This window comes from Vicugna pacos, chromosome 31 (genome assembly GCF_048564905.1).
Source record: "Vicugna pacos chromosome 31, VicPac4, whole genome shotgun sequence".
NCBI lineage: Eukaryota > Metazoa > Chordata > Mammalia > Artiodactyla > Camelidae > Vicugna > Vicugna pacos.
This window is the reverse complement of record NC_133017.1, coordinates 23153076-23441433: the sequence shown is the minus strand read 5'-3', so window position 1 is coordinate 23441433 and position 288358 is coordinate 23153076. Positions and strand designations below refer to the sequence as shown.

Here is a 288358-nt window from a genome sequence, read left to right as displayed (position 1 = left end):
AACATCTGTCTGCCTGCCACACCATCCATAGTCCTAACCCCACGGCTGGAGCACCAATGAATGATCTGATCATTCCTCACCAGCTTCTGGGTGCTGCAGACAGCGGAAGTGAGCAGTGGTGTTCTCTCTCGCATGTCTTTTCTGATGTCGGCATGACCCATTCATTCAGCCTAGAATTGTACTAATTTTCCTTTTAGCTTCGATTTTAGTTTCACTTTGTTGAAACAGCTGATCACACTGTTAACTGCCACCGGGCTGGAGGCCACCAAGCGCCCCTCAGACATGCCTTTCCATGGACTGTGCTGAAGAGGGTCCTTCCTTCTGCTGTAGTGACAGGCATGTGGCCAGGGCAAACAAATAGTGGCATACCGATACTGCGCTTCTCTGCAATAAAAATAACAATGACTTGAATCTCAAAACAATCCTGCTGAGTGAAAGAGACCCGAAAAAAAGAGCATATGTTGTGTGTTTCCATTTGTACAAAATTCTAGAAAACTCAGACTAATCTTACAGTGATAGAAAACATCTGTGATGTTGGGGAGAGAGGGTTGGGAGGCAACCGCTAGAAAGAGTAATGAGGAAACTTCGGGGCTGATGGATTTGTTTATTATCTTGACTCCAGTGATGGTTTCACAGGTGCACGCTCGTGTCGAAATGCATCTGATCGTACACCTGAAATACGTCCTGCACTGCATGTCAATTATGCTTTGATAAAGCTGCTTTTGAAAGGCGTTAGAGTGCAGAGTGATAAATGACTCTGACTGGACGTAAATGAGACAAACAGCAGGTGCAACAGGAGTGTCATGGGGGAAACTAAGGTGACATGGTTGGGGAGGGCGGCGCGAGGTGCTGGGGCTTGCAGCGGACCTTGAAGGAGGAAGGATACGGTCAGAGGAGAGGTAAAGGTATTTTAGTTGAAGACATGGCAGTGTGCAAGGATAATGACAAGACTGGCCAATGGATGTTGGGTAGGAGTGTGGAACGGTTGGAGAAGGTGGTGGATCTGAATGATGTGGGTCCTCAGGTGGCAGGTTAAGAACTGTACAACTTGGGATGCGAAGAGAAGACCAGAGAGAGGACATAGCTGGGCCACATCCTGATGGGAAATCAGACACTTCAGGCGCCCTCGTGCGAATGACACTAAGTCACAGGAGTAAAGTTGAGGGTTGCAGTATCTGGGAAATCAGATTCCCCCCTCCTCCCACCACAGCCGGTGCAGTTGGGAGAAAATCCCCAACTCGTAGCTTCTCCTCCAGGAGGGAAGGGGGAGAATGGGACATGTGTCCAAAGTGTTGGCTTCCCAGGGGACTGGTCTGTGTCACCAACTCGGGGCACTGAGGGAATGGCAGTACACTTTGGGTGCCAAGTTTGGGGGCCAATGAGGACACAGGCAGCATCTCCACTTGTTACAGAACCAGGGAGACACTGTACTTCATGACATAAACAGGTCACAGAAAGACAAATACTGTAGGATTCCACTTACACAAAGAATCTAAAGTATTCAAACTCAGATAAACAAAATTTTGAATGTCGTGGCTGGGGCTGGGAAAAAGCAAGTGGAGAATTGTTGTCCACTGACTACAGAGTTTCAGCTTTGCAAGATGCGAAAGGTCTGGAGATCTGCTGCACTACAATGTGAATATAGTTAATACTACTGAACCGTACACTTAAAAATGACTAGGATAGTAAATTTTACGTTATGTATTTTTAACACAACTTAAAATTATTTGTATATTTTATATATACCTGTATATATATATATATATATATATATATTTGGGCAGTAGAAGACTAACTGAATTGATAAAAATTTTCTCAGTGTTTGTGTTTTTAAGTAAAACCTCATTCTGTCTTTAGTTTGTCATTTACACTTTGGATGATAATAAAGATGTTATGATATTTAAGAAATTACAGGTTTGGAGTCTTTAGTGTCACATTTTTTCCCCTGCTTATTTCATATGCTTTGGAATAAACTTAAAATCCTGCAGTTCTGTTTCCTGTCAAGTATTTTCCAAGTTGAGTGGGTCGATGTGCGACTTGCTCCTTGTCAGTTGTGGAAAAGAGACAATCGTCCTCCTCATTACGGCTGCATCAGGCGTAGCTAAGGAAACGCACAGAGACACGGAAAGACACATGTCTTGTGAGCTACGGGGGACACACTGGATCCAATGTAAATCACGAACAGGGCACACTGACATTGTAACGAGAGTGTAAACTTGGGTTCTATTGAGCATCCTCGTGTTACTGATGCTGGAGGGTCAGCACTGCATCAGGGGGTGGACACAAAACGCTGCTTGGGGCCAAATCCAGCCCAACGACTTGATGGCTTGTAACTGCGCTGGGGTGAATTATATGAATCGACCATCAATGTTTTCACATGGTCTTCGACTCATGTGAATGCCCCCTCCCAGACCAGCATCTCGCACTTACCTTCACCTCCCCAGCTCTGCAGCTCAAGACCCAAGGTATTCCCTCGTTTGCATGTTGCTGTAGATGAGATGCCTTGGTGGTGTCATTTTGCTCCAAAGTTCCAAGTTCCACTCAGCCAGCCCCAAAGGCAGGAGAGGACAGACTGAAACGGAAGTCGGCAAAGCGAGGTGACTACAGCTGTATGGCATCACTGAAATTTGCTAAGAGAGTAGATCCTACAAGTCCTTGTCACAAGGAGAAAGTGTTTTTCTCCTTTTTCTCGGGGGGAGGGGTAACTATATGAAGTGATAGATGTTAACGAAGTTTATTGTGGTAGTCATTTTGCAATATATGTGAGTCAAATCGCTATGCTGCACACCTGAAACTGATACAATGCTGTATGTCAACTATATCTTAAAACTGATAGAAAAAAAGATAATACAGTGTGAGTGTTTAAACAGAAAAAGGAAGGAAGGAAAAGAAAAGAAAAGAAAGAGAGAAAGAAAGAAAGAAGGAAGGAAAGAAGGAAAGAAAGAAAGAGAGAAAAGGAAGCAAGGAAGGAAGGAAGGAAGGAAGAAAGATCAATCAGACAGGAAGCTGTTTGCTATTCCTCTTTAACTGGATACCTCCAGTCAAACAAGTTCTTTCTTAGACACACAATTTTTTTCTGCTGCCTCTGTTATCCAGCAAGACCTCGAGGCTCGGAGTTTCCCCAGAAGGTCACATTCCGGACTCATCAACTTCCCCTTGTTGTCTAAAACAATGCCCTTGGCCTCCCTCTCTCTTAACCTACGAACTCGGATTCCTGGGCTGGAAGGACCACGTCCAGAACAGCTCTGGCATCGCCATGTACCAAGGAGCTCACACTCGGTTTAATGTTCTGATCTTGCCCTTTTGAGATTCTTAACACTTTCTGTAAGAGAGTCTTGCCTTTTTATCATGTGTTGAAACAGCAGTCCTCTTCACAACTTAGCCCTAATCCCCTGATAGACCTAAGGTTTACTCCAGCAGCCTGCATGAATTCTCCCCTCCCCACTCCGACGTTCCTGAAGCCTTCTTCCACGTCCAGACAGATCTTGTGCAGTGAATGTCTTGCCAGTGTTTAGTATATCGCTGGAATTCAAAAATGATGTATTAATGGAACAAATGAATAATCTTTGCCCTGCCTAGCTGAAGAGGGAGCAAGTGTCTGTAAACATGTTTGAGAGATTTTAAGTTATTCACTAGAGGTAACTGAACTGAATTCCCTTCAATGGAATGCTTTGATAAACATAGAATATAAGCATAAATATCAAAAAGTTCTTATATAACTAGGACATAAATGTTGAGCAAAATTTAAACAAAGGCAGAAATTGAAAAATAATTAGGTCCATTACTCAGTAAATTAGCTTTTTTATCACTAATTATTTGAAACCTTGTTTTCCCTCTTGCTTAATTAGAGGTAATTCACACTGATTTCCCCAGGTTTGGATTAAGCCTTCCTTAAACTAATTTGTAGTATAGAAACTTTAAGGTGTTTTGGCAGCAAAAATGATTCTGAGAGTAGATTTCTTCAGCTGCTCCCCTGTCCTCATGGTTCCTCCTGGGTCATTTGCTCTGCTAAGGCGAGGACTAGGATAGTGGGAGAGGCAGCTGGCCCTCCTCAGCAGAGGGTAGGGCCCTGCGTGGGGGTAAGTAGCAGGCATGCACCCCAATGTTCACAGCAGCACTGCTGACAATAGCCAAGTCATGGGCGCCACCCGAATGTCCATCCGACAGATGACTAGATAAAGATGTAGTGTATATACACATATAATGGAATATTATTCGGCCATAAAAAAGAATGAAATAATGCCATTTGCAGCAATATGGTTGGACCTAGAGATTATCATATTAAGTGAAGTAAGTCAGACAGAGAAAGACAAATATCATACGATATTACTGATGTGTGGAATCTAATATGAAATCTTAGGGGATCTCAAATCTTCAAAATAATCTTGAAAAGGAAGAACAAAGTTGGAAGACATATTTCTTGGAATTCAAAACTTACTACAAAGTTACCACAATCAAAACAGTGTGGTCCTGGGATGAAAATGGACATATACTCCATATTGAATTAGAATAGAAATAATCCCTCACATAGAGAGTCAAATAATTTTCAGCAAGGATTCCCGTAATTTTTATGTCAAAATTCATTTGTATAACCATTGTGCTTTGATAGAGCTTGAAATTTCCCCATAGACACCCTCACCCTTGGGATGGCCATAGCTCCATCTCTGCCTACTTAGCGCCTTTCAAACAAGTGTTCTGTGTCCTCACAACCTTATCCTAGAAAAGGCTCTTTCCCAGTATAAGGGACAGTGGAAGTGGTCAAAGCAGAAAAATAGGGGTACAAGTTTAGATCAGAGGTTGGCAAACTATGACCCATGGGCTTAGTGTGGCCCACAGCCTGTTTTTTTCACAAAACAGAAAGGGATGTTGAAAGACAGCCACACTTACTCATTTATGCCTCATCTGGGGTGCTTTTGAATGCAAGGACAGAGTGTAGCCACCCTAACGGGGACTGTGTGGCTCATAAGGCTTAAATTATTTCCTGTTTGCTCTCTACACAAAAGATTTGCTGATCTCTGGTCTATAGGTAGAGTTAGAAAAACAAGAGCTCTTAGGAACATTTTTTCAGCTACAAAGAATGTAAATATATTCAGAAAAAGATTGTATACTTACTGTCTTTTGATTTCTTCACCTTTATTCACATGATATTAATATTTGAACATGGCTAAGAAAACATGCTCTTCATTAATATATATTCTAAATGATATTTGAGAGAACATTTGTGTGGTCCTATGAGGTGGAATACAAAACAGTCTAATTTTGCTCAGAAATCCACCCTGATTTTTTTTTAACTACATGTTATTTTTTTAACTTCTCATATCAAATAGACATCTAAATTGTACACTCACTCTTACTGTTCTGCTTGAAAGAATATAGCAAATAGAGTCAAAGAATAAAATCGGAGATTTTATCCACACAAGAAACTCCTGCATATTACATTCATGCAATATGCTTGTGATTATTTTAATTTGTCTTTCATTCTTCACTGGAGATTCATACTCCTGGACGATATGAGACTGAAATTCAGTTGATCTTAACAGTCCAGTACTCTCTAAGGAGGAGATCTTAAAAAAAACTAAAAAACGTAGAAGTGTGTTCCTTTCTTTACCCAGCCATTTTCCCTAATGGCAAAGCTGATAGAATTTACCAAGTGGCCTACAATTCTGACCAGGAAACACATCTGGAGAAGAATTCTGCTCAGCTAATAGCAGACACAAAACAGATATCCATATAGCTTCAGCCCAGATCAGTGGCTCCTCCTAGAAAAATGCTTGGTTGTGCTTGATAGAGATTTTAATTCCAACCCATCGCACACTGGAGCTCGAGCTCACTGTGCTGTAGACCGGCATCATCTTAAATCCACGCAAGCTGCTCACCTCCACACTCCGTCCCCCCTAGACTGTTTTACACTTTCCCAATACAAGTCCTGCGTGCCCTGGAAGAGGCAGAGAAGCCGGGAAGGAGAATCTTTACCTCCAAACTATGATGTGAAGTCATTTGCTATGAATGAGGATAGAGAACTTAAACCTTTACAATGGATACCTTGGACGGCAGCATCTTCGTCTACAAAAGAATTCCTAGCACCATTGTCAGAAACCATATATGGAAGCATAGATGCTTCAGGTCTAAACCTTCAGATTTCCTGTCTCCTTAGCATTATAGGCCCCCTGGGATCTGTGTTTGTTTGCTTTTAAATTGTACATACTCCTTTGTGTCTTCCTTCCTTCACCTAACAGTTATTTTAAGGCTTACACAGGTCACATGCATCCCTATTAGTTCATTTTTTGTTGCCATATAATATTCCATGCTATGGCTATGCCACAATTTGCTTATCCATTTATGTGTTGATGGGCATTTGTTTGTTTCTGCTTTTAGGCCATTACAAATAAAAGCTGTTATAAATCTCTGTATGAACTTAAGCTTTCTTTTCACTTGAGTGCATATCTAAGAGGAAGGGGCTCCACCGTAGTGGAGGGAAAATGTGTTAACTTGTAACAAACTGCAAACTGTTTTCTAAAGTGATTGTACCATTTACCACTTCAGCCATCAGTATATGAAAGTTTTACCTCCTTCACATCCATGCCAAAACTTGGTAGGGTCAGTCTTTTTAATTTTAGGGATTCTTACAATTCATTGTGGTTTTAATTTGGGTTTATTTAATGACTAGTGACGTTGAACATGTTTTCAATATGTTTTCCATTGATCCATCTTCTTTAGTGAATGTCTTCTCAAATGTTTCCTATTTTTGAGTTGTCACTGTTGTTTTGAGTTTTGAGAGTTCTTTACATATTCTGGGTGTAAGACTTTTTTTCAGATATAGGATCTGCAAGTATTTTTTCTCAGTTTGTGACTAACAGTGTCTGTTGAAAAGCAGAAGGTTTTTGTTTGTTTCATTTTGATGAAGTACAATTTCTTGACTTTTTATATGGCTCCCACTTTTTGATTCATTTCATATTTAAAAAAACTCTGCTTAAATCAAAGCCATGAGGACTTCTCTTTTAGGAGAGTGGTAGTTTTAGGTTTTTCATTTTGATCTGTGATCATTTTGAGTTATCAAAATATAGATCAAAGTTTATTTTTTACATGTGGATGTCTAATTGTTCCAGCACTATTTGTTAAAGAGACAGTATGTTTTTCCCCACTAGATTATCTCTGTACTTTTGTCAAAAATCAACTGTCTATATCTGTGTGGGTCTATTACTAGACTCTGTTCAGTTACATCAGCCTATTTGTCACCTTGATGCCGATACCACACTCTCCTGATTACTAGTTTTGTAATCAATCTGGAAATCAGGACGTTTTCATCCTCTTTGTTCTTTTTTAGAATTGTTTCTGTTGTTCTGGGTCTTAGGCATTTTCATGAGAATTTTAGAATTAGTTTTTCAATTTTTACAGAAAACAAAACAAAATCTACTGGAGTTTCGACTGGGAGTATATTGAGTTTGCAGATCAATTCGAGGAGAATTGACAACTTTACAATAGCAAATCTTTCCACCTTTGCACAAGCTATATTTCTCCATTTATTTAGGTCTTCCTCAACTTCTCTTAGCAATGATTTTTCATTTTTTTAATGTACAGAAGCTGTATATCTTTTGTCAGATATTATCTGGAAATATTTCATAGTTTTGGATGTTACCCTAAATGATTTTTTAAATTTTAATTTCTAAATCTTGGTTGTTCTTATACAGAAAGTGGTTGGCGTTTTTTATTTATTTGTTTACTTTTTTGGTAGAGGTGAGCAGTAAATGTGGACCACACATAAGTCTTCTATATTCTTTTTTTAAGAACTTTTAAAATGTAAAACAAAGAAACTTATGACCATCCTTCATGGAAACAGGCCTTAAAATTAGTAAATCTAGTGGTTTTATTGCAAACAAAAATATAAAATAATTCTTAGCTCCCAGGCTGTACAAAAACAGATTGTAGGCCAGATCTGGCACGTTTGCTTACTCTTAGAGCATAATTGATTTTGTACATCGATCTTGTATTTTGCAAGTGCTGTAAACTTGCTTATTCTTGTAGCTTTTGGGGGGGGGGGGGTAGATATTGACATGACTGTTCTTGACTAAACATTAGTCAGGCTCTCCAGGCCCTCTAGGCCTTGATCTTGGAATCTGTCCTTGTCAGGCATACGATGCTCGGAGTAGCAAGAATTGCTATGTCAGTTTGTAGAAAACCCCTTAGCCTTGATAGCTAATCATTCTAGATACCTGATCAAATTCTTCATCCCCTATGTGGTATCTGACCACCCCGGCCTGCCTTCAGCCAGACTTCTGGCAGATCAATTTAGCAAGAACCTGCCTTACCCCTGATGTTTCCTCTCAGTAAATTTCCATCCACTGAGCACCCCCACCACCGCTCCTTGGCTATAAACGCCCACTTGTCCATGCTATATTCAGAATTAACTCCAGTTCTAGCCTTAGGGCTCTCTTCCTTACTGCAACAGTTTCCGAATAAAATATGCTCTTATTGCTTTAAGTTCTGTCTAATGATGGTTTTAATGATATGATCGAATTTTCTACATAAATAATCATATTGTCAGCAAAGTTTTATTTTTTATTTCCGGTGGGTTCCTTTTCTTTCTTCCTTCCTTCCTTCCTTCCTTCCTTCCTTCCTTCCTTCCATCCTTCCTTCCTTCCTTTCTTTCTTTTCCTTTTGCTTGATTGCACTATATAGATAGATATGTAGGTAGGTAGATAGGTAGGTAGATTTATTATGAGAAATTAATTCATGTGATTACAGAGGTTAAGTCCCAAGGTCTGCCATCTGCCAGTTGGATACCCAAGAGAATCAGTGCTATAATTTAGTCCAAGTCTGAAGGCCTGAGAGCCAGGGAAGCTGACAGTGTAAGTCCCAGTCTGAGGGCAAGAGAGACCAATGTTTCAGCTCAGCAGTCAGGCAGAGAGACCTTAACCTCCTCCACCTTTTTGTCCTATTCAGGCCACCCTCAGTGGTTGGATGAGCCCTACCCATACTGGGGAGAGCAATTTGCAGATGTTAATCTTATTCAGAATCACTCAGATTAACATATGACTCGATATCTGAGCTCCCCCTGGCCCAGTCAACACTTAGATTTAACCACACGTTGTCCAGGTCTATAAAATAGAGATTCCTTCACCTATCAATTCTTAAAGAGTGCTTATTTATGCAACCTGGAACCTGGCCTGGTGGGACGCATTAGGAATAGAGTAGCAGCATTCTGTTTATCTATTGCTGTGTAACACAATAACCCAAATTTTGTAGCCTTAAAACAACTACTTTAATTTGCTCATGGCTCCCAGGGGCCAGGAATCTGGAAACTTCAGAGGAACCCGTCTTAGGGCTGGGGCTTCGTGATTACATAGTGAACAAGTTGAGGTGTAAATGGTGATATTGGCGTAAATGGTGATATTAACTAACAAGAGTTCCTGGTGGAGCTTCCTCTTAAATCTCAAAGAGTCTGTTCGGCATCGTGGGACCGTCCGGTGGTCTGCGGGTCATCAGCCCCACGACCTTCTTTATCTGATCAGACCCATCAGGTGCCAGAAGGAACTTCGGAGGGTCTGGTCACTCTCCTGAGAGCATCGTCCGGTGACTCCCCTCCTGGGGGGGTGACTCAGAATCCAAACATGCCTGTAAGTTTCAGTGGCCAGAGAAAGGTGAAACAAACAGGGGAATCAATCAGTTCAGCTTTAACAACAGGCCTGGGAGCCGGGAGCTGTGTCAGTCAGGCAGGTTTGCTGGCCATTTTGGAAGCAAGCAGTGAGCGTAAAGCTAAGGCTTTGTTAACCTAAGTGTGGCCATTCTGTTCTTTCTCCTTCAAGCACGCCATCACTTACGAGTGTCACAACCCAGAAGCAGTGGAGGTGCCTGGAGGAGTCGGGCCTCCCGGGCCCCAGTCTGCTGGTGCTGCTGCTGCCGCCGCCCACACAAACGTGGCTCCCTGATGCAGCTGCACGGCAGAGCCTGGGCCGCAGGCTCCGCGGCTCTTTCACAGAGGCGGGTTTGCTGATGCTGAGAGATCAGGGAGTCACCAGTGAGAAAGAAAAGAACACAGTTCTGGGCTGCTGTCCTAAAACGCTATGAGAAATCCCCAAAGAGGAACAGGAAGAAACAAAAGAAGGTGGGATGTTCCAGGCTATGGGGACAGTTGCTCTGGGGTTCTAAATCCACCATCCTTACTTCCATGGTTCCAAGTCTGTTCACAGTAGGCTCCTAACGGTCCACCTGCCAGGGATTCACTTTAGGGTAATCATTCTTTGTGTTTTTTTCTTTTACAAAAAGTGTAAAGAACTTTTTAAATTGTGTAACGTAGGCAAAATCATTTAAGTCAATAAAATTTCTTTAAGAATTTCACATATTCTGCGACACTCCACTGCCCATCACTTTAATTCCCCCAGTGTTCGAGTTGTAATCTGCAACACAGCCCTTTCAAAAAGAATTTTTGCTCAGTCAACAGTTGTCATGTCGGCCAGTCCATGATTCTTTCAGTTGGGGTTCTTTGATCTCCATCGGAACATGGACACACTTCAAAAACTCCTCATCTGTAATCTTTGGGCTCCAATTTCCCTGAGCAGTTTGCTTTAGGACTGTATTTGGGGTCAGGGAAGTTTGACCTGCCTGGTTTTGAATTTTAGACACCCACTAAACATGCATTAAGTTCAAATCATGTTTACGCCTAATCTTATCACACCCTAGAACGTCACTGATCATTGGGATACGCCCATACCTAAGATAAAAACGTTTGACAGGTATTTTTTTCATCGTTTATTTAGCAGCTCTGTCTTGGAGTTCTTGCCCAGAGATCTAGCATGTAGTTCTGTGAGGAAAGGAAACCATATAGTTACTTCACGAGATGTTTCCAGTGATGCGGGTCTATAGAAGAAGCATCACTGGGATGGCCCTCAAGAGTGGTAACCATTCTTAATATAAAACATAGCTGGAAATGACACATTTTTAAACGTCAGGGGCTGGAACTGAGTTGGAAGAAAGGTGAGGACACCTATGTCATTTGCATGGGATGCCAGAGGTCACTGAGCAGCCTCAGGCCGTAGAATCCCCCTGCCCTGTTAAGAGGTCACTGCAAGCAAAGCCTGTGTTGAAGAAAAACAAAATCCCCTGGGGCCAGTTGTAGCTCTGTTGGCCATGGGTCCTTTTTTGCGTGTTCATGTTTTATTTCATGTCTTGAAAGGGATGCTGGCCATCTGAAGCTCAATCCTTTCCTTCTGGAGATGATTTTATGCCCCTTGGTTTGGGAGGAAGATTGATTTTGGGCTCAGAGGAAAATGATCTGTCCTGCATGAAATACGGCCGTGGGAAGAGGCCAACAGAACAGCAAGAGAGATGCACTGTGGCTCCTCCACTCCTCCCGCCGCATCTGCCCCTCCCCACGGCTTTAACGCAGGTACCTGGCACCCTGGCTGGAGCTCTCTGCGCGCGTCTGGCTGCCCCGGGTTGGGTGGGAAGGTGACTTGAGAACATCCTGGCCCCAGCCGTGTTTCTGTTCCTGTGGGTAATCTCTTTGCTCTCCTTTCCCTGTGGTGATCCCAGAAATTTCCTTCTGTGGAAGGCACTCTGTGACTGCTGGAAACACAGCCCGTGATCCGGAGGCTTTTTTCATGACTTCCGCCCAAATATCATAACCTTGTGTCAGAGTTCTGAGGAAAACTGATGATCAGCAAAGAAACTAGAAATCGAATGTCACTGAAGAAAGATGGCTCTTCCCCGGCAAATTCGATGTAGACTCCAACTAGAGCTCTGCACACCTGTAACTACAGAATACACTTTCCAAGGACGCACGGCGCGGTGCTATCTGGACTGGGGCATCCATCGCGTTATTTATATCGAGGGTCTCCCAGGAAATTTATGCTTCTCTTTTCTGCTTTGGTTGTGACTCTTCTCTCCGGAGGTGCAAGAATTAAAAGGAACACTTAGGAAATTCTGCTCCGAGAACTTGCAAGAAAGTTATTGCTGGCCAAAATTCACCTTCCAATTAACGAAAAGGGAATACAGGGGCTTGTTAAAAAAGTAATCTCAATAAGGGACATGAGGCGAGACAGAATGTTTAAATGACAAAGACACATAGAATCTTGCAGGACCCTTTAATTCTTGACGCTCTCATGTTTGTACACAGGGCAGGTGATGAAGCAGAGAAAAATCTTTCCTACTTGGTAACGAAGGCCGGTCTCCTAAGGACCTTTTCTTCCAGTAATTGGTCACCTGCTCCCTCATTATTGCATTTCCTCACAAGTAATAAGGCTGAACTTCTTTAGGAATAGTCTGTTGGGTTTTAACGCCTCCCAATTATTTTGAGTCTGCGACTTCATAGAGCAGAGAGCTGAACAAACGAGGAGATTGCTCTTTGGAGCTCAGCAGGCAGAGGCCCGAAGCACTTTAAGACACAGCAGGACCAACATCACAGCGTTTGCTGTGCCCCATACCTGCTCCCCTCAGCTTCCTAATTTGGCCCTGCAGGTCCCACCACGCCACACATACACCAGCGCTGGATTTCCTGGAGCAACTGTCAGCTCTTGCTGTAAAACTTCTTCCAACCTCAGTACCTCCTGGATCATGAGCATTATGTTTAGCAGTCAAGAGAGGCCCAGGCCTCCGCCTCCACTGACTTTGCTCTGCTGTCTGGCATGACGGCGGCCGGTCTAAACCCGATATGCCAAAGCTGATGGCAGGTGTGACACTGCCCGAATCCCTGGTGATGACTTATAGACTCTTGGGAGATTTCATGCCCACCCACCATCCTTCTTCAGAGACCCTGCTCTGGTTACATGAGCCAAAGTTAATTGCACTCATGTGGGGAGGATATAGCTCAGTGGCAGAGTGAATGCTTAGCGTGCACCCACGAAGTCCTGGGTTCAATCCCCAGCACCTCCATTAAAGAAATAAATAAACCTACTTACTTCCCAAAACAAAGTTAATTGTATGCTAAACAGCATTATGTGCAGTAGGCAAGAGCTCAAATATATATATATATATATTTCCCCCCAAAGTATCTTTTGTTGTGTTTTTACATTTTTTTACTGAAGTATAGTCATTTTACAATGTTGTGTCAAATTCCAGTGTAGAGCACAGTTTTTCAGTTATACATGAACATACATATATTCATTGTCACATTTTTTTTTCGCTGTGAGCCACCACAAGATCTTGTATACTTTTCCCTGTGCTACACAGTATAGTCTTGTTTATCTATTCTACATTTTGAAATCCCAGTCTGTCCCTTCCCACCCCCTGCCCCCTTGGCAACCACAAGTTTGTATTCTATGTCTATGAGTCTCTTTCTGTTTTGTATTTATGCTTTGGTTTTTTGGTTTTGTTTTTTTTTTTGATCCAAAGTATCTTTAATGAAAAGAATGCAATGCTTTCCAACTTCACAACGCCTGGGGGAAAATGTCGAACATGGTTACTTAACAAGGGTAGATATCCCTTCCCAGCAACATAATGTGTCTAAACTAAAACTAAAATGATTCAAAATCACGTCAAACCCTTTGGTAAATAATTCCCCAATGGTCATTAGTATTGGTAGGTTCCTGAAATGTGTTAAGTGCTTAAGTTTTGTTAAGACGACCAAATCATTAGGATGCGTATGCTGGCATGAGTCACACGGCAAGCTGGAACCCGGAAGAGACAGTTCTCCTCATATGAAAACTTTCATTGTCCCCAAATGACTCTCAGAAACCAAGGAAGACTATTCTTAAGCAAAAGCAGTAAATGGCCTGCATCTAAGATGAAAGAAGGTGCAATGCTGCCTGGGGACTGTAGGTGGCAGTGTGCAGTGCAGCCTTGGGGGTGGGGGTCCGCTGGGGGCAGTTTCTTTTTTCTTTTTTTTATTGAAGTGCAGTCAATTTACAATGTTGCGTCAATTTCCGGTGTACAGCCTCATGTTTCAGCCACACATCTACATACATATATTCCTTTTCATAGTCTTTTTCAGTGGAGGTGACTATGAGATAACTCTGCTTGTTTGAGTTGTCCCCATGGCTCAAAGTCAGCAACGAATTGTTTGACATTTTGCTCTGCTTTTGTAAGTAGATTGAGCCAATGTATGATTTCTTGGAGACACTAAGTGATCTAACTCTCTTATTCTTTTCCCTTCCTGGGAACAAATCCCCTAATATCTTTGGTTTTAAGTCCAAACCTAGACAGTAGTGTATGCGGCCCCTAATTACAAAAGCCAGAGCCGTGAGGTCTTTGCTGCCTAGCCGTTTTTGAGCTGCAGATAACGAAGTGATGTTGTCCAAGAAAAAGGAGCAGAAGGACCAGCAGCCGAGCAGCCTGCTAAGTGGGTTGCAGTTAGAACTGACCCCTTTCCGCGGCATTTTTACGTTAGATGGTCAGGGAGGGCTCACCATCACTCCTCTAACTAAATCCCCCTCCCAGGGTGTCAGTGTGAGAAACATGATGTTCAGCTTGGCCAGTAATTGGTCCTCACATGTCACGAGGATGCTGGGAGATTAATGAGACAATAAACAGGAAACAATCCCAGATCTTTGCAGACAGGCACTTTATAAATTCCCATCCCTGGGAGGGGCCGTTGGTCCTCTCCTTGGCACTTAACCCATTGGTTCCATTATGGCTGGAGGTGTATGTCTTTCATGATCTTAGATACCTTTCCCAGGCCGTGCGTGCAGACTCGCATTTGTTTGTGTCCCCCGAAGTGTCAGTTGAATGTTTGGTGTATAAATGTAGAGCCAATTAAATCAGAGACACTGAAGATAACCCCGAAGGCTAACTTCTTCAGTCCTTTAGCATTTTACCTGATGTCAATTTATGTCAGCATCACAGAAATAAACTTACTCCTCCGCTCCGGAAATGTTACACATCGCGAAAATCTAATTAGGTTTTCAGAAAGTAGCGTAAGTTTCTGAATTTCAGAAAGGCCTAAACCGTTTTGACTCTCATCCTAAATAGAATTGTGAGGGAACTAGTGGGAGACCCCAGGAATTCCCTTAGTGTCTCTCAGTCATCTTTGCTTTCTCTGACCAGGGGTTACACGACTGAACAATTGTTGGGCCTCCCAACCACATTAACTATAAGTGTCTGGCCAAACTGCATAGACATCTTCACATAAAATTGCATCCTTTTGGAAAATTAAATACTGATATGAAATATCCATGTTTTGTTGGCTTGTAAATGATTTTATGGGGCTGCAAAGAGAGAAAATGTGTTAAATCGGGTATTAAATAGAGTGTTTTGTTTTAGAGGTTTTTGGGCAAGATTTAAGTTTGTTTTTTTTTTCATCGTAGAGGGGATTAAGATATGTGTGTATAAATGGTATGACGGTGCTCAGTCACCTTGCTGTAAGATGCCTCTACTTTCCTAATTCCTGATATCAAAGCTGCACTATAAAATAAATAAGCTACAAAGACATATTGCACAGCACAGGGAATATAACCAATATTTTATAATAATTTTCAGTGGAGTATAATCTATAAAATTTCTGAACCACTGTGTTGTCTTCCTGAAACCAATATAATATTGTAAATAAACAATACTTCAATTAAAAAAATTTTTTAAAGTTGCATTAAATTTGGGATTTAATTCACGTGATGTGCCCTACCAACAGCAAGTTTAAAGTTCCTGAATTTTGAGGTGTAAGTTCCTTCTAACTTCTGAAGTCTCTGATGTCACACGAGTGAGCAGAATCTTCCAGTGATAGCACGGCTGGTGTTGCTAAATTAAGACTGAAAAGGAGTAATCTTGCTGACTACTTCCAGTTAATTCTCAGAAACTTAAAAGGAGGTTTAGAAGAATTTTCAGTTTTACTTAATTATCTAAGAATTGTATTTACTTTTTTTTTTTTCCATATAAGATGCTCTAATAGCCCTGGAGCGGGCAGGGAGCCACAGCCCCACCGTGGGAAATGCTTCTCTAAAGATCCCACTCCCTTCCAGGACTAGCACGGGGTGGGGCCGCCTTTTCCCACTGACTCTCATGGTGGGGCCTGATGCACACATTTGGCTCCTAAAGGCATCTCATCTCTGCAGGATCCCAAGTACCAGCTGTGACCTCCAGTGGGACTGTAGCTGGACATTGGGCCTCATGTGAGCATGGGCATAGTGCGGACACTGGGCCCAGCAACGACACTGAATCAAAGCGATGAGAACGAACATCCTTCATTGTTCTTGATTGTAGGGGAAAGTCGTCAATACCTCACCATGAAGTGCATTTGCTGTAGGGTTTTTGCAGACACTCTTTATCAGATTGAGGCCCTTTACAAGGTGAGGTTTGCTGAAAATTCTTTTTTTTAACCATGAATGGACGTTGAATATTGCTGAATATTCTTCTGTATCTCATGAACTAATCATGTTTTCTTCTTCTTACTTAATCTCTTCATATGATAAATTATATATATATATATATATATATATATATATATATATATATATATTCTTTTTTCAAATATAGACCCATGCTTGCAATCCTGGGATGAATCCCACTTGGTCATTTTATCTTTATCTAAAAGAACTCCCCTCTGCCATTCTATCACCTAACCAAACTCTAGTTATGAAAATTGAAGCCCATGCTAGAAAAACAACCTGAGTGTCAGAGAACTGCTCTAGCAGACTTCCATGCTAAACCAGCCTGCACTAACGCTGTTCCAATATGCAACCTGAATGAGCTCCGTAAGACTGACTCTAATCGAATTGTGTATGATAATTTATATAAAAGACAGAATGAGGCATCTGAGCTGGAGCAACAACGTTGTGACCAATGAGAATGCAAATGAGGACTCACTAAGGGCCTGGAGAGCTGCTTGGTTCTTCCTGAGTCCTTAAAAATGCCCCTACTGAAAGCTCCACATGCCGGAGTTAACCATGGCCCAGAGCAAGTAATGCAAATTGTGAAAATGTACTGGTGGGGCACCTGCTCAAAGGTCACCAAAGTGGTTTACGACCAGTGCCTGGTTTGTCAAATCCATAAGCCTGGAAAGACTATTCAGGCATTAGATGGAGGATTCACACCACCTATTGGGCCACTGAACACTTACAAATGGATTGCAACCAATTGCCTTCTGCAGTCAATATGGTCTTGTAATTGTATGTTCTCAGAATGGACTGAAGCCTCTCCATGCAGAAAGGCGGGCACCACAACTACGGCTAAGAAACTTCTAGAAAATGTATTTATTATGGGATGTCCCCAGTGAAGTCTCCAGTGATAAAGGGAACTCGTGTCACTGGACAAAAATATTTAAGCAAAAAGGTGCTGCTGACACAATGGTATTACCACTGTCCAGGCCACCCTCAGTCATCTGATAGAGCGAAAGGACAAATGGCAGCATTCTTCAAAACACTGAGACTCTTTGGGGGCAAAAATGGCAAAATGGACGGAAGAAGTGTAGCTTGGCAATTGAGTGGAAAAGGGAAAAAAAAACAGCAAAAGAGGGACATTTAGAGTTTTACAAAACAAAAGAAAACCAAAGAAATTAAGGCCACTCAATATTTCTCCCCACCAAAAACAACAACAAAAAAAAAACCCACCAAAAAAAAAAAATTCACTGAAGTATCTGGACTTGGCTATACTGACAGATTAAGAAGCCTTTAAATTAAGAATCTTGTAAAACATCCCAAAGCCACAGAATCAGCAAGGAAAAGATTAATTAATCCATGCAGAGTTAGTGCAAAGTAATTAGAAAACAAAATTCAATGCAGATCAATGGAAGAAAATCTCTCCTTTACAGACACAATAATGGGGAGAACAGAGCTGTAAGGTCACATTGTACATGGAAATGCATATGCGTAAGCAAACATCGAGGTGTATTTAAAAAAAGACTTGAATCAGAAATTCAAAAACAATTTGACACAATATTGTAAAATGACTATAACTCAATAAAAAAAAGTTTAAAAAAAGAGAAAATGGAAGAAAATGGTTGAAAAATACAATTCTGTTATTTGAAATGATTGAGAAACGAGGTATTTAAATAAATCACATTTGACTTATTAAAAAAAAAAAGGAAATTCCAAAACAAAAAACAGAAATGAACAAAAACCAAAGCAAGGAAAAAAGAGTTGATAAAAAATCAGGAAAGAAATGAAGTGAAAAACAAATTTACTTAAATTTGGTAGACAAAGAACATAGAAATAAGAAATAATATGATAAAAAATTGTAAAAATGTTATGACAACATTAAGATTAAGCATGTCTTATCAATAAATATAAATGGACTTAACTATTAAAAGGAAAAAAAAAGTATTTCCAATTTGGCTCATAAAGAGCCAGTTATACGCTCTATGCAAAGATAACTAAAAACAAAATAATGAACAAAATTATACAAAGTACAAGGAAGCAGAGAGAGCAATTAACCTACCAGACAATGTAGAATTCAAGCCAAAAACCACTAAATGTAACAAAGAAGCATACTTTTCTCGTACTAAAAGCCACAGTTTGCAAAAAAAAAAATGCTAATAAATATTATGTATCAAATAATATGGCAAACGCCATTATAAGGCAGAAACTTCAGGAAACGGAAGGAAACATGGACAGAAACACGGGACCTTATTACACTACTCCCAGTACAAGGCGGACCCGAGGACAAGCAGTAAGTAGATGGGAAGACAGAAGGTCTGCACCACACCCTCAGTATGGGAGCTCTCATGGGTACACGTAGAATTCTACACCCTAATAATGACATGCTCTTGTTTCCCACACACCATGACATACTCAAAGAAATGAACCACGTATTAGGCGAATTCTAATCTGCAATAAAAGCAATAAAACTAGGAATTACAAGCAAAACAGAACACACGAACGTCCTTCCACGTGGAAATTAACGCATCTCATGTTGAACAAACTTTAGGTGAAAGGAATACTATAAACTGAAATTACAGAATCTTCTAAAAAAAAACAACAACAAAATGAGAACAGCGTATACAAGAAAGCAATGAGCAGGGAGACATTAATAACACTGAAACACTTTCAGCGTTAACATTTAAATAATGAAAGTAATAAATCCCCAGTTCAAATAAATTAGATAGAAACAATAAAATAAATCACAGAAAGTGTGAGGAAAGAGATAAAAATGAAAGCAAAAATTAATGGCATGGAGAACATAAAAGAGCAGACTTTAAGAGAGAAAAACTCTGAGGTTTTAAAATATTCAAAAATAGACAAATTACTAGCCACTTTGATGAAGACGGGGAGAAAACCCAAGTATGCAAAATAAGAAATGATAAAGGCATCACCACTGAGACGTTTTATAATATCACCAGAGAGTGCTTTGCAGACCTGTACAAAAATTAACTTAAAAATCTGGTTGGAATGGTTAAGCTTCCCCCTCATATGATTTTCTGGGAAAAAAAAAAGTTATTCTATTAAAAGCATCAATTCCTCTTGGATCCAAATTCTCCCAAGGAAAGCTCTGGGAGTCAAGCTACAGACAGGTGCCAAAGCGCTCCTCCAGGTCTAAGGGGCTTCCTTGGAGAAAAGGGGGGTCTTCCTGTTCTTCAAATAATTAGACTGACATGATAATAGTGCCATGTACGTTCGGTTTGGTCACCGTCTCATTTGTTGGAGGTCTGCTGGAGTCCTCCCGAGGAAAAGGAAATAAGGCACCGCGGGAGGGCATTGCCACACCATGCTGCATTTCTTTAAAGGCTGCTTGATTTTTTTATAGAGACAGAACTAAACTGAATTCCAATGCTGTGGAGGCTGGCAGGACTCCGTGTTCTGTTCTTCAAATAGTTTTGAATATCAATGAAGGATTATGTATTAAACTGTCTGATGGGCTGTTTTATACCTCTGAGCAGGGAGTGCAGCCAGGAAGAGTTTAAGTAAATGTATTCATAGACGTAGGGGGTATAAGAGTTGTGACTACCAGTGAAGGAGCCCCTTCTGATTAGCTGTCGTTGACCCATCTGGGCGCTGAGGGGCACCCAGGAGCAGACACACAAAATGACTAGGCGGCCATTGCCTGCACCCAATACCAGTAGACATCCTGGTAATGTACGCCCGGGATGAATATTTCTCTTCATTGAAACATGCCCTGTCAAACTTTACGAACACAAAAGAATGATCAGCGTTCAAACAGCAATGAGTCATCTCCCAGAATAGCTCGCGCGTACCCTCTGCTCCCAAATGTCAGCAGAATGAGGTGTCAGAAGGATCCCACGTGAACGATTGGTACCCGCAGCTGGAGGCAGCGTCCACTTTTACAGTTAATTCATAAATAGAACGGGTTTGGAGAAAAGCAGGGGGGTGGATGTCATGGACAATCAGGGAAACTTAAAAAGGTGGCCTTTGCGGTCCACGAACGGAGCCCCGATCACATTCCTGCAGCTGGCGCCGGAGAGCTCTGTGTCTTGCTTTTCGCCGTCCGGACACAGGCCAAGCCTCTGACGCTCGTGCCCTTCTCCCCTCCAGCCAGCACGGAGAGTCGTATTGGCAAGCAGGGTGAAACCAGAACAGCGCGCTAGCTCTGGCTTGACTGAGGGACGTTGTCTCCTGGGACACCTGTCTCCTACGAGCTTTGAAGCACATTAAGTAAGCGAGAAGATTAATGAAAAATTTCAAGACTCGTCTAAGCTACCCAGCCAAGTCAGATCCTTCTGGGGGGAGCTGTCTGTTAAAACAGCACATCCCTCACGGCCGACCGTCTAACTCAGCAGCCTCCATGTCCACTTCAGCTCAACTTCAGGCTGAACCACTGGAATCTCACCATCACTCGCAGATGCTTCTGTGGACTGAAGCTTCCTGTCCCTCTCAAGCTGTTTTCCACTAATCAGCGTCCAACCCCTTTTTACCCTTGGCCCCTCGGAGGTCTCTCTGTTTCCCTCCGCTCTTTACTCCCTGTGATCATGGCCAGTCTGGACCATGGCAGCCAAGTCTTGTCTCCTCCTGGAATTGCTCATCTGTTGACTTCTAGCCATTTCTATCCTCACCGTCCCCAGTCCTGAGTGAACCCTATTGCTCGCCTCTACATGGTTCTGGGGAAGAAAACTCCCTAAATATATAAACAAACTGTAGCAAACTAGGTCCTCTAATCGATCATTTCTAGTATCATTTGTCCCCACAGTTTTGTTCAGTATATAAAAGTCAACCTGGTAGGAACCTATAATGAAAAAGAACATGAAAACAATTATATGTATGTATACGTGTGATTGAAACATTATGCGGTACACCAGAAATTGACACATCATAACTGACCATTCTTCAATTAAAAAAAAAAAGTCAACCTGTGTCTTTGAATTCCCTATCACATTTTCCATAGTAACTCCAATCACAATGTCTTCATATCCTCCTATTCAGTGGTCACCTTCCTGGCTCTCAGGAGATTTCCTAAGGTGAGCATGGCCCCAAACTGAGTTTCCTCAAATTCCCAACTTCAGAATTGTCGTATGTTCTTTTTTTTCTTTATCAGCCCTTTTCATGAGGATGGTCCCCAAGAATAACACTTGCTCTTTTCCACAGTTCTTTCACCCCATTTCCTCCTGTCAACTATAAAAACTTGCTCCATCCATTTCCCCAGATAACCTGCGGGTTACGTCCCTGTTCCTCTGTTGACTCCTTCACTCAGCCTTGAAACAAATCACTTGCTTGTACAACACAGGTCTCCATTACCAGATAATGATGCCTTATGTCCACCTCGAAAAACAGAAGAGCTTGAGGTTAACCGCCTTCAGCAAGGTTTTTACACAGAGTTTTAATATTATGTGAACTTGAAGATTGATAATCCTTATATGATTGATATAACTCTCTGTTAATCATGAGGGCAGAAGAAACTGTCCTTGGTTATCCTGGGAAAATATAAATTTCTAACAGATACTCAATTTTAATACAAAATTCCTGGGGTAGGTATTATTCAGGCTGTGAAGCTGTTTATCACCAAATGATGTATAATGCTCATTTACTTGTCATTTCAAAAATACGACTTGCTGTTTCAGGAGTAAATATTTTAAAGTACAAGTTACATATTCTGTTTGCTAATTTAATACAAATTTCTTTAGTTTTAAGTCGTAATGGTCATGCAATGAGAAACATCAAAAATTGGATTTTCCCAGAGAATGCATAGCTTAAAAAATGCAAACCTGGAAGAATTAATATTATTTAACTTACCAGGATAATGAATCTTTCCTCAAGAAATATATATTTGTGTTTTTAAAAGTTAAACTTTAAAGTTAAATGTCTCATTCTTAGCAAGGAATATACACAGTAACATTTGCATTTATATAATGGTAAACTTTTTAAAATCAGTAAAAATTCATTTCTTAGGTTATTTTTCAACTAATGTGAATTTATTGACTGGAATGCAAACTGATGGGTGATATTCCCCTTAAAACGTTTCTGTTTTTAATTAGCAATTCTAATTTTTCTTTTTCACTTTTATTCTCCTTTCTCATCCCACTATTATTCAAATTTCTTAGGTTAGTAGAAAGTGTTTTTTTTTTTTTAAATACTCTTTCTGCACTTAATTGTTAAATCCAGGAGAACTATCCCTTGTTCTCTTTATTTCAGTGACTATAGGTTTTTACTGTTGAGATTTTACTATAGGTTAAAAGATGAATAAAAGAAGCTTTTAACATTATGGTTAGGGTTAGGGTCTCCCCTGTGTTTTGGGGATAAGCGTTTCCCCTAGGACTGTACAATTTTCTGCATAGCTGTAATGATTCCCAAATCTGAATAAGAATTGAGTCGCATGGAATTTATGAGACTTTTTTTTCTATATTTTTAAAATATAGAAAAATCTAAAGATGAATTTTTGAAAATGTATTTTAGCTGTTTGAAAAACTCTAATTTAAGTTGACCAATTAAAGTAATTCTGTATAACCTACAGCATTTGTGTTCCAATTCCATTTGCAGTGTTCAGGAATACATGTGTGTGTGTGTGTGTGTGTGTAACATATGTCTATAGGTGCACGTTTACTTCCAGATGTACCCCCAAATGATCCCAGTGAGGGGTGAGGCACGGAACCAAGACCCAGTGTGGGACACAGCAGGTGCCTGGCAGAGCCGAGCAACCTGGGCACCTAGGATAGAAAGGGGCACCGGACGGATTTCTCTCCTGAGGCACAGAGACAAAGCAACAGTCATCCGTAGGCTGATGGGTGCAACAAACACGACTACTCTAATCACCTGAGCTTGGGACCAAGTGGCCCTCTCTGGGTAGTTTGAGAAACAAATTTCAATCTTGCTCTTTTAGGTGATTTGCAAAATTGTTAAGGGGAGGAAGAGTTCCTCCAAAAGAAGATGGTTCTGGGGCCACCTGGTGAACTTCAGGGCCCAATGACCCCCCATTCCAGGGCTCTCAGATGTCCACCTGCAAGCCCGCAAAATAACAAAGCACATCTTTTTCCGACGCGTGTTTGCGCCAGCAGAATTAACAGCCCTGGGAAATGGCGAACCTCACAATAGCTCAGGCTGACTTGTCTCAGCCCACACGTGCTCCTTATCAGAGTCGCATATCCCACTGTCCCTTCATGGACCCGAACTCTCCTACCTTCCCCACAACCAATCAGAATCTTGTACACGAGCTGATCCCACAGCTCCCAAGCCATTGTGTTCGCCAAACTCTTCCCCATAAAAGACCCTGAGCCTTCGCCTTCGGGGCACACACAGGCAGTGTACCTAACAAACTCCTTTTCTATTTTCATCCTTTTTCTCTGGCAAATTCTTTTACCACCCTCAGGCCAGCCTGCCATGTCCCACAACAGTGATGGCATAATAGGAAAAAGCCCAAGAGGAGTGCTCTGGGCGTCTGGGACAGACTCTCTCATATGACTTGAGTCACCATCCGCAGAACATGAAAGCCAAAAGAAGGCAATGCTGGACCCCTGTTAATGTGCAGTGTGCACCGATAGTGAGAGAAACAGTCACTTCAGATCGTGAGACACTGGTTAAATGGCTTTGACGCGGTCTGCTGACTTTCCCTCCATCTGGTGTCCAGGTCTCAGCCAGACTCTGACCAAGTGACCTTCCTGTGACAGGCAGTGGCCGGGCCGTCCCTGCCCCACACCCTGGCCATCCTGCTAGTGCTACTGAACTTTGTCTGCACCCCTCAGAGTCCATCACTCTTTCCACCTATTTCACTCTATTTATGAAGCCGAGGCATGGTGATTTATTTTCTCCTTCCACATGCATTAATAATAATGAGCCCTTTACATATTTATTAAGTCAGACACTTTTTTGAGTTAGAAAGGATTATGAATGGTGCAAACCTGTCACAGATTGATATCAAGGCAGAAAGGATCCTGAATATTTCATAACTTAAAATTTCTTTCAATAGGGAGGAAATAATATTCTTCAAATATATTTATCAATATAAGGAACTAGAAATGGCAATGACATATTTCCTCATTTTACTTTCAAGCAGCCATTTTCAATAGATTTTATTAGTTTTACTATAAAAATATGATAATTATACATCATAAAAATATAATGGAATATGAAATATAATATTGAGGATATGGACTCACTATAGAGAAGACGGTACATCAGAAGTGACTTTTCCAGTCTTTCCCTACACCCAACACCCCAGCCATGTCCCACTCACACACAAACAGCCACACCCACTCACACCCAACAGCATCATATTGACACATCTCTTGCTTTATTTATTTGTTTGTTTATTAACTTAAACAACAGAAATTTATTCTCTGACAACCCTGGAGGCTAGAAGTCAGTAGGACGAGTTCCTTCCAAGTCTGCGAGAGGAAATTTGTTCCAAGTTTCTCTCTTAGCTCCTGGTGATTTGCTAGCAACTCTTGGTGTCCCTTGGCTTGCCGACACACGAGCCGTATCACTGCCTTCATGTTCGCATGGCATTCTCCCTTTGTGTATGTCTGTTTCTGTGTCCAAATTCCCTTTTTATTGGGGCACAAGTCATATTGATTTAGGGTCCCACCCTTCTCCCCTATGACCTCATCTTAACTATATCTGCAATGTCATATGGGTACCAAGAGTTAGGACGTCAGCGTCTCTTTTGTTGGGTAGGAGACGTGATTCAACATATAATACTTATGTTACTTTTAAGGAGAGAATAGAGCTGGTGAACAATGCATCACCGAGCTGACCTGAGTAGCCGGGGCACTGAGCACAGGTGGGCAGACTTCTCCCAGATGTAGCAATCAGTCCTCCTTGGAAAATGGTCAGAGCACATGTGGTAGTGGAAGCAGACAAATGCTGTCATGTGTGGTGACAATGGCACTCGGGACAAGAAGTCTCCTGAATGTACCACCTAAGGTAAAATCTTAGCCATGACAATCCCTAATCAAGTGGGCAAAAAACTTCTACTTGAACTTGATCTCCTGAACTTCACTTGAGGAAGTCCGTGGCTGTGACCAACTCTATTTAAAGCATGAATATGCATATGTGTGTTATTTATGTGTGCATGTGTGTGTGGGGATGTACGTAGATACACAGACATATGACGATACGTCTGCGTACACACCTGTATCTTTACACGTGATTTCTTTCTGTTCTTGAATATTCATTGATCTCTAATTGCTGCATTTTTACTCATGATGATATTGGCTCCAGTCCTCTTCCAACTGGCCATGGCAGGGTTGGCTGTCTTGCAGTTCCAACATAAAAGTGTTTGACTACTGGCAATGTTTTTGGTTATTGACAAGGTTTGGGTTTAAGAAAAATTCAGGAGTCAGGGTAAGAAAGCCCTGAATTGTAGAGAGTTGGTGTGTGGTTTTAACAGCAACCTGGTGGAACTCATGTCAGTTTAGACTGCGGGACACAGAGATAGGCCACACATGACTGCAGTTTGCAGCTTGCTCTTAGTACCTCAAATTCTCCTTTCTGGCTCTTTTATGAAGTTATTCATAAAGTAGCATCTTCTCTCCCAACTATCATAGTATAGGCAGGTCTTTAAAAAGGTTAATAAACTTTACTTTTTAGAGTAGTTTTAGGTTCAGAGCAAAATTGAGCAGAAAGCACAGAGATTTCTCACATACTCCCTGACCCTACACACACACAGCCTTCCCTGCCATCAATATCACGCACCCGAGTCGGACATTTGTGACAATCGATGAACCTACATTAACGTATTTTAATCACCCAAAATCCACAGTTCACATTAGGATTTACTTTTGCTGTTATACATTCTATGGATTTGGACAAATGTTTATTGACACATATCCACCATTGTAATATCATACAGAACAGTTTCAGTGCCCTAAAAATTCTCTGTATTCTGCTTATTGATCCCTCCATCTCCCCTTTTTCCATCTTTCCCTACATCCATCCCCACCGTGAAGGTAATTCAGCCATTTCCTACTTGCATCCAAACTGACACGCTCACTCATGTATTAATGGAATCATATTATATGTGATATTTCTTACCTTGTTTTTTATACTTAATAATCTATAATGGAAATATTTTCACATACATACAATTTTTAAAAATATTAACCTTAAAAAAATCCAGCAGACTTTCAGTGAACCTTCCTTCCTTTCTTTTTTTTTTTTTTAATTGAAGTACAGTCAGTTACAACGTGTCAGTTTTTGGTGTACAGCACAATGTTCCAGTCATGCATATACGTATATATTCATTTTCATATTCTTTTTCATTAAAGGTTATTAAAAGTTATCGAATAGAGTTTCCTGTGCTATTCAGAAGAAACTTGATTTTTTAATCCTTTTTTATATATAGCAACTAACATTTGCAAATCTCAAACTCCCAAATTTATCCCTTTCCACATTCTTTCCCCCGGTAACCGTAAGATTGTTTATTATGTTTGTGAGTCTGTTTCTGTTTTGTAGATGAGTTAATTAGTGTCCTTTTCTTTTCTTCTCTTTTTAGATTCCACATCTAAGTGATATAATATAGTATTATAAATACATTACTTTAATGATTAGAGAAAACAAAATAAAAAATTTAAGTAATAGGATGTTGCATGGAATTTCCTTTGGAACTGCCAAATGACCCATTAGAGCCCATGGCTAAAACAAGTAGGTTCTAAGCAATCCATATTCTAAAGAGACATCAGTGTGGGAAAGGGCCCCGCAGCTTACAAGTGGTCATAGGAATCCTCCCCGCCCCCCTCTATGAGTCAAAAACTTCCCACCACACCTCTCTCTTCAGCCTATGCCCAGAGATGACTGATTGAACGGAGATCAGGGATCGGTTGGACGGGTAAGAGTGAGAACTCTCAGAAGTTCAGGGTTATTTTCTGATCTTACAATAGACTTTGCAGCTGTATGTAGCTATGTGGACAGCACGTCTTTTCCCGCTCTTTCACTTTGAACCCATTTGTAGATTGCATCTTACCAGTGTCTGTTCTAAACAGTGTATCGTTGGATCTTATCTCCTTAAACTCAATCTGAAAGTCTCTGTCTTTTGATTGAATGTTTACTCCATTCATATTTAATATTATTATTGATAAGTTTGGATGGACATCTCCTATTTTACTTTATTTTTCCATATGTATTATGTCTTTTTTGTTTTCTTGTTTTTTGTTTAACCTATTTTGTGTTGGGTGAATACTTTATGCTTTAAAATGTTATTAATTTTTAGAATAATCTAACTATATGTTTTTAACTTAAGTTCTTAGTTTTCTAATGGTTATCATATACACTTAATTTACAATCGTCTACTTCAGAGTCATACTAAATTAATTCCAGGTAGATACAGATACTTCACTCTTACATAGCTCTTGTTGCTATGTATATTTTGTCTATATATGTTATTTTTATAATCATTACTTATCACTTTATAATTTATTAAAGCTGAGAGAAGAAAAGAGAGCAAGTGTGTACTTCCAGAGTTTGTTATATTAACTTTCTTATTTACTATTTCTGGTTCTCTTTATTTTTTCCTATGGATCTGAGCTACCTATTGCATTATTTCCTAAGTCTGATAGAGCTTTGTTCTCAGCTTCCTCCTTTTTATTGTTACTGTCAAATACATTACATTTTGTGTGTTATAGGTCTAACAATACTATATGTACATCTATGTATCACTTAAGAGAAGAAAGAAAAGGGTGGGAAGGGACAGACTGGGATTTCAAAACGCAGAATAGATAAACAAGATTATACTGTACAGCACAGGGAAATGTAAACAAGATCTTGTGGTAGCTCATAGTGAAAAAAAATGGGACAATGAATATATATATGTTCATATATAACTGAAAAATTGTGCTCTACACTAGAATTTGACAACATTGTAAAATGACTATTACTCAATAAAAAAATGTTAAAAAAAGAAAATAGACCAAACCAAACCCAAAGCTAGCAGAAGGAAGGAAATAATAAAGATGAGAATGGAAATCAATGGAATATAAAACAGAAAAAAAATAGATTTTTGAAAATCCATGAAATCAGAAGCTGGTTTTCTGGAAAAAGCTGCAAAATCAATAAACCTCAGCTAGGTTGATCAAGAAAAAAAAAAAGACATAATTTCCAAAACCAAAAATGAAAGAACAATATCACTGCAGATGTTGTGGAAATTGAAAGGATTGGTGGGATTATTATTATGAATAACTTTACACCAACAAAACAGCTAATCGAGAGGAAACAGAAAAATTCCTAGAAAAATATCAATTACCAGAACTGATTCAGCAAGAAACAGAAAACAGATAGAAGAAGAAAAAAGGGAAAGACTGATAACTAGTCAGGAAATAGATTCAGTAATTAAAACACCTTGATTAAAAAAAAAAAGGAAGAAAGAAAGAAAAAGAAACACGCCATTATATTGCCGTTTATAATTACATACAGAAATATTTTCACCAATGTTCTTCGTTTATTTTCCCCTGTGGGTTCAAATTACTGTCTGGTTTCTCCTGCTTTCCGCCTGAAGAATTTCCTTTGGTGTTTTGTATAAAGCAAATTAGCTAGTAACAAGTTTCTTCAGTTTTTGTTTATCTTGGCAATGACTATTTCGGCTTCATTTTTGAAAAATAATCTTAAGTGACAGAGGATTCTTGGGTTTTTTTTTTCTTTTAGTTCCTCAAACGTGCTATTCCGTTGCCGCCTTCTCTTCAGTGGTTTTGATAAGAAGTTAACTGTTAACCGTGCATTTTCCTTGTACGGATGAGTCGTTTTTCTCTCAGTGCTCTCGAGATATTTCTACTTGTGTTTCTTTTTCAGCATATTGAGGATGTTGCACCTGAGTGTAGATTTCAATCCTCCAAGCCTACCTCGGGACAGCGCTATTTTCAGTCATGGCTACAATTCCAGGCAGGGCTTTTAGGTCCAGGGAGTGGCTCCTTTGCTCTCTTGATCTTGTTTCTATTTCAGATTGGTTGGGTTTTAAAAAAAATCTCTATTAATCCTAATTCTAGGAACTACATCTATTAAGTCACTCAACTTTCCTCACCTGCAAAAATAAAAATAATTGATGCTTCTTCAACTTATCTGTAAATTTTAGGGACATTAGAGGGTTAATTGCCAGCACGCAAAGCAATTTTAATATGCTTTCATATGACTGGGAGTGGGATAAACAACTTGAATATACTTTATGTTTTCTCTTTCCAGATTTGAACTTTGGAAGAATTTTACAGGTGTTGTAGAACTCTGCCCTTTTTATCATCGTTGATTCTAGGGATGTTTTCCCAAATGTTACAATTAGAGATTCCGATCTGCCTTTAGGAAATGACGTGACACCGCTTCCAGTTGAGGCAATTTGCATCTGAAGCTGTAATTCAGGATTTGGCGTATGAAAATTTCAGATGATCCTAGGATGTTCCCCCTGCTATCTTAACTGAAATAACGTTAGCTTGTTTAAAGTGCTAAGTGGCATAGTTTTGAGAAAAAGGTCATTGTGGGCAACCCCCAAAAGCAATCACTTTCTTTAACGTGGGGAAACAATACATTCTCGACAGCAGCCCCCAACGTTTCAGCCAGTATCACAGAGTGCCCCGTCGCTGTCTACCTGAAAGTAGCTTTTGTGCCTTAGGACACCTGTGTTAGAGTTTATGCATTGCTCACCCAAGTGAAATACTCAAAGAAAGTACCAATGTTAATTCCTTAAAAAATTAACATATTACGGCCAGCCTATGAAATACTACGATGTCAAGTGTAACATGAATGGTTGCAACTCTAGTGAAGAGTTAATTATTCCATTTAGCAGTACATTTGAAGACAACTCTTTTAATGTGTGATTGGGTTTTTAACACATTGCAGTCACAGTGAGGCTACGAATAAAAGAACAATAAAGTTTGCACAACAGAATCACCAAGATCTGGATGTATACTTCGTTGGATATGAAACCACTTATTCATGTAAGTGACAGTAAATGAGGTAAGTCTGTGCTCCAATTACTCAACATGCGATGGAACACAGGAATCACTGTGTCTAGTTGCATCAATGTAAGGTATTTAAAAAATTACTTTTTATTGCCCCTTCGTTCCATCTCAGATGATTTAAGATTTTATGCTAGATCGTTAGTGATTAATTTTACAGATGTAAAATCAATGCATTGGAATATGTAAACATAAGTAATTTCATCTACATATCTATTGACTTTTTCCCAAAAGCTTTTATTTTATAAAAAGAGAATTTGGCAACTTCTGTCAATTGTATTTCATTAAATTTTCATAATATAATATTATAATAATAAATTTATTATTATTATTATTATTATTATTATTATTATTCCTCAACCATTTCTTGAAAACCCATCAAATTCCAGGTACACAACACAGAACCTGGAAGGCTGATTTTTTTCAGGCATTGCGCGAAGTACTTTCCATGTATTAATTTATGTGGTCCTCATGTTATTATTACCATCACATAAATAAGAAAACTGAGACACAGAGAAGCTGAGCAAGTTATGCAACGTCATGTAGTAGAACCTGCACGCAAACAAGGCTAACCAAGATCTAACTCCAGTTCAGCCCTGCTGATCCGGAAGTCACACGGACTTGAATTTGACTACTTGCTCTGCTCTGAGGTCTGTAAACTCAGGCGAGACACTTAGGTGCCCCAAACTTCACTTCACTCATTGGCAGCATGGGAGCTAATAACCCCAGTTGTGAGAACAACATCCCTCCGGTAACGCTGCTGTGAGACGGGAACAAGTTACTACAGAGAGGGTCTCGATCCCATTCTCCAGCATATTGTTAGCGGTCAACATATGCTTCTCACTAGCCTGAAATTTCTTATCTTTCCAAAGTTCTCATGCTGATATTTTGTCAGTAGTTCTCAGTCTTGCAGAAGCCATATCACCTTTACAGGGAATATCAAGTTCTCTGATTTTGAAGACAGCATTTATGACAAGGACACGACCAAGTTAATCACAGTTGTAAAGGAACAGAGGAGTGAATAAGAAATAATCCCTTCAAACACACATATTGATTGTAAAACACACCTCAGTTTCAAGAAAGACATATATTTATTGACTTTTTCAAGACGTATGCATTACTTACATAAATGAGGATGTTATGTTATTTCCAATGGTTATAACCTTATTTTTCTCCGGTCTCATTTTACTATATTAAATCAGTATTAAGTAATCACAGTATTGGCAAATGATCTGGCATTCTAAAGTCTTGTAAAAATGCATGATGCTCAGTATTTAATGCACTTGTCCTTTTCAACATCAGAATAAATACAGCAAAAGCACATTGTAATGATGAAAATTCCACTGCAAAATTCCATTGAAATAAATAATTTCAATATTCTAAACATAATCTATTGCATACAATGCCATAAAAGTCAAAAGTATTCTGTGTATATGTCAGAACTCTTTGAAGGCAAGAGAAACAAAATTCAAGTGAGTTTATGGGAAACAAATGGAATTTATATTTACTTAATTTAGATGTTCAAGAGTGATACATTCAGCTTCAGAAACATTAAAATCCAAGGGTGTAAACTTAGTAACCAGGTTCCTTCTCCTTTTTTAAAAAATTCTATTCTTTTTATATGAAGACTTTTAAAATTTTTTAAATATTCTTTTAATTTTAATTTTTATTTGATTTGGTCTCAGAATGGCCTCTGGCAATTCTAGGCCACAGCCATTGGTAGTAAACATTTTGGTCTATCTCCTATTTTATGTTTACATAAACATTCTATATTTTTGGAAACGTTCTATTAGAGTTCTCTGTATTTTTTTAGAACTCCATTTTACAAGAGTTAACTCTTAATATTTTGATTTGAGAGCTAATTACTTAACAAGAGTGTAAGCATATCTGCTTTATTATTTGTTCAGGCAAGTTTTTGACGTATCTACAGAAAGTATTAGAGAAGGTGTGCAAGATTTAAACTGTGAAAAATTGGCCTGCAACTGGAAACTAATCCATTCAACAAAGAAGTCCAGCCACTGTAGAACTCAATGCATCTGCATAAACGAAAATCAATTGAATTGATTTTGACAGACTTGCTCTACTGACTTCATTTCAAAACTCAATTACACATAGTGTTCCAGAGTAAGATAATTACAGTGACCAGCAGAACCAGAGTTTTAATTTTGCAAAGGTCTTGCATTGTTTTCAGTGAGTTTTCAGTGAAATGAAAACGTTTTCATTGAATCACTTACAGTATGCATCTATAATATGCTTAGATTCTGCAAGTGCTAAGAAATCTATTCTTCCACTGATGTGAGAAGAATTTAGTTGAACAATTACCAGCACTAATGGTTCTGCTCTTTTTCTCCATATTTGCAGCATGTTCACTTTCTGTCCAAGGCTCCGATGAGTGTTTTTGTGAATAATTGGGCATCAACATTCCAGCAGTCTGAAAAGGAAGCAGCTGAGATGCAGGCTTGCTTACGAGCTGTTTCTCCTGTTTTGGGGAAATCCATGGGAAAGAAGGCAGGTGACGCAATCTTATTGTCTTATAAACATGCTACTTATAAACACGATAAACAGTAGATTCCTTTTGTATCAGATGCATTCAGCACGATATGTAATGTTGCTTAAAATTGCTCCTGGTTTAAAAAAAGATCACAAATCTCTGGATTTCTTGGGCATAGTTCCCTGGAAAATGTGACATAAGCTATGTACTTTTCTAAGTATAAAATGGGGGTGATTTGCAACCCAGCTGGCACTTTCTGTGTAAGTGAGGTGACAACAGCCCTCTGCTGAGACCTAAGATGTTAATGTGGGCCAAATCATGGCCAGTGCAGGAGGAAAAAACCTGGGAAGCCTCACTAAAGGCCCTTGATTATCGAGGAATGTCTCTCCCTTCATTTTGAAAGTTTTGCTCGACATAGGGGTCTTGGCTGATACGTTTTTCTTTCAGCACTTTGCATATGTCTTTGCAAAGCCTTCTGCCCTTCATTACTTCTGAAGAGGAGCTCATCATTAATCTTACTGAGATTCTCTTGGTCAGGGGTCAGACCATCCTCAAGTTCAACAATCTGCTAAAAGACCTGAAAGAACTCATCAAAGTCGTTTTGCTCACAGTTATAATTTATTACAGTGAAAGGACGGACTGAAATCAGCAAAGGTAAAAGGCGCATAGGTCAGAGTTCAGGAGAGTCTAGGAGCAAGCCTCCGGTTGCCCTCTCCCAATTCTCCCAGCAAGGATGTATGGCAGCAGGAATACAGTGCTGTCAGCCAAGCCTTGGTGCTTGGAAATTTGGAGCGATCTGTTCACATTGGCCTGGAGCACCTGCACAGCTGGCCTTGGTAACTCGGTCCCCAGTGCCTCCAGGGGTAAAAAAATGGCGCCACCTAGCCCAAAGCCCCCAAGTAAATCACATCACGAGCACACACTGTCTGGCATGGGCCAAGGCCCCAAGCAAACAAGGACTCTCCTCAGGCAGGATATTCCAAAGGCTTAGAGCTTATCTCCCAGAAGACAGCTGAGGAGCTTCCACTGGAATATGAAGGATTTGATCAACTCAGGCCTGCTGAGTTAACATTTTATGGCGCACATGTGTGCGTGCACACACGCGCATGCACACACACACACACCCCCATGAACACCACTGGGTCTATTACATGCAATTATATTTACATAAATAGTCTTCTGTTCCATGGATGGCTTGGTTTTTTAAATATGTCCTATTTTGAATATACTTCCATGTCAGTTTAAATGTGTTAATAGCTACACGGTGTTTCATAGCCCTTACAGGACAGAGTATTTCTTGGGAATATTTCTGCACAGATGCACACCAGGGTAGAGTAGTTATTAACATCATAGGACTGGATGTGGGATACCTGGATTCAAACCAAATCTCTACCACTTTGTAGCTGTGTTTTCAAGCAAGCTCTCAAATTCTCTGTATCTCAGGTTTGTCTTCCATAAGCTGGAAAAAAACAATTGTATCTGCCTCGGAGGATTAAATGAAATCACACAGATAAGTGTTTAGAACAATACTTTATCTGTGGAGAGGTACTTAATAAATTAACATAAGTGTGGTCTTGTTGCACATATCCTTGTATTTTGAGACTTGCATGATATCCATCAGTCAAACTTGGAGTCATTCTGAACACATGAGTGCTCTGAATAAAGCGATATTTGCTAAAATGCAAGAGATGTTGCATGCATGGAGCGGAGGGTGGGGGGATGGGTCACTGTGATGAAATATTAGCTCATCCCGTTTCTTTATTATCATGACCTTGATTCAACAAACATTTATTAAACAGTTACCCTTCGAGTTGTCTACAGTTGTTGGCAACATGACATAACTATGGCTGATTATGTAATTATCAGTGATTCTGCACTTTCTGATCCAATGCCATTCTTTTAAGCATTTCAAGCATTCTATACACTCAGTCCTTGAATTTGGTAACTATCTAAGATCTGTTACCTTTTTAAAATTATTTGGATAAAATTATGCATATGAAAAGAGACACCACAGAATGGGTCATTAATGAATCTTGCTATGTCTGAATTCATTACACTGTAGAAAGGTCATTTTTGTTTACAAGCAATAATTTAACAAGATTTAAGAAACAAGTTTGGGTCCTGAAATCAATATCATGAGAAAAAGCTTAGCCATGTTTCATTAACTTCAGAATTTTAAAAAAATGTCCGCTCTCATCAGGTCATGTGTGCTTAATTATTTTAATGCAAATTACGTTGAACCAAAGTTTTCTTATTCCTGAACTGGAATATTTACCTCTGAGATGAATCTAAGACCTTCTTGCTTACATAAATGTCTGCTGTGAGCATCCAGTGAGACAGCTGTAGACATCATTAAACTTCTTCTAATCATAGAACCTCTGATTTTCAGAAAAACGTGCTGTGAGTAAGTAAATTGCAGACAATGCAGACTGTGACAGACAGCGACTTCCCACATCATTGGCATTTAGTTTCATAAAGACCAGGAAGCCTAGCGGGAACACTCATTTCTGTAATCAAGGTCAAGTCTCAGTGTGCCCATTTTAGCTGAAGTTCCTTCATCACAGATGCCGCAACATTTCCATCATTGTCTTCAGGCCCCAGGAAAATGCACTCTACTCAGTCCTTTAAAATTACCAGATACATAATATATATTTTACAATTAACCATTTTTATAATTGAATTACAGTTAATTTGCAACGTTGTGTTAGTTTCGGGTGTACAGCAAAGTGATTTAGGGGTGTGTGTGTGTGTATTCTTTGTCAGATTTTTTTTCCCATTCTGGGCTATTACAAGATATTGAATATCATTCCCTGTGCTACACAGTAGGTTCTTATTGCTTATCTCTTTTATACACAGTAGTGTGTGTCTGGTAATCCTATACCCCTAATTTATCCTTGCCCACCCTGCCCCCTGCTTTTCTCTTTGGTAACCATAAGTTTGTTTTCTATGTCTGTGAGTCTATTTTTGTTTTGTAAATAAGTTCATTTGCATCATATTTTTAGATTCCACGTATAAGTAATATTACATAATATTTGTCTTTGTCCGGCTTACTTCACTTAATATAATCCCTAGTTCCATCCATGATGCTGCAAAAGGCATCATTTCATTCTTTTTATATATATCACATCTTCTTTATCCACTTGTCTGTTGATGGATAGTTTGCTTCCATGTCTTTTGCAAACTTTTGGTTAGTCTTCAGGGCTCTAAAACAAATTCACTCTGGCAATTTTTGCCAGTGTTATCATTTCTTTAACGGAGGAGTGGAATTTTGGAGCCTAACTGACATTTTTCACTGATGTCAGTCCTTCAGTATATTTAAAATTTTTTAAAGTGTTCTTTTACTTTAATATTTCCTACTTATTAAAAAAACACTCAAAAAGAATCTAGCTGAATTAAAGTCAGAAAAATTACCTCTGATTTTTCCATAATATCTATTAATGTTTTAAATGCTAGTGTTTGTTCCTAAGGTCAAATGAGGTTTTGCTTTTTATAAAACTAAAAATTTGAGATGACTCCTGCTTCATATAGAGAACTACTTCCAAATGATAAATTATAATCATATTATTTAAGTTTAATGATAATTTTGTTTCATTTTTCGCATTTCTAATGCTTTTTATTTTTTCCTTGTGTACCACAGGGCTTGAATATAATTTTTAATATCTTTGAGTAACTTATCAGTAACTTGTACTGATATTTAGCTGAGCTATTTCATGAGTAATCATTGGGCATTTAGGTCATTTCTAAGTAGTTTGAGTATTTTGCATAATTTTAGATTTACATACTTTTGCTCTCTAATTTATATGCTACAGAGAAGCTATATCTTTGAGACATGTTAATAAATGTATTCATTTTCACCACGTAGAGAAGTTTTAGAAGAAATGTTTGAAGTTTTACGCTGTTATGCAAAGCCCTACTATTGTCAAAATGCTGATGTATGATGTAGAATTCAAAGCTGTCTGATTTCCAGTTTCTTCTGTAAAATAGAAGTTAGTTACTTTGGTTAAAACTGATCATTAACATAAGTGGTTCAAAACTGAAATTGAGAAATTTTTTTATTTTATTTATTGATTTATTTTAAAATAGCAACAGTGAACACTTTTTATGTTAATAACATCTTAGTATTGCCAGAAAGTTAATTCTGGTCTCACAGGGCTCCTGAAATCAGACATAAAGTGTCACTTAGTTTTGAAACATGAAAGGGCATAATGAAAGACAAAACTTGGAAAGTAAATTTATTTGCCTTGATTTATTTGCCATAGTTTGAATAATCATGAAAGGGGTTAACATCTTGGCAAAGATGCTAAATTACGATGCACTTGTTTCCTTGGTTTAAGGTTTATTGCCTTGCCTACAATATGAACAGGACACTAGTCTCTTGCTTGCTATTCATGATAGCAAATTACCACCAACTTAGAGGCTTAAAGTAATGAACACCCATTCATTTATTATCGCCCAGTTCTGTAAGTCAGAAGTCCAGGTACAGCATGGCTTATCCAGCTGTTGACTTAGATTCTTACAGGCCAAAATCAAGGTGCTGGCAGGGTTGGAGAGCCCAGGAAAGTATCAGGTGTTTTCTTCCTTTTGTGTGTGTATATATATATTTATTGACGTATAGTCAGTTTATAGTGTTGTGTCAATTTCTGGTGCATAGCCCAGTGCTTCAGTCATACATGAACATACATATACTCATTTTCATATTCTTTTTCATCATAAATTACTGTAAGATATTGAATATAGTTTCCTGTATTATATAGCATGAATTTGTTAGTTATCTATTCTATATATATTAGTATCTACAAATACAGAACTCCCAGTTTATCCCCTCACACCCCCACCCCCGACCCCGGTAACCACAAGTTTGTTCTTTGTCTGTGAAACTGTTTCTATTTTGCAAATATGCTTGCTTGTCTTTTGTTTTGTTTTGTTTTGTTTTTTAGATTCCATATATCAGTGAAATCATATGGTATTTCTTTTTTTCTCTTTCCGGCTTACTTCACTTAGAATGACAACTCCAGGTCCATCCATTTTGCTGCAAATGGCATTATTTTATTCTTTTTTATGGCTGAGTAGTATTCCATTGTATAAATGTACCACAGCTTCTTTATCTAGTCTTCTGTGGGTGGATATTTAGGTTGTTTCCATGTCTTGGCTGTTGTAAATAGTGCTGCTATGAACAGTGGGGTGCGTATATCTTTTTGAATTAAGGTTCCCTCTGGATATATGCCCAGGAGTGGGATTGCTGGATCATATGCTAAGTCTATTTTTAGTCTTTTGAGGAATCTCCATACTGTGTTCCATAATGGCTGCACCAAACTCCATTCCCACGAACAGTGTAAGAGGGTTCCTTTTTCTCTGCACCCTCTCCAGCATTTATCATTTGTGGACTTTTTAATGATGACCATTCTGATACCTCATTGTAGTTTTGATTTGCATTTCTCTGATAATTAGTGATACTGAGCATTTTTTCATGTGCCTGTTGGCCATTTGTATATTTTCACTAGAGAATTGTTTGTTTAGTTCTTCTGCCCATTTTTGGATTGGGTGGGTTTTTTTTTCCTTACTAAGTTGTATGAGTTGTTTATATATTCTGGAAATTAAGCCCTGATCAGTCTCATGTTTTGCAAATGTTTTCTCCCATTCCGTAAGTTGAAGTTTTGTTTTGCTTATGTTTTCCTTTGCTATGCAAAAGCTTATAAGCTTAATTAAGTCCCATTTGTTTATTTTCACTTTTATTTCTTTTGCTTGGGTAGACTGCCCTAGGAGAACATTGCTGAGATCTATATCAGAGAATGTTTTGTCTACGTTTTCTTCTAAGAGGTTTATAGTGTCTTCTCTTATGTGTAAGTCTTTAGGCCACTTTGAGTTTATTTTTGTGTAGGGAGTGAGGGAGTGTTCTAACTTCACTGATTTGCATGCAGCTGTCCAGTTTTCCCAGCACCATTTGCTGAAGAGATTATCTTTACTCCATTGTCTCCTTTGCCAAAGATTAATTGATGAAAAATTTGTGGGTTTATTTCTGGGCTCTCTATTCTGTTCCATTGGTCCATTTGTCTGTTTTTGTACCAAACCATGCTGTTTTTGATGACTGTAGCTCTGGAGTATGGTCTGAATTCTGGGAGGGTTACTCCTTCAGCTTCATTCTTTTTCTTCAGTAATGCTTTGACAATTCTGGGTCTTTTCTGGTTCCACATAAATCTCAGGATAATTTGTTCTAGTTCTGTGAAAAATGTCTTGGGTAATTTGATAGGGATCACATTAAATCTGTAGATTGCACCTTGGGCAGTGTGGCCATTTTAACAATATTAATTCTTCCAATCCAAGAGCATGGGGAGAAGCAGCTTTTAAGTTTATCACTGATTGGTTTTTGGCCAAAACTGGTTTCTTGTCATTGTAGTACTGAGTTCTGTTTCCTTTCTGGAAGTCAGCTGAAGGTGTTTCTCAGTTCCTAGGCCTCAGTTCCTGGAGGCCACCCACATTCTTTGGCTCATGACACCCTTACCTAGCTTCACAGCCAGCTTTTTTATTCCCCTTTTCATTTTACTTTATTTTAAATTTTATTTTATTATATTTTCTCTGGCCCCCATTTTTACCTCATCTTTGTACCCTTCTCTTCTTTCCTCCTCTACTTCCAAGGGTTCATAGGACCACCTATACTGAGGCCACCCTGATAGCGCAGGAAAATCTGTTTAAATTCTGCTTAATTTACATCAGCCTTAGTTACATCTGGACAGTTCCTTTACAGAAGTATCTAGATTTGTACTTGATTGATTCCTAGGGAACAGGAACCTTGCAGAAATATCTTTAGAATCCCACCTACTACAAATGATTATTTCATTTTCTGTGCAAACTTCCCAGAGAACATTCTGTGATACACTGAAATAATTTTTTTCTGCTTATGTTGTCATTATTATCCCTTTTATTATTTAAGAAAACAAACAAAAGCTTCTTATTTATGAAAGACCGAAGGGCTTTTTTTCAAAACAATCATATGATCTTCCGTGTTTATTTATAGATATTTATTGTTACTTTGATTAAATACGTAACCAGATTCCGCCCCCCCCAGTCATCCATGATCTCATTTTAATTAAGTTTCCAAATTTCCTTTGACAACATCCTTTCTTTTAAAATTTACACCTTCTTAAAAGCAGATATAAAATATGATAAAAATTAGTAAAAAAAAAAATTTCAGAATACCTTTTGCCCCTGAAACTCAGAGAGTCTCCAGAAGGTATCTGATAATTCACGAAGATTTGTTCTTTCACATTATGAAAAGAGGAGTGCTAAAAGTCGGGGGGGGTTTGGACATATTACTATTGATGAGTTTTGTGGGAAGAGCTGTCAAATCAGCAGAAATAGTCGTATGTCAGTTAAATTTGCTCAAGTCAAATGTCATTAACGCAAACATTTCAGGAAGTGTGCATTTCATGAGCCGTCCCTGGGAGTTTGTCAATGCCCTCATTTTCCATATGTTATGACATTAGAAGTAACACTAAAATAGTCTGAAATAGTTCTGTTTAGTTTTTTCTGTATTTTTAGAGTCCTGGTGGTGCTTTGCCAAATGATTTCATGTAATGGCGTAAGCATTATTAGTCATAATTTAAAATTTTATTTAAAATGCTTACTTGGCGTCACCTTTCTCTTTCATTTTGAATCTAACATCTTCCAGGCCAGTGGGCCTCAGATGAGCAGGTACCTCAGACTTAACCTATGGCGTTTTATAAATATACAGATATCTAAAACCTACTCCAAATTCACTGAATCTCTGTATTTGGTATTCTTCTTTCATTCATGGTATAATATATATTATATCTCACAATTATTATATGTTACATGTCAATATTTTTCCTTGTAACAATTATGTTCATTCATTTTTATATATGGGATGTGTCATCCACTGTCTTTTTTGAAAATATGCTTAATTAGTGTGCTTATAGACATTCTGTCTAAAACTTTCCCTTTTGATTAACATTATTATCAGTTTTGCATGTCCCAGAAACAACCATTTCCTTGTCAGTTGCATTATTCTTGTTATGAACGCTCATAAGAATCCTCACGTTTGAAAATTACCAGTTATAACTTAGCCACAGTCATTTTAAGTCAGTCATTTACAGATTTACAGCAAATTTGGTAGAATCTGCTTTTGTAAACTGTAAGGAAAATTTTTAAATGATATAATATTATTCTTACTGACTCTTCCCCCAAACATGGACACCCCACAATTCAGAAACTTGTATTCAATCTTCTTACTTTGCATGGCAGTATACTGATTTGCATTAAGAAGTTGCAACTTCAGTAAAAGTTATCCTTCTTTTTAGCAATTGGAAAATTGATTATACAATCAAGACCTTGCCCAGAATGTCATGTTTGAGAATAATGTTTGCTTACTCAGGCATGACTTGCCACTTTTAAGGAATTAAAAGTTGACTTTATGAAACCAGTGTTTTCAAACATCTCTTGGGAAAGCTGGCTTGGTACCTAACTTACAGGGTCCAGCTTACAAGTGAGTAAAGAAGATTCCTTGCTGACCAGCAAGAATCCGAGGGGTATTTGAGTACCCTTGAAAAAGAAAAGTTCACCCAAACTTATAGGCACTGCAGATGAATCTTAATTTGATGGCTTCTTTTTTTATGTTTAGCTTCAGGAGAGCAAATAATGAGGGAAATATGTAGACATCATTTGATGTTCTATAGGTTAAAACATCTGTTACAAGATAATTATACACATGGTGATTTTTAACACTAAGCACTTGAATTTTCATATTACCATGATGTGGCACAATAGTGACGATGAAAACAAAAAACAGCAACAGAGGAAAACCCTTGAAATCTATTAGTGGAAGGGTGAAGTTCATGATTTAGATGTACGATTAGTAAACCAAGACTGAGAAATTTCCCAAGTGGGGAATACATTAAATAAATGAGTGCAAAACTAAAATTCGTTTTTGACGTAAGATTTTTACTCTGAGCGAGATTCCAGCTCCTACTGAGACTCCTGATTGGTGCATTAAATCTTCTCTAGGTTGAATTATTATGATGAAAAAATGCTACTTTAATTCATTTATGTAGCCATGAAGTGTGATGGTCATGAGAATGGACTCTGAGAATGGCCCTAAGAATCTTCTTCAAAGCTCGGTTTCATCTTTAAAAAAACGAAGATAATGTTTGACTCTGTACAGAATACTGAGAGGATGAAACGAGTAAAGGCAGGTCAAGAATTTGTCACAGAGCCAGAAAGGCATTCGCCTTTACCCCACCCCCACCCCCCACTGCATTATGGTGATGGTTGTCCTATGTTTTTCCTGCAGTAATTTAAGAAAATGGCAGTATTACTATAACATTACTAAGCTGACTGAAAAAAAACAAATGATACTCACACGTATAAGAGACCAAAGCCAAGTGCTGGGAAATCCTATTTGTAACAGCAAGAGCTGTCACGTCACTGTATTGTGTTACTATTGTCATAGTTACCATTCAGTTAAAAATTTTAATCTCAGCCTTTCTTATTCCTTTTCTTTCTTCTCCTTTCTCTCCTTTTTGCTTTTTTTTTTTTTTTTTTGGTAGGGGTTCTTCTCTCCAGGGCAGCACAGGAATCCAGGAATCTCATGCAGTACCAGGAAAATAAGGCCACCTGATCGTGTAATCTGCTGTGCACCTTGTCCCCACAGAGAGCTGACACCACCATGTCCAGATCTACACGGTCCCTGAAAGTCAACGAGCTTTCTTTCCAAGACGCCTATTAATGGCTCCGAATAAAATAGACGACAAGACGCTCATCCTGTGTTAGTAGTCTGTCGCTAAACAAATGTTGTTGTTTAAAGCCACCAGGTGTGGTGTGGTTTGTCATCCCCGAAGGAGATTACTGAAGCACAACGGTGAATGAGGAACCTTTGATAAAGTTTCTCCTAAATTCTGGCTGTTGGCCTCACGGAGGCCATCACCTCCTCCACGTGCCGCCAGGAACGGGGTGTGAGACCGCCTCTCACAGGGCACGAGGGTCTGCTGTCATATTCCCGGGGCACTCTTTTTCTTCTAAGCCTCCTCTCTTCACTTGAAGCCGGTGTCAGCATGAAGGCAGTCTTGTGGGGACTCTGACTTGACAGATACTAAGCTCATCACAACATTCAACTGACTCAGTTTCTTCCTGGCTTTCAAGTGAGGGTATTTATCAAACTAAATGTGCTGACCAGTTGTTTTTTTTTTTCATTCTTGTCTGTTCACTTTGTCTGTAAGCAGGTATCTGTACAAGCAACCTTAACACCCTGCGTCTTCACTATGCCAAGCTCCAGCATACCTCAGGAGTTCGTTTGCATCTAACATGATCCCCTGGTGACTCACAGGCACATTCAAAGTTGCAAAGCATTGCCCTAAACACTTTAAATTATAAAACAAGAAAGTTTTCATCCCAAACATACTGTTTACACATGATATGTAATATATGTATTGAATAAATTCCAGTAAGCCTGAATTTGAAATAGTTAAATATAGACGGTGAGAGTTTATTACCATGTAAAGCTGTTTTGCAAAGTGCAAGCCATTTGGTGGCAATCCCCTTGTAAATTTAAAGGTGCAAAATGTGATCTCATGGAGCAAGGTTGTCATTTTCTCTTTTAATGAAGCAGAGCGGTTATGTTTTAATTTGAACCTCTGAGCTACCTTCACCAGAGTCTAAGTCTTCACCTTCTAACTCAGTTAATGGTGTAGGAATAAACAAAAACCACTCAAATTAGGAAAAAAGCAGAGGCTATTTATAGGAATAAACCACTATTATTTGTGTTTGGCAAAGATTCAAAGTCATATAGGGGAATGGTACAGATTTATAAGTCAAAAAAAAAAAAAGGAAGGGTTCAAGGATGCTAAGACTGGAGATTGCTGGCTTGGGGAAGCTAGAGGTAAAGCAAAGCAGAAATGGAGCATCATATGTTACTGGTTTGGAGACCATATTTGGCATTCTCTGATTGCTCTTGAGCTGAAAATAGGAGTGCAAAATAAGGAAGTTGGCATTCATTTACCAAATTCTGCCTTCTTTTGGCTGATTGTTGCAGAAGTTGTGAATAGAATTCCATTGTTATGTATCGTCTGTCCACGCCTATCTGTATATTCATTCTTTCATGGGAAGCTAATTGTGCTGTTTGGGCAGAGCATTGTGTTTTCAAATGGAAACTGACAGGGCAGGGGCAGAGAAATGCTTTAAGAAACAAATGTTGGTTCCTAAGCAAATATACTTGCAAGACAAAGAAAACACACACACACACACACACACACACACACACACACAATCAGATAAATAATAGATCTATTTCTAAATACCATAATAGCCTTTCTGGTAACATTATTGACCTAGCTGGAAAGATTTGTTTACAAACGTTTTTTTCAAAATAATAAAGACTGACTGCTGTTTGTTTTCTCAAATTGCCCAGATTATGGAATTTGCTCTCCTTGCAATAAGGAGACATCTGGCAGAGCTCTGGCTCGATTCCTTACTGTTTTAAACGTTGGAATTGAAATTTGTTGGGGTCGATGTGAGATAGGAAGGTGTACTCCACAAGGGGATATTCTACAAAGGCATATTCAATTTTGCAAGGTCCTGAGAGACAATTGCCTTCAAATTGTGATACATCACCCCCTAAATTGTGTCTGCATCCCAGACATTCTTGATCACCTTTCCATCCAGTTGAGACATTCATTCAGAAAAGTCAAGTCTGTCTACCCCTTATACTTCCTTTGAATTAGCCCACTTTTCTTTGGAAACTTCCTTTTCCCTTTCTCCTGGCTCCTTTTCATCAGCTTTTAAACTTACTTAATTATCACTATTCTGAAAATAAATAAATACTCTTTGGGCCATATTTTCTTATAAGCATTTCTCCTCTGCTCCAGGAGAGCCTGGTCTCTGCTTGTCTCCACTTATTTTCCTTTTGTTTATCCTTCGGCCCTTTGCAATCTAATTTCCATTCTCATAATCCACAGACATCCTGCTGATTTTAGTTCTAATACTGCTTTTTCTGCGGTGTGTGGCTTAAAATAGTTCCATCATTTTTTTTGATTGGCTCAATTTTTCTGCTTCCTCTCCTTTTTTCTGTCATGATCTTGTCTTTAAATGGATGCACCTTTATTGGGGGATTTGGATCTCAGACCTCTTCTCATTGTACACTTATTCCTGAGCAATCTAATTTGCCCCTGGGCTTCAATTTGCCCCTGTATTTTTCCCCCGAATACAAAGCTAAGTTTATTTCTTTCTTTAATAAAAGCCACAGAGACACAACTGACATAATATTGCTATTCTTCGTGAAAGGAGAACAGATTTCTGTTATTTAGTACAGCTGTTGCAACAATGCAATTCGTTTTACTCTTACAAATATACAGGAGGGACTTCAGCTACGGAAAAGATGCTGGCCCCCTTAACTCTGTCTCTAGTTGGTAACTCTCTCCAAATGTGAGCATCCATTTTCCTCACCAATTGCCAGTAAGGCGCTTCTCTGCTCCTATGTTGTTTCTCTCAGTGCAACATATTTACATTTGAACTGCTCTTGTTTCTTTCATGCTTTCTAAAATAAAACCAAGTCAACATGATTTACTTACCCTTCTACCTCCTGCCAGAATGAGCACCTGCCAATCATCCTGGCTTCCTTCTCTTGTGTTTCCAACTTTACCCAAGTCAGAAAGTCCTGCTGATACTGAAGCATAATCACTTTCCAAATATATGCACCTTATTTTGTGAGCGTTTCATTGTCATTTTTAAAAAAATATTTAAAATGATCTGCTCTCATTCTGTATTACAATAATGAGATGGTACAGAAAAATATAATTTTTAATAAAGTTTTGTTCCCTTTAAAAATTAAATTAGCCCTTAGAAATAATATTGCCTAGTAATTATAAAATGGCGCTAAACAATATGTATCACCTTTGCATTTACAATTTCAGTCAATAATTTGTCCTGAAAAATTAATATAATTTAAAGAGACATAAACTGAATTGTTCATATCGAAGATACTTATAATAGTGTGAGGTTGGAAAACACCAAGAAGTCATTAATTGGTCACTAGATGGGTGAAATATTTTTATCAGGCAACTCTTAAAGAATATAAATTAGATGTATGAATAATGGAAAAATACCCATAATGCTTACTGTGTTGGGTTTTTTAAGTTTTATCCATCTCACATATAAATATATGTATTAATTTATGCATATAATTGCACAACGAACATTGGCACGTATAGCTTTCAAGTTTAACTTTGCATACCTACAGTGGTTGATTTTATTTAATCTGGAAACTAATAGACAAACTTTCAAGTGTTTGATTATGCTTTTTCTCTCAGGTTGTTACATCTACAAAGCTTCGTAACGTAGAGGACATTATCAAGTACAGAAAGAATGGCATTCAACAAGTTAATTCATTATGCACACAGCACACTTTTTAGGATTCTTACTTACAATACTTTGGGGACGTGTCAGAAAACACATTCAAGATTGCTTTTGCTTTCAGTTTCTCCGGATGAACGTCTCCCTTGATGTAACTAGCCAGTGATGTTGAAATCTTAGTAAACATCACAAGGCGTTAGTTTTAAGTGCAAGTCACGTTTCTAGCAATCAAGTGAACACTGAACCAAAAAGTAGCAACTTCAAACAGACGACGAAGAGGCGAGGCGGTGGAGAAGCGGAGGCGGTGGCGGTGGGAGGTGGGGGGATGGGAGGGTGGGGGTTGGGGGTGAGGGTGGGGGGATGGGAGGGTAGTGGGTTGGGGGTGAGGGTGGGGGGATGGGAGGGTAGGGGGTTGGGGGTGAGGGTGGGGGGATGGGAGGGTAGGGGGTTGGGGGTGAGGGTGGGGGGATGGGAGGGTAGGAGGTTGGGGGGGTGAGGGTGGGGGGATGGGAGGGTAGGGGTTGGGGGTGAGGGTGGGGGGATGGGAGGGTGGGGGTTGGGGTGAGGGTGGGGGGATGGGAGGGTAGGGGTTGGGGGTGAGGGTGGGGGGATGGGAGGGTAGGGGGTTGGGGGTGAGGGTGGGGGGATGGGAGGGTAGGGGGTTGGGGGTGAGGGTGGGGGGATGGGAGGGTGGGGGTTGGGGGTGAGGGTGGGGGGATGGGAGGGTGGGGGTTGGGGGTGATGGTGGGGGGATGGGAGGGTAGGGGGTGGGGGTGAGGGTGGGGGGATGGGAGGGTAGGGGGTGGGGGGTGAGGGTGGGGGGATGGGAGGGTAGGGGGTTGGGGGGGTGAGGGTGGGGGGATGGGAGGGTAGGGGGTTGGGGGTGAGGGTGGGGGGATGGGAGGGTGGGGGTTGGGGTGAGGGTGGGGGGATGGGAGGGTGGGGGTTGGGGGTGAGAGTGGGGGGATGGGAGGGTGGGGGTTGGGGGTGAGGGTGGGGGGATGGGAGGGTAGGGGGTTGGGGTGAGGGTGGGGGGATGGGAGGGTAGGGGGTTGGGGGTGAGGGTGGGGGGATGGGAGGGTAGGAGGTTGGGGGTGAGGGTGGGGGGATGGGAGGGTAGGAGGTTGGGGGTGAGGGTGGGGGGATGGGAGGGTAGGGGGTGGGGGTCCTGGAGGGGGGAGGCCCGAGCGTGAGTGAGTGCCTGGGTGAGCTTTCCCCTGGGAGGCTGTGAGAGGCCCGGGGCCTACCCCAGAGGAGCGGGGTCGAGGTGCCAGCGGGCAGCGGGCCCCCTCCCGGCCCCCGGGCCCAGCCGCGGAGGGCGTGGACGTGGACCTGGACCCCGGGCTGATGCAGAAGTTCAGCTGCCTGGGCAGCACCGACAAGGACGTGCTCATCGCCGAGTCCTTCTTCCTGGATGTGACCAACTGGAACCCACAAGCAGCAGTCGGGGCCTGTTAGGACTTCGAGAGCCCAAACATCAGTGTGCCCTCTACGTCCCTAGTTCAGAATGCCACCATAGGGGAAGGAGAGTCAGTACCTCCTGATGCTCACTTTATGATACGTGGCGGATCCAGAATTCTGGGGCAGAGGCCTGGCCTCCAGGGGTTTGTCTTAAATACGTCGGGGTGGGGGGGGACCAGTTGGACACGTGAAGCGGTGATGGTGCCCCGGGAGACTGCAGACGGCAGCGTCCAGACGTGCAGCCCCAGCAGAGCAGGAATGTATCCGGGGCAGTGGCGGATAGGGGGATGTCATCTGGGTCATCCTCAGCGTGGAGGTGGGCGGACTTCTAGGGGTAACACAGCGGCTGTCGTCTTCTGAAACGGAGTTCAACACACAGCCACACCGCAGGGTAGAAGGAAGCGTCAATCCGCCGGCCTCTCCCCAAAAGAACCGACCATCAGATGAAAACAACTTAAAAGACCCTGGAGGTTCTGGGTTCCACCTGATCAGGAAAAACACATGGGCTCCTGCTCCTGACCAGACGGAGCAAGACGAGAACAGACCCACAGGACTCTGTGAACCTGTCCCCCGGCGGTCACGCAAACGACTTACCAGTGGCGACTTGCAGCGAGGGGCTCCACGGGCCTTCTCCGTTCGGCCAGTCCTAAACAGGTGTCAGCAAGAGGACAAATTAACAAAAGGCAGAAGGCTTGACTTTGGGGCGGAGGGCAGGGGGCTCCTCTGGATTGCAGACCGCATCGCGCGGACCCCTGGCTCTGACCCCCGATCCTGGAAGAAGAGGAGGACGCAGAGTGGACTAGTTCTGAGTGAACTCAGTGTGCGCGCGTGAATGCGGAGTCACAGGGTCGCTGCTGAGGCAACCAAGAAGAAATCCGTGCAGCAAAGTAGGGTTTTATTAGGTGCCCGTCTAGCAAGCCATTAGGTCACGCAGAAAGGAAAAAAAAAAAATGCTTTAAACGGGGGGAAAGCCATCTTTTTAAACAAAAGTTATTTTGCCTACAGACAGGTTGTAGTTTTGAGCACGTGTTCATTTTCTCCCCTCTTTCCCACTGTTATTTTTTTGAGATGAGGGATAGCATACTCTTTATAGAGAGCTGCTTGCTCTGGAAGCGATTCGGGTTAGAGGCTGGCGTGGCATGTCTGGGGACGCCGTGGGTCAGTGCCACGTGACCCCACAACTCTCTGACCCGTTCGTTTTTCATGGCATCAGCCAGTGAGTTACCACGCTTTTCCTCTTCTCTTCTTGTTGATCTTCTGGCGATTTACACCTTTGACATTTGTACTCGTCAACCCTGTGGCTTCTTGCCATCAGAACCTCTCTGAAGACCAAGCCTCCCGGCGTGGCCAGCAGAGGAAGCCTTGGGGACAGGTCTCGGGTGACGCGGGCGTTTGTGAGGCTGAGAGGTGCCCCTCTGCACTCTTGTAACAATTCAAGCTGCCCTCCTCCCACGTTTCCCGTGGCAGAGAGAAAAGCCATCATGCTTACCGTCCTTTGTGGCGGTTTCGCAGCCTGTTAGTGGAAGCTGAACTGTTGAGGTTTGAAAATATAGCCCCAGATGGGGAATTTGCCCTGGGGAAGGGCCACAGGTACCCATTTTGATGGAAATCAAAGGTCCCCAGGCCTGAGCAGGACGCTTGGTTACTGGGTGGTGGCGGGCAAGGGGCAGCCCTGCCGGAGCACACGCTGGTTGGCTGGCTGCTCACCTGGACAGGTGGCCCCACTGGCACCCTGTGGATTCCAAGCAGTTTGAGATGGGCATATCTCCATGCAAAGTTTGAGCCGGGCTAGAACATCTGTCTGCCAAGGGTACGACAACATGCGAAGTCCCTCTTCTCTTCTTACCCCTCCTTCCCGTGAGTCCTGGTTGGCTGATAGCCAGGGATGCGGGTCCAGGGTGCGGGTGCAGAGCAGCCTGCCTGTTCCCACACCGCCACCCACCCTGGGGCTGTGAGACCAGCAGGGAGGCCAGGTCGATGGGCGGCTGTAAGGGTCCATGTAGCCTGGGTGTGGGTGAGCGTCTGCCTGCCTGGCTCGCTCTCTGCGTGTCAGAAAAAAAATGTGTGTTGTTTTTTCCTCCTCATGCTCTTGTGAGACTGTTTTTTCAAAGCTTGATTGGGAGAGAAAGGTTTGTATGAAATTCCCCCTTTGCCTTCGCACCTCCCCCCAAAATCAAAGGGGGAATAAACATCGGCCCACAGGAAGGTCCTGGGGGAGCGTGGAGCCAGCCTGCTGCGAGCGCGGTGCGGCTGGGCTGGGGCTGGCCTCGGGGCACGCTGCCGCGCCTGCTTTCTGTGCACACACACAGTGCCCCGTTCCTGAGCAGGGCACATGGGAGTCCCTGCCAGGCGCCCAGGCCACCACCGGCCCTAGCAGGGGCTCATGATGGCTTTTTGTCTGGGGGCCCTGTTAGGAGCCAGCCTCCTGGGACACCGCCAACCTGGAGCCTACACGTGCCCGGCCGTTTCCTCACTCGGTAGCCTCAGAGCATCGCATCTTCAGCTGCCCCGGTGGGATCATGGGAGGCTTTCCATCCCCTGGCTTCCTGGCTTCCTGGCTTCTCATCTGCCCCGCACTAGGTGCCCCGTCCCCTTCCCGAGGGGCTGCCTGCCATGATTCAGCAGTGGCTTCAAAGGTCACCATCAGTGGGTCTGGCCCTGCCAGGGGGATCCTCTTCTCCTCTTGCTTGCAGGCAGCTTCACCCCGCAAGGAACTGGCCCCAGCACGTTAGCCTCCCTGCCAAGAACAAACCATTTCTGTGCACATCCTTGGAGAGGTGAGCTCCTTGCTGAGGCCAGAGCGGGCGCAAGCCGTGGAGTCGGGGCGGAAGGAGTCCGTGGTTCCCCCAGGACCTGGAGGCTATCGGTGCCCTTCATCCTGCCTCCTCGCATTGGTTTAGGTTCTGAGCAAGTCCTCGAGCCCCCCCCCCCCCCCGGCTGAGTGGGGCCACACAGGCTACCCCTCAGCCTCGGTTGTCTCAGTTCCTTTTAGACTCCTCATCAGACGGCACGCTGCCTGTGGCAGGACTTCCAGTGTCTGGGACCCGTGCGGTGACGCCAGCAGCATCCTTGAGGACCTGAGCCCAGTGGGGGAGGGAGAGGGGCTCAGGCCTGTGTGCATGGAGGGCGGTGTGTGCGGATGTGTGTGCACGCGTGCATGCCTTTATTTATTTTTGCCTTGGGGACAGTTGAATTCAGGGCATTTTTCTATAAGAAACAGCCTTCTCTTCCCCCAGCAAGGACTGGCTGTAACCTTAAGTCCGTCAAAGGCACTTCCAGCCTGGAGAGAACCTCACCAAGACAGCTGTGGCCAGGGTGGGAAGTGGGCATGAGAATACACACCCCTCCAGATTCAACCTGAGCCCTCGCAGGAGAGGATGGAGGGGTTGCCAGCTGATGCCCCACCCCACCCTGCCGTGTCGTTTCTTTTTATCCTTGGGTGAATACTGGAGCAGCGAATGCTGCCGCCTCCACCTGGACGGTGGTGTGTAGCAAGCAAGCTGGGTGGTGGTTTGTGGTGGGGCCTCGTGGGGCCTGGGAGGAGATGAAGATGAAGAGATTTTTCCTTACTGTATAAATGAATATTTCTATGACTGAAATAACACACACCAAAAAAAAAACCCAAAAAACAAAAAAACAGATGGCTAAGTAGGAGGCTCCAGTTACTCCTCTCTCCATGGAAACAACAAATAAACAACTAGACGTGACCTGGCTACAATAACTTCACCAGGAGCTCTGGAAACTGCAGATCTATAGCAAGCAAACAGACGTTCGATTTTTTAAAATCCACAAAAAAATAGGAAATTTGGAGGCATTTTTACTTGCTCCTGTTACATCACCTCCCAGCCCAGTGAGACATGGTCTGGGGAAACTGATGGCCGGATCTCCACCTCCTTCTTCAAACCAGAGAGATGATAACAGACCAGACTCTCAATGATCTAACTCATCTTAGGATTGCCTGAGGAACTGGTCTTTGTGTCACCTAACTTAGAGCTCAGATGGCCAGAAGTGGCACAGCTCAGACTTTAGGTTAGGAAAAGCTGTGGGAAGCAACAGGCATGGCTCATGGAAGCCACTAGAGGACCGTGGCTCACAGTCACCTGGGGAAAGAGATAGTAACAGAGAAATACCATTGAACCACGAAGGCTTCAAGAAGAGTTGATGTGAGACCCAGAGAAGTTAGGACATTTAAAAGCGTCCATGTGTACAGGGGACCTGGGAACAAGCAGAGGCCCAGGAAGAATCCATGGCTGGGAAAGGCCTAAAGAGACCTTAAACCTTCATGCCAGCTCGATCCCAAGGCTCAGAGCGTACCGTGCTAATTAGTTAAGATCCTCCCCTGCACAGAGTCAGTCTGTGAACACTTGTCTGTTTTGATTCAAGGGATTCGAGGAAATCTCGGTCAAAACATTAGCTGGCCACCAGCTAAAGAACAGGAGATTTCAGGGATCAGTCGTGACAAAGAATACCGTGTACAAAACAGAAAAGTCACTACAAAAGCAAACAACTGGAACCCAGAACAAGCAACAGACCAGTCCCTGGAGAGGCGGGAAATACGATTTCCAGAGTTACTACATTATAGTATTCAAAATGTTCAGTTCCCAAAAGAAAGTATAAAGCGTTCAAATGAACAAGACATTATGGCCCATTCTCAGGGAGAATTGCCAGGAACTGTGCCTGAGGAACAGAGACATTGAACTTACTAGGCTTTTAGTAAATTGTGTTAAACAAGCTCAAAGAGCTAAAGAAAACCATAGCCACACACACACAAAAAAAAAACTAAAGAAAATCAGCAGAATGTCTCAATAAATAAATATAAATAAAAACAAATTATTAATAAAAAAACAAACATCTGCGGCTGCTTGATTTTCAACAAGGGCAGGAAGGCCATTCGGGGAGGAAAACGTAGACTGTTAAATTAATGCCATTTGCAGCAACATGGATGGATCTGGAGATCGTCATTCTAAATGAAGTAAGCCAGAAAGAAAGAAAAATACCATACAATATCACTCATACGTGGGATCTAAAAAAAAAGAAGACACTAATGAACTTATCTACAAAAGAGAAACAGACTCACATAGAAAACAAACTATGGTTACAGGGGGAAGGGGGCTGGAAGGGATAAATTGGGAGTTTGAGATTTGCAGATATTAGCTACTATATACAAAATAGATGAACAAGTTTCTTCTGTATAGCACAGAGAACTATATTCAATATCTTTTAGTAATCTATAATGAAAAAGAATACAAAAATGAATATATGTATGTATATGTAGGACTGAAACATCACGCTGTACACCAGAAATTGACACATTGCAAACTGACTATACTTCAATTAAACAACAACAACAAAAAGCAATTCATGAATCAGGCAGCATCCAACGTAGCAGATAGAAAGGAACTCCAAGGAGCTGTACGAAATGGAAGACTTTTCTAGGCAGAATGGAGCAAGAGCAAGCACATTACACAAGACACAACAAACAGACGGAGTGTCGCGAAGTTACTTTCCTGTAGGGGGCGGCTGATTATATAGCAGACTAACTAGTGCTGAGCGGGTGATTCTGGATCGACTGGTTTAAGATCTCATTTCTGGGAGAGTTGAAACTGTAATTACGTGAAATGGGATTTCATAATGTGTGTGTGTGTGTGTGTGTGTGTGTAAGTAGGAGGAGGCTAACTCCTCCTACTTTTTAGATCTGTGTCATGGAAAGAGGACTCTGTCTTCAGTCTGGAGAAAATAAAAGAGAGGGTTCAATTGATACGAGGAATCCAAGTAGCCAGATAAGAGGCAGAGTAACTCCAGCTGACTCTGGAACGGCAGTGGCGGGTGTGCACACACAATGCACACCTGGAAGGGGTGGACTGAGGTGTGACAAAGATTCACGTTAGGTGCTGAATGTGACAATGAACCTGCAGTCCTGTACCAGCAGATAAGAAACCAATAACCACCTAAGATTTGGGTTAGCTTGGCAGGTGATTCTTTGATACTCAAGGTGGTTCTGCAGGAATTTGGACAGTGCAAAACGACGTTTACATTATCCGGATTGCCATCAAAGTTGAATAAATTCTATCCAATTTTTCTTTTGTCACAGATGAACTTTTCAAGATTTCCTCTGCTGGAAACTCCTCTTCCGGAAGTGAAGTGACTGCTGTTCAGTGAGTCATTGCTAACGATATGACCTCAGCTTCAAATACTTAGTTATTCACATAACTTGAAAAGAGATGCTTGTGATAACCTGGATTCCTGTTCCCTGTTACTATATACTTTGGCAGCTCACAGCCCCTCTGTGCACCTGCACCTCTGTCCATCCTGGGGAATAAGTCATCGATAGAGTTTGCTAAAGCCACAACAGTTATTTTTACAGCCTTTGATTCTACGTTGTCCAGTGTCTTCCTAGCAGATGTTCCATTAGAACGGTCACTTTTTAAACATATGAGAGATATACAAATATGTTTGCAGGGTTGAATCAACAATGCTTCAGTAAAAAATGAACCCATGATTTATTTCCAACACTAGGGAGTTGTCAACAGTATTAATGTCTGTAAATCAATAGATGAACACAGAAGATTCGGAGCAAGCCTGGTGATGCAGATGGCAGTGTAATGGGGTCCATCCTTCATCAACATAACCAAACACCTCCCATCCCTAATGCCTTTTCCCTTGGGATGGTGAGTTTCGGAATGACATGTGTATAAGTGAATCTTCTACTTAACAGCTGCTGAGGGATGAGTGTTGACAGTAAATAGCCAGATGGTTACTAGACGGATCTCTTGCATGATTCAAGTAGAAGGACAACTCTATGTAGAGGTGACAAGACATAGCCAGACTTTCCGTGTAAGTTTTAGAAAATTAGAGTAGACCAAGGGGTTTACACACAACATAAATGAAGACCCCCACACTGGTTGGCCTAACACATCAACGAGGGAAATCCAAGCCAACGAACAATTAGAAGTTGTGTGGACAGGAACTGAAAAAAACCAAGCAGGTGCCTTTGGAAAAGCTTTGGGGGGCAGTCTAGCCATATTGCTGGGGAAAGGCTGAGGGCTCAGGGCCAGCCAGTGCGTCCAGGAGCGTCACAGGCTGTGACTTGACCCTCACCCCCAGGGCCTCAATCAACAACGGGAGAGAACAAACTTGAAGTGACCAGGGGAGGTTTTTTTTTGTTTGTTTTGTTTTGTTTTTTTTGCCTAAATTGCAAACCAGCGTCAAAGGGACACTGCTGAGATCATAGTGTCTGTTTCCATCTGCCATCTAAGAGGAAGGGGTGGGCCCAATTTGTAAGAGATGACAAACCTGCACGCCCCCACCCAGAGTTTTCCATCTGTGGAATCTACATTACAATCAATTCAAGGAGGGATTTCCCCCAGTCTCAGCTCCAGCCTCCTGAAAGAGAATCTCCAGTGGAAGAGAGCCTGTGAGTCTATTTGATTCTCATGCCTCCTGTGTTTAAAGAACCATAAGATTTATTTGGAATCTTGGAAGACAAGATTGGAAAGATTTTTTTGACTCTTGGAAGGCAAAATTTGGAAGACAAAGATAGTTATATGAACAAATTTCTTACCTTAAAAAGTAATTTTCCAAGAGTTACTTATCCAAATGGGTTGCATATTAGTCACTACAGGGAATTTAACAGGTGTTCACAGCACACGAAATTCCCAATGCTCAGAAGCGAAATCCAGAGGTGATGAAGATGAGGATGGTACCGGCACCAGCAACCATATGCTTTTATGCGAAGAAGTTAAAGCAAAGCTTAGGGAGATGAAAACCAGAGAGAGAGACGCAGAGAGCAAACGAAGAGAAAATCCAGCGTTATACTTTCGTGTGTATGAGAGTAATAAACTCGACTGCCACTCAAAGTAAAAGAAAAGAGTAAAACATTTTAACTTGACAAACTGAAGGAATCATAGAGCATCCATTTAAGAGTTACCCAAACTAGGAAATGGGTGACGTATATTTAAGGAAAAGCTCACAAAGCACCAATTTCTTTCCAGTTGAATACTTAGTTGTAACTAAATCCAGTGCGTATGCATGATGAATCATCATGCTGTAAGATACAAAGCTTTCTAAAATCATTTTACTTCATAAAATATTTACAACCTCAAACATTTATCTAGAGACAGCATAAAGAAGAACAAATATGATAAATGATGAAAACATAACCGGCTTTTTTACAGGAAGTTAGACAATTATGAAATATATGAACACTATTCTATGCCATTGATTAAACACCAAAAGCTTTAAACATTCTGAAAAAAAATAAAAAGTTAAAATAAGTGTAACTTTGTACCAGAGAAAGAGAGATAGTGCTTGATAGGAAACTTTTTTCAACTTAAGAAAAATATTCTGAGCCACATTTCATTCTTAAATGTGCTATTTATATCTTAGTGCAAGTTTCTGGTGAAACCAATGGGTTTTTCTCTTTTTCCTCCAGTAATAAACTATCATTTATCATTCTAAAGTAAAATAGAATGGAAATGCATAATTCTTAAAATGTACAATAGTTTGATAGATTTAATAGTGGAGATTCTGAATATGTATACATAATCATTAAAGTCTTCTTTTAGGACTGTGATGATATTCCATACTTTTTCTTAGCCTGGTTAAAGGCTTATGGATTTTATTTATCTTGTCAAAGAACCAGCTTTTTAGTTTTGTTGATTTTTCTCTATTGATTTCCTGTTTTCATTTTCATTGATTCCTGCTCCAAGTTTTACTGTTTTTTCTCCTGCCGACTTTAGATTTCATTTATTTTTTCTTTTTCTGATTTTCTAAGGTAGAAGCTGAATTACTGATTTTTTAGATCTTTCTTTTATTATGATACACACTTGCAATTCTATAAATTTCCATCGAAGCACTTCTTTTGCTGCATCCCACAGGATTTGATGTTTCCATTTTCATTTTGTTTAGAATATTTTAAAATTTCTCTTGCAATTTCTCATTTGATGTGTGAGTTCTTTAGAAATACGTTGTTTAATTTCCACAAATGTTGAGATTTTTCTGGCTATCTTTCTATTGTTGATTTTTAGTTTAATTCCATTGTGGTCTGAAGGCAGACCTTGCATGATTTCTACTTCTTCTTCTTTTTTTTTTTTTAATTGAAGTACAGTCAGTTTTAATGTGTCGGTTTCTGGTGTACAGAACAATGTCCCAGTCACGCATATACATTCATATATTCGTTCTCATATTGTTTTCCACTAAAGGTTATTATAAGATACTGAATATAGTTCCCTGTGCTATATCTACTTCTTAAAATATATTCATGTGTGGTTTTTTGGCCCAGAATGTGGTCTATCTTGGTGAACGTTACATGTGAGCTTGGGGAGAATGTGTATTCTGCTGTCATTGAATGAAGCGGTCCGTAGATGTCCACTATTTCCAGCTGATGGATGGGGATACTAGTTCACCTCTGTCCTGACTGACTTTCTGCCTGCGGAATCTGTCCATTTCTGATAGATGAGGGTTGAAGTCACCGACTATGAGAGTGGATTTATATCTACTTCTCGTTGTAGTTCTATCAGATTTTGCTTTGCATGTTTTGATGCTGTCAGGCACACTTAACCATTACGTAAGTGACCTTCTATAGTCCTGATAATTTTCTTTGCTCTGAAGTCACTCTGCCTGCAGTAATATAGTGACCCCCGCTTTCATTTGATTCGTGTTAGCGTGGTATATCTTTTCTTGTCTCTTTGCTTTTAATTTGTTTGTGCTTTTACATTTTAAAAAGTGGCGTTTTGTAGACATCATATAGTTGTGTATTGTTTTTTGATCCACTTGGAGTCTTTTAATTGGCAGTGCCTTTTAATTGGTTTATTTAGACTACTGACGTTCAAAGTGACAATTGATATTGTTGGCTTCACACCTACATACTTGTTAAGCTGTTTTCTGTTTGTTGTCCTTGTTTTTTGTTCTTGTCTTTGTCTTCTACCCTTTTTCTGCCTTTTGTGGCTTTACTTGAACATTTAATACGATTCTATCTCTCTCCTTTGTAGGCGTATCAATTAGACTTCTGTCTTCTCTTTTTTCTATGAATGGACTTCTATTATTTAATCATTTTTCTCAGCTCAGTTATATTTGTGCCTCTTATGGTAAAACCACGCTAGATCTCTTTTGGAATTAAGTAGGCATAAACAATAAACATATAGGCAAAATCAGGCTAATAGACCAATGGTACATAAGAAAACGAATACTCAGATTTTTAATTTTGAAAGAAATAAGATGAAAAAAAAGCTTTGAAACTAAAAGCACATTTAAAAATACAAATATTTGTGACCTCACAATTGTATCTTGCTTTTATTTGATTTCTGCCATCCTGGAGTTTGAACGAGAGTCAAGGAAAGAGGGGGACCAGGGAGGGGTATTTCCAAAGGCCAGAGAGAAGAGTGTCTGAATGTCTTTAAGTGTTCAGAGATGGCCAGAAAAATCAGTGTTGGAAACAGGCCCTGGGCTGGGCCATGGTGATGCATGCATGGGGAAAAGGGAGGCCACTCACAGGCCTGTGCAAGAATTTGATGTTGTTCCCATAGGGATAAGGTCTCCCATGTTAGAAATTTGGCTGGGGTTTCATTCTCTTTGAAGAAGCATGGAGAATGCATCATCTTTATTTTTAACCAGGTGCACAGGGGCATTCTACAGCAACATGTCATGGGTTTCCGGGTCCACCGGCAAAAGGAGCTGGAAGCAGTCACGTGTGGCCATACATGTCCAGCTGGGCGACCACAGAGGGGGCTGTGTCCCCAGAGCAACGTGTCACATCAATGCATCTAAATTCTCACAGGAGAAGAAAACACTGGGAGGGGAGGAAAGAACGATTGGAAAAAGATACCGTCAGAGAAGACCAAGGAAATGAGCTTCCTTCTTTTAAATAAAACCTTTTTCTTTTTAAATTTACAATCTGCCTAAAGAATGATTTCTGATCCCTGGTGTGAAGACATGTGCCATGGTTACTGTTCCCACGGTAACTGTGCAAAATAATGTGCACATACAAAGTCCACAACATTCAATGATACAATATGTACTGTAGGATGGACGGTGGTCAAATATTTGTAAGTCTTACAGGTGGATGCTGAGAAGTAAGACCGTATTATTTAGGCCTTTTCTCCTTCTCATCAATTTAGGAAGTAAGACCGTATTATTTAGGCCTTTTCTCCTTCTCATCAATTTAGGAAATAGTTACAAAACACTAGATCTAATACCAAAGCAAAATTTGTGCAAGCATTTCTGATGAATAAAAGTATGCACATTTTTGAGTGACTTTTGAGACCTGATGGATGGAAGTAAGATCCACAGAAACGATCCTACTTGGTTGATTATTTAATTATTTAACCAACTACGAAGCTTACGGAGTTTCTCTTTTAAGTTGGAATCCGTGCAGCAGGCATGAAGGTTTTGTGAAACAGAAGGAACATTCCTATTTTACCTGAATTGCAAACTCGACAAACTGTCTCATCTTGAAAGAACTCAGCTGAATAAAGAATAATGTGAGACACTAAAAACACATGCATAAGGTCAGATGTAGCATATGCTGAGTGCAGAATTCAGCAGATAATTTCGGCATAAGAAATGTGATAGAATTCAAAGAGAAACACAGAAATATATTACTTTGACATTTCCTGATAAAGTCCCAGGGAGTAGCGGCTGTATTTGGGTTTTGTGTTTCTACCAGGAGTAGATCCAAGTTCTCAATCTATGCATCAGAAGGAACAAAGGAGAAAAAAGAAGTATTAAGGACTTCTGGGTCAGTCTAGTGGAATGTAACGTTAAGTCTGATTCCTCACCAAATCCTTCTAGAAGGATGGTAAATGGATTTTCAGAAAGACATATACTTATGTAGATGTCCACACCAGGGAATGTTGCTCATAAGTTTGCGTTAGCTAAACTCAGAAGTGCCACGTCATTGCTTTTGCCTTTTTTCTCTTTGTCCAGCCCACACTGGAGGCGCGGGGGTTACATACACACCAGGAGGCAGAATCCTCAGAGGCTGTCCTAGGAGCTCCATCAGTATCACTTTCCCGAGAGAGCGCCAACGTTAAGAAGAGACCGTCTTTGGTAAGAATTAAGTGAAGTCATCCTTGGAAATGAGAAATGTTAAATGTAGTTTTCAGACCTCTATCCGAGATGGAGACTGGAGAAAATAATAGAAAAATGCATTCATGCAAAAAATGAAGATGTTATGAAAGCCTTGCAGGATAGGTAGTTGTTATTCACCTGGCTGATTTCTCCCTCTCAGATCGGCGGACTGCCTTTCAGACTCCCAGACTCCTGGCCAGCTATTTTAAGAGTTAGAGATAAAAGCTCAAAATTTTTACAAATTCTGCTTGGTCTCAGATTCACTTCACGTGTTGACATCGTTCAACTGTTTTTATTTGTCAGCCTCCTATCACAGCAGACATCATTGCACTAAGTTGATGAGCTGGTTAATAGCCTTGCTTGTTACGTGTCGATTAATTGTAAGTGCTGTATTACCTACTATTTAAAGGGAAAAAAATTCTTTATGTTCCTAAGCATTAAGTAAAAATGTTCATTAATTCTGACTCTAGGAAAAAAAAGTCAGAGCTTTAGGGATAGATACATAAATAAATAAAATTATTTTATCTTCAACACAGTCACTTCTGTTTTTATCAAATAGAACTAAATTTGACTTTGATTTATTTACCCTGGTCAATTCATTCAATGAGATTTTTATGTCATTTTGTTTTAGGGAAACAACCTGTTTTTGTGAGAAAGAAATCATGTAGATTGAAAGTCTGCTGTATCAGGGGGAGGGTGTAGCTCCAGTGGTAGAGCGCATGCTTGGCACGCACAAGGTCCTGGGTTCCATCCCCAGGACCTCCTCTAAAAGGAAATAAATAAAAAAACCAAATTACCTCCCCCCCCAAAGAAAAAAACCTAAAAAAAAGAATTAAGTTTATTTTAAAAAAGAAAAAGAAGTCAGCTTTATCATACAATTTGTGTCAATTCTGACCACATCTTAAAACCCTGAGTATATGTACATTTTTTTCAAATAATCTGTACCTCACCTATAAGGCATTAATGTTAAAAATGTTCTGTAGTAAGTGTATTTCTTGCCTATATTTTAAGTAATATACTGCATAAATATTTATTTTAATGTTTCTTACGAAGATGCTTTGGTTAAATGGATAGATAACAAGACTTAATTTTCTATACATATTTGTTTCTATATAAGACATAATTAAGACAGCTTTAATGAGTCTCCTTTCTGTAAATAATCAACAGTGAAGTCAAATTTTTTAAAAGGTGGAAATGTGAATTTGCCTTTTGGAAGCAGCTTTCAAAAATAATTAGCAACAAATTTTGGAAAGAGCACTGTGTGTGTGTGTGTGTGTGTGTGTGTACACATGTGAATGTGCATGTGTCTGGGTAGAGACAGATAGTGAGAGAAGCATAGAGAAATGTACCACGTAATCCTCTGGCTTCATGCTGGGCGTCCATAGTTACGCTGCTTAGGAGTGTTTAGAGGCACAGCCCTGAACTGAAGGTGGGACTGTTAGAGCAGGCACATCGCTAGCTATGAGCAGAGAAAGGGGGACGCAGGCCACATGAAGGAAACCATACATCATGTAAACAACGTGAGGGGGTCCCTGGGCAGACAAAGAAAAGCAGGAACTTCTGGACTGATAAGAAGTTACACACATTTTGGGGTGACAAGTGGCCTGGAGGGAGACAAAGATGGGAAAAGGCAGGACTCTCCAGTGTCTGAATGGAACCTTTTGCCCATGATGCCCTCATTACAATAAAAGTAGCCTTGCAGATTAGAAGTTCCCATCATGCACCGATGCCATGACACCTTCGATCCAAACTAAACAAGGGCAAAAATCCCTCTTCCCTTTGGGAAGGTGGAGTTGGGATGAAAATCAGGGAATACGACCCCAAACCTTTCACTCCCCAATAAATGTTCTGCCCATTCATTTTTACACCTTATATAATCAACCTGCCAAAGAAACGCAGGGCAGCTGCTCACCTGAGTTGGCCTGCTCCCCCCTTGAGAGTGTACTGTCTATCCTTAGTAAATCCTTGCTTTACTTTCTTAACCCCTTGGCTTTTTTGAATTCAGAGACAAGAACCTAATCACTGGCAACAAGACAACTGATGTACACACACACACACACACACACACACACACACACACACACACACACGCCAGGTGTTCTTTCCTGCTCTAAGTCACTGGCTCTTCTCACATCTGAAACTCTTCTGAGATCAGCTAAGCAAATAGCCAAGCTCACAGCCCTGGATCCCCTCGAACATAAATGGCTTAGTTCTGCCTTTCATCAGAGCGAGAACTGAAGATTCGCTCTTTCTCAGTTGTGACTCTTCTGGCTTCTTCCTTGGAGAACCCACAAAGCCAGGAGATGGTGCTAAGCAAATGATGTGGGTTCCACAGTTATAATCAATGCCTTACAAAACAAATGATGCTCCATTTTAAAGAATACCATGGGGCTTGCATGGATCTCTGCCAGATCTTACTCACCAAATCCGTATATAGCTTTAGGTGAAATTAACTAATTTATTAAACAGAATCAAGAAGAAGATGAAGTGGGATCATTATTTTATCAGGACTATGAGGTCTGTATACTTAGAAGAATTTTGAATGGAGCTGGGATTACTGAATGACAGAGGAACGGTATTTTCCTTCTTCTTGTCATCAGTGAAGCACTTTGTGAAAAAAAAAAAGAGGGAGAAATTAGGCATGGAAGGTAAGGGAACGTTGAAAGAGAAATAGGAAGAGAATAGGCGAGGGGAGAGGGAAGAAAGTGACAGGAGCAGTGGAGTGGGGGGCGGTCAGCACCTGCGCACCAGACAGGGACCCCGAGAGGAGGCCAAAGCACTTCCTACCGCTCCTGGGCCCACCTGCCCAACTTAAGCACCGTGGGTGGGGGAGGGGCTGTGCAATGTAAATGCACAGCCTGCGCCGGTCGTGTACCCTGCGGCCTTAGTGTGCACCACGTGGGCTCCTTGTCAATGCCGGTGTGATCCTAATGTGAATGCAGCACCAAAGGTTTCTGCAGAAGTCACCAGGAGCGGCAGCAAGAAGGGCTATTTGTATTTAAAAAAAAACAACTTAATGCTCTGATCATTGACTTTTCTTTAGCACTTTCTGGAAAAATGCACTAATTTTCTAACTGACTTTGAAATCAAAGAAAAAATTACAGTCACCACTGCAGAGGTGTCAACTGAAGAAAAACACACAGTCTAAAAGTTTCAAATTATGCTTTATTCAGGGACCTTACTGAGAACTATAGCCCGGAGGCAGGCTCTCAGACAGCTCTACTCCCCAGAGGTAAGGGAGGAGCCAGGGTATATAGGGGTTCTTGCCAAAACAAATCTAGTCAAACATCAAGAGATCATTGCTAATCACAAAAAGGCAGACATCTCAAATGAATGATTTTAGTACTTTTCTAAGTATGGTGAGATGCAAGAGTCTGGGCTCATTGAAATTACTCCTTTGACATACGTCTTGGTTATCTAGGGGCAGTATCTTGTTTTTCTGCAACGTGAGTTCCCCAGGGCGCACTCTCAGAGGCAGCTGCATGGCTGATGGCTTGATGGGGTGGCGGGGGGCGGGGGGACAGTCTCTGTTTACCGGAAGGGCAGGCTACAGTTTTCACCTGCAGAGGGAAATAAGAAAGCAAGCCAGCCCAGCCCTCAGGCCCAGCCCCTCTCACAGTCTGCTTTGTCCTGCGTGTCGGCCCACAGCTGGGAGACTATTTAAGGAGCAGCTGCCACACGCTGCAGCACACAAGCTGAGTTGAAACTGCAGTCCTGCTCTGTCTGGGTGAGGAGTGAGCAGTGGAGAACGAGCAGTCGTTCCTGCCTTCCGATGGCCGCCACCCAGGGAGCAGACAGGGTGAAGAGGCGGGGAAGTGACATGAGGCCTGGGCTTCGCAAGGCTGGTTGCCGTCTCGCCCTGGACCACAGAACTATGATCTTTCTTTGATCTCTAAGCTTCCTAATTGAGGAAGCTTTCTATCGCCTCTTCTCCACTTTGCAGGCACTGGAGAGAAAATAGACTGATATTATAGACTGTTGTCTACTGATTTGTGAGTAAAAGAAAATAGTGTGTTTTCCCGATGATTAAGTACAAATCCGTCACTTAGCATTTCAGAAAGCAGGCTTCATCTTTCAAATAACACTTGCATTTTGAAGTGGTAATGCTTACTTATTTTTTATTTTTTTACTGAAAACGTATTTATTCTATGCTGTACGTTCTATTTGATGGTATTTTTGGCATCTAGAAAATATGGGAGAACTGAGACGTTTTTCTGGCCTCAAATGAGTGAACATTATGTTTGGGGAAAATACGAATAACATCTGCGAATATGATATTGAATATTAAAAAGGATGATTGGGGGATGAGGTTGGGGTAAGAAGGAAGCTCAGTGTTTTTAACATTGGGGAGACACGTGGAGAGGATACAAAGCTGCTGCCCTTCCCACATCACCTGAGAAATGACTGATTACATCAGGACGTGCAGGGGCATGAAGTTACCCCTTAAGTTTAAATTCTTTTATGATAGATGGAGCCACGTATAAAGGGAGAGTCTTTGGAACGTTTCGAACATAAAGCCATCCAGACAGGGAGGGAGCTTGAAAATTTGGAGGTCAAATGCCAGCATCAGGAAAGACACAAATTCATGATGAGAGGGAAGGAGGGGAGAACTGCTCCCCCACCGCCGTGTCTAGAGGAGTGATTGGCCAAGGGACCCCCTTGCTTGTTGGAAAAGGAGAGTGTAGTGTAGCGGGGGGCATGAGGAGATGTTCTGCATCTTATTAAGGCTGGTCTCTGTCTAGGGCTGAATGTGTGATGGGCACTTGTGAAGGACGATTAATAAATGGCCGCACTTAGGCTAAGAGATGGCTTATTTTTCTGCTCGCTCTTAAAACGGTCAACAAACCTGACCAACCGGCTGCTACTCACAGCTCCAGGCCCACTATTAAAACTAAAGCTGTTGATCGTACTGGTTCTACTTTCTTCCAGTAATCAAAAGCTATTAATTATGCTTGGTCTCTGAGTTGTTCTCCAGGGAGAGGGTCATGGGACTGTAACTTTACAAAATAGCCTGAATCACCAAGAAGACCACACCTTGGGCACTTACAGAGAGATCGAAAGGGGGGCACCACTAACTTCTATAGCACTGGTCACCTGGAGACACCATGTTGCCGTTCTAAGTCTTCTGAAGAGAAAATCATTCTGTTGCTTGTTATCAATGCTTTATTGTTTGTGCTGTGGCTGTATAACCACCGCCCCCCCCATCCCCAAGGTGGGCTCACAGTTCTGAAGGCACTGGTCTGGTGTGGGTCCCCTTTGCCCGGCGAAGCAATAAAGCTGCCTCTTTCCTTCTAAGCTCCGAGCCCTTGTCTCTGGGTTATTTGGCTCCTCAGGGACGGGGGCCGATCTTTTCGGCCACACTTGGGCTCACAAGCTGCCTCTTCTCCTGCCCGGCCCCTCCGCAGTCACATCAGCCTTAGGGAACAGCTCAAAGACCCGAAGCAAAAAACAAGAAAGCAATGTGAAAGGCGCAGGGGTCCACATCTCAGGGAGATCCATCATTTCACATCCAGAGCTACAGAAAGTAAACCCATCAAGTGATAAAGACCTTCAGGAGGGAGCGGCTTTACTTTGGAAATCCTGGCTTGCTTGCTGTGCTCATTGAAAAATGGTGCAGGAAGGCGGACCCTGTGGGAGAAAAATCGGAAACAAAATCTCCCACATCCTAGATAACCTCAACGCAAGAGAACAGAACAGAAAGCAGTTTTGTTATTGAATAAGCACATCACAGGCGGTCTGCTAACAGCGCTGGACGTTGCAAAGGTAGAAAGAAATCCAACCCTCTCATGCAGCCGGGCAGCTAGGACCCATCACGTACATGATCCCAAGAGAAATGACAGTTTTCCCTCAAGCTATAGGACTGGACAGCACCATGTGTCACACGTGGTTTATCCCAAGTACACTTGGTAAGTGGGTGACCATCTGTGTTAGCCAATTGCCTTTATCCAGAGGAAAACTTCTCATGTCTTTATGACAAGATGGGCTCTGAAGACTGGGAGTCGGGCAGCCAGGCTCTCGTGCTCCCGCTGAGGCTGGGAGACAGGGACATAACGCCCTTTGATAATTGCATTTCAAAGAGATCGCTCCTGGGTCTTTCAGAAGAACCTGTCTTGGGTTGAAACAGTGGCAAGAGCCTTGCTTCGGCTTTAAAAGGATTTCTGTGCATCTCAAAAGAACAGAGAGAGAATTTACAATTACAAGTTTTCTAAAGTAAATACTCGGGGGAAAAAAAAAGAGATGGGGATTCCTTTTCCCTTTTTTGCACCAGAAGCAGCTAATTCTCCTTTTTTTAAGGTTTGTGTTTGCCCTTACAACACCTGAAATCCCATCTGCAGTTGTGCTTCCGTGAAGGGAGATTTCCAAGCCCAGGAGGCCCCCAGGCGTGCCTTGTTTGCCCCACGGAGGACTCGCTTCATTTTTAAGTTTGCTGCCCAAATTTAAATATCAGAAGATTTCGCGTGAAATCCAGACTGTCTGCATGTCAGAAAACTCAGAATATTTCACAGCAGTCAGCTGGACTGGAAAGGGTCATCCCACCATAATCTCAGAGTGAATTTACTGGCTGTTAATGAGCTAAATACCACGGCTAAAATCTACATCGCACAGCACGAGGGTGATAACATTTCTAGACGCTGATAATAACCATCATTTACTGAGCACATGTCCTGTGCCGTGCTGTTTTAATCATCTCTTTGCTCCCCTGGGGAAGGAGGGATTCCCGCCCTGGGGTTATGGGGATGCCAAACGCAGGAGACAGGACAGATGTGATGGGCAGAAGTTTACTAGCCAGGCTCACAGCCTCAGGCCGGGGGGCACTGCACTCACCGTGCGGGACCACACGGGGGATGCGCTTAGGAACAGAGTGAACAACCCCAGGCCGCGGGAGGCGGGCTCTGCAGTGCCCAGGGGTGGCATTGCTGCCGGAGCATAGGTTCCTGTCTCGTGCAGGAAAGAATTCAAGAGTCAGCGATAGTAAGGTGAAAACAAGTTTATTTAGGGAGAGACACACTCCATAGGCGGAGTGCGGGCCGTCTCAGAAGGCAAGAAAGTGACCACAAGACGTGGAGTTGTTAGACTTTATGGGCTTGGTAAGTTCACAAGCTAACGAGCGGGAGGATTATTGCAGCTGTTTGGGGGAAGGGGTGGGGATTTCCAGAAATTGGGCATCCCCCACTTTTGGACCTTTTAGCCTGTCATGGCGCCTGTGGGTGCACCGTGAGGTTCAAGGTCCACTGGAAGTTGAGTGGTTCTAACCAGCTTGTCGTGTCCTCAGTTGCTGGGTCCTTCCTTCCGTGGTTGTGCCCGGCCCCCTTCCCTCCTGTCTCAGAGTGTCCCCAGTTCCCCAAGAGATGTCATTTTCTTGCTTGAATAATCCTGCAGGCTGGCAGGGAGCTGAAAACTGATCCTTAGGGCTAAGCAGGCGCCGAGCCTGGTCTGTTCGATAAGGAGCATTGTTTGACGAGGGCACCTTGACCACAGCAGCAGAAGGTGGATGGAAACTCTCCCAGTTTTATGTCCAATTGATAATATTAACTTCAGACCCATCCTCACACACATGCATATTAGCTGTTTTAGTGCTCATAACACTTCTGTGAAGTAGTCCTGTTCTTATGCCCATTTTGCAGATGGTGAAGCTGAGGCCCTGGGAAGGGAAGTGATTTAACACAATCACACAGCTAGAAGTAACTGAATTTGTATTTGCCCCTTCTCCCCTGAAATACTTTATTCTGTATTTCCAAAAAGCATAGCCGTTCTCTTACACAGTGATACAATCTTCAATGTCTCCCCCTGCAATCCTTGCTCAAAGCTTATCAGCTGTATCAATAATGCTCTTTATAGCTATTTCTCTTCCCATTTCAGGACCACAGAGGGGAGGAGAGTGGGACTGAAAATAGAACTAAAGGGCATGCTTGTGTTTGAAAAAGTTAACATTTACTGCATTTGCACGAAACTACGCCCAGGTTTTTGTGACAAGCTGATTTGTGGACTTTTGGTAGCCATTACGGAATAAACATATCATTTCTTCTCCGCCATATTGTCTCACGTCCAAGTATCCCATTTTCTCTGGAGTTACTGCAGGCATTTCTAATTATTCTAAAATTTAGTGCCTGTGTTCTGATAGACTCAGGAGACCGTGTTCATGAGCCCCATCCGTGGAAATCCGACTCAGCAGTTTTCAGTGAGAAGTAGGACAAAGGCCGTTGGGCACGTGAGTTACTCCATCAGCATAGTCCCGGACAGTGTGCAGATCTGACCTAGACCCGACGCTCTCCTGGCAAGCTTGCGCGGCAGGCGCAGACGTGGATGCAGGGGATGGTTGAGCGGTTTTCCCAGCAGTGGTCTTAAAGCACCTCCACCTGCAGGAAGGGACCATTCATGCCCAAGGAGTGAGAACCCACTAGCACCCCTCCCAAGACAGAGCTGGACAAACTGCACCTTCCTATTCCTTGGAATCCTTTTGCTCATTGTCTGTTCTGACCAGATTTTTCCATTTACACGCTTTGTCCCCAGGCATGTGAAGACCATTAATTAGACTATGTTCTTTTTACAATTTATCAGGATTTAATTAAAAATGTTGCTCCTTTTTTTTTTTCTTTTTCCTGGGGATAATGGAGTGCACTTTTGTTTTCCTTTGCTGCGTATCCGAACTGCCCTCCTCTGCTTGCCGACCCCAAAGCTGTGTGAACCTCAGAATCCTAAAGGGAGACCTGAGCTCTTCCTGACCCCTCCTCCCTGAGCTCTTTCAGTTGGAAGTGTTTTGAAGCAAGAACATCACAATGTAGAATTCATGCAGAGGTGGTGGTGGGGGCTGGGGTTAAGTCTCCAGCAGACTGCAAGGCCGGTGCGGTGTCCTCTTCTGCATCCCCTGCCAAGGCCACTAACAATCAGGCTGTCCACAGGACAGGGGTGCTTTGGCTATGGTTCTGGCATCTCAACATTCCTGGTTCTTGCCTTTTCCAACACCTAAGCCCCTGCCTTCCCGTTGACCCTGTGAGCTGTCTAATATGGTCCAATTAATTTCTTCAGTTGCTCTGGAAACAGTCTCTGTTGTTCATATCAAGAAGCCTGATTTTCTTTAAAAATAGTCTGTGGTTAAGGTGATTTCATCCGTTGGGTCAACCACAGTTGCTTCACTAATTTTATGTTGTGAGTCTTGGATAGGCATTGTGGCAAATGAATCCTGAGCTGAAAATGTCTTGTTCAAGGTCACATAACTAATGAGCATCAGAATCAAGGTGCAGACTTGAGTCTAGCAACCTCTAATCTCAAATTTTCCTCTGCATGTGCTAGCACAGAAACAGTTGTTGTGGGGAAAAAAAGCATATTGAGGTTTATCCTGTTCTCTGTTTACAGTATAGTTGTCAATTCCCCGCATTTAAATAAAAATAATCCATAGAAGCTCAGTTTTCTACATTGTCACTCAGCCTAAACCCCATGTGCTTAGCCATCTGTAGAAGGGACCAAAAGTATAATTTAAGGGGATGTGGATGATTCCCTAGCCAATGTGAATGTAGATGTGGGTAAGAAATAGAGCCAACTTCCTTCTGGACAAAAGGGAGAAACAAAAATGCACACACAACAAAAACACAAACAAAAACAACAGGAATAATAACCTTAATATATTGCAACCACCCTGATAAATTCTATTACCCTGAGCATTCGTCTACCTCCAGGAAATTTTTGTCCCTCTTCATGGATCCTTCTGTATAATCACGTAAAACCTAAGAGAGCTCGAAAACAATGGATATCCAATATTAGATTTGTAATTAAATGTAAAATCAATGGGGAAAAAGTAAGTAGGAATTGTGGCAGGCAGGCACCAGTGTGGCCCCAGTCATGCCCAGTGTTCACACCCTCATGGGATCCTTTCCTCTTGAATGTGAGCTGGACTGACTCTCTTATAAAACAGTGACACAGTTTCATATCCACGGATACAGGAGAAGCCAACAGATGTCACTTCTGATGTTTTAGTACGAGACGTAGCTTTCATCTTGGCTTTCTCGTCCTCTCCCTTGGGTGCCCGGCCGTCGGGGAGACCAGCTGCCATGTCGTAAGACAACGCTGGGAAGAGGCCCACAGGAGTGAGCTTGGAAGTGGCTCTTCTGAAGCTGTCAAACCACATGCTGGATGAGTAGGCCCCGATGCCTCAGCCCTGGCAAGCCTGAGATGAGCGTAGCAGGGCCGCCGGCTTGACGGAAGCGCTCAGGAGCCTCCGGGGCCGAGGCATTCAGCTAAGCCACTCCCAGAGCCGTGAGGTTATCACTGCTTGTTGCTTTAAGCCATGAAATGTGGGGGTAGTTTATCACACCTCCCTGAAGAACTAATACAGAAATTAAAACACGGTTAGCAGGTCTACCTCTGACTCGCCTTGGACTGGAGAAATATGACGTCCCTTCATCATGGTGGGATCTACGTTTTGATGATAAGAATTTTTATTGAAGATGAAAGTTGTGTACAAGAGCAAAGATGGAAAATTAAAAATTAAATTAATGTATGTGTTTCAGCAGCAAATTGAATCATGCAGACACAGCTATAAAGCAGAAGCTGTGGGGGGGAAATGCAGAGATTCCAAGTCAGGGTACAGGCAGGACACATGCGCTTAGGGTGCACAACTGGATTTAGCTGTCCTGGAAATCAAACAGACGGACAAAGCGAAAGGAGCACTCTCTTGTTCTCCGAGGTTATATCCATTAGGAAAAAGGATATAAAATCCATCACTCTGGAGACAGCCAACGTGGCTGCAGAAATGCAGTGGGTACCACTTTCATTGTCAAGGTACAGCTTCTTTCTCTCTTGTACCTACCAACTCAGAGGCACCTGCCATGTTATTAATAATTTTAAGAACTATTAAAGATTATTATTAATTTAAATATCAACCTGTTCTCTTTAGCCTCCAGGTTTTTTTGTCCTTTGTGCCATTGGCTGGGCAACTTCGACTTCTTACATATAAAGATGCTACCTGAATCCTCCTTGGTCCCTCCCTGCACCTCAGTGGCCATAGAGCAGATCTGCCCATTTTCCTTGATACCAGTTTGAGTTGCAGGAAAGAGTCTGCCCTTGCCACCACTCACAGGCGTGTGATGACATTTGCGCCCCTCAGGTCACACAAATTCCCAGCATAAATAAATGAGGCCTTTTTTGAGGCTGAAACAGCTCTCCCTTAAATATACTATTCTCTTGACAACCTGCATACTAGTTTTACCAAAATCTCATTTTCAAATATTTGACAATTTAGGAATAATGCTTCTTAACACTTATCTTTCTCCCTTTGGCTCTGACTACACAGAATTCCTTATTCAGTTGCTCGATGCAAATATCTATATAGATATAGATATATAGATAAATATAGTTATTTATAGAAATAACAATGAGTTTATTCAAAGTCAAACCATGACATTAATCTATCACTGGGAAAAGGCAGCTGTTAACACAGCAGAAAGTAAAACCAAAGACAGAACTGGAATTGACTTAGACAATGAGACACATATAGATGTTTTTTATAGTCTCTAGAAATCTGTTTGAGCAATGTCTCACACCCATCTATGTCCCAATTTTAATTTAAATCAGATACTTGTGAATCCCTCCAAAGTACTTGGTTTACATTGTTCATTTCTAATCCTTAAACACACACATACCAAGTGTCTGGTTTTTTCCATTCCATTCTCACTACAGCAGTTATAATTAAATGCAGGGTGTTATGCCCCTTTTAAACATCAGAGAATCGCAACAAAAATATTGAAAAAACATACCCATGGAATTAAGTATGGGCTATTGCTTTATTTCCAGTTTCTAAAAATAAATGTGAATCATGGATGCTTGAGATTTTAAAAATTATACATTAGCATAAGTCCTTAGCATTAATATTTCCTATAGCCTTTTTTTGAGCATGAGAATCGTCTTAAAAGATCTGGACCCACATTGTAAATTTTGCCTCTAAAACGACAGTTACAATTTGACACATAAAATTAATATGTGAAGTCAGTTATTGGCAGGGAATCTAGAATGAAACGCATAAATCTAGAGCTTAGGTTGTGAGCTTTTCAAAGAACTTGAGGGCAATTTGTTAAATTATTGCCAAAGTACAAGAATAGTCTAGTGACCCAAAAGAGCTGAGCAGCTTTGGAAAGTTAAAATGGGTTTCTAGGTAACAGCTGGTTCTCTGGAAGGATCTGATGAAATTTAAGTCAAGAATATTGACTTAAATCATCTATTCTCGATTTTGATGGAAAAAAAATAAAGCTTTTGGAAATGTTTAGAAAAGAACCAGACAACTAATGAAATCAATCAGATCTGGTGTTCCCTGGGTGTACTTTGGCTTATGTCTCTAATCGCCAGTGTCTGGATCCTTCCCTGACACCATGGCTCTTCCATATCTCTGGACCATCTTCAGAAAAAAATTGTAAACCTGATTCACATGGGCTAAGCCCTCCTTATGCACTTCAGCATCGTGACCCTCCCAGGCCTCGCCCTAGGACACAAGAACTGCTGTTACCCCATTTCACAGGTGGGTAGGCCCGAGCCTGAGGGTTGAGGAACCCAGCAAGCTCACTCACATGGCCTGTGGATGGGCCAGTGACTGTTCCACGTTGGTCTGGCTCCCGATTCTTGATTCCTAATCTCTCTCTACAGGAAGACTCTGTAATGATCTATTCACACCGCGAAGAGCTACCACGGTTGGATTTGGCCAACAGTTACCAGCGCAGGTGATTTATGTGTTGCCCCTTTGTGCTCCATGAATTCAACACTTTGCCTAGAAACTCCTCCAAACCAAGGTGGACGGACCAGAAGTCACTGCGGTGCTATGCTCTCTGGGCTGTTGATCTGTTTAGTCTCCTAGTTAAGAAATTATCACTCCGTTACATTCATTAATTCAACAAGTGTACCCTGTGGATGTGATGATAAACCAGAAGGGGATGGTCCTCCTCATGTGGAACTTCCGTCCTAGCCATGAAGACGACCACAATCCACCACTGAACCACCACTGTGACGGGCGTTAGGAAGGAAAAGTGCTGGATGCCAGTTAAACATTGTTTGGGGCATTCAAGCTGTGATGACTTGAAAGTTGGGGGAGATCAATATGAAATTGTTGTGTGGGGTCTAAAAGTGGCCACAGCTCTGTCCGTGGACAAGACACTCTCCCCAAGCTTCCTCTTACACTGCCTAAGCTGTTCCAGGCAAGAAGTGAATATATATGGAAAGCGGGAAAGGTTACAGATAGCCACTCCTGGCAAAACTAAGCACTTAAAACATCACAAGCCCGCGGGCTTCCTGACAGTCTCATTTGTCACAAATGCAGTGCTGTTGGTGGCACACTGTGCTGTGTCGTCACACTCGGCAATGAGTTTAAGAAGCAGCAGGACAAGCCTGCTCCCCTGTCACCTCTTTCTTGCCTGGGCTCACGTGGGAGCCTGGACGAGCACGCGTGGACCACGCTCAGTGATGCTGAGCCGTAGGAGGGAGACGGAGCCTGAACCTCCTCCTACATCGGCCATCCTCTGTAGGCAGTAGGTGGGTGTTGTCATCTTTCATGTATTTTTAAGATCCCCTGAGCATCCTCCCAGCCATCTGTCAGGTCAGGAAATGCTGTTTGAGGAAGATGTATCTGGAAAGCGAGTCCTTCCTGACAGCCACGAGGCAAGTCTTTGAACAGCATGATTGCTGGAAAGCAAATTGACCCACAGCAAAATCAGCCCTTTTTTTCTCATGGAAGGTAGTTTCGCTCATAGGTAAGTTTATTCATATAATTCATACAATGTTCCGCCGGGTTACACTGTTAGACAACTAAAGACAGAGAGTTTTTTATGGCCAGATTACCTCATCCCAGGCCTCTCCTGTGATGTCTGAGCTGGTGGCCCCAATCACACATTTGAAATCAATATACTAAACATTGAAAAGGACCCTGGTGGGTGCAGGGGAGAGGCACAGAAGGAAAGAAGAGTTAGGTAAGAGCAGACAAAGCTGTTCATTGGAATCTCTTTTACAGATTTTATGCTCTAGCTGTGGCTTTTTTGGGGGGAGCAAGAAATAAATATCTGAACAAAGCCACGTTCTTACAGCCAGGAGATTTGGAGGTAATGGGGAAAGGATTTCATGCGACTGTGAAAACCGCTGGAAAAGAAAACTAACGCCAATGGCTTCCACCTTCACACACACACACACACACACACACACGCACGCACAATACCAAGCCAGCCTACAATCTCCAAAACTACAGTGGCTGAGCTTTGTCGCCCGGTGATGAAGGAAAGATGGCGGCATGTGCCAAAGGGCTTTTCCGTGGCTGGTAAGGAATGGGATGTCACGCTCTCCTAACATGCAAGGTTGGATTTCAGTGTGATGTTATAGAAATTTCCTAAAGGATACACTTGAAAGACACTTCCAGGGAAATGACACTATTCCTACACATTGATATTTGGTGTAATTAAAGAAGTTCATAATAGTGTATTTTGAGTATAAGACGTTTTAAAGTTTTATAGGCAAATTTTAGGCTCCGATGTTGAAAATATTTATCTTTCAAAATCTTATATGAAACGTGGAATAGATTAAAGAGGTAAGAAACGTGGCGTGCGTAAGAGGTTCACCTGTAAGTAATCGTCATGTTCCGACTAGACCTGAATAGAGTTGATCACTCATGTCGCTCAGGAAGTTCCAGGTGGAATAAAGTCATGTCAGGAACTGATGGAAAGGCTTTGCTGTATTTTAATTCCTGCAGTATTCAGTTAGATACTAGCATCCATGTCACACGTGCAGACTTGTCTTATTTCCATGTGTGTCGTCCGGCCATCTCGTCTGAGCCCCAGGGCACGACCAGGGACTCAGGCCAGACCATACTGCACCACGATGGCCTGCGTCAGACATAAGTTCGGGAACCCCCGCATTTTTGCAATGATTGATCTCACAGCATCTGCCTTTTCTGGCCTCAGTCAAGCTGTTTAATGTCAATCAAATCAATTATTTGGAATCAGCCCCGAGAATGGTGCTGACAACAACCCATGAGTCTCATCGTAAGCGATAACTCAAGCTATGTCATGCTTGATTTCAGCCCTTACAGTTAAACCTTACCTGGCTTTAAAATCTTAAAAAAAAAAAAAATAAGATGACAATAATGGTTAATTAAACACAAATAGCATAAACTAATTGAGCTCAAGATCGTATTATGGTATTTCTTGTCCTGTTTTTGTCGTCATTTTCACAGTGTACCCTCGCCACCTCTCGTCAAGCTTTCATCTTAGGCACACATGGTCATGCCCTTGTTCATCTCAAATGCACTCGTATCCTTTTCTCTGCACCAGCGTGGTTTGTCATTTTGTCTCTAAATTTCCCCCAAAGTGAAGTATACTTCCTTATAATTAGCTCGGATTTTTTATATGTTTAAGTAAATGGTACTGATACATTTTATAATGTCTCAGATATGTCATCACTTTACAGAAGTTTCCCCAAAACAGGTTATTTATGTGAGAATAGCATTCATCATATTTACATTGCAATAAATTCATGTCATTTTCAATCTGGACCTTAGCTTTTTGTCAAAACTTCCGAAGACTGCACTGGAATATTTGATTACCAGCCTGACTCTTCTAAGTCCCCATTTTCATCCCCTGACTCTTTTAAATGAGGAATTCTGCACTAGAGATGGTTTCCGTGGCTTATGTTCTTTTCATCTGTCAATCCAAGACATCTCGTGGGCGCTGGGAGCAGCTTCCCTGTCTCCATGAATTTTCTCTTGCCCACATCTCCACTCTCAGCACCTGCTTCTTCTTTCCAAAGCCTCGCTCCCAGATGGCAGAGCACGGAGCCCCACCTCACGGACCACTGTGTTACATGCCCCTCTGCCCCCTCCTGCCCCTGACTTCCAGGAAAATTCCCATGACCACGTCATTCTCTACAGGCAGTTGTCCCATGTGACTTTTTTCCCCTCAATAAAGCTCTTCTCAGAGTTTAACTCACATTGTCCTAAATGAATTCTGGAGTTTAGTCTCTAAACTGCCAGCCATTACCTTCTATATGGAAAAATGAAGGGTAACACATTGGATGTATTCTACTCAAGTATTTTAGCAGACATCATTTAGTTTTATGTGGAAAAGATGATTTTAGTCCTCTGATTGGGCAGACGAACGCAAATGCAGTGATGGCAGGGAGATGCTCCCCGCGACAGTCAGTAAATACTGAGGAAATACTCAGTAAGAAAGAAATCCTCAGCAGCAGCCGTAACTGGGGATGAGAAATGAGCCCAAGACTTCGGGGAGCAATCATGCTTTCCTTTTCAAATAACCAGTATTGATTAATAATCTCACAAGTGATTTAACACCAACATCTTGAGTGAATTTGATGTGCAACCTGGAAGTATGAAGGGGAGGTTGGGAGTCTGTTGTTGACAGCTGCTCACCCAAGAGGAGAGAAATCAGTTCCGGGTGGTTAGGGGGAGGTTACAATAGCAAATCATAGACTTCTATTATCTGCTTCTCAGCCCCATTAGAAGCCAAGAGAGCTGCTCAAGTTAGTACGAGATGAGGATCCTCTCCAACACTCTGGGTCAGAGGTACCCAGGAGCCAGTAGCAGGGCTGGACAAGACGCAGGCAAAGTCCTGTGTGAGAAGCTCCACCTCCCTGAGCACCTGTGGTCCAACACCCGGCCATGATCTGTTGGAGCCACATCTCCTGGGCATCTTGATTTTTTGACCTGCAAGTTCAGCTCAGCTCAGCCCAATAGAGGCCATTTTCTGAGTTTCTCTGAAGGCAGGCATTAGAGCCTAATTTGATCAAGCAAGAAATGTGGTGGCTGAATACCATAAATAATTGAAAATCCATTTTTGATAAAATTAATATGAAAGCAAAAATAACAGATGGGACCTAATAAAAACATTGCTTGAAAGCTTAGGTACAAAGGTACTGATTGTCATAATTTTAAAACTCATTAAATCCAAGTGATTAACAGTGAACTTTTTTTTTTGAAGTTCGGTCTTGGCTTTCTAATTCAAAATGGTGAATTAAACATGTATGTGTGTGCGTTGGTTTGTTTTCTCATTTTCCTCCCAAAGTCCTACTGAAATGACAGTAACAATGGGCAGAGGGATCAAATCTGCAATGGTGCTGACAAATGAAGTATTGATGAATTCCTGGTACACTCTGGAAGTTGTAGCCAGAAAGCTGAAGCAGGGGAGGGACCCCCCCACCCCCCAGTGTACCCCAACACACACCTCGTGCTTAAGCAACTGGTGTGGATTGTGCTAATGGGGAAGGGAAGAAATCATGGAGTTATTAAAGGGCAGTTTATGAATCTGGCATGAAATCACCACCTCACTTCCTTCAACGCTGGAGATAACCGACAACAGACGTGTTTACAAGGGGCTAAAACCAGAAAGCAAGCCAGTTGGCAGACAGTAGAGTGAGCCTCGCAGAAATGAGCCAAGCTCAGATGAGATGAACCGATCCCCAGCCTCACAGCTCAGGATATACTAGGGGTTACTGTTTTGAGCTGTTGAGTTTTGGCGTGGTTTATTGCCACAGCAATAGCTCACTGACATAGGATTTGTGAATTCATGGAGCCAACCTAATTTTGTTGTGCTCAGTGATCTGAGAGGCCAGAGCATCATAGCCTGGCCTCAGGAAGCTTCGCTGGTCCTCCCAGAGGAGTCCTGTTTGACTTTCTAGAAAATCCAAGAAGTACAGGATTGCACACGTTGTGTCCTGTGGTCGGAAGGGGATGCTCAGTAGCAGTAACTGGTGTTAACAGCACCCAAGGGCACACAAAGGAGACACAAACTGAATTCACTGAAATAAACAGATTCATGTGAAAAATTCAGCTCGGTGGCCTGTAAAAACATATTGACACAAATAGGCCAAGATCAGATTATTCAAAATAACAGTAGTGGTTATTCAATCTCAAATGCATCGTATATATAGAGAGAGTCAGTTTTATTTCTAGCGTTTATTTTATGCCCAAATTACAAACTTTACTGGTAAAGTGTATGATTCAAGGGGAAAACAAATAAAGCAATCCTTAATTTAAGGATCAACTCTTTCAGTGTGACAGTTGCTTTAAGCAATGTATTTTATTTGCATGAAATGGCCAAGAACTGGGCACAAACACATATTCTAAACTTCTCTTCCTCTAACTCATGTTAATTGAGTTTCAACTGTCTTGACATTTACATCTGGGGACTCGAGTTTATGGCTCAAGCGAAGTTTTCATAAATTGCAACGTTTCCCTTGGCCATAGGATTTTTTCAATCTTTCATGACCGACACTTCTACCAATATAAAGCCCGAGTATTTTATAAGGGTTTATTGAATCTATTCAAATTGCATGTATTTATAACTGTATTTTATATTAACTATCTTCTAGGAGCTGAATGTGAAGGATGGCTCCGTGCGTCTAACCGTGGTGAAACAATTCCACCCACTTGATTTCTTGTTCCACGCTGTCAGTTTCAGTAAAGGCAAAATATAGACAATCTTCTTTGAAACTAATTAAAATAAGACTCAAAACTATTTCTGCCCCATCACCGTGGAATATCCATTTACAAGGACGTGATAAACCGTGAGTGTAGCTCTTAATTTTTTGAAGGAAAAAATATCACAGCCATACTTGCAGGAATTTGCATGTTGGGGTGTCCAGGCCGGAAGAGGTGTGAGTCCAGCTCATGGAACTGGTCGAAGTCACAGGGAAGGAGTTGTGTTCCGGAGCACTGATTCCACGGACAACGGTTCTCCATGGCAGTACCTCTCCAAGGCAATGTGACTCCAAAGCCCTCATCCTCCCCCTTGAGAGAGTAACATGGTCCTCAGGAGAGTCCTGAACCCCAGGTGACAGAGGAGTGTGTGACCTTCTTCATTTCTGTTTCCAATCCAAGAGTCACTTGTTTTGGGAGTCCATGGAGGTGGAGCCATGGAGGCAACACCAGGACCCAGGTGCCCCCCGGATTCCCTGCCGTACAGCCTGTGATTAGATGGGAAGTCTGAGTGGTGTGTCAGGAGGAGGTTGTAAAAACCACCTGCCTGAATAAAGGAGTTCATGAAATACATTTAAAAAAATCCAACAATGTCTTTCAATAAAATTTCAGTTCACTAGAGAAATCGCAGGAGTAGAAGCAGAAATGATATTGTAGCAGAATTCTTACATTTCCTCTCTCTAACACCTTTCTGTTTTATTAAAAATATGTCATGTCTTGTACTGAAAACATATGGTATGTGTTCAAATCCTTAAAAGTTGATCTCTACTTCACTGAGACCCCGCAGCTGCCTCCTTCCTGTCTCAGCATTGAAATTCCCTGCCCTTTGATAAGGTACTGCATTTCCATACGGTAGACAAGCATCTTTCAGACGTTTGCTTATGTAAACCTTGCCTTAGAATTGAACCTACATGATGAAAATCTGGCCAAGGTAAGACAGACATATAGACCCGGTCTACAATGGCTGCAGAAGTGGCCAATTAATCTTCCCGTTTCCTAGGATTTAGGGCAAAGGGGAGGAATGAGTCATAGCCACAAGGCTGACCTGGGATGCGACCAGACCTCCCAGAGCGGTCCCCGGCTCTTGGCTTGTTCTCTGACAAACGAGGACCCCACAGACTGGACCCTGAGTATGACACAAAGAGACACTTTAAACAGTGGATTGCATACATGAGGTTGCCCCTTGAAAAATCCCTCAAAGTTTGATGATGGTAAATAATGCAAAAATGTGTTTCAGAAAAAGCTGGCCTCTGATGGGGCCAAAATGTAGTTCACAAAATTATTTATTTCATTCTGATGAATGTGACATTTAGGCGCACACTGTATCTTACTTAGTAGAAAAATTGACTATTGGATCCAGAGAAACTGAGAAATTACAATTCCTCTAGCCCACCCTTAAGAATTATTCTTTAAAGCAACTTTAATTTTGTTCAAAAACAACTAGAAAGATGAATTCACAGTCAGGTGCCCTGAGAAGAACCTGGAGTGTGGGGGCCCTGTCCTGCAGGGGGCCGGGCTCAGGGAAAGACTGAATGCTTAACAAGAGGTGGACACCAGACAAGGACTCAGACTTGTCCATAGGGAGCCTCTGAGAACCTGCAGGCAGAACCAAGGTTTTCTGCAAAATGATAATCACGGCGCTGCCTTAGAGCAGGATTACATGGGTGATCGAGACAGACAAGTTATGTGCCGTAGAGCATAATTGTCATCATCAGTCCGATGAGATGTGTATGAATGCAGGCAAATAAATGTGCGTTTAGTTATGAATATTTTCCATAAAGCTTTATGGAAGCAATGAAATTCCCTGGTTTATTCAGAATTAAATGCATGTAATCATTGCCTACATCAGACTTTAAATTTCAGAGATCATAAAACACACACACATACACAGAAACAGAGGGCACATAGACACAAGAGAAACAGCATTGCCGAATTTTCCAGCCAGATAAGGCCATAGAAGGCCATTGAACACAAACATGTGCCTCTTTATTTGAAAATTTTAATTTAATTTTTTATTGAAGTGTAATTGATGTACAATATTATATTAGTGTCAGTGCATGATGTAGTGATTTGATCTTTTTATGCACTATGAATTGATCACCACTGTAAGTCCAGTTACCATCTGTAAGCACACAAGGTTATTACAATATTATTGACCACATTTCCTGTGCCGGACATCTCATCCCTGTGATTTACATGCTTTATAACTAGATGGTTAAACCTCTTAATCCCCTTTCACTCATTTTGCCCATCTCCCTCACCCCCATCGCTCTGACAACCACTAATTTGTTTACTAAATATGTTCGTCCGCTTCTGTTTTGTTGTATTTCTTTGTTTTGTTTTTTTTCAGTCCACATGTAAGTGAGATCATATGGCATTTTTCTTTATCTGACTTAGTCCACTTAGCATAATACCCTCAAGATTCAACCATGTTGACACAAATGGCATTATTTTATTCTTTTTTATGGCTGAGTAGTATTCCATTGCATAAGTATACCACATCTTCTTTATCCAACCATCTGTCGATGGACATTTAGGTTGTTTCCGTGCCTTGGCTATTGTAAATAGTGCTGCTATGAACACTGGGGTGCATGTATCTTTTCAAATTAAAAGTTCCCTCCAGATATATGCCTCATGGTCGCTTTTGACATGTGGTGACCATTGCCTCTACCCTTCTGTCCCTTCCCACTTTCTTTTTGACCACCTTCCTCTGACCCAGTTCTGAGACCTCCTCCATCTTGGTCACTTGTCCCCACTCTTCTAGGGCCTTCATGTGTGTAGAATCCCCCAGTGCAATGACTACCGGGGCTGAGTAGACAGGATTCCATCCCCTAATTCTGGGCCACCACCTGCACAGTAGGACACGTATGAGTTGCCAGGGCCTGGTCACATCACTGACTCCCAGGAGTTTACTGCGGAGGGACTTCCTAGGTCAATTATGTCGTGCACTTAACACTGTTCTAGACCCAAGTGTAGAATAAGGATGTGAATTAACACAGTGCCTACCAACAAGCACGTTCCTAACTGCCCAGTGTGACGTGTGCTCGTGTCATTTCTGTATGAGACACATCAACGGTCTTTCTGAGTATGAATGTGAGGTTATTTGGAGCCTGTCCTTCGCTCTTCCTTTCGCTCTGTCTACCTTTCAGTATGTTAGGATTCAGCCCTCCCACACCAATGGCCAGTGGCCAAGGCACAGCACCCTGAAGCCTGAGGTCCCACGTGGAGTATCCTACCTGGCCCTGGCCCTGGTCACAGGAGCCATTCCTTCCCCTTATCTCAAAGTTTCTGTGCCCCATTTTCTTGGATTGTCATGAGATAATTAGCATGCTAATGGCACAAAACAAACTGAATTAATATGTCAGTGGTGAATAGCTTAAACTTCTGCTGCTCTCAAAGCATCTGCTCTGTAACAGCCGTCAGTCACTCCACTTCCAAACGTGTTAAGTAAGGATTTCAGACAGCATTGCACCCCTAGTACATGAAGCAATGCTAATAATTCAGGCGTGCGGCAGACCCACCACACAGACTCAGCTCAAACATACTGTCAAGATTCCCCTGAAACAAAGTGAGCCATTTTTCATAACTTACTTGAACTTTGCGATGGGCTGTGTCACAAGATAAAAACGTTATTCAGTGAATGCCAATATAAAGGATCAGAAATATAATGCAGTCTTCTTAAAAATCCACAATGAGTATTTCTCTCTCAGATATTCACTTGTCTTGACACACCTCATAATTGACTGTAAAGCAAAGTCTAAGAGGAAAATTGCTGGAAAGGTCATTTAAGAAGAAAATATTAGCAGAGAATTCCGTTATCGGGGAAACGGCTAATGTGTAATGTCACTTTTTTGACAACTGGATTTGAAGAATCAGGTATTTTTAATAAGCTCCTTACTCTGTCACATATAAAACATCTAGAAAAAAATGTATCAGAGAAACTTAGCAATTACTCATGATTTGTGTCTTCTACCTTAGAAATGATCCTGATACAGTGTGTACACTATGTTTGGCTAAAATCAGAATATAAACAGAATTATTCATTCCCCAGAATAAACACTCATCGACTTAAATCAGCTATAATCAGTAGGGTTGACTATAGGTTGAATGTTAAGTGACTCAGGGACAACAGATTCGATCTGATTCAAATTAACCGTTTAGTTATATGGTGATAGATCTATTGTTAATAAATAAATTTCTAATGGTGGACAAAGCTCCTAAATATGATTCAATGGAGGCATCGTATAGAAACAACTTATTTACAGTGATAAATGTACACTAGAATAATCAAAGTTAAAATGGATGATGGTTTAAAAGTTTTATTTAACTATATGCATTGCAATGTATATTTTTATTTATTGTAAATTATAATAAATATAATAAATTATAATAAATATAAACACTATGTATGTATACATAGTGTATATACATATATATCTTTCTGTTACATGATATATACTGCTAACATCATTTCATTCAAAATTATTGCCCTGAATTTTGGAATACTTAGTGTTCCATAAACAACTGTTCAATATTGAATGGATGAATAAATTCCCAGACAGATTTATATATACCTTTCTCCCTTTATCTGATACCAAGGCTGGAAAAAAATGGTACAAAAAGTTAAGAACTGTCCATGTTTTACAGATACAGATAGAAAAAGTTTAAATACAAGGCTGGTTAATCTGATTCAAGAATGTATTAAAGAATAATAAGTTGTTGCTAAATAGATTTTAGCCCAAGAATATCAGGATTTTTCTAAATTAGAAAACCTAATAATATTAACAGATTAAGGCAAAAAAAGATACACAAATACGTATAGAAAAAGCACTTTATGTAATTTGTATTAATTTATGATAGAAAACAAGCAACAGCAATAATAAAAATGAAAGTTGTTTAGCAAGTACTAAATAGAAGATATGCTGCTAAAAAGTGTTGGCCAAATTGTGCTATAAACCCCAAACTTGGAACAAGACAAAATTTCCCAGCACTATTCCTCCTCAGAATTGTACAAGAACTTAGAGCATAAGACAAAGAGAAAGAAAGAAAGGAAGAAAGAAAGAAAGAAAGAAAGAAAGGGAGGAAGAGAGAGAGAGAAAGAAAGGAAGGAAGGAAGGAAGAGAAGGGAAGGAAGGAAGGAAGGAAGAAAGAGGAAAGAAGGAAAGAAGGAAAGAAAGAAAGATAGAAAGAAAGAAAGAAAGAAAGAAAGAAAGAAAGAAAGAAAGAAAGAAAGAAAGAAAGAAAGAAAGAAAGAAAGGAAGGAAGGAAGGAAGGAAGGAAGGAAGGAAAGAAGAAAGAAAGGAAGAAAGAAAGGGAGGGAGGGAGGGAGGGAGGAAGAAAGAAAAGAAAGAAAGAAGAAGAGGAAGAAAGGAGAGAAAGAAAAGAAAGGGAAAAAAGACTGATAAAAGTTTCCAAAGAATTTGTCCAAAGGTATAGGCTCCATTATTTGTCTGCACATAAAATCCAAAGAATCAAGACACTTGAATACGAATTCTCCCAGTCCGTTAAAGTTCCACGCACAGCTATCAGCAGACACTACTGCAGCCATTCATAGCAACTGGAAACTGTAAAAGATGAAGAAAGTTTTCCAAGCAGAGAGCCCAACTGTGTGGCCAGGATTTGACACAGCAAAATCACAAAGAATCTAAGAAGAAATAAACTAGATAAGTAGAGTGAAGCAACCTGTTATGAAATGGAAAACTCAAAGTTATAAAGACATAAAAGGACTCTAAGTTAATACATAAACCTAATACAATTCCAATCAAAATTTCAGTGTAGTATTTAACAAAGTTATTAGGAAAACTCAGAAAGCTCTCAAATAGAAGAACAAGAAGTTCATATATATATATTCATATACGTTCATATTATATATATATATATATCAGTGTTCGGTAAATTAAAAGAATTTGATTTTAGCACAGAACTTTTTAAAAATATGTCAATGAAATAAACTATAGCGTTCAGAAGCAGCTGCATTTCTGTATGATGATTAATATCTGGTACAGGTTACATAGAAAATCAGAGGGGAAAAGATGGGTTTCGTAGTGCGTGATTCCAGAACATTTGGTTTTCCATATGGAAAAAAAGTAAAATTGCACTCCAATCTCAAACCATCCCTGAACAATAAGTTCCAGATGGCCAACATAATAAACATTAACAACAAAACTTTAAAATGATTAAAGAAAAAAGAGAATAATCTCTTGGCTTTAAGGTAGAAAAAGACTCTTTTTTTCCGTTTAAATAAGACCCCCAAAAAATCACAAATCATAAAGGAAAAGATAAATTTAACTATATCAAAAAAAAAAAACACCTTCTGGGTAACATAAGAAACTGGGAATAAAATTTAAAAATTGATTATAGAATTGCATAGACCCCTGTGCACAGATACACCAATGAGTGCACATATAACTGAAACCTGAGTAAGATTCTTTGCATTTCAACAATATCGATTTCCTGGTTGTGATACTGCACTGAAATTATGCAAGACGCTGCCATTGGAAGGAGCTGGGTGAAGGGTACATGGCACCTCTCCCACCTGTGACTCTACAATTATTTGCAAAACAAACAACAAAATTTTTTAAATGATATTTGCAGCATCAATAAAGGGAAAAATATTGACAACCAAAATAAAGACTTCTTGAAGTTCAATGAGGATTTTTTTTTTAAAGAAAGAAAGAGGGGGAAAGAGAGAAAGAAGGGACTGAAAAGGAGAATGAATGGAGGGAGAATAAAAGGAAGGAGAGAAAAGGAAAAGAAAGAAAATGGACAAAAGAACCAGCAGTTTATGAAACAGGAAACTTAAATCAAGAACATATTTAAAGATTCTCAGACCCATTAGTATCTAGAGACATGAACATTTACAGCAATAATGAGATTGCAATTTTCTTTATCTGTGCTTGCGAGAATGAAAGAGGCAGAGAAAAATCAAGCTTGGCTGAAGTGGAGATTAAGGAGCTCTCCCACGATGCCGGTGGGAGGAGAAGCAGACACAGTGATTGTGCAGGTGAAACAACACGTCAGCAACGTGGCCTACAGGTAACTACAGCCCCAGATCCTCTGCTCCAGCACCCGGACACCTTCCACGATCCACGCAAACATGGAGTGTCTTTGGCGGCCGCATCCCTCATCGTGGTGCCCGCGTGCTCTCAGTGCTCACAATGTGATGCTACTCCAGGTGTCCTGGTGTGTCCTGCCGTGTCCTGGACACTGTACTCTGACCTCATGGCAGCCCTACTTCTGTCTGCGGCAAAATGAAGCTTTGATCATGTAATAGGTATAGAATAGACAGATTACAAAATAGAAAGACAGATTACGAAAACCAGGAAGAATATGAAACCAACAGATCTGTGCCCGTGTATAGATTCCCCAAAGCCACCACTGGCCTCAGGTTTACAAAACCTCGTCTCGAATTTAGCCCGTGTGTTGTCTTTCCTCCGGACACAGTCACCTGCCTGGAATATGGCGTAAGTCCTCTGGTTACATTTCCCTTGCTCACCCAAACTCTGGCACACTTTTGCCAATGCTACCTCCTATGGAATTTTCAAAGCATACTCCAAAGTAATAATGAAATAACTTGGCATTTGAATCTACTTGGCCTCAGTTTGAAGATCTGCAGAGATTGATAAGGACAGTGGCAAACAGGATGCTCCATTTTACATACAGAGGGGAATTGCATTGTTTGCCTCGGGGAAGGTTCATTTACTCATCAAATAAATACAGTGACCATAGTTAATAATAAATAGAAAAAGTAATAAAAATAAGCCATATTTGGTCATCATTTAAGTCGGTCACTTTCTAGATATTGGGTAAACACTGATCCAAACAAAATTCCTCCTGACTTGAAGCAAACTTTCCAGTGGAGGAAGCTGGGGGGTGCAAACACACAGAAATGTCAGGTGCCCAGTGCTCCCGGTGCACGGGCGAGGGCTGTGGGAAACGACAGCAGAGGGGTGACTTTGCTGTTGGGGAAGTCCTTAATGGTAGGATGGTCTCTGAGCAACGAGGCGAACTACGTGAGGGACATTATACTCGGCATTTAGAGATCAGTGCATACTCAAAAAAGGCAGACAGTCCCAGATTTTAGGCTAAGATTGCAAATATTTAATTGGGTGCAAAGTTTTAAAACTGATCCCAGACAGAATTTAGCACTCATATCACTATTTCCTAATCACCACCATTGTGGGGAAAAAAACACCCTGGGACCAGATGCCCTGGGCTGCGAGCCCCGTCAGTCAGCAACTCAGGAATCTGAGTCTCCGGGGCTCTTTGATTCTGAGTCTTTAATAATGTCACCATCCTGTCTGGATCCCAGTCTCTTCATCTCAAAAATAACAAGATTAAAGCCTACAGTCATACAATGTTTTGGGACTTTGAGATTTGCAAATATTAACTCCTATATATGAAAATAGATGGAAAAAAAACAAGTTTCTTCAGTATAGCACGGGGAACTCTTCAATATCTTGTAATAACCTTTAATGAAAAGGAAAATGAAAATGAATATCCGTATGTATATGTATGACTGGGACATTGTGCTGCACACCAGAAACTGACACATTGTAACTGACTATACTTCAATTTAAAAAAAAGGCGTAATGGAATGGCTATTATCAAAATGACCACAAATAACAAGCGTCGGGGAGGATGTGAAGAAAAGAGAACCCTTGTGCACTGCTGGTGGGAATGTACATTGGTGCAGCCACCACAGAAAACAGTATGGAGGTTCTTAAAAAAATTAAAAATAGAACTACCACATGATCCAGCAATCCCACTTCTGGGTATTTATCTGATGGAAACCAAAACATGAATTCGAAAAGATATCTGCACCCCCATGTTAGCTGCAACATTATTTACAATAAGCTAGATATGGAAATAAACTAATTGTTACTGATGGATGATGTGATGTATGTGTACATATACATACACATATATAATGTATATATGTTACATAATTTTATACATATATATATATATAATGGAATATATATATATATAATTGGCCACAAAAAAGAATGGAATCTCGCCATTTGCAACGGCATGAATGGGCCTTGAGGACATTATGCTCAGTGAAATAAGTTAGACCAAGAAAGGCAAATACCACAGTACTTCGCTTATACGTGCAATCTAAAAACAAACTGAACAAAACACCACCAACAATAAAAATAAACTCGTAGATACAGAGAACAGATGGGTGGTAGCCGGAAGCAAAGATTGGGATGGTGGGAAAAATGAGTGGAGAGGGGCAAAAGGTACAAACTTCCAGTTATAAAATAAATACGTCATGAGGAGGTAATACAAAGCATGGTGACTATAGTTAAGGATACTTCACTTAGAATGGCAATCTCCAGGTCCATCCATGCTGCTGCAAATGGCATTATTTTATTATCTTTTATGGCTGAGTGGTATTCCAGTATATAAATATACTGCAACTTCTTTATCCAGTCATCTGTCGATGGACATTTACGTTGCTTCCACGTCTTGGCTGTTGTAAATAGTGCTGCTATGAACATGGGGGTGCATGTGTCTTTTTGAATTAAGTTTCCCTCCAGATATGTGCCCGGGAGTGGGATTGCTGGATCATATAGGAAGTCTGTAATGCCATTTACAGCAACACGGATGCAAGTGAAGTAAGCCAGAAAGAGAAAGAAAAATACCATATGGTATTTATGTGGAATCTTAAAAAAAAAAAAGACAAGCAAACTTATTTACAAAACTGACTCACAGACATAGAAATAAACTTACGGTTACGGGGGGGGGGGAGAAGGGGGTGGGGATGGATGAACTGGGAGTTTGAGATTTGCAGATACTAACTATTATGTATAAAATAGATAAACCAGTTCACAATGTAGAGCACAGAGAACCATGTTCAATAGCTTGTGGTAACTTATGATAAAAAAGAGTATGAAAATGAATACATGTATGTTCATGGATGACTGAAGCATGTGCTGTGCACTGGAGATTGACACAACATTGTAAACTGACTAGACTTGAATAAAAAATGTATAGACAAAAAATACTGTAAACAGAAGGCATAATCTTCTGAGCAGAAATACACGTTTCATGCCTGAACCAAAAAAAGGGCTAAATCTCAAAGTCTTGTCCACCTTTTTTCTGGCTCATGGGATGAGAGACAAACTCCTTCTCCCACCAAGCACTATAAAGGGGAGGGTACAGGTGAGAACAGAAAGAAACATGAAATTCCCCGAGTTCTACTCCTTCTAAAGATCATGGCCAGTTCTCCCCAGAAGCGTCTCTCCTTGGCTGCTGCCCACATGTGCGTCCATCCCAAAGGTCTGTCCTCACCCTCCTACAGAGTTAAACAGGCGAGCAGGAACCGCTCAATTTCCCTGGATAAGCCCGTCGCTGCCCCATTTTACTATCTGTTTCCCACCAGTAAATTCCAAGTCAAAAGACCAAAGTTATCAATATCATGTTTCCAGACCCCTATTTAAACAACAACAACAACAAAGATTCTTCCCCAGTGAGAACTTTAATTTTACCAAATAAGTGCCTACTTAAAATGACTGACATTGGGCAAGGCATTTAACCTCAAGCTGCGTCAGGGTCCTCATTTATGAAAGCGGAAATAATAATAGTCCACCTCATAGAACCGTTATGTGACGTGAGCAAACTGAAGCCCCCAATGTGTTTAGAACAACACCTGGGATATTTCAGGCAACCTATCAGGATTCACTGTTATTTGCAATGATGCCTACCCCCAGATTAGAGGTCCCTGTGGTGGCCTTCACATTTCTCTTACGGTCTTGTAAGAAATCTAGAGAATCTCTCTGTTCATTGATCCGTGCATTTTCATGTGCACAGGCTGATGTAAGTCTCTGCTCCAGGGGCCTGGAGCCCTACTTTTGATGGACGAGCACAAGTATCTATAGGGTGGTTTTATAAAGACGCAGGACAGAAGGGTTAGGGAGATTTGACTATGAAGGCAAGATCAGGGGATAAGGAGGCTTTAATCAACAAAGAGGAGCGGATGGAGGGCAGTCGGTGGCGAATTTTAAACAGCAAAGTCAGCAGAGCATAGCCCTTGCAGAGGAAGGGGCAGGACTGAAGACTGGAAGGTGACCCACAAGACTGAGATGCCAACCGAGGGGTCTGGAGAGGCACAAAGCCTGGCCCCAGGGCAGGACACGGGTGTTCCACTGGCCATGAGTAGCTCGTGGAGGTGCCTCTGAGTTAGGGCACGTGTATGTATTTCTAACAGGCTAGCGTTTAGCTGAGCTGGGCGTTGGCCATAAGACTTGATGAAAGCGGAAATCTGGGAAAGCAAGGGCTTTGCTGAATAGGAAAAAGAAATTGTATATTCATTCCAAATCCTGACCATCAGGCACCAGGCAGCAAGCCAGGGTACTGATATCTGTTTATACAATGTATGTGTTATCATTACACTGGTAAATTAAGTGATGTTTGCCTTATTTCAAATCACTAAGTTTTATATCAGAGTGATATACATATATCGCTTTGCTTACCAGACCAGAAAATTCATCACGCGAAGTCCATTTTTCACAGCACATCTAAATCCTTTACCCTAGGCAACCAGCCTGGTCCATGTTAATGCGATTCCTTTAGACATCACTGCCAAGCTAGAAAATCAGGGCATGCCTTCAGGCGACAGTGAGCACATCATGGTAATGGCTTTCTAAGATTATTTGTTTTTCACAAAGTTGAAAAACTTGATATAAAAATGTGTGTTACAGGACACTAAAGACGTTTATCTAAAATTGAACACAATAGTTGCCTATTTATCCAGTATGGAAGCCCAGATTCTTTCCTTAAACAACTCTTAAATAAAAAGGAAGTAAGGTTTAAATTTAATATCAGATCCTGACATTAAATGTATTATAAATCTTGACACAAAGAGCTGAATTTATTCCACAGCTGTCTCCAGGTACAAGAATATAAATTTAAGGAAACATGGGTTAATAAGTTGGCATCTGACATTTCTGAATTTTCCATTTTTTTTTTCTTGGTCTAAGTTTCTAATGCATCAAGTTATTTTTTAATTAAAATATATCCCCTAGATTAGAAGTAACTGGTTATACTTACAAATTTATCTTCAGAATACATCAATCCAAAACCCAGTAGAAAAAAATGTTTTTATCCATAGCAATTCTTTATTTTTGCTTACTCACCAAGAAAAATTAATTATTAATTCCCATGGAACTATCACTAGAGAGTAAGAAACAGACCTAAAACAAACATGAGTACAAAAGGAACGTTCTAAACATTAGTTACCAGTCATTTTCCCCAGCATGTGTCTTTTGTCAGTGTGAATGGTGGACAGTCCCAGGTAGGGGAGCAGGGAGAACATTTTGTGTAAATTTAAATGTTGATACATTTCAAAATGGTACCGCTATCTCCAGAAACACATGAAAAATTGAATGGCAGGGCAACAGAAGACATGTAGATTTCATTATACACCTTACACTTACACCAAGGAGTTGATATGAATACATTTAGAGTCTGAGTTTTTGATTATTTGAATTTTGAGAGATGAGGAGCAAAAGGAATGAAGAAATGTTCATATTTTCCCCCATGATCCTCATGAAATTGTGTAATATAGAATCACCGAAATTTCTGCAGTTTCCATTAAACAGATAAAGGATGATGATAGATAGATAGATAGATAGATAAGATAGATGATGGATGGATGGATGGAAGGATAGATAGACTAGATAGATAGACAGACAGACAGACTAGATAGATGGATAGATGGATGGATAGCTAGCTAGCTAGCTAGCTAGCTAGATAGATGATGGATGGATGGATAGACAGACTAGATAGATAGACAGACAGACTAGATAGATGGATAGATGGATGGATGGATGTATAGATAGATAGATAGATAGATAGATAGATAGATAGATAGATAGATAGATAGATAGATAGATAGATAGATAGATAGATAGATGATGGATGGATAGACAGACTAGATAGATAGATAGACAGACAGACTAGGTAGCTGGATAGATGGATGGATGGATAGATAGATAGATGATAGATAAGATAGATGATGGATGGATGGATAGACAGACTAGATAGATAGATAGACAGATAGACAGACGACAGACTAGATAGATAGACTAGATGGATGGATGGATGGATAGATAGGTAGGTAGGTAGAGAGGTGATGGGCGCATAGCAATTCCCTTTGGATGTACCCGGCCAACTCCTTTAGTGGGACAAAGTGAAAATCTTCAGGCCAGTGCCATCTTGGACCAAGATCAACAACCCGTTGACCTGTGCCATTCTCTTGCCAATAGAGTGACCCACACAAGGCAACGCAAAAGGGGCAAGTGGTCATCTCTGACACTTTTCAGAAGCTTTTCACAGCAAAGCCCCCACTTAGCATGACTCACAGTGGAAAGAAGCTTATACTGACCCTCCAAGTCTGCTCATGGGTGTTTTGCTGTAATCTTGTCTTCTTCCCAGTGACCTAGCTCCCTTTTTTATCGGCCAGTGGTCCCTCCCCTGCAGACATCTCCCTAAACGAGTGTGCAGCAGGAACAGGTGTCCTGCAGGTCCCTGGATCCTCCCTGAGCCCCACAGTCCAGAGGTCCAGCAGGTGGCGAGGTGGCCCCAGCCCCAGTCCACATGCATCTTCTCTGCGGGTGCAGGCCGTCATGGACCTCAGCATCGCCTTCTTCCAGGTGCGCCAGGATCCAGCTTCTGGGAAGTTGGGGTTGCCTGGCAACCTCTGCCACTCAGCGCTCAGGTGATGACCTTGTTGACCTTCCTGTACCTCTTCCTCTAAACATGAGAAAAGATTCTTAAAGTGGAAACTGAATCCCTGCTTTCCTTGGAGTTTACATTGTTAAACTTGTTTTTTGTTTTGTTTTGTTTTGTTTGTTTGTTTTTTTAGTAATTTAGGATTTACTTTTGTAAAAGCAAGTTGACAGATATTAAAATGTTATACCTGTATTGTGAACATAATATAAAACACAAAACATCCAATGTTAAACACTGATCTGCCATGCCTGACTTGGATTTATATAATAAGTATTTTATATTTTATAGAAAGGAACTTCCAAAGTTTTGTCAATGTTTATAGTAGATACTAGTATTTCTCATCCAAATCTTTGAAATATAAAAGGCTGGTATTAAAAGAAGGTTTTGTTTCCTTGAATATTCTAAAACATGCCAGTTTTGGATTAGTCATCAGATCTTCAGGACATGAAAGATACACCAACAGAGTGCACAAGAACATGATTTAACACATTTAGGATAAGTTTGTTTTCAGCTGCAACAGAAAAACCTTGGACTTTCAGATGCAGGAAAAAACAAAAACAAAACCAAAACCCTAGCAAACATAAAAGGTTTCGAGGCCAAGTTACTTCTTAGTAAAAATATAACATTAAGTTGATCAATTTTTAAATCAAATTCTTAAAAGCATTAAAAAAAAAGGTTTGTATTCGGTAACTGTCAAACAAGGCATTTAAGTGGTGTAAGAAGATAAAAGAAAACTTACAAACCACAAAACCTCAACTATTCCAACTCGTAAGATAAAAAATAAGAAATTTTCAAATTAAGAAATTATCTTTGTTGCTTAGAAAATATGCTTTACGTTTCATCTCAAATTCACTTTATTTTTTTTTTCAAATTCACTTTAAATGCTTGACCTATAATTTAAATACCTAAGAAGACTTTGGCTAAATTATTTGATAATATTTATAGGGTGATGCTTCTCTGGGAAGATAAATTTCACACAACATATTCCCATTGATGCTAAAAAAAAAATCACTTAATAATTTTAATCACAAGCAATGACTGACTGATGAATAGATTAACAATTTACTCAGTAATTTAGATGGCATAAGGTCCAATAAAGGGAACAATTGGATAACTGCTCAAGGTGCAATTCTGTCCATTGATAATACTAAGTCTGGAATATGACAGATTTTCCGTTCAGCTGGATTACCGGCTTCCATGTATGTGAGTTGGTGAACATACCAACTAGGTATGTTAGGTAGACAGTGTCAAGCTTTTTCCTTTTTCTTTCTTTCTTTCTTTCCTTCTTTCTTTCTTTCTTTCTTTCTTTCTTTCGAGCAGCTCAATGATTTGGGGGGTTGATGAATATGATACAGAGAACATAGGGCAAGTACAAAATGGCAGCTGCCACCAATGCCAGTACTCATCTCATTATGGTTATAACTAAGGATGTTATTAAATTTTGTGTTATTTGCTTTTTTTTTAGAACATAAAGCCATTAACTGGCACTTGAGGTATGTACACAATACATACACAACCTTAGGCAAAATACTCTTCATAAGTAACCTTACACTTTAAAATACTGGAAACGAAATATTGTGCTGATTTGTATTTTGACTTAATGGAACAAGAGAACAGCATTCAACTGGGAAGGGTTCTACTGATAGTAAAGCTCTTACAGTTAAAAATGTCTTCCTCTCCCTTTGCACTTACCACAGGCCACACAATGTCCTGAGAAGATCCAATATGAGAAAAACGTCACTCACAGCTTTAAGACCTTGCTTTGGAAGGAACTAATGGGAAAGCAGATTGGAAGGCGAGACTTCATCTTTGTTTTCAAATAAGTGGTCTTAATTTTTCTTCTTATAGAAGAAGTTTAAATGTTTAAGTCAGTTGATTATAAATATATCTAAACCATTCATTTTTGTAGCTTTCATGTAAAGTCCAGCACTTCATTTATACAAAGTCTATGAGAAGAAGTCAGGAGAGATCATCTAATCTTAAGTTGTGACATCATCCATTCAAGTCCTTGGCAAAATCCCTTGCCAGCAAGAGCATAGCCTGCATGGATGTGCCCCTGGTGATCTTTGATAGACATTAGTTCCAAAAACTGGGAGATTTCTGCTACAGTCATGCATTCTTTAACATCTTGTTTATTAGCAAAAATCAGCACTCCAGCTTTCCTTAGGTCCTCGAGGCTAACATTTTGTAGAGTTCTTCTCTAGTTACAGAAATCCCTTCTCTGTCTGTCCTGTCCACAACCATTACAAACCCTGTGTTAGTGTAGTAAGTGTTGCAGGAAGAACGAAGAGATTCTTGGCCAACAACATCCCACATAAGAAAACGTGCATTATTAATCACTGTCTCTTCTACAACACTTCCTATTGTAGGGGGTGTATGTACAACTTCATGCATAGAAAACTGGTAGAGGATGGTAGTTTCTCCTGCGTTATCCAGCCCAACAATTATAACTTTGTGCTGCTGGTGATTGAGCAGTTTCCATACCCTGGTGAAGAGAATTCCCATTCTCGGGCAGCAAACCCCGCTCCAGCCACCCGGGCCACCGTCCTCCCCCAGCTCTTCTGAGGTAGCTCTCCATTGTTAAATTTTACAGTTGCCCTGTTTCCTTCCAAGTCAACACTATGAACATTTAAATCAATGGGAGATGATTTAATTATATTAAATAGTAAATAGTTTTCATTCTGATTATCTGCTGAGTTGCACATAAATAAGTCTTTTCTATCCCACAGGCAGTCATAAAAAACAGCAGAGGCATTAAAAAAAAATGATTGACCTTTATATTTTCTTTTGTGTTTGTTTTCTTTGCCAGGATGCTTCTTGGAATTTGGAAATAAAATTTTTTTTCGAGAAGTGTTATTTATCTTTATTGTAAGATAATTAACGTGGAGATTGTTTTGAAAAAGCATATAAAAGCATATAAAATAATTAAGTAGCTATCCCATAATGCACTTTCCTACTACTATCATCGTGTCAAATTTATGAGGAAATAGGCACATTATCACGTTGTTGTTAAGCATTTAGGGGCTCAACATAAGATCAATGATTTCTTGAAAAATATTTGTACATCAACATTATCATTTTCACCACAAATTGATTCCATGCGTGTAAAGTCTGGTCGATATGACAGTAATAAAAGTGATCAGTAAAGTATGGTGCCAAGAGTGATTCTGTGTGTATCCGTCCCTTGTCAAATCAACCAACTGTAACTCTTCACCATTTTTTGTGCCACCTACTTACTCTTTTTTGTTCAAAGGTATAGACCAATCGAATCCTAGTTAAATCTGAATTCTTAAATATAGTCAGCCTAACTTCCAATGAGTTAAATTTCTTTGGAATGTATTCTTATATATGGTCATGTTCAATAATTGTCCTGTTATTTTAAGAGATATAAGTTATCACACATGTTATACAGCATGAAATAGTCTATATAGAAAAAGATTTTAACCCTAGGAAAAAATATTTATGTTTATGCCATCCATAGAAAAGTGGTTACTAATAAGTTTCAGATCAAAAACCTAAAACTGTCATCTTCCTCATTATTTCATAATTTAGAATATGCATCAGTGTTTATACTGGCTGCATAAAGCAATGTCTAGTCACATGCACTTAACATCTGTTTGAAATAAGTCATTTCAAATTAAAATAAAAATTCATGGAGGTAGATGGGCGGCACTGAAAAATAAAGGACAAAATTTATTTTCCTTGTCTTGAATTTCTCAGAACAATATTAAAAGCCTGAAGCATATCCTGAAATTTAATCTGAACTTCATTAAATGAAACAACTGTGCTATAAACAGAAAGTATAGAACATTGCTCAAATCTCAAAACGCAGCTGTGTGTACGTTTTCTCTTGGCCATTTCAATATTCATACACCGCATAGGCTATACTGGTGTAAAAGAAATTCTCTTTATTGTCTTGCATTAAACACACGGTTAAGAACACTGGTCCTTGACGAGAGCAGTTATACACACTGATTGATGAATGTAGCCGTTTTCATTTACTTATAACTATAAAGACTCACAACCAGTATTTACATCAAGAGAATGCGCCTACTTAGAAAGTAATTCCATTTAAAAGGAAGTGCTCTATCTCCCTTTTTATAATATCCCCTTTGTTACAGGATAATTATTATTTTTTTTAAGGTAAAATTCTTGTTCTCATAGAAATACAAAATGAACACATGGCAGAGATTCTATTTAGCTCACTAATTAATAAAGGAGCCAGCAAGATGTAATAACCAATTTGAAAATGAATCCAAAGAGCAGACAATATAAAGCATATTAAGAGCGAGAAAAGGAATTTGCTCAATAGCTGTAAAACGGGCTGCCTCCACAGGAAGGGCAGGAAAATCAGTCACACTTCCACCAGACAGTTCATTTGCCTGCCTATGAAGGAGAGACTCCGTTGTGTTGCTGTAAGTTATCTATAACTCACAGAGTGCATAATCCTCGAAAGAATGAAAGGAGGAGGGAACTCCAGAGGAAGTGCTGTCAGGACACCCGGTTCACAGCCATTCACAATTTTCCGGACACCTTGCTCCTGGAACTATGAATCATCACGTAAACATAAACAAATTACATTGTTTGGCTGCTTAGAGAGGTGACTCAATTTTTTCCTAAGAAAAATATCACGCAAATAATTGTGTTTTTTAAAAAGCCCTGTCAGAAATTCAAATACAAATTTATTTGAAAGATCCTGCACATTCACCCATGCAGCACAATAGCACAAACAAAACACCCAGACAATCTGATTAAAACATGAGCAGAGGCTCTGAATAGACATTTTCCCAAAGACACATACACGGTCAACAGGTACATGAAAAGATGCTCAACATCATTAGTCATCGGGGCAATGCAAACCAAGAGCACAGTGGGAGGTAACCTCACACCTGTTCGAACGGCTTTTATCAGAACGAGAAGCGGCAGTAGATGTTGGTGAGGGTGTGGAGAAAAGAGAACCCTCGTGCACTGCTGGTGGGGGATGTAAATTGTTGCAGCCGCTATGGAAAACAGTCTGGAGGTTTCTCAAAGATGAAAACTGACACATGAACTAACAATTCTTCTTCTGGGTGGTATTTATCCTATGAAAATGAAAACACTGACTCAGAATGCTATCTCCACCCCAGTGTTAATTGAAGCATTATTTACAATAGCCACGACATGGAAGGAACCTAGGTTCTCATCAGTGGATGAATGGATGAAGAAAATGTGATGTGTGTGTGTGTGTGTGTGTGTGTGTGTGTGTAATCTAAATACATTAAATGGAATGTGATTCAGCCATAAAAGAATCCAATTTCAGCAATCATCCACTAGCCTGAGGAAACCACGTGATTGGCATTAATTTTCATTTTGGGGAAATTTAGGACACTGTGGTGTCTATCTGGATCTAGGTGTGGCCTTTGTTCTGCTATCAGATGCCCTAAATATCAAACCTGGATTTGGGCAAGCTGCCATTTTCCCTCGGTGACCTTATGTCCCTTTGAGGCTAAAAGTTTCAGCCAGTCTGTACTATCTTCCTGTGAGGAGACTTGAGGAGGGCAAAGAAGCAAAACACTCTCTGTTGCAACAAAGTTAGAATCTCTAGGAAACCTTATATCATCCAGATCAGTCTTCAAGTCTTGGGAGAAATAAGGACTCACGGTAGAACCCTGAGGCATTTTTGTCCAGGTGAACTGTTTGCCTTCCCAAGTGAATGTAAAAAGGTTTTGGCTACTTCCATCAACTGGACACTCAGAAATGCAATGACCAGAGTAGTTACATTCAAGATTTGCTTCCAGTGGGCACAGATGTTAGTAGCCTGTGAGAGTTAGGAACAACAGGATGTCAAGAGATAACAATGTTGTTTACTGCTCAAAGGTCCTGGACAAACCTCTACACTTGGCACTTACATATTTCCACCAGTAAAATATGTTACGGGGCGAGTGAGGCTGTAAGCCTTGTAATCTTCTATTATTAGCTTTATCCCTTGAAGATCTTCTTATAGGATATTGATTAATTGTGGAAAGCGGTTTTGAGGGGTCTATTTAAATTTTGATGGGAAGTGCCCTGTGAATTTTGCCAGTATCAGTTGGAGATTTTTCCCCAGAGGGAAGCGGGACAAATGATCAGTGTTTCCAGAATGGGCTCCAGTACCATCAGAGACAGAACGAATAAAAGGTGAGGTCTAAAATTCATTTAATTTATCTGGTTGATTACTTAGATGGCTCCTGTTCATTTCGAGCATTATTTCCCCCTTTGCGAGAAAGAAATTCTGGCACGATACTTCTCTAAGAAGTCTCAGCCTCGTAAATACGTAAGTCTGGGCAGAGGAACTAAGGAGAAAAGGGCGTAAGCAAAAGGGAATAGGGTCAGAGACAGGAATTTCTTGAGCTCCATCAGAGACCCCCGCCATCTGAACTGCCCAGTACTCGGAGGCAGGGCTATTTTATGGCAGTGGGGTTGAGCGCTGAGACTGGCTTCGATGTCCGTTAGGACCGGAAGAGATTTGTCCCCAATCTGAAGAATCGTTTCTCCAAACTGATCAAGAGGGGGGATTGGGGAAGACTCTACAGTTCCCTGGAGCCCCGTCACTGAGAATTGGAAAGACACTGGAAAGGCCGGTTAGAGGACTGAAGACACACACAGCACTTGGATTTGGGAAAATCTCTATTCAGTGTCCTGGGTCTTTGCACTAATAGCAGAAACTTGAGTGTTTTGATTTGTTTCGGAGCTATGATTATTCAATTCGGTTTTCAAAAAAGAGTAAGTTTAGGGACCTCAAAAGTTTCTCATAATGGCCATTGATATTCTGAATTGCCTTTGCTCAAGTTAGTCCATTTACTTAGAAATGAACACGAGAAAGGACCATGATTCGCAAAAGTAAAACATTGGTCATGGTCCCTGAAGGGGAGGCACTCTCAAGGTATTTATATAACCAAAATCCCACTTCTCAGAGGGTTTTCTCTAGAAGAAGAGAATAATTTTCAAACAATCTAAACAGCTCCAATAGCTCAGAGAACCCAGATAGCCTTCAGGCCTAATACCAGTCAGTTCTCGGAGCGGTCCGACCCCAGAGGAGCCAGGCTGCAACTGCTCAACACAGTTCCAATAAAACAGGCCTCATTTCAAAGGGAATTTGGCCGAGGGCCGCACCAGCACAGGTCAATGAACTAGCCTCTGCTCCCAGAGGAATGGGTTGAAGACCAGCCAACTCCCAGAGGAGCAGCCCCAGCTCCAAAAGGAACGGGCTGGAGGCTAACCAGGTCCGGTCAAAACCAGGTCAGAGTGCCAAAAGAGCACTCACATAGGGAACAAAGCCTTAACCAGAGAGCAAAAAAAACCTTAAAATAGATCCCAGATAAAACCTGGCGAGTTTCAAAATGCAGTGAAAGCAGAGCGTGGATCCAGGAGAAAGACTTAACCCCAAACCCCAGGTTTGGCAAGAAAAGCAGTGACAACAAGGGACTCAGTGTGGTGCCACACCTCTTTGCTCACCAGCTTTGGAGTCTTCGGGCAATCTTCTCAATTCCTGGATGGGCCACCAAAACATTAAGGAATAGACTGCCAGTTATTTCTACAGGAAAAAAAAAAAAAACTTTATTCAGGATCAAGGTAGAATTGCAGTTTAGGGTTTGCAGCCATGGCAAGCCATGTGCAAGTTGCCCAGCAAAAACAGAGAGGAGGAGTCTTTTCTGGAGGGGAAAGGAAGTGGAGGGCTGCAGCAAATGGAGTGCATTGGAGGAACTGGGAGTTCAAAGGACGGTGGCTTTTCATTGACTGCGTTGTGACAGTCTCTCATTGGCTGAGCTCTTTTAGGGCAAAAAGAGGAAGCATTGCTTCTTCCTAGTGGGTTCCGCTGTCATTGTAGGTTGTGAGAGTTCCCCCTTCTGGTCTCCAGCTCTGAGGTTTCTTACTAATTTTTTACAGCACCTTACCTGGAACTATTTTATATCTTTTCCACTATGAGCATTTTCCATTTTTCTGCCTGACTTTGAGTCTCTGCCAAACTACGAGTGGCTGACCCCCGTGCTCCAGCAAGAACCGAATAAATAGCCTTTGGTTGTTCTCACTGGGGTGATGACGTCTACCGGAGACCTTTAAGAGATTTGTTTATGTGCCTGCTGTTTCTCTTTAGCAGGTGGCTTGCCCCTTTGCTACCTGGAGCCATGTCTAATTAACCTTGGCATTGTTCATGCTTAGCACATGCCAAGGCAGTGCTAAATGCATTCGGCTGAGTGATTGAATACACACATGACAGAATCCAGAGCTCTGCATTCTCGAATCTTCTGGTTCTTGAGCTAAGAATAAAGAAACAATTGCCATTCGTCTGCTCTACCTAAGTGAGGTGAAGGAAGATAAAAGGAAAAAGAAAGTAGACAAGTAAAAAAATTGTTCTGGGGACGGAATGGATAGGAGGGAGCAATTAATGTGACTGTGACTTTTGCTAGCTGGTGTCAACTGAAAAAAACCACACAACCTAAAAGCTGAGAATTATGTTTTATTTTGTGGATTTTCTGAGGACTTCAAGCCTCTCAGACACTCTAAGGGGCTGCTCCAAAGAGGTAAGAGAGGAGCCAGAGATATAAAGGGGTTTTTGCAGCAAAGACCAGGCAGTCAGAACATCAAAAGATTACTGTTTATTAAAGAAAACCAGCTATCTCAAGTTAAGGAATTTGGTGTTTTTCTATATATGGGAAGATACAAGAGTCTGGGTTCATTGAAATCATTCCTTTGATATGCACCTTAGCTCTCTAGGGCCTGTATCCTGTTTTTCCACTTCCTGAGCCCCCTCCGGGTGCACCACTGGGGGCGGCTGCAGTGGCTGAGAGCTTGGCAGTGGGCAGCCCGTTTGTCTCCATCCTGAGTTCTTGCAGGGCACACCAACAGGGGTGGATGTATTGGCTTGACGGCTGCAACATCCTTTGTTTACTGATACCGCAGGCAACGTTTTTCACTCACACTGGACTACGGGTGAGGCAGGTCCTGGTTTTATGGAGCCCTTTGGGGTCCTCTGTGAGGCAGATGGTAGAGGTTTAGATACAGGCCCTGGGTCAGGCTGGTACAAGTGACAGCCTAAAACTTAAGTGACCTTAGCCATTAATGGCAAAGGTGAATTGTGAACCTGTGGCTTGTCCCTCACCACTGACTTAAATTTGGTGTTAGAAACTGTTAAAACTTTTAACTAGAGTTAAATTCAGTTTAACTTAACTGAGACACGTTTAAAAAGTTGACTTTATTTGAACAAAAATCCACTTGGCTCAGGCAGCATCTGTTACCGAATTCAGGTCCAGCAGCTCACCACTCAAAAATCAATACTGAGAGGCAATTGTTGGTGGAAAGGGAAGTTGCTTTTAGTCAGAATGCCAGCAATCTGGGGACAAGGTGGACTCGTGTCCCCCAAAAACCAACTCCAAAGATTCTGCTCAGCCATGGAAGTTTGAAAGGGGTCAGAGTCACCACCCCCCATCGCATGCAGGCTTGTCGACTTCTTGTGACCTTCCTTTACGTGCTGTCTTGTTCACGCAGTTTGTTCATCAGATGCCTGTAAGGGGAGCGTGGAAAGAGATCTGTTCATCTGTTAGTTACTTCTTTTTCATTTTTACTTCTTTGATCTACGGAAAGAACCAACAGGTTAGGCAAAGTGTTGTGTGATCAAAAGATCTGAACGTTGTGGTTGGGCCAGAGATGAGTAGGGCACGGGGGTGCCTGGTTTAAAAGTTAGTTACAGTGTAGTTTTGGGACAGCGACAAAGCAAAAGGGGTTTCCTACAAAGAGCGGCTTACCCATCCAGTCTAGCAGACAGAAAGGGACTCACAGGAGCTGTACAAAATGAGAGACTTTTATAGGCAGAAGGCAGTGGAAATAAGGAAGTTGTAATAGGCAGAAAGGCAGGCTTGTTATTGCAAGATTACTTTTCTTTAGGGGATGGCAAGGGGGGCTCTCTGGCAGACTACCTAACTGTTGTGGGGTTCAGCGGGCTGGTGTCTCAGATGGTAAAATGATTTACCACAGACAGAGAATGAAAATAGAAGAGGAGTTTAATAGATTATGCGGTGGGCCACGCAGATGAGCAGCGCCTGTGCGAGCAATGGGGCTTGGTCGCTGAGGCCTTTTACGGAGACGAGGAGATGGTGAACACAGTGGGTTGGGGGCTGTGTGATCAGCTCATGGGCAAGTTTTTGATTGGTTGTAGGTGAGGTAAGAAGTTTAGGGTCCGTAAAAGAGGGGTGGGATTTACGACTCTGGAAAGGTGGAGATGTGGGCTGAAACAAGCCAGCTTGAGCCATGGGGAGAGTGGGCATTCCCTAGGGCTGTGAGTCTGTTAGCGCAAACACGCCCGGTAAAGACTGTGCTTTATCTTTTGAGGGACTGCAGGCAGGCGCATCTGAGGGCCCAGGAACGGGGGTCCCTGGACTTTGAAGGCCACCAGTTGGCCCCACGCTGACCGGTGCTCACAGGTAGTTCCTGATTGACTGGTTTAAGACTCTATTTCTGGGAGACCTGAAACTGTAATTAAGTCTTGGCTTGATGACACTGGGCTTAGCACTGGCGACTCCATTTGGGGGTCTGCTGTCATGCTTTTTAACAGAGCACTGAGCATCAGTCTGAGATCCTGCTGAAAATCTCTTAGGGGACAAGAGAAGCAGCCATTTCAGGAGCAGGCGGCAATAAACAGTTTGCTGAGTTCACTGGACTGCATTTCCAATGCTATATTTAGAGTTAAGGTCCCATAGCTCTTCTTATTTATTTAATTACTTGAAAAAAAATAATCAGGACTGCTCTTTGTACTTTACAGAATGTCTTGCCAGGCAATAGTCAAAGCTGTCCTCGTGTTATCTCAAACACAGAGTAGTCATCTGTGGCCTGGAGAGGAACATTAGAGTAGAAAAAGGCATTGGGAAATGAAATTAAGCTCCCGTGAATCCCAGTCTCTAACTTGTAATTGCTCGAGCTCATCTTTTCCTTGCTTTGTCGCCGTTTCTAATGACACTTCAAGGGCTCAGCTGCAAGGTCGTCACTGCTTTGGAAGAGATTTGTTGTTTTTCTTTGGGTCAGCTGGGATGTTTAATTACTGAGGTTAAAGCTCACAAACACAGTTGTTCGGTATGACCAGGAGATTCACAAAAAGCAAGGGCATACAAGATGGAATGATTTTAAGATGCTTTGTTTTGTTTATGATTTTCCCTCTATTCTTAATTGCTCAGGAATAGATACCCAAATTACAATTTAGGGGTGTGGTAAAAATTAAGTTTACCTATTTCTACACTAAACCTTTTAGCTGCAAAAACTGAGATAAGGTTTCCATTATTTCATATTTTTTTGTACTAAGGCTTTTCACACCAAATGTTTTCACAACAACACATAAAAAAATAAAATAGAACTGCTATGCTTATAATGAAGAGAAACTCCCCGAGCACATAAATTCCTGCTCTATGCTCTTCCAGCCAGATGTACCCATTATGGTAGAAATTTGTGCTTCATTGGAAAATTATGCGTTGTTTAGAGCACAAATTCCCAGGTTATGTGACAGATTTTTAGCTTGCTCTGACCCTTTTATTGCCTTTCAGCTATTTAACAACTCTGAAAGTTTTAGATATGATAGCCATGCGAAATAATTCTTGTCAATAGATATGCAAATAAGCTTTTTAATAAAAGGTGGAGGTTCAATTGACCACCCCATGGTGGCGAAGGGTAGCAAAATATACCACCCCCAAATATGTCTCTTTGGCAGAAGGTTTATCTTGAGCTGATTATTTCTTAAAAACTGCGGAGACAGGAAAAGCTTTGAAAACTTGGTAGAAGTTACCCTTTCTAGGAGGCATTTAAATTTACAGAGGAAATCTCCATTTGTACGGGAAGAGGAAGATAACTAAATCTCTAGAAACTCTTACCAATGGAGAAGGCAAGGACTTAACTCAGCATAACAACCATGCCTTTATTCACTATGCTTTGCCTGATACCCTCATCTGGCCCCCCGCCCCCCGACGTCTTTGATCTTTAGCTGAAGATGGCACTTTAGGTGGTACCTTGGTCATTTGCGATTTACTCAGCTTTTCTGAATAACTGAGAGCTACTGTTTCAGGGGGAGATACTCAGTTTGGGGGGATTGCTCAGTTTCTCTGGGTATGAAGATATACTTATTATTAAACTTCTCTTTGGTTTTCTCCCATTAATCTTTTTACGGGGGTTGGGGGGGAAGTTTAGTCAAGAACCTAGAAGGTTAGAGGGAAAATTCTTTTCTCGACCGTAAAATGGAAAAAAAATTTCTGCCTCCACTAAAAAATGTATTTTCGTATTCCTGGCGTATGAATCTATTTTGGGATTCTCTGCTGAACCAGCTGTAACATCTTCCTAATTTATCTCATCAGTAATAAGTTAAATAAGATCTTTAACACACTTATTTCATACCTTCACTAGATATATAATTTTGCCTTTTACCCTTCTTTGTTTTTAAATTGTCCTTTAAAACCATTTTGCATCCTGTAAAGCATAGGTCTTCTAGTGATTACTTATAATCAAATGAACAAATTAATATAAACAAATGAAAATCATTTGTTTCTTTCACTATTTCTTGACTGTTTTCTTTAGACAGTACTGAATCTTCTCTCCTAATTTTTGAGAATTTTATTTTCTTTTTTGTTATTGTCATGGGACAAGGCAGGCTGTTGTCACAGGCGGTGAGAGAATTTATCAGAGGCAAAGTGGAAGGAAAAGCGTATTAGAGCTACCCTGCCACAGACAGCAGCAGGCCACACAGACGGGACGTGCCAGTGGGAGCCCCAAGGACCGGCCGCTGAGGTCTTTTATGGGCAAGGGGCTGGTGAACACAGCGGGCTGAGGGCTGCATTTGTGAGCAATTCTCTGGTTGATGTTGAGGTACCAGGGAAGGGAGGGAAATGTGAAAGTGTAGGGCCACAGGACTCTGCAGGGGGCTGTCACTGGTTCTGGTGGTCAGGCGTCCAGGCGGTGAATAGACGATCATTATCTCAGGTAAGGGAGGTATGTGTTCAGGGAAGAACTGTTCTTTGTTTCCTTTTAAAGGCAGCAACTGGACACCTGAGGGGTCTCGGACTGGGAATCTGCCCAGCGTCTGTGGGCCCCAGTTATTACCCAGAGTTGGCCAAACTCAGGGGTAAGGCACAGCCTCCCAGAGTGCCAAGTCTGTCTGTTACAGAACACAAGTTCCTGCACCCGGATGCACAGTGAGGCCAAATAGACTGAAGTGATGGAGCGTGGAGCAGAGAAAGGTTTACTGCAGCGCCAAAGAAGGAGAGCAGGTAGCTCGTGCTCAAAGCCCCTGAACTGTCCCATGGCTGCCAGGGGGAAGGTTTTATAGGCAAAATTTGGGGTGAGGGCAGCAGAGTGCGTGACTTTCTTATGATTGGTTGGTAGTGAGGTAACAGGGCATTTTTCTAGAAATCTTGCGCTCAGCCTGAAGCTACCATCCTCCAGCTGGGTGGGGGCCTTAGCTCCTGCAGAAGAACTCGAAGATACTATTATGCATATTCCTTCAGCAGGAACCAGGACCCCGCCCCAGGGCTGCGCTATTGTTCCGTGGCTTGTTCGCCTTTGTTTCTGCATCCCCTTACTTTCCTGGTTACTTCTCTGCTTGAATCTGCCCCTTGGAACTCAGGGAAGGTCTTAGGGAGCTGAGTGAAGCCTATTTCCTACAAACAAGAAATGGAGGACATGTTCAGTTTCATGTCCAAGACTTTAGACACCCTCACTTCAGCGCATACCCAGGACCACCCTCTCGTCACAGCAGCTTGTTACAAACTTGGGGATCCCTATGATCACCTTCATGTTTGATAATTCACTAACGTGACTCACAGAACTTAAAAAAGCACTGCACTTCAGAATAAAATTTTATTGTAGCAAGAAGGTAACATTAAAATCAGCTGAAGGGAGAGATGCATAGTGCAGCATCTGAGAGGGGTCCAAATGCAGAGTTTCCCAGGACACCATAACTCCATAATCCCCTACAGAGTCATGGATGGCAAGACACACCACCACCACCACCAGCCAACAATGGGGACAAATACACAGAGAATACCACCAACCAGGGAAATGCTCCCAGACTTTGAGTCCAGAGTTTCTATTGAGGTTTTATTACAGGCACAGTTGATTGATTCACTGCCCGTGTGGTTGTACTCAGTCCTCAGCCCCCTTTCCCCTCCCTGGATGTCAAATTTTATCTCAGGGCCCAAGGGATCCACCCTGAATCACCTTGTTAGCAAAAACTATCAGATGTGGCTCCAGGAGGCTACCATGAATAACCAAAATGCTCCCATCACTCAGTAAATTATTAGACTTTAAAATTTAGCTGAGAACAAAGGCCATACCTTTCTTTGAGAGGGGCCAAATTCCTTATTACACATTTATACTGTGTATTTTTATAACGTTAAGTAGTAAACATAACTGTTTTTCTCATCTCTCGTCCTCTGGAATCCCAGAAAGTGGGATGAGAAATAACACAAATGTTCTTATAGCTTCTTCCTTTTCTTGCTCTACATGTTCCAACTTTTTTCAGCTCTATCTTAGATTTTCCATAGTCAGAGTCTTTAAAATTATTTTATAAGCATAGGGTGATTTTTTTTTGATCCAGTCCAATTTGTCAGCATCACAACTGCATGTAAATATTGTTTGCTACAAAGTCTCATCAAATTGAAGGTCATGATTCATGAGCTGTTCAGAGAAAAATGCTTCTAGCACTGAGGTAAATTAGATTTTCTCATCTTCTGCTACATAACTCAAAACTGCACAGCAGTTTAAGTTGCATCACATTTGGCCCACTATTTCTCTTTCAGGTTTTGTTCCTCTGGGGTTTCTAATTGTTACTCTTTTTCTCTTGCTGACAAAGTTTACTAAGGTTTCAACGCATCATCAAAATTGTTCAGCCTCTCAATCCCATTTTCTGTTATATACGAGCCACTTAATTTTTAAAGATGCTCTTCCCAGGGCCCATCTAGTCTTCACGGATCTTTGTTGTTTTGAAATTTTTTGAGGATGTTGAGATTTCAAAACAACAGCAATGAGATGTGAAAGTTTTTTCATTCATTCCTCTGAGAGGTAGATACGGAAGGGTAGGCCATTCTTTGTGGTTAGCCACTTATCAGCACACAAAAAGACTGGGAATTCCTCAGCTATCACCTGCATCCAGAGGGCAGGACTTACAGGTTTAACGCGTCACCTCCATCAACTGAAATAAAAACACACAACATGAGAGCTATGAGTTTGGGTTTTATTGAGGAAATACTGAGGACTATAGCCCAGGAGGTAGCCTCCCAGATAGCTCAGAGGAGCCGCTCCAAAGAGGCAGTGGGAGGGGTCAGCACATATGTGATTTTGGAGAAGAGGGATGTGCGATCAGGAACACATCTCTGTGGAAGGTTGCTGCTGGTCACGAGGCCCAGACGTCTTAATTAACGGTTGCAGCATTTTTCTAAGCATGGGAAGATGCGAGAAATTGGGTTCAAAAAATGTTCTCCTGAAAATACCTGTCTGAAGCCCTGTTCTGCCACTTTGACCAAAGCACAGAGCGCCTCACGTTCCTCTTCTCCACCCTGAACTCCTTCCAGGGTGTGTTGAAGGTTGGACGACAGTGGCTAGCGACTCAGTCTTCATAGTGCTCAATGGCTAGTGTCATTCTCCAGGTGGCTCCTCGTAAATTGATCTCATATTTTCCAGGTTTGATCTTTTACTGCTTTTGTTGACAATGAGACAAACTGGGCGGTTGACCCACCTTTATCTCAGCTCAGCTCGTGAATTTAAAAATATTTCCCAAGTGTAACATTCATTTTCTTATCCTTTTCATCTTCTTAATATCTTGTCTGGGAAAGGATTTTATATATGCAACATTTCCTTGAATCACTTTGAGGATAGGAATTAGAATTTTTAATAACATAATTCTTTCTGTTGCTTGAATTATTGATTTTTCCTTAGAGGATTAATTTTTTTTAACTTTCTTTACCTTTGTATTTCTCCTTTATCTTTTCTGCATATATCTGGTAATCTCTGGTTGTTCATTTATATATTTATTGTGAATCAAGGATTAGAAATCAAATTCAGAAGAGAGGGCTTGAGGTTACATGGATTTCAAGATTGATATGAGGGAGAGAGCTGATGCAGATGATGGCAATCATATCAGATTGCCACTGAGTGATTGTAAGGGGGATGGCCTGGGTTCCCTCTGCTGTGCTGAAGGAAGGACATTTTCCCAAGAATCCTTTCAAGTTATAAATCTGCCTGGAAACCCTGTTGATAGAGGTGGGCATAGCAGTGATAGGACTTGCTTGAACCTCCCTAACTGAAGTGTCACCTCTTTGGAAGCACCACACCTGAAAACCAAGATCAGTCACCCATCCCAGCCTACTGTCTACATTAACATGACTTCATTATTCCACTGTCCACATCAACATGGTTCCAAGAAACCCATCAACAGAGAGATAGAAGTTGTAATGGCCTCTATTTTTCATTCCAAGAATGTCTATCAAAATAAACTTAGCCAACTACCTCATGCCAGCTCCGAGCAGCTGAATTTTACTGGATGAAATTAGAAGAGCTGAGTGATAGCAATATAATTAATTCACAACTGTCTCAAATGAGCACTCAGAAGTGCCCACCAATCCTACTATGTTACTGTAGTAAGCTCTGTCTTCTATTAGTAGAGAAGACACTTTGACGTGATGTCTAATTTTTTTCAGCTATCCCAACCCAAAGTCACTTTTTCCTACATGAGCTGTTCTTGGTCCTCAGTTTATTGAAAAAAGACATCAGAAAGTTTGTCATCTTTCAAGCAGCACATCAACACATCTATGTGTGTACTTACTTTCTTCTCCCTTTTCCCAACTTTTACAAAAAGAAACATCCCATCTCAGATCAAAGGATAGTCCTACCATGTCCCATCATGGAAGGCAGGACCCTCATCTTTCCTGTCTTTTAAGGGAATACGTTCCATCAGATGTTTTAGTGATAGAGAGTTGAGCATCTCCTATGTGCCACGCACATTCTAGTAGCAACAGTGAGCCAAACACTTGAGGTGAAAGAAGAATGATGTAAGTATTAGATTGGAGTAACTCTGTAGATGCAGTGGCATTGACTCATGTAGAAAATACTGAGGAAGTCAGGAGAGGGGGAAAAGGAAACCAAGAGTTCTATTTGGTTACCGTGAGGCTATCTGTTTGACACACCAATGAACACGCTTGTCTGGAGAAGCTCAAATTGAATTTTTTGAGGCCGTGGACTAGATAACTTACCCACAGAGAGAATACAGTTACAAGAGAAAATTCAGAAGTGGCACCGAGGACCTCTGACAATCAGCAGTTACATGAAGGGGATTCAGTGAAGAAAAAGTAGGAGAAGCAGAATCTAAAATGAAAACCAGAATCTGGTAAGCGAGTTATTTTGGACCTGTTGACTCCAGATGCTGTGACTGTTATCTGAGCACAGCATCTCTGTTGGCCTAACCCAGATCTCAGATGACTGGAAATAATATTGTTCAAGGGTTTCGAGTTTTCCTAAAATCTCATTAATCCGGATTGCATCCAACAGGCATACTATAAATAATTTATAAGAGCATTTAATGTTTGGGAGCTTAATTAGAAATCACAGTCCTTTACAACTCACACTCCAGGAGTAGAGAAAGTATTTAAGATGTTGGAATAAACCATTCATTAAAAAGTGAAATAGGCCAAGCTGTAATTAACACAGCCAGTTGAATGCATTCCATAACTTATGACCCAGTCCAGTAGCTTTTCAGAAATGCACATGTTGTCTTTACTTCTGAATCTGAGTTTATCATTTCAGTGCCGCTTTCCCTGACCCAAATAATGCAAACTTTAGAGTGCCCTGTGAGTGGAGAATAGCACTAAATAAAAACTGTAAATAATCTGCTTATTAATTCATGAATTCCAAAAAATTTTGAAACCTAGCTAATAAGGAAATACTTTAAATTCTGTTCTATCTATGTAAAGAATGCGTATATCAAAAACAAAAAGTGTATTTCATTTATTGAATCAAAGAACAGATTGCAGAACAAGAGAGGCCAAGATGACATAGTAGGAAGACCATGGGCTTACCTCCTCCCAAAGGCACCAAAATTACAATTATTTACAGAAACCAACAGTGAGAGCAATCTGAAGACTAGTAGGAAGAAATGATGCAAAGAAGGAACTACAAGAAAATGGGTGAGAAGGGCAAATAGTAAGTTAAGACCCGCACCCCCAGTTAGGCTACCCACAAACTGGAGAGTCATTGTATTGCAAAGATTCTTTCCAAAGAGTGAGGGATCCGAACCCCACATCAGGCTCCCCAGCTTCAGGGTCCTACACCAGGAAGATGAGCCCCCAGAATGTTTGGCTTGGAAAGCCAGTGAGTCTTACTCTCAGGAACGTACGACTGTCTGCTCAGAATCTCCAGGCCATGCAGGCAGCCTTGCCAGGAGCCATCCCCACCCACCAGTGGCCAGCAGCTTCCACGCCAGGTGGGACCTGGCAACCAACCAGACCGGGGGCCAGCCATGCCTACCAGCACACCCGCAGAAGTCAGCCTGGCAAAACAGAAGGACCCACACAGCCCACGTGGAGAGCGTTCCTGGAGCTTACTGCTCTGCTGACCAGAGAGGAGTGTGCCACTGGGCCCCATGGGACATGTCCTACTTAACGCCACCTCTCCAAGACTGGGAAATGTAACCAGCATACACAACACTTAGAAATAAAAACAGGAAATTAGGTGACAGAGTAATACGTTCAAAATGATGGGACAAGGGAGAAAACCTGTGAGAAGAAATAAGTGGAGACAGGCAGTCTACCTAATGAGTTCAATGTAATGATTGTAAAGATGCAAAAACTTGGGAGAAAAATGAATAAACATAGTGAGCAATTAGAATTTTCTAACATAGTGTTAGAAGATATAAAGAAAAATCAAATGGAGCTGAAGAATGCAATCACTGAAATAAAAAATACACTAGAAGGAATTGACAGTAGATTAGAAGACACAGAGGAACAGATTAGCCAACTGGAAGACAGAGTAGTGGAAACCACTCAAGCTGAACAGAAAAAAGAATTAAAAAACAAAATGACAGTGTAAGAGACCTCTGAGACAACATTAAGTACACTAATATTCACATTATAGGGGGTCCCAGGAGGAGAAAAGAGAGAGAAAGGGGCAGCGAATATCTCTGAGGACATAATAGCTGAAAACATCACTGACCTAGGAAAGCAAACTGACATCCAGGTCCAGGAAACACAGGCAGCTCAAAACAGGATCAGACCAAAGATGATCACATCAAGACGCATTTTAACTAAGGTAGAAAAATTAAAGATAAAGAGAGAATATTAAATATGGGAAGTCCCATAAGACTATCAGCTGACTTTTCAGCAAAAATTCTGAGGCCAGAAGGGAGCAGTGCAATACATTCAAAGTGATGAAAGGAGAAAACATATAACCAAGAATATTAAGATTACCATTAAGATTTGAAGGAGAGATCAAGAGTTTTACTGATAAGCACAAGCTAGCACGCAGCATGAAACCAGCTTTACGAGAAATGTTAAAGAGACTTCTCTAAGTGGAAAAGAAAAGGCCACAGCTGTAAAAATGAGAATTGCAAAAAGGAAAAAATATCTAATTAATAATGGTGATTATGCAGTAAAGGTAGTAGGTTAACCACTAATAAAACTCAAAAAACGAAAGTAGTAAAACTCATCTATATCCACAATAAATATTTAAGAGATGCACAAAACAAAAAGATGTAAAATAGGATGCTGAAAACATTAAATGCAGGAGGGAGGGGTAGTGAAAATTCAGGGCTGTTAAAATGCATGCGAACTTAAGAGATCAGTAGATTAAAATGATAACACGTATACATATGTAGATTGCTATACATAAACCTCATGATAACCACAAACAAAATATCTATATTAAACACATACACAGAAAGAGGAGGGAATCCAAATCTGATACTAAAGATAGTTTTCAAATCACAAGGGAGGAGAGAAAAAGAAGAAACAAAAAAGGGCTACAAAACAATCCCCAAATAATTAACAAAATGGCAATAAATACATCCCTATCAACAATTAATTTAAATTTAAATAGACTACATGCTCTAATTAAAAGACATTAGAATGGCCAAATGGATTAAAAAAATAAGACCCATATATATGTTGTCTACAAAAGGCTAACTTCAGCTATAAAGACACACACAAACTGAAAATGAGTGGACGGAAAAAAAATATCCCATGCAAAAAGAAACACAAAGCCAGAATAACGATACTTATATCAGACAAAATGGTCTGTAAAACAAAGATTGTTAATAAGAGACAAAGAAAAATAACTGCATAATGATAATGGGACCAACCCAAGAAAATATAGCAAAGTCAGATTACTCGGAAAGTTGTACTACACAGACAGTGAACGCTTTTCCCCTGAGGTGCACGTTTTCCCTGCACGGCACGCATCACAGACATGCTCATAGGAGGACTTAATTAGGACGCCGTGTGGAATCTGCTGCCCTCTCTGCCGCCTCGCTTCCTGTATCCCTTGGCTGAGGTAAGAGCAGGTGGCCAGTGCAGCAGTGAGCAGGTGTGACACTGAGTCTGTCTTGCCTGCCTGCCCACCATGCTTTAAAGATGACAGGCTAGCGCCTACAGGATATGAAGCCTTCCACAGAGACCCTCCAACATCTGCAAGAAGCTCCCGGGGCCCCTTTAGATTACAGATGTTTGAACAATTCCAGATGGCACGTCAAAAGAGCTTCTGCTTGGAGGTCTGGTCACTGTTAAGGAAGAAAATTCTAATTCCTTTAAATGTCAGTCTCTCCAAGGAAGGCACTTTGCAGTTTCTCCCAGCATAACATCTTCATGCTGAATAAAAAAGACTACAGACGGGACCTGAGTGTGCAAGGGGATATTGGCAGCAAGGTACCAATACATTGGCAAAGTACGTCTATAAGCTCTGCAGAGGATGATGTAGGATGGGTTCACATGCCTGGAGAACAAATGATGGTCTCACCATCAGAAATCTTTTCATCCTCCAAGGAATCATCACCAATGTCCAGGTCACATGTTCAGAAGAGATACTATAGGATTTTTTTTAAATTAAGAGTAATTGACACATATGTCCTAGGGGTGGAAGGGGGACATAGGTGCTGAGCTGCGAACCATTCTGCACACGTTAAAACCAAGAAATAGAAGAGACGTGTCAGAGCATGCTTTTGTCTAGACACCTACCATGTTTTTAGAAGAAAATAAAATTATATATTCAACTGCCCACTAGGAAAATTTTCAGAAAGGCTTCCAACAGAATGGCTTTGCTCTAAATAAGCAGTGCTTTGTGACCAGGAAACTGATCACACAAACCTACGTTTAAATGATTTAAAACCCATTATGTAAATAAGCCAAGTCAGTAATAATATTGAGGTCTCGAGATGTAAAGTGACCGTGCCTGTGGTTCACAGCCACATGGACACAGTTTGGTTTGCAAAGGAAAATGGTTATTAGAAACCATATTTTACAGACCAAATTTAAAATGCAAATTCTCTACCAGTAATGGTCAGACACCAAGCTGGAGGGAAGGGGAAGAAAGCAACTTTCACTTGTTTATGAGAAGAAAAAAGAATGAATTGGCATTAATTTGGAAAACAAAGGGCAGGAAATATTTTTACAGACCATACATGGGCAACTTTGTCTTACCAAGAACCCGCCCTGCTCTGCCTCTCTGTTTCTGACTTGAGCAACCAATGATCCATCAAAAAAACTTGCAGATGGACCTCAGCAGTTCCTCGGCTCCAGAAGGGGACCCCTTTCTGTCTTTCAGTGGGGCATGGGCTTCCAAAATCAGCAGCAGCATAAAGATTCTGAAGAATATTTCAGAATAGGGGGCAGTAAGAAAAAGATGCCGAGTATTTTGAAAGAAGTGGATGAGCAAAGATAGAAACAATCATTGGAGCTTCTCAGCCTTCTTGGTCTGCTTTCTGGTTCTTTCTACACATTTCTTTCCATCCTGCTGTGTTATGTTTGCCATCATTTCAGGAGCTTTCCATGTCTCTTTAGCGACACTATTGTCATGTGGGTTCTCGGTAGCTTGGGGAACAAAGGGATCTCTCCAGATCATGTCCTGGAATACCCACATTGGACACCCCAGGAATCTTCCAGCTACCTGGGGTTGCTACAGACACTGATCTGGGCCAATATGTTTACGAATCCACAGAATTATTATTATTTTAAACCCATATCTGCTGTAAAGTGTTGAATTTAAGTTATACCTACACTGCATTTTGTCTGCATTCCTTCCCCATTCCAAAATCATCTGTGAATTCTACCTACTACAATGAATTATAATTGCCTATTTCTGTTTCCATGCATAGTTCTTCATGAAATGAACTTCCACTAAATGCAACTTATTAAGTTATGTGTTCGAGGGTATAAAATAGTGAATTCTACCGTACAGGCCCTGCTCAATTCTAAAAACATTCTTTGAAAAGTACACGAACCATTGATGGAGTAAACCTGGAGTAACTCTAATATATAATTTGTGCCAGGTTAGATGCCAGCTGATATTAAATAATGGGTACCAAAAGTATAAGAAAATTAAACCTAACGGAGGAAATGTGTTTTTCCTAATAATTGGGGAAAACACCATCATTTACAGCGTTGGTGGCAGAGCACTCCTGTCAAGATCACAAACTGTCAGAGACCAGAGCAGCCTGTGGGAGCGTTGCGGGAGGACCACTGACCCGGTCCAACTGGGAAGCACGCTGGAAAGCACGATCCATCAACAGCAGAGCGGGGACTCGGCGAACTGCTCTCCTATGAGTGCTTCCTTATAGACACTACACATTCTAGGAAACATCCAAAGCATAAATCTGGCTTTACCAGTAGGTAGAAAGCTGTGTGTGTGTGTGTGTGTGTGTGTGTGTGTGTGTGTGTGTGTGTATACGTGGTGTGAGCGTGTTCCTAGGCAGAACCATTGAATTCCATATTTTTTAAACATTTAAATTATATCTTAAAAGATCGAAACCTATAAAGAAATGTATCCATGGATTGTATTTACTTGCTTCAGAAAATGAGAGCATGTCAACTGTTAGAAGTGTCAGGACCCGTGTTCCCCTGTGTCTGACAGTAATTAATTATGCGTGTGACACTTATCTAAGGAATAAAGGCCTTCGTGAGACAGGAGGGAAGGGGGCAGGGCACAGCCATTGAAAGAATGACACAGCAGTTAGGACCAAGGTGGTGGAAGGTTCAACTCCCAGTAGACCTTGAGCTTCAGCATATCCTCACTGTAATATAACAGCAGGCTAAATGGCGCTGCCACAGGTGCCCTGACAGTTAGAAGGCTGATCGTAAAAGGTCAAAAAGCGGGGGATGGCCCAGTCCCTGGGCATCCCAGTCCCTTCCCAAAGTAGTTGGAATAACCCTCCCACTCGTTAGCACATGAAGTTACCGAGCCCATAAAGACTGACAACCCCGCACCTCGTGGCTGCTTTCCCTTCTGAGTGAGACTGGCTGCGCTCTGTCTGCGAGGAATGCATCTACTTTTACTTTAAGCCGAACACCCACGCCCCAACACCTCGTGGTCGTTCTCTTGCCTTCTGAGACAGCCTGCACTCTGTCTATGGAGTATGTGTCCCTCCAGATTAATCTACCTTTCCTCAACTGTGGCTCTTGAATTCTTTCCTGCGTGAAGCCGAGGACCCACACTTGGCGGTGCACGTCCCAGGGGCTCCACCGAGACCTGCCACACAGCCACCCTCTCGCCCCACATTGTCCTGTGTCAGTTGTGTGGCAGCTGTCTGATCTCTAAAGAATGGGCTAATTATATATATATCTTACCTCATTGGTTTGTTTTAAGAATTGAAGTCAGCGATCAGTGATGCAACATCTTATGTTTAGTTACAGATGTTCTGTCTTAAGAAATTCCATAAATGCTGGTAGGTTCTAGAATTTCATTTTTCAAATCTAAAGGCAAGTTTAGACCTGAGATAGGAAACTTTGCATTTACCAAGCAAGGGATAAACTCTGAATCCAGCATCTCCTCCTTTTAACATAAATAATAATACAATGAAGTGAATACATTTCATTTTTCAGTCATAATTAAAGGACGGCAAACGTATGGATGACTAGTCATTTTGAAACAGAGGTTTCATAGAAAGTAGCACTTCAGCTTTTCCCAGCAATGTGATTAATGGACCATAAATCCTGCCACACATCTCAGCGACACATACCCATCTTCCTATAACACCAACTATAATTGTATTGAAGTTACATGACCTATGAGTGACTGATGTTCTGATCAAATTTTAAACAGTAATGTTAGCAAGAGCTGCACCCGTGAGAACTTGTATAGAAAAACAAGGTTCAGGTAACCTGATCAAACTACTAATAAACAGTGTAGAAGCATCTCAGACTTGTTTAGAAGTCTTGGGAAGGAAGATGAAAGGATTAGACCACAGAATATTGGATGCTCCTGCCAATAGACCGCCTCTATGACTCTGAGAATAAGAATTGTTTTTTATAAAAACTTAATTCTTTCTCTGAACTTGAATTTCCTAAACCAGTGTTTATGAATACTTCCATCCCCCCAAAAAGTGGTAATAGCCATACGGGGGTTTAGATAACCCAAGGATCTATCATTAATCCTATTTTTATTCAGCTGAAGTAAGTTATTTTCCATTTGCACCAAATCTATGAATGTCCCTCAACACGTAGGTGTGTTGATGGGCTCCGGTGCACCTGTGGGTACTCATACACACTAAATCCATCTCCCCAACTGCTCTGCTTGCAAACCATTTCTCATCTGTCATTTTTTTCTTCATTCTTTCTTCCATGTGGCCACACGCCATGAGCCAGACTTGGAAAAAGGGAAAGAGGCAGCCAGGCTCTATTGAAGTCACCGTGGGAGTCCTTAAACATTTTAGTACGTGGATTGCAAAACAGTAGATAGAGCAACCCAATTAATGTTTTTATTTAACGTATGTCCATTTCATCCCCTGTGTCTAAAGAATAATTTGATCATCCGATTGCATCATCAGATCTCATTTATACTAGATAAAGAGCGCCTCACTCATACTTGTCATCTTTCAAGCCAAGAACCGTGAACTTCCTATTTCATTTTTTAAAAAAATCCATTGAAACCAGTTATCTGTCAAATGTTCTATGCAAAAGAAAGTGAAAAACATTTCAGAAGTAGTGGTTATTCCAGACAAGCAGAACAGAAACGCCCTAATCTGTTTTGCTACCTTGCTAAATACTACTGGGGGGGAGGGGGGAGAGGGCGTCACCTCACAGTGAAGCGAACGGGAATTCCCGAGTCCGAGTCCCAAGGATGAGTGTTAATGACATGCTTATTTCCCGTTTCTATTTTGAAAGTGACACCTGAGGGATTATTACCTTTGAACTTTTGTTTCATGGAAGGATGCTATTTGCAGCTGGAATCAGTATATTTAATCAGTGCTTTAGAAACCCGACTCTGAGGAAAGGCATGTTGAACCACATTTGAGTATATAGTAAATATTTAACAAATAACTCGCTGATTGTTAAATTATTGTCCTCTGGCAAAGCTTAAAAAAATACTTACATTAATAGGTATTTTTAACTTGTAGTAATCAGTAAATATCAATTACTTTGTGTTTCATTTTTTTGTGTGATAATTTAAATACCATCATGAATAATATTAATAGGTCTTAGTGTTGCCTATAGTTTACTGCAGAGATAAAGTAATACACAGAGCATCACAGAATGCATACTTTTGCACGGTTTTTAATATTTTAGGGGAAAAACAATATAATTCCATAATTCAAATGTCATTCAACTTCTCTTAAAAATATTTTCCTAATTTAATTCAAAAATGTTATTTTATTCACAAATAAGCAGCAAACATTTACAAGTCCATCAGGGGAAGTTGGTAATGCATCACTGAAGTTTTGGTAAAAACACTTTAAAGTTTTCTCCTTAGAAAAGAGAGCAGGGGGGAGGGTACAGCTCAAGCAGGAGAGCGCATGCTTAGCATGCACAAGGTCCTGGGTTCAATCTCCAGTACCTCCTCTGAAAAAAAAAAAAAAAAAGAATAAATCTAATTACCTCCCCCTACACACACCAAAAACAAACAGGAAAAAAAAACTCAAATAAAATAAAATGCTGGCAAAAAAAAAAAAAATCCACTGCAGAGTGCAGTGGATTTCACTTTCTATAAATCTAAAATTTTAGCTATCAAAGTGATGCATTCTTTTGAAACAGAAGATGACCACTGATTAGCCTTGCAGTGATGTAATGATGTTTACATACAGCTATGCATTTAATGGAGCCTATCATTTTTGTGTTGAATCCTTCCCCAACTACATAGACCCTTGGGAAAAAAATTACATACACCATTGACAAGGACTGGCCCTCCACATATTGCTGTACTGAGATCCCAGACTTCTTTCATCATTCATTTAAAGAAACGTCAGTGCGGATATAGTACTATGACATATGGGCTTCAAAGTGGTCCCCATGATCCCAGACTGCTGACTCAAGTCATATAATCCTTCCCCCTCAGTATGGGTGGGACCTGTGACGTGCTTCTGACCGACAGAATATGGCAAATGTGATGGGACGCCACCCCTGTGATCACATTCCACTCTGTAGACTCCCTATTGCTAGCAGACTTGCTCTGGAGCCCCCCTGTCCCTTGTTAGCCTTGAAGAACTAAGCTTCCATAAGCCCTCCAGCAGGAAGGAATGGAAGGCTGTTAGTGATCATGGGAGCAAGGAGGTAAAGCCGTCCCCGGCTGAGCTTCCAGATGAGAACACAGCCCGGACAGACACCTGACTGCAGCCTTGCAGACGTCTCAGTGAACCCCTGCCCAGCTCCTGACCGCAGAAAGTGGGGGATAGTAAGTATAGGTTGCACGAAGTCACTAAATTTGTGGTGGTCTGTTACACTTTGTAAACACTAACACAAAAGCACTAGAAAAAAATTTTTAAGAAAAGGCAATATAGAGGACATCTTTTCCCACTCTTTAAAAAAGAACACAGAAAGGTTGGTACACACTCAAAGGTCATAGCAAGGCTAAGCACATACAGTTCCAATTTCTTTTTTTTGGCTTAAAAAAAAAAAAGAAATGTATTCTTTTATACTTTAGGAGACCAGAAATCCAAAATCAAGGTGTCAACAGGATTGGTTCTTTCTGGAAGCTTTGAGGGGAAAATCTGTTCCATTATTTCCTCTTGGCTTCTGGCGGTGGCCAGCCGTCCTTGGTGTTCCTCAGCTTGTAGCTGCCCCACTCCAGTCTCAGCCTCCACGGTCACGTGGCCTCCTTCCCTGTGGTCAGAGTAAGTACCTGGCAGGCACAGGGCAGGTGCGGTACGGAGCGGGCAGCCCATTTTTATTACAACCGGCTTTTCAGTGCAAATGGTGACTCCATGCAATCATCTAAAGACACTGCCACAAAAGTAGTTACTGGATCAATTCCCATAGTTAACAGGATTTTTTTTTTCACTCTCCTAGAATATACCCTACTTAAAATGAACTAGTTGATTTTGGGTGCTCTGTTGGAAACAGATCTCAAGATCCCAGAATCTTCACTGGAATGACAGATTTTGTTCAGATTATATAACCTGCATCTTCCTTTAGCATAAGCATTCTTCCACTGGTATTCCTAGTGGTAATTAGGTGAGAGGGTAACTCAGGGGATGTCTTGCCTAGATCGGCTCAAAATGTAGAAAGGGAAACAGAGAGATTTAGTTCAAAATGTCAAAAAATATGAAAATGAATATATGTATGTATATGCAACACTGGAACACTGTGTTGTACACCAGAAATTGACACATTGTAATTGACTGTATTTCAATTAAAATCTTTTTTAAATTAAAAAAAAATGTGACTTTTTCCCTAATGAACAGACAGTAACAGGAAATGAAAGAGCTGTTACAACTTTCAGGAAAAAAACCCCCACAAGACTACAAAGAAAAATCACCCTATATATAAAGGAAATAAATTTCAGATTACATTTCATTCAGATGTGGATGCAGGATATATTTCCAACAATAAATATGGAATTTATATATGGGTACAGATTTAGTTAGAAAATATTCATTTCTGTGAGATCATTAGGTGATCATTATTATAGTTTACAAAGAGTATCCTGACCAATTACAAAGAACATAAATAAGCATATTATCACACACTGAAATCCTTTATGTTTCTCTACCTGCAAATTTTCTGTTTCATAGCTGGACTTTATGTAATTTCTTCATATCTGACATTCAACACTCGTTTCATCACTAAAATGTATCAAAGCTGATTTAAAAGAGACATATAGTAAAACCAATCAGCCCCCAAAATGTTTCTTTTCTTTTCTTTTCCAGGTTTCTAATGCATTCTTGGCCACTGGGCTCTGGTTCACAGGAATATGGAAATGCAGCTGAAGACCATTTGAGAAGCACTTCCTGGTTGATCAATGTCAGCAGGTGATCGATTAAGGAAGGTTAGGTTTCCATGTAACGCAAAACATGAGAGGCCAAATTTGACTTTTATAAACTTCCGTGTTGGATTTTTAAGAGAGCAGGGCCACAGCTCAAATCCTTGTTCCCACTTAGAACCCAAAGTAATTATGCAAAATACATTTCAGTTTTAGAAGATCAGGTCAGAACAGCCAGAAACTGACAAGCGGTGATTAACAAGCACACCTAAGTCACTGCTAATAAATAGATCAAGAAGGAGCACTGAGCAGAGCCTCCAGGGACCACGTGTGAGCAAACCGATGGAGCTGCCCGCCCAGCGCCCACCCCAGGAGGACGAGAGGAGGGTTTCCTCCACCAGGAGCCCCTGGCTTAACAAGAAAGTCACATCATCATAGTAATAAGTAAGTCACGGCTGATCAGAAGAAATACTCTTTCTGGCTTTCGCTGGCTGCACTTTGCATGTTGAGCTCACTTTTCAGGGCAGTCTCAGCATTGTCCCCATTTTGGGGAATATTGGATTCGTTTTTTTGGTATAGCCACCTCTGTTGATAAACGCGGATAGCGATGGCAGTGATGCAGAGCAAGATAAATATCACAACGGCTATCACACCTAGAGAGAAAGGGAAATACAAAGTCAGATTATAAGCGGTAAATGTCAGCGGAACTGCCGTCTTCCCTCGCATTGTTTATCATCAGGAAATTTGAAACCAAGTGGGATGATTAACATTTAGCTTACTTCTCAATCCGTGCAGACTTTAGACCCCGCAGTTTTATGCCTTAATCCTAAAGACTTATCATCGCTGGATTTCAGTTAATGCCTTCACGATTAAACGTGGAGACACCACAGGGCTTCTGGGGTCATGCTCACACTCCACGCTAATGAGCAAGCAGGTTTTTATTATTTTAAAAGTATAGAGTGTGTAGCCCCATTATAGAAATAATTTTTATGTTTTAGTTATAGGACTTTGCCTTAAGAGCGATATCATATCCAATTTTAGTGTCAGGAGCGAGTAGCTCTCAGTAACAGTGATCAGGCCACTTGATTACACAGTGACTGTCACCATGACACAGACCCACCCACGCAGCCAGGATTTTCTGTATGTGACTGATCACCTTTCACTCTAGGCTGTTTGTCTGTTTTGAGAGGTTTGGTGGGATCCTAGAATAACTTCTGTTTTCACCCCCTCTCTGAAAGAGATTGAGATGATTTAAATTGTGCATCTGATGCCTTCCATAACCTTCCTATCAGCAACTCCAAGGCACTATGATTTTGACAAGGGCTCATGTCTGCCTGTGTCTCTGTCTGTCCACACATCTGTCTGTTTCTCCATCCATCCAGCTGCCCGTCTACAATACGCATCCCTTGGCAAGAAACCCTTTGTGATCTCTAGTTTACCAGGCTTGAGTATTTCTTAGGTTAATTCTGCTTTCCTATAATGCTCCCTTTGTCCGCAAGAGGAGAAAGTAACAATGCAAAATGCAGAACATGGAGAAATCCACCTATTGGAATAATTCTTTAAATAGATCCAACATTTTACAAGTGGGTGCAGTCTGTGATCAATTAGAAAAGTCTGATCACTCTCTCTGGAACAATACACTAGCACACAGCAACCAGCCACCACACAGAAGGCAGGCAGGGAAAAGGGGATTGTAGGGCCCAGGAAACTGAGTCATTCTGTCCCTAAGCCCTTCTGTGTTCTCATTCTCCATACCACGTGTCCAAGTAGGATTTCTCAGGGGAAAGACACTGGAGCCACTTACTTTGTACATCTTCCCAATAATATTCAGCAAAAGCAATAAAACTCCAAAGACCACGTTTGGTCCATCATCAGTCTGACTACTGTCTTTGCTCTCTGTAATAAAAGGGCACCCACTATGCTATTTGGCAAAATTCTGAACTTGGATTCGTACTTTGTAACTATTAATCACACTGAAGTTGATTTATTTTCACTTGGTTTTGGCATGATAGTGAAGTTTGCCCATTAAAAGCAAAGTTGCCTGATTTAGGATAAAGATTTAATTTAAATTCTAACACAAAAGTTACTCCTTTTAGATAAGCATTATAAATAACATTCATGGTCTTTATTTGCTCCTGGAGTTGTAAAGTGGAGGTCGTATTCCTCACTCATTACAAAGATAAAAGTGGCTGAGACAGAAACGGAAATGTTGACATTTTTATACAGATTTGGGCAGCAGTTTATAATGTCTGAATACTTCCCTAATTGTCTGGAGAAAACTGGTGCCTGGATGCATGCAGGCAAAACGCTCAGATTCAATCTGAGCAGGTGCACAGCGGGCCTGAACAGCGGACACCCAGTCCTGTCACCCACCTCTAAGAGTAATTACCTCATTTTGGGGTAGCAAGGAACGGAGAGCACGTTACTTCTCATCAAGCAGAGTTTACGACTGACTCACATTTCAATAATCTAATTAAGCAAATTAAAATGATAGGAAGGAGAAATGAAAATTAATTTTTTGGGTCAGACCTGGATAAATCTTGTTTCAGAGAATTTTTGGAAGGTATTTAATGTCCCGTTATGTTTTCTTCTTTATATGTATGTACGGTTATATGGATGGATTTACTTAATGAAAAAATATATATATTTATATATATCTGAAGATCAGCTTGATACCAGCAACAGTTTTGCTGTTTTATTTACCATGTTTAGGAAAATGTCAATTTGTGTAGCTCAGGTGCTTCTCTCAATATGTTTTGTTTTTCCTCTTATTTTTAAGTGTTCTGGGCTATTTTTAATCGAAGAAGTAAAAGTAAGTCACCTTAGGTATATAATCCTGAGAAACACTAATGGTTATTTTCAAATGAAACGCGTCTTAATATGCTACGGCTTGGCAACCATCCTTTAAACAGCGTTTCAGCGGAACCATCCGTTCCTTCGCCCAAGCACCTCCAAAGGAGCTGAATTCGGTCAAATTACACCAAGAACATGAGCAAACGCATGTGGCCTGCCACCGGCCTCACAATCAGCACGGATTCTCACGGACACACTTGGGGGGGATTTTGCTCATAGGGCCCGCGACGCAAGGGCGAGGTCACTCGCGGCCCCGTTACCTCCGATGACCGCGGAGTCCCTCCGGCCCGCAGTCACCAAGGGCTCGCCCTCATCCGCTGGTCCCGAGCGACCTGCGGCAGAAACGGGGAGAGAGACAGAGGAGAGTGGGCAGGAGGGCTCCCGAGACATCGGCCGGCGTCCGAAAGACGAGCGGGCAGTGCGGCCGCAGAAGGGACTCTGCGAAGCCCAGGGAACGGGACGGCGCGCGCGGAGGGCTTTCGGGGACCCCGGGGGCGGGGGGCGGGGGGCCACGCACCTGCGCCGCCCGCGAGCGGCCGGGTCGCCTCCCGCGCGGGGCCCCCGGGCCCCGCGGCCTCGTTGCAGCGCGACGCGGCGGCCACGCGCCCGCGGACGGTGACCCGGGCGGGGCCGCCGGGGCGCAGCGCCGCCTTCAGCGGGGCGGCGGGGCCGAAGCGCACGGCGGACAGGCAGCCGGTGAAGCCGCGCGCGCCGGCCCGCAGCGTGTCGGCGTCCGGGCCGCCCTCCGCGCCGGGGGACTCTGCGGGCAAAGAAGCGGGACACAGCGTTAGCGCTTGCGGGGCGACTCGCCGGGCACCCACACATCCTGCACCTGCACCCCGGGGACGAGCAGAACCGCCCTCCAACCCTCGGTCCTTCCTCCCTTAGGAGAGACAGCCAGCGCGGGTACCCGCGGCCTTAGCTGGTGCCCTGCCGATGCTCACTCTGCTTGTGAGCAAACTGGAGCTCCCGGGTGCAGCCGTGGGCTACAGACGAATGAAATCCTCCGCCGTGTGTGGATATGTAGTTTCAGTTCTCTTGAGTATGTACCTAAGAGTGGGATTTCTGGGTCATTTGATAAAGTACGCTGAACGTCGTAGGGAACCGCCAAGCGGTTTTTCCACAGTGGCTGCTCCATTTTACACGCCCACCAGCCGTGCACAAGGGGCCTGATTTGTCCACATCCTCAACACTTGTTACTCTCTGTTTGATCTTAGCTATCCTGTTGGACATAAAAATATCTTGTGGTTTTGATTTGCATTTCCTTGATGACTAGTGATTTTGAACATCTTTTCGTGTGTGTCATTTGTGTATCTTCTTTGAGAAAAATGTCTACTCAGATCCTTCGGCCACTTTTAAGTTGGGTTAGCTGTCTTTTTACTGTTCAGTTATAGGAGTTCTTTATATATCTGTATTAACGTCCCTTACCAGATACATGACCAGCAAATATGTTTTCTTTTGTTTTGTGACTTGTCTTTTCACTTCGTTGATAGTGTCTTTTGAATTACAAGTTTTTAATTTTGATGAGGTCCAGTTTATCTATTTTTCTTTGTGATTTGTGCTTTTGAGAATCCATGCTCTAACCCAAAGTTTCTGAGGAACCTTCTCTAAGAAACCGTTGCTTAATCCAAAGTCGTAAAGACTTAACAGTTATGTTTTGCTCTAAGAGTCTTATCACCTCAGTCCCCACATTTAGGTCTGTCATTCATTTTGAGTTAGCTTTTTGCACGTGGTGTTAGGTAGGGGTCCAATCTGACTTTTTAAACTTGTGGGTATCTGGTAGGGTCAGCACCATTTGTTGGAAGAGAGATTATTCTTTCTCCACTGAAGGGTCCCGGCACCAGACTTACAGTTTTCCTTCTAGACTTCCAATCCAGTCTGCTGATCAGTGTGTCTACCTTTATGCCAGTACCACACAGTTTTGACTACTGCGGCTATGTACAACATTTTGAAGTCATGAAGGGTGAGACCTCCAACTTCATTCTTCCCAAGACTGTTTTGGCTATCTGCAGCCCTTTGCATTTCCATATGAATGTTGGGATCCACTTGTCAATTTCTGCTAGAGGCGGCCATCTGGATTTTGGGAGAAATTGTGTTGAATCTGTAGATCAACTCGGGGAGCACTGGCATCCTGTCAACACTGAGTCTTTCAATCCATGAACACAAATGCCTTCCCATTTATGGGAGTCTTCCACAAAGCCTTCCAACAATGTCTTGTGGTTTTCACCGTGCATGTCTTGCCCTTCTTTTGTTAAAGTTACTCCTAACTATTTGATTCTTTTTGATGCTATGATAAATAGAATTTAGATTTCATTCTTTATTTGGTTCTTGTATTGTGCATCGTTAGTATATAGAAATACAATAAAGTTTTGTGTACTGATCTCGAATCCTTGCCAAAATTGTCTATTAGCTCTAATAGCTTTTCTCATGGATTCCTTACGACTTCATGTCCTTTACAAATAAAGATAATTTTACTTCTTCCTTTTTAATCTGGATACTTTTTACTCTTTTCCGTGTCTAACAGCCTTGGTTCAGACCTGCACTACAGTCTTGAACAAAAGTGGTAAGAGGACATCTTCATCTCATTACTGATCTTAGGGAAGACTTCCATTACTTCACCATTAAACGTGATGTTAGCTGTGAGCTTTTTGTAGATGCCTCTTTTCACATGAGGAAGCTCCCTTTCATTTCTAATTTGTTCACTGTTTTAACTAAGAAAGTGTGTTGGATTTTTTCAAACGCTTTTCCTGTGTCCATTGAGATGATTATGTGTTTCTTTCTCCTTTATTCTGTTATTACGGTCTGTTACATTCATCTTTATCTATTGAACGGACCTTAAATTCCTGGGATAAATCTTACTTGGTCATAGTATATAATAATTTTATATCTAATTGGATTAGATACGCTAATGTTTTGTTGAATATTTTCTGCATTTACATTCACATTCCTGAAATTGTGTAAACTCTTTGTGTCTTTCTATGTGCATTTCCTTCTAAATTCTTAAGCAGAGCATAGCATAGACTGATATATGTTGCATAAGTCAATGGAGTTTTTTAATATCTAAATTCTAGTCTCTTCACACAGATCTCAGTAGGAAATTTCCATAAATTATTTATTACCCAATTCTCATACATGGAGTTCCATTTTTCAACATACAATCCTTCAGTGAATTTCCTTTCTCACACGGATAATTGACCTACGAAGGTTTATTCACATGACTCTACTGATCTGAACTATATTCACCCCATTGTATTCTCCCCCAGGAAGAGATAGGAAGACACGTCTTTAGTCTGCATACTTTAAAAACAGGATTTTGCTTTGTTGTGCTATTTTGGGTTTGTTATTTTGGTAGTTTTTTTTAATGCACAAAAACCCCCAATCAACAGAATACCAATTAGACAGAAGTCTTTAGAGAAATAAAACCGCAAAAATGCTAAGGCACCTTTGGTGGTTGTATTTTAAAGCTCCCCGTACTTTGGGACTATAAGCTCTATCAGGATTGAGACTACATAGAAAATGAGAAACCTAAAGATTTACATTTAAAGTAGGATTATATTGAAATTAGTAACTGGGAAAACTTAACCTGATTGGTCATTGTGAATAATAAGATCACTGAAGGAAGGGAAGAACCATGTTCATTAGAAGACGATGCTGAACCATTTTTCCAAAGCACATTGGCATAAATAATAATCATTAATTGGATTAGCCATGACCAGTATTATATTGTTTATATTGTGTATTTTACCACGAGTGCTTTGAGGACAGGTAGAATAGTCATTTAAAAGGTCCGATGAACTGTAAGTGCATATATTAGGGACCACTAAACATTTTTGAATGAATGGGTAACTCAATGATTCAACATAGCTAACAAGAAATAAGCACTGGATAACTTGTTACAGTTCGGGACAACTTTCTTTGGAAAATTAACGGCTCTTTATTAGCCAAGCTTTTGGTCCATTTTACTGTAAGTTAGCAAAGGGAAGTTCTGCTTATACCCTCCAAATCTGAACACAAAACTGTAGTCTTTTTATACTCAGTAACTGACCTAAATGTGGCAGCAGAATTAGAACAGAAGCCATCCGGAAGTAAAGTTACCCGAACCGTGGAAAGTTTTATTAGTCTTTGATCAAGATACACCCCGCTAGGTACAGATGAAATGAATATTATTTTATTAGATTCAATTGCTTCAGGTTATAAACGTCACTGCTGAATTTCAGCTTTAATTTTTATGGCCTGAAAGAGATGCTTTTGAATATATCATTCCTGAATAAAAATATTAACATCTTCAATTCCGTGCTATTGTCCCCTTTGTATTAACTCATGGGAAAAGAAAAATGTATATAATAAAATGTATTATTCTACTTTTTTATTAAAATGCTCCTTTTCATACAATGCAATTTAGTGATTAAATCAACTTCCGTCATCTGTTGCTGACTTCTTCATAGATCAGACATCTGAACCTAAGTTATCTCTAAAAGTTTCCCTTTGTCAATTTCACACTTACTGATGGCAACTTTCTATTTTGGATCACAGACATTTCTGAACATGTCTTGTCTCTCCTGTCAAAGACTGGAGTCCCTGAGGGCATGAAGTTGTGTGTGTCCTGTGTCTGCTTCGTTTATTGACCACATCTGTCCTCAGGGCTGGGGAAACAGTGCACACAGACATCTGGCAGTGGGTGCGGGAAGAGATCTGGGGGCAGACAGAACCATCACGCCACGCACAGATCACGCCCACTCTGCAGAAGTATCGCTCTGCGGTTTGCAGACCCCTGGGACGATCAGTTATTCACTCTGCTCAAACCAAGGATCAGTCAGGCCAGAGAGTGGAGCTCAGTATTAGATAAAAAGGGGAGGAAATTCTTCTCCATTTCGGTGTTAAAACCAATTATAATATTTGTTCAGCTGACAGCCAAGGATGAGGTTCTGGCCCACTGTTTTCTAAAACTCCAAGTGGTCTTTGAACTTGTAGGAATTTCACAGCCTCCATCTGAATGCATACTGTTAATTCTCACCGGCGAAAGTTGAAGGAGCAATTTCTTTCTTTTCATTGTTTTTCCAATCCTTTTTGGTTTACTATATTGTGCCACTATTTTATTTGTGTGTTAACTGCTTGATCCCTAGCCCACGTGTGGGGAAGGGGACTCGACCAACGAACCACACGAAAGGACTTTCAGCACACGCTGCCTCTCGGTCAGTACATCCTCAAGGCCAGGTTCTTCATCCACCTTTAAGGCATGATTACAGTGGAGGACCACCACCGCTTGGTTCTTCACATTCCGCAGTAAAACTACATTCTTACCCTCCTTACTTGGCTTAACCTGCCTCTCTGACAGCTGAGCTGTTTAACATTTAGGCTGCAGCATCGAAATATTACACTTCTGTTTTTACTATTTATAAGAGCGCCCCAGAAGCGAACGAGGATTCCTGACATTTCCTTTGTCAGAAGAATAAGAAGTCATCATTTCATTGTCTGTCATCTCTATGAAAGACGTGATCGTTTGTTTTAACAAAGAAATGTATATATATATATATTCTATTTTATTTTATTTTCATTTCTTTGGGGTTTTTTGTGGGGGAGGTAATTGGGGCTTTATTTATTTATTCATATGGAGGTACTGGGGATTGAACCCAGGACCTTGTGGGTGCTAAGCACGCACTCTACCCCTGAACTGTACCCTCACCGTGATCATTTTAATAGTTTCTATGCTTCTCAACTGATTTTGAGCACCCATTCACGTGCCTTCTCTAACATTCTCAAGTTCATGATGCAATACAAACGTGGGGTAGAAGAAGCGACCAAAAGAATCAGTGTAGAAATGGCTGAACAGCTAATAAAGATGCCACCAGTTATTTCAGACAAAAGAGAGCCAGATGTGCACCAGAGCAGGAGTGATAAACCTGCCACCAGAGGGTTCCCCCCAATAACATTTCATTTTTAATAAAAGATAGAGTTTCTATATCCCTTTCGATATTTGCTTTTATTTCCATGTAATTCTTGGTGACGAGGGGGGAAAAGGCATAAAGAGTTTGCCATCTAGATAGTAAAGCCGGCTTTTCCTTCGGCATCTTTATGGAGAGTAACTGGCAGTCATAAAGGATGCCTGTGGGATGCTTAGGTTGTGATTTTCCAAGAGGAGCCGGGAGCAACGGACACGTGTCACTGCAGCCCCCGACGAAGGCAGGTCCCAGGCCACAGCCCAAAGCGTATTCGTTGGCTAAGAAAAAAACAAGCAGCTTTGTCTCTTCTTCTTTTCCTAAACATAAACCTAGATTTATCATTAAATGATTGCTGCATTTGACCCCGATGCTTCTAGCATTGGTGAACTTGAGATCTGCTTTAATTTTGTCTTTCGTGAACTGTTAGAAAAATGCCGAGTTCCATCATGTTTGATGGCCAAGTGGGGCAAGTGTGGCGGTATTTCTCCTGGATAAAACCCTGGCTCATTTCGCAGGCAGCACTGACTTGTGATTGTAATGTGCACTCAGACAAGAGTATAAGCTTCTACCTTGACTGTCACTCACTCGGAAGGCATGCATATGTCAAGGAGCTTTTTTCAGCATGATGAATGCCTCCTGTGTTTGCAACCCACCACTTCGGATCCATGTCACGGGGCAGCGGAGGGAGGGGGGGACCCTTTTCCTTCCACTTACCTAAGATCGTCCCCAACACAAGGGACTTGACAGCATTGAATTCTGTCCCCGACGACAGGATGACTTGTCTCCTTGTATTCTGGTTAACCTGTTAGATGTTCCACAAGAAACAAAATGGCAAGCAATTTGGAAGATAAGGGGATGGGGACTCAAAGGAAGACCGAGAAAAATGATAAAATAAGTAAATAAATACATAAGCCACACGTTCATGCTATCACAAAGGTTAAAGGGGAAGTCTGTTTTATAAACAATTTTTATGATACCTCACATTCCACTCGACCCTTCACCTCTCCCTCTCCCTACACTTCCTTCATGATTTAAGTGTCCATAATTGGTCCAGTCCGCAAAGAGAGGCAATAGCTATTTTGAACCTTCGAGCTTTTACTTATTTAGAAAGGAAATTTGTAACATGAGCAGAAAAATGTATTATTCATACAGATTCAATACAAAAGATTATTCTTCAAAACCCAGTGACAATGCGTAATTTCAAAACCCAGTGACAATGCATAATTTAAATACTCTGATGTTTTTCAAAATGCATTCCCACTTTAAGCAAGAGCTTGCTTTTCCCCTTGCGGTTAAACTTCGGTAACATTTGTTCTTTTGTAATTCAGTGCGGATAGGTCCCCACTAGAATATCGCCAGTAGTCACTGGGATAAACTAGACAGTATTTCCAACCAAATAAAGGAAAACCAGTGAGAAGACCATAGTATTTCAAATGGTCAAATACTAATAACTTCGACAGTCTTTTTCTAAACAAACATTGCTAAACAAAACACCTCGGCTACATTTTCTGTCCTAGCAAGACTTACGGAAGGACAGTGCTCAACGTGCATCTCTTTTGTTTGGAGTTATCATTAACTTTTTGCTTTAGGTGGTACATTCTGAGCATCACAATTTTGACTCCTGTACCTGTTGTTAACGTACAACTTACCTCTACAGAGACCACTGCTGCTTCTCTGTTAATCTTCACCTGATGAAGCTGGCCATCAGCCAGGTTTTTAAAACCAAAGTTAAAAACATCAGGTTCCTGGTGTCTGTCTAGCTTATATCTGATCTGCAAACTTCCTAAAAAAGAGAAAAATGACATTTTCCCCTAAAATAGAATTTTATTATAAAAACTGCCAATGCAGGTTCTAAGGCACATTTTTTAAAAAAAATTTAATACAATTTGAATCTAAGGAGCATTTACTGGAATGCACCCATAGTCGCTTTTCCTGGACTGGTCATCATTTATGTGCTGTTCTGGGGCCAGGTTCAGAATCCGGTTCCACAATCTGGAAAGTCAAGACCACATGGTCTTTTTCTAAGAGCTTCCATTTTCCTTAACCAGAGGAAAAAGTCTAAGTTATGCATATGAAAGCGCGAAGCTATGCTCAACATTCATTATTCATGTGGTGTTCGTATTATTAAATGGTAAAACCTCAAGCAACATTACATTAACATTCAGCTTCTATAAGCATAACTTCTTTTAATATGACTCGTTTTAATGTATTTTAAGATATCGCTGGCATTCACAAATTAATGGGGTTTTTTTTTGCACAACCAGAAATTTTTTCTAATGCTTCTGCCATAATCAAGGAGCCGAAAAAAGCAAGAAGTGAGTGATTTAGTACAATATCCAAATCTTCTGACTCACATACTGTTCTCCTTCACAGATGGATTCTCTCTACCCAGTGACCACCTATAAGGTACCACGGTCCCGCCTGTAAGGGATTCTAGCAGTCAGAGATTCTGGAAGGCTCCCCGCATTCTCAACATTAAAGCTTGGTTTGTTCTCTGATTGGGAAAGTCTTGGTTCTGTTCTCCTACGGGTGGCCGTGGGCGGGGTCACTGTCATCCCCCTTTCCTTTGTATGTGGTTATGACACAACTGACTTCTCAACCACTGATGCAGGTAAAGAACAAACATATTTATCTGATGCTCACGGAAACGGGCCTTTACATGGTTTCATGTACATCTTTACTTCACTTCCAAGGAGGGAGGAACATTTCCCATGTATAAAGTGAAGTATCTTGTTTCAAAATGAAACGTAACGCTAATTTATTCACGTGCAGAAGGAAAGGCCCCCTTTTCTTTTTAAATAGAGGCACGGGGTATCGAACCCAGGACCTCGTGCGTGGTAAGCACGCGCTCTACCACTGAGCCACCGCCTCCCCCAGGAAGGGCCGCTTAACAAGAAACAGCAGCACAGCTGGACTTCAAACGCATCAAACGCTCAAGCTTCGATGGCAGCAAGGCGTCTTACAGTAATCGCTGAAACGTCAACCTCAGTGATAAAACAGTTGGGGTTACAATGAAAAATAAACCAACGCTAATAACACGAGAGCAGGCGGAGGATGCACTTGTGTTCCCTTGTTTACAGCTGAGCACTGAAAGGGCCCCCTCCTTATGGCCCTAACTTTCTAGGTCAGTTTTCTTGTTCTTACAGTGAAGTCACTCACCGTTCGGGGCGAGGATAACGGACAGGTACTCCTCGTGGAAGGAGCTGACGTAGAGCAGTAAGCTGGGGGTCCCCGTGGTCCGGAAGCTCAGTGCGGCCATGTCTCTGGTCAGTGTCAGGTCCTCACGCAGTAAAGACGCGAAGGAGCTGGAGTTCTTACTAAGGGTGTAATTGTAGTGCTCTTGAAAACTGTAGGTAACCGAGGAGCCGCTTTCAAAATAGGCAGACACCTCTGGAATGACAAGTGTTTTTTGTTGTATCAGCGAGATGTACGTTCAAGTGTCTTGTTTTTTTTGCACATTTATGTATATTTGAAGAGTTTCTTTAATCTTTAAATACCTCCAGAGAGAAAATAATAATGGGGTATATGCTTTGCTGTTTTTTTTTTTAATTTAAAAACATTGCAGATGCATTTTTTAAAAAGTAAAAGCAGAAGAAAGGGAAAAAATAAAAACATGTGAGATTAAAAACAAGAAAGTATAGAGGCAGGTGGCCGGTTGGGAAGACAGAGCCGACAGGATGGCCTAATGGACTGGATTCCCGAAAGCATCTCCAGTTTTCATCCTGAGCATCTGAAATTGCGGGTCTGCCGTCCAGACCGATCGACAGGGGACGGCTGTGGGCTGAACAGGCTTTGGGGGTGATCAGGGCGAGTGTGCTCATTTTGAGATGTCTGCTGGACCTCTTGTAACAGAGAACAGATCTGACTGTATGGGGGAATTTGATCTGTTCCTTTAGTCTTACCACCTGCCCTGTTTTCTGGGCTCAGTCCTGCTCGCCCTGCATCTTTTGTAAAACAATGTTGCCTTTAGCCTGAAATACCCAGGAGAGCCTATTGTCCGGGCTCTGACCTTTAAGGATGTCAGCACTTCCGCACTTCTGCAGAGATAACAAGTTGCAAAATAGAGAATAACCTTTGTTTTGTTGGAGGTTTACAGGGACACCATGGCCTGACCCAGGGGACGCTTCAAGAAAAAGAATTCCTGCAGCAAGAAGTTTGCAACAACCAACCACACCCCTCCCTTGTGTTTTCTGTAGAAAAGGAGCCTGTATTCTGACTGCAGCAGGATGGTTCTCCAAGACATTAGCCTGCCATCCTCTCTGTCTGCCGGCTTTCCGAATAAAGTGGCTTTTCTTTGCACCAAAAAAAAAAAAAAAGTATAAATAAAAATCCCTTCATGTTCCTGTAACCCAGAATTGAGTAACAATATTTTGTTATGGCCTCCAAAAGGCTCCATCTTTGATTTACATAAAATTAAAACGCCCAGGGAAAATGCTTAGTTAAAAGGTACTGCTCTGCCCGAGGTGTTGCGGTGAGGACTCTGAGAAATCCAGAGGGGATGAGAGCAGATCTAACAGCAGCAGTCCTGGCTTCTCCAGAATACAGTCACACCTCCTTCCAAGTGAAATGGAGGCTTTGCGGACAGAAACAATTCTATTTCAGCTAATTACAGAGCTGCCTTTACAGCGTGAGATGCCAGAAATGGTCTTCATAGCGATCAAGGGCTCCACCTGTTCCCTGTAACCTGCTCCTTGGTGACACTCACCATGCTCACAGAATGGCCCGTCATACGCAGAGAAGGTGCAGTCGCAAGCGATCCCTCTGCGTTTTTCTCTGCACCTCCCTCCATTGCGACACAGGTGTCCGTAGCTGCTACAGTGTCCTGGACACCCTGGCTCCACTCCTGGTGTCATTGTGGCTCTCTCTTCCAGATCCAGGGCCAGCCCGTTCAACCGCAGAGACCGGATGCATCCTAGGAAGCCTCTCTGCCTGCTGGCTGTTCCACCTGCGAGGGAAACACTGCTGCATTCCTGGGTGGCCACCCCCGGGTTTTGTCTCCACCTCGAACTCAGGCCACATGGATAATGATCTGTTCAAAGTTTTATGAACAAATCTAATTCCAAAAACACAGGCTGTGATCGAAGTGAAGAATCATCAAATGGCATTGAATACACCACTCATGAAAATATTTTTAAAGTTGAACTTGGTAAATATTTATTCTAAAAATACTTCCTCACATTATACTTAGACAGACTTACATTTTTACATTTGCTCCTTTCTTCAAGAGCAAAAGGAAGACCACCAATCCTTTTTAAGCTTTAAATTTATAAACGATGACATGCAAAATAAAGGTGACAGAGTGGACAATCTTTGCAATATAATATATATTACAAATGTGCAATATCTAAATTTGTATATTATTTAATATATAATATGCATTATAAATTTGAATATATTTGTATAATATATGCATTATAAGTTTATATATGTATATATAATACTAATTCTCACTTAGAAAAGCTCTCAATAATAAAGCTATGAAAAGGAATTGAACAGAGGACGAACAGAGAAGGAAGGTGGGATAAAACCAAAATTTAGGTCCTCAGGTGTTCCTTACTCCATCCTGGTCTGAGGTCAGGTGGTACCACATTAACAGAATATCATCTCTTTCTATTTCTATCATTTATTAGACATGAGTCTAATAAATATGGGAGCACAGGAGTCATCTGGAGTGCTTGCTAAAAACCAGATTTTGGATTTGCTCCAAAAGATTCTGATTCAGTGGGCCTGGGGCAGGTGCCCCGAATCTGAATTTGCAACCAACTTCTCAGGCTTTAGAAACACTATCCTAGTGGGAATACTGCTTCTAGGTAGATTTCCATGCAGACTTTGTTCCTAGAAATTCTGTTCATTAGTTCTCAAGATTATTAAATCAGAAAATAAAATTGTTTAATTTGATCTGCAGTTAGATATCAATGCAGTAAGAACTAACTACGCTTGCAGCTGAGTTTGATGGTGCTGTGGGCTGTACACACACACACACTTAAATTCATTGCAGAGCATTAGCCACTGGATGCTGAAGGTATTGCAAAGCAAACTGTGTGCTACTTTGTAATTTATATCAGCTTTTAACTGGACTGTATCCTTACTTACTTTAAAATACATGAGAAAAGACCAAGTGAGAGCTGCTTGGATAATCTGCTTAGTTTCCAAATTAGAACAGAGTTGTCAAGATAGTAATGTAGCAAAACTTATTTCTCACTTTAGGAAAAACAAAAAATAATAAAGAATAAGCAAATAAATTAGAGGGAAGCCCCCCCCCCCACTACTCAGAGCTTTAATCTTTAAAGAATAGACGGCGAAAATAAAGGTGGAAGTCCTGCTGTGTATAGTCACACGGGGCTGCCTCTGCCGCCCTGGTCTCCTACAGTCTGTTTTTTGGGGAAACTGGAGAATTTTGTCCCAGTTACAAGGCTGGTTCTCTAACTACACTGAGAAGTGAAATGAGAGAAATGGATAAAAATGGCTAATTGTTTGATAAACAGTACCGATAAAAAGTGACAGAAGTAGACATCTGCCGTCTATGACATGGAGGGCAAGCTTGGGAATCAGTCCAGCGTGGTTTGCATTTTCCCTCTAAGCTGGATTTCAGTGGCCAAGTCACTTGATCTCTCTAAGCCTCCATTATCTCATCTGTAGATTGGGTACAATAATCCATGGAAGAGAGACTGAATATTCAATGAGCTCTTGGTACCTGGTGTTTGTGTGGCTGAACCACACTAACTCCATTTTTTTTGTCAGCTCCATCTTAGACCCTCAGTTGTACCTCCTCCCCCTTCTGCGTGACTGAGCCCTAGCCTGTTCACAAGGAACGCTCCCACGCCAGATATGTTCCCTGTCCACTCTAACCCTTGCCTTCATCTGATAGGAAAACTAGAAGAATGCTTTTTGCTGATGCGGATGGTCATGAAACCCCTTCTCTCCCCAGAAAAAAATCCCAGTTCTCAAAGGTGTGGACGTGCTTCTTACTTGGTAGTCATATTCTGTTTTTAGTTGTGGCCCTTTTAAATCCCCCTGTAACCTTCTCCATGATCAGAAAACAGCCACCAATGCCTTCTGGGTCACAGTCCGCAGGATCTGGCGGTGGCGGGGGTGGGGATGTTTGTTACCCACAGTAAACTTGCTGGTTGTATTTTATGGAGTTGCCCATTTCGTTTCCCAGTCTCAAAGTTCCTCCTCAGTTTGGAGGATCGTATTCACCACCTCCCCCTCCCCCCAGTGCTGCCAGTGGAAGTTGCTGGCAAAGGCGAGGGCCACTACTTTGGCAGCTGTGATTTCCCCCGGGGGCATCTCTGTACCCCCAGCCCAGCGCGGCTGCAAAGCCCCCGCACAGCGCTCACCCACAAAGAGCTGGCTGTTGAGCTGCAAGCGGGCGTGCCCGTCAGCCGGGGCCGGCTGGGTCTTGCTGGGGAGCTGATCCACTTTCAGCGATGCTTCTTTGACGTTCCTCTCCGCCCTCACACGGTGCCACCGATTGTCATTGAAGGGAGTGGGGGCCTCCACCGTGACCTCACAAGGCCCATTCCCCACGTCGAAGGAAAAGGTCACCTCTGCGGGAGCTGGAAATAAAGATATAAGGGGTGCTCAATTCCTTCAGGGGGGAGAAAATTTAGTCTTGAGTAGACAGGAGAAAAGCACCAAGACGTGCTCCTTGTGAACGGAGACCAGACACTGATGCGGACAAATGTCACTCTGAGTTGGTTGGTGGGGTGGGAAGGGAGATAAATCTGTATCCCAGAGAAAGAAAAGCAAAACTGATTTTTACACATTTCTCCTCAGAGTTTGCTATTTATCTTGCTAAGCCCTAAGCAGCAGAGATAATCACCTATAGAAATAAAACTGTCATTTTATCTACTCATGTGTGTGAGTTTATTTATAGGTGGTTCAAGAGAAACCATGGCCCATAGATGGACCTAGAGATCTTCATATTAGGTGAAGTAAGTCAGACAGACAAAGGTTACATGATATCGCTTATATGTGGAATCTAAAAAAGACACAGATGAACTTACTTACAAAGCAGAAACAGACTCGCAGACATAGAAAGCAAATTTAAGATGATCAAAGGGGAAGGAGGGATAAATTGGGAGTATAGGATTAACAGATGCACACTAACATATATAAAATAGTCAAACAGCAAGACTTTACTGTACAGCACAGGGAACTATATTCAATATCTTGTAATAAACTACAATGGAAAAAGAGAAAAGGAATACAGATATATACATATATACGTGTAACTGAACCACTGCTATACACTTGAAACTAACAATGTTGTAAATCAACTACAATTAAAAAATGTTTGAAACTCATTAAAAATAAAGGGGGATTAAATATAGCTTTAAAAACACCATGTGAAATTCAGACAGTAAGGAATTAAGTTCTGCCTACATAAATAAACAATGTGAATAGTCAATAAAATCAAATGCTTCTGTGACTTAGTGAGTAGCTATTTGACTAGATTGCTTTAATACCTCGATTGCACATAGAGTGAAGACAGCAAGGAATTGGAGAGACTGTTGCGTGTTTCACCAATCACTGTTTTACTCTCTGTTAAAAGTAATTATTTAAAATCATAGAATTTTAGCATTTAATAAAGAAATACAACTGACCAAGGAGGCATGGTAATTTATCAGGAGCTAGGTTACTAAATGGGTGGCTGCTAATTGCTGAGTGCCCGATGGCTCTATCCAGAGGGGGCAACTCACCCCGCAGCTCGAGCCTGATGAAGTCTGTGATCCCCAGATTCTCTATAAACACCCCAGAGGATGCTGTGGTCTTAAAAAGGAAAGACACATCCGCAGTGAGCTCTCCTCGGAACGTAGGGAAGTGAAGGTACGAGGTCTCGGTATTGAAGGAAGCCGCATTCCAAAATGACTCTGTTGACAAAAAGCAAAAGGACAGTGAAAATAACAAAGAAACAAAACAAATCACAATGACATTTTATATTTCTAGCATTTTTTTAACCATTCAGTGCATTAATTGTTCTTCTGAACATGTAGCCAAGACATGAACATTCAAATAGTGATTCCTTTGAGGATTAAGATTCTGGACATGGCTGCGACTGAATTGGGGGATAATCACTATGAAAATGGTCTGTGGATTTTTTAAAACTGTATTATTTTTTTAAATTATCATAGAGGGAAACTGACTTTGGAGGAACATACCGTTGTATACATTTTAATATATGCATTTGGGTAACCATCACCAAAATCAGAATAAAGGACATTTCTATCACCGCAAAAAACTCTTGACTATTCCCTTATAGTCACACTCTCCACCTACCCCTGAGCCCTGACAATCATGAGCTAGCCTCTGTCCATATAGTTTTGCTTTTTCCAAATAGTGTGTAAATGGAGTCAGGCAGTATGCAACTCTTTGAGATTGGCTTCTTTCACTCAATATAAAGCCTTCAAGACTCACTTGAATTGTTGCATGTCAATAGCTGTTCCTTTTACACTGCTCTACAGCATTCCATCATATGGATGTGCTACAGTTTATTTGTCCACATTTAAGAACACTAGAGTGGTTTCCAGATTTGATCAGTTACACATAGAGCTGCTATAAACATCTGTGCAAAGATTTTTGTGTGAATATGTCTTCATTTCTCTAGGGCAAATTCCCAGGAGTAGAATTTCTAGATCATATGCTAAGTATATGTTTAACTTCAAAAGACACTGCCAAATAGTTTTCCAGAATGGCCATATCATTTTTTAATTCCCATCAACAATGTATAAGAGATATAATTGTTTCATATCTTCACCAGCATTTGGTGGTGTTAATTTTTTATTTTAGCAATTCAAATTGGTGTGTAGTAGTATCTCACTGTGGTTTTAATTTGCCTTCCCTAATAGCTAATGATGTTGAACATCTTCTCATGGGCTTATCTGCCATTCTTACATCCTCTTTGGTGAAGTGGGTGTTCAACGTGGAAAGAGTTGACATCTTTCCCTATGTTGAGTCTTCCAACCCATGAACACAGTATTTCTCTCCATTTACTTAGGTTTTTTGATTCCTTTCTTCAGTATTTAGGTGTTTTAGTTTTCAGATTTTATGTATGTTTTTGTTATATGTATACCTAAGTATTATATTCTTTGGAGCTATTAAAAATCATATTGCTTTATAAATTTTAATTTCCAGTTGTACACTGCTAACATGCATGATTGATTGTTAGCAGTGACCTTGTATCCTGTAATCTTGTTAAGCTCACTTATAAGATCCAGTAGTTGTTTTTTTGTTTTTCTGTTCTTTTGCACATTCTTAGAGATTTTCTACATAGGCAATCATATGAATATCTGTAAATAGACTTTCCTTTCTTGCTTTCCAATCTGTATGCACTTACTTTCCTCCTTACATTATTGCACTGGCTAGAACTTCCTGTATGATAGATGTTGTTGAATAGACGTGGTGAGACTGGATATCCTTATCTTGTTCTCAGTCTCAGGCGGAAAGCATTTGGTTTTTCATCAATAATTATGATGTTAGCTGTTTTGGTCAGATAGCCATTAATTAGACTGAAGAATATCCCTTGTACCCTTAGTTTGCTAAGAGGTTTATTGTGAGTGCTATCATGATATAAATTATCATGTTGAATTTATCATAATTCAAATTATTGCATTCATGCTGATACACAAAAAGCATCTGATGTGATTTTTCTCCTTTACATTGTTAATATGGTAGATTACATTGGTTCATTTCCAAAGACTGAATCAGTCTTGCATCCTAGGATAAACTGCAGTTGGTGGTGGTGTGTGCTTTCCTAGATTATTTGCTAATGTTTTGTTGAGGATTTCTGCATCTGTGTTGGTGATAATATTACAGGTAGTTATCATTTTTTGCACTTTCTTTGTCTAGTTTGGATATTAGAGTAATGTTCTCCTTAAAATGTTAGAAAGAATTTCTGCTATTTTCTGGAAGAAATTGTGTAGATGTATGATTATTTTTTTGGTGGAATCCACCAGTGAAACCATCTCAGTCTGGACTTCTTTCTCAGATGGTTTTTAATTACAAATTCAATTTCATGAATACTGTGAGGCCTATTTCAGTTGTATGTTTCATCTTGAGTGAGTTTTGGCTGTTCCTGGTTTTCAAGGAATTGCTCCATTTCACCTATGTTTAGAATTAATATGTGTAGGGTTGTTTGCAGTGCACTTTTATTATACTGCTGATGTCTGTGGGTTTGTAGTGTTGCCACAACTTCCATTTCTCATATTGGTAATCTTTATTTTCTCTTTTCTTGGATAGTGTTAGGGATTTATCAACTTCATTGATTTTTGAAAGAATCATTTTTTGTTTTCATAGATCTCTATGTGCTCTTTTAATTTAACTGATTTCTACTCTTGTCTTTATTAATTCTCTTCTTTTTACTTGCTTTAGGTTTATTTCTGTCTTTTTCTTCTAGCTTTTTTTCGGTGAAAGCTTGCCCCATTGAATTCAAATATTTTTTTCTTTCATAATATAATCATTTAATGCCATAGATAACCCTCTGAGCACTGCTATAACTGCAGACTGACAATTTTGACAAGCTGTATTTTCATTTTCACTTTAGTTCAATATATTTTACAGTATCTATTGAGACCTTGTCTTTGACTCATGTGTTAATAGTTCAGTGTTTAATTTCTAAGTGTTTGGAGACTTTCTCACTACCTTTATTTCCAATTTAATGCAATTATGTCAGAGAATGTATTTTGTATGATTTAAATCATTTGATATTTGCTAAAGTTTGTTTTATAACACAGAACATGCTGTATCTGTGTTAAAGATTCATGTGCATTTGAAAAGAATATATTTTGCTGTTGGTAGAGTGTTCTATAAATGTCAGTTAGATTCAGTTGGTTTGTGGTGACATTCAGGTCTTCTATATCCTTGCTGATTTTTTCTCTGTGAAAGAGGAGTACTGGATTCTTTAATTAAAATAATGGATTTTTCCTTTACATATTTTGAAGCTCAGTTATTAGCATACACATTTAAGATTCTTATGTCTTACTAGTCCTTTTCTATATCCCTTAGTTTTCTTTGCTTTTAAGCAAAGATTTTAGTATAGAAATTCCAGCTTTCTTTAAAATCCGTGTTTGCACAGTATATCTTTCTTCATCATTTCCTTTTATTATATCATTATATTTGAATTGAGTTTTCTGAAGACAGCATATAGTTGTCATTACAATCTGTCATTTAATTCATTTATTTAGACCACTTACATTAAATTCAAATGTTGATATGACAGATTCAGTTTTATTATTTTTCCTACTTGCTCTCATTTTTTGTTCTTTTGTTTCCCCTTTTCTGTCTCATTTTGGGTTATTTAAACATTATCAGTATTCTATTTGTATTTGCCTGTAGCAGTTTCTTAATTTTTTTAAGGATTACAATATATACTACCTTTCCCAATCTGCTTAGAATCTATATTTTAACAACTTCAAGTGATTTGTAAAAACCTTGACAACAGTTTCGTCTCTTTACCTAATCCTGCTTAAGTTATTCTTGCTACGTTTATTACATTTACATAAAATAAAACACCCTGTGAAATAATTTGGTATTTTTTGCTTTCAATCCTCAGCTATATTTAATACAACTCAATAGGAGAATCATCTATTAAATTAACCCAGGTATTTATCATTTCTAATGCTGATTTTTCTCTTCCTGAAGTTCCAAACTTCCATATGAAAATCATCTCCTTTCTATCTAAAAAACTTCCATTAGAAATTCTTTTAAAGGATTCCTCTAGCCATAAATGATTTTAGTTTTCTTTCATTTGAAATTTTAAAAAATTTTACCTTCATTCTTGAAGGATTTTTTTTTTTCCTGAATACAGAATTCTGGACTGACAATTCTTTACTTCCAGCACCTGAGAAATTTCTTGCCACTTCCTTCTGTCTTCTGTATTTCTGATGAAAACACTATCATCGGAATCGGTGTTTCTCCACAGGCAATGTATCATTATCCTCTCTGGCTGAGTTCAAAATTTTTCTCGTTGTCTTTAGTTTTCAGCAGTTTGATTATGATATACCTAGATGTGAATTTCTTTGAGCTCATCCTGTTTCAGCTTCATTCAACCTCTCAAGTCTCTCTCTCACCAAACTTACAAAGTGCTCAGCCATTATCTTTTCAAATATTTTTTTCAGCATCAACACTCCTTCCTCTCTTCTTCTGGAAATTCAATTACATGAATGTTATATCTTATTATTAACCCACAGGTCTCTGAGGCCGTGTTCATTTTTTTTTCCAATCCCTTTTCTTTCTCTGGTTCAGATTTGATAATTTCTATTCATCTGTCTTCAAGATCATTGACTGTTTCATCTCAAATCTGCTATTTAGCCCATTCAGTGGATTTCAGTCTAAGGAGCAACCGGAAGAATGGAGTTGCCATGCACTGAGCTGGGGAAGGTTGTTGTGGAAACTTTTTTTTTTCTTTTTCTTTTTCTTTTTTTTGAAAAGTTGAGTTTGAAATGCCAACTGGAATGAAGAAGCACTGAATAGCCAGCTGCATGCAGGAGTCGGGAGATCAGGGAGACTGGGTATAGGTATAGAAGCGGGGCTCATTTGATGTCAGTGTGGTATTTAAAGCCATGAGATGATGGGAAAAGACCACCAATGGAGAGCAGAGAGGAGAGAGAGCAGAGGGTAGAGCCTTGGGGAACCCCAACATCATCCCACTGATGAGATGCAGGAAAGCTGGGGAGACAAGGGAGGGAGGAAAACCAGAGTTTTGTGGCATGCTGGCCACCAAGTAAAGAAGGTGAATCAAAGGAGAGTGAATCACAAGAGGAATCCAAAGTTGCTGGCAGATCAATTCAGATTACATCTGAGAATAACACCTGGATTTAGCAACGTCGAGATCTCATTGGTGAGCTGGAGAAAAGCAATTTCTGGGGAGCGATGCTGGAGAAGGTCTGATACTCAAGAGTGACTAGAAGGAGGGAAATTAAGGGTAGAACTCACTTATTTCATCTTAGCTATTTTGGGGAAGCGAAAGAGACACGAGAAATCCAGATGCAGTTGGAGGGGTAGGTAGGAGAGAGGAGGCTTCCCATGTAAACATTCAGAAGGCATTAATGAATAGGTGCCCTTGAAGGGGTCTGTCACTTCATTTTCTCAGCATCTTACCAATTTTGGGCCTCTCAGCACTCAGGAAAGTGCTTTATACCTAGTAGATAGATAAGAGATATTTGCTGAACACGTGATACGATATTTCAGATGATCCCATGAGTCTTCACAGCAGTAGTAAATGCCATATAAAAGACAGATAATCCAGAGGTAATAGATTTTTTTCTCAATGAGATTAACAATATATACTTCTTTTATAAAGTGAATGCATTCTTAATGAAGTAGAGATGATCAGTGTAGTGTTTTTATGAACCCGTGCAGCTAGATTTCTCATAAAACACTGACATGCAGGGGACAAGACGGTTCCTCTTGCCACTACTTACTGTCCCCTGAGCAGAGCAGAGGCCCCAGTGCATAAGCCACTTCAGAATGTGGTCGTCCCGTGTCTCTCGTCACAATCTGAGTGACCGGCAGCTTCTCCTTATGGGAAAGGACCACCGTGTCGCTGGTCCTAGAAGACAAACACAATCACCCTGACATTATTCTGAATGATGAACGGATAAGTAATTGTTACTGCAGTTCAAGAGGTGTTTAAGCTAACTTTTGTAAATACGTAACAGTAGGGAAATCAAACGGTTCGTGTGAACACTTACATAATAAATATATTGAATAAGGTCATCTAAGGAGCAGAGACCAGTGTTCACCTACATGACCACAGAGAAGAAAGAAGGCATGTCTTCAAAACTGTGGTCCTGGGTACATGCCTGAGATTACATTTTGATGCAATTAAGCGACTCACTGCTCTTTGCAATTCAGCCACTGTGTGATACTTAAATGCGGAACTTACACAGGCGAGAACAATCTGCCTTCATAAAAAAAAAAAAAAAACACACAAACAAAACCACCTGACTGGCAAGACTTAGATTTTCAATTCTTGGACTTCACTCTTACTGAAGTTTTAGGAATTCCTACTGTGGTTATGAGTCATTTGTTAAAGCTATAAATTTAAAAATAAAAGCAAAACAAAACACAGATTCAAAACCACGATGAAGATGTGATACAATACACTCTCAACATTAATAAATGGGACAATACATAGGCAAGGGCTTTGTCAATGGTTACCATCATCCATTCATTCAACAAACACTTACTGCACATCTATTTGCCAGGCCCTGTGTGTTGGGGTTGGGGACATAAAAACCATCATCAATGCCCACTAAAAGCCTAGTGAATGTTATAAATAATAACAATAACAATATAAAAATATCTTCATGTGACTATTTGGGGGCATAGTAATACCTATGCTTCCAATTCATAGACTGGAACAGGAGCCAGGGTGCCTGGCTAGTAAACTGGCCGCACCGTCATTGTCCTCTCTGGACAAAGTAGGAAGGTTTCTCGAAACTTTGTAAAGTGTTCATATTTTTTATTGCATACTTCAATTACATATGTATTTTTGATGTATGGGCAAATAATAGTTTGTCTGATTTATCGTTCTGATTTATCGCCCTATATCTGTGCAGAACCTAGTAAGTTTTCATTCTTAACAATTTACAAAGCCACCACTCACTTCTGTGTATATAAATGGGAGCATTTGAAACCGCTACTTTCGCGGGTCAAAAAATCAGCAGTTTCACATTGCAGACAAAAAAAAAATCTGCATAACTTAAGAGTTAATCATTCCAATTCTGCTTAGGCATCAGAATATTTTTTAAGATAGAAAATGTAAAATTACTAAGATTTGTATTTTGTTTTAAACTTTTAAGAAAGTGCATGTGGTGAAATGTGAAAAATGTGAACTAAAATACCCTGACAGTTAAGAAACAATGTTTCTGATTCAGATTGCTTCAAAGAGTCAGACTAAATTTAACAACATGGCTGTATCTGGCTGAGCCCCTGTGATTCCTGCTTTTGGGAGCAAAAAGGCAGATCATCCCAAACACAGAACACCTGGCTTTGTTGGGAACGGGGTCACATGCTAGAAGGTGCCACTGGATTACGGGGGTATGTCAGTCTGGAAATTTATTCTCTTATAAACATGGGGGTAATACACCAAGTTAATTCCTGGTATTAAATATCAGCAAATGTTCCAAATTAGTCCTTTAATTTCCATGATTGCTATTTTGATAGACCCATCTTAGAGGAAAAATGTAAGGATATTAGTTAATCACTGACGATCTTTGAATTTTAAAGCATCTTTTAAAAGCCATACTTTTGAACGTCATAAAAAGCTACACCTTAATTCTGTTTTTAACACTGACAATGCATACAGAGCCCTGAAAACGCTTTTTAAAAGATCATACTGATGCAGCATGTATTAAGGCAGATATTATAATCAAGTCTTTTTTTAACTTTGCTGTTTGCCAAGTATCTTCCTAAATCTGAGAAAATTTTAAACAGTTCTTATTTAAAAATTCTTTACTAGTACAGGTCACTCCCAGCTGCCCATGCTTTATGTAAGATATTCTATGCAACGGCCACCAGACTCCTTCACAACCGCCTCATTAGGAGTTATATCTCAGTTTCCTTCTTGCATCTCAGTTTTTTCCCTAAATTTGCAAAGATGGCATGGATATCTGGGCATGAAAATGTCTCGCAACAGTTTTATACATTCAGTAAGAGAATTTCCAAGTCCACTTTTTTTTTTTTTTTTTTTGGTTTTTAGTTGTTAATGCTCTGGAAATGGTTCTTACTGTTCATTGTTTCTCAGTAGACTTTGGAGGTCTAAGGGAGCTTTGACCACTTTGAGTTACTGTGAAAAGATGCCTTGGATCCATTTAAGTTTTATAATTGTTTGAGAGAAAGAGGGATTGGTGACACAGCATTTTCATCACCCAAAATTACATGGTTTGAAAGCTTCCAGGTTCTTCATTGGGTTCTGTTATTCTACTTGCATATCCTGTTGGCAGACCCACCCTGTATTGATAAGTGTGGCATCATAACACTTGAAGAAGTGTTTTGTGTCTGAAAAGGCTAGTCTCCCCACCATGTTTCCATCTTCAGAATTGTCTTAGCTTCTCATGCACCATTCTTTTCCATACAAATTTTAGAGCCAGTTCGTCACCATCCAAAACAAAAATACAGATGTTTAGCATCTGTTTGGAATTAAATGGAAACCAGGAACTCCTTTGGAGGAAAGATACTTAATTTTCCTATTCATGGCAGTAGTGTGACGTCTCCAGTTATCTAGGCCTTCTTGTATTTTCATTATCAAGTTTTATGATGTCTCTCCCATAAAAGTCTTGCAATTTTTTGTTATCTTTGTTCCAAGGTGTTACACTCTTTTTGTTGCTTTTGCAAGTGGTTTTTATAGTCGTATCTTATAGTCAAACATTCTTGATAAGAATCCAGTTATTCTAGGATTCAGTAAGTAAACGTACTAAACTCTCATTAATTTCAATAATATTTCCGTATATTATCTTGGCTTTGCTTTGTAGACAAGCATATTTTTTATGAATAATGTAATCTTTATTTCCTTGTTCCCAATCTTTCCAACTGTGGTTCTGAATTGCCTCATATATAATCTTTATCTTTCCATTATTCATTTGTAACTAACTGCATTGTAATCAGAGAAACTGTCCATATGATAACCACTGCTGTAAAAATCTTTTGAGTTTTGGGAAAATCAGTTTGCAAAACTGCACCATATGTGCTTGAGAAAATTCTGTATCCTACAAATGTATGTGCCCAACAAACTAAGTCATCAATTTCATTTGAAAATGTTCTCTATCCTCATTAATTTCTGCCACGTGAGTCACCAATTACAAACAGATGAATGTTTAAGCCTCTTCTTTTCATGGTTGTTTGTGAATTTCTTCTTTCAGTTCTGACAATTTTTTTTTTCTATAGACATTTTGAGTCATTTTTATTAGAAGCATGCAAGTTTAGGACTGCTAGATTTTTCCTACTAAAATTAAAAAGTACGATTGTACAGTAATAGTGATCTTTGTCCATGCAAAAGCCTTAAAAAATTTACTTACTTTTGTGTATACTTGCCTAGTAATTTTTTTTAGCACTTTGCTTTCAAGATTTCTTGGTGTATACAAACAAGATACATTTGTTCGTAATTCAATATGACATCTGGATTTAAATGGTTACTTTTGTCACATTTATTGAGTATGACTATTCACACATTTTTATCTTATTCTGTACTTGTTGCTTTCTTTTCTTCCTTTTAAGTCTCATTCCTATTTTCTGTTTATTAAGGAAGTTTTTAAAATCCCATTTGTTTCTTACTTCCTGCTACTGATTTGAATATTACATGCTGTTTTGATTCTTTAGAGGTCGGACTTAAAATTTTCACATACACACTTTAAGCAAGTTAATTCTAATAAGTATTTACAAAACAAGTTTTAAATTTCAAGAATAGTTTCATTTCTAAGCATTCTTTTAGTTCTTTTTGGAAACCACAATCACCTTTGTCCATCGGACCTGACTGCTCACTGATGTTTCCATTTCATGCCCACAGTCCTATGTTACTGGGTGTCTAGTATTTACCGCTTTTCTTTTTTAACGTCTACGTTTACAAAATTTTTTTCCCCCAATATTTCTGCTTCCAACTGAGACCTTCCTTATAAGATCACTTTCTTTCATTCTGAAAACCATTATTTTTGTTGTTGTTTTCAGATTCTTTTTCACCATAAGTTACTACAAGATATTGAATGAAAGCCATTCTTAAAAATTCCTCTTGCGGGTCGGCTGGTGGCACATTTCTTCAGTGTCTGTCTGTCTGGATCTTCATTTTATTCCACTTTTAGAAAGTGTCGGCTGGGTAGACCCCGGGAGTTTGACAGTTGTGCGGCTCCCGGGCTCTGAGCGGAAGGTCCACCGTCCGTGGGCTGGGTCCTGCGCTGCTCGGGGAGGTCAGCGGGCCGTCTGAGCATCTTTCCTTTCAAGATTCTCGCTTTCATCTCCACTCCTTTTCACATTCTCGTTAGTGTTCTTTGATTTCACCACGGTGTGTCTAGACACGGATTTACTCTTATATATCCTGCTTGGTGTTGCAGTGTTTTCTCAACTCGGGAAATGTCTCAGCTATTTGCGTGTCACCTCTTCTTAATTATCTCAAACCTTCGCTTTCGGTCTTGCCCGCACCTCCCCTCCATGTCGCTGCTTTCCTCGTCCCCATTTCGCTTGTCTCTGCTCTATATGTTCTGTGCCGTTCACTCACACATACGTGCCATCTCACGAGTTTTTCCATCACTTGTGTCTAGCACCTGATCCACAAGAGTTACAGTCTCAGTGATGACAATCACTGACAATTAATCATTCAATGAACAATCCTTTGACTCTTTCGTAAACCACGGTCGTCTTTGTCAGCAGTATCCGATGGCTTTCTCATATTTCAGTTCCAGTTTTTATTTTTCAAATAGCTCACTTATTTATTTACTTACTTACTTATTTTTTAAGGTATCCGTTACCTGGGATTTCCGCGAATCTGACCTTGGTGGTCTCTTCTGCCGCCCACTCCTCTCCTGCGGTGCTGTGTGACCCCGGGCCGTGAGCTGACGCCGGGTGACGTTTCATCTGTGGGAATCCGGTGACACCCGCATGAAGGGGGTGGGCAGGCCTCCAGGAAGAATTTCCCATGATCCTGGGATGGGCTCTGGGTGCTGCCAACCTGTGCCCATGTTCATTTCATTCAAGGACCATCCAGGTTGTGTAAATTTGGGCCCCAAATCTGTGTGAAGGCAGGTCTGCAGACATGAGTTTTCAGGGGACTACTGTTTCCTACCCAGAGGTAGAAAATGAAATATTTGTCCTCAGCCACCTTTTCTTTGGATTTGTAGCCTTCTGAGAACACCAGGTGCACGGACAGCTTGGTGTTCTGTATTTCCCCTTCCACAGACTCAAAGCCTTGTCTGGTCTCCCCTACGTGGCCGTTTAAAAAAACAACTGGACATTAGAAAGCTCAGCAAACAACACTGGCTCCCCCATGGGATGGTCCTATTAACCGGCTTAACCCAGCTTTCGGAAGTCCAATTTTTTTCACTTTCAACGATTGAGAAACATTAATCTGGTATTCCTATTTTGTCTCATTGGAAAAATAAAACGGGCCTGATTAGTTATTCACAGCTAGACAGAAATAGCTACTTTAACACAGCCAGCTTCAGGTGAATTATATCGTACACATCAATGCTTAGACTCATAACTCGCTAGGGAATAGTCTGCGCTCCTTGTGCGGCTGTGTTCCATGTCTGCCTAAGGTACACAGTTTAAGCAATTAAAAAAAAAATGACAGTTTGCACAGGGAAATTATATGGAATTCACCATTCATGGCGAGCAGCATCACAGTTGCAGTGATATTGAGAATCAATGCAGCTCCCCTCTAATCCACAAGTACATTTTTGAGCATCAGGCAGAGAACCTCCCCAGTAAGTGTGTGTTTCATTGGTTCTTCCAACCCACCAGCTCACTGGGGTTCCATCTGAAAGACAAGTATGAGAAACGTGACACCTACTTTGCCCCCCACTGCCTGCCTCCCCAGTACTGCTCCTTTACTTCCCTCTATTGAAAATGCAGAGACAGACTATTTAGAGGTGAGCATATTTTAACTATGCAATAGGGTCATTTTTAAGAGGGCTTCCAACTGTTTTCAAAATGTATTTTAATGTCAAGACTTACGCTGGCACCATATTTTTTTTTTCCTTTTCTTAGAAAATGAGCGAGCTGTCCCTAACTCATTCAGTCATGGTGTTTACATATTTCTCTTGAGGATTCCAATTACATAATTGATTTGAAAATAACATTCAAGAAGGAATTGCTATAAAAAAAAACAGTAATGTCTACACTGAACTTAAAATCTGTTTGAGATCCTAACTGCCACTGAAAACTTTTAAGTTATTCTGCGAACCTGGGATTTCTTTCACTGAATTTCTTAGCTGAAAACACTGGTGCTTCCTATCGTGTCTCAAGAGTTTCCTGGAGACACGTGCTGCTCTGTGTTTGGAAACTAAAGAAACGGCATTGAAAAGCCTTCTCCATGCCCGAGGTGTGTCTTTGGCTTGGTCAACGTGGAGACAACGACAGCTCAGTTCTTCAGCACAACCCCCATCTCAGTGGAACGCATAATTAAGGGACGGGGCCAGAGGCCACCTCAACCCTGCAGGACTGCTCATTTAGGCTAAGGAAGCTGCTGAAGCATTACAGCACCCCTGGGGGAGGATGATCAGAAAACACGGAGCACATGGGAGGGGGGAGGGGAAGGAGTCCCTGGTAAACAGAGTCAGGGCGGGGGCGGGGGGGGGGGGGACCAGAAGTGACATCGGATCACGGCTGTGCAGAGATGCCTGTCCGATGTAATGTGCTCTTCCAAGCTCTTCAGTCGTCCCCATCAGGCCCCCATCAAGAATCTGAAACAGTTTCTCCCTCACTTACAACCGCCACTGCACATTATGGTTTCCCCGTCAATGGGACGTCTGCTTCTGCTGACAACCTCTCCGCTTGTAAACACATCGACTGCATTCATTACCGCTCACCGCAGGCCCAGGGGGCGAGACGAGCGCCAAGAAATCAATATGAACCGTCTCTCTCTCTCTCTCTCTATTTTAATGTGTTGAAATTTTATCTCTAGGGGGTGGAAGATGGACCATCTTTTTGCCTTAACAGAGATTTAAAAGAGATTTTTTCCAAATTCGACACATCCTTGCACAGATTAAAGAGCAAAGGAATCATTCTACACAGATGCACAAGTGTGTATCTTCTCTCTAAAATAAGAACCAGCCAAGGGTTTTTAACGGTTAAAAATGCACTTGGCTCCATTCAAGATTCCTTAGAGTAACCTAGAGAATTTGCATAAGAAATGACTAAGAAGAATGAAGAAGAATTAGAGGCCGAAATGAAAAGAACAGGCAAGACATTAAGGACCAGGGCGCATGGACTCCACCTCCCCAGTTATTTAGCCCATGGGTCACTGCTCTTCTTTCCAGCCACAGCCACAGTCATCCGTGACCTTAAGCATTCACATATGATGACCGGAGTCTTTCCTAGAAACACTTACTCTTTAGTAACCGTATACCCTGCAAATATCTGTAAACTAGAGACCTTAAAGATGCCGAAGGAAAAATGTCCCAGGACCCTAGAGCGGTCTTAGGCCCGCTGCTCCTGGCTCCGCAGCTTTCTTAGAAAACAAAACTGACAGAGGAGCTGTTGTCCTGAGGCCTCAGACTTGCTGTATCTCCTCTCACGATTAACACCTGCATTATTAGTTAATTAGAAAAAAAGTGATCAATTTCCAGATAACTTCTGAGAATGTGAACAGTGGAAAATTCTTGAGATAAAACTAAATTTTGATGGACATCCCTCAGTCTACCCTGCAAAATTCCTAAGTTACTTGTGCCCCCGACCGCAGTCCCCTTGTGCTGTTTCCATGTTGCAACCACCTAGAGGCGTGTCCAGGCCAAGCCTTTCTTGTTTTCACTCCTCCCACACAACAGCACCATCAGAGCTCTGCACACCCAGGTGTGTCTGCGGATAACTCCGAGCAAACTAATGCGATGATTTTAAGGTGTGCAAGGCTACAGTACGTGCCAACTCCGTCGCTACCTGAATTAAGCACTTCTGGAAATATGTAGGTCTCTACTGAATTGTCTAAATTAATACTAAAAAGTCTCCAGTAGCAGCATATAGGAATGCAGATTACTTGAGCACGCATTGATAATGAAGTCCCTTATTTTGCTTCTTTAGCAGGTGTTGAGTAAAAGTCTTTTTTCTTTTCTCCTGGCCCCAGTTAAATACTTGTTTACATACTTCTTGTGGTTTCTGTTGTTGCTGTTTTATATATCTACATCGAAGGGCTAACAACGGAGTAATCACTTGCAGATCAATAGGCAGACATGACCCCTCCATGCGGGAGTCCCTTACTGATCTGGGTGGTGTCCAGGTTCCGGAACAGACCGTATGTTAGTTGGTAAGAGTTTGCTCCCTGACTCACTGGGTGCATTTGTTTAACGACTTTGGTAGTGGTTGATTCCAACGCTACTCTGTCTTCGCCTTGTTAGACAACCCGTAATAATTTACTCTCCTGGAGGCAGCTTTCTTATTCTTCTGGAAACATGCAACTTTAGTTCAGTGATCTATTTGGCAGCAATTAACTATCATTAAGTTCTAAACCCTTTGGCACTGACTATAAATGCAATAAACTAGAGAGAGGCAAAGAAGGAGCATTTACTTCTTGCAATTTATAGATGTTGTACAATCAAGTTCTGGCAAGGTTAGTGTCTTATCCCTGAAGACTCGGAAAGATGAAATGATTTCCCAAGTCCCGCAGCTGCTGAGTGACAGGCTACGAGCTTGAACTCAGAGGACCTGCCTGCCTCTTCCTGCTCATTCCACTACCCAGATGCCTGATCAGAGAGGGGGCAGGCCAGCCTCCAGAAAACCAAGTCATTTCATGAAGGCAGTGAAGGTGCACATTCCAACAAAATGGGGTATTTCAAAGGAAGAAAATACGAAACCAAAATAGGAATGTTCAAAAGTCGGGAAGATGTGAAAAATGAACTATTAGCAATTATGCTGTGTGAAAGAGCAGATGACACCAACATCACTCCCTAATTAATTATCCTGGACCCTAGCTGTATTCCGTCTATGAAAAATAATCACCTCCAGATAACTAAGCCATGTTGTTGTCAGCCATCCCTCCTGAGATAAAACAGAATTAAGATGTCACTGCCCTTCATGCTGGATGAGCACTGAGCATCCTGAGGGCCCAGCAAGGAGGCTTTTACTGCTCAGGGGCCCAGCTGAGTCTGGGAAGTCTGGGAACGAAACTTCAGATCATTCCCAGCATTGAGCAAAGGGCGACACATTGACCTTGCTCTTTGTTCCAAGGGAAGGTATCTCTGTCGTTTGCAGACTGGGACATGGGCACTATGGACACAGATTCTCATGCCTCTGTGGCTGGTCACTGTGACCTGTGGGAACCACAGCCCAGGATGGCTGATGACCCTAATGACTCACCGTGGCCAGTTGAAAGCCTTGACTTCTTGCAGTGGAAAGTCAGCTCCTGTTCGCAGCGGTCTGCGTGGTCAGTTACGGCCTGGAGCTGGTCCATGCCGGCTGCATACTTGAAAAACACTGGATGGGGGCTTTCTCCATTCGATCCTTTGACTCTGACCAAGTGGGAGCCGTTATGCTGCACTGAGGTCCAGGCGGTGTCTTGTGGGCAGAAACGGGGTTGGGAGGGAGAAAGGAGACTGTGATGAGGCTAATAATTAAAACATAAAGCTGAAAATCAAGAGCATATTTTATCTGAATTAAGGTTTTTATTTCTGTAGCCATCAGATCTCTTTGAAATTAGAATCAACAGGAGTGGAATTCTTAAAACGTTAGCAGTCAGAATTCTCTCCATTGAAATTTGCATTACCATTATTATAGTCAACATTGTCAGGGGGCCGATGTTTTAAATTCTGTGTTATAAATAGAACTTTTTGGCCTTTAGTTTTTTTCTTTCCATTACTGTAAGGAGAAAGCCAAAAGTTACTGTGTATATATTTATCTTTTTAATAAGCCGACTCCTCACCTAACTGAGCATCTTCTCTGATAATCAAAGAAATGTGCAAAAGACACATTTGAGGAACAAGCAGCTCACATGATCATGCAAAATTATAGAAAATAAGGATTTTTTTGACAAAAATTGACTAACAGTGCATCAGCACTTCATTCAGGGGCCAGCACCAAAAACCACAGTGCCTCAGAGCATCTCTTCCTGACGGTAACCATAGTGACACGAATCTCTGCTGGGAGATTCTGGCATATTCCTGTTACATTGATTACCTTTACTTTTTAAAGAGATTTTTTTAAAAAGTACACACTCCACAATGTTTGCAACAGAACAAAAACGCCTTGACTTCTTTTATCTTCCGCCAAACTTACCTCCCACCATGAAGGTATAAAAGCTCCCACAATATAAAAGGCCCACAGGTCAGTGGCTAAAAGGCTGAGTTCAAGTTGCCTTAATTCAATTATATTTATAACATCAAGTCACATAACTTCCTCTATAATATGTATTCGATCAAAAGATCCATCTACATGGAAACTTTCCATAACTGTTAGGTGTTAGATAAGTGGGAGCACCAGGCAGCTAAGGTGGAGGAGAGGGAGGAGGGTCCAGAAGGTGGCGTTGTGCCCGCCTCCAGCATAAAGGGGCTTGACTTCCTCTAAATGAGTGCCACCAAGAAACCGGTTAGAACCCGACAGCCGTGACTGCACGGTAGGTAGTGAGGACCTAACTGGACATGACCCGGTGCGCGCTGTAATATAACTAGCATTGCGGCTTAAGTCCCTGCGTGAGTTTCTCTGTGTGCATCATGGGTAAGGCCATGCACAAAAGGGCACGAGCATGACTCAGCCCTCCAGAGGCAAGAGCTGTCAATCAATCAAGAGACCACCTCTAAGTGAGGGTGCAAGAGGAGAGGGAAGACAGAGCCCGCCATTTCCCTCCCGTGGATCAGCCTGTGCCCCCCTTCTTAGAAGTGCACCTTCTCTTTCCTAAATAAAACCTTTAAAATCTTTCCCTACACCGTGTTCCGTCTCTCATCTGAATTTTTATCACTTGGTGTGACAAAGACTGGGGTCTCTTCCCTTCCCCTTGTGGGACAACAGTATGAAGGGCAGGGAACAGCCATGTGGCGTTTATTTTTTTATCATTTTTAATAGCTAATATAAGAGCAAGTTTCAAAAATCAAAACAATGTTACGAGGAACTCACTGAGGAGTCCCCACTGGTCCCTACCTCTTTCCTGCCCTGGACAAAAAATCTAACAGCCAAATGGGTTCTCGTGAACCCCTAACACACCGAATAAACCCAGAGATTCAGGAAGAAGAACCTCCAGGCCATGGAAAAAACTCTGGCTTAAAGCCTATGGGAAAAAAAATCACAGAATATGCAAAAACTAGCAAGAACAGGAACAAACCATGAGTTAGTGTGACTAATGAGGTTTATATTCAATTAGGAAAAAGGACTGAACAGATCATCTGCCTCTCTCTGCTCACTGAAGGGGGCTGTGAGTGTTCCCACGGCAACGTGAATTTCATAGATTGTTTTTCCCCCCCGAATCATGTTTTCTCTAGATACTTTATATTTCAACATTTTCCTGGAAAATTACGTAAGTGGGTCTGGCATGATTTTTTGTAATTATCTACTCCTGTTCACCCTCAGGGTTTCTTCCAGCAAATGAAATGAGGATAAAAGAAGCCACGCAGAAGGGCTGTGTCAGGCTTGGGAGTTCATCAATTATAATGTCATTGTGTCATTTATTTTCACGGCTTACGGCGCTAAGAAAAACCATGTGTCTCAATAGTTCATATAGGCTCGTGGTCGGTACGATAGATTTATGGGCTTGCGTGGTTAAGGTGTAATAACAGGAGTCTTATCAAGTGGAGAGAAGGGAAAAGTTGAAAAGGACCTCAAAACTACCCTTCTGAAAAAAGAAATAAATTATTGCCCTTTCTAGAAATATTATTTCAAAGACCCCAACAAAGACACATTATGGGTCCCTAATAGCCCACAATATATTATTTTCATAGTTTCAAAACTCTTAGCAGGAGGAAACCTTTGAAAAGCAGCATAACTTAGCTTTGCAGCACAAGGAGACAGACCAAGGGATTTCAGGCGCCAGCACGATGGGAAAATACTGAGCCGTTAGTCACTGTCATCTGAAGCACAAATTTAGATCTGAGGACATTAATTGTAACCGTGGACACACTTCAACAGGATTTTTGAACTACAGTTGAATTAGACCCCATCAGAACATGCTCGGCCACCTCACTGGAACCTTCCCTCTGCCCACAAGCAAGCAGATTATACTGATGGCGCCTGGTTGACCACTTGCTGGGACAAATGAACCTGCAGCCAGTTAACTTGCAGGTTTGGTTTGGTTAACAGGATACAGACAATGTCACTGACTTACCATATCACATGGCATTCCCCCAGTCTCCGTTTATTTTGCCAGATTGTATCCACTGTGTAACCGGCAACATTCCTGCACTTTGTATCAGACCTCTGAACTACACAGGGAGCCTTTCATAGCAGAACAGGTGGTTGAATGGAGAAAGAAACCCATCTTTATTTTACACATTCAGGGAAACATAAATGAGAAGCATGTCTGCTATGCTCATCTCCATCTCCCTGAGGAAAAAAGACTTCATCACAAGCGGAGGGAAATAGCTCAGTGGTAGAGCGTGTGCTTAGCATGCACGAGGTCCGGAGCTCGATCCCTAGCACTGCCATTAAAAAAAAAAAGACTTCACAAAAAATCTAACGCCTTTATAGTTGGTGATTCCATCACTCACGGTCTAGAAATTGACCTTGCGGAAAGTGAAGGTGAAAAACTCCCTTCTTTGATAGATGCCTGAAATGAACTCAAATTTGGGTCTAAACACCACCTCTTTGAAATGAAGCCAGCTGCCTCCGTTTCTTCCGATGCACGTTCTGAGAAGACTGGGCAGGCAATATGCCAGATGGTTTAACTTGTCACATCGATCTCCAGAGAAATCACTGGTCAGGATGACGCGCTCATGATGATAAACAAGGGCTGATTGATGTAAACCCTGGCAGTTGCTCCCGGATCCACAAACATAGTCTGAACACACAGTACAGACCCCCGACAGCCTTCTCAGAGTTTCATCCACCGTGTTGCTCGCCTGTTACTATCCAGAGAGAAACACTGTTTCAGCTGGCTGCCCTCTGCTATCCAGCCCAACCCTCTGGCCACACAGATAAGGGAACAGAAGTCAAGAAAAACTCACTTGCCCAATTTCACAAAACTCTGTAACTTTGCCACACATTCCTCAACGGCCCAGTGTGAGTCCCTGAGCTTTCTGAGCAGGCAAAGCCCTCAGAGGCAGCTGAGGTGTGTAACCTGCCCAGAGCGCCTTCCGCCTCTGAGCCCTCTCCTGTGTTTCTGGTTAAAGACTCCAGAAGGAAACAGCCCTAGATCGTGGGGACTCACGTGCAAACAGTGCTGGTAACAGCCAGCCGCGCTGCTCTCAGTGTCCAGTGGGTGCCCTGAGGAAGGCAATGGCCAGCTCTTACCTGGCCCTGCCCCAGGTCTCAGAGGCCCTGGGGTCATCCGTCTGCCGAAGCCAAGATGACTGGGTGTGTGTGTTTCACTGAAAGAGGAATTTTTTTTTTTTTTGGTGGAGGAAAAAAAGTCTTTATTGATAAATAGGTTACAGTGAAATAGAGTGATGGTTTTTAGGGGAATGAAAAAGCAGAATCTCAGTCTTTCTCCACCCTGCCTTTATCTCTCGGCTTCTGCCTTCTCTCGGGCCACTGTGGATGCTGAAGACTTGGTGGGAACGCCAGGCCTTCCTGGGACCTTGGGGCCTATCTTCCTGGCCGGTGGTGTAGGCCCCGCCTTGGACCCACTGCCCTTGGGAGGAGCAGGGGCCTTGGCTTTAGGCCCCTCCCCGGCCCCCTGGGCAGCGGCCTCTTTAGGGACCTTGTTCCTCATCTTCATCTTGCCTGTGGAAGGAGCACCATTTTCACCCTTGGTGACTGCGGGGTTTTGAACTCTGACTTCCAGCTCCCTCCCCCCGCCCCCCGCATTTCTCATTTTTATTTATTTTATTTTATTTCTCATTTTTATTTGACAGAAAAAAGTTGCTCTTGGTGTACAGATTTTAAAAAACCAACATGCCTTTAAGAAACATGAAGAAGTAGGAGAGGGTATAGCTCAAATGGTAGAGCGCGTGCCTAGCATGCACGAGGTCCTGGGTTCAATCCCCAGCACCTCCATTAAAAAAAAATAACCAAAACCTAATAATAAGAAACGCGAAGAAAAGGGGAACGGGCAAGCTCTAAGCAGACAGCCTGCAGGCGCCGGGAGGGCCCAGAGGTGACGCTCAGCCTGGCCCCACTCCTGTGGGCACCTCCTGATCCGTGTCTGTTCGAGGGCTCCGAGAAGGGCAGCCCTCCTCCCCACAGCTCTGGGGCCTTGAGGCTTTTCCTGATTTGCTCTAATATTTTTAACACGAGAAAACACTGTAAGACACAGCGTGGTGTCCTGAAGAGAGAGCAGCTCCCCGACCGCCGTCGCCCCCGGGGGTTCAGAGGGCGAGCGTTTCACCCACCAGGTCCCACCGAGTACAGGTTTGGGGACCCGCTCCTTCGGAAGGGCGGGCCCCTGCTATTTAACACGAACGGACACCGACTCAACACGACTCGCATCGTCTCAAGGCAGCACGTGCGTGTGCTGGGCCCGTGCCTGGAGCCCCCCCAAGGGCGCAGTTACTGGGGAGAATCATTAGTGCCTCCCCTTGGGAGTCGGCCCAACCCAACGCATGAAAGCAAAAATAATTTCCTCAGGGAGAACAGAATGCGTACACTCATAAAATCAGATGTGGGCAGAGGACAGGGTCACGGTCAATACGAGAGACTGGTCATAATCTGTGGTCTTGGAAAAGTCAAAAAAATCCTCTGGGCGTCCAGTGCCATGTTTGGTAAGTGGAGAGAGCACACAGGCTGCACCTAAAGACTGAACATCATTGCTGTGGCCATGAACGCTGGGGCAATGAACCGAGCCTGCTGCTGGCCTAGACGCAATCTGATTGTCTCTCTCTCTGTCTATTTTTTTAACATTTATTATTTGTTTTTATTTTGATAATAAATATTTCCTCTCTTTCAAATGTTGTGTAATTTTTTAAAAACAGCTTTGTTATGGTCTAATTCCTAGACAGTAAACTACACATATTTCAGATGTACAATTTGATGGCTTTTGATAGACGTACATGCACCTGTGACACCACCACCGCAATCAAGATAGCTAACACTTCCCTCACTCCCCAAGAGGTGCAAATCTCGAACTCCCAATTTACCCCTCCCCACCCCCGTTACCCCCTGTTCGCCGTAAGTTTGCTCTCTCTGTCTGTGAGTCTGTTTCTGTTTTGTAGATACGTTCATTTGTGGCCTTTTTTGAGATTCCACATATAAGTCAGAGCATGACCGTCTATATTTTTGTTGTTCATCAGACCTCATTTTGTCCATCCATAAGGCCAGGGCATACTCTGTGGCTGACAAAAAAAAAAGCAGGGAAATGAACTTTCCTGAAGCATTTGTCTCTCCTTTATAAGCTGCAGGCCGCTGGCCGGATTGATGCCCCCTCTATGGGGGCAGGAAGCATACTTTCCAGGCAAAAGCCAGGATAAAAGAGATGCAGGTTCCTGGTGTAGGGCAATCATCAAAGAGTAGCAGTTCTTCCCTTTTTTCATAGAAATCCTAACGTTTTGACATTACAGAATTTTCTGTAAGAAACACTTATTACCAAACAAAACTTGCCACACTTGATAAATGTCCAGTGACACCAGGCTTCCTGCCAGTCTCAGTTTTCAAGAGCAAAGCAGACAATAGTGAAATCACAACTCTTTTTAGAAAGAAAATATATGTTACAGCAGCTGCGCCATTTACTCACGGAAGAAACTCTCCAGTCGGCGCTCACCGCCCCTTTCTGACACATTGCCAACAAGCACTGCTATCTACTTAAAATAACAAATGCAAAACTTACCACGTTCGTAACATTTTTAGGTAGTGGAATTAACATCTGTCTACCTCCCTAGTCTGAAGGTCTGTGAGAACAGCGAGTTTCCCTTTTATTCCTCAAACGTAGCATAGTGCCTGGAAGTTTGAAATATAAAGTGCCTACAGTGATTGAATTAAATGGATAACTTGAATTAAATGGACAACTTGATTATGCCAAGACAGGAATTCTAGCAAGAAGAGAGAGGCGAAAGAAAGAAAACCTATATAAATAAGCAAATATATAACACGTAGCACAATGGGTCCATCAGCACCCACCCTATAGAGGATTTTTAAAAAAATAACGTGAGGTGTGTGTAAGGCAGTTGGGCTGAATGCCCTTTGCTATGCCATGGAGCTGGAGGTCTGACACAATTTCTGACCCAGGAAAAGAAAGGCTGTTTAAGAAACACAGTTGATCGGCTGGCAGAAGAGCAGAAGAGCAAGTGATTCAGCGATAATAATGAATCAGAAGGGCTGGATTATTAATTTGTTGAGTCAGTAAGTCGAGATCGGAAGGCGGAGTGGGCAGACCCAGTCCCCAGACGCTTCGTCCAGCCCCCGGGTGAGTCTCACCAACTGGAAGTTGCATCACTGCTCTGACCACAACGCATCCTCTTCCAGGGACAATTAACCTCACAATGCAACGTCTGAGAACCAGTTTCTGCAGCGACGCAACTAGGAAAATAGAAGAAAATGCCCTGGCTTGAGGGTGGGCACGAACTCTCTATCTCTCTCAGTGGGTAAACCCACTGGAGTTTATACTCCTCACCTTGCCATCAACTAATTATGTTCTGTTTCTCCTGTTTACAAAGGAAATGAATCTGTCAATAAATTTCACAAGCAGTCCATTCAAAATAGTTCACTTTTTTGTCTAGTTTTTGTTGTTTCTGTACTAAAGGCATTAAATGCACGCAGAGTATGTCCTAGGACTGCATTTTTGAAAGTCATTGCCAAGGATATAATTTTGGCCATTGGTTTAGAATTTTGGGGTTTTGCATATTTTTTCAAGTGTTAGTATTTGTTTTTAATAATTAGAGAATGTTTCATTGTCCACAGGCATTGTAGCATCACAGAGAAGGCAAAATTTTCATACAAAAATATTTCTAGGTTGGGGGAACTGGATCAGGACCCTAAGAGCTTCCTCTGTCATAGACAAAGAAAACAAATTTATGGTTACAAGGGAAGGAGGTGGTGGGAAGGGATAAATTGGGAGTTCAAGATTTGCAGATACTCACTATGATACATAAAATGATAAACAACAAGGTTCTACTGTATAGCACTATATTCAGTATCTTTTAGTCACCAATAATGAAAAAGAATATGAAAACGAATATATGCATGTGTATGTATGACTGAAACATGCTGTACACCAGAAACTGACACAAGGTAAACTGACTACACTTCAATTAAAACAACTTAAAAAATAAAATTTAAAAAATTTAAATTAAAAATAAATTAAAATTTTAAAAAGAGATCCCTTTAATTAAAAAAAAAAAAAAGTAGGGCACCTCATACGATCGCCAGGTCAGTAAGGACCAGTTAGCTGTAACCTGGGTTCATTCCTTGGTGTTTCCCCAAGAACAAACTGCATTTTTTAAATTTTTAATTAAATATCGTTTTGCGAGACATTTGTTGCTTCCTGGATTGGCCTGTGCGTTTGTCTTCAGCACATCGCTTTCCTTATGACTTTTGAGTTTAATAAAAATCCTTGGTATTTAATATTATTTGGAAGTCTTTGCTGAAATATTTTAACTCCTGTTCTTCATCCTCTGTGTGTGTGTGTGTGTGTGTGTGTGTATGTGTGTGTGTTTGTACATGTTTCATCATCTACTTGATGTTCTGTCTCAGTTATAATTATGGAATCTTAGAAGTTTTATCTTTTCACACAGAACAAGAATATACCAATTTCAGGAGTTCTATACGAGAGTTGGGCAACTATAAACTTCTCTAAAAAACAATCACCTAAAAGGCAGTATGATACCATAATCTGCATTAATGTTTTTCATTTGCAATGAAATATGAAGACACATATGGTTATTAAGTATTCTTTGATAAGAAAAATGTATACATCCATATCAACTGCTAAATTATTAGCCAAATTTTTCATGAAACCTTACATACACACACCCCTTAAAGCTCTTAAAACTTTCCAAGATTAAGTTAGGGAGTTTAGCTGATATTTAATTTAGAGAATGAATGTCTAATTTTTAGCTTCTTGTGTGTGAACAACTCTTGTTGCATTTGTGGGTGCATCAGAGCCACAGGGATGGATCATTAAACCTCATCCACAGTGACCTGTATAAATAGGAGCAACAGAATAATTGCCTGGACAGTGAACTGATGAGTGGGACCAAAATGTTACATCTGCGTTGGTTTCATTTCCCCATTCTGCAACGCCCTTTGCTCCTCTTTCATTTTAATTTTGTTGGCGATAAAATAGGCTGTGGACAGTAAAATCGAAGATTCTCAGCTTCATGGCAGTGGTTTCCAAATCTGTGTGCACAGAAGAACCTCTACAGAAGCTTAACAAAAATACAGCCTTTCCCAGAATCTGCCTGCAGAAAACAGAGCTGCCCCTCAGGCGACAAGTATGTGGGGACCTGGAAATGCTCTATCCTGCTGGACAGTGTCCACTAGTGACAGTAAAGCAATGCGAGTCCGCTGGCCCAGTGAAATTAATTTGTAAATTCACACTCCAAATTACATTTTTAAAAGTTTGGATTGCCGAGAATATTACAACCACCCAGCAGGCTGTAAGAAGAGACATTACACTCATTTTTATAGCTAACTAAAAGACCAACAGACAACCCAGTTTACATATTCACACCTGGAATCCTGGGCTTCCCTTTCAAACGTGCTCCCTCCCCCAGAGTCTCCATTTCCCTAAATAACACCTGCGCCTTCCTTCCAGGGCTCAGATCCAAACCCGGGAGCCCTGCCGGATGCCTCTCTTTCCCTCCACCCATGTCCAGTCCCCTGGTTCTAACTCAGCCTTTCTCCCCTCCTCCTCTGCTCCCACCCTCCTCCACACCACCACGGTCTTGGCTCAGTTCCTGGAGCAAGTCCTAAGCAGTCCCCTTGCTTCCTCTTGGTGCACCATGATGGTTACTGGTCCAAACTGCACTGCTGGTGTGACTCCCAGACCAGCCCCTTTCCAGCTACGTGACTTGAGGAAGAGCCATGCTCTGATCCGTCCACCCTGTCTGTCCAACACACCAGGCTCCCTGTGGCTCAGACCTTTTCACCGCCTACTTCCCCCATTTGAAGGCTCCACTTCAGCTTTTCTCAGCGCTGCTTCTTTGATGTGTGGTTGGCTTACATGTAACTTTCAAAATGAGTTCTTTCCTGATCCCTTCATTAGAACAGGCAGGCAGCTAGATGTGAGCAGAGCAAGGGGGACATGGGCAAAATGGCAGGAAACCATACGTCATGTGAACAACAAGTGTCCTTGGGCAGAGAGAAAAAAGCAGGAACCTCCAGACTGGTAACAGACCACACATTTTGGGATGACACGTGTCCTGGAGGCAGGCAAAGGAAGGTGGGGAAAGGCAGGAATCTCCAGTGTTCAAATGTAACCTTTTGCTCAAGATGCCCTCATTACAATACAATTAGCCTTGCAGATTAGAAGCCCCCATCATGTACCAACGCCATGACACTTCTGATCCAGACTAAATAAGGACAAAAATCCTTCCTCCCCCGAGGAAGGTGGAGCTGGGATGGGAATCAGGGAATAAGAACCCAAATCCTTCCCTCTCCAATGAATATTCTGCCCGTTCATTTTGACACCCTATGTAACCAACTTGCTGAAGAAACTCAGGGCAGCTGCTCACCTGAGCCTGCCCGCTCTCCCCCTTGAGAGCATCCTATCCATCCCTTAATAAATCTCCACTTTACTTTCTTGACCTCTGTGTCTTGTCTCTGAATTCTTTCTGCAACATGACAAGAGCCTAATCACTGGCTACACCTCTGTTAAAAATTGTCAAATTGCAACGTACCCTTCCCGGTCTGTGCCAACAAACCCCTCCGCCCTCAACCTGCTGCACATTTGACTTGCCGCGGTCCAGGGTCTGGTTCCCCACCCCAGAAATCACCCTACACCAGGGGAGGCAGCTTTCAGCTCCAGTCCCTGCTCTGATCACAGCGTGCCTGGCACAGGGTAGGAGCTGAGTACACCTGTGTTCCGTGCTGTCAGAGGCTCTTTTTGTTTTCTTTTTCGTAACTCTTCCGTTTTGTGTCTTTACTTGGACATCTCTCTGGGTCACCCTGGGGAAGGAAATGATTCGCGTCCTCAGCAGACACTTTTCTAGGCCATCATCATGCATGTAAATTGACCAGAAGAGTTAATCAGTAGATTTCTGCCCTTTCCCTCCCATATTGAGAGGCACCTTCTCGTCTCTAGAGTAAGAAAACTTTCTTGTACATCATCATATATATATATATACACGAAATCAAAGCTGAGCATTAACTGTCTCTTTGCATTTGGATGATACTTGCTGATAACTACTTTCTCTCTGGCAGTGGGTAACCAAGGTTCACTCTGAAAAGGTAAGAGCAATTGCAGGGAAATCAGAACACATCAGCTATCGTATCAGGTGAGCAGGAAAACAAAATACCTCTGAGACAGTTATATGTTCCAAAGGGCTTTATAAATCTGCACCACTAAAGCCTCATGGGCCACGTGTTCACTGTGCTGATTGAAATATTTTTCTTTTATTACAACCACCACCTGCAGAAGATCAGACCATGGGCTCTCAGCTTTTCCTCTTGGCAGCAAGTATCTTTCTTTACAAACTTGACCTCAGCCGTAACCAAATCTGCCAACAGTCAATTATCAACAAAACAGCTTCAGTCATTGAAATCTTACTCATCTTCGGAACACGCCACTTGGGGTCATTTCCACCTTTCTACGAATCTTGGAATTTTTCAGTGTATGTGGAATTCTGCTCATTGGATTAACCCAAAATAATATACATGACAATCTTCAACATGCCCTAGACGTCTGTGATAATTAAGCACCTAATTGATAAAAGGGAAATGTGTTGTTGGGAAGCCAGCATCTTCCGTTAGCTTTCTTTGCCCCTGGCGTTCACTCGCGCTGTGGCAATGAAAGAGATGAAAGCAGAAACTGAACAACTTGAAGACCTGCTATAGACCACTGGAGTCCAGTGAACCTAGAAAGATCCCCTTGGTTGCTTCCTCACATCTTTTATGATCACACGTCTTTCAGTAAAAGCAACCTGAGGCATTAAGCCTGTCATCACACTGCAATATTTCAGTCCATATTAATAGTAAAATGCTTACCCCCCAAAGACCCAAACTGCCACACTCACAGCCACTGCAATGCCCTGCAAGTTCCTGAACTTTCTGTACCAACCTCAGGGGTAGTTTTTGGACTAGAAGATTTGTTTGACTGAATTCAGATCAAATCATAGGATTAATTACCGCCAGAATGCCCAGATTTTGTTTCACGTATGAAATCGCAGTAGGTATAAAAACCATGTGAGGATGATAAACTACTTGCAAAGCCTCCTTACGGAAAACGCAACCCTGTCAGGGTGACATGAAGCCGTAACAGAGACATCAAATTACAACTCAGTTATAGTCATCTGAACACCATCTACAGTTGACTTTTTTCTGATCGTTGCCTCAGAATTTTCAGAGTCAAATTCTGTGGTTGTTGAAGTACCTGGTAGGTCTACACTGCTCCAGCAGGACACAAAGTTTTCGAAAGGAAGTCTGTCGGTGGAACGTTATGTGAGCCTGGGGGAGAAGTTATGGGTACAGAGACACAGATTGAGGTACACAAGAGGTACGAAGAACTTGCGTCAGTTCCATCAGGGCAGCTGTCACTCACTACAGTGGACATTTTGGTCCTTTGCACTCCTCTGCTTGTGAATTAAAAAGTTTCGAAGAATTAAAGGCGTCATAAACCATGTCATACACAAGTCCTTTAACATAATAATTATAACTGGGTTTCTAAGGAAAATGAAATATTACTTATACCGTGGGCACATGAACATACTATCACATGATGTGTGCACACTTTAGAAACATTCATTATCTCCTGGGTAAACTCATGTGATTAAAGAGTCAAAGGAACACAGACAGATGTCAGAAATTTATAAGTGAATATTCTCCTAAGTCTTTGGCATTTATTGACACGAACCAAGAAATCTTTTTTTGGTTGTTTGTGACTAATAAGCGATGATGTATTGTAATTCTGCACAAAGAAGGAACATTTCCCGCAAATAGTGACAAAACGTTTCGCGCCCACTTCTTATCTATTTAGGACATTACTTTTAATGCTTCCGAGCAGTCTGATTACAATTACAGTCACAACACACATCTAAATAAAGCTGCCACTAGGCAAACTCTACTCTCCCCATCTGGGCCTCCCAGACAGCAAGGATTTGCAGGAAAGGAACTGACAGAGAAGAGCTCAGGCGCGTACCTGTCATGTTGCAATACACGAGGGCCGGTCCCAGCGGGCCACTTCCGTCCAAGTCAATGTAGTAGAGCCCCGAAGAGTCTCCTCTGTGCCGGTGGGCTTCACACGACTGCTCGTACAGCGCTGTAAGGAACACGGGTCTCAGACAGTGGCTACGAGGGGACGCGTCCCTCCGTGCTGGTGAGAGGTACTTGCCCACTGACACTCATTCTGCCTGGCTCTCGGGGACCTTTTCTCGAGAGGAGGGCCCCCTGCTCCAGTCGGGTGACATGAAGGTTCTGAAGCACAGAGTGAGAGATCTTAGGAGGGATCGCTGCGGGACGTGTGGATCTGAACCTCTTTTCAAACCCGTGCTAACTGGATTTCCTCAAGCCTCGTTCTTTCTTGCTTCATAATATCTAAGCATCTGAAGTGCATTGGCTTAATCTCCCTGAATGATCTGTTATTATCTCATAGTCAAGTTATTTTTTTTAATTACTCAGTAATTATACTCTTTGTTTACTTAAAACAATTTACATGTGAAATACATTTTTTTTCCAATGAGATGAATTTCACAAATCAGCAACTCCTCTTCATTCAGCTTTTAAAGTTTGTTTTTAAAGGCAATGTCTTTGGGGGTTACAGCTCCGTGGTAGAGCGCATGTTTAGCATGCATGAGGTCCTGGATTCAACTCCTAGCACCTCCATTAAATAACAAATAAATAAATAGACCTAATACCTCCCCCCTCAAAAAAAAAAAAGCCATAAAAAAGCAACGTCCTTAAATGCTTTGCAAATGATTTTTTCAAGGAAACTGAAATTTCAAAGTATATATAAATCTATAAAACATATATATGAAATGTCCGTTCATAGTTTCAGTTTATCCTAATACATAATTGAATTTTTCACATGTACTATAAATGTTTTGCTATGTATAAGGCAAGTGATTAACATCTGCAGATGACGGGCTGAATTAAAATTCAGAATACATGTAAATGCATGATCACTCGGTGAGTGATCAACCGAGTAACATCTCCCAGGTGCATCACTCGTTGCCTTGGCAGGAAAAACCCTTTGAAAACCTCAAAAGCCGCTAATGGCCACTGGGACAGACGTACAACACTGATTCTGGGACAATGTTGGATCTGATCTCTAAGGATCAGACTTGGCTTCCACGCGGACGGCCTCAGGTAGGGGTCAGGTCGTGATCCTAGTCGGGTACAGCTCTCTGCCATTCTACAATGACTGGATCACCTACATTTCTAACTTTCAAATAATTCAGAAAAATTCAGAGAAGATTCAAGGGATTGTTTTTCTCTCGTCTGCCAGCACAAGAAGATTAAGGGGATGTTTTTGTGTCCAGAGATTTTGCAAAGGAAAATGTCCAAGTGTCCAATGTGTCAAATTAGGTTGCCCCCAATCAGTGGCACGGCCACTCCGATCTACACTAATGGACACACGGACAATACGGATTATTTTTCCACCATGCCTGCATTTTGGTCACTCATGTTTACATTTCTATAGATACAGAAACATGCTCATAACTGCCTAGGAAAGTGTCCAGAGGGACACACATAAGTGGATAACAGTGGTTGTGTCTGGGTTGGGGCTGAAGTTGCCTGGGAAACAAGGTTAGAGGAAGAATGACCAGGAGAAAGCTTGCTTTAAAATGCGACTGTACGTAGGTATTAATTTTGTCCTTAGACCCAAAAGCAATGGCTTTGTGATCACTTACTGCTGATTTGGCAATATGTCACCTTCAATGGCTTAACAGTTAGAGAACCCCAGTAAAGTCAATTCAATTATGACACCAAATCATGGACCACAAGCAAAAGACCCTGAGTACATAGGACAGATATATACATCTGTTAGTTTTTAAATCAGAGTTGTTTGGAATGATGTTTAGATCCCAGTTACTGAAAACACTCGCGCATCATTCCTTAATCATTAACATTCAGTGGGTCTCAGCTTCATACAAGACACCTTGCAAAGTATGATGGAGGATACGCTAAAGAAGAGATCAACGCACTCCTGGCTGTGACTTGGTGAAGTCACACAGCTTCGGGGTTCACGGGTGCCCAGCTCCCTTCAAATGAAAACCTGCACTGGCAAACTCTTACCTGGCACTGTGACAGCAAGTAGAGACGGAGGTGGGCCTACTCTGGGTGACCTTGGGGGTGTTCAGGGCACGAGTCACCCCCCTCTGTCTTCCAAGAGGCTTTGGGGTCCTCTGTGGAACCCGCAGGGCTGGGAACCCAGGGCTGTCATCCCCGCACCAATGCCTGCTTCCCAATTCAGTTCCCACAAGGACGAATTTATGTCACTCCGTGGTCTGCCTTCCTCCCATACTTTGTGTAGAAATAAAATTAAGCAATTCACAGGGAAGAGTTCTTAAAAGTGCAGTGTATCCTCCCCGTAGGAGGGCTGAACGCAGTGAGGACAGTGAATTTTCGTACCATGCGCGCTCTCTGAAGCCTCAGGAAGAGGGGTTCTACGAGAACCCCTTCACAAGGACCAGCAGTGACACAGAAATAAGGGAAAACTGAAAGAAAAACATAAACATGGGCCAATAATTAGAAAGCCAAGGGGATTTCAGGGGCTCTAGTCATTAGCTTCTAGGAGCTAAAGGATTAACAGCCTATAAAGTTTTGTTAGCTTTGCTGACGCTGAAGGACTGGAGACCGGTGTTCCAGACCGAAGAAACACTGCTGAGAGGTAGCCGAGAGCCCTGCTTTGTTGCTGTGTGACCTCAGGTAAACAGCTTAGCCTCTCTCATTCCTCAAGTGTAAACTGTGAATAATAATACATTTACCACGTCGAGCTGTTTTGAGGATTAAAGGAGCTGAAATATGCAGAGAACGAGAAGAGAGCCAGGCACATGGTGAGTTCCCAGTATCTTCACCACCGCCATCATCACAAAACACCAAGATTGCAAGGAATCTGAGCATTTAACCAGCTTCTCACTGACGTCTAGAAACCCGACCATGTTAGCTCCCATCCTGAGCCTCTGAGAATTTCCTTATTTCATTTTATAAATACTGAGAATCTGGTAACTCATCCTGTTTGCTTTGGCAGACAGGACTTGAGCACTAAAATTGGGTCTAACTCAAGGGACAGAACAAGACATAATACCATGCATTCTAGATTTTATTTTTATTTTTGACTACATTTTATTTTCCTATAACTGATTTTCCTTTGCCTACTATTTTTTCTGTATTATTTGGTATTACGCACTTCTATAAGCTATCTTATCATCACTAGGAAATAAAACTGATTAAATAAACCAAAGACTAGTGGCTAAAATACTTATTCTTTGATGCTGTCTTCTGGCTCATGGTCGCACAGACACACATATACCCAAAATGATGGAAAGGAAAATAGAACCCCATGGAAATCAGAACAAAAAGAAGAACAAGTGAAGTGCGAAGCTTACAGGAGTGGCAGGTTGCTCCCGTGTAACCAGTGTGTGCGCAGTCGCAGGAGAAGGTGTCCCAGGACTGGGAACATTCGCCCCCGTGTTCACAATAGCTGGGCAGGCACCTAGAAGAAGACAGGCGTAGCACTGCTTCCACATTTGGTCATGAGAAATGCGTACCTTAATATGAATATTCTGTCGTGAAAGACAGATGACAACAGTGACCCGACCAGAAAAATTTCAACATGAACAAAACTTGGTGGGTCCTTCATCGAGATTTCCAAATGGAGTATCAACTGTAGACTAAGAAATCTGCTAGATGCTACCAATTGTCATGTATTTGTGACAGGTAAATTTTGTACACATCTCATTACATCAGAAAGCGTGTTTGCTTTTTTCACAAATAAGGCAAGGTTAATTTCATACATGACCAGGGATACAGATTGCCTGCAAGGGCCACAGGCAGCACATCTCCCATCCCGGCTTTCATAACCTTGCTCTGTGACCTACAGATTCTTCCGTCAAGAGGTACTGCTTATTTTTCCAGCGTGGACTTGGGTTGGAAACGCGACCTGCTCGGATCAATGGGACATTAGCAAACTGATACAGCAGAGGCTAGAACAGTGCGTGGGCAGTGGGCTTGCTGCTGATTTTTGAATCCTGAAAGCACCACGACATGAAGAAACCTGGGCTGTTCATGCAGCAGCATCACCCCTATAGGTTTAAACCACAGCACAAGTGAGTGAGGTGACTGTAAATTGTCCGGCTGCCAGCTGACCCCCAGGCAACCACGGACGACAAGAGAACCCAGCAGTGAACACAGAATTGCGAGATAAACAGTTGTCGTTTTCAGCCTGTAAGTTTTAAGGATAATTTATTGAGCAGCCAAAGCTAACTGATGTACGCACACCATATTATAGTATCTTGCCATTGATTTAGAACATTAGGAAAATATTTAAAGAGAAGGAAGACAGGTAGGAAAAACAAGAAAATTTTTATCCGTGTAGCATCATGGTGTCAGGGGTTCTGAAAATCATCTTTAGGTCAGACCGACGATGCCTTTAGAAATTAGATCTAGAGATCACCTGAGGACTGAAGCCTTAAATAATATTTTTTTTCCCCATATAATTGAGTAAACCATAAAACCACTCAGGTAAACCAAATAACCACTTATGTACCATGGAGATTGTTATGTCTCACTTATTAAAATTAAAGGTGAGGCTTTGTTGAGAAGATTAAAACTTTTAATTGAAAGAATATTATTTAATTTTTGATTATCAAAAAATAAATGCTATCCTCAACAAAACATTAGCAAATTTAATCCAAAAATGTATAAAAATATATGTATAAAACACAACTAAGTGTAATTTATTCCAGGTATGCAAGGCTGTTCCAAAATTTGAAAAATTAATTTGAAAATGAATGTAATCCATCACGTAAACAGGCTAAAGAAGAAAAACCATATGGTCACATCAGTAGATGCAGGAAAAGTATTTGACAAAATCTCATACCAATTCATGATTGAAAAAAAAAAAAGAAACTCCTTGGTAAACTAGTTATAGAGAGGAACTTCTTAGAATTGACTAAAAAACAAAAAACAAAAAAACTTAAAACCCTATGGCAACATTATATACTTCATGGTGAGAAACCAGGTACTTTCCCCTAAGTATGGGAACAAAGCAAGGGTTTGCTCTTACCACTCTCATTCACACATCATACTGGAAGTCTTAGCTAATGCGATAAGACAAGAAAAGAAATAAAAGACATATCGATTGGGAAGAAAGAAATAAAACCATATTTCATTCACAGACGACACAATTATCTATGTAGAAATTCCCAAATAATCAAAAAAAAAATCTGGAACTAATAATAAGTGATGATAGTAAGGCTGCAGGGTATTTTTTTAAACAATGAACAACTGAGATTTAAAGTGAAAAACATAACACTTACATTAGCATGCCCCCAAAATAGAATATTTAGGTTCGTGGATAAATACTATCAAAAAAAAAAACAAAAAAACAAAAAACCACACAAGGTATGTGGTGCACAGTTTTGCATTTAGCGTTTAGAAGATTAATGTTGGACCAAAGGCAATGAAAATGGGAAACATGACCCCATCAGCCCAGCCCTTGCCTTGGGATGCTCCAGACGGCATTGACATAAGCCTAAACGGAATTTGAAAATGGCTCTGTAACCTGAATTTTATGACAGGAAATCCTAATGTCCAAAATCCAAGCGGCTGTAAGACACAATCCCTCCTCCCTGCAATCCCCTCCCCACAGCCCTGTCCCCAAGGACTGGGCCACCTTCCCTCTGAAGTGTCATCAGAGCCACGGGAAGACAGAGAGCCCTGCGGGTGGGCCCTTGTGTGACTCAGGAAGGCTTCCCAGGTTCCCGTCAGATTTCAAACATTTTTTTCAGACCCTGCAGCGCCAGGAACGCTGCTGCGCGTTGTGAATTATTAATTCCGGGGCCTGATGCCTGTAAGTTACAAGACTAGCTGCATTTTTCATCGTAAACTTCAGCTGCACCTGAGCCCCCTTGGACCTGCTCTGGGCAGGCAGAGCGGCGGGCTGGGGGGACGGCTGGGCACAGTGCAGAGCGCCCCCAGGCCGGGGGGTCCACTTTGCTGTGTTTTTAAGTGAATCTATTTCGTGGTGCATTGGAGAGGCAGTTGGCAGGTGTGGACTATGGGCTGAGGAAAAATGAACATTTTTTAGTTTTAATAGTAGCGGAGCATAAGGACATGTCTTCAGAGGCTGAATCATAAAAAAATTACAATTATTGACCAGACAGGCCATCCAAAGCGCTAACAGTTATTTTCATGTCCACTTACACAGTTGCCACAGGCCTCCGTGTTGCAGAAGATCACTTACTATCCTGGATGACTGGTACACAGATCTGAAAATCTTTTTAAAATGTGACATGAAAAATTTTTCTATTTTTCTATTTCAGTTTTATTTCTATTTCTATTTTAGTTCTATTTCTATTTCTACACACACACACACACACACACACACATATAGCCCCTTTTTCTCCCTTTGGCTAAAAGACCTTTATGCACAAAGAGGCAACCTTTATGTTAAGAGAAATATTTTGATTACAGCATATATTGTGAAGGAATCCCTCAGGCACTAAAGTAACTTTCTGTGAGCTTCGTGACTGAAGTGACAACTGGGCCCCTGGCGGTAAATTGTGACCTCCCACCCTCCCGACCCACGAAAGGCCATTCCCATGGGTGAGGGGCTACACTCTACCTCCAAGAGAACATCTCTGACCCTCCCCCAACACCAAGATTCAGGATTCCAGAGCCGGCTGCCATGATCACTAAAGATGATGTTACAGTTTCTATGCCAAAAAAATTTTTTTATAACCCGAAAATTAAGATTGAGAGTTTCGTTGAAATTCTTTGAATCATTTTTTTTCCTTCTACAAATGAACAGAAATGTGAACATGTGACCAAGGACATTTGCATTAAATAAAATTCTTGTGAGTCAGTATTTGGCATACTGGGAATTTATAATCTTCTAATACATTGCTAAATCGCATTGTAACTTGCTAATTGGACATGACACAGAATTTCAATTAACGTTACATTCGGAATAAATTTATTCCACAAAGGACTCTGCACAGTGTGGACTTTGGGAAGGTGCACTAGGTAGGGATGTGTGGGGATGTCTGGACTGTGCACGTTTATGCAACACAAACATAATGCATTTCTGCTACAGAGAAGGCAGATACACCAGGCACAGAAAAAACTTCAGTGTGTGATGGTTACGCCAACCCTTTCAGCCAAAATAACCTAAAAGTCAGAGAGCATGACTAACAAGACGGCTTACGCAAAGTTGCAACGCTTAGAAATTTTCATACGTTACTGTTGCAAAGTTTTGCCTTCCTTATCTTCTTCAGTGAGCCGGTACTATGCTCAGGGTGTGGTAACTGGATCCTCTCCATTCTTTACTGTGTTCACAGTATCACTAGAGATCCCCAAAGTCTCATCCTTTCTCAAAGGAAGAGTTACTTTGCATTCTTCCTGCAGAACAGGGAGTGTGGGGTGAAGGCAACTGACCACAAAAGAGTTTGATTTCTGCGTCATCCATGACCTCTTTAGAATATTCTAACCTGTTTCGAGCAATGTTCGAACTTTCAAACGATTTATACTCATCGATAATTATAGCAGCATCGAGAGAATTCTGTGCGAATTAAGTAGCTTAGAGGCACACACAAGGAAGATTCATGAGAGTGTGTCTTGTAAGAAAATATCTGAAAGAAGCAATTGTTTAAAATTAGTTTGTCAATTTTCTTTTCGGTGTAAATATAATTTTTCCCCATGCAATGGATATTGGGAATAGAGAAGGGCAAGAAGGTGCTCTTTTCCAGCTGTTTATTGGTTTTTAATCTACTACGAAAAAATTGAAAACGGACATGCTGACCCGAGATTGCCTTACCTGTCTGTGAGGCCACAGGTGTCTATCTGGAGGTCACGGAAGCTCCCCAGCGCCCCCTGCTGTACTGAGATGGGATCCACCGCTTTGTCACCAATGGAGATGAGCCTCAGGCAGCCCTGAAATCCACCGGGACTTGCGCATCCAGAGCCAGAGCTGTTATCGGGACAGCCTGAATTAAACACGGAGACACACACAGCAGCAAACAAACAGTTACGACAAAAAACATTGCACAGCTCTCCTCATATGCAAAAATTGTTGCCTCCCCTTGTTTGCAGACACCTGAGGATTCAGACGTTCATTTGGGAAGCTCACACCACCCATGGATGGGGGTGGAAGAGAACAAAATTTGTCGGTATTGGTAAAGATTAAAAATAATAACCTAAGCCAGGCTTATGGAGAGATGAGAGGAAGGGAAGACGTGAAATCTGACAAACAGAGTTATAGCACATTTAACTTAAGCCGAGCTTGCGTTCCTTTTTGAAAGCACACACAAGAAATCACTCCTTTTAGCATGATGTTAACACACATTGTAAAATGCTTGAAAAATAAATTGTGCATTGACCTGGACACCCTCCATCCATCAAGAAACTGTTAAATACCCACTCTGCGTGTGTGTGTGCAGGCAAAGTATATCTGAAAACACTTTTGATAATAACTGGTCTCAAAAATCTAATAACAATTTATATTTACTTTTTTAATTTTGACACTTCAAATATCTTTCAACAGTAACACACATATATTATCAAGTATTTTAAATGATATGGCATTGCAAATAATGCAGAAAAATTAGCAATAAAGAATATTCTAAAAAAAAAAAGAAATGAGCTTTGATTATTTTCCATAGTAAGAGTTAAACTTTACAAGTTCTGCTACAGTCATTAATTGGTTTTGCTGTAAATGACAAACCACAGTTCCTACAGACTGGCTTTGTTTTATCCTCCTGGGCTTCCCAAGATGACAGTGCTCTTATGATGATCATGAGCAAGGACGTGATTTTGACATCAAAATCAAAGCAAGGTGGGGTCCAGAACCACCTTCTTCTCCATGTGTGGGGACATCAGGGTTCTGAGCACCCTCGCACCCTCTCCTGAGTTGTCCCCTGAAGGAATCAGAGGTTTAGATTTCTTGCATTCTTAGGTTCTCGCGTTACTGCAAGATGAGCAGCGTAGACTGGGAAGGTGACAGTGAAGGAAAGCAGTCACTGGGAAATGTTTCCGAAAGAGGCAACAATTTGGGGAAACCCCATCCCTCACCCCCATTCAGGACTGAGACTTCCCCCACCTGCTGGGCTACAAGGAGTTGGCTCTCAAAAGACTGTGCCTCTCCCCAGGGATAACAGTGCCCAAGGATGCGATGCAGTGACCGAGACCCATTATCTTAATGGGAAGCTCCCTGAAGGGCATCCCTGCTTCAGACCCTCCCTTGGGGTCTTCAGAGGCTCCTGATGCATTGCAGTTCAACCCGTCTCTCTGCCCATCCCAGATGGTCCTTCAGCCCTCCAGGTGTTGCTCCCAATTACCCCCACTAAACCAGCCACGCGCAAAATCTCCCACGCAGAGGCAGCTTCTAGGGCAATTGATCTGCAGCCACGTAGGATAAAAGCTCCAAGTGTTTACTGAGTTGAACACTTTATTTTCATGTGCAAATATGAAAGAAGCACAGCATTTTTAATAATTAACATTGTTTTCATTCCAAAACATTGTCCAGTAAATTTCACGCTGCGTGTGAAATCTACCTATGCAATGAATGTACACTTTGCCTGATCAAATTATGTTTCACTCATATCATTTCCAGAACTGTTTTCTTTGAACTTTTTAGATATAATGCCATAATTATTCATCTTTCTGCACTGTATTTTCCAGCGTTTTAAATATTAAGGAATTTTTATGTTAATATTTACAGCCTGGGGTTTTGAGGTTCTTTTATAAGACTTACTTTTTAAATCAAATGGAATAAATAATTTGACGAAGATTTTGCTCATTGGACTTTAAGGTGTTTTTCATTCATCTCTCTTTGTACTTTGGTCTTGAAATCGTGGGTGCACTTTCAAAGAGCAAGAACTGAATACAGAGACTCCTCCTGTTCCTGCATAATGGATGCTAGCTTTCTACCTAAGAATTTTCATGAACTACGCAGAGTTTATCTTCACTTTGCTTTCAGTGGCTGAGACTTAAATGCTTTGTATTTCTGACAAATAGAATTCAGAGCAAGCCAAGGCCCGCATCCGGTTGAAACCTCACAAATTAACCTCGGAGAGACGCTGACATTTCAAATTTAATGTTGTATCATAAAGAACTGTTTAAGCCTACAGCTTTCCTTTATCATTAGCTTGTCTGATGGGAAAATGCACACGTTTTAATTTTAAGAGAATTTCTGAAAGGTTGGATATATTTGGAGGAAACCTGGCATATCTTTCTATCTTACAGGTGACTTCCACTTGCTGTACTTGGTAACTAAGAACGTTAGAATAAACAAGAGGAAACATTAAATCCCTAAGTAGTTTTGTGGAATTGCTGCTGTTTCTTTTCTGTTTTCTTCCTTTTCTCCGGATCACGAGCCACAAACTCATCCAAAATATACAGTGCAGTGTCCAACTATGTCTGTTAGGACAAAATTAAACCATATAAGCTTTTGCACAGCAAAGGAAACCATAAGCAAAACGAAAAGACAACCTACAGACTGGGAGAAAATATTTGCAAATGATGCAACTGACAAGGGCTTAATTTCCAGAACAGATAAACAGCTCACACAACTTAATAACAAAAGAACAAGCAACCCAGTCCAAAAATGGGCAGAAGAGCTAAACAAGCAATTCTCCAGTGAAGACATACAGATGGCCAATGGGCACATGAAAAATATTCAATATTGCTAATTATGAGAGAAACACAAATCAAAACTACAACGAGGTATCACCTCACACCAGTCTGAAAGGCCACCACGAAAAAAGTCCACAAATGGTAAATGATGGAGAGGGTGTGGAGAAAATGAAAGTGAACGTTTAAAGACGAGAAGGTCAAAGCACTGAGTGTTCACTTGTCCAGTTATGACATGAAGGTCAGGACACAAGGGAACCACAGTCCAAGACAAGCTCAGGGCTGGAGACGCTCAATCGTCCATGCAGACGGTTGCCCCAAAGCCTTGGTGGTAAAAGTGGCAGAGGGCCATCCAACAATGGCCTGATTCGGGATGGAGAGTGAAGTGGACAGTGGATACGTATTGCCAAATTAATGAAAGATACCCATCACGACTGAGGGACTCAGAAGTTTAAGTACCTCTGAGGAGGACAGATAAGTTGTCACTTACATCACTGCATCGGAATCGGTCCTCGGGTGAAACTTCATTACAGACTCACCATGAGCTCCCTGGCCTCCTCACATTTCATTCAAGGGGATTCTGAACCGAATTTAATAGTCCCCAACTCTGCAGCACAAGTATGGTATTGGATAGTACCAATTCCATAAAAGGGGGTTTACTAAGAGCTCAACTGTCCACTACCATTAATCGCAGGCACTGTGGACAGCACCCTCCAGTGCAACTGCTGTTGGAAGACCAAATTACAAAAAAAAAGGTCAGACTAAGAAAAGGCAGGAGAGGAAAAGGGGACACCTAGATCGCAGAGTTCTGATAAGATGTTTAAGAAATGCTGCTGTTTGACAGGTAAGAAAGCCGTGCTCCGAGCCCGCCAGAGCCCTGGCTTATGCCTTCTGTCCGGCAGTGGTCACTGAGATCATCTCCTTTATTTGCTGAAGTGTTCTGTTTTGGACGATCAATTACACAGTCAACCTCACTGTAGCAGCAGATCGTACTGGTCTGCTTTTACGGTGAAGCGTTGCAGCAAAATTTGACCGTATAATGATGACTGGGAACATGCAGCGGAATGTCCACCAGGGAAAAACGGCATTTGAAAGCAAACTGGTCAAGGAGCATCTCAGAACATGGGGGTAGCGTGTTTTCCTTGAAAAATCACGTATCATTCGTTGGCTTTCAGCTGGATGACCCAGGAATGCTTACTTTATTTAGTCCAAATATTGCTCCAGAGCATGGATTGGATGAAGTCAGCTTCCATGTTGACATCATACATATTCTGGTACTGATAGACATGAATCAAGAAGACAATTAAACAAACAAAGAGGTTGACACAAGATACTCTTGGGTGTGTGTATAATTACCCAGACATTGGAGTTTTCAGGGTAGAATTTCCACTCAAGATGTAGCTGCCTTGCCCTGCTCTACCCACAACAGAGCTGGAAAGTCCAATGGACTCTGGAGACGACGGGGCCCTGATCAAGGGGGTCTCCTGCACATAAAACTCGTGAATATATGAAATCTACTGAGAACCAGGACTCCACGCCCACTGGTCCAAGATCTGCCTCTCCTGGTTTTCTTTGGGTACAAATAGGACCCACCTTTTTATTTAACATCAGTGCATTAGTGTGTTTCATTTTTTGTTTGTTTGCTTTAGTCTGGCAAAGTCATTACTTGAGTTTTTAAAATAGGATATATTCTTTCTCTAGGGAAAAAAAAGAGGTGCTGATGCTGTTCTGTTGGTGGAGGATGTACAGTTGACTACATTAGTTTGAATCAGTCGCTGAAACTGTTCTGTAAATCAACTGGATATTTATAGCTTCCCATATAGACGTTACTCTAAATTTATACATTAGTTGGGAATAAACTGCTGTGATTGCAAGTTCTATTTTGGTCACTCAGTGGCAACATTCAATTACACGAGGGAAATAGGGAAGCCGTGATGAAGAAAAGTCATTATCGGCTCTCATGGGAGGCTGAAACTGTAACTCCACAAATCGTAGGGACACTGTTTCTTATTGGAAATGATACTAACACGACAGTTCTGCTGCATATCAACACAATTTTATAAAAAGAGATAAGAAAGGCTTGTATCTTTTTCAATGCATTGCCCCCAGATCTCTAGGATCCTTTCATAGACAGGAGTGGAGCCAAAAGCTGGGTCCCACACGTGCAACCAATGTGACAACCGTGGGTCCTTTACATTCATTCAACTTAACCATCGGAGCATGCCACTGAAACCACGGTACTGACTGTTATTCCACTAAATTGACTACCTATTAGGAAAGTCAGGCAGTTTGCGCATAAGGAAAATTTGAAAATCTCTGGCTAGAGGATTCCTAGCAGCTGAACAAGAATATTTATGGCATTTTTATAATAACAAAAAATGGGCACAATCAAAATGTCTATCGACATAAAAGGGGATGGTGAAACAGATGAGTAACACACGGTATGATACTCATCGAAAACCATGCAGCTGTGAAAATTAATTAAATTTAGCTGTTCACATCCACATGGCTGGATCTCAAAAACTAATGCAGAACAAAAAAAATAAAATAAAATAAAATAAAATAAAATAAAATAAAATAAAATAAAAAAGCAAGTCACAGAAGAACGCGTGCAGTATTAACCTATTCATAAAGTTAAAAGCCAAGCAACACAACACAGTTTATTGTTTAAAGATGCCTCCAGAGATGATAGATTATACAGCAAAGCAATACAATGATTAGTTTAAACAAAGCAGGGTAATGCTTAACTGGGGGAATGAGAGTCTGGAGGAGGAAGGAAAGCTTCGAACGTATTATAGTGTTTAATTTCATAGCTGAGGGATGTACCCACATACGCGCCTTTAAGAAACACTGGTTGTCTCTTTAATGCACGAATATGATCTATTTCCATAGTAACAACTGATTCACATCACATTAGCATGTAAATACTTCTGGGGAGCACCTGCTCTCACGCAGCCGTGCGTTCCGCGTTCTGAGCATGGAGAACGTTCAAATAGGAAAGCTGCTTCAGTGATTTGCGAAGTATCGTTCTACTTTTTAACACAAAAGTTTAAATGTATTTTATTTCGTATCATTCAACAATAGAGCACAGTTCTTTCTGTAAGTTTTTTTCTATCTCTTTTAATGCTTCAGAATCATCTTCCTTTCAGCTGTAGCTCTTGGATAAACTCTTTATTTGGTTTTGGAGGAATTTGTTCCTCTCCAGAGCTAGAAAGTGTAAAGGTTTAAAAAAAAAAAAGTGCCTGGGTCAGAAATGCATCACGTTTAGCAAACGAGGAAAGCAAGCAATCTGATCTTTTTAAAGCTGCTGGAGCTTTCCCACCCTTCACAGTGGAGGTTGCTTCAGGGGACTTGAAAGATGGAACAACCCGATGCACGGTTTGTGTGCTTAGTGTCAGATCTTACAGGAAAAAATTTCTACTTTCTTGTTGGGCTATGAAGCTACCTCCACCACAATTTTGAACTTATGTTAGAAAGAAACATCTATAAAATGCAAAGCAGCAAGAAAAGCAGAGATGGCTTCAAGCCAAGATTAGAAATAAGTCTCACTATTGACAGCGCGAAGCTTCCAGTGGCTCAGGATTTTTCACTCGAGTGCCCCAGGGATGGAGATTTATTACCCTCAGAAGCTCCCCCTGGCTCCTGGTGGATCCTGGATGGGCTCAGTCAAAGGTTTGCTAAGCCGGCAAATGCCCATTTACTACAGTTCCGGGGAGACGGTTTGGGGTTGTCTCGGTAAAATCCATCACTAAGCAATGAGTGAAATATTAATAGCCATTGAATTAACCTCTGCCTCTGTTGTCCATAATGATGCTCTTCTGTACACACAGCGGGAATAGAATGTTTCTTAAATTTTAAAGTGCAGTGGACCCGCTGGAGGTCTTGGTGGAATGCAGAGTCTGGCTCAGGAGGTCAGGGACGGTGCGTGTGCAGTTGTAAGAGGCTTCCAGGTGATGCTAACGCTGCAGGTTCATGGACCGCATTGTGAGTGGCCAGGCTCCGAGCAAAAGAGGAACCAACAGACAATGGAAGAACAGCCCCATGCAGCAAAAAACCTGGCACGTAAAATCTGAAGGAGAGGTCCTAAGGGTCTTTTGGAATTAGGAAAATTCTCTATAGCAAAGTATTAAAGGTAAGAAATAGAGAATAACGACCTCCAAAGTTGTTGGCACAAAGGGAAACCCAGAGAGCATTCAAGAAACCTGTTGTCCAGGCCTGGGGACCAATTAAATCAGGGTTTCTGGGGATGCAGCCAGACATCAGCGTTTTGAAACTTTCCAGGTGACTGCAAGGAACAGCTACAGTTGAAAACGAGTGTCGAATTTAAAACCCATCTTAGCACGTGCCCTTTTAAACAAGGCCACCTCGTAGACGTGCATTTTAGACCAGGATTTGTCATTTGTCCAGTCAGCATTCCTCATGACTATAACTGAAAGAGAAATATCATTCTTCAGTATTGATTTTCATTTAAAAATTTGGTATAGAAGGCAGGAGCCGGAAAGACAAAGATGGCTGGATTGCCAGTACAGCCCAGTTCCTTTCACTTACCCCCCAAGTAATAGGTGTCGCCTGAGTCAATCTGCCCCCGCAGGGCATGAGCCACGGAGGCTGCCTCACCGTCCACCGTCACACTCAGCTGAGTGCCTTTTGCAGATAAGGACACAGAATGCCACTGCCCATCATTTAAGCCAGCACCTGGAGGTAAACAAGATGGGTTAAAAGGGATTCCTGCAAACCCTGCAGATGCCTCCAAACGGAGCAGCTAGCTGAGAACAGTATGATGCATACCTGGGACCCCCTGGCGCAGACCACCAAGAACTTACCTGAAGCCCACCCGGGTCATTTCGCCGGCTGGGCAACGGGTAATGCGCCACAGAGGAGGCAGAGAGATAGAGAGAGGTGTGGGAGAGACGTGAGCTTGGCTGGGGGGTTCTAAACAGCCAAGTAAGTGATGTGATTTGCTGGCCATGTTTATCTAGAGGAAGGTGCTGCCCACGTCAGGAGGAAGAGGGGCTTGCTGAGTAAACGGCATGGCTGCAGAGGGTCCCTACATCTGATCCACCACAGCCATGGACTGGTCTGTCTGGTCCTTGTTTATGTTCTAACAAAAGCTATTACATTCACTCGGGATTATGGCCTATCTGCACACTGCCAGGGCTGTATTTCACTTTCTCATCACTCGATTTAGTCGGAAAAATACAGAAAGAAAAGAAGAACAAAGAGAGAAGTCAGAATGAAAGGGGTAAAGAGGAAACAAGAGTGGGTCACGCAAACACTCTGCCTTGGAAAGTACAGCATTGGTTTCTTCCAGTCCTGGGGTCTTAATAGACCTAAATGTCCACGAATGACCCTGAACAACCATGAAATGACAAAATATTTCCAATTACATGGCATCAGCATTGTTCAGTCTCATCCGGTTCATTAATAGTTTGAGAGGTTAGGAAGGACAGGTATTTTCCAAAAATGGAAGTGATTTAAAATAAGAACTTTCCCTTACTTTTGTGTATTGTTCTTATCAACAATCATCTTGGTAGAAAGAAATAGGAAATAAAAAATTAGGAAAAAAATACATTGTTGGTTTTTACAAGTAACAATTAAAGGATTAATAAAACATGAAAGTTCATAGAAAATATAGTTAAAAAAGCAATGTAAATTGCTGTACACCAAAAATTGACACCTTGTAACTGACTATACTTCAATTTAAAGGAAAAAAAAATTACATTAAAGTGTGTGTGTATGTGTGTAAACATGCAAAAGAGTGGCAGGAACTATTCTTAAATATTAACCTTAATTTTTAAATGAAGGAGTTATGTTTTTTATTGTATGTCATTTTAGCCTTCTCTGTTTTTTTCCCCCAAATTTGATACAGTATATACCAGCTATTGTTACATTATTATTTTTAAGAACTATTATCGGTTCCTTCAAAAGCAGCCACTGTCTTTTGAATCCATGTGATGAGAAGCCCCCATTTTCTTCAAGTGATAGAGTTGAGGATGGTCAACTGGTTGAGCTGCTGACCAGCTCCCAGCTGCGCCCGGCTCCAGCTTCGCCTACCAACTTGCCTACTAGGTCTTAGGTTGAGTGAAAACCCATCGCTGTGTCATGCAGATAAACCAGCAGTGGGTGTCCCAGGCCATTCATCCAGACCATGTGTGTTATTAGCTTCCACTAGGTTATTTGTGGACACAAACAACTGCCAGGCTGCAATGAGCAACAAGGAGCCTTTGCTTCTCGCTCTGGCCCTGGACCAGCTGGGTCCCCGTTCTCCGTGTTCCAAGCGGTATTCACGCAGCGCCAAGGCTAATGCGTGGCCCCGAGCCTGACTCACGGCTGAGAGAGAGCAGCCCTTGGCATCTGAAGCTTCTACTCAGATGTGGAGCAGGCCCCCCTCTGCCCATGTTCCATCGGCCAAAAGCCAGTCATTGGCCAAAGTCATCTGGCCAAGAGCAAGGGACTCTTCCCCTCCAGGAGAGGCCACACAACTCCAACAGTCCCCTGAGATACATGTTTCAATTAAGGGGTGGGCCAGGGAATAACTGGAATCTTTATAAACTGTCTTGGGCAACGGGGAAGGGGGTCATAAAGAAATACTTTCACTCATTGGAAAACAAGTGAGATGACTGCTGAATCTTTCATTGAAGTCACGCCCAAGCGTGCTAGTGATTTTAATCTCATTATCTTCCGGAATGTCCTGATACATTTAACTAATAGATTTTACAAATGAGAAAGGTACAGACTGTTTACAGCTCTATACGGTTAGAAGTCAACCTATGGGAAGTCGAAGTTACATTATAGTCCTGGGGGGGATATTAGCCCCCACCCCAAATATGGTCATATTTCTGGTAGAAAGTTAACCAGTCATAGCCAACTTAACATTATATTTTAGTATTTATTGCCCAGATGACCACATACACAAATCCATGTCTCTCAAATGCTCTTCAATCCAGCTTCTTCTGCTGGGAAACAGGATGACCTTTCATCAGAAGTGGTTGAAACCACACGAAAGAAAAACAAGGGGTGAGAATTATGGATGTAGAAAATGCTTTCTTCTTTCTCTCTCACGAATGACTCTGATGTGGGCTCCGGGTCCACCTGAGCAGGAAATATGTTTCAAACAGGACCCAGAGGATCAAAGATCCTGTTGTAAAAAATAGTTATAACTTCACTTCTCCTCAGACTCTTAAATATTAGTGGTGAAACTTCCCAACGCTCACTTTCCGGGAGGCATAGTTGTAAAGTCACTGAGTTACTACAGCTCTTTGCCACGTGCACGTGTGCAGACACGAAAAAGGCTCAACTCCCGTATTTTGTTTTCCTTTTGTGAAGCCAGAGACATTTTCAAAGACTCAGCACTGGTTTGTGAAAGATAATGTGGAATGTTGAAAAGCAGACGACGGAGGATTTAGGTTAGACACTTCAAACAAATATTATGAAATTGAACCTGAAATAGAGTTTTGAAAGAAGTTCGTAATCCTGGAGCTTAAGAGTTAGCAATACCGTCTAGATCTATCCCCACGGTCGCCAATGGAAAGATTCCATTATTTTTTACAGCTGAGTAATATTCCATATATGTATGTCTGTGTATATACCTTCATTATCCATTATCTATCAATGGACACTTAGTGTACAAAAAAAAAATCTCTAAATGTTCCTTCCAGTCTTATCATTCAGTGTTTCTCTTAAAGGTTACATAGTTAATCTGTCAGTATGCTAACCATATCCACTTACAATCTGACTTAAAACCCAATTATTTAGCTTAATTTTGTGAAATGTTTCCTCTCTTTCTCACCCTCTCCATCTACCTAGCAACCTGTCTGCCTATATCTAGTGCATAGAGTTATTTTATTCCATGGGAGAACTTGCAGAAAGTACTCCAGAATCTTCCGCTTGAATCTGTAAGAGATGTCATTCGCTGTATAATACCAGACTGTTCTTAGTAAAATCTGTCATTCTAATTTAAAAATAAAATGTGAGCATTTATACTCATTTTCCACGTCCATCCATTATAATTCTCACCCTTTGTTTTTCCTTCATGTGGTTTCAACTCGTCCCACTCCTGATGAAGGGACAGCCTGTGTCCCAGGCAACACTCCTGCCAAAGGACAGAGGGAGACCAGAGCGGAGTCTGTATTTTGGATTTGCGCTACTCTGAAGATGATGCTAATTACACCGCACCCTTCCAGCTTCTCAAGAGGCTTCAGTCTGGGGGGTCGAGGGGTGCCATGGCTGTGGGACTAGTTTTGAAATATTCCTAAATGCAAGTTATTAAGTTATTACTGATGAGCAGGGCTTGTGTGCACTAATATCGCTGGCTTCTCGCCGTAACTCACGAGTGGCGTTTTAAGGATGTGGACCCTGAAGCTTCGGGAAAACACAGGAGCTGCTTTGAGGAGCAGGGGCAGATCTGGAAGTGTTCATGGGAGGAGAGGCGTCTCATGCACCCCTCTCATCTGCTTGAGGCAAATAATTTATCTCAACAACAAACAATAATGACCACGGCCGTAGAGACAGTTTGGAAAAGGGTGGAGCTGTGTCTCATACATAAAGGGAGCTCCACTGGTGAACAGGACCCTCATTTCATTCATTTTCTCTCTCCTCCTCTCCTGCTCTCATTTCTCCTCAATTTCCATGACCCCCTCCCTCGGTCCAGCCCCGTGAGCGCACATACACTAGATTATACACTTTGGGTACATTTCTCATTCTCTTCAGAAATACACTGTGATAACAATTAGGAACAATTATCTAAAACCTGGAAATAGGCCAAATGATGTCTTTCCAATGCCGTGTAACAAAGTTTGAGTTTCAATTTGGTACACGGTTGGGTACTTGATAAAAGACTTAAAATGGAAAAAAAAAAGTACAGCCTGTCTTATTTTTCATTTATGTCAAATGCATAAAAGATTCTCCCTCACCTGCTACTAAAGCAAGCAGCTGATCAAGAGAAACTGGCCTTTGCTTTGCTTCTGAAAAATAACATATTATACTGTAAAATCTTAAAAACTGGTGCAAAAATATGTATGTAATGTTTCAGTGCCAGCTTACCAGAAGTTCAATAACTACGTATGTGTGTGTTGGGAGGAAGGGCAGTGTGTACCCATGCGAAACAACAGTAAAAAAAGATTTTTTTAGTTCAAATTACACGTAAATTATAAATCAACACAAACCAAGATTTAGGCAATTTACTGAGTCTGAGTGAACCTTTCCAACTCAGTTCATTTGCATGCTGGCAGTCATGTTTTTTGATTTATAAAAGGAAAGGAAAATCTGGTTTTCATTCCCAGCTTTTTAAGTCCAAAACTGATAAGCACAGGTCAGGCAAGATACACTTTCCACGTTCAACATTTCAGGAATGACATCCCATGAGGAACGACAGGCCACAGGTCTGCTGAGGTTTAAATTTTTATCAGCTTCAAAGGCAACGCAGTCCCCCAAAGTTCAAAATTAACGTGACTCTGGAAATGAATCTAGAAATACACGGGTTTTTCTTAGAAAACTCCCACAGCACATTCACCCAGAGAAAAGAAGCCATCTCAGAAAACAGGTCATCCCCAAAGGAAGCAGCGGCTCTGACAGAAAAGGGAAGAATAACTTCAACTATTTTGAAAATCAATGTGTATACAGGTTAAAAAGACAAGTAAAAGAAATCTATTTTCTCAGGACCCCTTAGGTTAGGCCCATGTCTTCCGGCATTTCAAGTTTACTGCTACTTACCAACCATACACTTATAAAAGAAGAGGTTATTTCTAAACTGTCTGATACTTATGTTTCGATGTGGGTAAACTTCTGCCACACTGACTAACATATCGACATCCTGGAGTTATCTATTTTGAAGGAAAAAAGAGTCTAAGCTGATGGGTATAAAAAACAAACAATGGTTACCAAAGGGGAGAGAGGGGCAGGGACACACTGGGAGTTTGGGATTAACAGATACACACCACTGTATATAAAGCACATAAACAATAAGGTCTTACTGTACAGCACAGGGAACTGTATTCAGTATCTCGTAATAAGCTACAATGGAAAAGAATCCAAAAAGACACACACACGTATATGCATGTGTATCTGAAATGCTTTGCTGTAACACACCTGAAATGTACATTGGAAACCAACCACACTTCAATAAAAAATAAAATTTAAAAAAAAGGAAGACCATAAAAAAAAAAAAAAGAATGTACTTCCCTACGAGACTGGGATTATGACTAATTTACTGATTCCGTCATTCTCCACCTTAGAGATACCAGTCTTAGGTTTACATGGAAGGAGGTACAGTCATGGCAGACGTCTACGCGTCATCGCAGGGAGGATGTTTATTACCTGCTGTGACGTCCCTCACTGGATGTCCAGGCTGGGAGAGGCTCAGCTTGAGTCTTCCATCACTGAGGACCAGGATGAGAGCTCCCGACCGGTGCTGAAAATGGCTGCTCAGCAGGAGTCCTGCTCTGTTCCACGTTCGAAATTGGAAGATGACGGACACGCGGTCCTCTCCGGAGATGCCTGGCAGAGCCAAGTAACTCCTGGAGCTCAGAAAAGTCACAGGGACGGTCTGAGGGTGTGAGCAGGAGAAGGACACATTTCCCTGTGGACACAGGGAAAGAGGCTTCAGGAAGGCGCAGGAGGGACGCTTCCATCCACTGACCACAGATTTTCCGAGACTTACAGGATCTCTTATCGATGAAATAGCTCAGCAAAATAGGACTTCAGAAATAAGGCTTCCCCATTGAACTTAAATCCAGATTACCTTATAGGTCCCTCAAAGGAAAGCACCTTCAGCTGGGCAGACCTGTATCTGAGCCCGTTAGCATTGCCCATCTTCTCCATCTCTCAGCATTTGCAAAGGAATCTCGAGCCAAGTCTTCCCCCGCCTTGTGCTGGGGGCAGGGTACCACAGGAAGAGGCGGTTTTCCCCCTTGAGGTGTTAGGTGGTTTTCTCCCACGTAAAGGCCGGCACCACCAAGGATCACCAACCCCTAGAACATTCCTGGACTCGCCTTGGTCGTGTAAATGTGATTTAAGCGTGTCACTCAGACCACGGACGCGTCTTACTGTAGGTGGGAGATGTGCTTCTGCAGGTCTGAAGAAAAGGGTGCGGCCAAGCTAGTCCTGACATAGGCAGGCTGGCCTCCTCTCCGAAGTTCTCACAAAGCGCAGTCACCCCGGGCGGTCACCCAGCCTCAGGTCTGACCTGCCTAGCAGGCTGTTTTTATTTTTCTATAACTCTGTTTTTAAAGACATTTTTGATCCCTAGGACCTCTTCACTGCACCAAGAAAAGTGATTTTTAGTCACAGTGTTTGAAGGGGAAGGACTTAACGGGATTATAATTCAGCTCTCTACAAGAACTTTCCCTGGGACTGAAAAATCTTCATAAATTTTAGATGGAAGCATACATGCTCAAACCTTGCCCTTCCTCCCCAAAATAGATTACGCAGAGAAAAAGTGAGATGGAACTGAAGTTACCAGAGAGCAAAGCATACTATAAAGTCATTGTAATCAGGACAGTGTGCTGCTCGTATAGAAACAGATGCATCGACAGAACAGAACAGTGAACCCACAAAAAGATCTACGTTTAGACGTAAAGTTAGTACATAATGAAAGCAATGATTCAACCACGTGGGATTAAAGTTGGGTTAGTTACTAAAGAGCGTAGGAACAAATGGACAGCCATGAGGCAGAATATGAAAATTAACCCTTATCGTAAATCACATAAAGAACAAACTTCAGAAATCAGAGACTTAATTTTTTAAAAAATTAAAATAAATTTTTCTTACAAGAAAACCCATGAGACCATATATAGATTATAGGGTTTTAGAGATATTCCAATGCTATAAAGAAATATACAGAAACGTATTGACCAGAGACAAATAAAAACACGTACGTACTCAACACGCCATTTAATATTTAATATAAAAATTGATAAATCTGAAAAAATACATGGACCATGCATGACAAAGGGTTATCAAATATAAAACTCTAATACACTGACAAAAAGCTAAAAAAAATAGATGAAAGAATAACAATAAACATTGATCAGAAAAGCAAATCCAAATGGACAAGAAACAGGTGAAAAGATGATTTAATTCATCAGGAGCCACATAAACACGAAGTAACAATGAGAGATGAGTTCACGTTCACTGAGCTGGCAAGAGCCTAAGCGAGGCGAGACGGGTGGCTGGCTGAGATGCGATGGAAGGGTTCTAACACAGATCGCTGGTGGAAGAGGGTCCTGTTAGAGCTTTTTGGAAAGCAATCCAGCAACATTTATGAAAGTTTAAAACTGTATCGAACTTTCAACCAAGAAATTTCATTCTGGAACTTCATCCCATCAAAACCAAAGCTCCCAGTATCTGAAAACACAAGTGCAACTGTCTGCTTTTTATAATTAAGAAGTAGAGATAAAGCAGACAGTTTAAGTAGGAGATGACTGGATAAATAATAGCGGTACACTTTCATAACGGAAAGTGATGTAGACGCCTCAACACAGAACTATTCCTGATAACCAAAAAGAATTTCCATGAGGTATTCCTGAGTCAGAGAATCACGATGGAGAAAAGCTTCTAAAACAATCCCATTCTTGTAAACACCGCCAAGCGTGGAGGCACATAGAGTCATGGATACACGTGTGAGCATGAGTCTGCCAGGCAGAGAGGATTCCACGATCGTGGACTGAACGTGGGAGCACACGCCAGCGGGTAACATGCCGGCTCGATGGAGGGACTACAGCCACGTGGGGAGTAAGGAGAAAGGAGGAGCAGGGAATTAATCAAAAAGAAAGACACCGCATTTAAAAAGCCTTTCTATGATCTCCTTTAAACATCTTTGTGAAATTGTTCATCTGTTCCCACGCGTATATAAAAATTAAACCCAACATGAACTAAAAAATGACAGTAGGTGCTCCCTATGCCCGAATTCGGCACCCTCGTACGCAACCAACCAGGAAAATATCTGGCAAAAGAATTCCAGAAAGTTCCAAAAAGCAAAGCTTGAATTTGCCCTGCACTCACAACGATTCACGTAGCATGTGCACTGTATGTACAACTATTTACACAGCCGTTACATTGTGTTAGGCGTTGTAAGTACTCTAGAGATGACTTAGAGTATATGGGAGGGTATGTCTAAGTTTTACACAAATATTGTGCCATTTTATACAAGGAACTTGAGCATCCTTGAATTTCGACATCCCAGGAAGGGTCTGGAACCAATCCCCGAAGGGTACCCAGGAATGACTGTACATTTGATTTGCACCTTCCCCGCCTTCAGTTAAAACCGAATCCATCAAACAAATTGCAACTCCTTTTTCTCTCGAATTTGCATAGAGACCTTCTTACCGTGATGAGGATCTGTGGGTTGTGTTTCTTGGACAAATCAATGATATCCACTCCATTATAATAGAGATTTTCAAAGCAGCCATGAAAGTTTTTATGCGGGAGCATCACTGATTTTCCACGTCCAGGAGTCCCTCCAAAGCTGATCTTAGAAAGAAAAAAATGACATAAATAATATTGTTTACTGATCTTCTGATTATTTGCCTCAACGGTTATGATGAACAGGTGTGATGATAATGGTCTTCAGTCTATCTGGCGTTATTTGACATTATCACATTAATTTCAAGTGACGTTTCAGACGCAGATTTATCGATGCCTCGTTTATTATATTTAGATTAAACAGGTTAAATACCTTGTTTCACAAATTTGCTGCTCACGGGGCTCTGTCATTTTTGTTGATGGGGAATAACTGCATCTTTCTGTCCATGGTAGATCTTGATCTGGGGGACAATGTAGCCTACCTTGGTGACAGTCTATTTAAAAACCCAGACTGCCAGGTCCTGGTCTTTTTCATGTCTCTGATAGGCTATAATGAATAATTAACCCTCTGATCACATTATTCAAGACCAGGCTCTCCAGCTGGTCTCTGCTGCTGGGACCACTCACACCAAATGAGTGTGGAAATAATGGTTTGCTGTGACAGGTCTGCTGAGCAGCACTGGCCAAACAAATGCTGCATTTCAGTGTCGGTTACACACACATAGTCAACATGCTGCGAAAAATTATTAAGCCTTTAAAAATCCCAAGAGAGGGGAGGGTACAGCTCAGTGGTAGAGCGCACGCCTTAGCATGCCCAAGGTCCCGGGTTCAATCCCTGGTACCTCCACCAAAACTAATAAAATAGATAAACAGAGAAATAAAATAGACAAACATAATTACCCCCTCAAAAAATAATTAATTAATCAAAATAAAATAAAATGGAAAAAAAAAGCTTTTTAAAAAAAAAATCCCAAGAAACAGTATTCTGAGCTGTGTGCATTTGACTCCCTTGTTACTTGAAAAGTCGGGTTGGAATGTGCACTGGTTATTTTTCCCAGTTCTCCTAGGTCGCCAGATCTGCTCAGGATTGTCCCACTACACACAGAAGTCACCAAGGTAAAATTCACAGCCAAACACCAGATGTAAGACAGAAGAACAGTGCCATCAAAGAGGTTTCCTAAATTTAATGACTACTTGCTCTCATTTGACAATTGACATCTGTAAGGGATGAAAAGTCTCAACAGCCGAGCGTGGTATCTCCCACCACGCACGTCGCCCGTAGGAAACAGTCCACCAGAATTCTGAATCACTAGGAAATGCAGTTTCTGTATGTGGTCATCCTTCTCTAGAAGGTGACACTGCACCCAGGTGATAAAATCTGGAATACTTAACGAGTAATTTTCACACCTCATAATCCAGGTCCAAATAGCTGGACTCTCCCTTCGCTTGAAAGCGATGAGTGTGGCCGTCCACGGAGAAGGTGACGTCCGTGTTGAAGAGCTCGAGGAGGACAGAGTGCCAGTGCTGGTCGTCCAGCAGGCTGCCCAGCGCGAGGGCCTCGGGGGAGGGCGGGTTAGCATCGCCTGGTAAACAGAGGATGAGGAGTAAGAGAACCACTCCATCCAGCGCCAGGCTGCCATTTCTGGGGGAGCGGAGAGCTCAACGGGAGAGCAGCCACCTGGCATGCGGGATGTCCTGGGTTCAACCCCCGGCACCTCCGTTAAGAAATAAATAAACTTAATTACCTCCCTTCCTCCCCCCCCAAAAAGACTACAATTTCTATTTTGAGGTTTAGCACCTCTCACAAATGTACTTTCCTTACATCCTTCTGTCCCAGGAACGGGTCAGCTGCTTTTATCTTTATCTGAAGCACAGTGTTCTTTTGATCTTGAGTAAGATCATCTAATTTACTTCTTTTTTATTATGATGACTCACTGAATTTTCCTTCTTCTTGAAAATATTTTCTTCCTACCACCTGATTAATAGTATTACCTCAAAAATTTATGATGTGTCCCTCTTGTCTTTACTATATTATCAGCAGTGACTAGTGATCTTACACAACTGTCAAGCCATAAAACTTTTTACATAAAAGCATACTCAAGATATATACGTGCCGTTCTCAGCTACAGAAACAATAAAAAGATCGTGGTTTCCAGGGGGTTGGGGGGAGGGAGGGAGGGAGGAATGAACAGATGAAGCCAAAGGGATTTTTAGGGCAATGAAATTACTCTGTATGCTACTATAGTGGCTACATGTCACCATTCATTTGTCAGAAGCCACGGAATGTACAAGAGTGAACCCTCATGCAAGCTATGGACTTCGGTTGATAATAATGTGCCCACGTTGTTTCATCAATTGTACCAAATATGCCGCATTGATGAGGGATGTTGAGGGGAGGGGAATGTATATATGTGGGTGGGGAGGGCTATGTGTGAACTCTCTGTATTTTCTGCTCAGTTCTGTTGTGAACCTGAAACTGCTCTAAAAGAATAAAGTCTATTTTTTTTAAAAAGATATATATGTGCTGTACTCAGAAGACCTCAACTGTTGGGTGACCATGCCCCCATGTGCCTGGCCCGTTCTGGTCTTCAGAGTAATTACTTATAGGCTCTCCTTTTTTTCTCAAAAGTCTTCTGATTTTAGGATTACATTAACTACTTAACTGGGGGGAAAAATTAAGCATAAGAAGATACTTTTGTCGAAAGAGTATTTTCAGAAACACCACCCTTTCGTTCTTTACCTGCGTGAAGGAGCAAGATGAGTCTTCCTTTAACTAACTCCAGTGTGATGTGTTTACCATTCTGTCCTCCTCTGTGGAGTAGAATCCCGTGGTTCTGTCTGGTTTTAAATTTCAGAGAAATAACGTCTTTGGTTGAATTCATGGATTTCTGATGAAATGTGTACAGCAGGGAACTTTTCCCATCAAAACTAACCATCTCAGATCCTATAGCAGAAGACATAAAAAGTGGTCTAAGTATGATATACTTTTATTAGTACATTAAAGTGCATAAATTAACACACACGCATACATAGTATAATTCTGGTTTGTTTAATGTAGGGGAAAAAATGGTACCACCAACTTTCTCTTGATACTAGTGGTGGAGGTGCCTAAACTTCACTGTTGCCATTTTCTGACATTTTCCCCAAAATATGTCATCTAGAAAGACTTTCATTGACTAATTCCAATTGCTCTTATCTTTTATTAGGCTCCTATTCCCATCCTGTAAAAAGTGCAAATCAGGGAAGAAGTTGAAGTCAGTCTTCCCTGAATAAAATCTCCCTGGATATTTAACAATCATCCAACATTGCTCTTTTCTGAGAAGTTATAATAGTTCGCACACACTGGTAAGAGATAAAGTATCAGTGTCACTCAGCGTAAACGGCTTAATTGTTCCCAAACCAGCAGCTCTGACTTTTAACAACCCTCACATAAGCAGTCACTTAAACATACTTTTGTCTGGCCATAAAAGACATGCATAAAAACACCAGATTTACTAAATACTACTTTAAACTCGTATTAAAGGGTCTTCAGTAAACTGGGATATTTTTCCTCCGAACATTTTGGCCCAGTGACAGCACAAAAGGGCAAACATTACAAACGTTACAACACAAAACACCTATTTAGTAGTGTGCTTACGGTACAACAGAAAACACTTTTTTTTTTAATTGAAGTAAAGTTGATTTCCAGTGTTGTTTCTGGTGTACAGCATAGCGATTCAGTTGTACACATACATATATTCCTTTTCATAGTCTTTTTCATTATAGGTTATTACAAGTTCTGAATATAGTTCCCTGTGCTGTACAGCAGGACCTTGTTGTTTATCTATTTTGTGTATAGTAGTGTGTATCTACTAATCCCAAACTCATAATTTATCCCACCTCCCCTTTCCCTTTTGGTAATCATAAGTTTGCTTTTTATGTCTGTGAGCATCTTTCTGTTGTAAATAAGTTGATTTGTGTCATTTTTTTACATTCCACTCGTAAGTGATATCATATGGTATTTGTCTTTCTCTATCTGGCTTCCTTCATTTAGTGTGAAAATCTCTAGGTCCATCCATGTTGATGCAAATGGCATTATTTCATTCTTTTTATGGCTGAGTAGAATTCCACTATATATATATATATACCACATGTGGTATATATATATATACCACAACTTCTTTATCCAGTCATCTGCTGATGGACATTTAGGTTGCTTCCATATCTTGGTTATTGTAAATAGTGCTGTTATGAACATTGGGATGCATGTATCTTTTTGATTTAGAGTTTTCTCTGGATATATGCCCAGGAGTAGGAATGCTGGATCATAGGGTTAAGTCTATTTTTAGTTTTTTAAGGAACCTCCACACTGTTCTCCATAGTGGCTGCACCAAATTACATTCCCACCAGCAGTGTGGGAGGGTTCCCTTTTCTCCACAGCCTCTCCAGCATTTGTCATTTGTGGACTTTTGAATGATGGCCATTCCGACTGGTGTGAGATGATACCTCATTGTGTTTCTGATTTGCACAAAATACCTATCTTGTGTGACGCCTTAAGCACAATGTGAAGGTCCTCCTGCTTCAGCCATCACTGCACTGCTGCCATTTTCTCTGAACTTTCTGACTGTGTCTTATCTTTCCAACTCTCGAGGTCACCTGCACTCCATTTAGATTAAGTTATATTTTACCATTAATATAAAAGGGCAGGCAAGCCAACTGAAGACAGAACAAGAAATGCACAAAGGAATTTAGATCATCCAGAAAAATCTCCTGTTTCAGAAGTAAAAACAAAAGACATAACTGTCCCTTAAAAATGCCTGTGTATGATAAATGAAGGTCCAAGAAAAAGCAAATGAAACATGAAGCTGATGTCTTTCAAGCCAATGATAGAATGTTGTTTATTTAGTATCAGAAACACTGTGACGAATGTATACTTGGACCTGCATTTCTTTCAGATGAACCAAAGTTATTTACAGTAAACCCTTTATGTTCACAACCTAAAAGAATCATCCATTTTATGCAATTACCTATTGAAAATTCAGAAAGTTGACTCATAGACATGGTGTAAAATATATAAACACTACATTCGGTCTATGAGCCATGTAAACAAACAATTATTCTTCATTGCATAACTAAATAAACAGGGCTGATGAAACCGTAACTGTCAATTTGAAATGATGTTCTTTAGGACATTAGATGACAATTAACTGACGAAAACTTGATGATGAAGATTCTAAGTGCTCTCCCATTTTCTGCAGGGTTGCTTATGTCTGTCACTGAAAGGCAATGATAATAATTAAGGCTTATTTTTGCAGTCAGCGAACACTTTTTTTCCCTTAAATGATTTTGCCAGGATGATTTTGATCAAATCATCTTTGCCCTCCTCTTCCTTGTCGGCCACTATTGCTTTGTAACAGTAATGTTGATTTTCTAAGAATCTGAATCTGGCATGTTCGTTGAGCACAGATTGCTGGGCTCCATGTGAGACTTTCCCACTAACCAGGCTTAGGGGTGAATCTGCATTTCTAACAAGTCCCCTAGGAATGCTGATGCTGCTGGTCTGTGATCATATTTTTTTAAGGTATTTATTATTATTTTTAAATTGAAGTATGGTCAGTTACAATGAGTCAATTTCTGGCGTACAGCATCATGTTCCAGTCATACATATACACACATATGTTCCCCTTCATATTCCTTTTCATTATAGGTTGCAACAGGTTATTGAATAGCGTTCTCTGTGCTACACATTATAAACTTGCTGTTTATGTATTTTATACACAGTAGTTAGTATCTGCATATTTTGAGAGCCACTGCCCTACAGCACCGACATATTTCCTGGAACATCCCCCTCAGGCTAAACAGAGCAGTGAAATATTTATTAAGTGACAGAAACACAAAAGAAGGGCCTTAAAATTCTTTTGTTCTCATGTTTTGACTTTCTGTCTAAGGCGATCAGTAACACTTGTACTGAGAACAATTAACCACATGTTAGTCATCAAATTGTATCTTACGAGGCAGATTCAACGTGTATTTTGACAGATTATTTAAGCCTAAAGTGACTAAGTTATAATATAAATACACAGCCAACTGAGTGAAGCACAACCACCTAAAAGATAACGTCTCTTGTAAGAGTCCTGAGAGTTTAACCGAAGTCTGAAGTGATGACAAACTTAAGCTCAGCTTAAGAAGTTAAAAAAGATAGAAGAAGTCAGAAATTGCTTTGAGAAGTCTGGACTGTTAGGCAGCTCCTCCCCTTTATCTGAAATCATCCACATCACTCCACAGTCCCATGAGATAATTTCCAAAGGTTTGTTTAAAAAAAAAAAAACAACAACAACAAGCTAGAAAACCAAGAAGAGGTGGTGAGAGCACAGCTGCGTGCAAAGCCTGACCTATCTGCCGGCTGGTCCTTCCCAGAAGCAGCCTGCCGTCCCCCACGCTGAGAACCGCCCCGCGATGGAGCCTCCGCCTGGTTCCTGATCACCGAGCGGTGAGAACGAGCTCGCCGCCAGACATGTTTCCATCCTTTGATTTAAGAACCAAAAACCCTACTTTACAGAGGAAACCCCACATTTCATTACTTCTGTTGCCCTTCCTTACTGCATGATTCAGTATACGTGGTGGCTCCTCTTGAACATGCATTTTATAAGGCAAAGAATAGGTCAATATTTCGGCTCCTGGTTATATATATTCTGTGTATAATATCAAAGACTGGTTTTTCTATAGCTTCAGACTCCGCTTTGGCAAGGATTTTGCTCTGGCACAACATAGTTTTGGCATTAAAAGGCCATTTTGGGGAGGGGGAGGGTATAGCTCAGTGGTAAGAGGGCGCGCTTAGCAGGAACAAGGTCCTGAGTTCAATTCCCAGCACTTCCATTAAAATAAATAAGTAAATAAATAAACCTAATTACCTCCCCCCAAAACCAAAACAAACAAAAAAAAATAAATAAAATATTTGTTTAAAAGGCCATTTTTTCCTCCTTCTACCCTCTCCCCCACTGCCAACCTAATTTCCATCCATCCCACAAGTAAAACTCCATTTTCAGTGGGTATCAACGTTGAATCTACGAAGTATCACAAAGGCTGCCAGATGCTGGGATAAAGCAGAACAGGACAGACATGGCCCGGCCCTCCCACAGCTGGCAGTGCTTCCCTCTCTTACTTCTGCTGCCATGAAAAAGCGTGTTTCACCTGTACTCGCCCAGTGTCTTCCTGCGGGTTGCTAGGTGACAAGGAAACAGCGCACAGTTCAGGATGGAAGTAGGAGAAAGAAAAGCTCTTGTCTGATGAAAAAATGTTTGGAAAGAAAGTATGCAAAGAATCCAGGGAATCCAGGCATTACACCATCACACAAAACTTAAAAATAGGCATCCAAAAGTAGCCAACCGTGGTTCAAAAAATGGGCTGCACTGTTGCTGAAGCCCCCCAGTTAAGCCCATCCAGTAAGTGCATCATTGTCACAAAAGATGATTTAGAGCAGGAATGTTTAGATTAGAAGCTCAATTATAGGCCCCATAGAGAGAATCCATTTTATAAAGTGTCATTTACTTAGAGATGGTCATCAATCAACCTGAATATTTGAAAACAAATTGGCAATTCAGTGAATATAATTTTTTTTAAAAAATCAGCACTAAATATTCAAACACGATTTGTAAAAGCAATAGATTAAAAATGTAATTTTAAAAAAAATCCTATTTGGGGATACAGAGTACTTGGCTCGGGGAGCCGGCAGCAGTGAGCTCTCCAGGTGTGGATGGGGGAGAGCCCCAGATGGTCCCCCCTGAGTTCACTCTCCACTCAGCAGAGGCTCCCTTGACCTTCATTCTGTTGGTCACGGTGTGACCTGGAGAAGCCACCTTCAAGACTCAGAGCTCACTGGTAATGAGTGCTAGGGTGACCTTGACCCCATCAGTCCACTAGCGTTAAGAGTTTTGCTATTAGACTACGATAAGAGCAAATAAAATTTTATATGTTCATATTAATACAGTTAATCCACTATATTTATTTGAATGAAAATATCAAAATCATGCACTAAATTACCACTTAGCATCATACTTAACTTCTACAAGAAACCCTCCTGAAAAATGGCCTTCTGTGTAATTCAGCCATTTAAGTAACTGGGGTACGTGACACAGAGGGCACTGACTATGCACTGAGATGGAAAGCAATAGCTTCCCCTATGGGAAGAGCAAACAGCCCACATTCCAAAAGAGCAGGAAGAAATATGATGCTTAGGTGAAAGTAGGAACTGGTTTTTTTTCCTCCAATTTTATATGATTTTAATTTATAATCATTGGTTTTAAGAGCTGAGGTTATATTTTGATAATTGCGTCACTAACAACATTATTAAAAGAAATACCACACATACTTGCCAATTGGGAAGGAAATCCATTTCACCAGCAGGGCCTGACACATGTGAGTTCTCAGGGGGCACTGGCTGCATCCTTACCGGTAGAGCACTGGGCAAAGAAAAGGGGAGCTACAACAGCTGAGACTGTATTTACCAAAGGGGAGGGTGTGGCTCAGTGGTAGAGCGTGTGCCTAGCATGCACAAGGTCCTGGGTTCAATAAATAACCTAATTACCTCCCCTGCTAAAAAAAAAAAATTACCTCCCGACAAAATTGCATTTACAACTTCCGCCTCTGATCATGATGGAGTAACAGAGGCCAGATTCACTGTCTCACCTAAGCAACCAAATAAAAAGGAAATAACATTAAACAATTATTTTCAAGATATTTGGCATCAAGCTAAAAGGGAGAGTGATGCCCAGGAGCAGAGAGACAAACACCCCTGCCTCAGGAGAGTCACCAGGTCACAGAACAGGAAGGAGGGCTTGAGGCAAAGCCCAGCAGACACCCTGAGTGGAGGAGGCAGAGTCCAGAGTCTGGTAAGAACCAAGCACCTGGGGGCCATCGGCAGAGTATGGGGAGGGGAAAGATGAGCAGAGGGAACACTGGTGATCTGCAACACACCCCTTGTGAGCATTCAGCAAAGTCCTGATCAGTGCGTGCAAGTAAGGAGGCTCATCAAGACTGGGAAAAGAACCACCTGAGAGAATCAGCGGGGAATTACTGCTAACATGCACACGAGGATGGGAGCACTGCCCATTCCAACCATCCGGACTGGAAACCCCACAATTCACTGTCCTTGGCAGGGTACTCAGAAGGGTCTTACTCCAGCACCGAGCCCTAGGCTAAACACTACTCTGGAATGGGCTAACGAATTTTAAAACAAGACCTAAAAGGAACAGATCCCTTAATTCGATGTGTCCTTGAACAGAGCTCAAGCATATAAGACTTCAAAAATAGCCAACAAGGTAAAAATCAAAATGTCTGGCATCTAATCAAGAATTTCCACAACACTGTGAAATGATTATAAATCAAGAAAAAATGTTAAAAAAATTAAGCACAGGGAAATATATACAAGATCTTATGGTAGCTCACAGAGAAAAAAATGTGACAATGAATATATGTATGTTCAGTGTATAACTGAAAAATTGTGCTCTACACTGGAATTTGACACAACCTTGTAAAATGATTATAAATCAATAAAAAAAGTTAAAAAAAAAAGAATTTCCAGGCACACAAAAAAATGTGATCTATGTTGGGGGGAAAAATCAACTGAAACTTACACAGAATTGACAGAAACATTATAATTAGCAAAGGAAGACAGTAAGGTAGTTGTTGTAACAGTCATCCATATGTTCAAAAAAAGTCCTGTAAATACACAAAAGATACTAAAAGAAAGTGAAAATTTCTATGTCTGAGATGAAAAAAACATGCTGAATGGGCTTCCTGGCAGGTTAAACACTGCAGAGGAAGAGATTAGGGAACTTGAAGACAGCAAAAGAAACATCTCAAATAAAATAAAGAAGAAACAAGTTGCTATTTAAGACAATAAATAGATCATCAGTGAGGTGGGTGACAAAATGAAACCAAGCAACCTGCTATGCGCTTTAACTAATATGTGATAATTGGGTCCCTTAAGAAGAGAAAGGAGGGAGGTCAGAAAAAATATTTGAAGAAACAATGGCTAAAACTTTCCAAGTCTGATAAAAACTATACACTCACCAATTCAAATAGCCCAATGAACTCCAAACACAAGACACGAAATAAAACAAAACCAAAACATAGCAGAAACAAATTGCTTAAAACCTTAAAAGCAGCTAGAGAAAAAGAGGACATATCACATTCATGGAAACATAGACATACAGATGACTGCAGACTTCTCACCGGAAAGAATCCAAGAGAACAAACAGCAGAGCAATATCTTCAAAGTGTTCAATGAAAAAAAAAAACATCACCCTGGAATTCTACACTGAGTGAAAGTAACTTACAAAAATGAAGGTGTAAAAATGACTTTTTTCAGACATACAAAAGCTGAAAGAATTTCTCCCCCAGCACGTCCATACTACAAGCGATATTCAAGGAAGTCTTTGAGGCAGAAGGAAAATGGTACATGGAAATGTGGATCAATACAAAAGAATGAAGAACGCCAGAATTTTCATGGAAATGATTGTGCATAATTTAAGTATCTTTTTAAAATAACCAAAAAGGTAAGATTTCTAAAATGGCTAGGTGAGGAACCTGGCAAATCCTATCTCCCAAAAGCAGTGATAAAACTGGGGGGAAAGTGTCAAAAGTAACAACTGAAGGACACTGGAAACTGACTACAGACACACAATCAAAGTAGAAGTATGGAGTCAGGAGAATCTACTGAATCTCAATAAGAACAGTGGGAATCTGTGCTCTTTGAGCCAGAGGCGGCTCGACCCCCAGCCCCTTGGCACTGAACTTCTATCAGGGCTGGGGGGCTGAGCACACGGAAGACTCCGCCCCACGGAGCAATGGTAACAAGAGCTATCTAGCGACAAGCAACGTGGGAAGGGCCACATGGCAGCCAGCCTGAGAGTGCCATGCTGGCTGGGGAAAAGCGCTGACAGGCTGACCAGCCAGCCGCTTAACAAGTTTAGAGGAATTTGGAGGGACCTAATTTAGACCAGCAGTCAGGAAATACATCTCCAAGGAGGAGACTTTAAAGCGGAGACCTGCATGAGGGCATATAGACAGACAGGTGACAGACTCGGGCAGAAGCATTTCAAGCCAGGTAAATCGCTTGTGCAAAGAAGACAGTTTGTTGGCAAGTCTAGGTTTGCATTTTGTGGGTGACATGAGAGAGCGAGAGGTTTGAACAATTTGAGATGACTGAGGGTACCATTTGGAGAGTGCGTGTTCAGAATATGATATTCTCTAGATGTGTAGGGATAGAGATGTGTCAAAGGTGACTCCCATGTCTCTGGTGTAAGTTCCTGGTGAATTAACCAAGACAAGGAAAACTAGAAGAACAGTAAGTTTAGAAAGCAATCCGAGACTCATTAAGTTCTAGGTACCTGTGAGCAAGCAATGTTACTAATAAGAGATCAATCCTGTTTTCTTAATAACTGGTCCTTTTGTCCAATTCTACGGTTTTTCCAACATCACAGGTCATGTCAGGTTTAAAATTCTGGTAACAAACTGTAATGTTTTAAATGCATGGAAGTTATTATTCCTTCAAATTAATCTAGTTATTATAACATAACCCAAATTTGCTTGTTTTGCTGCACTTTATCAGCTGTGTATTGATGTGCCTTTCAGCATTTTCTTTCAGCAAAAGCCTGAGCTGTACTCCTTTAGATGTGATAATTTGCGAGGTGATTAAAAATAAATCAGGAATAAATTGTGTAATAACTTGAATAGAAATTAAATTACATTAAAATAGCATTAAACAAATGTCTTCACAGAAATATGAGAGGCTGTTCTGTTTCATATGATCGTAGGATCAATATTATTTTAACTTAAGTATTTTTAGTATTTTTTTTAGTATTTTAGTATTTTTTTAACTTAGTATCAGATAAAAAGCATAAGGCTACAGTATTAAAGTTTAGAGAAGTTTATTTCACCCTTAGGTCAAAATTTGTCTTCTATTTATACTTGGACATAAATCAGAAGAAACCCATGCTCAGATTTAGTTGGTTTGCAAAGAATACACATTTCCCCTCACCTGTACTGGCTCCTTAGCACATGGGGGGCACTGTGCCTTGTTCATACTCAGCAGGGTGCCTTGCTGGGGGTCAAAGTTGTGTAGACATGTATTGAATTAAACTAACACTTTTTCTAATCTAGTTTGACTATTTTCTGCTTTATCAATAACTGGAATGGATAATACGGATCAGCGTTCTCTCATATTGACTAAAGATCATTATCAACTTTCAGGATTTTTCTTCATCAAGGTGACTACGTCCATTTTCATCCTCCATTCTTCTGTTTTTACTACTGCATTTTCTAAACTGAGATCTACTTAGAGTAGAACCAGTACTGAACAGAAGGAAGTTCCATATGCAGACTCTTCTCTCAATATTCTCCTTAAATGTTTCAAAATACACACTCTTTGTGTTTAATGAGTGTTAACAACAGATTTATAAATCTATAAATATTGACACGTTAAGACTGCTACATAAAATCTACATTTTTTCCACTGCAAGTCAATGTATTTTTTAATAAATACAAGATAGTAAAATAGACAGTTCCATGTTCTATTCCCTTCTTTTCTTCTTTCTTAATCCATTTTATTTTCAGTGCCTGATTTGACACAGGACTGGCGGGCCACATGGATGACTGGTAGATGCCATGGGGCTCACCATTGTGAGCCTCTCTATTCCATGTTCCTAGTAACTCACACCCCTTCCCTTCTTTTTTACTCTCCTTCTTTCCTTCTCTTATTCAAACAATAAACACAACAATAAACATAAAATTACAACAGCAGGGCCAATACAACACAATATGGCATGGGAACACTAGAGAACTGAGCATGAACGTGGGGAGTCAGAGTAAGTGGCACAAAAGAGACAGAAGGGACCTAAAAGATGAATAACAACCTCATCAAAGAAATGAGGGTGGATCTGGGGACAACCATCCAGATGGCTGGGACTTTAGGGACCTGTGTCAGGATGTCAATTTGGAACTGATCGGGCAGTATGTAAATGTTGCAAACTTAAGAAAGTGGATGAAAACTCAAAGAGAGACCTTTTTAGACTGGAATACGGAGCCTAGACCACGTCAGTAGGGGATGCTGACACTGGATGGATGGGACTGGTAGAGCGAGGGAAGGCCAGAGAAAGTGAGGGGTCTCAGGGCAGACCCCTGACCCTGGTGTGCAGGACAGCCGGGACTCTAAGAAGACCCCAAGCACTCACTTCTACTCTAGAAATGGAGGAAGGGCTTTTTAGGGAGGGAAAATGTATATGCCAAGCCAGGGAGCCATGAAAATGCACCATGTTGACAGGAATAATAAAGATCATTGTAAATGGAATGTAAAAATACGAAGCTGAAAGGAGGAGTTGCATCTGAGAGACTGTGACATGCCGAGATGAGCAACGTGGACATTGTCTCACGATCAACAGAGCAGTGGAAATACAAATAAAAAAAAAGATAATAATGATCACTTTAGGCTCTAAACCGTATCGTATTAAATTACTGTCAAAAATAAAAACGCAAGGTGCTATTCTTGAATAAAGATTACTAATAAAAATGAAGAAAACACAGCCACTGCTATTAAGGAATGCATTTTGTATCTTAAAAACAGTGGTGATTATTTTCTGTTTGCATTCTTATGCTAAGAGCCCCTTGTGCCCCCAGAGTTCAGGTTTGCTGAATTGAGGACACACTCAGATTCCACGACAGCCGCACGGCCCACTGGCCCTTCCGGGGATCAGGCAAGCGGCTTTGATCCTCCTAGTACCGACCTCTAACCCAGGAAACCGGAGTAATACCTCCTCACGAGGAACTTCAAGCTCACGGCAAATCCCCATCAAAGAGCACGTTCCACTTTGAAGTCAGTAAACCTGACGTTGATTCCAGAGTAATGGGAGAAGGGGAAGCTAATTTCAGGGGATCAAAGAGAAACTCTAAGTGGCAGACATCCTAGCCACTGCAGCCGTGAGCACACTTAGGGACCCCAGAAACAAAAGGATGGAAGGAAATGACCAAGGGAAAGAGGGGGAAAAGTTGATGGCCGTGCAACACCACGGATGGTAAACGTTCCTTGGAACTATAACCAACAGAGAGCAGAGGCAGGGTTAGGAGGCGAAGCGGAAGTGGAACGTGTCATTAGGAAGAGGAATGAAACTGAGGCTGAAGGTGACCCTTGAGTGTGGGATGGGCTGCCTGGGTGAGCCTCACCTCCACAACCACCCACTATCTGTGGGGTTACCGAAGTGGAAATGGTATTATTGCTATTCAACAACTCATTGCGCCCCACAGTGCCCCTGCCGTCCCGCATCCCTGCACCATCAGAACCCTAAATTCCTGCTCCCACAATTTACATGTGCTGTTTCCTCCTATGAACACCCCCCTACCTCCTGTCTCACTACCCAGCCCCTTTACTTTGAAAACTGACTGCCAGAAAGGTTCCTTTTCTAACGCCACGGACTGACCACTCTATCCCCCATGCCCCATATTCCTGCTGCAATATTTTACAATTGTTTTGTACAACTTCATGACTTCTCATAAAATCCCGACAAAGAAAATAAATAATTTTAGAAGTGTCCCCCACATTCAGTACAGTTCTCTGCAGACATCAAGTGTCTGATAAATTCTTACACAACAAGTGAGGGAATAAAGAAACGAACGCCTGGACAGCATGATATTTATGAGAACAAAATTAGGGGGGAAAGACAGCTTTTAAATCCTAGATCCAATATGTAACAGCTCCAGCAAACATCTTAATTTCTCTAAGGTGCAGTTTCTTCCTTCTCTGAAGTAGTGAGGTTGCAGCTATACTGAATCCATTTGGTTGGTGTGGGAGTTGAATGAGAAACATCTCAGGAGGCAGGATCCGAAACATTAAACATCTTGTGTATGTTAAATCTTACTGTTACACTCTTCTGCAAAGCCAGTGCCCTGATCAGGGCCAGATGAGGTGTGACCAAAAACTCCAAGATGCTCCCATCCAACTTACTCTTTGGGTTATTCTCCAGCTTTCTGGAAGATTACTTTTTAAATTAATGTTTTCATTTTGTGTTAATTGACGAAATACCAGTATATTTTGGATCTTCCAAATGGCAGCTGTAGCGCTGATTTCCCATATATTTCAATGAATGCTTTTCTGCTTGGGTTTACGCTCACGGGGGCTGCCAGTTTTGTAACTGTTACCGTCAGTGGAGGAAAGAGGGAAGACGTTAATACATAAATGACATGCAAAAGAAGGTTTCCCAGCAATGAGCGCAGAGAAAAGGAGAGGAAGAAGTGAGTCATCACTGGGTGCTGGAGACAAGGGGACACCGGCATCCACCTGCGTCCCCACACACGACGGTCATCTCAGTGTCAGAAGGCAGCACCATCAATCAGAATCAATTACTGCTGACTTGAACCTTATTAATTTTACAAAGTACCCACTAGAAGACGGGTACATTAGCAAATCTACAGGAATCTAAGATTCTAAGGCTCAGTTCCGGTCTATTTCCGAATTCCACTATAAAATAGTAATAAAAGTAACTATAACATAATCAAGGCTTTCCATAAATATTTAGAAGGCTGGAAAGAGTCAAGTTCAGTTTTCAACGCGGTGTTTACAACGCGTCGCTCCGTGACTGACGTCGGCCGGAGAATAAGCGCCACTTACGGTAGGCACAGCCGTACACTTCGACCCGCATCCCGATCCTGCCCCTGGGGTTCCACGTCAAGGGGAGGAAGCGCAGGAACCTGGCTTCAAAAGGAGGCTCGAGTCTGTAATGCACCACACTGTCTGCATTTGTGTTTCCTGGAAAACCCTGGGGGAAAATGGAGAAAGGGATCAGTGAGTCTGCCGAGTATCGCTGTCAAGGTGTCGCCTCCCATGCTGACTAGCGACTGATGCTTCACTTTGTTAATATGCAAATGACTGCCTGCGTCAAAGAAACTAACATTTAAGAGGCATGTGACAACCTCTCTTCAGTGCCTGAATTAGTCCCCATCATCTAAATTTTCCCTATTTGCAGAGTAGTTTAAATTTCAATGGCACCATGAAAACGGCTATAAACCTGCTACTTTTGAAGGCTTGCTTTTAGCAAGTTGCTCATCCCGCAATCACTTCCTAATCTCCAAGCAGTCAAGACACTCACAAGCAACCGCACCTCCAGGGCAAACAAGCCCGATGGTGACTTGCAGGATGCGCACTAAGAACCCTAGACCCTAGGATCTGAGAGCTGGGAGGGGCCTGGACAGCGCTGTAGTTCAAAACCCTCAACTTGCAGATGCGAAACTCAGGCCTAAGAAAGCAAAGAGGTTCCGCGGAGGTAGGAGAGCCATTATGCAGAGTGGCCAGAACTAGGTCCTGCGGCTTTGGACTTCATTTCCAGTGTTCACTGTGTCCAGTGTTCATTCCAGCATTCAGGGGGTGCCTGGGGGAAACACACCAACACCGCTGGCCACAAGACAAGAGGAGTGCTCTTAGCTGCAGGCATCTGGCTTCCTGCTAGAAAGGGCAGCATGAGAGCAAAGGAACTTGTTTATAGGGTGGCTTCTGTCTCACGGTGTCCTTTTTAATATAAATATCACCAAGTAGGGAAACCAAAAAGTGGGTGATGGTGCTGTATAGAAACACATCGATTACAGATATGTTTCTAATGACTCAGTCATTTTTTAAAAGGTAGGACTTACATAAACTTAATCATTTTTAAAAAGGTAAGACTTACCTAAACATGAGAAAGAGTAACAAAAGACAGCACAAATGCCAACACACGGAGAATGCATTCCTGTGCCCCTCTCCATCCATCCTGGCAAACCTTTCTTCAACAGTGTTTACGGAAGTGCTCTGAATTTTTCATGAAAAAACGATGGATGGGTTTCAGATGAAATGAATGGCTGCCCACAATTAGCGAATCCGCTCCCCCTCACCCCTACTGTCTTCTCAACCTTAGTAAACGCTGACAAATGTTTATCAATACCAAGAAGTTTTAGGAAGGGTTGAAAGATCATCACAACTCATCTGCAAACACTTCCTTGTGTCTCCACCTCCAACGTCCATCCAAATGCAGGGCTTCTCTCTCTCTCTCTCCACCAGAGCCCTGGAACTGGCTGCAGTCTCCTACGGACCAGTGCTTCCACTAGCTCTTTCTGCCCTGGGCATTTTAGAGCCACAAGGCCAAGCACCCGTGCTTGAAACTCCACATCCCTTTTAAAACTGGGTCCACTGATTCCTCATCAGCTTCTCCACCAGTTTTCCCAGCTGCTCGATGCAATAGTGAAGCCAGAACAACCTAAGGTGTTCCTCACTGTAACACGGCATCTAAACAGAAAATGCTGCCCCATTCAAGGGCCTGACCAGTTTATGCTCTGAAAACTAACAGTAAGGGCTTTCAAGTGTGTGTGTCTCTTTTGAAAGCTCCTGTCAAATGTGAAGACTACCTAAATTCCATCCATTTTTTTGGAACGCACAGTGAAAACGCAGAACGTAGCGTTATTTGGAGGTGGGTCGCCTTCAAGTTCTCACTCTCCGATCTCGCAAAGTTTTATCATCTGGAAGTCAAAGATGTTTACGTAATAGGCCTCCATTGAACAGTAATACAATTAGGGAGCAAACGGGGTGGACACCTCCTTAGGCTCATCTGCACTAGCCTCGCACCCACCTGCCGTGCCGTTAATACACACAGCCAGAGACAACAACGCAGCCCCACAGCAAGACTCCTTAATTCAGCAAGAATGATACCTGCCTGGTTATTCAGCCTTGTGAAACACGGGCCAGGTTTACCAGCCAGGCCAAACCAAGCCAAATTAGTAACCAGGTTTATGAACCACGACCGCCAGGGAGACTTCCTTGGTATAAACAGACCAAACTAAGAATACAGAGAAGGCAAATGTAACGAGGATGCCTGTCCCAGACACGGTAGTAAGACTTTTTTTTTTTTAATTTTAGCCTTAACAGAGAAGTCTTTATTTTGTCCAAAACATCCCCAAACAATACAACAACCTATGTGTAAAATATAGAACATCTCCAGTATTTTTTTCCTTTTTATGGGATCAGACCAAGGATAGGCAAGAGGAAGTACTGCTGGTGGGTAAGACAAAAGCGGATTCAGGCAATGACTTACTTAGCGGGGCGTTAACATTCAAAGACCAGGGAAACAACAATTTTAGCCAGAAAAGCGGTATGTAAGCGTCCCTAAGAAGCTGAGGTTCACATGCTGTGCTCTCCTTTCCTGTCACCTCATGCCCGCTTGGCTATCCTCGACCGTGCTTCTTTGCCTTCTTTCGTAGAAGAAAGATCACTTCGAGGAGCGGTACTGTATAAAGGTACAGGGAGTACCTAGCCCAATGCCAAATATTCACCGTGAAAAATCATAATGACAAAGCTTTAAAGAAAAAAAAAAGAATAGTTTAGATTTCACAAGTAGATACCCTTGCCATAAATGCTTCCAAAAACAACAGGCTTTTACAAAAGACTAAAATATCCTGTGAACAGCAGTAAACAGCTACTCAAGTCATTCGCCAGATTCGTTCAGTCATTTGTTTCTGGTGCATCCTTTCATCTCAGGAAGGCTGACAATCATCTGATTTCTTTTTCAGCGAATGATCTGTTGCTAGCCTACTCTTAACGACAGAGAGGAAACTGATACAAGTTTTGGTTGCCTCGGCACATACACTGGTCTTTGGCTGGTCTGGCATTTCTTCCCCTTTTTCTGCCAGCTCACCAAGAGACCCCAAAGGAAAACTGCTTTCACAATTCTGGGTCGAGCAGACCTGTGAAATCACAGGCATTTGAACAGAGGAGCTGCTTTCAAAACTGTGTTCTTCAAGATCGTATTGAACAAGGGCCTCTTCCAGCTCCTGGTTTAAGGAGTGTGGTGCTGGGAAATCACTGCTCTGGAAGTAGTTTGTTAGCTCTGATGCTTCATGGTTCTGACTCCCCAGGTGCACGATTAAACTCCCACAGTTGGTGAACATGGCGCCACGTGTTTTGCACTCCTAAATCCGAGGCTTGCAGATAATGTGCCGGGAAACCCTCACGTGGTGTTCATATTCCCCGAAGGAAGTGGCAGTGGCACTGCGTATCTGGCACCGGAAACAGCATCTCCCTTCATGCTTTAGGCGATGCCTCTTTAGCGAGTGAGCCCTGGTGAACTTATTCCCACCGTGGTCACACTGAAACAGTTTAATTCCTGAGTGGATGAGCATGTGCTGTTCCAGGTTCTGAACACGGGTGAATCGCACCCCACAGGTTGGACACTGGAAAGGTCCATCTGAACCATTTGGACCCGGTCGTTCTGTGCTGCTGGTGGGAGGGGCAATGCAGAGTTGGAAGGGATGTTGAGCATATTCCAGTCAGTCATCATCCTCTGCGTGAGCATCAGTGCTGGAAGTGCTCCGACGTGTAGGTAAGCCTTCAGTGACACCTTCATCCACTAAGCCTGTAGAAGAAGACTGAGCACTGATCAGAAGGTCCTCTTGGACTTGCTCACTTCCTGGCACCATCCGCTGACCACTCAGTGAACTCTGAGAGGCGCTGACAGGCTGGGGTACCTCCTCATGGACTTCCTCATCACTTCACCTTTCTCCTTTGACCCGGACATCTTCCTCAGGACCCAGAGGCAAGGTAGTCTTGGTGCTCTCACAAGTCACATATTCCACCATTCTTCTACCTGTCCCAGATGGCCCAGGTAATTCTAAAGTCCAGGTATTTTCTGCTGGCTTAACCTTATCAGGCGGAAACCTTCGATCGATTCCATAAGGTAATGGATCTAAAGAGTCAACTGGCTGATTTCTATTTTCCGAGTAGGAAGCTGACGAATTCAATACCTGGGGAGAACTTGTTTGTGTGCCACACTTTACAGGACTTTCAGGAGACACACCAGTGCAGCTTTCACACTTTCTGCGGGATTCTTGGCAGACAGGAACGGTTCTTCCTCCCGCACTGCACTCTGAAGACACTGGAGAAATGCTTCCATCTCGAGACGTAAAACTGCAGTTGGAGTTATTTTCTTGTCCAGCATCGAGACTCTTTTCTGGTTGGCTACTGGGTGTATTCCATAAAATGCCTGATTTCATGAACTCTGAGCAGGTGCTGGCAACACCGAACATCCGCGTACAGCTGGCTGCAGCCAGGACATCCGTGGTACTCTCTGTGTTCATTGACAGAGTGGCTGTGCAAGCATACTCTAAAAGGGGTAGAAAGCCAGTCACGGAACACGATGCGGATCCAACACATTCTTGTTGTCATCCTCTGCCCACACGTCTGGTGCGAAAGAAGTCACCGCAAGCTGCTCGGACCGCCTCGCGTGCCCGGAAGAGTTTGTCCGGGTATTTGGACGCGGATGGTGACAGCACAGAAACGGCCATCGTTTCGCGGCATGTGTAGCTTTCCAAGCATTTCCTGGCTGTGGGAAGAGGAACTTTAAGTAGATGTGTTCACGCCCATCTTTTCCGTCCTCTTCTGCAGATGCTCCTCAAGGATGCAAATGAATCAGAGACGTCCTGCGGGCGGCGCGCGGCGCGAGGCTGCTGCCCCCCACCAATCCCGGCGGGCGGAGGGGACCCTGCCCCGGGGACAGCGGGGCGTGGCGGCCCCGAGCGGCGGGAGGGACGCGCTCCGGGCCCCGGGGGGGGAGGAGCGGGAGGCCGCTGGGGACGATGGGCCGAGGGCAGGCGGCGGCCCGGGCAGCGCGGCGATGGCTCGCGTTTTCCCGGCGGGACGGGGTGGGGCAGTGGGGGAGGGGAGGGGAGGGGAGGGCGGGGCGGAGGGGGAGGGGAGGGGGGAGGGTAGGCGGGGGAGGGAGCCCCCGCCGGCGCCGCTCCGCTCACCCCTTAGCAGGACTCCTTTTTGACTAATGAATGAAACATCCCCATGGAGCTAATCATTCCTCTTGTTCAGTGAAAGTGAAATCTTTGGACCTGCATCATCGTTTCTTACTGTAATGATCAAGTAAACTCTTTCCACTGCCTCCAGGCCCCAGAGAGGAACCCAAGAATGTCTACTCCTGGCCTTCATGCTCAACTCCACGTCGACTTGGGCAGAAGCATCCGTTTCTCAGCTCCACCACTGCCCAGCGCACATCCTAAGGTGTCACTGTCTGCTGCCAGTCACAGCTCCTTCAGTGACAGAACCAGTTTGGTCAAACCTAACTCTAAGGGTTGGCGTAGGAATTAAGTGAGATAACATCTGAAAAGTAGCCCGCCCACCGCCCACTCAGGCAAAAGGCTCCAGGAGTGGTGGCCGCTGTGATTGTGGCCATGACTGAGGTTTTGGTTATTGTCCATGCATTTGGCAGAGACAGCTCATCCGGCAGATTCTGCATCTCCTTCTTCACGTTTTATCTCAGGTTCAAGGTCTAAGACATTCAGATAAACAGTCAGGAGACGAACATCAGCTCTCCACTCACTGCAATTCCAACCCTGGAACTCAATGTAAGAAGTAAAGCCGGTATGGATTTTAGTGTGGCTGTCGAAGTTTTACACCTCAGCATAAACTACATAATAAAATTATTTTCATATCACTTATATGTGGAATCTAAAAGTAACTGACGCAAATGAACTTATTTACAAAACAGAAACAGACTCACAGACACAGAAAACAAACTTACGGTTACCAGGGGAGAAAGGGGATGGAGAGGGATAAATTGGGAGTTCGGGATTTGCAGAGACTGACTACTATATGTAAAATAGATAAACAATAAGTTTATACTGTATAGCACAGGGAACTATATTCAACACCTTGTAATAGCCTATAATGAAAATAATGTGAAAAGGAATGTATATGTACAACTGAATCACTATGTTGTACGCCAGAAATTAAAACATTGTAAATTCTATACTTCGATTAAAAGGGGGGAGAAGCTATGTGAAAATTCTAAGAAATAAAATAGTTTCATAAGGATGATATTTAAATTCATTTATTTTCCCTATATATTATTACTTCTTTCTGAAGTAGTTTGTTTATTGAACAAATAAAGTTAGAAAACTGTACTTCAGATCAGTGTGATGACCATTTCCTACAGCAAATGAAATTTCTCTTTTTGTTTTAATGGAATGTAAGACAGACTACTACTTAAGAAATCTTTTAAGTGAGAATAATCTATGTTAAGTCTATGAATAGAGGAGATTAAGAGGACACTCTTTACGGCTTCTGAGATCTGCATACAAAAGCAAACATTCATGTGATTTTAATGATTTCAAATATTTGCAATGTATGCACACATGTATATATGTACACCTACGTGATTATCCGAATTCATTCTAATGCTAAAAAAAGCATTATTTTTGTCCTGTACAGAACTATCAATAGTCCCCCTGGATACACATAAATGATAAATTTCTTTAAAGATACAGAAATTACATGAAACAAGTTTGGTGTAGGAGGGGGCCTCTGCTGGCACGTGACTCTCACATTTGGGGCTGATTACTGAAATAATCTCATTTTACTAAGCTACTGTTTACCTGTTTTAAAAATGTGTCATAATCTATTATTTGGATTACATAATTTTGTTTTGGTGTTTCCAGAACAGACGTAAACGTACAGGCCAAGTCTAGAATGTCAGGAACAAAGGTTCAGTCTTGTCTTGTTCCAACAAGGGAAAAAAATGAAGCTCCGAGGAATATGAAGAAATGTCCAGCCTCTGGCCCTTCCCTGACAGCCCTGGACTCGGTTCCGAGTTTCACCAGTGGACAAGGTGTCCTGTGCAGAGTGAACCTGTGACAATCAGCTTCCACTGAATCCTTCTCCATCTTGTTCCCCACGGGACCTCGGGAAAGTCAGCATGTTCGTGTGGAAAGTAGGAACAAGACTGTCTGTCTTGGAATTTTGAAGAGTCAGTGTGAGGAATGTTACAGGCTTACAATCTAATAATTTTCTTTGTAGCATCCTTCTGTTAGCTATCATAGAATTAAAAAAACAGATCAACAAAACCCTCCCCACCATTGATCACCAGAACCACTTTAGTTTGATGTGAACTCAATATTCAATAGCTTAAGGGCATCACAAATGAACATTATGCCCAGGATGAAGAACAAACGTTGTGTGATGAAGTCTGTAGTTTCCACGAGTGTGTTCTTGAGCTCCATGTGTGAGTAACTAGAGTCTGTGGCTTGGGGTCCACTCACGCGCTATAAATGTGTTTTCAAAATAATTTATTTAGAAGTTGATATTTCTGAAACGCTGCCCAAGTCTCCATTTAGTTTGTTTAGCAATCACATCAGTGTCATCGAAACAACAGTGAGAAAGGCTCAGCTTGAGGCTTGTGTGGGACCGTGGTCTCTCATGTGATGGGAGTTGTCACAACTCCCTGTTGAATGACCTTCAAGATGCCTACCTTGCATTTGTCCCCTGAAGTGTGAAATATCTGTGTCTTAAGAAAGACTTTTACATCAGTTCTTCAAAATGTGAAAGACACTGTTTAGAAATAGGTCTTAGTGCTGTCAAAAATATCTTGTAGTCACCTCTAATGAAAAAGAATCTGAAAAGGCATATATGTCCGCCAGAAATGGACATAAACTGTAAACTGACTACACTTCAATTAAAAAAAGAAAAAAAGAAAGAAAATAGATGCATAACAAGGTCCGACTGTACAGCACAGGGAACTATATTCAATACCTTAATAGCCTATAATGAAAAAGAATATGAAAAGGAATATACATACGTGTATAACTGAATCACTGTGCTGTGCACCAGAAATTAACACAGCATTGTAAACGGACTAAACTTCAATAAAAATAAATAAATGACAGGTGATTAAGTCCCTACTCGATGCCGCTACGGAATCAGGGATTCATAATTCAAGCACACTGTTCATTTGTATCTTACAGCCTCTGAGGCAAATGGCAGGATGTCGGCGGGAGGTGCACAAGAATCCCCGAATTTTAATTCTGGCCTTTGTCACTGCTGAACCATGACGATCTTCGCCAAGACACTTTATTTCCCCAGCTCTCAGCTTCTTCATGAGTCATATGGAAATAATCGTAATTATTATTGTTAAAAATAATAATACTTTGTCCCCATTCTTTCCAGAGGCTCACAGACCATGACAAGAGTATACTAAAATTATTTCCTCTAATGAGCCCATTGAAAAAGCTGTGTTCCATTGCTTTAAAGCAAAAGTTCCTGTTAATTGTTTTTAATATTTTCTTGAACTGCAAAATACTACAGCATTTATACATGAACAAAATTTAAGGGAAGTCACCTCCTTTCCCTTGGGTTTTATCAAGTGACCTGAAAATTCAGGATCATGGCTTGTGATGCCAAATGTGTGACCTGGAGTCACTCACCCCTTGAGACCTCGGTTTATCCAGGTGGGGTGCTTTGTACCAGGTGAACGCTAACATTTTCACTTGTACAGATACACTTACTTCCACACGTTCCAGAAAGTAAAAGAGTAACCTCTCCTTTCACTTGATTAAAATAGACAAACATCTACCTAAAATGCACTTAAAATATTTGCTTTCCAGACATTTAGGTAATACAGCCTCCCACAAAAATCTCCAGCTGTGGTCAGTGTGTTGGTACTAGTATGCACTTAATCGCTATTTCCAGTTTTGGCTTACAGCCTCTTGGCGGAAGCAAGACACTTGAGTCAAAAGCAAAAAGACATAACACCATTTGCAGCAACATGGATGCTCCTGGAGAATGTCATTCTAAGTGAAGTAAGCCAGAAAGAGAAAGAGAAATACCATATGAGATCGCTCATATGTGGAATCTAAGAAAAAAGGAAGAAAGGAAGAATGGAAGGAAGGAAGGAAGGAAGAAAAGAAAGAAAGAGGGAGGGAGGGAGGGAGGAAGGAAGGAAGGGAGAGAGGGAGGGAGGGAGGAAGGAAGGAAGGAAGAAGGAGGGAGGGAGGGAGGAAGGAAGGAAGAAAGAAGGAAAGAAGGAAGGAAAGGAAGGAAGGAAGGAAGGAAGGAAGGAAGGAAGGAAGAAAGAAAGAAAGAAGAAAAGAAAAGAAAGAGAGAGGGAGGAAGGGAGGAAGAAAGAAAGGAAGAAAGGAAGAAAGAAAAAGACAAACGAACACAAATACAAAACAGAAAGAGACTCACAGACTTAGAATACAAACTGGTGGTTGCCAAGGAGGCGGGGGGTGGGTGGGAAGGGACGGACTGGGAGTTCAAAATTTGTAGATACTGGCAGGCATATGTAGAGTAGATGAACAAGATTATACCTTTTACCACAGGGAAATATATACAAGATCTTGTGGTATCTCACAAGAAAAAGAATGTGACAATGAATATATGTATGTTCACGTGTGACTGAAAAATTGTGCTCTACACTGGAAATTGACACAACATTGTAAACTGACTGTAACTCAATAAAAACAAACAAACAAACAAAAACAAATAAAATAAGCAAACATCTACCTAAAATGCACTTAAAACATTTGCTTTCCAGACATTTAGATAATATATTCTTCCACAAAAATCTCAAGCTGTGGTCAGTGTGTTGGAAGAAGTATGCACTTAATCTGTATTTCCAGTTTTGGCTTACAGCCTCTTGGCGGAAGCAGGTCACTGGGGTCAAAAGCGGAAAGAGACAGCCATCTCCGCGTGTCCCACCACCTTCTCCTCCAGCAAGAGGGAGCCCGCCCCATGGCCGGGCACAGCTACGTCACATGGGAACCCCCAGCGCCTGGCCCTGGAGTAACCCCAAACGCCGGGCCAATGCGGATACGTGAAACAGGGTCTCGGATGCTGCTTTTAATTGACGTGCTTTTTTTAAAACCTGTGTTTTTAGAGCTGCAGTGTAGGCATTATAGAAATATCATTGAAGTCGAGCATTTTTCAAACACATTGCTAAATTTACAGGTTTTCACTGCTTATTTTTACCTCTGGCTTGAAATACTGACCTTGGATGGAAGACAGGATACCCTTCCTGGGCAGAAACTAGACAGTCAAGTCTCTCAACAGCCTTCCCTCCCCAATCTTCCTACATGATCAGGAGGAATACATTTTATAAGACATTTGGCAATCCTTTCTTTTTGCTGGCAAAGAAGTTGAAAAGAGAGAAAAAGCCAGGAAAAAAAATATTTCCATTGACATCAAGGTCATATTTTAAAATCAATGTAAAGTTATTGAAAATGGTGCTAAGACGTTCCCAATAAAAGAATATGTAATTTGATACACAGATACACATTTATTTTTTGAAATGAATTAGTTTCCAATATTTGAAGAGTAACCCCAAAGAATAAAATGAAGTGTAGTCGGTGTTATGAGAAATACTTCAGATGAGTGCTGAATAGTGTGCTGACTCTATTAGTGACTTCAAGGAATAAAATACACTAATTAAGCTAAAGGAATTAAATAAAGCATTTACCTGTAAATCTAGATAGCTTTGACACTATTGGGAGAATAGCACTAACCTGGTAGCCGCCTGTATATATGTTGAAAATATTAATATGTGAACTGCATGATTTCTACAGAATTTCGGAAGATCCCTCATTAAGCAGTGGCACTGACTTCAAGCGACACCAGTATGAGTTTAGTTCAATATTAAAATACTTCAGATGGTAAGGAATTCTTTTAACTTACTATTTTGAGCCGAATTGTGTATCCCTCCAAAAAAAAAATCCATATGTTGACTTTGGTGAATTGCTTACTATTCATTTTTAATTAACTTCTGGAATAATAAAAATCTCATTAACTATGTGTCACATTTGTTTGGCTGTAAGTTTTGCTGCACTATGTTCTGTCCATGTAAGTTCAGTCTTCAAGTTTGTTTCTGCAGTAAAATTTTCATCTACATAACCTTTTACAGGATTGGAAGAAACTTGTATCATGTGTACAACTGAGATCTTTTTCATTTCAAAATGCTTGTCTCAATACTTCACTATGCTTAAGATCTCATTTACAACCTCAGGGCGTGTTCTGAACTCTTTAAATATGCAGATTAAACTACAATCCTGGGATCTCAGAGCCACAGGGAATGATGGCATTATTCACGAAGCATTTGCTAGTGTCAGGAAGGACTTTTCCTCTGCCCTCTTAGGTTTAGTGACAGGGGCGTGCAAATTAAGTCAACAAAAGACAGAGTAACAGGAGAAAAAGTTTATTCATATATATGGGAGCTAGGAAGACGTAACTACCTCACTAAATGGCTAAAGTTAGAGGCTTGTATTTCTAACTTAGTAGAGAAAAAGGAGATGGGAGAAAAGGGAAGAACAAAAAGGTTTCTTTAGGAAAGAGATGGATTTTTAGAAGAATAAATGGAAGATAAGAACGTGTGTGATAATGTTTGTGCATGCAGGTTTGAATGGCCTTTCCTTCTTCTTCGTGAACCTCTCTGGAGTGGGGATTTGTGCTGGGTTTACTCTGTCCCTCTCCCGGGCGTAGACCTGCTTTGAAGAGGGAATCACAGCAGCCTCGATTCTCAGAAGTATCTGCTTTTCATCAGAAAAGGGAAACTCAAAGGCTTCTTTCTGCATCTGTTGATTCCCAAGTATCTTCAGCTTAAAATAATCTTCATACCAACTCTGGGCTTCCAAGTGGGTCCCCACACGAGGCGTTCCTCCCCACGCATCCTCGCTACTGGCTCCCCCCACCTGTGACCCTGTGAGGCAGTGCCTTCTCTACCTTGCCCAGATTAGGAGACCGGCTCAGAGGAACTCAGCTACCTGCCCCAGGTGAGCCACTGGTCAGCATCAGAGCTGGATTCTTACCCAGGGCCATCTGACTCCAAAGCCCAGCATCTTAGCCATTTGAGATACAGTCACCAGAGATCTTAGCGCTCATGTGATCCACCCCCTCTTTATCTTGTGGGATCTTGGGCAATTTTCTTAGCCCATTTGTGCCTTGGTTTTCCCATCTATAAAATGGTAACAGTATTCACTTCAGAAGTATACTATGCGAAACAGTGCCAGACACATAGTAAGTGGTAAAAATCTGCTCCTACTGTTACTTACTTTATAGACATCAATGCATTCTTATAAAATATTCCAAACTAAGTGTTAGACCAGGCAGAGAGCTAGATATGAAAGGGGGGGCGCAGGCCAAGTGGCAGGAATTGGGCAAAAAAGGAAGGGCACGGGCCAAATCAGGAAACCATACATCATGTAAGGACCAGGGGTCCCTGAATAGACAAAGAAAAGCAGGAAACTCTGGGCTGAAAAGTGGTCGCACATTTTGGGGTGACAAGTGGCCCAGAGGGAAGGTCAAGAAGGTGGGAAAAGGCAGCAATCTCCAGTGTTTGAATATAAACTTTTGCTCATGACACCCTCATTAGAATAAAATTAGCCTTGCAGATTAGAAGTACCCATCATGCACTGATGCCATGACACTTCCAACCCAGACTAAATAAGGGCAAAACTTTCTCCTTCCCTTGGCAAGGTGGAGCTGGGATGAAAATCAGGGAATATGACCCCAAGCCCTTTCCTCCCCAGTAAACATTCCACCCATTCATATTTTACACTCTGTGTAACCAACCTGCCAAAGAAAATCAGGGCAGCTGCTCCCCTGAGCCCACCTGCTCTCCTCTTAAGAGTGTGCTATCTTATCCCTTAATAAATTCTCACTTTACTTTCTTAACCTCTCTGTGACGTCTCTGAATTCTTTCTGTGGCAAAACAAGAACCCAGTCGCCAGCAACATAAGTATACAGAGTAAAACGTATGTCACCACTTACCCACCTGCCCACCCTCCTCCTAGGGGTCGCCATCAGTGGATGTGTTTCTAGCCCTTTAACATCATAGTCATACGTATGTTTTTATTGGTGCAAACACTCCTAAGCTGCGTCATGCATTTTACCAGAAATGGAATCAAATTTTGCAAATTACACTCCAACCTCCTGTTTCCATTTAAACCACTCAGTCCTGTAGATCTTTCCACATCAGAACACCTCCGCCTTGCTCATTCTTTGTAACGGCCACAGGGTGTTATACTGAATGGACCTAACAGATCTACCTGTCCAGGACTGATAAATGTCTGGGTAGTTGTAGGGGCTTGGTTTGGTTTGGTTTGGTTTGGGTCGTGTGGCTAGACAGCTCTTTAATGATTAGACACGTGTAGAAACGAAAGAGAGCACGCTGCTCCGGAGGAGGTCCATGAACACACAGCAGGGACTCACTCTCCTCTCGTGGCTGGCCTCACGTCTCTCCTGCTCTGACAGGTAACGCCACCTGACCAAACATTTGGGAGGGTTTACACATTCCCAGTGGGGCCGCCCTTCTGGGTCTGTAACTTGCAGCTTCAGGGCTCAGCAGAGCAAAGAACAAAAATAAAGGTGATGGTGGAGGGCGTGGCTAGAAGGGCACAGACTGGATTTGGATAAGGAAATAGCCACTGAATTATGCACACTGGACCCTGGGGATGACAGAGGCTTCTAAGGGGGCTTTCAATGCGCCAGTATCACAGGGCCACTTTTTAAAAACTGGTTCCACTTACGTAATACTGAATCTTTCTGCATATTTCTTCCTTCCTTTCCAATTTCCTTTCAAACCAGGTGATTACAAATCACGCTACAATAACATGAAAGGGCAGGTACATGGGGGTAATGAGGAGTTTGCCTTTACTTAAGAAATTCTGAAATACAGATTCCTGGTGGTAGTGTATCTACCTGAAAGTTTTGCACACTGACAATTAATCACTTATTAAGTGGATAAGAGAGGAGCCTTTTAACCTATCATTTCAAATCGAAATCTGATGGTGTTTTACCACTGGGCAATGGAAGAACATCAGTTTCCAGAATTTAGTGAAATTTACATTAATTGAAAAAAGAATTCTGTGTTGGCTTTAGAAGTATCCAAGAGAGGAGAAAATGTATTGTCAAATTATTCATGGGGGGTAGAGGGTGGGAAGGGATAGACTGGGATTTCAAAATTGTAGAATAGATAAACAAGATTACACTGGTACAGCACAGGGAAATATACACAAAATGTTATGATAAACCACAGAGAAAAAAATGTGACAATGAGTGTGTATACGTCCATGAATGGCTGAAAAATTGTGCTGAACACTGGAATTTGACACAACACTGTAAAATGATTATGAATCAATAAAAAATGTAAAAAAAATAAAAAAATAAAACAATAATGATAATGATGTTGTGTGTTTGTGGACTGCTTCAGAGAAATGAAGGCCTGAATGAATGAAGCTGAGACCTTTGCTTACATCTTCTTAATCTTAATTGTCTCAGCAACGCAACCACACTCACCTACATATGAATTCAACCAACCTGACTGGTTGAAACATGAGGATTGAGTCCACGGCTGTTCCCTGATTTGTCAAGAAAATTGCTTGCTACTTCTTCTCTTCTGGATTACTTCACAGACATTAGATTGAAGTTTTAGAAGAAAACCCCCCATTTTAGTTATCGTAGATCTCCCCATGTTTTTATCACCAGTCTTAGTTTTAAAATTTTTGGAAATGCAAATACAATATAATCTTTCCAAGTAAATAAAAGCCAAGACGCATCTCATTCGTGAAAATACTAAAAAAGCAAGAGAGCAGAATGAACCATTTGTACCCAACACCGGATGACTCTAGGCTAATGCAGGTAAACAAAGGGCTAGAGAAGACGAACTATAAAGAACTATACGATGCACTGCGTCAAGTTTAGAGACACTGGGGAAACTGTAAGGTATGATGTGAAATACACCCAAAGCGGTCACTGTCTCTCAAAATGTCCCTTCTGTTCCTCCCCGTGGGATCTAAGGGGCAAGCGTGGCACTGAAGTATTTCAAAGACTTAAGAAATGTCTTTCTGAAAGGAAACTACCCTTTCGTGGCATTCTTTTAAGTCAGGGTCTCTCATCCGTTTATTCATCCAACAATGTTATTGAACCACGGCTGCGGGCAGGCGCCGGGTAAGGCTCTGCAGAGGATGGAGACAGAGGCCGGCGTAGGAGAGCTCACACTGTCTGATTCCCACCTGAGAGCAGCTGACACAGGAAGAGCCAGGGGGTGGCGCGGGCGAAGTGCTGCCGTCCGAGCAGCTCACAGGGAAATGACAGAACCCTTTCCTTGACCACCTCGCAGCGCTGCCCTGGGCTGGCTCTACGGACAGAACATAAAACACGTGGAGAAACCGCGCCGGGGTAAGTGGTTTCTACATGGACTATTTCTAAGCCAGCGTTATGCTGTTACAATTTCTCACTTTTATTGTATAACTGTCTCTGCTCTGAGTCCATTTCGGAGGAAAATCTTAAGTGAGCATTCAAGTAAAGCCATAAAAGTGTACTGCAGTGTGATCGAGTGGGTATCTGAGCGATTTATAATTACGCCGCTCACGTATAAAATGCTCCAACGCTTCCCAAGCCGGGCTTGTTAGGAGGCAGATAAATTCATGAACGTGAGCTGTCACTATTATATTTCCATCCTGGGCTTTTTTTCTTTTTCTTAAAAGATTTTTATAGCTGCTTATGAAGTGATTTTAAGAAAAATACTTTGACCACTTTTTTCATTTTAAATACGCACTGCAAAGATCGGAGGAGTGTTGGAAGATAGAATGCTCCTGTTCTCTTGCCTTGAAGAAGCTGTCAGTTGGTATTTTTGAGTACCCTGTGTCTTGAAAGTGACGTTAAGTGTGGTAGGTGTCCTGATGCAAAGATGGCATCTGGGGTTCAAAGGTTCTGTTGAGCACAGAGGACCGGCTGACCTCCTTGCTGACTCTGCGTGGGCTTTTCTTGTCCCATCACAGAGCCTGCCTGCTGTCCCTTGTGCAAAATGGCAGGCAAGGAGTTTACAGGCCTCATGGGTCTGAGTCCTGGCTTCTAAGCTGGAGCCCCTAACAGAGCCGAGACCATCTGAGCCGTCCACAGGGTCCCGCTTAGAAGCTCAGCCGAGGGGAGTGTTGGGGTAGATCCAGGGCAGCGAGAACCCTCAGCACTGCTGCCCGCGGGCTCCCTCCCTGCAGGCGGTGATGGATGCTCAGACACCGAGGCCCTAAAAGCCTTCTACCCACGTTTCCCATACCTACGTTGACTAAAGAAAAATGCACAACCTAAAAGTTGAGAATTACGTTTTGTTCTGCACTTTGTTCTTTCTGAGGACTTAAGCCCCAGAGACAGCCTCTCAGATCACTCTAAGGGACTGCTTCAAAGAGGTAAGGGAGGAGCCAGGACATGGAGGAGATTTTGCAAAGAAGACGGGGTCGTCAGAACATCAAAAGATTGCTGTTAATTAAAGAAAACCAGATATCTCAAGTTAAAGAATTTAGTACATTTCTATGTATGAGAAGATGCAAGAGTTTAGACTCATTGAAATCACTCCTTTGATATGCACTTAGCTGTCTAGGTCCTGTTCTTTCCTATCCTGAGTCCCCTCCGGGTGCAGCGCTGGGGGCGGCTGCAGTGGCTGAGGGCTTGGCAGTGGCAACCCGTATGTCTCCATCCTGGGTCCCCTCTGGGCTGACCACCGGGGGCGGCTGTAATGCAATGGTTTGATGGCTAAAGCATCCTTTGTTTACTGATACGGCAGGCAGTGTTTCTCATTCACACATATGAACAGTGAGTCAGTGATGGATGCATGGAGAAAAACAACAGTTTAAGTCAGAAGAACTAACTCAGAATTCCTGACCTATTGTGATTCCAACTTTGTGCAAATCTCTTCGTCTCCTCGAACTTCCATCTTTCTGGGCAAAACAGAGGTGACACTGATGGCCCTGACCGCCCACGCCACGGAGAGAAGATGTATTAAGGTCTTATATACGATGAAAAATCGTACAAGAGTTCCATGGTCAGCGGTTTGTAGAATGAGGCAAGGCAGAACGAAACCAGCGAAAGAAGGAACAAAAACAGAAAGACAAGGGGTTCTTTTCTTTGAAACAATAATAAATGCATTCAGCAGGCTGATAAGTGCCAGGAGCCGGGTGTCGCCGAGCCCAGTGGACACCAGGGAAACCTCAGGATGGTCAGTGTTTCAAATTCGCGTCACCGTTAACTAGTAGGAAGCCGGTTTCTCATCCCCGACTTCCAGGGAATTAAGGACTGTCTGTTGGGGAACTTTACTAGGCGCCGGCAGAGTAAGTCTTATTTCCCTCACCCCAGGGAAGGAAAATAAGGCTGAAGACGAGAATAAAGAGTGAAAGTGATTGGACAGCAAATTTCTCAAACTTCTGGTTTTCATCTTGCCTCAACGTCCCCACAAACAGGCTATCAGTTCCCACCAGGGGACTGGCTGTGCCAGAGTGGTCAGGCTGGTCCCTGCTGCAAAACTCCCTTCTTGCCATACCCTGATTGTGACCTGGGTGTTCAAAGGAACAATGAAACGTCCTCAAGCCTTCGTCTGTGCGCCCCCGGACTTGCCCAGAAGCCTTTACTCCCCACCTAGGACCCCCACCTGCGGGGTGGCCGCTGTGTGGCGAGATGTGCCCTGTCGCCCCCTCTAGGGGATAATCAACCCTCTCATTTCTTTTGCAGAAGTGTTGCCGTGATCCTCAAAGGCCCCACAAGGCGGACTGACTCCCCCGTTTACAGCACAATGACACTGGCAGCAAATGGAATTTTAATTCCCAATAGACACAGTTCGGAAAAGCTGGAGGAGTTCCCACACAGACTTTCTAGAAGGTTCTTTCGGCTCCTGGACACTGACTCACAATAGCTCCGTTTCTCAGGCCCCATCTTTATTTCATTCCCCTCATTTACCCTGGTGTTCATGATCGTCAGCCATGCCTGATGACTAACAGAACCCTACTGTGCAAAATGCACTGGAGTGAGGGCCTTGCATCACGAATGACCTGGGGAGAAGCAGCCATCCTTCTATTCTTTTAAAGTCCTGAATAATTTTTTAAAAACGTGAATTAAGAGATGTTAGGGATATCAGTCTTACAACTACACCTGTGCAAACGCACCCCTCAGACTGCGCAGTGCTTACAGCTCTTTTAAACGCATTCTGTGCTAAGTGGATGCCATTTAATTTATATAATTCTGATATGTCTTATGAAAGGGACAGTCACGCCCTCCAGCATTACCGTTTTATTGTTACGAAAAGAGCTAGTTTGGCCTTTGCTCAATATTTACCTGATTGTGATTTTTAAGCTTCATTTTACTAAATTAGGTGAACCATAGAACTATGGTATGTCAGAGCATCAGCAATTCAAAAACCATCAACGCAGCTTAAACTTCACCTGCTCGGAGAGTATTGAGCATTTCACGGTCCGGGGTCCCCGTGTTTCTCCAGGCTGAGGCCAGAGAGGAGAGCTGCCCCTCCTTCCTCACGGGGAGCGCCCGGCCTTCCCCTCCTCCGGGGTCTCTTCGGGGACAAGCGCTGGGCTTGGACCCGAGAGGCTCCCTGCTGGTACCAAGGGCTCCGCCAGGCGTTTGCCATTGGCCCCTGTGCTGGTGCCTGCTAGGGCCGCTGGGATGGGAGGACGTGACCCACAGAACTGTGTCAATTAGGGAACCCAAGAGGTGACATCCTCCAGCCCTGGTTGTTAGAACCACATCTAGACGACCCCCAGGAGAAGTCTGATAGAAACTGGTAAATGCAGGTCACCGGAAATGGGCCTGGGGTCGGGGAGAAGCTGGGGCAGGGAAGGGCATAGGGGACTCACAGAGCCAGTGACAGCGGGAACACGGGATAAGACACACCTGGGTGGGTCAACAGGGAGATGTTAGATAAAGTCAAAGGAGCAAAGATCAAGGCTCGTTTCTTTCACTGTGATACTAATTTTTTATCAAATCAAACCCTGGTCACTTATTTCTTATGTAGAGTGACGGCTGCCTGAGAAACGGACATGGTTTTGTATTACAATATTTCTGTCACTTCTCCAACAAGCAATGGCCTGGGAGCACTGTCAGGACCCTTTCATTCTAGGGAGCGGGTGGTGTCCGGGCGTGTGGTGTCCCCTTTCCAGCAGCATCTGGAGAGACTGACGCCACCTCTCGGCAGAAGGGCAGAGCTGTGCTTGAGGGGGAGCATCTCCAGGTACACGAGGCCGGTTGGTTCTCCGTGAACAGTGACGCTCTTCACATGCAGTTTAAACGGCCCTTTTAGACATCATACATAACAGGTTGGCAGAGTAAAGCCTCTTTTCTTCCAACAGTGACTAGACTGCATTCATGCTTTTATTGTCATTTTGAAAAGATGGGAAAAGGCAGACAGAAATGACAAGACACTAAAATGTACCCATCGGCACCTTTTGAAATAGATCTGATATTTTAAAAAACTAATTTTAAAAATGGAGAGTGGTGTCAGCAAGACTGTAGACAAAGAAACAGGAAGCTTCATTTCTCCAAAGAAACATTAAGTGAACCACCAGAAACAGACAAAAATAGCATTACTGGACCCATGGAAGTGAGTCACAGATCTACAGAAACCAAGCAAATGTGCAGTCAACAAAATGCCACTTTTAAAAGGGTGGGGAAATTTGTGCCGTTTTTACCCACCAGTAATACAACTTGAAGTAAGTAGCAGCCAGGATCCTGGTCCGTTTCTGCAGACCTGCAGAGCAGCGCAGGCTGATCTGCAATATTCTAGCCCTCCTGTAGGCTACCTGATGGACTGTTCTTTGCACACCTAGCTCAGAGTTCAGGCAATCAAAAGTAGCTCAAACAAGGAAAACATGCAGCTCGGATCTCAGAGTAAGGAAGCCAAGGGACACAGCAGGTATGACATGTGAAACCTGCTGCAAAGGTCACTGCAGACCCACAGACACCTGGGACAAGAGGCTACTCTGTGAGGAACACAACGGAACAGCTAAGGCCCCGAGAGTAAGCAAGGGTGAGACTCTTAGAGAATAAGACGTTTAAAAGCAGATGTATAAAGGGGAGAGCTGGGGGAAACCACATGCACTGGTCCAGAGACAACGCAGGCCTGAAAAGACCGTCAAACTTCATACACCAGGCTGACTAGCAAAGGCCTTCTGCATGGAACCAGTAAACAGAGACTGGAAGAGGTGGCTGCTTTTTTAAAAGCCCAGTTTGCAACAAAAGATAGCAAAGCATACAAAATAGTAAAACCCTGCTCATTCAAAGGAAGAACTAAGTCTTCAGAAACCATCCCTTAAGAAGCACAGGTCTTGTACTTAGAGAAAGATTTCGGAACAACTGTTTTCTATATGCGCAAAAGGCTAAAGGAAAACTGGGAAAAAGAACTACAGGAAATCAGGAAAACAAGGAAATGAAAATGAAAACACAACTTAGTAAAACTCAAGGGATGCAAGGAAAGCAGCACTTGGAGGAGAATATACAGCTATAAACACTTACATTGGAAAAGAACAAACATCTCAAAGTCAGCAACCTAACCTTACATCTTAAGGAACTCGAAAAAGAAGAACAAATTAAACCAAAAGGTAGTAGAAGGAAGGAAATAATAGAGATTAGAACAGAGATGAACAAATAAGAGAGGAGGAAAAAAAGTGATGAAACCAAGAGCTGATTATTTGAAAATCAACAAAATTGACAAACCTTTAGCTAGACTGACTAAGGGGAAAAAAAGAAGACTCAAATAACTAAAATCAGAAGTAAATGTGAGGACATTGCTACACATTTTATGGACATAAAAAGGATTATACTATGAACAACTGTACACTAACAAATTGGATCATCTAGGTGAAATGGATAAATCTCCAGAAACACAAAATTTAGTAAGACTACACCAAAAAGAAAAGAGAAAATCTGAATATACCTGTAACTAGTAAAGAGATTTAATCAGCAATCAAATGTTTTCTGGCAAAGAAAAGCCTTGGACCTGATGGCTTCACTGGTGAATTCGACCAAATATCTGAAAAAGAAGTAACATCAATCCTCTCAAACTCTTACAAAAAAACTGAAGAGGAGGGAACACTCCTTATCTCAGTCTCTGAGGCTAGCATTACCCTGATATCAAAGCCACACAGAAACTACAAGAAAAGATAACTGCAGAGCAACATCCCTTATAAACACTGATGCAAAAATCCTCAACAGAATACTGGTAAACTAAATTCAGCAGCATATTAAAATGATTATACACCATGACCGAGTGAGATTTATTCCTGGAATTCAAGGGCGGTTCAATATACAGAAAACAATCAGTGTCATATGCCATGTTAACAATAGGAAGCGGAAAACCACACAAGCATCTCAACTGACGCAGAAAAAGCATTTGACAAAATTCAGCACACGAGGTGATAAAAGCCCTCGACAGTATTAAGAATAAAAGGCAACTACCTCCACATAATACAAGCTGTATGTGAAAAACCCACACTGAGTATCATAATTTTTGATGGAAGGTTGAAAGTTTTTCCTCTAAGATTAGAAATAAGACAAGGATGCTAGATATTGTCACTTCTATTCGACATCATACTGGAAGTCTTAGCCTGAGCGATTAAGCATGAAAGGCATCCAAATTGGAAAGGAAGAAGAAAAATTATCTCTGCAAACAGCATGATCTTATACGTAGAAAACCCTGAAGATCCTCCCCCCAAAAAAGCCATTAGAACTAATCAGCCGTGTTGCAGAATTCGAAATCAACACAAAAATCAGTTGCTATTCAACACACTAGTAAGGAGCAATCCAAAAATAAAATTAAGAAAACAATTCCATTCACAACAGTATCAAAAAAGCACAAAACACTTCGGAATAAACCAAATCAAGGAGGTGATAGACTTATACCCTGAAAATTGAAAAATACTGCTGAAAATTTGAAAAGACACACATAAATGGAAAATCATTCCATGTTCATGGATTTAAAAACTTACATTTTTAAGATGTCCATGTTTCACAAAGTGATCTACAGATCATTCTCAACAAGAGTGCCAGGACTAGGACTGTTCAGTGGGGAAGGGACAGCCTTTTCAACAAATGCTGCTGGGAAAATTGGGCATTCGCATGCAAAGAAATAAAACGGGTCCCTTACTTTATACTCTATGCAAAAATTAATTCAAAACGGATCAAAGTCCTAAACACAAGACTTAAAACTCTAAAACACTTAGAAGAAAACACAGGACAAAAGCTTCACTACATTGGACTTGGCAACGATTTCTGGACTATGAGACCAAAAACATAGGCAGTATAAAGCTAACACAGATAAATTAAATAGAGCAAAATTTAAAACGTTTATGCAGTAAAGAACACTATCAACAGAGTGAAAAGGCAACCAATGGAATGACAGAAAATATTTGCAAATCATATATATAAGGGGTTCATATCCAGAATAGAATTTTGTACATTTCAACAACAAAAAGTCAGACAATCTGATTTTAAAATGCACAAAGTACTGCAGTAAACATTTATCTAAAGAAGATGCACAAATGCCCAGTAAGCACATAAAAAGATGTTCAAGATCAGGAGTCATTAGGGAAATGTAAATCAAAACCACAATGAGATACCACTTCACACCCTCTGGGATGGCTATTTTTATTTCCTCCCAGTAGAAAACAGTATGTGTTGGCAACGATGTAGTGGAAACCTTGTGCACTGCTGGTGGGGAGGTGAAGCAGCACAGCCCCGTGCAAGACAGATATGGCAGTTCTTCCAAAAATTAAACGTAGAATTACCACATTGAGACAGGAGGGAAGGCGGCAGGGCCACCACTGAAGGACTGACGCAGCAACTGCGGACAGGACAAGCTGGTTGGAGCCAAGACGGCGGAAGATTCTACTTCCGGTGGACCTTCAGCCCCGTGGCACAGCCTCAGGTGCCATGACAGTGCCCAGGCTGACCATAAAAAGTCCAAAAGTGAGCGGGGCCCAATTCCTGGAAATCCCCGCCCCCTCCCCAGCACAGCTGGAACCATCCTCCTACTCATTAGGACATGAAATCTTCAAGCCCATAAAAATTAACAACCCCACACCTCACGGTCGCTCTCTCTCGCCTTCAGAGATGGCACGAAGTCTGTCTATGGAGTGTGTAGCTACTTTTACTTTAAACCAAACAGCCCACACCGCTCAGCCTCTCCCTTCCTCTTGCGTTTTGAGATGAGCCGCTCTCTGCCTGTGTGATGCGTGTATCTCCTAAGCTGCTTTCCCTTCTGAGCGAGATGGACTACACCCAGTCTCCGGAGCGTGTATCTCTCTAAATAAACTCGCTTTCACTTCACTACACCTTGCTCTTGAACTCTTTCCTGCACAAGGCAAGTGCCTATTCTCCAGCAACAATATGATCCACCAATTTCACTTTGGGGTATACACCCCAAAAAGCTGAAAGCGAGGTTCTCAGGGAGGTATTTGCACACCCATGTTTACAGCAACATCAACCACCACAGCCAAAAGCTGGAATCAATCCAAGTATCTGCCAGCAGATGAATGGATAAATAAAATGTGATACACACATACAGTGGAGTATTACTCAGCCACAAAGTGAAGGGAATTCTGGCACATGCCGCACACAGACAAACCTTGAAGGCATTACGTTAAGTGAAACAAGCAAGTTACAAAAGGACGAAAATTACATGAGCCTACTTAGATGAGGCCTCAAGTGTAGTCCAATTTATGCTGACAGGAAGCAGAGTGGTGACTGCCGGGGTCTGCAGAAAGGGAGGAGTGGGGAGTTCTTTTTTAACAGGCAGCAATTTTCAATTTGGAAAGATGAAAAGAAGTTCTGAAGACCAGTGGCGGTGGCGATCTTAACACAGCAACGTGAATGTACTTATGTCACTTAAAATCAGCTAAAATGGTAAATTATATGTTATGTCCATTTTACCGCCATAAAACAATTTAAGCAAAATAAACGGTGCATTTTCATTAATGTGAATGTTATCCCTGAGACCCAGACGGATTTGTGACACAGTGAGAAACACAGAGTTTCCTGCCTTTCAACTCCCTGGGGTCACGGGAAGCTCCGCTCGTCTCAGCCGAGGGGTGCAGATTCCCGGGGCACACTGGGTGTCTGCCCCCTACCCCATCCCCATCCCCAGGTTCAGATCAATGACACAAAGCCCGCTTCCCATGACACCTCATTTGGAGTCACACGGTGGCGGGACACATGGCACAATTTCTCTTCCCTTGCCAGGGATGTGTTCACCATCCCTTCACGCAGTGAGAGTCTCAGAATGCCCACTCTCTTATCCAGCTGCTGCCGGCAGTAACATCTTTTTATCTTAAGGTCATGAGCTCTGGATCATTAATCCAAGTAAAGAGCTGAAAGCCGCAAAGTTCCACACCCACAATTCAATCGAGGAAAAGCCTAGGGTCCAGGTCCTCCCACCCTTACGATGGGGATGCTCGTATTACTCAGCTATGATCAGCCAGCTTCTAGCCTCCAGAATTACGACAGAATAAGCGCCTGATGTTTTAAGCTGCCCGTTTTCTGGTACTTTGCTACAGCAGCCCGGCGAAACAAACAGAGGAGTAGACTTAATTCCTTTCCATTGAAAGGTTCCCTGGGGGGGTTGACGGGCAGGTCTTTCGAAAGACCCCGGATATCACTGTTGTCCCTTAAATAATTAATGTATTTATTCCATCTAAGGATAGAAAGCTTACTGGCAATGTAATTCACTGACATGTCACCTATCTTATCACTGGGGAATGGGCAACTGAAAACGTATTACCACAGTCATTCTGCATTCCTTTCTGAGGATATTCGTTGGTGACTCTCGAATTTTCTTACAATATATGGGAGCTTTTCCTATGTCGGAATTTTCCCTCAGCGGGAACTTTAGCTAATAAACTGCCTGCTGTAACATACACAAGAGCTCCCCGGGGATCTCTTTCCTCCGCGCATGTAATTTTTTTTCTCTTCTCTCTCTTCTAAAAAAGGAGGATATTGAAATCGTTAAAATGTTCAAAGGTCTGAAAGGAAGAGAAGCCACTCAGGCTGAATGATTAAGAACATTAGAAAACACAAAAGAGAAGACGGGAGTTCAAGTGCAAATAAAGTCCATCTGCCTAACGTACACCAAGCGTGAGTCACTTTGAACTTCTCCCTCCTGGTCGTGGATGCAGTCACGAGGCTGAGTCCTGGTGCAGCCACTGCCTGCCCTCCTTCCTTCTTGCTCACAGCTCCTTGCAGAAAAGTGCCCTGACTTTCAACTCTTTTTCAAAACAGCTCCTCCATAGCTCTTAACTAATCTCTCCTCAAGGACATAGTGAACGGCAAATGATGCCAATAAAATCAACGGAGAGTTCCAACCTCAGCACAGGGTGATCGGGAACGCGACAGGACGAGGGGCCACGTGCTTCAGGTCTGGAGCTGACCCTACAGGCGTCCACACGCACTCCTGTCCGTGTATACAAACCTCTGTAATGGAATCCCAGAGACAGTTTGTCCTCTCGTATGTAAGAAGAAAGTTCCCTGAAAAGGTTTTCCTTGAGTTCAAAATAGTATTTATTTCTATCTAGATCATCTACAAGCCTGTATTAGGGATACATTCACTGTGGAAATGACTTGGAATCTATTGACATGAAGGAAACATAAGTCTAAATCCTCACTTGAGCTGAAAATCTCAAAAAAGTAATGAGCGTATTTTTAGATGTTTTATGTTTAATCAAAAGGCAATATAAATGATATGGCTTCTAGCAATTAGCATACAGATCTTATATTTGACATAATTTATGCCAAGGGTTTAATTTGAGGGGAAAGACCAGCATAAAAGCATCGCAAAGGAGAAAAGACTGTGACTGAACGTGTTCCAAATACCAACGTGGAGGACTTGAGCATCACGTAATTCATGGTCATCCAGAAAGACATCTGGGCAATGGTACCATTCTGGAAGCTGTTCACGTGGCAGAGACATGGCTTAGTGAATACTGGGTCAGTTCCCCACCCCATGGGCCTCCCTATGCACTGCAGGTAATGGAGAGGGTCCAGGGTGGCCAATGCTGCCCACAGTGGGCTGCTTTAGAGGATCAGAACACCGAGCCTGGGGGAGTCACTGCTCTTACAGTGAGAAGAGGCAGACCTGCTCCTTGCCTGGGGAAGCTGGTCCCTCATTTCTCCGGATAGCTGTTTTGCAAACACATTCTGAGAATGGCCTCATTAAAATGCAGCCAGAACCTTACATTCTTAGCCCTCCCAGCAAGAGCACACAGGGTCGCTCAGGGTCCACGCGGACTGCGTCTCCCCAAACGTCTCGGGGGTATTTCGGTGGGGAAGGAATGAAAACACTGTTTAGGTGAGAAGGCAGAGAAATTGGAACCCTTGTGGAAATGCAAAATGATGCAGCCACTATAAAAAGACAATAGGAAGGTTCCTCCGAAAAGAAAAAATAGAATTACCATACGCTCCAGCTTCTGGGCAATGTCCAAAAGAACTGAAAGCAGGGTCTTGAAGAGATATTTGTATACCCATGCTTATCACAGCCTTATCCACAGAGCCCAAGGGATGCAAACAAGCCAAGTGTCCATAGATGGATGAACAGCACTGAAGTGGGCATAACAGAGCACTGCAGACTGGGTGTTTTACAAACAACAGAAGTTCACTACTCTCAGTTCTGGAGGCTGAGAGTCTGAGCTCAGGGTACCAGTAAGGGTGGATGAGAGCCTCTTCCAGGCCTCAGACTTTTATTGTATCCTCGAATGCTGGAAGGGGGTAGGGGTCTCTCTGGAGCCTCTTTGTAAGTCACTAAGCCCTTTCCTAGTGGAAGACTTAGGCACGTCCCCAAACCCCACTTACTAATACTGTCACCTAAAGGAGTTAGGATTTCAACATATGAATTCTGGCAGGATGCAAACATTCAGACCATAGTGATAGACAATCTGGCATATACCACAATGGAATATTATGCAGCCTTAAAGAAGCACTCTGTCATGCGCTACAATATGGAAAAACCTCAAGGACATTACACTAGGTGAAGTAAACCCATCACAAAAAAAGACAGACTGTATGATTCCACTCAGGGGAAATATCTAAAGTAGTCAAAATCACTGAAGCAGACAGTAGAGAGGTGGTTGCCAAGGGCTTGAGGGAAGATGGGGAGGGAAATTTGTCCCTGTGGGTTTAAAGTTTCAGTTTCATCAAATGAGAAAGTTCTAGAGATCAATAATGTGAATATACCTAATGCTACTGAACTGTACACTTAAAGATGGTAAGGATGTTAAATTTAATGGGTTTTTTTAACCACAATTTACAACTATTTTGTATTTCCTTTAAGTTTTTTCTTTAATCGTTCAAAACCTGGTATTTCATTGACTAGCAATACATGCATGTAGTTTCAAAACAGCACTCATTGGGTATGCATTGCATATCTTTACCCCGAGTGAGAAATACTATTAATAATTTATTGTGTAGCCTTCTAGAAATACTCTCCGTATTTGCATGCACGTATATTTATACATCCATCTTGGAAATCTATAATGGAAGCACAATATTTCACTTTTCCTTGCTGTAAAAAAAACACAGGTTTCTTAAAACTCATTATCAATAAATGTATTTGATAATGTTGTACCCATGAAACACGTTTTAAGCCAGTGTTAACCTCAAATTCATTAAGTAATTAATTAACCTTATTGTTTTCTAAGGAATGAATTCCCTAAGTTATTATAATGTTATTTATGTGTTTATCTAGTGACAGAAAACTGCATCACGACTTGCGCACAAGGCATTTCATTTTCCCACACGCACTTTCTGTGCACCTCTGAGCGCTCCTGTGAGACTCGGTCCTAACTGTTCCCTGGTGTGGACAATATACTGAGGGGACATAAAAGCATCACTCCCTCTGGACTGTCATTTTCAGAGCTCTGAATAATGGGTACTTTTGAACAGTTTTACTTAGTTTTACAGAAATCATCCTTCAAGGGCTCGTGCCATTCTACGCCCCTACCAGCACTGTCTCAGAGGATCTGCTTGCCAACCTGCTTCGTCATCTTATTCATCTCCAGCGTGAATCCCCTGAACCATGGTCAGGAGATTTGAGATCACTGGGATTCAAATCCTTGTGGTGTTACTAACTCGCTCTGTAATTTGAGGATCCTGAATTTGACCTCTTCAGTGTCTCAGTGTCCCTATCTGTAAACTGGGCTACTGTGAGGATGTGTTTAATAAATATGTATAAAGCACCTGAAATAGTGTCTGGAACTCACTAAGTACTCAGTACGGGTTAACACATCTTATTGGTTTCATAATTTTCTTGAAACTGATTCTCTTTTCAGCCTTAGTTTTATGCTGAGTGATATGTAATGATACCACAGATCAGACGTGCAGTATTTACACTTGACTCTGAAAGACAGCAAATCAAATGCTTACATTTCAAATGAAAAGAAAGGAAGTTGTTCTAGGACTCAATTTGAATAGTACCATCCTAAGCAAGAGTATTAGCAAGTATTTTGCAGAGTTCAAGCCTGAGAGGTTACACTGTGTCACAGTGACACTGCAGTTTGTGTTTCTTCATACCAGATCCCTACCTCACACCTTAAATGGACACACAGTGGGCTAAACCAAGGGCAAGCAACCTCAGCCCAGAACCAGCTGGCCTTGTGGCTTTGTAAATAAAGTTTTATCGGAACACTGCCACGCTCGTTCATTTACATATTGCCTGTGGCTACTTTCACACAGCAGTGTAGTTGGGTAGTCACAACAGAGACTATGTGGTCTGCAAAACCAAAAGAAAAAATTAGCATCTGTCCCTTCACAAGGAAAGTTGGCTGCTCCCTGGTCTAAACCAGTATTTCTCTCAGTCTGAGACCTTTAAACATGCTTGCCTGGCATTCAGCTTCCCAACTGCCACCCTAAACTTACTGCCCTGAAAGCTTGAGGTTTGCTGATGAGAAATTTTCATCATCTCAGAGTTTTCAGTCTGTGAATACTAACATTTAAAAAAGAACACTGAAAGCCTGTCATCCTCTTTTGCAAAAATTTAAAATTTCATTGTTACTTCTGTCTATACGTATTTATAAAATGTGGTCTCTATCAAAGGTAGAAAATTGCGCTGCCTGCCAGCGGCCTGGATTGCAAGTGCATCAACCATGGGAGTTAGCAAGAGCTGTGAACACAGCAAATGTCAAAAACACTCCACCTCTACTGTGGGCTGCTTCCTCAAGATCCCAATTAGTTTGGTACCAAGCCGCTTGAGTCTTTAGTGTCAAAATTATGGGCCCAGGAAATCATTCATGAATAGCCCAAAGTATACATCATATGTGTGCATTCTGTATATTTTTATCTTGAGTGGAATTTGTAGAATTTGCAGAGTCTGGCTGTCATCCTGTGTGAGACCCACTATTAACACGACATCCTATGACACTGTGCTGCCTGAACTGCGATCACTAGGAAGAATTTCCATGAAATCCTGGTGAAATGCTCCCTGGGCTGCCCTGCTTTCCACCTTCTGGGAACTTGGCTCAGCCACATTCCGTTCCAGGAATGTGCTGCCTGCTGGAGCACCTTCTTGTTAAGAATTTAATTTTTCATCATTTACTTTTCTTGCTTAAAACCAAAAGAATCTTTATTTTTGTGTTCTCCCAAATGAGTTTTTAAAATTCCTACTTTTAAAGCTATTTCTCCCACAACTCTGCCATCCTCAATTCATATTAGTTTAAGACTTACCTTTTTTCATAAAATATATCCTAATTTCCATGTACCTCTAATAACACCACTTCAGCGCATGAAAAATTGCACTATATGAAAAGTAAAATTGCAATTTGTAACATGTCTCAAGATTTGCTATTTATCTTGCTCCGTATTTAAAATTCTACTTGCCACCACATCTCTCCCTCCCAACCTGATAACACGTGGCAATGCAAAAAAAAAAAAAAAGTTACTTTCGCAAAACAATAAAGTAGGTACAGAGGATACAGAGATCAACAAGGCACCTGACTCCAGACAATGTAAAATAGGCAAGCAGGTGAATAAACACAGTATAAGAGAATATGTGAGAAATGAAAATGAAAACGTCCCAGGAGTCGGAAAAGAAGGGAGTATCTAACCAATTTCAGTACAGAGTAAAGGGGATTTGAGTGACGTTTTTCCAGTTGGAAAGGACAGTAGTTGACAAATGGAAGGATGTTCTACACCTGCCGAAAGCAGCCAGCTCTGGCAAGAGGGACCCATCAGCGACCTTGTGGTCACTGCTCAGAAAGTTCATTCATTTCTCTACCTCAACCTCTACAGCTCGTTTGAGAGTTTTCAACAGATCAAACCCAGCGTTTCTCTCTATGGTCACTGAGACCTGCCATGAAGGGCAAACGGGACCCTCTCTCTGTCTCTCTCGGGTTCAGTCGGGCATCACCCTCGTACAGCTCTGTGGGGAAGGAGTGCTAAAGCTCTTGCTACACTTAGATTTGGCACCGAAAGCCTCCCCACCCCCTGAGCAGCATCACATGGTTGGCTGAGCCTTAACTTAACTTCCCATCTGGTTTGAGGTCTGTTTGAGAACAGCAACTTTTCCCTAATTCAATCTAACAACTCTTTATTGGGAAACTGTAATAGGCCTGGCCCTCTGGCAAGATCAGCCCCTGACCTAGTGGCTCTCGGAGCACAAGACTGGGAGACGTGTACGGAAAATCCAATTGCGGTTCACGATGGTAAGTGTAATCAACAAGACTGTCCGTGGTACAGTCACTGCCTCGGGGATCAATGCACTAGACGCGACGAGGTAGATGGTAAGGAGGAAAGGACCGTGACCCTGACAAGGCCAGGTCCATAGAGGGGATCAACACAGGATCATTGAAGTGTTGCTCCCATTCTGCTCAAAACCAACCAGCCTCAGAGCCAAACTTGGTATCTCTGGGAGCCTGGAGTTGGCACAAGCCTGGGACAGCCAAGGCCAACCCTGCAGCCCACACAGGCCCCTCTTTGCAACCTCCTACACGATGAGGGGCTTGGCCCTGTTGAGTTGTCAACTCATTGGCACTAAATGTATTAACCTATGAAATAAACTAACACATCTAAATGGCTGAATGAGTAGGAATCTCTGTCCAGTGAATTTCCATTCTTTCTACCCGCCCCCAACAGAGCTGCATACTTAGCAGACTGTCTGCTTCCTTACATATAAACCCTCTTCCTTATCTCTGATTCCAGTTTTTCTTATGATTTGACATTGTTCTTACATCTCTTTATTTTGAAACTCCATATGGCCACATGGCGTATATATACCAAGTAATCATAGTTCTTTTAAACCTGAATCCTATATTCTTTATTACATTTTTTGATTATTCAAGATTTCAAACATTGCCCCCAAAATAGATACACAGGTACCTACCATCTAGATTTAACAAGGTAAGTATTTTACCATATGTGCATCGGCTCGCTCTTTCTCTTAAATAAATAAAGCAGCGCAGAGATGACAAACAGCCCCCATCCCACCCCTCAGGCTTCCACAACTTCCCTGTTTTTTCTTCTACTCTGCCTCTTTGGGGTCACCTTTGTTGCTCCCTTGAAGCACTGTGAGACTGTCATGCCTCTTTCAGTACAATATTAATTAGCCTCATTAATTAGCCTGCTTGGTGTTCTAGGTTGGAAATTATCCAAAGAAGAACAAAGTTTCAAATGATTTGCTGTGCCTGTTTTATTCTCATTTAAGGACCTGCTGGTACATAATTTTTCAAGATTTCAATAAAAGAAATCTATTAAATAATACTAGAACTTCTGTTTATTTTGCATAATTTCTTTTCTTATTTTTCTCAGATATATTTTACCAGTTTTTTTTTAGTAGAATGCCTTTTTCACACAAAGAACCGGCGTAGGAGGGAAAAAAATCCACTTAAATCCTAAGTTGTCAATGCATTCTGAATAACAACTCCCATCTTAAATTCGTAAGAAATGGAACCTCTGAATTAGTGTTCTGATGAGTTTTTAACGTAAAGGATAAACCCCTAATGAATGCAGAGTGTACAGATTCAGGAAATATGATAGTTCTCGAAAATAGGACCATCGTTAACCACTTGATTGTTATTTACCGGTAACAATGAGAAAACACCCGGGCTTCACCCCCTTAGGTTGGTGGCCATCAGGAAGAATGAGGGTGTCCTGCAGTGAAAGGGCACTGTAGCCAGCTTCCTCGGGTCTGTTACAGAGAGGGTCACCTGCCCAGGGTAGCACATGGGTGGGGTAAGCATGGTCCTTGAGCAGGGAGCGAGGTCCCCTCTGATCCCGGCATCTGGAGGACAGTCAAGGGGCAGAACAATTTCCCCCCCAAATGGGACTCGGGTTTCTCAGTCAGTGCTTCTCACAGTCTAACCTGCACTGAAATCACCGGCGAATCTTGTTAAAAGGTAGATTCTATCCCGCAGGTTGGAGCAGTGGGTGAGATTCCATATTCCTACCAAGATCCCTGATGCTGCTGCTGGTCCACAGGCCACACGCTGAGCTGCAGGACACGCAGAAATCTCAGTCCTTTTGTTGCTGGATGTTCGGTTCTTGTCTTGCACAGGAAAGAATTCAAGAGCGAGCCACAGCAGAGCTGTGTAGATTTATTCAGGGAGATACACACCCCACAGACAGAGGGCGGGGCCGTCTCAGAAGGCCAAAGAGGTGGCCCCAGAATGCAGGGTTGTTAGCTTTAAAGGCTGGGTAAGTTCACAGGCTAACAAGCGGGAGGGTAATTCCAACTGTTTGGGGGGAGGGGTGGGGACTTCTAGGAATTGGGGCCCCGCCCACTTTCTGGCCTTTGATGGTCAGCCTGGGAGCTGTCATGGCTCCTGTGGGTATCCATTTAACAGCTAATGTATTCAAGAGGCTCAAGGTCTACCAGAAGCTGAATGTTCTGCCAGCTTGGGCCTAGCTGGTTCTAACCAGTTTATGTCGAATCCTCGTATCCTGATGTCATTCTGTTAATGGTTGTGCCCTGCCCCCTTCCCTCCTGTCTCACTTTCGTTTGTAGAAAAAAAGGAAAGGAGAGGAATAGAAAGAGAAGATGCGTAAGAGGAAGGCAGAGAAACAGAACAGAAAGCAAAAGATCATGGAGAGAGGAAGAGCGAAAGACAAGGAACAGGCAATTTGGTAACATGGCACTCCCAGCACCCCTCGCTTCTAAGCCTAGCGTAGGGTGACGGGGCCCTGTCCTGATCAGGTCAGCTCTTCCTCTGACCACAGGCCGTGAGATCCCAGGTAGAACCAGGCAAGTCAGAGGGCTTCCCCAGATTTCTGAGCCAGCACAGGGCAACGAATGCCAGAAGCCCGTCCACGGAAGGCCCGGGGCAGGGCTGCCGCTCAGCGACAGTCATGCCACAGAGCCAGCTTCTCACAGTGTGGTCAGATTCCCAAATTACCTGGACAGATGTGAGCTGATTTTCTATCATTTGTACCACTACTGACAGAAGGGAGAAATGTTTTAAATGGAGAGAGAAAGGAGAAATGAGGAGAAAAATGCTTAATGACAGATGAAAGATAAAGTCAGATAAGGAAAGGAGAGAGGAGAAGAAGGAGGAATCATCTAAGGCGAGGAGAGTGAAGCCAAAGTAAAACAGAAGGAAAGACGCCCGGGGGTCACAGAAGGAAAGGTCCCTGTGGTCAAGCAGGGACCCAGTGGTCACTGCGCCAGACAGACCTCGACATGGGACGTCGTCACAGTGAACGCTAGTAACCGTGGTCGCCCGAGAGGAGCAGTGGGGCTCAGCCTGGCTTTCACAGAGTCAGCCCCCTGTTCCCAGACAACAGCAATGAGGAGGGGGGAGAGACGGGGTCGGGGCAGGCAGGTGATGTGAGAAGGATAACTGGCCAAGATCCGAGACAGGCAGGGCCCCAAGAGGACCGAATGGGTACCCAGGAGGGTGGCGGTGGAGAGGCAGGAGCCCCGATGCCCACCTGCAATCCTGCCAGAGCTCCACGCTCCCCCAACACCTCTCCTGCCCCCAAGGATGCTCACAGACCCCAGGCTCAGAGCAAGGTGGTGACTGGAGCCCACACTGGTCCAGAGGCCCCAAGGCGAGCTCAGAGCTCACATGAGCTTGTATGTAAGAATTCCGGTTCGCAAGGGCCGCCTCATGAAATTCTTGAAATGGGTCCAAAAGTCACAGCATATCAATGTAAGTGCTTGCTGGTTCATTCTGAGGGAAAGAGTAGAAAATGAACATTCGTGAAGGCTGCCAGCGATCACTGATCTGTTGCACTGCTCACCTCAGTGCTGTTCTAGGTTCCTCAGCAGGACTCTGGCCAGTTTCTGCTCTAGTTGAGCGAGGCCTTTTCTGTCATTTAAGACGCAATTCTACATTTCCATTTAAATAAAATCCTTTAGGAGTAAGTCTCCCAATTCTGAGTATTTCTTTAATTTATTGGGGTATTTTCAACTCTAAATCCAGTTCAGCCATGGAAATAGTCCCTCATCAAGAAAAAATATTAACGTGAAACATATCACCAGTAAAGAATAGAATTTCTTTTTTTAAAAAAAAAAAAATCAGTTTTGTAACTAACCATCGGTGATTGGCCCCGCAGCACTCAAATTCCTTAGCCAAAGATTTTGTGGCCAGCTGTGTCTCATTTTCAGAAGTTCAAGAATTTAGAGACGTCCACATTGCATTTCACATACTAATTAATATCCCCACAGCAAGGACGTGGCAAAGCATAAAGATGCTTGCCCAGGGTAACCAAAGGGCCTCATGTCTCATTACCAGCTCGTGTGCATTTTCAGTAAGGAGTTAAGATAGACCTTCTCAGAGTTTTTAGAATTTGGAATCATAAATGAAAGGGCGTTGACATGTATTAGTAGACAAAGTTAGCACAGATAGCAGATAGACCCAGATGAATCAGAAAAGTTATCTTAAAAATTAAGATGAGGAGAAGAGCCACAATATTTTTAAGGTCAGAGAAGTAGTGCTTGATTTGGATTTAAAAAAAAAAAATAGAAGTAAAGCCAATTCACAGTCCTCCCTCCCGGGGGTCAAGGTCATGGCAGTGAGGCCACAAGCCAAGGACACTGCTGTGGGGAGGATCCACGTAGTGAGGGTGGGGCAGCAGCCTGACATGGGGACCACCCTTGACACACCGAGTATAAGCAGGCGCTGGGGTACCCTGGCAACATGACTTCATATGACTCTGGAAAGTATCTTCAGATTCAACAAGAAATGTGTATTTGGTAAGAAGGGGTACCAGATGCAGAAAGAAAAAAAAAATCAGAGTTGTATAAATACAGTGAGGTGGGCAGAATGGCCCCAAAGATGCCCAGGTCCTGCCATCTGGAGCCTGTGGATCTGTTACTTTGCAATGCAGAAGGGGCTCTGCAGGCACGATGAAGGTTAGGAAGATGGTCCTGGAGTATCCAGGTGGATCCGGTCTAATCGCATGAGCCCATAAAGTACAGAACGTTCTCCAGCTAGAAGAAGAGGAAATCAGAAGGATCTGAACGTGAAAGGGGCTCACCCTGCAGTTGCCAGAGGAGGGCACACAGAAAGCAGAAGGGATACGGGAAAACCTCAAGGAGCAAACACCGGCCCCCAGCTGGCGGCCCGCCTGGAATCAGTGTCTCAGTCCTACACCCACCAGGAAGTAAGCGGGCGTGCGTGCAGAAGCGCCAGCGTCCAGTCCCGGCTGCCGCCCTCCTGAAGGTCCACCTGCAAGACTGGCCCTTTCCCAAGACCCTAACGCTCAAGGCGGCTCACGGTGCCTAATGTTTGTTCGAACAGTGTGGTTTATACTCAACACCTGCCTTCCTTTCAGGAGTCTGGAATTTTTTAAAACTTTTTATCGAAGAGTCATTGATCTACAACATTAATTTCAGCTGTCCAGCAAAGTGATCAGTTCTGCATGTACATGCACATGTATTTTTTCTTTTCAGCTTCTTTTCCATTATATGTTATTAGAATCAGTACAACGTTCATACCTCCTTCTGATCATACACATGGCAACTGAGTGGAAACTGCCAGCCTGCCCTAAAAACATTCATAAATTCCCTGTATTTCCTTTTTTTAACTGGTGTTAGATAACTAACTAGTTCTTCTTGATTTAATTTACATCAACATTTATTGACAAACTAAGAGAAAGCTCCAGAGGTAAAAAAAAAAAAAATTAAGTAGACCACAGTCTATTAAAAGTTATAATAAGTAACAGAGTCCTAAGGAAATGCAAATGAGGGCAAATTGTTACCCAGTGAGTCTTACCATTTAGTTACCGGTTAGCTTTGCTGGCAAGCTGTGTGCTGAGACATAAGAGCTCTTTAGCTGCAACTCTGCCTTTTACTATGACAATTAAGACAAAAATTTTTTTAAGTTACACAATGTTCTTGGCCTCAATTAAATGTTAGATACACTGTACACTTTTTAATTGTGGTAAAATATGCATGGCAAAGTTTAGCACTTCAGCCATTTTTGGGGTAACTTTTAAAATGTTTTTCCCTTAATTTTTCATTTATTATTATTTTCGGAGGCAAGGTAATTATTTATTTTTTTAATGGGGATACTGAAGATTGAACCCAAAACGTTATGCATGCTAGGCAGACCCTCTACCACTGAGCCGTACCCGCCCCCCTTAGCCATTTTTAAGTGTACATTTCTGTAACATTAACATTCACAGTACTGTGCAACCATCACCACATCCATCTCCAGAACTTTTTCATCCTCTCAAACTGAAACTCCATCCCCATTAAACACTAACAGTCCGTTCCTCCCTTCCCCCAGCTCCTGGCAACCATCTAAATTATCTCTCTAATAATAAGGAAAGACGGTAACTTCTTCTCCACCTGACAGATCTTCTCCAGAACACACCCTTCCCTTCGTTGCCCCGTGAGCCAGTTACAAACCCTGCACAGATCTACGCAACACTCTACTTTCAGGGCTGCTCATTCTGAGCAGACTATGATTTAAAGATCTGAAAAGCTACAGATGTAACATATTACATGGATTTTCATATTCAGAAAGTTAAGCAAACAAAACTTAATTCTTCTAAAACAAGCATGGATATGTAATCAGAGGTAGAAACCATGTCACTGGTATAAAACAATTTAAAGCAGTGATGCTTCCAAAGAGTCCTAGAGATCTATTGCACATGAATTACGGGGGGCCCAACTTCCTGTTGGAGCAGGAACTTGGCACATCTCTCAACAAGTCCTCCAGATGGAGACTCTCCTTTACACGTTTTTTTAAATGTTTAAGGTTTTTCAGAACTAGGTTGTATGTGACTTACTCTGTAGACTTGACACTATAAAGGAATGATGGGAAGACATCTTCAATATTTCACATGATAAAACTGTTTTACTTTCCCTTCTTTCATAAATTACACATGGACAGTGTTCTGAAATGTCACATGTGCTTTACACTTATGTGGAAACGTTTTCAAGAAATTTAGGCATATGTCACATCCTAACAGACTGCTTTTCAATAAATGAACCTACCCAGGTGCTTTCTTCTCGCCGATACTGCTTCCAGTTCCTCCCACCATCACTGAACATCAGGAGGTAGCTGGTCACCCAGTCGGAGCTCCCATATCCTCCCTGAGTGGCCACAGCTGTGACCTCCATTCTCTCTCCAAGGTCAATCTGCAGCCACTGGTATTTATTTGACACAAGTGGAGACCAGCCACCGGCTCCTTTTCATGGGAATAGAAACAAGAAAAATGGTAAAGAAAGAGAAATCTTTGCAGTCTACATTAACCTGTAAGAATGGAATCATAAATAAAATTTATAAAAATCATAATTTCCAATTCTGTATCATATAATCTCTCATAATTATACACACACACAAACACGAAATAAAAACACAGGTTAAGTGTAAATGGATGATGCCTGTATTAACTGTTTTGTTTTTTAGCTCGTAACCCTTGACTGTCTGGTGTTTGGGGGTCCCACTACGTGAAAATGCAACAGGTGGACAACTGAACACCATGCCATCACATCAGTGCTTGGAACTAGTGTCTTTATTGGCTTTAATGCATGACTCTCTCTTTGCTGGACATAAATGAAAATATTCAGGTCATGGTAGAACTAGAAAACCTTAATTGTGGATCCACAGCATGAGGAAGTACAGTGCTGAATGCTGAGATAACTAAAAGCATTATGGCATAGCCCTATACTCAAATGGCTTGCAGACTCATAAGAGAAGCAGACATTTCAAAGAATAACTTGAAAGGCAATACGGAAAGAGTGAAGGTGAAGACGATTTCTGTGCAGGGAGGGAGACTTCTGACAGGGCAGTAGGGAGGGTGAGAGAGAACCCAGAGGAAGTGAATGATAAGGGGCTTCTCAGGCATTCAAGACACGTGGTACAAAGTAGAAATTACTGTGCTGTGTTTTCTCCAGTGCCTGTGAGAAACAGAAGAATTAGGGATACCTGAGAAGATATTATTGAATATTTTATTCTTCCAGTTTAATAGAAACATGAGTTTTGAATTTGAATTTAGATGTCATATTGTATTTTCTGAATTTAAATTATTATGCAATATAAAAATTGGGAAAGAAGTTTGAAATACATTCTGGAACTGATATTTTGCCAGCTACTCACATCTGGAAAACTCAATGTCATGTAAACAATCCTCTGTATGAAGAAACTAGCTTTTAAAATATTTTCCCCATTGTTCTGACAGCTAATTTGAGACTCGTAATAAGGTCTGCCACTTTAGACAACATTTATTATCTTTTTAGGAGTTATTACCGACATCCACACCCTCTTAACTAAGGCTGTTAGGACCAAGTACATGTCAGGAGATGTGACATGGTTACAAGATAGCTCAGGGGGAAACGGAAGTGGAGGGGCACTTACATTGGAATGTGGAGATGTTACCGGCAGGTGGGCATGTCTGCTGCTTCATTACATCATCCGTTAACTACGCTACATGTGTAAACTTTGGTAGAATCTAAGCTTACAGATTCTTTAAAACCCACATTCTTTCTAAGATCTCGTCAGTTCCTGCAGCAAATCTTTGTTCAGATATTCCAAATTTTCCTCTCAGTGCATCACAAGCACAATGTCATTTCCTTTGATCCAGAATCTTAAAAATGCTGCAATTTTGGTTGCTCTGTAGTGCACTTTTTACCTTTTCACTTTTTACCTTTTTACTTTGAAGTAATTTCAGATTTACAACAGAGTTGCAGAGACGGCAGAGAGAATGCCTGTCTACTTTTTCACCCAGCGTCTCTTATTGTTTATATCTGACATTTTCATGGTACTTCTATCAAAAATAAGATATTAACACTAGTACAATGCTAACAAAACGACAAACTTCACTTCAATGTCTCCAGTTTTTCCACTAACTCCTTTTCCTGTTCCAGGATCCCACACTGGATTTAGCCACCGTGTCTCCTTAGTGGCCTCCATTATGTGACAGTTTCTCAGTTTTTCTTTGTCTTATTTAACAACAAGATCAGTCATCACCCAGCACCTTCCTGTTCTTCTACTGTTTGTGCAAAGGTCCTGTCGAATGTCTGATGAATGAGAAGTCCTTCTGGGTTCTAGCTGGGAGTTAACTCATGGTCCTAAGTAACATTACTCTGCAACTGTCTGTAATTGTACAATCACTGCCAAAAGAGGTCAAAAATTAGGTGTTGGCATTTAGCTGATCATTTTAACTTAGAGGTGCTACATTTGAAATTTTATATGGATCAGTTTAAATTTCTGAGAAACAGCTAAATGTCCTGTCTTCTGACTCATATTCGTATCAAAGTTCTAAAGATTGTACTGATGGTAACATTTATTTTTACATTTCACAATCTTCCTCTGCCACTTTTAATCTCCCTTGAAGCCAGGAGGGTATCATTAACACGGTTACTGCATGTACAGAAGCACAACAGAGTAGAAAGTGTCAGCGTGGTGTCCTGGGACCAGCCTCTCCTACCCATGCAGCTCCATCTCTGTCAACCAGCCTTTAACATCTGCAGGTGATGGACCTTGAACATTTCACATTCCGTACGTGCGGTGAGGAGGTGCTACTGGTATGCAAATTACACGATTTGATTAAGTAGGTACTCTGATAAGGTAGTGAAACCTCAGAATCCCCTGTGCTACGGGGCAATTCACTTCAGCAGGGTAACAGAGCCACGGGGTGATCCCCAGACCCCTGCGGGGTGATGATGTGAGTGACTGCGCATTCGCTCGGGCACAGGGTCCACTGGGGCGGATGCGTCTTTCTCTAATGACTGGGGAGAGTGGGAAATACACAAACGTAATCTGAGGACTGTTAGGGAGCACGAAGCAGTCCTACTGACCAGGAAGGGAGATCACTGTTCTGTGATGGAAAACACAATGAAACACACTAAAGCAATGTTAGAAGGGGTGCCCCGGAGCGCAGACACCCCACAAGCTGGCAGCGCAGAGCAACGGTTCTGAAACTGATCAGCCCGCATTAAGTGCTGCACATCTTCGGTGAGCTCCACGTGGGAACCAACACCCCCGACGCAGAGCCCGGGATGTGTAATTACTGCTCTGGAGTCAGCAATGCTTAACCCCCAAGAAGGCACTTGCCTCCCCACCTCCATGCTGCCCACACCACAGATGGCCTTTCTCCACTGTCACCTTCTTCTCTCCGACCTCAGCCCCTTAGCAGGATAAAGTGTGACAATTTATACAAAGGAAAACATGTCCAGAGGGTCCAACTTGGACAGAATAAGGTCCCTGAGCTTCCAGCACTGAACGTAAAGCATCCCTCCCACTCATAAGCAAAGTGTGATGGGTACCCTTAGGGCTGCAGTGAGAATTCAGCAAGAAGATGCATTAAGCACCTAGTACTTCCCCTCCCATACACGGTTGGGACCGAATGCAAGTTCGTGGTTCACATGCCTGATGCACAGTGAGGATGAAATGTCAGACTTCGAAACAGAGAAAGATTCATTGCAGGGCTGAGCTAGAAGAACGGGTGGCTCGTGTTCAAAAACAACCCTGAACTCCCGGAATGGTTTCAACAAAGCATTTTTAAAGGGCAGGTGGGGGGAGGGGCGTCCCAGAGACTGTGATCAGCTGTGCCCAATTCTGTGTTTGGTTGATGGTGATCAATCCTTCGGCACCGGAAGGTCTGGGGGCGACGTGCTCATGATCATCAAACAGTTCATTTCTTCCATTCCAGCAAGTGGGACAGACGTCAGAGTCTCTGCTTTGCAGACAAGGGGAAAAACTCATTTTAGGTTCCTGAGGGGACGTTTTATTAAAGCATAGCTCCGTTTTCGTTCTCTACCCCAGGAATATATCCCTGTGGTTGATCAGTTACTCAGCACTGTCTGCTTATCAATAAACAAACTGTCTTCAATACTGATATCTTGGCAGCTATTTTGGAAGACTTCTGTCTGTAGCTGCTCCTGTGTGATCGCTTTTCCGACCTTAGACTGAGTTAGGCACAGGCAGGGACACTGCCTTGGGGAGAGCAAAGGCTGAACAGGATACTCTCAGCTGGGGCTTTAGTTACGCTGGCCACAGATCATGGTGACAATGACCACTGCTTCTGGGGGCCAGCGGGCGTGCACTGCCACAGGGTCAGCTGTGTGCAAAGAGGGACATTATCCAGAAAGTCAGCTCATGCCGTTTTCAAGTTTCAACAAGATCCAGAGCCCAAAGATACCCAAGGGAGCAAAGGCAAGCAGGTTAATTTGAAGCGTCAGACCCACCCGTCTCCGGGGCATCTATATGTCAAGCAAATAAATGGCTACATTGAAATCATCACCAAGGGAAGTTTCCGTCCAAGATCTTTATGACATTGTCTCAAAAGGATCTCATCAAGCTATGTGTGCTCCTTTCCCACTTAAATGAGTTTTAATTCACAGAAGACTCATTACAGATTCCAGGCAGGGCTGGATGAGTGGGGAGATGGCGAGAGAAGCAAGTGTCCACCATTCATTCTCCCTGAAAGGCGACAGGAGCTCCTGGGAAAGAGGGACCAGCGGGCGGGCGGGCGCCATGGATGCTCCCTGACCATGCAGCTCAGAGACCTCTGGGCTTTACAAGCGAACCCCCCGGCCTACATTGCTGAGGGCAATTCAGCATTTGTTCCAGCTATGATTTCTTAAGAATCAATTCCAACAATCTACGTAGACCTCCTCCGGCTATCGGGATATAGGAAATGCAGAAATCCTGCCCCTGCCGAGGTAAGCTCTGATTCTCTTTCTGCCACGCTTCCTGAAATCCGCTAGCATCCTGAGCGGGAGAGAACAGGCAGTTTTCCCAAAAGTGCACCCAGAAGGGGAAAAAAAAATCACACCCAGCTGCTTTTTCAATTGTAAACCAGACTCCTGTACTAAATGCAGACATACCTTATAACGGCTTTGTAAACAGATAATTCAAATTTAAATTAAAAATAAGTGTATGCTGGTTAATTACATGCCAGTAACATGGAGGGAAAAAAAGCACAGTGTGACTGTTCACACGTGACTCCCTGACGTTGTGTGTGCAGTGCTCCGGCATTTAACATTCATCGCTGCAGCTTTTTTTGCATAAAATACACAAAAATCCATGGCTACCGTATAAATCTGCTTTGCTTCCCTCATATACACTCCTGATCAGGTTTTAAAAGAACACACAGCAGAGAGACATTTAGATCTGAGTTGGTCTTGGGCTCTTTCCTTCTTACTTGTTTGAAGTTTTGCATTAACAAGACTGGAAGGCAATTTTGCTAATTTCCCACCTAGAAATAAAACAAGAATTGCCTGGTAAGCCCATAAGCAATCTGAACACGTAGTTTACCCACGTCATTTATGACTGAGTAAGATGTGTGACTGGGCTCATTCGTTCACATCATGAACACATGAAAGCTTCGTGTTTACGAGAGGTGGAGCTCTGAGATCTGGTCTGCTTCCATAAGAGCATCATGGTGCATCTTTCAGGGCCCCCAGAACAGATCTGTATCCAGAACAGATACAGTTTCAGAGCATCCTTGAGGCCAGTCGGAACAGCTGCATCTCCCGCGGATGTAGAGACACCAGTGGGAGGTCCAGGGCGCCCAGAAGGGCAGGAGACCAGGCGCTCTGCTCCACTGCCCCCACCACCGCCCACTGACACGCCGTGGCTGTTCCGAAGGCAATGGCTCCTTTTTCTTTTTCATTAAATACAGTGTAGGTTCACATCAGGAAATGCAAGGGTGAGATGCTCAGAAATAGAACCATGAGGAGGAAACTATCCATCCATACTTGACTGCTCACTTAGTCAAAAGCCTCTGGGGGGGGGGGAAATTCCATTGATGGCAAAGCTTACATTTTCTTTAAGGATGTTATGTAGCTGAATTCCCGACAATTTGTAAGTACACTGTGAGAGCCATGACTGAAAAGAATTACGTACAGACAACCTGTTACACAACACAGAGCAGTATAATGTGAACGCAAAAGGGCTGAGGTCTAAATGTCACAAAATGTAAATACTGCTGACAGAGGAGCATCTTGCAGGGGAGGGAGGGACATGCCTCCCCAGCAAAGTACGGCCTCATTACCTCTCAGAGCGAAGTCTGCTCCACTGGACTTCCTTGGAGGAAACACGGCAACGAGGGCAGAGTCCACTGCAAGGATCACAGGGCAGAAGAGGAAGCCCCTAATATACCTTTCTCCAATCAGCTCTTAGGCCAGGGAACTCCTCCTTAATGTCCAGAGCAAAGGTGGAGCAGCTGACCACAGGGCCACCGGAGCTATTCCCTTAGTGTCTGTCACTGGCCGTGGTCTTCCTGGACCAGTATCTGGGCCACAAGGTAAACCAGCAGGTCGGGACTCCTGCGTGCTTTGATTTTAGCACAGGGATCCACACACCATTAGTGAGCCCAGGTGCTTCATAAGCAGCTGCTAATTGAACCTCACCCCTTTGGCAGGATTGAAGATCACCTCCCTTGGTACATCTTTCATCAGTGGCCCTGAACAGGGAAAAAGGAGTATCTCTAGAAGAGGAAACGAAATTGCATTGGATGGGTAAACCTGGAAAGCAGTCGGAGGGTGATGGGACAAAATCCATCTCCTTAGGGATACCAATAATATTATTTAAAAGTTAAGTAAATCATGGTGTGTGTCCACGATACGTCTGTTAAATAAATAACTTCCATGAACATTTTTGTATATTATGTGTGATACAAAAGTGAATTATTTTGGAAAGGAACAGGGTAGAATTTGCTAGGCAACTATTTTAGAATTTGGGTAGTGCTTAGAAGGGCTTCCACGTACCTTTTGGGAAGTTGCCAAGTATGCCATAGGCAATACTAACTCTTGGAAAAATACTATGGCAAAATTGTGGCTGCTATGAGGTCCTTATTATGCAGATTGGAAACATGGAAACTTTGAAAAGATAAACTGCTGGGTTTTTTCATTCCTTTCTTCCAGTAAGTCCTGTGAGCCAGTGGTCATTACACCACTAAGCCGTAGAGAAGCCAGGCAGGGCAAAGACCAACTCAGAAAACAGGAAAACAGGACGTGTGATGTCTCCCTGTTTGGCAGGAAGAGATGAGAACCTGGGGGACTGTGGGAAAGAGAGGACGTGGGGAGGAGTGCAGTCTTTCCCCCTTGGCGTGGTGATCCCGAATTCCCCATGGTCCATCAAAAGGGGGCACAGCAGTCAGATGAGAGTCTAACTGGATGTGAACGAAAGGTCACCTTGGCAACGGTGAAGTAAACCTATAACCAAGGATGCTCAGGCTGGAAACCCAATGAGACTCACGGTCAGGTTTCAGGGAGGCAAGAAGTGACATGGACAGATTCTGAAAGTGACGATGACCTGTTCCCTGAGAACATGGCCTTCCCAAGAGGTACTTCCGCCTCAGGCTTCAGGAACCGGTGCCAAGTGACCCTCAGAGTTACGAGCAGACAAACCACCCTCAGCGGATAGCAGGGAGCCCCTCACATGGTCCAGCTCCAGGAGGGCACGAGCCCATTGTGAACCCAAACACTGACTTGGAAGGAAGCAGAAACCTGGGCCTCCCTGGAGGACTCACGCCTGTCCAAAAGAAGCTACTGAATCCACAAGAGACTGAGGATTGCCTTATTCTGGGGTTTTTCTATCATTTGGGCTACTTGGTAGGGAAAAATGACTGACAACACAGAGAACACGTTTGGTTTTCTCTGGTTCATCTCAGCCAGTACCTTACGCTCTATGGGGGGAACCTAGAGACTCCGGACCTCGAAAAGGACTGTGGGAGAATCAGAGCAGGTGGGTCCTGTGTGGTTCCATGTGGTGATTCTATGGCGGTGTCTGCACCAACCCCGGGATTTGGGGGTTTCTCCCCCCACATACTGCCGTCCTGCATTTTAGATGAGCTGTGGTTTAATAAAACTGCCTAGTCGCCAAGACAGGGCTCTGCACTTTCATATCTGTGCATAGTTTACATGATGTTATTACATTTGGCCTATACTCCACACTCAACACCCATAGTGTATCTGCAGGGCCATTTGTTTAAAAAAAAATCAGAACAAAAAAATGGTGGCTTAAAAAGAGAATGCGTATTGGCCTTAATAGGTCTAAAAACCTTTAGGAAGGACAGAGAAACAGAACACAGAATCTGACACCCAGAGACAAAAGTTCCCCGGAACGTTCATACGTCTTTATAAAAATCTGGTTTGCAAGCCCTTTAATCGCAATTTGAATTGCTCAGACTAGTATTTGCGAATACTGGCCAGTCTCATCAGGTCCCCGGCCTAGGAATGAAAGATACAAATTTATAAAAACTGTGATTTTACGAAAAAGTATGAGGAGAAAGCTTATTATTATAAGATCTGCATCAAACGTTTTTGAATATTCTGATTTATATCAGAAGTTGCATACTTTTAAATATTTCAAGTGATTGTTTACTCTTTCCATTTTTTAAATCATTTCTTTGTTTAAAACCAGTAAATTTTACGTCATGTCCTATTTGGGATATTGCAGAGTCCAAATTATCAGAGATTCCAAGTTATAAGAAAACACTGATTATCTGATAGCCAGATCTAAGCACTTTTTTCTTAATCTGTAGTATTATCTTGTACTAGTAATTGTATGTCTTCACTTGAGAAATAAACATCTTAATACTGAGAATAGTTTCTGAGATGCTCAGCCATTCACTGTATTGCGAGGACCAGACAGAATCTTTCCTGGCTCCACCAACAGGTGGAAGAAATATGATCCATGTCTCAGCCTGAAAAAAGGTGAAGAAGGACAAACGTCCAGCCAGCCCAGCTTGTTTCTTGTTTGCCACACACAGACAGTACTCTGAAATGTCATGTTTGATCAAGTTAAATTTACGGCAATCTCATTTGTGCTGTCACTGGTGAGTGACTTCCCGCCTTTAGAGAGCGTGATTTTCAGCATCTGGTCATAAATGGAGTGGTCCTTCTCTCTGAGAATGATTGTTTACGCCGGCATTTTGGGGGAACAAAAAATAGGAATGAAATGTGCATATGTTTCTTCCTAATCAATTTCAGACAGCTTCCAGCCCAGGTGTCTCACCACCACGCCTGCGCGTACATATCACGTGACAAAGAGAACAGCTACCAGGTGCTGGAAAGTAGCATCTGAAATGCTACTGCGCCAGGCTGATGAAAGGTCACTGACAGCAACAATCATCATAAAAACAAAGGGCTATTTTCACACACAAAATGTAGAATCAAAGTCCAGTGTGGCTTACTGTAAGGCAGGTTTTTGGTTTGAGTTTTTTGTTATTTTTTTTTTAACTTTTATCTGGATAAACTTGGAGTACAAAGTTTCTTCAGGAGATTTTTGAGAAGGAGAAAATGAAGTCAATATTACAGCATGTTCTTACTTAGAATACACAGATTTCAACAATCTTGCTATTGTGTGAGAAATATTGGGCAACTCGTCATATCAGGAAATATCAATTTAGTACTGATGGAAACAAAATCAGCCAACATGAACAGTCAGACCCCATTTGACTGTAATGTTATAAAATTTCAAGAACTTTACATTTTTATCTAACAGCGTCAATGTTCGTGAGCAGGTATATGAATAAATGTGTCTGCGTTTTACCTCTGAAAATCTATCAGGTTTGAAAATTTATACATTCTGGCATTGCCAGCAATTTATGTTTCTCTGCATGAAAAAAATAAAGTGAATGACATCACTGTGGACACTTTGCTAAATGTATTACCTGGAATTCAACCTCAGGCTGCAAAATGGGAACGCTGGAGGAACTCAACTAGAGAGTTCAAAAATAAACTCCAGGAGCACTTGGTCCAATGTTGAGTGATGATACTGACACGTTACTCTCTCTGCAATAACCAACCTGTCCACTAGGGAGCTCACTTGACAAACAGGTGGTGACACACTCAGGATCATGATTGCAGAGCCCTGGGGCCCCATGCCTGTCCCTGGAAGCCCCTGGAAGCCCCTGGAATACCCCCAACTTCTCTGCTCATCCCTCTTCAGAGACCTCTTTCTTGCATTGCTTGTCAAGTCTTTTCTAAGAAATATTTCACTATTTCTCATAAATTAATAGGGGACAAATAAATACATAAATAAAATGTGCAAGTAAAAAACAAATACATAAAACGTGGCATGTGCAATAAAGTCTAATTAATTAGTATTTGCTATGTGTTGGATCAGAAGTACTGTAAAGTCATAAAATGCCTTAAATTTTGAATTATATGGCTTTGGGAGTTTATACAGTGACTCAAATATATACACACACACACATGCAATCAAAAATTATCTCCATCAGGTAGGTGCAGTGATGGTTATTATGTGTGAAATTCTTGGTGGAAGTTGAGCTATTTGGGACATTTCTAATTTTTAATGACCATCTGGAAGCTCAGTGACTTCTGGACAAAATAAGAAACCGGGGAGTTAAGACAGAGTCACCTTCTTTAAAACCTCCAAAGAAAGAAATTTTAACCACACTGTCAGGCAGTCTAACATAATTTTCATCTCTAGGTCATACATAAGATACTCAAAAAGGCTAAAAGTACTGCATACGAAGAATCATCACCATTTCACTCACCCACATTTTATACCATCCACATTTTACATCGCAATAAGCTAAACAAAAATGAATGCTTTCCAGCATTTACCAAGGCAAAGGAAATGCCAAAAAGGACTCTGGGATGCTGGCTTTTAACAGGAAACACACACAGATAATCCTTCAGGAGGAATGTCAATAATTTGTGCTAGCCAAAGCATGTTGGAGAAATGGGTCTGAAATCCAGTGGTGGTATCCAGGAATATTTGATGACAGGTGCACTACTGGCAACCAGACAAGGAACCACCATGAAAACAAAAACCTCATCAGTTGATTGCCACTCTCTTAAAATGATTCAAATTTGCAAAGAGAGTAGTTTGAATACAGAAGATAAGCTTTGGACTTCGAGTTGTAGCGATGATTTATCATACTCTGAATTATTAATTTTTTAAATTAAATATAATGGAAGTGAGTTCATCTTAAACTTCAGGATTTTCCCTTCTGATGTTTATAAACTTCCCAGTGCCCCCTCACTGACATCACTGGAGGCCTGAATCGTAACGATGTTCTTCATGGACAAATTAGAAGCACAACACACAAGCCCCTGGGGCTTCTTAAAACTAATTAAATATGGTGCGTGTTTGTTTATTTATTTATTTTTACAATTTTAGGGCAATCACTGGAAAGATTCAATGTTAAGCTGATACTAGACTAAATGCCAGACCAAAAATGGATAATTTGATCATTTAGTTCATCTCGCTGAAATCTGGTTTCAATGAGAAGATACTTTCACTGGGGCGCTAAAAATGACCATGAAGGATGCTCTGAGGAGTAAATATCTGGCCACCAATATCTTCCTGGTAAAAGACCATGAAGGTATAGGTAATTAACGGACATGCCCTCCCACCCTGAGCTCACTGAATTTCCTCACTTACATGCTTACTTTTCCTTAACGATCTGTTTGTTCACTTGCTAGGTTTTTTTGCATTTGCTTTTTAAGGACACTGGAAAATTCAAGTGACTTAAATTCTGACTTTAGAAATACCAAATAAAGGGAGAGAAACACTCCATTCCTTAGTCGTACCTCCAGAATTTACACTAGCACGTTTACATGGGACACAGGTAATTTTAACTTCTACTTTCTGAATTAACCGTTCACTAAAAAAAAGTTAACCTATCCCTTAAAAAGTAGGAAAACATTTGAGTTTTAAGCGGATGCGTTCACTTATTTCATCCCCTGCATTATTATTTATCAGTAGAAAAAATAATTTACTCAACGACACTCAAGTAGCAAAATGAATTAATCTCTCTTCAAAAAGTGAGTCATTAACTCCCTTCCCACTAATAGGGAGGGAATCTGTATTTTCAGCCGCAGCCTTCACCTGCTGTCCTCCAAGGACAAGTCCTGGGACCGAGTCATTTTCCCACCAGATCCCAGGGCAGTGCCACATCTCACAGATGTCATGCAGTGGCTGGTTCAGTTTTCCCCAGCGACTGCAACAGCGACTCCTTCATTTGTTATTTTAGTTATTCAAAACCAGCACACTTGACTCGTCACCCTTCTGTAACCTGTTCTGCAACTAAGAAGGGATGATAACACTGAAAATCCTCTAGACTCCAGTAATTCCCCTCTCATCAATCTCATTGATGAGAATTTGCTGCCAATCAATAGGGACGGAAGGTATCACAACACACACACACACACACACACACACACACACACACAAGAAGAAAGCTTGCAAATGATAATACAATGAACCTACTGCTTCTTTCAATTACATTAAACTCGGTATCATTAATTTTGGAGCTTAGAATGAATTTGAGCTAAGAGTGATAGTAAGTCTCACTGTGAAAGAATCATGCTGAATTAACAAGACAGAAGAAAAAAAAAAACAGAAGAAGAAGAAGACAGTAGCAAACTCACCATCTCTGCGGTTAAGACTTGCAAAGCCAGGACCGTGGCTGCTGGACAGCTCTGAGGAGCTGCTGAAGGCAGCCCGGGGCAAGGAGGACGCCAGAGGAGCATCACAGTTATCTGGGGGGGGGGGGGGGGGAGAAACACCGTGTGCAAGTCAATACATTGATTAAAGCTTTCCTGTCATCTCTTCCTCTCCTCTTCCCTCCCTTTTCCCTGACCCCCTTATTTCCCTCCCACACTCCCTCCTCTTCTTCCTTCTTCCCCTTTAATGAGCAGGCTAAGAAAATGCTAGAACCTCGATCAGAGGTATGTTAGTACATGTTTAACGGCAAGCTCTTAAGGCAAATAGAAACCCTGATTGCTAGCATTTGCCACTTTTCTTGGTGTGAATACTCGTGGCCAATTCAGAGCTATCAGCGTGATGTCACCGCCCCTGAAGTTGGAAAGGGGCATGCCCACATCACATCATTATGTAGTATTTCCACGGCGCAGACACAAGCCATGTAAATAACCCCGAGAGCACGGATAACATCAGATGCCATAAAATAAAGTAGGAAGTGGTGTTCTGAGAATTTATTACTTGTGTCTTTAATAGGATTCATTTAATTATAAGTAGATATGATTTAATTTTTAATAATGGTTGTATTTTTAACAAATGGCTTACAAAATTCATGAAAAGTTAATGATTGGCTTTTGCCAGATGCTAAAAATTGGTTCCAGGACATCACTTCTTATTGGGAAAATATTAAAAATATTTCCTTGAAAATCAGAAAGAACACTTTAACAGGCATGACTGGTTCTACTGAACACGGCACTGAGAGTCCTGTCGGTACATAAGAGAAAATTTAAGAATTAAAAACACAAAATTGGAAATAAAAAGCCACTGTTATTTCCAGACGATATGATTGTGTCGGTAAAAATTCTAAAAGTCACTGGCTACCTTAATAGTTTATTATACAAAACCTGCTTGTATTTCTAAAGCTATCCATAGATTGAAAATAAACAGAATGACAAATAGTAATTAATACGTAAAGCATCTAAGAATGAATCTTACAAAATTTGCAAGACATTTCTGGGGATTATTATAAAAATTATATTGAAAGACACTAAAGAAAAATTACATAAATTCAGACTACAATGATTGCAAATCGGAAGACAGTATTTTCAAGGTACCGGTTTTCCCCAGTTTGATGTAAATATTCTTTAGAAGACGGGGTTAAAACCCCAGGGAGGGTTTTTCATAGAACTTGAAGCAGTGAACCTCAAGGCTCAGGGGTTCTTAACATCCATGTGATTTAGGGAGTCTGTTGAGATAAACTTTAAAATTATCTCTTTATTTTCACTAACTTCTAGCTAAAATTCTGCATATTCTTCAATCATGAATGTAGACAAACCACCCTGTATTCAGGAGGGCTTGAGCATCTGTTACCAACATAAGTTACAGATTATTTTAATAGCAATCATTGCTGTCACAGACACCTAGAAATACTGTTTGTGTTTTTTGTTATGTCTCATCTGTGTATGTAAAGGGGTCCCAGGGATCTAAGTGACCTCCTGGAAGTCACACAGCTGGCTGAGAGGAAGTGAGGAAACTCTCCATCAACTGTTTCACTTGAGAAGCCTGCTCCCTTCCCAGCCTTAGCCCCACCATGGCTTCCTTTCTGAGTCTCCCCAGACACTCCCCCTCAGTCCACATCACACACATCTTTCTCGTCTCACCGCTCTGGGGGTCTCCCCTTACTGGGTTGGAAACTTCATGAAGACCAAATGTAGATTTTGGAGCCAGGCTGGGGGTGGAGATGGCAGTTACCAATTTCTACTCTTGGGATATCACTAACCCTCCCTAAGCCTCAGTTTTCTCATCTGTACAATGGGGATATCAAACAACTGCAAAACAGGGAATCACAGAACTAATAGGATTTTCATCAGGAGTAAAAGGGTTTGCTTTGGTTATTTTCATTACGGTAAGACAAGTCAGTACTTAAGCTTCTTCAAAATATTCTATAAGGATTTTCCTCATAGACACAGAAGGCAGCATTTAAAGCTCCAAACCATATTCTCATTTTTTGTTCTTTCTTTAAAAGAAGGCATATAAAGCTTAGTCTTAAAAAAAAGTAACAGGGATAAGAAGTAATAGCTTTTGTGATGCAATCTTTCCTTTCAAGAAACAATTTTATAAAAGTGCTTTAAAATGATAATTTTCTTTACAGCCCAAATTTAGAGGTTTCAAAATCGGTTGTTCCAATTTACATCCACACAAACAAATCTGAGAAAGTGTATGATCAAAAACTAGGTGACCATGGCCAGTAAGGTACTTAAAGAAGAGCCTCTCTGTATGTGGACAGTGGTTTCCATGTTTTCACCGTGTTTCTAACTAAATTACAACCAGGTAAGGTGAAGGCTCAGATGTCATACAAAATCTCCATTAACTGTTGTTTTCAATCTGAAATGTCCATTTTTCTCACCATGATTCCTAGAGCAAAAATTAAGACTCAGTTTTCTTTTTCTGGCATCATTGTATAATATTTATTTCCACTAAACATCATTCTTGTCAATAATCTGATAAATACTATTTCTATCCAAAAAAAAGATAAATCCTAAAATGCATCAAAGCTACAAGAATTATTCATAAATAATTGTTTTTAACCAATGAGATGGCAAAACAATTGTAACGAACAACTATTTACCTCTTGGGGGAAAATCGGAGGTGAGCACAAGTAATAAGCTTATAAGAATTAACTAAGGAAAAATAGTATTAACAGTTAAGTAGGCTAAAGCAATTTTATTTCTCTTCATAATAATGACTCACATTAATAGGAAATGATTCCATGAAATAATCTCTTTTGAAATGCACTTACTTCTTTAAAAGTTCAAATGTACTCAAGGTGAGGTGCTCAGAAAAGCTCAGGAACGAACTCTAAAGGGAAACTGATTATCCATTTTATCCATTCTATGGTGTCTTAGAGAAAAAACAAACACACCGTAATTGTTCATGATTTATGTATGACTCAGATCAGAGTGCTAGGGACATCTTTGTGTGCATGTTTAGACAATAAGTTCTATTTATGAAACACTCAAACCTTATCTTAGTATTTATACCTACTAGAATGCCATTCTAATCATTAGGTCCATTGTTCAGCCAACAGAACAGTATTATACTCAAACTATATACATTTTTATGGAAGTATAGTCAGTTATGATGTGTCAGTTTTTGGCGTACAGCATAATGTCCCAGGCAAAGACATTATTATATTTTAACTCCTTTGCACCTCTCTCTACCCAATCAGCCTCCCTCAAGACACCCAAACATACACACACACACTCAAGGATCGCTCCCCCGCTTCCCCCGCCAATTCATCACTCCTAGAAGTAGTGCATTTAGCTAGCTTTATCAAGCTCTTGAGCTGCCTGAGAATGTATGAATGTTTAAATAAAAAAGGAATTACAACTCTGGTAACTGAGGGTGGTACCTGATTTTACGTCTCAGGGCAGCAGGTCACTTCCACATTTACCCAAGCAGTAATTGCACTGCGTGTTCACAAACTCCAGAGAAACCACCTGCTGCGTCCTGACCACCCCAAGTAATGAGATAATGCTGAAAGCAGCAGAGTTGGGGGCACATTAGGTCTAAACAACAGCGGTAGGTGACTATTCAGGTGATAAAAACTGCCACGGGTTCCAAACAAAGTTCACCAGCCCCTTCCTCCCGCAGTGGCCCAGGGAACACGTGGCATAGGAATTCCTTCTCCACGGGTGCCAACCACTGAGGGTTGGCAACTAACTGATGGGACCACAAGTGACAATCTCTGAAAGCCCCATCTTCATAACATTTAGGAACACATGAATGTAAACATCTGCTAGACCACTTATCATACCCCTCAAATGGCACATCCGAAAACATTCTACTTGCCAGTTTAAAAAGCAAACTTCTTTCATGTTTTTTCTCCATGAGTCAGATACAACTACCACACTTTCCGTGAGTATCTGACTCCAAAGCACTACCAAGTAAAAACTTAATGAAAGCCATAGCCCAGATAAGATATACCATTTTCTCAATTTGTGATTAACAGCCTTGGAGGGTGGTTTTTTTTTTTTTAAACTGGTCCGTTAAATGGATACACATTTAAATAAAAATTATATAGTTTCTAATTTTAAACTATTTAAACTGTCAAATGCTTTATGCATCAATCGTATTTCAATGAAAATGCCCATTACCTGGAAACTAAGAAGGATATTTTTACCTTCTATTGAGGGCCAGACTCCTTGCTTTATTATTGACAAGTAACGTTTCAAATGAACCAGAAAGGAAATTTATTGGAAAGCGCATTTATCATCACTCGATGTTACGTGTACACCCACCAGGTAGGTGTGATCTCTATGTCAAAGCATGATTTTCCAAAAGTTAAAAACACAACACATGCAAATATAGAACAAATGTAAGCCAAATATTTAGAAACCCATTATTGACTGACCCAGGAAAAGAGCATCTTGGGAAACTAGGAATTTACAAGGATTTATAAAAGAACATTAGAATGGGGTTGCTGATTAATGATTAATGTCCTACAGGGTAAAAAAAACCTTTGTAGTTAACATACATATCTAAAAAGAAAAAAAGGGAAAAAAAGAAATCATCAGTTTCAGTGTCTAAACTCTAATCAAACAGTAAAGGACCAAGTCAGACGTGAGTGCATTCTTCTAGGTAATTAAACCATCACGTGGACCCATTAAACAAATGTTCCTGCTTAATGTCAAAAGGTCACTCTGTCATATCCTCTTTTTGCAGTATTTACAAGTTGTGTCTAACTTTTCTTCACACGTGTAATTTAACCTTATGCCACGAAAGTCAAACTGGGAAAAAGTAAGGGTGATATTTTGAAGGAACATATTGCATATGGTCGAATGCCTTTCAGAAATAGGTGGACATAAATAATTCAGTTTTTAAAAGTTATTCAATAGGAAGCAAGGGATGCCTAAGCAGGTGGAGTGGGAACACTTCAGAAGTTAATCTCAAGAACTATACGTTGAAGCCAAGCCTCTAAAGACTCTAAAAAATGAGTGGGGAGAAGACACACAGGTTAATTTCATATTTGTTATTCCAAAACCTAGAACTACTGGTAAGCCCTGGATCGAGTAATTCCAAATTGTGTGAGCTCTTTTATATGTTTATATTCAAACTCTGATTTTGATTTAAAGGGAAAATTTCAACTTAAAATTTGCTTAATTAATGGAGATTTTTGTTAGTGAATATTAAGCACTTTATTAAGCACTTTTGAATGATCTGTTTTTTGTTTTTTGTTTTTCCCAAATGAACTCAAAGAGGCAGATTTTCTTGAGCTCCAATCTTCTCCTCAGAACACCCTTCAGGTCTGGGAGGGTCAGTGCTAATGTGTCCTCAGGGTCGTTTTGTTTGTTTGTTTCCTTAAAAAGTCTTCCCAAATTTCATCAGTTTCAGGCGCCACAAATCCCAGCTCTAATCCTTGCCTCTCACACTGTGTTGATGGTCCCATGGACTTTGTAAGTTTTCTGGGGGAAAAAAAAAATGTTGTTTTCTCTAAGTTTTCAAAAATATCCTGACCTCAGTATTTCTGGGAAGTTTATTCAAATATGACACAAAAGGGTGTCTGTTTACTAATTCTTGGAAGGTGCTTTTCAAAAAGCCGGAGCCCAAGTGCTTACTAAAACACTTTTCCCTGTATTCTGTGCAGATTTTCCCCAACGCATTTCACTGCATCACAAAAGGATTCTCCGTTCACCTCCTCCAGGGGCACCTCCTCTGATAGGCTCTCTTCCTACAAGCTGATGTGCTTGGAAGATCAGACTCTAAACACTAAGCACACTACGGAGGCAAAGTGAAATCTGAACCAATGAAAACACCAACGGCATTTATGTCAGACAAGGCAAACATTTCTTTATGGACTATATTGAACCTCTTAGCACACATGCCATTACTTGAGATTGACTGTGTTCACGTAGCAATAAAGTATGTCGATGACGCTCTGCAAATAATTACAAAGAATCTGTGTCCATTAAAATGCCAAGCGTTCGGGGAAAAAAGATCCTTGCGAAGAGACCTAAGATAAACGCACTATTAGACATTCACTTCAATAAATTCTCATGATTTTATACTTCTTAGCGGTTGGAGCATTATGTTCAGTTCCTCCATTCTGCATGCATATATTTTTATAGCAAATGATTATGGTTAATCACATTATTAGGTTAGGATAATTTAGACCCTACAAGTATCTCACTATTATGTCACACTATGTATGTTATTTTTATTTTAAAGAATAATATTGTGATAATTTTTATTAGAGGATTATAGTAATAAACTTTCAGTAATGCTTTAGTACATAAGGAAGCTAATGCTCCAATGAAGAAAGGGTTCAAATCTGATGCAAATCTTCAAACTGAGGTGCTAACATATTTATTGCTTAGATCAAGCACTAGGTATTAAATGAAGATTATGGTTTTGTTTCCCATGTTGGCCAACAAAATGGGCTTGACCTGCACCCCAGTCATGGGCAGAGACCTCTCATATGCAGGATTTAACAGGGAAGAGAAAAAGTTTTATCACTCCTAGAACAGTGATTCAAATTGTATGCCCCACCTGTTGTGGGCCAGAAATATAGCTTTTTTTTCCCCTCTTGCAACAAGAAGGGCACTTTTGACAGGGGAAGGAAAACAAAAGGAAGCTTCTAGAGAAACTGACAAATTCTGAGATTTAACAGGGTGAGAATGAGGGGGTTGGACTCACTGAATTGAATCCTTGGGTCTAAAAATGTCATCATTTCCATCCAATAACCCCCTTCAACAACTGAAACGTCTAACATGGTCTTCAGTCCAGGGTGGGAGGGGCCAGGAGCTGTTAGCTATAGCTTGTATTTTACTTATATGGGGGAAATGATTCAGCTGTAAAATTAACTTCCAATTGCGTTGTCCCTAAATCAAGAAAGAGTGAACATTACTACGCGAAGTGACTCGCAATGCAGGAGACAGACTTACGACACTAAGTATGCAATCGAAATATTGACATCTTTTTATTCCGATTACATCTCTTCTTCCTCTCTGAAGACCTGGGAATTCATAAAGGAAGAGTGGATTCACACGGATAATCCTAAAGCAGAGAGCTCTCATCTTCCACATGTGGCTCATGGTAGGAAGTGGGTCAGCCAACCATTATCTCCACAACAGCTTCTAGGCACAGGACTCTAGCTTGGAATCTCTACCCTAAATTTCCTCTTAGTTCCATCTAAGAAGACAGCTCCATTAGAATAACACTTCCATCTTGACTGAGCACTAAGAGTTCTGGAAGGTAGACCAGATAGCAGTTCACAATTTTGAACTATCAGGTCCTAGGCCATATTTTGGAGGATGCAGTCTATTCAACTGGTTATTATCTTCAAAAAGACAGAGGCTATAGAGAAAAACAAATGAACAAACAAACCCACGGTCTTGGCTATTTAGAAACATTACTTTCCCTGGGCAGACTCCTCCTGACTTAAAACTTCCCATTATTTAAAAAAATTCGTGTCAAAATGTGTATTATAACTGAGAGGTCAAAAGTTTCAAGCAAGTCCTGTATCTTGGAGAGATGTCTTATGCCAGCACATCATCCAGGTTGACCCCCTGTCTGACTGATTTACTACTGAGAACCAGCTGTAAAGAGAGTAAAAAATGTACTGGGTCCTTTAGGAGAGACAATCTGTACATTTTTTTTAATGTACATACAGTTCTCCTTCTTTTCTTAGTAGGGCTCAAGAATATTTCATTTTTGTTAGTTTTAAAGTCTTATCTGAAAAGATCATTTGAGTTCTTAAAACATTTCTTAGGGGGGAAAAAAGGTTAGCCATTAAAAAAAAAAACTTGAGGAATACTGACATTCAAGATTTCTTGTTTGTAACCTAAATCCCATCCAGCTGACAAACTCCCCTTTAGAATTTCTCAAATGATGGCGCAGAACTCCAGAACCCCTTCTACCTTGACTTAAGTAGTAACATGTCAAATGCATGTTTGAAATATCTTGCTTGTATACCCAAATACACGTACAAACAAACATCTCCCAAACATTCAAGAGTTAAGGAAAAAAATCCCATGGGTCAAATTAGCCTAATCTAGACTATGATGGGATTCATGCACCATGACTTCTATTGCTACAAATGACAGTGTCCAATGAGATTATCAAGAAATTATCAAATGCAACTTATGAAGCCTTTATGAATCTTTAAGTCTGCAAAGTCATTTAAATCCATACTTGACACTTGGACGGCTATAACAGCCATCTTTGACCTGATCAAGGGTATAGAATTTAAACCGTTCTTAGCAATCACAATTTAAGGCGGTACTTTTAACTTACTGAACTTTGAATAAGAGTACTAAATACATCTACATACATCTAAATAAAACAGGCTGAAAAGCGAAAACTAGCAGTGCCATTTGAAGTCAGAGACCCAGATGGACTGATCTGAGAGACACATCCAATTCAGACACAGATACCTGCATGGCTGTTCAGACACAGAGCATCTCAGAGCATGTGACTCTTAAAAAGGATGCTCAGGGTAAAGCACAAGATACCTCCGTGAATTTCAGGGAATAAAATGCAAACAGAAAATAAAGAAATAGCAAAGCAACTGATCTTGCCAATATCCTGTAATCACAACGGAGGAAACACAGCCCTCTGCTTCTCTTACAGGAAGATTTTTGAAGCCATGGTTTCCTTTAAGTAAGAGTGACCTCCAGTGACTTCTTAATTGCACCTCAGTGAACTATGTTAAATCATTCCACAGTTCTTTCACAGCGGCAGATCACTGAGTACTAGTCATTTTTAATTTCTTAGCCAAGTGATGAACGCTCTACTGCAGGACCTAAGGATTTTATGTAAATGACCCATTTTAATTAATTCTTGGAAGTCGTGGGCAAAGCTCAATTAAAATTGTGTCTGAAACCCAGGGCAGTATTTGCTTAAAGGAGACAGGCTCATTTTTCAGGACTGACTCACACAATATGGCATTAAATGAGCGAATACTAAATGATGACAACGCAAAATCATCAGTCTAAGGGCACATATGGATAAATGCTGGAAGGGTAACTTGATCTGTACAAAATGCTTTTCACTTTGGCGCAAACTTCCCCCTGTGGGCAGAGCTGTCCCCCACTCCACCCTCACCCCCAGCTAAATCCGGACCCCTAGCAGCAAGGTCAGTTTCTAAACTTGCCTGTTAGCACTTGATTGATATGCACACGAGCTTGTTCCACTCCCTACCACCTGCTTTTTAAAGAATTCTTGAGGGGGATGGGGTGCGGAGGGAGCACAAGGGGGACTTTCTTAAAATCCCTTGAGGAAAGAAAAGCCCTGTGGTGGAGATTTCAATCTGAGTAACAATCTTGAAAAACTTTTTTTCTAATTTCCAGATCAAAATGCCTTGAGATCCCGCTGAACTAACTCGACTAGCATCCTTAGATCAGGCTCCCCGGGCTAGTTCAGAAATGAGAGGTTAAGATAGCTTCACTGAACCAGCAAAATCAGAAACACAACACGTCACAATATACAAGCAAGCAAGTACACCTGCACAGTGAACCTGAAAGGCAGGCTATGCTTTTCCTTCGAGCAGCAGCCGTCTACGTTTGAGGGGCCTCTGCGTGCCGGGATTCTGGGGACCGCCCAGGTCTGCCGTCCGGGCTCTGATGCGGAGCCCCGCGGGCGCAGCGCCCGGGTTCTCGGAACGCGATTCCGCAGAGCGCCAACTGCAAACATCTACGCTAATGCAGAGCCCGGCCGGGTCGGCCAGCGACTCCCTTTCTGACATAATTCCTACAAAATGCATTTATGCTAAAAAGAAACAAACCACCGCTCTGGCATGCTCTCGTCTCCTTATCTCAGGCCACCCACCGTCTCTCTGGTCTCTCCCCGTCCCAGTCTTCTCATGCTAAATTCAGGTTTTACTAGAACTTGAGCTTTCTCAATGAATATTCAAAACAACAGCATAGGATCCAGCTCACAGGCAAAAAGTCAAAACCGGCTTTGTGTATTTTGGACTTGACAAGAGGAAAAACCATTGTACGCCACCCTTTCCAAGCACTGGGACTTTGAGATGTTTTTTAAACGCCTCATTTTCAGAAACATGCCAGCGATTCCATTTGTTTTAAAACAAAAAAAATCAATTTATTTTTTTAAGACACAAATTCTAACTTGTCAATACAAGTTTTAAAAGATTTGCTGTACTCACAAGTATTCCCTGCTACTCCTGTGCTCCACGGCCGAGCAGACAAAAGAAAGAGCATCCTGAGAAAGGCTCCCGCGACGGGGTCCATGTTCGCAGTCGCCGGGGCTCCCCCGCCCCAAAACCCAAGGTGTCCAGGCAGCTGCGCCGAGCTGGGGCCCGCCTGCTCCCTCCCTCTCGGGGTCGCCAGCGCCCCGTCCTCTGCTCTCCGCGAGCCCGCGCAGCCGGAGCCGCGGGCGCCCCGACCTGCGGCCACACCCCCAGCCCCAGCCGGCGACCCGCTCCCGCCGCGCTGCGAGCTGCGCGCGGCCCGGGCGCCCCTGGCGGTGGCGGGCGGAAGTGCGCGTCAGCTGGCTGACGGCCGTCAAGCCGCGCTCGCGAGGATGCCGGGATGATGCGGACGGAGGTCGCTTCGGATCCGCGGTCCTAGCTCCTTCCTTTGCAGGTCTTCCACGTTCGACAGCCGAGCAGCTCAACGGACTTCCTTCTGAAGAGACCTAGCTTCGCCACCGTGAAGATGCTTGACCATGAATTAGCTCTGACGGTCGGAAAGGTGTAACTTGGATTTTCTAGCTGAAAATAAGTTAGGGCAAGTGACTAATCAGGTTTGAAGAAAATATCTACGTGAAATAAAAACTGTTATAAAAAAGACTGCTTTTGTTTTCTCATTTAATGATTCATATTTAAAAAAAAGCTAAAGAATATTAGGGTAATTATTTCAAAATATATACCTGTGCCAAATCATCACACTGTACACCCTAAACTGGCACAGTGTTAATATGTCAAAATAAATTTCAATAAAAGCTGGAAAAAATAAATTTTTAAATGTAATTTAAAAAACCCCACCCCACTTCTGCTATAATATCAGCGTTTTATTATGTATTTTCCTACCTGGAGATTTGAGAGTTATGGGCAGTAGATATATAAAACTATAAATTGAAATCCTGGGAGAAGGAATCTTACTCCCAGTGTCATCACAGAAGAAGTGACCTTATGTTAAGTAGGTGAATTGAATACATGAATTTGATGAGTAAATAGTTTTGAATCAGCTTCTACCTACTGTGAGTATGCACATTGCTTTCCAAATCCAAATTCTTTAATAGCAATTCCCAAAAGGGACATACTGGAAAATGATGGACTGTAAAGGAAACTTCTCAAATAAATAAATGGTTTCTGAGTATACAGACAGACGCCAGATGGCCCATGGAGGAAGAAGAATTTCAAGATCCATGACTTTGAAACTGAAGTTGCCAATCTGCTGGCCTCCTCTGTTTCCGGAAGGGGCTGCCAGCAGATGTAAATGAAGTCGTTACCAGCATGGCAGCATTAAGATCCATACTCTCCTAAAACTGTGACCAGACTCATGACAAGTGTGCCGAGACTTAAGAACAGGCCCCAGGCATTCCTGCACCATCCAAAGTGATCAGAATATGAAAGGGACTTCAACCTTTACCAGGGCCTCACTTGCCTGAGCAGACAGTAGAAAAGGTGTTCTGATTATTTCTATTCTGCAGCCAGAGATTAAAAAAATAAATAAATATAGGAATAGAAACTTTAAGTAGCTTGCCAAGGCCACAGAGATTACAAGAAGAAGCGCTAAGAATTTGACCAAAATATGTAGCTTCTGATCCCAACTTCCCACCCTTCTCCACTCCTACTCAGGGTCCCTGGGAACCAGGAGCTCTTCCCATCCAACCCATCAATCAGCAGTCTAGGGGAAACACTGACAGCAAAGCTTGCTCAGAGAGTGCATTTAGAACCTTGAAAAAAGCCACAAGGGAAAAAGCAACTTGAATTCATTAGTCAGACATTTTTCCAGTGCCTATAACATGTCCCAGAAGCTGCATATTTTATTTCTAATTTTCAAAAGCAAATACAAATTAATGATTTAGATTAAATGTCTAATACTTTTTAAAAGCCTATATATGAGATATGCACTGTGTGTGTATGTGAATGTAATCTAAATAAATCACCACAGCATTCCTTTGAGGTAAATGTTCTTACGCCCATTTAATGGATAGATAGACTGACCCCAGAGAGTTTAATGAGTCCAGAGACACACACAGCAAGCCGGACTCGGAAGCCAGGTCAGCTGAGCTCTGAAATCCCTTTTCACGAGTCCTCAGGTCTCTGAAAGAGAAAAGTTGTCAGACTCTGTGTTGGCAAACCTCTGTGCTCAATTGTTCACTGGGAATCCATTTCAGATGGGTTATTAGGCACGGCAGTAACTGACGCTAATTAAAACCAAAAAGGTCAGTGCTGGTAAATTACTTGTGCTGGCATTAAGGATGGATTTTCACAAGCCAGAGACGAGACACAGCACACAAGGGACTGAGACTTGTGGGCAGGCGTCCTCGTGCAGTGCACAGCACTGATCACTGCACAGACATCAGCACTGGGGCCACTGCATGACCTTCCAAGACAAGAGCAGCCCCAGGTGAGGAGGGTTCAAGAGAACACAAAGCAGTACCCACAGTAAGAAGAGTGCACTTGTAGCATGCACAAGGTCCTGGGTTCAATCCCTGGTACCTCCATTAATAAATAAATAAATAAACCTAATTACCATGCCCCCAAGTAAATAAAAATAAAAATTAAATTAAATTAAAATGAAGTGCAGAGTAAGCTGGCCAGCATTCTACCCAATTCAGACACCACACCTGTTCACTGATGGCCGTGGCTGAGGTGTGTACATGTAGAGAGAAGGGAGATTCTAGAACTTTCTCCCATCACTCACAAAGGCGAATAAAGTCACAGAACCAACTACATGAGCGTCCAGGAAAAAAGGCTTTTTACTTTTTTTCTTTAATTGAGATATGTTGTACCCTTTAAATAAAATTTCTAATTTTATGAAAGACGTAATAGGTAACTGAATTTTTCTTCACTTCTTTGAGGTAGGAAGAGGGTGGTGGAGTTGAGTGTACCCTATAAAGTTCTTTTTCAATTTAAAATTAAAATCAGCATCTGATTTTGACCTAAGAATTTTAAAATTGAGGTGTAATTGACATAGAACACTGTATTAGTTTCCGGCATACAACCCAATGATTTGATGCTTGTGTGTATTGCAAAATGATCGCACAATGAATCTAGTTAACATCCACTAGTATGCAGGATTTTTCTTTCCTTTTTTCTTGTGATGAGAACTTTTAAGGTTTATCCTCTCAGCAAATTTTAAATTTGCAATACAATATTATTGATTGTAGTCACCATGCTGTAGACTGTACCCCAATGGTTTTTTTATCTTATAGCCAGAGATCTGTACCTTTTGAACCCCTTTCACTCCTGTCTCCTACTTCCCACCCCCATGCCTCTGGCAACTAACAGTCCGTTCTCTGTATCTATGAGCTCCCTTCTTCTTCTCCTTTTTTTTTTTTTTTAACTAACACCCTCTCGGTTCATCCATATTGTCACAAATAGCAACATTTCCTTCTTTTTTGTGGTTTAATAGTATTTCACTGCACAGGTATTTCACTTCCTTGGTTAAATTTATTACTAGGTATTTTATTCTTTTTTTAAAAAAATTGGGGGAGGGGCAGGCAATAATGTTTATTTTTTTGATGGAGGTACTGGGGAATAAACCCAGGACCTCGTGCATGCTAAGCACGCACACTGCCACTCAGCTATGTAACCTCCCCTCACCATTTTATTCTTATGATGCAATTTTAAGTGAGATTGTTTTCTTAATTTCTTTTTCTGATATTTCATCATTAGTGCATAGAAGTGCAACCAATTTTTGTACATCGATTTTGTATTCTGCAACGTTACTCAAGTTGTTTATTATTTCTAACAGCTTTTATTTTTTTTTTTTGGTAGAGTCTTTAGGGTTTTCTGCATATAATATTATGTCATCTGCAAATATGAGTTTTACTTCTTTTCCAATTGGATGCCTTTTATTCCTTTTTATTGCCTAACGAGATTGACTATGACTTCTAATACTATGTTGAATAAAAATGGCAAGACTGGACATCCTTGTCTTATTCCTGGTCTTGAAGGAAAATCTTCCATTGAGTGTGATACCACCTATGGGCTTCTCATAGATGGCCTTTATTGTGTTATACCAAATTTGGCATTTCATTACGAAGAACTGAACCTGTATTCAAATATAAACGTTTCAATAATGATCATTAAAAGGCCTTTTAAATTGGAAACAAAACTGAGAACTTGTAATAGTGCTGGCTGATTCAAAAATTTCCCCCTTCAGGATTAAGTTCACTCTATAATTTCAATGTGGTTTTTTTTTTTTCAGGCTGAAAAACTAACAAATGAGGGACTCCAACATGCTGGAATGTTGAAAACACGCTGAGTGAAAGTACCCCATCATGAAGGACCATATATTATATGAGCCGATTGATATGCAATGTGTCCAGAAGGACAAATCTATAAAAGCACAAAGCAGATTAGTGGTTGCTCTGGACTGTGGGGGATGGAAGACTTGTAGACAAAAGATTTCTTTTGGAGAAGTAATGAAAATGTTAGAATCAAAAAAATGATCCAAAAAAACAACTGAGTTGGACAATTTAAGTAGGTGATTGCATAGTAGGCGAATTACATCTCAAAGCTATTTTTAAAATGAGAATGCGGAAACTCCAGAAAAACACTGAATCCACTGATAACTACTCTACCGCAACAAGTCCACACTGAAATTTAACGGAAAAGCGAGCGTTAGAAACCGTAAGAAGCAGTATCAGTTCGTTATCTACTGTCACGAGAATTCTGTGAATTCACCACAAACCTCAGCGGCAGGCTCTGCTGTCCTGAGCTCAGGGGTCTCGGGACCCACACTCTTGGTTCAGCAGGTGTTCTGGTCTCACCTGCCTTGGGGAGGCTGCTGTCTCCTGATGGAGAGTGGCCCCACCTGGGATGACTGGACTTGTGTCTCATCACCCAGGCACCAGTCACAGCAGCAGCACAGAAGGAGAGAAGAAGATATATATATATCTGCCCTGAACCTCTTCGTGGGTCACATCAGCTAGCATTCCATTGACCAAAGCAAATCTCATAGCCTAACTCAGAATCAAGAGTCAGGAGAACAGATTCGGCCTCTTCAGTGGAAGGAACTGAAAAGCCCTGTGACAAAGATGGTGAACCCAGAAAGATGAAGAATGAGGACTGTTAAGGCCCCAGTCTCTGCCTCACACAGCGTATTTGCTATGGGAAAAAAAATAGAACAGAAATTAAATATTTACCCTCTTACAGCTTTACTTGCTTCACATTTTCACCTAAAATTGTATCAGAAACGTTGAAATGTCTTGCTTTTTTTTTTTTCAGTTGAATCTCGATTCAGATAATAGAAGCATTTAACATTTTGGGGATTTAGTTCAAATAATGGCTGCATAATTCAAGCAGATTTAAAGGCAAAGAGAATCTAATTTATAATAGCAAATGCTGGTATAAATGCCACTGGATGATACTGTGAGTGTGTGACATGAGTTTGATGGCTTGCTTTTTAATGATGGGGGCTTTTAGCTTTTGCAAAGATAACTACTTTTTAAAATGCTTTTCTAGATGTTCTTGTCTTATCACAGAAATGCATGCTTGTATGTGCTTGTATGCATTAATTGGCATAGAAAAGTGTCAACTACCCCCTGCGTGCACACACACACACACACACACACACACACTCACTGCCATTGCTCTATTGCTATGTCATTGACATAACTAATGATGACTGTCTTTCTGCACATCCATACACACACATTTACAGGATTAGGTTCACTTCCTTTGTATGGTAATCACAACGTGATGTGATTCTGCAACTTGCACCAGGTTACAATTTTGCATTTGCATTTTTCATTTCCAGACAGTGGTTTCACATGTGAAAAATGAAATCCTACTTCAGCCTGTCAGTCTAAAACCACTTTGAATCTGAAACTGGTCTCCTCTGGTAAACCTTTTAAGACCCCTCCTTCTGCATTGTAACATTGTCTGTGTGGTGGACTATATTAGTTACATTAATTAAATAACACACACCCTCCTAATTGTGTTGGATCTGTCTTGTATCCACAGGCACAAATCAAAAAAAGAAAAAGAAATGATTATATTACTAGAGTTAAAAAAATAAAAATAGTAGCTCTGGTTGATTTTTTTTTTAAGGAGTGATATAAAAGTGGTGCCTTGAAGTGGGAACCTGAAGTCGCTCCTTTATTTGGAGGCTTAACTAATGGCACCTGCCAGGAAATAGACAAGAGCAGGCCCCCCTCACCCGCTGCCCCCTTTCATGTGTTTCATTTCCAGGGAAGGTTAAGGGTGCTGAACAGCTCAGGCATGAAGCACCTCCCCCCGTCAGGAAGTTCCTGGAGCTTGTTTGCTTTTTCTCCCTGTTTATGGGGAAAGATGGCGTGTTCCCTCTCACACCCCAGAGAACCTGAGAACCAGCTGCTCACAGCCCAGCCTAAGACCTTTGCCGCTACTTTCTGGAGAACAATTCTGCCCTTTTCAGCGCCAGACTGGAATGTAATTTGAACTCGAATACAAACATCATTTAGAATGACTTAAATGATTCCTTGGTGGTGTGAGATCAGCAAACAGCCTTCTGTAGTCACATTGTAACTAAGTAGGACCTTGCGGGGGTCTTCCAGGATGGACCCCTCCCCATATCTTCTGCTGTAGCTCCTCTCTGAAGTGCTCAGATAATAGGATCTCATGCATGTTTCCCGAGTTTTTCAGATGCTTAAAACCACCACCAAAGGGAAGAAATTAACCACTTGATGATTACAAGCAAGCGGCTCCCAGACCATCTGGCACTTAGGGGTTAATAATGTTGACCGCCCTGTTCCCTTGATATCAACCAACCAGAGAATTGTGCATGAGCTGATCATGTACCCTGTGACCCCCCTCTCTCTTATCTGGCCTTTAAATATGCTTTGCTGAAACCTTTCGAGGAGTTCAGGGTTTTCTTGGACGTGAACCACCCCATCCTCCTTGCTTGGCCCTGCGATAAACCCGTCCCTGCTCCAAGCTCCAGTGTTTCAGTTTGTCTGGCCCCGTGGTGTGGCGGACAGGCACACGAACTTGCCTTCAGTAACAACATTCTTCTCCATTTTGGCTTTAATGGTGCTTGTTTACTAATCAAGCAGGTACAGAGTAAGCAGCAGAATTTTCCTCTGAATTTTTGTGCGCTGAATTCATTGAAGTAATTGAAGTGTTAATGGACCAGAGGCTGGTAATGAACGCGCTGGCACTGAAGCACTTACTCTGCACTGTGTAGGTTCTCTTCTGTATCATATTATAATGTCACCAGCCGGTACAAATTTTAAAGCAATCAGTAGGTGTCTTTTAAGATCTTTCTTCTCTGAATATCGTGCTCCGTGTAGATTCCATCAGGATTAATCTTACATAGCAACAATAGGCTCCCGTGAACAGGGCAGATTTTTAACAGAATGGAAATGAAATTTTGACTCCACCAGACCCCTCTTGCCCAAGGACAGACGTGCAACTATTCAGCCTAAGACAAAAACCTTGTTCCTTTTCCCTCATTATTGTTCCTAACGTGCAGCAAAGGCAATGGTGGGAAAGGCAAAGTTGCCCTTTATTTGCCCTCATCCGATCTTTAAGAACCTCAGACATTTTCCAAAGAAGACTTTGACCAAAGGAGAGACATCCAACTCCAAATTAAAGTGGAACGTATCCATAGAGAGAGAGAGAGAAGAGCTCTCTTACATCTTATGTACATTTTATATATAAAGAGAAAAGATCGCAGGGGTAAGGGTGCCAGACAAATACACCATGCCCAGACAAACGTGAATTTCAGATAAATATACAGTCTGGGAGTCAGACTCAACCGATATAAATCTGCCAACTTGACCCTGGTGTGCACTGTAAGGAGGAGAAATTATTTTTAAGCTTTTTGTTGGGGGTGGGGTGATTACATTTATTCTTATTTTTAAATTTTTTTTTAATGGAGGTACTGGGGATTGAACCCAGGACCTCATGCGTGCTAAGCACACACTCTACCACTGACCCATATCCTCCACCTGAAAGATGATTTTTTAAAAGGGAGTCATGGAGGATATAAAAAAAAAATGTGAAATTTCACAGTTTTGTCTAGGGCAAGGGTCCGCAAACTCTAGCATGAAAGCAGAATCTGCTTTGCCCCTGTTTAAATAATGCTTTATTGAAGCCCAGCCACGTCCACCCATTAGTTACAGCCCAGGGCTCTTGTCGCTCTACAGTGGCAGAGCTCAGTCACTGCAGGCCCACAGAACCTGAAGTGTTCACTATCCGGCCCTTTAACCAAAGAAACTGGCCAACCTCTTGTCCCAGGTGAATTCCTAAAATGACAATTGTCAGCCTAAATACTTTCTTTTCCCCAGCTCTGATGAAAGGCTTTGTTCCATAGGCATGCTTGATATTCTAAAACTGAAAAGATGTAGGACAGTAAATAAGCAACAGTATTTTACGCTGTGGGTTTAAACAGAAGGCAATATTGTCACTTGGAGAAAAATAAAAGAGCTTTGAGAAATGTTGACGTATGCCAACATTTGTGTTTCAGAACTCCAGACAGCCTGATGCAGACTTTCATTTCTCAGCACACTGAAGCGGAGAATATTACGAAAGAGTCAGAGAGCTCAAATCCACCCACCAGCCGGACCTTCCAGTCTTCAGTACAACGTTTCCTACCGGATGTGGCTCAATGTGGCTTAAGGAAGCAATGGTTTAATTCTCATGTGGGTAACTGTGGTTCTGGAAGAATGAGGGAACCGTAGAATTAATCTCCAGGTAGTAAGATGAAAAGCTCAGTTTGCAAACTCCATAATGTGCCAGAGAGGAGCTGGAAGTAAGCATAATGTTAGAAGGTAGCAAGGAAACCAGCACACCCCTGGGGCCCTGGGTTGAAGCCATCTGGTTGGTAGATAACCTAAGACAGGCCTGGCCACCAGACTCACCCCACTCTGCTGATGCAGACAGGCAGCTGGCGGAGACACAATGAAGTTCACACAGTGACCTGAGGTTGTAAAACCGCACCTGCAAATAAAAAGTACAGGGAAGAAAATTCTATTTCTAATCTACCTGTAAAATGGGTGCATTTAATTTTCAGACTATGAATCATCAAAGGACAAAGGTGGTGCTGTCATGACTAACAGAGCATCAGCCTCCAGGACTCTCTGACTCAGAGACTCAGCAAGCAACAGTGTAGGAGTGAGTCCAGACCGCTGCCAAGGCCGTGGCCAGAGGCTGAAGAGCACACTTGGACGAGTTTCCTGATCATGTGCGACAAATAGCTCTGCATACAAACCCTCCAAGCTGTGATCTGGATAGGGAACTGGAACAAAGAAGAAATAAAGAGAACAGGCTGGTGGACATGGAGGAGAGAGGACTAAGGTGGTGTCTAGCCCCGAAATTCTGTGGGTACAGAGTCCAGCAAGCTGGGAGACAGTGCGCTGGAGACCTGCTCCCCACTAGACCACTCTAGACCTCGGTCTCCATGATTTTTCTTTAATGGGAGTGTTGGGGAGTGAGCCCAGGACCCCGTGCACACCAAGCATGCGCTCTACCACTGCGCTATACCCCCTCCCTCTGCGTTTTTAATATAAGAATAAAATCACCTGTGTTTTGTAAAAACACTTCATGGAAAATGGTCAGGGCCAAAAACATAGTGAGAATTCAATAAATGGCTTCTGTAATTACTAACAGAGATAAATACAAGACTCTAATGAGAACATGTTTTATAACCTAATGCATTGGGGGGGGCTAAACAAAGTTTATTTTAGGAAGAGCAGCCCATTGACAGATAAAACCATCTTAAAAGTTACGTACATGAACTGTTCATTGTTTCTAAGAACAGTTTAGAGCTTTAGGTTTTTAAACTTACATAGTTATCAAAGGAACAAAGCCAACCGCATAATAAGAATCAACAGAAGGCGGAAATCCAATCATAAAGGACAGTCAAATGTGCTTACACGTGTTCAAGAAATCAAAACTGAATCATCTAAGTTATAAATAATAAGCAATTCATTTGTACCCTTTTTTGGGGGGGTCCACATATATATGATGTCATACGGTATTTTCCTTTCTCTTTCAGGCTTATTTCACTTAGAATGATGATCTCCAGTTCTATCCATGTGCTGCAAATGGCATTATTTTGTTCTTTTTTATGGCTGAATAGTATTTAAGTGTGTGTGTGTGTGTGTGTGTGTGTGTGTGTGTGTGTGTGTGTGTCTAGATACCACATCTTATTTATCCAGTCATCTGTCAATGGACATTTGAGTTGTCTCCATGTCTTGGCTATTGTAAATAGTGCTGCTATGAACATGGGGGTGTATGTCTTTTTGAATTACATTTTTCTCTGGGTACATGCCCAGGAGTGGGATTGCTGTATCATATGGTAAGTCTGTTTTTAGTTTTTTAAGGAAACTCCATACTGTTCTCCAAGTCACATTCCTACCAACAGTAGAGGAGGGTTCCCTTTTTCTCCACACCCTCTCCAGCATTTATATTGTTTGTAGACTTTTTAATAGAGGTCATTCTGACTAGTGTGAGGTGATACTTTGTGATCACGACATCGTAGCTTTGATTCCGAGGTACAAAGGCAACTCAGTAGAGAAAAGACAGTCTGTTCAACAACTAGTGCTGGAGCAATTTGATACTGATGTAAATAAAAAATAAACTTTCATTCATTTCCCACACTTCATACAAAAAATAGCTTAAAATGGATCGTAGACCTAAATGCAAAACCTAAAACGATTTAACTTCTAGAAAAAAAAATAAGAGAAAATCTTCATGCCCTTGAATTAGGCAAATACTTCTTAGATATGACACCAATATCACAATACATAAAATTTAAAAATTAATAATGTGGTGGGCAGCATCATGACCATCTCAAAAGAGGCAGAAAAAGGCACCTGAACATATTAAACATTCATTATAAAATAAGTAAGGCATGGGGCTGTGGCACACTGCATTGGGACTATAGTTAATAATACTGTATTACGTATCTGAAAGTTGCTGAAAGAGTAAATCTTAAAATTCTCAAAAAAAGAAAAAACCAATTTTGTAACTATTGCATGGTGACAAATGTTAACAAATTATTATGGTGTTCATTTTGCAATATATACAAATATTGAATCATTATGCTGGACTCCTGAAACTAATATAATGTATGCTAATTATACCACAATTTTAAAAATAATAATAAAAATAAAGCAACAAAATGTTGCCAAAAAATTTGAATAGACACTTTACCAAAGTTACACGGAATGCAAGTCAGCACATCAAAAGATGTCCTGTATCCTAGTCATTAGGGAAATGCAAACAAAAGTCACAATGGTGTTCGTCTACGTACCTATTAGAATGGCTAAAGTTAAAAAGACCGATGATAGTGAAAGTTTCATTTATAACGTCTAAACTGGAAACAGCACAAACACTTATCAATAGGTGAAAGGATAAATTATATATCCATACAGTAGGACAGTCAATGATAAAAATAAATACATTGTAGATAAGCACAGAACATGGGTTAATTACAGAATACGTACGCAGAGTGGAAGAAATCACAATACATGGTGTATGGTTCTATTTATATAAAATTCTGTATGCAAAGTTAACCAATCTCTAGTGGCAGAAGGTCGATCAGTGGTGGTGAAGAGCTGGGAAGAGCAAAGAGGGGTGAGAGGGAAAGCTTACAGAGGAGCCAAGAAAAATCTTTGCGGAGATGGATGTGTTCATTATCTTGATTAAGAAGATGGTGTCATGGGTGTTTGTGTGTGTGTGTGTGTGTGTGTGTATAAAATTGTACACGTCAAATATGCACAGTTTATTTCATATCAATTATACCTTAATAAAGCTGCTTAAAACATCTTCCTACAAAAAATATTAGGTAATCAGCATTATGATTTTTCCTGAGTTTGTTAAACAGTATTTTTCAGTGAAACATTCCAAGGTGTTCTATTTGGTCTTAAAAAAAAACCTTCTAAGCCACATTTCAAAGGACCAGATAACACCCTCCACCTGTCCTTTGTGTCATACATCGGATGTCCCGCCATGAAGTGCGTGGCTATATAACAAAAGTAGAGAAAAGACCTAGAACGCGAAAGTGCATGAAGAATGCTCAGCTCCTCCCTCGCCGCCTGGCCAGCCCACCCCAGGGAGCTGATGGAAAAGCGGCTGTGAAAAAAGTGCACCTTACATAAAGGACAGCAAGCCATCTAGCACACTGAGGACAAAGGCTTGCAGAATTACAACAACAAAATGGAAACAGAAGGCTCACTGGAATTAAGCTAATGCCTGTTGAGAAAAACCAGTCCAGCATCCAGGAAGCTTTCCTCTTCTCAGGGAAGGGGCGGGATTAAATAATACAATTTAACTTCACTAATAAACAGCCATCAGATCTTCCTGAAGACAGAACAAAATCCATCCTTCCTGTCTTAGGGCAGAACAGCCTTCTCCATGTACTTGAAAGAGCTGAAAGGTTAATGAAGGGGGCTGGGACTTGCCGCCTCAAAACATGCCACTTTGGCATAAGGATGGCTTTGAGCTGAAAGCGACTGAGAATCAGCGGATGCAGGTAGAACCCTTCCCTCTCTTTTTCTGCCTAAAAGCTGGGCTTGAATTCCCCCTGTGACAGTGTCCCCCTCTCCCATACTAGGGAGAGCAATTTTTGTCACCAGAGATGGGGAGCGGGCACTGAGATGACTCCACGCAGACAAACAAACTTGACTAAAATACCACGTATCTCCCATCAGTTTTCCCCACATATTTCCTACTCATTTTCCTAGGATCTGTCACCCCTCAAAGCCCAACCCCCCTTTCCTTTGTTAAAAATGGAATATAAGCCTCGGAATCGGCTTCTGTGGGTTTCACTTCCTTCCTGTTGGACGCTCCTACACACGGAACATGAGTAAAAGATTTACGTATTTTCTCCCATTATTCTGTCTCTTGTGAGTTTAATTTGCAGATCCCTGGGGATGAGCTTAAGAGGATGGAGGAAAGAAATTTCCTCTCAGACATTTGCAATAAAGTGGGGGAGATGTTCTAGTAGTGAGATGGGGATAAACTTTGGAGCTGATCAAATCATCACAATGGTCACATCAGCCTTCTGTTCCAATCAAGCCTCCCTTGGTACAATTGCTCTGCCTCTTTTTCTTACGAAAGCTGGTACCGCTGTGGCACCCAGGAATGTAATGTTCTCCCTCCAAGGTGGAGCCTATAAGCAGACATTATTTTAGAAACTAAGCCCGTGACATACACTCATTTTACATTTGCCTGAAAGTCGTAAGTTTAATATATGAAAATCGTACTTCAACAAAGAGCAATTGTGAGTAACACCATGTGTACCAGCCAATAAACCGCGCACACACAAAGTCAGGGCCACCTCTCACGGACACGTGCGCACCAGAAAACTGGTCACTTTCCAAAAGTATCTCTGCCATGTTTTCCCTGCTTTTACTTGGGTTCATAAAAGCTAAGCTTTTACAATATCTAATAGATACGTTAAGTTTCTCTGTTAAAAATAGGTGGGCCCCTATGTGTTTCATGTCATCAAAGTTTTGGACTAAGCCCTTTTCCATGGGATAGTTGATGCTTAGCGCTTTGTGGGCGTGTCTGAGGACGGGTTCTTTGTGGTCTCCCTCCTTTCCCGGGGAGGCTGCTGGTACATTTGTGCTTCCCCCCTCCCTTCCCTCTGCCCCTCTTTTACCAAGTCTAATCATTCTCCTTTGATGGGCCTCTTCCCTTTGCAGTCAGCTTCATTGCACTTGCTTTAATTGGTGGACACTGTCATCACCCCCAGTCCAAAAGAATGAACCAAGCGCTTGACCTGGTGGGTGGGGATCTGGTCCACTGGCATGAGCGAAGGACAGCTGAGAGGACACGTGTCGTAAGTGTTCTTGTGACTCTTTCAGTTCTGAAGAGTTTTGTGTCCCTACATCATCTAGTCATTGTAGGCCTGTGAAGCTGCATCTTAAATGAACAAAGACTCTGCATTATTCAATTCAAAACGATATATTCAACGGACTGTTTCGTACCAGAACAAACGTTGAGCTTGGACCAAAGATGAGTAAGACTTCCCACCAGTCCTCAACGAGGTCACAGGCCAATGGAGTTGACTGACATATACACGTAACGTACAAGATCGCTTTTATAAACGTTGTAAAGGTACAGACAAATTTAAAGCACAGCTAGGGAGAAACACATGACTTACACATCACTTAAAGAATCTGAAAAGGACGTTACATTTGCACGGGGCTCTCAGCAGTCGGAATTTGGTGAGTCAGAATCTGAGTAGGGAGAAATCACATCCAGAAGGAAAAACAGCCTGTTAGGCAACGGAGGACCCGTCCCTTTTTCATGCCCCTCAAAACGTAACCTTCGGTCACAGTCACTACTGAGATGTGATAGTATTCAAAAGACTTATTTTTACTAAAAAAAAAAAAAATCTTTTTAGGCTAGACTGAGGCTGCATATAAATTAGATTCCCTCAAAAATAATGTCATTACTTCTTGATTTAAATTAAAAGAAGCATTTCCAAATATGTGTCTGTTTAAAGACATACAAGAAACTGCGATTTCCCTAACTTCAAAACTGCTTTATCTCCCCTCTGCAGCCTCTTTCCGTGCCCACTGCTTTACGAGAAATGTCACCCCAGGAGCAGCCAGGGGCTAAAGCGTGAGATGGAGCTGTTTGGTCCTCAAGAACGCACCACGTGGACGCAGCGTGAGCTGGTGGCGAACTTTCAGACACATGTACCATTATTTAGCATTCTCTTCCATCTTCTCGGATTGCTTCCAAAATCACTAATCTTTGATAAACAATGAAAATTCCCAAGGTCGCTTGGAACCTTGAAGATTAAAAACCACAAGAAGTGGCTTTGAGTCCCAATTTGACAAGCGACTCTAATTTTAGAAGTTTGATTGGTGAAATGAGAAGACCTGGGTCGATGCAGTGGGCAGGTGCACACCTGGATCTGGAACTTTGGGGAGAAGCTGGTGCTCTAGACACAAAATTGGAGTATATCAGAGAAGACAGGGTTATAGGAAACCAGCCTATTAAACTCTACTAAAAGGCGCAGAATTATAGGACATCAATGAGAAAGGGGTGTGTAAAGAGACAAAGAACTGAGCCGAGGGCCCTGGACTTGTTCACAAGATGTTTCACCTATGGAGAGAAGGCAGTGGGAGATGCGGTGGACAAGTATCTTATGAACATTCTACTCAGAAGAAGAATGAGAATTTGGACCATAAAGAATTGAAAATACATGGGTTTTGTTTGCTTGTTTGTTTATTGAATGAAAAAGCCTTCAAATTCTATAGTGCTTTCTGATTTTTGAAAGTTTCACACACATGATTTCATATAACTCCACAATAACCCTTTTTCCCTCACCCTTATCATGTGCCCCCCTCTTCTCTCCCCACTGGCAACCACTAGTTTGTTCTCTGTATCTGTGGGTCTGCTTCTTTTTTGTTATATTCACTGGTTTCTTGTATTTTTTAAATTCCACATATAAGAGATATTATACAGTATTTGCTTTCTAACTTACTTTGTTTAGCATAATACTCTCTGAGTCTATCCATGTTACTACAAATGGCAAATATTCATTCTTTTTTATGGCTGAGTAGTATTCCACTGTATATAGGTCTGGATGGATGGATGGATAGATGGATAGATGGATGGATGGATAGATGGATGGATGGATAGATGGATAGATGGATGGATAGATAGATAGATAGATAGATAGATAGATAGATAGATAGATAATAGATAGACAGACAGGTAGGTAGGTATCTCACATCTTCTTTATCAATTCATCTGTTGATGGCTACTGAGGTTGCTTCCATATCTTGGCAATTGTAAGTAATTCTGCTATGAATGTTGTGGGGTTGGGGGTGTATGTATCATTTTGAATTCGTGTTTTTGCTTTTTTCAGAAATATACCTAGGACTGGTATTGCTAAGACATATGGTAGTTTTTTTGTTTTTTTAGAAACTTCCATACTGTTTTCCACAGTGGCTGCACCAATTTACATTCTTATCAACAGTGTGTGAGCGTTCCCTTTTCTCCACATCCTCTCCATCATTTGTTATCGGTGTTCTTTTGATGATAGCCATTCTGACAGATGTGAGGTGATATCTCATTGTGGTTTTGATTTGTATTTTCTTGATGACTAGCAATGTTGAGCATCTTTCCATGTGCCCAGGGGGCCATCTGCATTTCCTTTTTGGACAAATGTCTATTCAGTTCTTTCTGTGCATTTTTAATCAAATTGTTTTGTTTTTCGACGTTGAGTTGTATGAGATGTTTATATATATATGATATGACATATATATGATATTAATCCCTTATTGTTCATGTCATTTGCAAATATCTTCTTCCATCTTCTTCCATAGATTGTCTTTTCATTTTGTCAATAGTTTCCTTTGTTGTGCAAAAGCTTTTAAGTTTAATTAGGGCCCATTTCTTTACTTCTGCTTTTGGTTCCTTCACTTTAGTAGATGGATCCAAAAAAAAATAAATTTCTGTGATTTATATCAGAGTGTTCTGCCTAAGTTTTCCTCTAGGAGTTTTATAGTATCTGGTCTTACATTGAGGTCTTTACTCCAGTTTGAGTTTATTTTTGTATATGATGTTCGAGAACGCTCCAGTTTCATTCTTTTACACACAGCTGTCTGGTTTTCCCAGCACCATTTACTGAAGAGACTGCCTTTTCTCTATTGTATGGTTTTGACTGGAGGAGGGGAACGTTAGCCTTTGAAGGGAGTGCAGATATCTGCACTTGCCAGTAGGAATGGAGAGCTTATTGTGCAGAGAAAACGCTTCTACTTCCTTAATTAAGTAGGAAGTAAAGCCATCAGCTGAGGATGAAGGGGAGGCTGGTTGGTGGGAGGTTTTCACAGACATTTAGAAAGCAGCTTACTGGACAGTGTGGTAGGGTCGCACAGAACAATTAATTGTTCATTTCAGATTAGTGGCCAAAAACGTAAAGTCAGGTGGATCAGTCCAGTGATGCGATTTGCTCCACCTTCTTTCTTCAGCACAGAAAGGTTTACACAGTGTTAGGTAGGGGTGGGTTCAGAGGGAGGCAAAAATATATGGAAGCGATCGCAAGAGTTGAGGATATTTGCCAGGAAGGAAACATAATGTTGTGTGATGGAGTCTGACCTGCACAAGGAGGGAAATAAAAGCAAGAACTGTTGAAAACCAGCCACAAAGTGCTGGGTCTGGCTTCCCAGAATAGGAGAAATAGAAGAATAGACGTGTCTTCTATTTCTAAGAAGATAGAAAAATTGGGAGCAGGGATTCTGAAGCAACTGGGCTGGAAAGACAGACAGTGTAGTTGGAATTTGAACTATTTAATAAAGAGATTTTGGAAATGGCACAAATTCCAGTGAAGATCACAAGACCAAGGGTGTGATGCAGAAGAAACCAACGGAGGAGGAGGAGAAATAAGGACAGGGAATCAGGAGAGATACAGACACTTGAAGCCGTAATTAATTGTGCTGTAGATGTATAACAGATAATGGTCTCAGGTCCAAAACTCAGGAGTGTGGGAAATGTTACAGCAGTCTGCGTTTTTATTTTCCTTAAATACACTCAGGCTTCGATGGCCCAGGTGGGGGAAGGTGACACTGCCATCATTCTTATCCTCCAGCCAGAATCACACCAAGGTTCTAGCTGCTCCTGTAATGAATTTTGGTGAGTCCCCTCCTGGCACTCAGCCTCTGCAGGTGGACACACTGCCCACCTTTTGGGATCTCGCTCGCTTCTTGGACTGCCGCCCCCTGTCCCTCTCTCCTCTTTCTCCCTGACCTTCCCAGACACCTGACTTGCTCCTAAAGACGGGCTTCAAGCTTCTCTTGCTTGCATTAAATCCTGCAGAGAGCCCCAGGCAAGGAATTACAAAACTGGGTTACCAGAATAAATGAGAGAGGAGGGGGACATGCAAGAAGAAGAAACAGGATTCAACGTTTCCATAAATTATTCTGACAAAATTAGTATAATCTTGGCATTTGTGATTATATATGGTAAGTTCCAAACATAGTAAGCATGCTCCAAAATGTCAATTGGTAACTGCTGACCTAAGCGGGCAAGAGCATTTTAAGTCTCATTATGGCTTTTCAAGAGCCTGTACAAAAGCCTAAGCCCGTGATGGCTGCATAATCAAATATTATTAGTTATTTTATTTATTCATTATTTTTAGTCCAAAAGTCATTAGAGAGTAATTTTTCTTTCCTACAGACAAATTAACAGAAGAAAGCAAAAAGGAGATGTCATTTACTTTGCAAGTTTGTATTTCACTTTAGGATTTCAGATAATTGCAACATAGTCATTCAATCAGAGGAAGCTCCCCGACAAAGGGAGGAAGCGGCCGGGCTATAGTGAAAACAACAAAAGCTATTTTCATGGTGTTGAGGATGGCCAAGTAAACATCCATAAAGGCTAGAAATTGGAAAAAAATTCATTTTCAGATGTCTGCCCCTGCCCCCATCTTTGTAGATTCCTGGGATTAAATCATTCTTATCTGCTCTTTACAAAGAATTACACTCAAAATGTAGACATAAAGTACGCTGTTAGTATTTCATTGTTTATTCTTTTTTTTATTATTATTATTGGAGTGCAGTCAATTAGAGTATGTCAATTTCTGGTGTGCAGCAAAGTGTCCCAGTCATGCATGCACGTACATGTATTTGTTTTCGCATTCTTTTTCGTTACAGGTGACTACGAGTTGTTGAATATAGTTCCCTGTGCGGCACAGGAGAGACTTATTCAGTATTTCATTGTTGACTGCACCTTTGTAAGAGTGCTCTTCTGCTGGTTCAATCTGAGTGGCGCCCTCTCCCGATGGGGAGTGATGTGGTGGATTCTGACATGTCATTTGCTCTATGGTAAGAGATGGTGGGCAGTGCCCACCAGTGACCACGATTTGTGGCACATCACAGTGCCAGGATCATGACAAATAAACGGAGTATAACTGAGAAGTTTTAAGCTGTGTCATACTATCCTTTAAAATAAAAGTAAATATTGTAAAAATGAGCAAGACAGGCAAGGAGCAATCAGGACCCCGAGGCAGTGGAGTCATGAGAGCCAGCATCATCTTTACAGACTCAGATCCAATTCTGTCTCCACTACTTAAAATCAGTAACTAAAGCTCTGGGAACCTTCCCTTCCCTTCTTATTAAGAATCTCAAGCACATGGAACAATCGAGATTTTCCTTTGATAGAGTAGAGATTCTGTGTTTACTAATATAATTCCAGTGGTATTTAGTTCACGTGTTGCCTGATTTAATTTTATTAACCTAATTTTGCTTATTTGAATCAATTTATTAACCAATATATTTTGATAAGCATCAAAATATTCATATTAAAATAATAGAAAATAAGATAACAAATATTTTGACACTACCCTAGAATTAAAACAAAGCTACTAATGTGGTTTTTTTTAATCAATATATGTGCATGTCTGCATGGCATATTGCTTGATTTTGTTTGTTCTTAGTTTCTGCAAAGAATATTATAGTAAATGCTGTCTGACTTTTTTCACTCAGCAATATTGTATTATGATATGTCCACTTTGTCCTGCAGAATTGATGTAGGACATTTATTTTCACAGCTGTATTATATTCCATTGTGGCGATATTCTACAATTTATCTATTCTCTCATTCATGACTTTTGGGTTATCTCACTTTTTTATTATAACATTCTTTTATACCTCTTCATTCATCTCATATATAACTAGAAATTATTAAAGTCAAGGGCATATGTAATAAAGAACCTAACACTAGTTTTTGGATGTTTGAGTGCTTTTTTGATGCTTAAGACTTTCAGGCTGCACCCCTCCTTTTTCCCTTAGTGTCACCATCTGGACGAGCTGATAAGAAATCCCAGTTCTGCCTCCTGTGGTGCAGGTGGGAACTTCAAGCCACAGGCAAGAGTATTTATCCCACCTCCAGCTCCTCACCGTCACAAAACCCCCAGGCTGTTTCTTTCCCTTGATCTTTCAAACCGTTTCTGGACCAGCATGAAAAGCCTTCCTTGCTCTCCCCAGAAAGCCTGAGGCTCCCACTAAACTTAAACAAGGTACCAGATTTAACCCTAGGGAAATTGTTATCTCATTTTAACCATCAGAACTATTGTCTTGTCAAATGAACTCAAATATAAAACAGAAACAGACTCACAGACATAGAACACAATCTTGCAGTTGCCAGGGGGGAGGGGGGAGGGAAGGGACAGACTGGGACTTTGAGATTGGTAGATGTTGATGAGCATATATAGAGCAGATAAACAAGATTATACTCTATAGCACAGGGAAATATATACAGGATCTTGGGTAGCTCATGAGGAAAAAGAATATGAAAATGAATATATATATATATTCATGTATGACTGAAAAATCGTGCTGTACGCCAGAAATTGACACAGCCTTGTAAACCAACTATAACTCTATTTAAAAAAGAAAAAGAACTATTGTCTTGACTAAATTCCTCATAGTTAGCACACCTTTTCCCCTAAAGTGTCTCATTGTGGGCATGGGCGTTCTGATTCAATGAGCAATAAACTTACACGAGGACTGGCACTTATAAACGGTCTGGGCAAAATGGAACCCTAAGGTCCATCTCCTCAGTCAAAACAGTTAATCCGGCCCAATATAAATGAAACTCAACCTTCAGGGATCATCGCCGCTGATTCACCACTTAACAGCCCAGTGTGCCCTGTTCTTATCTTTGGAAGGAGTGAATGGGGCTTCACGATGAATGACCACAAGCTTAACGCCATGTTACCATCCATGAAGCCCCCTGTGGCCAATACTGTTGAGGTTGCAAAGTCCATCCAATCAGAGGCTGATCACCATTGTGCTGATCTGGATTTGGCTCATCTGTACTATTCAGTGTCTTATTTCTACAGCCTCTCCGTCAATTTGCCTTTATCTCCGTGGGGACACGACACGCTTCCATCTGGCTGCCTGTGGGGCACGTCACCTGCTCTGCCATTGTACACAACCTCTGCAGGCCAGATCTCGACTGCACCCAACTTCCTCAAAGAGCACAGACATGACGGCACACTAGTGACATCCTTCTCCAAGGAAATTCACTTAGAACATTTGCGAAGCATTTTCTCCCATTCTGTAAGTTGCCTTTCCATTTTGTTAACTGCTCCTTTTTCTGTGCAGAAGCTTTTTGGTTTGACGTAGTCCCACCTGTTAATTTTTGCTTTTGTTGCTTGTATATTTAGCCTTCTTTTTCTCCAGAACTTTCTTTTCTACTTTGTCTTTTTCATTTCCATATGTATTTTACAATTGCATTACCAAGTTCTTTGAAAAACTCCACAGAATGTTCACTGAATTTCCTCAAACCAGTAGATCAATTTAGCAGAACTGACATCTTAAAGACATTAAGCCTTTCTATCCACGAACATAGGCTCAAGTTTCATCATTAAGTGCTTTTTACATGTATTTCATTAAACTTTGTATAGTTACCCACATTCAAGGATTGCACAGTATTGCTAGATTTATTCCCCAGTGCTTTCTTGTTCTAGTTGTAAAGGGGGTAATATTTAAAACTATGCGTTCTCATTTTTGCTGTTGTATAGAAATGCTACGGGTGTGTATGTATTAATCATGTGCTCTGCCATTTTTATAAGCTCTGTTGTTTTTTTTTTCAAATGGAGATGCTACGGATTGAACCCAGGACCTTGTGTATGCTAAGCATGCGCTCTACCACTGAGCTCTACCCACCTCCCAATAAGCTTTGTTTTTTTTTTAATTTTAATATTTTCAACTGTAAAATACCTATTTCACGTGGCTGTTATAAAGTTCAGATGGGGAAACCCTATATAAACTATCTAGCTTTGTAAGTGTCCTCGATTAAATCTCACTTTGCACTCCTTCTCCTTAACTCGGAGACATGCCCCTTGACTGGTGCTGGATGAATTTAGGGATCCAGGCCTCTGGAAGGACTCTTAACAAGTATTCTTTCTTTCAAGGCAATTTAAAAAATTAGGAAGAAACGTGTGCCTTTTTACCCATGAGCCTCATACCCTGTAAGGTTGGCTGAACTGCAGGCGTCTTTGTCTCTGAATAATATACACTTCGGATTTCCTCAAACAAGATGAGCCTGTGAGAGTACCACTCACACATCCGTGCTGATTTCACTGAAATGCCTCTCCCATAACCCAGCGTGGCAGCCTGGCTCGATGTACCCTTCTGCACACCTTTCTGTACAATGGATACAAGAGCCACTATTTCAAAAGTTTAAAGCTTGTTCTTTTTGCCATTATCTCACACACAAAATGCATAAAGGAACCAAAACGATCAAGAGATTGCAGATGTGAAAAAGCTGTTTTCTTTGTCGTGATAGGCCTTTCAGAACCAAAGTATGATGACAATAATGAAAACATAACAGTTCTAACTCAGTATCAGGTTTCTTACAAAGAAATCCCGTATAACTGGGTGTGAGAATAAAAGGGAAAGTGAAGTGTGTGACAGAGTGAGAGTGAGGTTTTAGATGTCAGCCCCCAAACTTGTCTAATTTATCACATGTACATAGAAGACAATGTAGATTAGTTATCTTTTTGAACTACCCACATTTATTGATTATAGTTTTAATATATTCACTGAACAGTTATAGGTTCTTGGTAAACATGAATTGTTTTGTTAATTAAAATCCCTCCTAGGTCCCTGGTTACCAGGGGTTCTTCCCAAGGAAAGTCTTTGCCCATCTTTGAAAATGTTAAGGAGTTATGCCTGTCTAAATATGAAGAATCAGTATCACTGAAATTAATAAAAGTTAATATGGAGTTGGCTGCCTTTCAAAGACTAAAAATATTACAAATGATCTAAAACTACATAAATAGTTACAGTCTTCGTAAATACTGATTCATTTAGTTAGATAGAAAAAAAACAATGCTTCTACTTTATTTGAATAGTAGACTATTTTTATATTACATTCAAAATTTAAACATCAGTTTGTTACATTCAAAATTTATACATCAATTTTTATA

At 41.6% G+C, this 288358-nt stretch overlaps 1 protein-coding gene, 2 non-coding genes and 3 pseudogenes across 3 annotated transcripts; 1 reads left to right on the top strand and 5 right to left on the bottom strand.

Moving 5' to 3' along the window:
• Positions 1-10757: 10757 nt before the first annotated feature.
• On the bottom strand, positions 10758-10888 carry LOC116286157 (small nucleolar RNA SNORA18). The gene has a single exon (XR_004195919.1). It is a non-coding gene; the product is annotated as a small nucleolar RNA SNORA18 (small nucleolar RNA).
• Positions 10889-30881: 19993 nt separating this feature from the next.
• On the top strand, positions 30882-48130 carry LOC102542601 (protein ILRUN pseudogene; annotated as a pseudogene).
• Positions 48131-93706: 45576 nt separating this feature from the next.
• Positions 93707-94242, bottom strand: LOC102529393 (ADP-ribosylation factor-like protein 5A pseudogene; annotated as a pseudogene).
• A 25298-nt stretch (positions 94243-119540) lies between these two features.
• Positions 119541-274143, bottom strand: LOC102529128 (contactin-associated protein-like 3). Its single transcript, XM_072952685.1, has 26 exons — positions 274051-274143; positions 267466-267564; positions 265441-266007; positions 255224-255334; positions 242864-243057; positions 205498-205645; positions 192601-192804; positions 191268-191443; positions 189885-190028; positions 186876-187137; positions 181110-181256; positions 173749-173917; positions 169319-169425; positions 165910-166029; positions 152901-153098; positions 149214-149370; positions 143327-143454; positions 137609-137779; positions 136244-136462; positions 133609-133848; positions 132063-132293; positions 130553-130686; positions 129618-129705; positions 123482-123724; positions 123225-123296; positions 119541-120764 (listed from the first exon to the last, which is right to left on the bottom strand). The coding sequence occupies exons 3-26, from the start codon at positions 265523-265525 to the stop codon at positions 120571-120573; spliced, it is 3942 nt and encodes a 1313-aa protein (XP_072808786.1). The 5' UTR covers positions 265526-266007; positions 267466-267564; positions 274051-274143; the 3' UTR covers positions 119541-120570.
• On the bottom strand, positions 131703-131775 carry TRNAG-ACC (transfer RNA glycine (anticodon ACC)). The gene has a single exon. It is a non-coding gene; the product is annotated as a tRNA-Gly (tRNA).
• LOC102531202 (zinc finger and BTB domain-containing protein 44 pseudogene) lies at positions 208383-210267 on the bottom strand (annotated as a pseudogene).
• Positions 274144-288358: the final 14215 nt, after the last annotated feature.

What these genes read in the sequence shown, in the direction of transcription:
- LOC102529128 (XM_072952685.1), bottom strand. Translation starts at nt 265,525, where the DNA reads ATGGACCCCGTCGCGGGAGCCTTTCTCAGGATGCTCTTTCTTTTGTCT. An exon ending in AAGTCTTAACCGCAGAGATG is followed by an intron (nt 243,058 to 255,223) that starts GTGAGTTTGCTA and finishes TCCCATGAAAAG; the next exon opens with GAGCCGGTGGCTGGTCTCCA. An exon ending in TGTGTTGGGGACGATCTTAG is followed by an intron (nt 123,725 to 129,617) that starts GTAAGTGGAAGG and finishes CTTTGCCCGCAG; the next exon opens with AGTCCCCCGGCGCGGAGGGC.